Genomic DNA, 276,425 nt, shown 5'->3' with positions numbered 1-276,425 from the left:
CAGTCTTACTTGCAGAGTAACGTAGGAAGATGAGACCATCCTCCCGGTGAGGGAGGCCGTTTGGTTGGAAGGCATGGCGTATGTTCATCCACTCGCCTGAATTAGGCAGGTGACATATCCACGGAGTTTAATCCCAGCTGAACCGGATTACATTCATATGCCAAAAGGCCAACTCTCCACATTTTGGAACTGGTTTTATGGTAGTTATGGAGAGAGGAGGGCTCAGTCATGAACCCTGCTTTCCTGAACCAGCACTTTATACCCCATCTGTGCAGGATGGTGGTCTGCAAACTGGCAGCGTATTTGGAGAATGATTCAGGCCATGAGCCTCCAAAGCAGTTAAACCCTTGTAAAGTTTTGAGCTGACTCCCTGTCTCGTTGGTATCCATGCTGAAACAGTGTGTTTGTTCAGGACATTAATCTTGTGAAAGGTTTATTGCAGACGAAGAAGAAGAATGGAGTATGATATGAAATGGGTTACCTCCACCAAAAGGGAATGCTATTGTGGAAGATAAATTGAGCGACTTACCTTATGATAAACTGGGTATTATCTTAATTAATCATAGGAAATGTCCTCATCCTCTAGCATTGCACAGCTTCTAAAATAATGAGTTATAAATACATTGTTTTCTGCCAACTCCAGTGCTCAGCATGGTTAGCAGAGAATACAAATTAATAAATGGCTGAAGCTTTACCTGGTGGGGGAGAGTTCACTCTCTCTGCAAGTGGCATTGGCTAAACCTCAGTGCTCACCAATATTAAAGTGGAGAATTAATGGAAAGCTGGTTAGACAGGACTCTTGTGTACTCACTGTGCATTTTAATCCTAAATGAAAAACATAATAATTGTGTTGCTTTTTCCTTTCCCCATGAATAATATTTTCAGCTGATGGATTTTGTTTTATTGTATTGCTTATTTAAAGTCCAGCATTCTTTGCTTCCATTCCTTTTCCATCCCCTGGGATAAATGATGCAGTGGGGGGCATTTTCTCTCTCTCATGGACTCCTTGGACTAGATTTTCCTACAAATGTTCAGGCAACTTGTTTTGGCCAAACAGTAAGTGAATGCAGCAGTGCAAATGGCCTTCATTCCGGAGATCTTGACGAGGACGGGGGTGTGTGAAAGAAGTCTAAGTCAAAAAAATCCAAAATAAAGAGCCTAACTTGCAGGGGAGGCTGGACGCCCCTAAAATTCTCTAAAAACTATGAAAGCTTCTCAACAGTTAGAGAAACCAGGCCAGATATGGTGTACAATATTTGATGAAAGAAGATAATTGTCATTCTAATTTTAATAATTAGGCAATTTAGAATATAGTTGTATGATCTTTTGCCCGACTTGTCCTCCAGCTCAGTGAAACAGTTGGTATATGCTTAAGTCTCCTCAATCTGTATGTGATTAGGTTGACCAAGTGCTCAATTTCTATCTCTGATATATGCAATTATGCACAATCTTCGGAAAAAATTAGCCCTCAGAGGGTTTTTTTTTCCCCCAACCTTCAGTCTCTTGCAGCAATTTCAAAATGCACCATTTTGCTTTCATGTACATTTAAACCTAGCAGGAAAAAAAAAAAAAAAAAAAAGAAAAAGAAAAAAAAGCGCTTGGCATTCACTAGTGTTTCAATGTTGCAAAGTTGCTTCAGGTAATCTCGATAACTTTGTGCAAAAGTTCATTGCCATGTTTGTACTGACTTGCTGAAAATTTTTTCTTCTGGAAAATACCCCCAGTGGTATCCTCTGTAAAAGTTATGGCTTCTACAACTGTATTACTGTAGAAATCTCTGCCTGAAGTGGATGTCACGCTGCGTGTTCCTCTCATGCAGGAGTTGTTTGCATTGCCTGTTGTTCATATGGTTTTTATTTCTGTATCTATTTTTTTTTAATCAGTTGTGCATATCTTTTAAAACAAAACAAAAGAAAACAAAAAACCACAAGAAAACAGCCCGTGGATTAGAAATCTTTTAAAAATAAATTCACACTTAGCAGCAGCTGGATGTATGTCAGTGGTACAGGAATTTGCAAAGCCTTTGCTTTTTTCACTGTGGGATTTATGGCTAGATTTCACATAAAGGAGTTATGCTCGAAGTCTTTGCAAAAGAAAATGTATGTAAATGTCTATTTTATATAAAAAGTAAGAAAAGTAAGTGCTGTGTCTGGTTTTGTTCTCTTGGCTATGGGGTCAGTCTGTTCCTTAGGACCAACCGTGAACAAGTTCTTCTGGAGGTGGAAGGGCCAAAGTTTCTTACTCCACTTGGCTTGCATTTTACTGCCCAAGGAGTCCCAGTGATTGCTCACGTAGGAGCAACTATGCAGCACATACACTTGAGTCTGGCCATATAAAAATATTAGAGCAGGCATTTTTTGGAGCCTGAGCATGAGAAAGGATGAGGGCTGGTGCTTACACAGTCTTGATGACTGGACATGTTACACTGACATAAGCTCTTCATGTCAGGCTTTATATATCTGTCAGGAATGTGTCAAACAAACTTAAGTCTACAGAGCGCAAAGAGAAAAACAGAACAGAAAGTAAAAAGAAACTCATTTTGTTCTAATTCCCTTCTTCCTGGCAGACATTCCCAGATGCTCCTGCATGCTCCCAGGGCTTGGGTTCATTCAGGGGATTGTGGTGGTGATGAACACCTCCATTGAAAACGGACCTGAAAGAGAATCGAAAGCCCTGAACACAAGCCATAGTGGTTTTTGCCATCTTGGTGTGTGCAAAACCCTCTGTAGCATGTAAGGGAATTGCACGCTCACTTTGAAGTCAGCCCATACACCCTGAAGTTCTCCTGCATCCCGACAGTGCAGGGTTTCTTAATGGAGCTTGCTCTTGCAGTATATGGACAACAGCTCTCCCTGCAAAAAAGGTCAAATAATTTTCATCCTTATGGCAGCTACTTAAGGCTCTCCATAAGCCCCATGTATTGCTTCACAGGCAAGAAGCTGCTGAAGGTTTCACACAGCTCTCTTGGTGTCCTCTGGGAAGGAAAAAGAAACACGCCGCCATGCCTTATAAAGGGGCTCCCCCTGGCCAGCTTGGGCGAGGAGAGACCACAGGGTGAGGAACTTGGCTGGACTCGACTTTGCCTGTGCTAACCCTCCTCTGCAAAAGCAATGAGATTTGTTTCAAACCGCAAGGGCTGAGGCAGCTCAGGGCTGGTGGCAATGGTGACGGGGGGCGTTAGATCCTGCCGCTGTACTGGTGGGGAGTGGACAGCAAACTACAAACAGGAGAGCCCAGGGAGCTGGTGACCCCTGATGAGACATGGCTGGAGAGCCTCCAAACCCACCTGAATTGCAGCCCTGCATCCTCACCTGCCAAAACTGATTGGCCCCTCATCTATTAAAGGGGCTCGTTAGCTGAGAGGAGGAGGGTTTTTTTTTCCTGCATGCAGCAGAGCATAGCCTGGGATCTAGCACTGGGTTCTTTTCCTGGGCCATGGTGGGTGCAGAGCTCCTTTTGCTGCTGGTGTCCCTTCTTGCTCTATGTGGTGAGTCCTGTGTGTGGGCTGTGGGGAGATGTGCCCCAGTGTGGGGGCTACAGCAGTGAGCACTGGTGTTATCATCTGCTCTTTTAAGGTACCAAACAAGTGAATGTAACCGGTCAGTTTTCACAAATCATGTCAGGGCTTGGTGTAAGTGATTTTTGTCTGCTCTTGCTGTAGCTCTGCTGGGACTGGAAACCCTTCTTACCCTTTCCATCTAGGTGCTCTCTCCTTGGCTGCTGTGGCAAGTGAGCCGTTCCCCATGCAGGCTGCTCAGCTGCGGTGTGGTCCCTTGGTTGTGCAAGAAAGAGAAATAGCTTGGTCCTGCTGAGCTTGCAAACTGGTGGTCTTGGGGCACTCAGGTCAGAAAAGTGTCTAGGAGAGCAATTCATGGCAGCATGTTCTCAAATCCTTGCACATCCTCCTACAGTGGCTAATGTATTTATAACTCCCTGTCTGGCCTGCTCCCACATCCATGTAAAAGTTTCTTTCCTAGGGATGCTTGTAGATAAGAGAGGGACATAAGCACAGGGCAGGCTGCAAAGGGGATCAAGTTGGGCAGAAGAATGGTGATCTTCAGAGTGACTTGCTCCTGCTAATGAAACTAGTGCTAAAAACATCTGCCCATCTGGGGCAAGAGATGGGATAACTGGCTAATTGACATCCCTCCTACCCTGCTCCAATATGATGCTGGTCCTTCTGCTGTTGCTAATGTTGTTTCTCTCCCCACCTAAGGGAATGGTGTTTTCTCCATCATTTACCTCCCTGATAAAGTCTATTTATTTTCTACTTCACTAGTAGACTTGCCGCTATAGCAATAATCACCACAGTCTCTTGTTGGAAAAGCTAGTCAGCAGCAAGGGCTAGGGAGAGCTTGGTCCAGGTCAATGGCTTAGAAAATTGTGCCTGATTTTGTGACTGAGCTTTCTGCAGTAGTCAAATGCTTTGAGACCAGAGAGTGCCCTGGGAGTATGATAAAGTGCTACTAGAAAAGGGTGAGAGAGAGAGAGAAGCTGGGCTGAATGGGGCAGCAAGGAGCTCAGTTAGCCCCTCTACAGCCAGGAGTGCTGCAGGAGATGTGCAAGGATCTCCACAACCTTGCGGGGTGAGTCCTGCTTGTTGCTGCTGAGGTCTTGGGGTGGTTGGCTGTCCGGGTAGAGGAGAAAGATGTGGGCTCCCCAGTTCACTGGCACTCAGATAAGGCGGCGTGAGAGGTTGGTGGGCTTTCTAATGCCTGTCAACCTGATGGGAAGGTTAAGCAAGTAGCATTGCCATCAAGCCTGCACAGGGGACATAGGACCCGAAGTTAGAGAGAGGGCTGGAGGGGTGTTGTTGTGATAGTTGGTAATGTTTTGGATCTAGACTCAGTGTCCTGGTGATGCCAGTGAGTTATTCCAGGCTCTCACCAGGGCAAATATGGTGCGGGTACCTCCTAAAACATAGGCGTTATATTGCTTATGTTTGCTTGGCTGGGAACTGAACTCTTATCCCAGCCTTGGCTTGGGAGAGGCAGGGACCCCTCCTATTGGCGTAAGAAACACATTGGACAGGAGTGATTAACAGAGTGATTTTTAGCTGGTGCAGGCATGGGGCCAGCTGAAGGGAGCGGAGGAAGAGCTGCTGTCCTCTTCTCAGGAAAGGAGCCAGAAGCCTCTCCCACAACCACCCAGGTTTGAGAAGTTGCAGTTGGTTCCTTTTCTCTGTGTCCCAAGTATTTGAGATGGCTCCTCCTACGTGATCTTTGCTGTGATGATCATGTTCTGGAGCTGACGCAGGGGAGCAGCACACCCCTTCCTCCTCCACGCAGTGCAGGGTCTGGCAGGCCTGTCGGTGTGTGCATTGCTCCCTGCTGGGCAAGGACTGGTGGGGTTTTCCCTAGAAAACATAAATGGGATTGCTATGAATTTATCTCAAACTGCACGGTTCAATGAAGCATCTAAAACTTAATCAGACCCAGACATCCCCAAGTCAAACTTTCCCTGTGCTCGTTGTCCACGTTTCTAAGGCACAATCGGTGCCAAAAGCGATGTGAGAAAGCTCTGTCTTCTTGCACTGTGTTTCAGACCAAAGCCAAGACCATATGCTGGGCCAGCTCAGATCAGAGATAAGATCTTTCATGATGACTTTGCTTGCTCAGGTTAAGTGCCACAGGGCACTTAGATATGGAAGCTTTGAAATAATAAACTTTGAATAAAGTCAGGTAGCACCATTATAACCTGTTGCACTTGTTCCTTAATTTTGTAAGTCCCAGTTGCATTTCATTAAGAATAATTAGACTTCTGGATGAAATCTAAATTTGCTTTTTTATGACTGTGCACACACATCATGCAAATACCTCACAGGAGACTTCAGCTTTGCACACATCAGCTTCTTATCAAGAAATGTAATTTCTGTGTGTTTTCATTTATTGCCATATAATTGCCTTCAGCTTGGAGCTCAGGCTGGACTCAGGAAAACTGGGACACCTGGGATTTGTCCCATTAATTCCCTATGTGCCAGAGGAGCCTGGGGTGATAGATTTGAGCATGTGGGGGGGCGTCTCACTGCAAAACATTCTTGTTTCTGTCTTCTATGTAGACCTGAAGTGTGGACTTCATCCCATTGACCTGAAGAGCCCAAAGGATGCTCTGCCACTGGGATTCTTCTCTCGAATTGTTGGAGGGAGAGCGTTCACGCCTGGAGGGCAGCCCGGGCAGGTCTGTGTTGCAGTGTGCTGCCTTCCTCCTGGGGAAGGGGGAGCAGAGGCAGCAGCAAAATCTCTTTCTTCCTAAAGTCATTGAACTCTGCTCGCTCAGGAGTGGAAGCTGGTCTAAAAGTCGCTCTTGCCCAGCTCCTCAGGCTGACCCCCCTCCCAAAGTGGGAGGGAATGAGCTGATCTAATGGTTTAGACAAGATCTCTGGCTGGTGTGAGCTAATGCAGCTGCAGAGGTTTTTGTGGCATGTATCAGCTGAGGATTTCCTTGCAGAGAGGTTGCAGAGGTGGTAAGGGAGGATGCCTCCCTGGTCCCCTGCTGCAGAGAAAAGCTGTCTTGCCTAGCGGCTTGTGTTTATGTAAGGAAAATCACTGAGCAATGATTGTGGGATGATGCCTTATGAGTAACTGAGCAGGGCACAGCCCTATTTAGAAAAGTTCTACTTGTTTGCATGTTGCCAGAGAAAACGGTGGCACCTGTGGCAAAACAGTATTTGCCACCTCTCTCCCCCCAAAACCCAGTCCCTCCACGTGCAGCAGCTTGAAAATGTATGCAGGTAGTAGCAGGAAGGCACAGGAGGGGGTAGTGTAGGGAGAGGTAGGGTGCTGGGGTCAGGGGGATGTATCATCTGGACCCTTGGCTAGCATCAAGCCCTGGGGAAGCTCTTGCAGCAGTAAGAAATAGGAGTGAGATGTCTGTCTGGTCCCCTCTGTTTCAGGATGCTCCAGGGTCTCATTCCTCTCATGCACCACTGGGGCTGAAGGTGGCCGCCGAGGATCAGCCATGGCTTGGAAATGACTCCCCTGGGCTCCAGGCAGCTGAGCGTCCCACACACTAATACTGGGAGGAAAAAGTTGTTTTCTGGGCTGGGCTTATCTTTGTTATTTCACATTTTGGGAGGAAATGGGAGTCACCTCATCTCAAAATGTACCTGACCCTTTCTTTAAGGTGTCCCTCAAACTGGGCCATTTCCATTTCTGTGGTAGCAGTCTGGTCTGAGAAGATGTAGTTATCACCGCTGCTTACTGTGTGGTCAACCTGGAGCAGTAAGTCAGCCTCACCTCCTCACTCGCTATTGAACCTCTTGCAGCAAAAGTTCCCCTTAGGACACAGGGATCTCCCAGGCCCAGGTGTGTGGTCCCCAGTTACAGAGGGAAATGGCTCCCCTGGGGCTGAGTGGGGCCAGTGCTCTGCCACAGTCAGACCTGTGGGATGTGTTGCTCCACAGCCACGGGTCCTTGGGCAACTTGTGCACCCCCTAGCACCCTGCTTGCTCCTGTTGGGTCTCTGCATGTTTCTCCCCAAAGCCTGGGGAGAGGGCTTCCCTGCTCAGGGAGTTTGCAAATCAAATTCACGTCTCCTGTTCAGTGCTCAGGAGCTCTGGGAGGTGTGGGCAGCCCTGGGGCAGAGATCAGGGTGTGGGAGTCTCCATGCTACTAGGGCTCTTCTAAATGTCTAAATCACTAATTTTAAACGGCTTTGTCTTTAAAAGATGCCGTTCACCTAAGCAAACATCCAGAGAAGCATTTCTGAGGCAGAAGGAGAAGCACTGCAGCTTCCTGGTAAAAGCAGCCCTGACAACTGTCCCATTACTCCTAGCAGTCACATTGGCTTCTGTACTTTTAATGCAAGACCAGCTTCACAGGCCATGCTAAAGTCCTCTTAATGGGCAGGGACAATGATATAAGTGGCCCCTTTGCCAGCCCTTTTGTAATACATTATAATGTAATTGCAGACCAGTCAGCTTCACATCTTTTTCTTGCTCAACTTGAGCATCACTTTTGAGGACTGATGTTGAATAATGAGAAAGTTGCTATGGTATAAAAATTTCAATGTGCAAGATTAACCTTGATAATGAGGCACCTCTTTGTTTCTCTGTTCCGTGCAAAACTAGCCGGTGCTTTTACTCTCCACTGTTATGCTGCCAATGCTGTTACTGTGTTCCCATTACTGCAGCATTTGCATTGCCAGGCAATCCCAGTGTTGGACACTGCTGGGAAGTATGGGAACTTTCCAGTTCCAGTAAACAGCCTCCTGGGATTAAAGCTGAGCTGTGCCATTAGTGGGTCTGTTATTTATGGCTGGAAGTGATTAGAAAATGAGAGGAAGAGTTTCCTGGCGTGGGGGTGGGGGAGGAATCTTAATTTACTAGAAAGCATTGAAGCAAAGGCTCAGGTTGAACCCCCCATACCTTGATTCAAAGTGCTCGGGGCCACTCTTCAGGCACACACTTTATTACGACTACCTGCCCTACCAGCCCCCTCAAGCCAGGCTGCCCAGACTTGCCACCTCTGAAGGCTGCATGGGTGAAATAGCGTGGTGGTAATTCACAGCAGTCAGACTTTCATGAAAGGGCATAATCCCATGGAGGTTAGAGAAGAGACTGAGGGCAGGGTTTTAAAAAAAATATAAAACTACTACAAATCAGTGATAAATAGGCTTCAAAGCTCTTGTCTGAGCACTGGGGTTTCTTGGACTCTGAAGTGAACAGAGTCTGGAGAGAAAAGGCAGTTGCTTCAGGTCTGGGTTTTGTCCTGTTTCAGTAATAGTCCAGGCAGACCTTTAATCAGCCCTAATTGCAAAGATCTCAAGACAAGCTCACTGCTATGTTGCACCCTGTGCTGTCAGAGTTGGTAACGAGAAATCCTGACAGCCGAAACACAGATGAGTTGTGTGGCTCCTGCGGGCATCTCTCGCAGTGCCTGGTACCAGGTGGATCAATGAACCCCATTCATGTCTCCCATTGAGTGCAAAACCGTCCCACCCTGCGCCCCAGAGCATCTGCTGGGTCCCTAGAGGGGAGTGAACTCCTTTGCTAAAGATCTGGTGTGCTAAAGGTTGGATCTACTGCTCATCTATTTATTGGATAACTCTGCTCTGACAGTGGAGCTGTCTACGTCATTGCTAAAAGAAATACTGAATGGTGTTTTGACTCTGCTGGAGCTGATGGCTCTAAGTTTAACTGTGACATTATATTGCTTATAAAATATGCAGGAAACCCATAATGGGCATACACTTGTCTAGTGTTAATTTAAATGACATGTAGCTGCCTAAAATCATGATAAAGCTCTCGGATGTAGGCCTCTGCTCATCTCCTACATGCACTGATAACAAAATTAGAAAAGAGGATTTATGGGGCCAAAATGACTTGGCAATCCATTCCCATTGCTTTTAAGGCTTCTCATGTGCCTTTTAGGATCCTGGACTGCAGGTAACAAGGGCTGAGCTTGATGTTTCAAGGCCAAAAATGGCACAGGGGTTCTGTGAGTCCCAAGGCAAAAGATAAACTGTCCTTTTCCATGTACTGAGCTGGCTGCAATGAAATCTGCTGGCACCTCCTGGGCTTTCTGGCAGCTCTGTGCTGCCCAGGTATGAACAGTGGCTGATGGATAGCAGATGAAACAAGAAACCTATTTATCCATTTAAAAGTAAGTCCAGCTTTTCCAGCTGGAGGTCAGGGAATCCTCTATGTTGCTGCTAATGTGAAATCAGCCTGGCTGAAAGTCCTGTTACGGAAGGCCAGCCCTGGCTCCCAGGGCAGGAGCACATTGCAGGGTTGCAGACTCGGTGTCAGGGTTTGTTTTCTGGCAGCAGCCCCTTCCTTCATCACCCTGGCGCTGTTTGTTTTTTTTTGTTTTTTTTTTTCTTCCCCCACCAGGAAACTCCTGAAGAGCCTGGTGGTGACAGTGGGGGACCGTCACCTCCAGCAGGTGGATAGGCAGGAGCAGAGCATCCCTGTCTCGTGTGTCATCGTCCACATTTAACCGGCTGCACTACGTGGATTGTGATGTGGCCCTGCTGCACCTGCAGCACCCAGCCCAGTATGGTAAGCAAGAGCCCAAGGGGATGAGCCACTGCTGCGGGAGGCTGCTTTACACTGATGTGCTGGTCCAGAAAAATCACCCCTCTTCCTTCCCTTCCCATGCTTTCTATGCTAGAGAAATGTCCCCACAGTTATGCCTTTAATTCTTATCAAAGTAACACAATTGGGTTAATTATTGTCCTAGGCTTTGATTCATTGTCCCAGAAGTTTATCATTTGGTCAGGGTTTGTGCTCTGGATATGCCCATGTTTTCTTCATGCACCTGTGTGCCTTTGTGTTCCCCTCGTACAAACTGTACCAGCACGGTTTCCTTTGGCCCCATTGTGTTAACGCCAGCTCTTGGCTAGCTGCTAGAAAGCCATCAGCTTCGTCTTGGCCATAGCTCTGGCCTATTACTAGCAGTGGGCTGCAAGGGTCCTGCCCACTGAGAAGCAGGCTGGATTAAAACCTGCTCACTCCAAGTACTTCTGCAGGCAAAGGCAAAGACTCTGGAGGTAATTTTAGGGTGTTGGCGTTAGGGACGTGGCACAAGTCTGACTTCCTAGGCTTTTCAAAGGCAATTCCCTGAGTTATATAGAGCTATGATGGCTTACAGCCAGCTGGCCATGACTGTCTGTGACCATCAGATGGCAGATCAGCCAACATAAAATAACCTTCTGTCACTGTCATGTCTCAAATCACTGGCTCAGACAGTGATAGCCTTACAGCTTGCCTATGATGGCAGGAATAAGGGAACTAAGACCCAAGAAATGTTCATTCTGGGGCTCAGACATCCTGGCAGGCAGCGTGAGGAAAGCTGCTGGAGGGCTGCCTGTGTGCTTGTACTGTGTGGTTAAACAGGTATGTCTCTAGGCATGAACTGGGTTTGACAGCATCTGAGCCGTATGGACAACACTTGAGGAAACTACAGGGCTCCCTGCTTAGCCCTTCTGAAGGCCGGGCACTGCCAATGCCCTGTCAGGGCAGCCAAGGAGAACTGTGATCCATTTTTCTCCCAATATTAAGAAAAAAATAACCAATAAGAGTCTGGATTGAATTGAGCTGACTTTTTCATGTCCTTTCATGTCTGATCTGAGCAGCACTGGTCTTTGGGGAAAATGGTGTAAAGAGTTTCCTAAGCACTATCCAGTTTCCATGTTGTATGAGATTGATACAGAGGCAACATGCTTTCCTTTCCTGGTCCCTGCCATGCTGTTCCCCCTCTTCTTTTGTCCCATTCCCAAGTATCCTTCTGCTTAAGTTAATGCTCAAAGATAGCTAACAATCTTCCTGATCTCTCTCTGAATTTGCCTCATGTATATTTTCAATTACATTGAAGTGACTAACTTCACTTTGTGTTCCCATTTTGTAGATACTTGCATGTGACTGTAGTATTTTGGGAAGGGGAGAAATGGAACAGTGTGATCTGAAGGATGCTGTTTGTACCTGTAAATCAGGCATGCTCATGGAAGCATGGGGTTCATGCACTCATTTGTGCACCCTTTCCTCTGCAGGGGACAAGGTTCAGCCTATCCACCTTCCCCACAAGGATGAAGACTTCCAGGCTGGGGTACTGTGTGTGGCTGGGGCAAGGTGTCTGAGGGTGAGTAAAATGTCAGGGACTTCTGGTCACAGTTGCAGGAATAAAGGGTAATGGATACGGGAAAGTAACCACTTTCTTTCAGAAATAGAAATGCAAGAGAAGGTGACTCCTGCTAGATGGAAAATTCAAGTACCCCTTTGCTCATCAGATCATCTCTGCTTGTCAGAGGACCAGCCCCTGTAGGGATGTGCAGATCAGCATTTTCCTGCAGCTTGGGACCTTGGAGCACGTTAGGGAAGGTTGCACTTGGCAACCTGTGCATATTCATGCATGCGTATTGGAGCCTCTCGCAAGCAGAGCTGTCCTTACAAGGTGTTACAGAAGTGGGAATAGTTCCCTTGTACTTAAAAATGTATGCTCTTTCATACTCTCTCCTCTAGAGATTAGAAAACTATTCCCTCAAAGGAATTGCACTTGCTTGAGTTTTGCTAGATTTAAAGGAGATGGGAATATCTGTGAATGTTGCTTTTTATTTTTACATCCCCAGTGGTTTGGGGCTCATCCGCCGTAGAGGAGACTTGCCTGCCTCCCACTCCCCAGCAGCCCTCCCAGGAGAAAGCACGCTGTCTCCCAGCCAGGGCTGGTGTCTCATCCTAGCAGCTTGCTGGGGGCTTCATCCTGGCCCCTGAAAGTCTCCAGCCCTGTAGTAGGGTGCTTGGGAGAAGAAAGCAATGTCCATTGTCCAACCAGCAGAGGAATGACCTGCTCTGACCCTGTTTTGAGCCTCTTCTCTCTGCACTGGCTGGGGGCAAACCAATGCATTGCCTGCCTAGCTGGGTGCCTGTGCTTGGTGACCCCAAACTGCCTCAAAACCTGGCAGGCAAATGATGTGGGACTCCCCAGCCGCTCGTGCTGGGGTGTTGGGGAAGGGGTGGATGCGTCTCCCAGGAGACAGGGCTGTGGGCTGCCATTTGTCCGGAAGGGTGAGCTGTCTTGCAGATGCTGGACATGGCCTGGTTGCTCCCACAGGGGCTGAGGCACTGGCTCCTGTCCTACAGGAGGTGGAGCTGCCCCTCATTGACAGCCAGACCTGCAGCTGCTGCTGAGGGGCATGAACCAGCCATCGGTGCGGGGCTCCATGCTTGTGCGCTGGCTTTCCCGACAGCGGGAGGGATGTGTGCAAGGTAACAGCTTGTCCACCCTGGCTCCTGCTGGGCAGCAGGCTTGTCATGTCCACCTGCAAACCTCCTCTCCTGGGGAGAAAGGGAGGCAGCAGCACTGACAGTGCTGTCAGCACTTTGCTGAGCAAGGGCTTTACAAGGAGAGGATAATGAAGGCAGGGGGAGTCTTTTGTGGGTGGGAGTATGGATGTGGGCAGGAGACAGAGGCATGATTGCCCCCTTGCCTAGACCTGCCCTGGGCATTGCTAACAGCAAGACCTCCATCTCTGCATGCAAGTACCACCACCTCTGCTGAAACCAGGGGGGACCTTCAGTGGTGGGACTTCAGGCAATGGGCAAGAGAGCCTGGCATGGGCAATGCTACCAGGAGGTTGGAAAGAAGGCAGTACCCACCTCTCCCTCAACGTCCCCTTATACACACCCAAGCCTTCTGGTACCTTCACTCAGACAGCCCCACTGGGCAATGGGCTGCAATAGAGGAGTCTGCTCAGTGCCAGACCCTCCTGTGCTGGTCCTAACAGTGCTAGCAGGGCCCATCTTGCCCTGCCCTAGGGAAGGCTGCTGACCAGGCTGTCACTAGTTCCCTTGGGGTGTACTTGCATGAATATTTTTTAACCAACAGTAGCTTGGGAAGCTCCCTGCCCTCTGTCATACCTTGTGTGAACACTTTCGAAGCAGTGCTGCAGCTGATGTTAGTGAAATGGCTTTAATTTTCACATTTTTTGTGGAAAAAAAGGGGTTTGTGTACAGGGAAGGGCAGGGTGCCAAACTGCAAGTCAGATCAGGGGAGTGAAATAACAGAGCTTAGATTGGTGCATTTTAGATTAAACAAGCACAGCTGAATGAGCAGGGACAGTGCCAGGCCCCTGTGACTGGGGAGAAGCAAGCAACTTTGCGTTGGCTTCTGCGGCAAAGCTGGGCTGCCATGCAACACTGTCAAAGGTCGGTGCTGCTGGCACAGGAACAAATGGCACCTTTCCTCCCCAATGGGCTGTGGACAGGGTGACTCCGGAGGCCCCCTTGCGTGTCTGAGACTGGTGGCACCTGGACTCTGGCCAATGTGGTGTCCTGGGGGTCGGTTGTGCCAGAGGATGGGATGCCCTCAAGGGAAGCTCCGCGGCCCAGGGCTCACCAAGCATCTCCTGGGCGGCTGCGTTCATGGACTTCATTGCCCAGCACATGGCACCAGGTAGGCATGAGTACTGGGTGGTTTTTTCCTCTCCTGTCTGTTCAGCACTGTAGGGACCCAAACTGCCCTGCTATTGCTGCCTCCCTCCCCTCCACCCACAGCAGTTCTGTTTCATTTCCAGCTGTTGCACCAGCAGCAAGGTATATCGTCCTTTAATTTGGAATGGCAAAACGAAAACTTCAAACAGATAAGTTCCCCTTCAGAAACCCTGTTATAATAGCAGGTCTGACCCCTGCATCCTCTGAAGGAAAAGCAGAGGGCTACTCAAGCTGCCCTCCTTCTGGTTGAATGCAGCCCTTCCAGCTTGGCGAGGTGTCCCTTGAGCACTGCATACCAGCCCTGCTCTAATAAAAGCCTGCTTTGAGCAGTTGCCAGCTCGAGATCTGAACTGCTGTTGTGCTCCTGAAACGGCATGCAGGATTGATCGGGGCTTATCTCCTCATCAAATACAACTTTGAATGCATATGGGAAGAGGGGCACTGTATTAAGTGCTGCAGTTTTAGTGGCTTATCAGAAGTGCCTTTTATAGCTAGGCACAGGTCTAGCGACTCCCCGCTGGCCACTTGTATTTTTCTGTTCAGATGATTACAGGGCTAATACAAGTTATTAAAGAGACGGTGTTATTTCCGTCATAGCCATCAAAGCTGAGGTGTTGGTATTAACTAATACCCAACCTATTATGGCTTTGCTAGGGATCCTTAATGATTATGCTTTCAAAGGGGGACTGTCTGCAGCTAAGAAGGTGCCTCTTAATTGGGAGCAGTAACTGCAAGGAGCAGAAGCCACGTGGCTACAAAGTGGCTGCATTACCCTTTGCAAAGCGGAGCTATCGGGATTCACACAGACCAAATGCCCATAGAAGATGAAGGGAAGGCCAATATAAAAGTGGTGCTTCATTAAAAATGAGCTTGGAGTAGCCAAGCCAACTCTTAGCAGGCTGAATGAATGTGAGCCCACTGTGTCAGTGGGAAAACTCCTGAAAGTTTGGGGATTTTTAAGTAGGACTTTGGGAAAGAAAGTGTGTGCTCTCATCTGAGGCTTCTCTCAGCTGCATGTCAAGCACTTTGTGTTTGAAACAACTGCAGTGTTGTAGCCCGTGCCTTGACTGGTAGTACCTGTACTGCAATACCCCATCCAACCCTTTTCTCTCCCTAGCTGCTGTGCCAAGCCCTCTCCACGTGCCAGCGGAGTGCAGTTCCCAAGGCGCCTCGCTCTTTGGAGAAAGTGGCTGCATTCGGTACCCCCAGGCTTTGGAGGATAATTATCCTGACAACAGGTATCTGTAGTTTGGCTGTAGTAGCCAAACACTGCATTTTCCTTGGGACACCCGCTGGAGTGTTTCCCAGGGCTTGGAAGCCCTGACCACCGCTGGCCTGGGCCCCGCTCTCAGTGGTGTCCAGATGACAGTGGCTGTGTGTTCCCTGCAATGCAAATCCCCAGCTCCGCTTGCCGGGCAGGATAACGCTGCAGGGGAAGGCAGGAAGACACAAAGTCTATTTGCAATACAGGTGCTGTACGAGCCACACTCATGAAACGGCTGCGGCTGGCTAGAGATCTGTTGTACCCTTTACCCTTTGGTCTGGCCGTGTCGATGTCAGCTCACACAAAGAAGCTTTCAGCTTCTGCAGGAGGCAGGGGAATGAGATGGACTGGGCTGGTGGTGTGTCAGTCACACAGCACAAAGCTGTCGCTGCTGTAAGGAAGCGTCAGTCCCCACCTAGGGCTGAGCAAATTCACAGCAGTCCTCTGCTATGGGTACTCTCTTCCCAGATGGCTTATGCCAAGGGGGAAGACGATAAAATTTACCAGGTGGAGCTGGTGACATCAGTTGTCAGCTTCTGGTGCGTGCTTGCAGGAAAGCAGTCGCTGGGGGCTCCCAGCCCGTGGCAGGACTGACAAGGGTTAAGCTCAGCCATGCAGATACATACATATACTATTGCTTGCTTCTAGCCTGTGCACCTGGAATATAACAGTGCCAGAGGTCAAAATTATCTTGAAACATTTCACCAAATTAGATGTAGAGTACCAAGTTGGATGTGACTGTGACTGTGTCCCTCTATTCGAATGGAAGAGAGCTGATCAGTAAGCCTGGGTGCCTTGGAGTGAGGGTTACCGGGTGTAATTTCTTGTCATTCCTTGTCTGGCTTTTGAGACAGCCATTCTGTCGCTGGCTTTTGAGAAACCTTTTGTATTTTGCACTATGAATCTAAAGAGCTAGAGACAACACCCAAATAGAGCAGAGCAGGTGGGACTGAGGGACATGTTCATCTTTGTGCTGGCATCTAGTGCAGTGTGGTGGGCTTCTCAAAAATGTCTTTCAGCTGTACATAATTCTGTGCCCCTTCTGCCTTGTCTCCAGTATACCTATTTTACTCTTATGGACCCTGGGTATCAGAATAAAGCCGAGTGCTTAGCCTTGCTTAGCTGGTGCATGTCCAGACAAGTTTCCAATGTGTTAGCAGAGCCAGCATGTGTCACGTACGTTGGAGGCACAGCTCAAAGGCTGGCTTTTCCTTGGTTCAAAATTGGTTATATAGTGCAACAAGCATGCAGATTACTGGGTAACTGTACAGAGGAGCCTAAAAGAAATGTGGCCTGTTGTCCCTCTGTAGAGTGCGCTTAACACTGAACCAATAGAGAATAAATATTTCCTGCAAATACTGGCTGCCTCTCCACTCTGAGTACTAATGGCGATGTGTTGTTAATAATGTTAATCCTTAGTCCATGCAATTCATCCTCTAGGAATATTTGGTTGTTCATATGGTTGTTTTGGGTGAAGTCCCATCTCCTCAATTTTTCTCTACCGCCTCTAAATATTTTATAGGTAATGAAAGCCAAATAGTCTCTCCACTTAATGTAAGAAGACGCCTTCCCGATGGAATCTAGCCTAATGAACCACTATGAGATTTTCCTGAATAAACGTATGTTCAGCCCACCCTTGCCACCAGCTCCTTGTCCACCTCAGGTAAATTCTGCAGGAATATGTTCCCGGCCCCTCTGCTGGCAGAGTCAGACCAGACCACCATTACATTTGTTTCTGATGGGAGCAACACTGGCCATGGCTTTGAGCTCACCTTCGTGGCCATCCATAAGGACTCTGAAGCAGGTGACCTTGCCTATGCTGTAGAAACTCCTTTCCTCTCCTTCCTGATCCCCCCAAAATAACAACTACCCTTAGTGTGCCTAGGTTCCTTAAAAATCAAGTTGTTGATTTGGGTTTCTTAAAAGTACCATATAATCCTGTCTGTTAAATTGTCTCCTCTCTCATCTGCGTATTGCAGGTTCGGGCTGTGGGAGTGTCGCAATGTTAGTGGAAGAGGGGAAGATTGATACTGCTAATTACCCTGGCTTGTATCCCAGGAACACGAAGTGCCACTGGCTCATTGAGGCTCCAGCAGAGTATGTCGTAAAGGTAATAAAAGCAGAAACTGCACTTAAACCTCTGCACTAAGAACTGTTCAGGGGAGCAATTCAATAAAATCCTGCCAGAAACATCTGTGACATGCAAGACTGTAAATTGTAAGGTTTCCAGGTCACCGATTCTTTTCAGGGCATATTTTGTCAATCGGACATCACCTCTGAACTCATGTATGGAGGGGCTGTGACTGTTGTAAGCACTTGAAGTCTGTAGGCACCAATCTCATCTCAAGACAGCTTTATCTTGAAGTCCAACACAGACATTTAGGGGGAAAGGGAAGGTAGAGATCATGTTGCAAAAAATATAGTCAGCCTTTTCCTCAAGGTGATGTCAAAACCCCCAAGCTACTCCTTAGCCCTATACCAAGGTGTTTGTTTCTCATTGTGCATGGGTTGTGTGACAGTAGTTCCCACTCATAGTACCAGCATCTCTATTTTTATTGCCTGTTGCTGCTTGTGTGCAGCAAGCATCCCACCAAGCTCACCCCAGCCCATGATAAGTCATGTTGCCATCTTACATTGTTCAAAGCAGCAACATCTCCTCCCCTGCTGCCTTGCCTAAGGGGTGGAAAAACAGTGTTAAACCTAGGGATGCTTGAGGGTATGCAGACCTATTGCTTGGGTTGCTGCTGCTCTGTTGGTGTAAGAGCTTGCAGTCTGGATTAAAAACAAAACAAAGGAAAAATCACCTACTCTCCATTCTTAAAGGAAAAGCTCTTGGAAGGGCACTCCATATGAGGGACTGACCCTTCAGAAGTACAAAACACTGAGTGTTGCAGTAAAGATGACAACTGAAATCCCTTAAGGCAAAGCTTAGGCAAGCCTCATCCTCTGCAGACCTGCCTGTAGCCCTGCACAGGAGGGAGCAGTCAGGCCAACGTTGTCAACAGACTGTTTTGATGCAAAATGTGACACACTCACCTAGAGACTCCGTGCTCAAATTCTTCTGAAATCTAGCTCTTCTCCAGCCCATGGTTAAGAAGGGTAAGTGTTTCAGTCTGATGATTCCTTCTTGCTTGTCCTCTTCGCAGCTGGAGTTTGAAGACTTTGCTGTGGAACTTAGCCCAGGCTGCATTTATGATGCAGTTACTGTTTATGGCGATGAAGAAGAAAACCAGTTGGGTGAGTGCTAATTGTTTCAGTCTTAAATTAGAAATCTGTGTGGAAACAGGCATGCTTTATCACCAAACTACTCTCTCTCTGGTAACATTGTACTCAGGACTACTGAAAGGGCAATATAAGGGCTTCTGCAGTAGCCTTGAGGCTTGCCCATCTGTCTTGCCCATCATGATGGGCAGCCAAGCGTGCCGTTGGCTCAGGAGATCCCACGTCCTGGTCCAAGACTGTGCGTTCTCATGGAGAGCCAGCTGGTGTTGCGGGGCTGGATATAGCACCATGGCTCATGTTCTGCTGCAGAGCCAGCAGAGCACACAAGCGTGTGCTGCTGGATCAGGCCTCCGCTCTGCACCTCTCTATCAAAGGAGAGAGAAAGAGCACCTTTAGTCTAAGTGTTACTAAAGAAAACAAATGTTCAAAGTAAAGCAGAGAGAGAAAGCGGTTGTCGATGGTGTGTAATTCCACTGAAATGGACATGAATTCTTTATGAATTGAACTAATTCTGTTGGAATTTCATTAATGAAAAATTGCTAACCTGAGGCATTGCTTTGCCACACTTTCAGAAGGAAATATTTTTAATTCCTCACTTTAAATCTGCTCCAGTTTTATCAATATAAAAATCTTTAATTTTAGTGAAATAAATGTTCTTAACTTCCCCTTTTTTTTGAACATCTATATTTCCAGATGTTCTTCCTACTTGGACGCAATGAAAGCATATTGTAACACCCCATCTTTTAAAAAAAAAAAAAACAAAACAGCTTCCAGGCACCACACTCACTTTAGCAGATATGTACTCTTAAGGTGAAAAGCAATCTGGGGCTCAGAAATGGATATTTGAATTGAATTCTGGCTACCTCTTTACAGGCCTGTATGTCAACTAAAAACCAGAGCCGAATGGTGAGGGGCTGGTGCTCTTTTCTTTACACCAAATAAGCTGGGTTAGAGGTTTCAACTGCCCTGGGTTCACTATTGACAAGTAATCTTTGGCAAACTGCTTCTATTTTTTTCCCCATCTATTTTGTGGTGGTAATTTAGTTGCGTGTGTTTACCAAACTCTGAATAAGTACTAACACTACAGTTGCCTTGAAAAGAAATCTGTTTTCCATTGGAAAGGAGTATTTAACTGGGGAAAGAAGGCTGACAAATTTGGGCCTGCAGTCTTTCAGGGGAGAGCTTTCAGCATCCTGGAATGTTTCACTCAATGCTTTCCAGCACAGCTTTGCCATCGGAAATTCAGATTCTTACAGGAAAGCTCCTCTGGAATAAAGTGCAAGCTTCCTATCCAGCTGCAATTATGGGACTTCCAGATGCTATGCAAACTGAGTGCTCTCAATAGGAAGAAAAATCTAGCAGCTGCTCTCTCGGTCCTCAACCTGTACATGTAAACCATTCAAGAGAGACTTTTCTTGCATCCCTCAATGGTAGCAAACACAATTCTCAAGTGTGGGTTTTTTTGTGCAATGAAGGGCATTCACGCTGTCTGAAGATTACTTGTAATTCCACTATGAGAAAATTAGGATTACTTTTGTGTGTCTGTAGCATAACTGTAGCAGATTAATTCTGGCTGCTATTGCTTACTGAGGTCAGTGATTAACATTGCTTTGTAGGCGCCGCTTCTGCAAAAGTTCTTGTTTTAATCAGAAAGTCACCAAGACTCTAGGGCTTTGGGTTGTTTTTTTTAGAAACCTAGATTAGCTAAAGCCACGAGCGCTTACAGGATGATGTTTCTCATCTTAGAAATACAGCTTCTTGTTCATTCCCACAGCTAATCTCTGTGGATCCTCAACTCCCAAACCAGTGCTGAGTCCAGGGAATACCATGCTGGTACATTTTGAAAGTGATGGGGAGAACAGCTTCAGAGGGCTCAGAGACCAGCTTACTTTTATTCGTTCAGGTTAGTAGAGAGATGCTTGCTGTGTCTGACAATGTCTGCATCATCTGCAGCTATTCTTAGACACCTGAGCTTATTTTTTAGGCTAATCCTGCTGCATTCTGTCAAGGTAACTTTAAAACAGAATAGCTACTTGTGGCAGAGCTCCCTTATTCTCCCTGAATAAGGGAGATGAATCAAGTTGTTTGTTTGTTTTTCCCCTCACTGAGAAATGAGATGACTAACTTCTGCTACCTGAAACAAGCAGTCTTGTTAATTCTGTCAGTCTGATATTCCCCTTGAAAACCTCATTATAGAGGAGAGTCTTGATCCTGGGGGCTAGTCTGCCATTGTTGCCTTCTGCTTTCATGAACGTGTGCCAGCTGCTGCTTGAAGGGATGAATAACTTTTCCCTTCCAGAGCGGGGACTTTTTTTTGAGGGGACAAGCCAGAGCTATTGACCCAAGTCAGAGCTAACTCTCGTTTCCTCTCTTGCAGAGGAGGCGGGAAGAGAAGAGAAGATTCAGGATTAACTATGGCACCGATGTTGCCTCTGAAGGATGTCCCCTTAGGTAAAGAAATTAAATTCTGCTCAGTTGATCTGGTCTGAGGAGATTTCCTCTAACATATAAGAGGATTATGCAGTGAGGCAGATGCTTTCTGACCTCAGGTCCCCTTTTGTGCACTTCTTGCATGGATGAAAAGTGCTAGGCAGGTGCCCCATCTCTCATTCTCCATACATGTGGTACATCCTCTCCATTCTGGTTGCATTCACTTCCTATTGGGAACGGGGACACAGGTTGGAGGATGGGAGAGACCCGCTTTCAGTGCCTGAGACTCATTTGCTCTCTGAAGTGCTCTCTTGCAAATACCTGTGGCCTTTTCCCAGTTACTCCCCAGTGGCTGTTCAAGAGCGTTAGTGGGGCTGAGCAGGCCTGACCTCACTGTTGGCCACAGCATGCTGCCCTAAAGCTCCTTGGACACTACCAGTGCGATGGGGCTGTTGTCAGCCCTACATAGCTGCTGACAGCTGCCCACTGTGTGCATCTGACTGTGACCAGCACGTCCCCAGGCCACGTCTGTTCCTCTCCCCATGCTGTGCACTCCCCCTGCTCCTCCAGGCTGGGGTGCAAACAGCTGGAGAGCTATAATTTATATTCTCACCTTCATGTCCTCTACAAAACCTTCCTTCTACCCTTCCTCCACAATCACTGATTTTTAGAGATGGCAACAGTTTGGTCTTACTTGTAGGAGATCCATTAAAGTTAATTGGACTCAGAGCTGTAGCAAAGCCAGAACTGGTGCAACACATTTGTCGTGGTGAGAAGCTCTTGCTCAGCAGTCCTGGGAATAAGTGACTAATTAGAGAAGAGCTAGAAGGGATGTATGACTGCTGAATAAGAAAGCTGTATGGCTGACTGTAAGTAGTTCCAATATGTTTGCTTTCATTATACAGATTCAATAAACCCTTGCACTGGACTATGACAGTAGGAGACCATGACAGAGCCCTGAGAGAGTCAACAGAATGGATGAAAACCAAGCAACACCATTAAAAAATGTTGACTTTGGTGTATTTGCCACTATGATATTTCTCAAAACAGATCTGTATGCCCAGATAAAACAGTGTTGACAGCAAGGCAAAATGACTGATACGTAGCACAGGTTGAGGAATGAGAAAGGAAATCCAGTAACTCTGGTCTAATTCAGCTAACTTGCAGCTTATAGAAGTATGTTTTATATCTGGTTCTTATTACTAGCAGTAAAAAGTCTTAAAATCCAACAGAGATGACAGTGTCCTCAGCATCTTACTCTCTTGGTGCTGAGCAACATATCTGTCTATAAAAAGCTTGCTGACTCTTTCTTCCTAATGGGGAGGAGGAAGAAATACATGTGGAAAAGAAGCACAAGTGACTCACAGCAGTCTTCTGCAAAACCTTAGCGGCTTGTGTCTGCACAATGAACCAGTCAGCCTTCCCTCTAGGCTCAGGAGGTCTACATAATCCACCCCAGCAATCTTCTCAACTGAAAAACAGAGAAGTGGGGAATTTGTCTTCAAAATCCTCGCACCTTGTTTGTTTCTTTTCATGACTTATTTTGAGCTTGGTCGTTGCTTGTGGGATTTTTGCCCTCTTCCTTTACAAGTATGCTTTCAGGATGCACTTAGAGGGCGGCTTGTACCTTCTCTGCCCTGGTCACAGGTGAGACAGGTGAAAACCATGGCGGTGCATCCCCGCTTTGACATGCTGAGCGATGACTCCAACGTTGCCCTGGTGCAGTTAGACGTCCCTCTGGAGTACAGCGCTGCTGAGGCTAATGTTGCTGCCCAACAGTACAGAGACATTATCTTTGTCTTCCCCCTGCAATGTGTCTGGATAGGGGATCATCAAAGAAGGTGGCTTTTCTGATTTTGCATGTTTTCCTATTATGAGCAGAACATACATTTCAATCTCATTTTATTCTTCTGCCCAGACTTAACCTTGAATTTATTTCCCAAGCAGATGGGAGCCGAGCTAGGCAGTTGTAGCAGACACAAGTGCCTGTACTTGAGAATGAAATCTGCCAGAGAAATTACTACTTCAGTCACCCTGGAGGGATCACCGCCAGGATGCTTTGTGCTGGCTTTGTTTCTGTGGGAGGCCAGGACTCCTGTCAGTTGAGGTAAAACTAAAGGTGAGCACTCTTGAAGATGTCTGCATATGGATGTTGGTAGACCATCTGGGGGAAGGGACTGGGGGGGACAGAGGGAAGAACAGCCTATAGCAAGTGACAGTTAAAAGCTCCAACAGCCTGCTGTCCTTGGAGTGGAGAGTACTTATAAGAGCAATAGATGCAGTCAGTCTGTACAGGAGATATATGCAATGTGCAGTGTTGCTTGGAAGTGGGACCACAGAGTTTAGTAATCTTTCTCTGGACGGTAATTTTCCTGAGACCTGCACAGGAAAGGATGTTCTTCCCTTGCACTTCCCGAGTCCCATCTCTTATCCCGGTGAAACACTTCCCATTGTAGCTTGCTTGGAAACCCTTTCATAGCACTCTTTTGTCAAGATAAACTATGAAGACTTCTACTGGTTTTATAACACTCTTGTATTCAGAGCACTGTTCAAGAACTAACCAACCTCCTTGAAATTGTGAGGCAAGCAGGTAAGAACAGCTGAGCAAATAAAAGGCAAAGTAATTCTGACCGAGGCACTGTCAAGCTAAAATGCGGGTTCTGCTCAATACCGCAATCTTATGGCAGACTAATAAATTACATGTAAAACTAAAGAGCACTATTCAATCATATTTTGACTGCAGCCTGTGCTCAGTCTTCACCCCACGCTGATAAGCAGGCCTTTAAATCAGTCTCTTCGTTCCAGGCTAGGGCTGAGTTGCACCAGCAGCTGTATGCCCTCTTCTTGCCTGGAGGCTTTTTCTTGGGCAAATTTGATCTGTGACAGCTCTCTTCTTAGCTGCAGCAGTGTGGAGGCCAAACGAGATAGCTGCAAGTCCTCTCTCTTTTGGTTCCTAGGGTGGTTCTGGTAGCCCCTTGGTTTGCAACAAGGAAAGTGAGCCATTTACTCTTTATGGCACTGTCAGCTGGGGTTTGTTCAAGGGTGAAGATTTTGCTGGACTGGATAAGACTGCTGATGAAAGGTGAGTTTTCCTTGTCTAAGTGAGACGAGTCCTGAATATAACCCCTTTGTATAAAATATCCCAAGGGCATTGAGGTTTTGTCTGGTAGACTTTTTGAGGTGACTTAAGAGGAAGAAAAAAAAAAGAATCCAAGTGATTTCCTGCAGAAAGTCTCCACTTCCTCCTCTTCCTCATGCCTTCCCCCTAAACAAAGCTTACTGGAAATTAGAACTGGAGTTTCAGAAGCATAAGACTTGTATTTAACACTTCTGGCTCTCAAATTGAATATAATCTTTGGACAGATACTTTTCACAGTAAAGGGCAGCTGCTTGCGAAAATGCCTACCAGCCCCACACTTTGGGCAGAATAGTTTGGGACAATGCTGTAAACTGAACTTGTGTGTGTGTATCTAGATATAACTAGCATCACATTCAGAAGTCTGCAGGATAAACTTTGTTTAAGTGCTAGAGAAAGAGTAGCATATGCTAGCGAATAAGGACTGATTGCATGCAAGTGATGGTATCTTACAAAAGGGAGAGGCCCCTGTTCTGCAAATGGAGAAATCCACCACTTCAGCTTGTTTAATCTGATGGGATTTGAGAGATTTCAAAGAGCCACCAGATAGCTTCAAGTCTTTTTTTTTTTTTTTCCCCATGTTAAATAAACTGATTTGTCATTCTAGAGAAATGCTTCACTTTGGCTCAAAGTAGTTGCACTGGGAAACTGCTGATGCAAAACCTTTGTCTTCCAGGGCTTTATCCCTCCTCCTTCCCTGCATGTGCTCATGTACAGCCAAGTATGTAATTCTCCATTTAGTGAATAGCTGTGATTGTCCCACAGCATTTCTTAAGAAAGAGGGAAGACCTAATCCTGGACAGAGTTTTCATGTTTCTGCCCATCCTATATTTTATTCTGTTGCTGCCAGCAGAATATGGAGAACTTCTGCTTACAGGAATAAATTTAATTTTTTTTTCTGTATCCTGAATAAAGTGTATTGCAGTTATGAGCAGGAAATTAAAGTATATATTAAAGAAAAGAGCATATCGTGGCTAATGCTCCACTCTCAGGTCAGACGAGCACTTGGACTCTCCTGCTTTGTGCTGCAGCTGCCGGTCTTTCTCCCTTGTGGCATCATTCATAGTCCCACGCTGACCTAACAGAAATGTTAGTACAGGTGCTGACTAAGGGAGAACTTTCTTCTAAACTAAAACCAGTTAACAAAACAAGTTATCACTTGTATGGTAGCCAGACCATCCCCACAGATAAGCTGGGAGCTGGCTGGAGATCTTCCATACCCTTGGATCTGACACAACTGGCTGCTGACCACTGACTCTCTGTAGGCTGTAATGGCTTTCATGGATTTACTGTAGGTCAGGCAGTTTATGCAGGGAATTGCTCGGCTCTGTAGCTGTAAATCTTTGCCAGAGGTGGAGGCTGTAGCATTGCATACAGCATTTACATATGGCTTCATACAAAAGGTTCAAAGCCCTGAGGGCTCTTTGAGTCAGATACTGACCATTGGATCCTTTATCTGACCTTCATATGATTGCCTTCCTATTGCGGGAAGTACTTGGCTGTGCTGACTGTTCCTGAGTTTTGTATTAAACGGTCTCTAAGCATGCTGTGCCTCTCCTCAGATGCTGAACAGAGCACGCTGCAGTGCACCAGAGACCTCAGCACGGGAGCAGCCAGCGAAGCTGCCCACAAAGCGAACCGGAGAGGCGTGCACACAGGGTGGCTGCAGGACTGCGTGGAGCTGGCGTGTGCCAGCGGCTGCAGCATGGGGTTTGCAGGTGGTGGTGGAACTGGTTCAGTTCAGGAGCAGCTCTGGGTAGAGCCTGGTAATAAGTTTGAGTCTCCTAACATCTCGGTGCAAGTAGACACGGATCTCTGGATTTTGTCTTGGGAAGAGTTTGCATGTGTGTGTACACAAAGGGAGAGGGGAGGGAGGGAGGTAGGCCGGTGAGCAGAGCCAAGGGAAGAAAGACTTTGTTGTATCTAGAAGCAGTGGGCTCGTGTGGAGGACCCAGGGATCCATTAATGCTGATGCTGCAGGTTTCCTGTGCATTTGGGTATGCTGCTTAATCTGCTCCCTCTCTCTCCCTTATCATCCTTGGAATGAGGTATTGTTTTGGTTTTTTTAATCTTCCATGTTTTGGACTGTTTCTCAGGGCAGGGACAGTTACTTAATCTCTTACGCATATACTTAGCACAACCAGAGCTGTGGTCTTGGGTGAGGCAGTCTGTCAGCTTGCTACTGCTTTTAAAGCTCAGTGAACAGCCCTGTCCTACTGATATGCCTCCTCCTGCCTGTTATGCATTTAAATGTTTCTCCACATCTGATACGGTGACAGTATTGGAGGAAGACTGATGAAAAGGCTGAAGTACCCTGAGTTACTGGGTGACACCAACTCTGGCAACAAATTGGAGAATGCTGTTGCTCACGGCTTTAAAAAGCAATCTGTTCAGGAGGGGACGTGCTACCGGCTCTGCTTGCAGACTTGTGCTGTAGCCAGGGTGTTGGCATGCAGTGTGTGCTTTCCTCCTCTTCCCACTGGCATCCTTGCTGGTGCTCCAAGACATCGCACTACTGAGATAAAAATAGGTCCCCTGAAGAGATAAGCAACAGGATGTGGGGATGCTTTCTCTCCTCAGGAAAGTGCAGCACAGCCAGCGACTGTGGGGGCATCATTAGCACAGCAGCTCCAGGGCTGGTTAGCAGCGGCTGGAAATGCATGCAAGGCTATTGCCTGCACTGGAGTGGGCTTGTCTCATCTAAGCCGCTCATCGCTGGGTGAGCTCAAAGTCATGGCAAGCACGTGGTGCTGTAATGACCTGAATTGGGATGTCACCCTGAATGCAAAAAGGATTTTTAAAATGAACCTCGAAACAAGCTCTTGTGGCTCAGCATGCCGGGCTTCACCCCCTTCCAGACCACTGTGCCCATGCTTGCACTGCTGCTCCCTGCTGTCCCCGGGTGCAAGCACGGGGCCCCCATCATCCAGTAGTGCTGAGTACATGCAGGAGCCTTTGACTTGCCCTTGTGCAAAGCTGTGTGACTAATGCATTGCTTTTCAACCTAGACTGTGGTGGAAGAGGTTTGGTTTTTTTAAGGCCAGCTCTCCTAGAGGAAGGGTACCCTCCCCATAACTCAGCTTGGCCGAGCTCTCTCCCACTGTGGGTTAAGCCAAGTCACTTCCCTGTGTGTGCCCTCTAGCAAGTACTGCTGTGCAGTGCTGTTCACTCAGGAGGCAAATGTTCCTCATCTCCCTTCTGGATTTGAAGGATTTCTACCCAGCGGAGGGGCTTAGCTCTCCCCTCTCTGCGCTCTCAGCATCCCGTGCAGGTATGCAGAGACGTGGCATGGTGTCAGCATCCAATCTGAGAGGAAAGCTCATAAATGTTGGTGTGGGAGAAAGCACACTTAAACAGAATTTAAGCTGCTCTACAGAGGGTACGACTTTAAAAATTGCTGCCTTGGGAGGCAAACAACCCTGTTATGCTTGGTACTAAAGGGACATACAGTTCTCATTAGTGATCTTGTTTTCTCTCCTCCTGCTCTGTTATAACCACTCAGACACTTCCAAATATTTCCCTGTTGATTTGGTCTCTTATTTAACAAGTGTTGAATCTGACTGCACTGTGTGTGCATGCAGCTACAGGCTAAGCCTGCTCTCCTCCTGTGTTTCTGGAGAACCAGAGTGCATAGACAAAAGCATAGTATTTCATAACTCTTGTCAAGGGCTGGTCACAAGGTCAATTAAAAAAAAAAATAATTACATTTCTTCCTCAGTAGTGAGTATTTGAGGTTGGTAGGCCTGTTAGCTCTGGTACTTGACCAGCCTGGTCTCTTTTTACCTGTTTTCCAGGCATTAATTCAAAGCGTAGCTCAGAGCAAATTTACAGGCAAGTCTGCTTTCCTCTAAGGCCTGGCAGCTCACTCCTTTATGCTGCCTGGGTCTCTGAGGCTAAGGTGACAGGACTGCCTTGTGACCATGTACACTTTGAGAAGTCCTGCAGGCTTGTACCAGCCTGAGTGCTGGAGCCTAAGAAATGATCCAACTGATGGGAATAGCTTTTAAATATGCATATAAGAAAAAAAAAATATATATATTTAATCTGCCATATGTAGGGTTAAGCTTTTTATCAGATGCATTCATTTTGGCTTTTCTGATGGTTGCAGTAGCTGTGCTCTTGCCAGTGATATCAGGATATTCAGACTTCCAGCAAGTCCAGTAATACAGGGTCAGGGGGGAACAAATTTTAAAAAACAACAACAACAACAACAACAAAAAACCAGACCAAAAAAACCACAAACAAAAAAAACCCCAACCAACAGCAACCAAAATATTGGAAAACCATTTCCCACTAACTTTATTGACCCACTAGGCTATCTTCAATCGTGGGCAGAACTGGCAGGTTTTGTAGAAAGCTCTTGCTGTCTTTTCTTAATGCTTTTATCACTGAAGTGCACATTTATCCACAGAATGTGCGTCAGAAGTAGAGCTAGAAGAGCCCCAGGGGTTTATCTTTGCTCCTTCCTCGTCAGGATATGTGGGAAACAGAGTGCTCTTGGATACTCTGACTGTCTCTGAAGGGCATGGCAAAGATTACAGTAAAGTATCTGTCAATAACATCATCACTGAACTGCCAAGAGGAGTTTCTTGGTGTTTATGAAGAGAGCCAGCAAGGAAGAAAAGTGCCAGGTAACAAGAAACAATCCAGCTGAGGACACTCAGTCCTAGAAATTTCTCATTTTCACTTGGGCCGGCTTCAGAAGGGGTTTCCAGCCCCAGCTGCACAGCTCTGATGTGTGGCAATGTTAAGTGTCAGAGCCCAGGCTGTAAACTTGGCTGAAGACCTTAATCCCTGTGTCAGTGCGCTGCATTGACCCAGTAGGAGAACAGCCCTCTTCATACACTAAGAAACAAGCTGTGGTATTTGGGCAAGCCCTTATGGACACTTGTCTATATAAGTGACTTGTGACCTCCTATATTGGCAGCTTCTTATTCAAAGTCAAGCCCCCTTCCTCCATACCCTCTGAGACAAAGTGAGATGCAATGACAGTATGTATTATTTGTCTCTTGGAAGTGGAATGGACGATGCTGAAGCATTAGCATCTGGGGAAGAGGAGTGTGGCTCTTTAAACCAGAAAATATATTATCTCCTGTGCAGAGGACTATAGTCTTCCTCACCCTGACCTTGCTGAGGTGCAGTCTGGTCACTGAGCCACTAGTCTAGATGAACACATTCCACAGAATTAAAAGAGCTGAAATAAAAGGAAAATGAGATGAGAAATTTAATGCTCTTTACCAGAAAGTTTAGATTTCTGGAGGCCTGTATGTCCACGTGTGGTTTGCTCATGTACTGCACGCTGTCCAGTTAAGTAAAATGTAGTTGAAGTGCAGTGTGGCAGGGAGCAGGAGCACATCAAGGTTACTCTAGTGAGTTGGGCCATTTCGAAATGCATGAAGGAGATGCTTTTTGCTTCCTGTTTTAAAGGCTCCCTACACAGAGGAGGGTAAAAAGTGAAAGAGAGAAGATGCAGGACAGTAGCACACTCTACATCTTTTTGAAATGGCAAGTCAAATGCCACCTTTCTTGTCTGCTGTACAAGCTGTATAGTATATAAACATTTATATATATATAAAGACAATCAATCTCTACCTTCACTGTATTGAAATCCTGGGACAGAAAGGAGGGCCATCATGCCTTTATGTACACAAGTGATGGGCTTTAATTTAGCTACTATCACTGAAATATTGTAGAGTCAGTGGAGCAGATTCATAGCCATGAAAAAGACAAAACAAGGTGTCAATATCTGAACGGGTAAAGAATAAACATGCTTTACTGTACAAACCTGAGGAACCAATTTTTTTAATACTGGGGGGGGTGTGTGTGTGTTGATTTAATTCTTCCCTCTTCTGCACACAGTCATTCAGAAAAGGATCTAGAAGTACAGAGGAGCGTGGCAGGTATCCAGGGGTTGGTCTGGCTCTCAGCAGGGAGGGACTAAACAGACTCAACAGGCTGGAAAAGATAATGGCAGCAAAACGCAATGGCTTTATAGACTGTTATGAATGGCACAGAAATGCTTAGTCACTAATTTTTGCAAGGTAAGGATTAGGGACATCACAGGGAAGTATCAGACAGCAACTTGAAAGCAAAAGGATTTAACTGGAACTTGTTGGCATGAAATGTAAATGGAGAGGGGGGGAAGCAATAGGAAAGGAGTGGGGGAAAGCTCCTGAAGGCTAGACCTTGCAGAGGTTTTATTGGGTGTGCTGAAGGATCTCTGACCTGTGAAGATGTTCCTTCTCCCAGTATCCCCTCCCAGCTCTTCAATGTGTTTGTTTCTTCCACTCCCTCATCTTCCTTCTCTCTTTATTCTGCCTCTGTATAGGTTTAATTTATTGTGATTACAGATGTTATAAACTAGTTATACGGAAGCATTTCTCCTGGGTAGGTATCCATGCTGACATCCTGGTAGACAAAGCATGGTGGAGAAATCTGCCTTTGGGAGTCCTGTGGGTGAATTCTAGTGTATGTATTCTCCAAATACTTTCAAAATTAAGTGATGCCTCTGGAGAAAGTTTTTGGATAATAGCTGTTCTGTGAAGACCTTCATCATCTTACATCACACCAGTGGTGATGGCTAATGCTCTAGGGAAGAGGTCCTATTTAACTTCTATCTGGTTGTAACTGAGGGCTATGTACATGGTCATCATAGTTCTCATATAAAGGAAATAAGCTGTTTTTTCCTGACGCTTGAACAAGAACACCCTTTTGTTACCAAATACAGTAGTAATACTTCTAGACAAAGACTTTTAGGGTAATGGAACATGCTAGGAATATTATCATTAGATTGGGTGGGTATTTTTTTTTCCCTTAGTTTAGTGTGTCAGTTAACTCTGAGTTGGGAGTGAAAGGACAGGAGAGAAAGATAGAGGATGTGCTAAGGAGCTATTAGAGCACTCCACAGCTATCTTCCTCCAAGAATTTATTTATAAAAGCACACAAAAAATTCTAAAAGTATGTCTATTACAGCTGAGAATAACAGTTTAACTATCAAAACTATTTATATGCAGGACAGAGGAAAATACTATCACAAATGGGGCCATCAGTCAACCTTTTCCCTGAACAGGAGTCTAATAGATAGCTCCCTGGAGCATCCTCGAGCACACAGACTAGCTGCTATGTAATAGCATTTGTTATGGCTGGCAGTTTTTCAAGGTTGGGTATATTAAACTAGATTCCTATGTCTATTTATATGCCAACATATTGAAACAGCCTGTTTTCTTTTTTTTCCCTCCTTCTCTAGAGCCAGTGAGCAGCAGAAGCCAGGGGGTGCCTGTCTAAACAAAATTACTTTTACTGAGGAACCTAAAACATAGACTTGGGCTTTAATGTCAGCAGGAGCTAGAACATCAGGATGATGGTACGATGGGGGAAGAGAGTCTGGAAAATTCAGAGAGCCAGAAAGTAGCCTGAAAACAATTTAGTGTTCTTAACAACTGAAAGTACCTATCAGTGGAGATGAAGTAATGGCAAAAATCCCCTATCCCATCCCATTTTCAATTGAAGTCTGAGAATGAACCCTTAAGTAGTCTAGCAATTTTTCAGGACAGATAAAGCAAACAAAATGCCTAGCCTCGTAGATAGACTTTGGGCAGCTGATACTGTATAATGAACTGAACAAATCCTTGCTGGCCAGCAGTAGGGCACTTCTTGCAGTACAGGGACTGGATGTGCTGCCCACTGCCTCATCAGGAGATGGCTGCCTAGCAGCCACGTCACCGGCATTGAACATCTCTCAAATGTGAATAGTTCCTCGCTTTTCTGCCTTTCCACAGAGTAACTTGTATGACTTTTGCCTAGATTTCTCAAATGGTGTTTTTATAGTGGTGGTGGTTTGTTTGGATTTGCTTCTAGCTGTGCTATGCGGTACCATGCAGTCTCCTGTGGTTCTCCAGAGGCCTGGGCCTGTGATGAAGATGGTGGCCTGCTCCATTGGCCCTGCTGCTTTCAGCATTGAATACTTGATGCTTGGGGTCCAAGGTACAGTCAAGCTGTACAACCACTTCTCTCTAAAGATGAACTGCCCTGCTTGACTGAAGCTTCAAGAATGTATTTGTTTTCAAGATGCCTTTATGGGCTTTCTAGAGACTTTACACACAGATGTTCTCCAAACACATGAAAAAACAGAGCTCTCCAAAACTCTAGTCTGGATAAAACTGACTGATACACAAAATGATGAAACTTGAAAGAAGCCTAAAGTGAGTTTGAGTTTTGTAGGGTTATGATGAACAAGGTCTGGACTAGTAGAATAGGAATGTAGTAGCCTTCCTAATTGGTTTGTCCTCTAATTGAACGCATCTTTTTTCAGATGAACTTTTAAAATGAGTATTTCAAGGTTCTGCTCTTCAGATTGGCTCTCATTCATGATCCATGCTTTTCCGTGGGGGTGACATGTCATATAGGAATTGCCCTAGTCCCAGGTCCATTTAAAACTTAATATTAAAGCTGAATTTAATGCTCTACATTCTTATTCTTTCCAGGACAAAAACCTGGCAATGCCCCAAAAAATCCCAAGGAGATGAGCTCAGAGTTGTCATGATGCACAGATGTCATCCTTACAGATGGGGAAGGAATGATCCAGTCACCAGCATGGGGATGAGATGTGCAAATGCCACTAGGTGAGCACCTGAGTTCTTCTGGCTTTTGTAACTCCCACATGAAAACCTGCAAATATCTGTGGTGTGGCTTTTAATTAATCCATAGGTATTTCAGTGCATGTCAGAAAACTGGGCAAGTTTCTCAAAGAGAGGAAAGCTGGGGGGGTACCATACCTTCTTTCCAGCAAACAGCAGACAAATCTGACACCTCTGGGCAAAGCTCTCATCATAAAGCATGTCAGGGGCCTGAACGTGGCATAGCTGAGGGGTTAACAATGGCAATGCTAAACTATGTAACTAGAAATCTTTTGGCGCTTTCATCTGTTTCTTTTTCTTTCTCCCTTATTGTGCTTAGTTAGGGTAAGAGGTAACTTTCCATTCACGTGGCAATAGCATAGACTTCTAAACTGTTTGAAAGCTTAACTTCAGAAGTAATGAATAATATGACCGAAATAGATTTGGAGCAGTATCCCATCTTTGATTCCCCCCCCCCCTTTTTAATGGGCATTACAATCCCTTTTGACTTTGCTCACATTTTGATAGTTATCCCTAGGAAATAAGAGCCGATTGTAAAATACGCTGGCATTGTGACTTTGTTCTTTGCTTTGTGCTGCAGCTGCCACTGAAGAATTGTAACCCCATTAAAATCCATTATTCAGCTTGAAGTCCTGGACTTCTGGACTGAAAGAAATATGTCTAATTGTCATGGCTAACTGATGGTGTATGAAGGATTTGGACTAACTAAAGAGTTAATAGGTGAAAGAGAGCTCACCTTAATGCTGGGGTGAGAGAAACAGAGGAGCTGAACTAAGTTTCTTTTGCAGACAGGCAGGGAGTTTTACAGGGCAGGCTTCCATGCTCCAGGAGGGATTTCTGACAATACTTGGAGCTACTTGAGCTAGCTCAGTATCTTTCCCTTCCTAGAAATATTGTTGCAATCAAATGTATTGGATGCAAGGTCCTAATCATGGCATGGCTGTGCCTCAGAACAACGTGAGTCTCTCCGGGTTGCTCTTTCCCAGGCTTGAACTTGCAGCATGACAACATGCTGTGTGCGTCTGAAGCTGTGCACCAAAGGCAGCAGGGCAAAGCAATGGGGCCAAGGGAAGGGAAGCTTTTCCTACTGCCCTGCTATTCCAGAGGACGTACCTACCCACCCTGACAAAGGAGCTATTGGCTTGGTTAGGTAGGGTATTGCTGGGGAAACGAAGCTGTGCAAGTACCTCCTGTATCGGTAGGGGAACACATAGACTGGAAATTTAAACTGTTCAGGACCTCATGGATACAAGATTCTTCAGTGCCAGGTCTCAGTTACTTTCAAAGTGACTTATTCCCCAGGGAATATGGATGTCCCACAGTCTTGTGAGCATTGCATAGTGTCTTGCACAAAAGAGGCTGAGGTGGGGGCTGCCTGTCAGAGCAGGGATTTCTTCTGACCAAAGTAGTCCAGGCAGTGGGCGCTTGCCACTAGTAATTTGTAGTGGCTATAATGGGCACCTCTAACTATTCTTCTGTTTGAAGAACAGACAAATAGTTACCATTCTGGTTACAAGTACAGTAAGCTATCGTCTGGACATGTCTGTAGTCCAGTGCATGAATTCAAAGCTGAATACCATCATTAAGAGGCTTTTAGAAAGGGAAATATTTTCTGACACTGCGTTTTGCAAGGCTTAGCCTTACAGCCCTCAAGAGAAAAAGGGGAAAGTGGAAGGCTCACGTCCCATCCTGGTCTATTTTGCAGACAACTTCTGTGGTGATACTTCCCTCTATCCCATAAAATCTCGAGGTTCAGGGGTGACAGTGACTTTCAATTCCAAGGCTGAGGCAGCCATGAAAGGCTTTACTCTGTTCAGGACATATTATCTGGTAAGTCTATTAAGATTTTGGGGTGGGAGTGGAGAAGCAGAGCCTAAAGTAGGGATGAGAATAGTGTTATTTAAGAGCAAAAACGCTTCCATGCTGTTCAGATGTTTTCTGAAGATGTTGAGAGATGTATTAAACAGTCTTAGATCTATCTGTTCTGAAGTGGCTATTAAGAATAAGAGATCTATTAGTGGTCTTGAGTGCTGATGATTAAATGCATAATTAGTGATCTAACTCCTGTGCTCCCCACTATACACTTGTAAAAAGGAGATAACTAACTTAGCTGTTGCTCTCTATATGCCCCTTTCCATTCTGCCCTACAAAACCAGAATCCCCTGTTCCCACGGTCGGTCTGTTACTACTTCTATAATCTCTCTTCTGCTTTTTCACCTAGTAGGCAATACTGCTGTCGGGTGCTGCGGTTGCCACGGCTCCCCTGCAAACCTCACCTCTGCCACATGCCCAGATTGCTACGCAGTTAATTGGGCTCTAAGCTTAAAGACCAAAGGAAACCTCCCTTGCTTTCTTGCTTCCCAGGCCAGGGTACAGCTGGTGACATGGGCGGACAGTTTTCTCTGTGAATAGCACTGCCCTGGCACCATTAAGCCAATTAGTACTTTGATGCCTCAGATCAAAGAAACTTGGAGCTGGAGAGATGCATCCAGTCTGACTCTTATGTTTTCTTGAAGCAAACAGTTTTTTATTTCTAGCAACTTGGGCCACGTCTAATCTCCTTCCCTCATCCCCCTTTCTCCCGTCTTACCTGTGCTCCTCACTGCTGTGTGAATGAGCACATCTGCTTGTTCACGTATCAGGCAAGTGTGGGCTTCAGAAGCAAATCACAGTGATTAAATTTCTCATATTAAAATTCATCAGGCTTACAGCACAGAGATCTGTCTGCTTTTTCATGTGTGCACACACATTTTCAAGGTGCACTTCAAGCCCTAGCTCTGCAAACCAGGAGGTGCCTTTTCCATTCGCCTGCAGCCCGGCTCTAAACTCCTCTTGGCTCAGGCTCCCCTCCCCAGTATAGCCCTGTAACCTCCTCTGCGTCTGTGTGCTTCAGGTAAGGCGGTGCTTTCCTTTTAGGTCTGGAATGTGGAAGCACCAAGGCTGCTGACAAAGGTAAGACTGGTTTTAATTTTCCACAAAGCTGGTGAGAAGGGATGGAGCAAAAAGCCTATTTAAAAACAAAACAAACCTGCCCCCACCTGCTTTTATGCACATTCTGTACTTGTGGCTTGGGGGTTAACCTCTGTCACAGGTAAGTGTGAACACTTGGGTGTGAGACTGTCACCAGCAACCTTAGCCACGTCAGTACTAAATGTACTTTCTTAATTCAGCACATCCCTATTTTGCTGCATTCACTTCCAATTCCTGCTGCCAGAGTTGCTATGTATGCTTGGAGAAATGAATGGCTACTTGAAGGAAAAAAACCAAAACCAAACCCTACCAAAAAAATCCCAAACCTTAGCTAATTCCAACAATCTCAAATGCGTTGGATCCCAGATCCTTGAACCTGTCTCTGCGCTTTGTATGAGGACTTGATCTTTAACCAGGTTGACCGGCCTGCCTGAAGCATGTTTCCAGCTGTTCAGCCAGAGGGACCTTCAAGGTGGAAGTTTAAAAGCCTCACCAAGTGTCCACATCTTTCATATTTCCAGCAGGCTCAGTCTTCTCTTTCTCATGACCCCAGGAAATATGGTGTCAGCCCTGCTCTCCTTTCACCCCAGTAAACTGGGGTGCAGTGGTAGCCGGTTTTATTTATGGAACTCCTGAAAACAACGCACACTATTCCACAAAAACATGTAATTTAAACATTACGTGCCTACAACATGGCATTATGCATTTTGATCAGCTTTGTGGCAACTATAAATGCAAGGTGAAAGAAACATCTATGTAAACACTTTAGGAGCGACTAATGAATTTTTAAGTTTGAATTTGGCCCATTAGGAAACGTTACTCCAAGTGATCCTGTATGTAGGGTCTCAGTGTCTGGCCTCTAGACCGCTCTTCAGAGCTCAAGTAGTTTCCCAAGTCTATAGCCCTTTTCCTGCTTGAACAGTTCCCCGTGTAAATGGCACGTGGAACTTGTGCTTTGAAGCCATGTAAATGTTCACTTCAACCAACCAACAGAACTTAACACCCAACACTAAGATCTCTTCTTTCTCCAATATTAATAGGCCTGCTCAAGGAAATTCATGCAGAAACAGGTTTTTCTTTGTGATACGATTGCTTTCTCTTTTTCTTTTAAGAGTGTCCAGACTTTGATCTAATTCCAGTTGGAGCCACTGAAATAATATCTCCCAATTACCCTGGCGTTTACCCTGACATGCTGAACTGCACTTGGACAATTTATTCCACTTCAGGAGATAAGCTGGAGGCTGTACTTAAAGATTTTGTAACTGAGGATGCAAGGGCTTGCATTTGGAATCATTTGAGTGTTTATGATGGGCTACATCTCTCTTCAAGGCTTCTGGGTAGGTTGAACTACATGTTCATTTACTATCTATCTTCCTTTTCTGACCCCTTTTATTGAACGAAGGTGACCAAATTCCCTTCAGCTGTGGGCTGTGGGAGGCAGGGAGGAGGACAACACTGATTAGTGCCAGCAGGGCAGGGCCAAGTGGCAGCAGGCTTCCTGAGAGCCGTTGAGAGCAGCTCTTGTCACCCAGGGCTGCTTCAGTAGAAGTGGCCTGGACTCAGCAGCTCTTGACTTCCAGCATCATGGCTGTATCTGAGAGGGTACTTCTATCAGTCCTTCTTTTAAAACTTTTTTTCCTTATCCCTTTGTATCTTGGTACTTGTCTCACTCTGTGTCTGAAATAGTTTGAGCAGATGCTGCTGTGAGTACCAAAGCTGCCTTGTGCCATACAGACATCAGGATCTTTGGGTACAGAAATGTTCACTGGAGTGGCTTTGTGCCTTCCTCATTCTTCCCCTGTCTCCCCCCTTTCTCCTCTCATGTACATAGATGTTTAGAGAACTGGTTATTGAAGTAATCTCCCTAAAGTATGAGAGATGCATTCATACAGAGCATGAGAATAATTTGGCGATTGCACTAGGCTTCACCTCTTCAGCCTGGGTAGGGAATGATATTGCATAGGCTGCTAGAGATGTACATCCTGAAAGACTTCAGAGAAATCCTGGCATCCACTAATACCTCTGAGTATCAAAATGCTTGGATTAAAAAGTCTGTCCCTGGAAATAAATGTAGGGGCTGTTTCTCAAGCTACCTGGCAATGACAACTGCAGTATTTTCTTCTCTCTTCCCCCTGCCCCACAAACTTACGTGGCCAGAAAATGTCTTTTAGCATGTTCTCCAGCAGCAACTTCCTGACCCTCTATTTCAAAACTGATGAATCTGTGGGACACAGAGGCTTCAAAATCCTTCTTGAAGAGTTGTATCAGCAGCCAACACAAAGTGAGCTGGATGGCAGCAGCCACTGTAAGTAAGGCTCTAGGTATCTTCCTGCTTATGCCACAAAGGACTCCTGTTGTTAAAATAGTATTGAAGGTTACAAGCAGGGACATTGATAATGTTTATTTGCTGAATGTGCTTGCCCTAATGCTGTTGTCTGAGATCACGTCAAGATGATATTCCATGCTCTGATGTGTCTAGAACTGCAGCAAGTTAATTCAGCGCTCGCCCCAGGCACTTCATGCTAGGTGGTAGTCCCTATATCTCTGCAGTTCTCGCTGTCACCAAGCCAAATACAGAAACATCCCTGAGGAATGACTGTTTATTTAAACTAGTTTTTGGGTTGGCTTGGTTTTTGTTTAAAACAGATGCTTATTGGGAGGAACGATTGGTTTCAGCATGTAACTGACCTCTGATTAATTAATAACCACTGTCTGGAACCTGACACTATAAACAGGAAGCAGAATGCCAAACAGTTGAATCCATCTGGGCTAACTTTTGCTCGAGAGCTTGGCTGCTCTTACTAGAGGGTTGTGCCTTTTCCTGGGGAACACAGAAGGGATAGAGGGAACCTATTATAAAAAGGTTAGTTCCCGTGGCGTGATCCAGAGTGCCACCAAAAGAGGGGAAATAGGAGATGTGTTGTACCTCAGCCCTTAAAAATCTCAGTAGGTTTCTCCAAACCAGCTCTACCAATGACAAGCTTTTCATGGACTCATTTTCTTATAAACGTTTTTTGGCCCCTAGACTCATCCTCTGTATTACCCGTTTCTGAGGAAAGTAAATGCTGTTCAATTCTAGTTTTGTTTCTTTCCTTTCTCATGCTAACACCTCTTGTGATCAGTGAAAGCTGGTGGTGGTGGCATACACGTTATTTATGCACTGTTTAATTTGCTGTTACTGGAGACGGTTGGGAACAATTTAGTTAACTAATTTTAGAAAATGGAGACTTACTGTGATGGAAACACTTCATAAATATCAGTTTTGACTAAAAAAAGGGGTCAGGAAATGCTTCTCACCTGCAGAATGTGACTTCCTGAAAAAGCTGTGGAGAGCTGATTACTCAGGACACGTTGCCAACCTGTACACATCTGGGACATCAAGGTTCAAGTCCTTCCTCAACTGGTGTTAGTTGAGGTCTTTATTTTTTGGTACAGCATGTATGGACAACTCCTGTTCTTTTGAAGGGAAAATTAGAGCAAAGTGTTCCTAACTCTCTTCAACACAGACGCTTTAATACAGACCAGTGGGCTATTGTGGAACCTTTGGACACGGCTGTCCAGAATGAGTCTAGTGCTTGTTTGGTGTTGGAGCATAGTAGTTTACCCAGCTGTGACCAAAACAAAAAACAAAACAAAACAAAAAAAAGGAAAAAAAAACTCAAAATATCCTCACTAACACTGAGGAAATAATTCCAGAGAAATGTGGATTTCCAGCAGTGGATCCATTCCCTCTGCTGGGGCCTGCAACAAGTAAAGAATCACTGGCAGACCCATGCAGGAAGCCCAGGATGGGTGAAAGTGGCTGGTCAACCCTGGTGTCCTGGCCCTGGCTGGCCAGCCTGCAGTATGAGGGTCAACACTTCTGTGGAGGCTTTCTAACTGATGAAAAATGGGTCCTGACAGCTGCACTGCAACTTCAGGTGGGCAGTGTCCCCTCACCCCAGAGCACTGAGGTCTTGCTAGTCTCCAGACAGGACCATTTCTAAGCCATCTTGTCAGTCCTGGTAACGCATATGAACTTACTGTTTCCCACATGTCTACATACATCCAGAGCTGCCCTCCAGCAGCTTAAACCTTCCTGTGTAGCTTCCTTTGCTGCTAGCAACGGTGGCAGTAGAGATGGAGTATGGGCTTTGATGTGTACCTGGTAATTACTGTATGCATGCAGTCCTGGGAGAGCTTGTCCTCTGCCCCCCAAAAAACTGCTGATGACTGTAGTACGTCTCTGGTCCCCCATTATGTACTTGCTGGCCTCAATTAGGCTGAGGTACTGCATGCTTCTGTTGAAGCTTCATGTCTGTTTTATGTAGACACCTGTGATGGTAGCATAGGTCTCAAATATTTCATCAAACCAGTTATACAGCCCAGATCTGTAGCTTTGATGTAAGCTCCATCTGTGTTGGGGTCTGGTTCCTGAGAAGGTGAGCGACTGACTCGCCTCTGGACTCCCTATGTTAATTGTAAGAGCAGCAAACCCGTGGATGCACAAGTCAAAGTTCTCTGTCAGCACAGCACAAAAAGCACTGGTACCTCTGCTGGGATTCCCAAAAGCGTCCCTGTGATGTAAGGTTAGAAGTCTTGAAGCATGAGTGTTGCTTGACAGCAAATGTTACAAGTGAACTTTGGACTCTTCCTGTTGTCTGAACTATGGGGTTTTTTAGACTAAAAATGTATTTGTTTTCCTTCTTCCTTGCCCAGTGCTCAGACAGAACAGTTCTGGGGAAGAAAATACTTGTCACCAAATGTGAAGGATGACAACCCTATGCCTGTGAAAGCCGTGCACGAACACTATCGCTTTGCTGGGTTTCCTTTCAGAAATGACCTGGCACTCCTGGAGCCGCAGAAACCCATTGAGCCAGGTACTGCTTGTAGCCCATCATATTTGGCTGTGCTGGCATTAATGATTAAAGACGACTCTGACATGGGGCACAGTGTTTAGTATGTGAATGGGGATGGGGGGAAGGGCATTTGTGTATCTTACACACTAAGGGATGCTAAGAACAGTGAGCCTTTGGGGAGGCTTGCTTCCTATTATCCAGTTAAAATACAGCATGAGGGTTAGGAATGCTTCTGCTGTTGTCAACAGGGTTTGAATCAGGCTCCTCCAAGCAGACTTGCCTGTGACTTTAAGGTATAAATGTAGGCTAGACATGAAAATGTAGGCTAGACATGATCTAGAGAATAGCAAAGATCACCCATTTTACCTGTCTTCCCAACCTGTCACAGCTGTACTATGACCATTAAAGTTAATGAGCCAAAAATAAGCATGCATGTCCCAAGGGAGCTGTTCTTATTTCTTTTTTTCTCCATAAAGATTGGTATGCACAGCACTAATATGATATGCACCTCTGTGCTGTTAGCAAAGTAATGTCTGAGATAGCAGAGGCTGAAATTTAAAGAAAAAGCTTTTAAGTCACCTCTACCCTTTGTCTAAACCACTGAATATTCTTGTTAGAGTAATATTTTGCTGGAGTATATAATTTAGATTTTATGCAATAAAGTGCAAAACTTGGAAAGAGCAGAGAGAAGTTACTCCTTCCAGTTTATCTGCAACTTGGGGCAGGACCTGGGGGAAGGAAAGGGGAAGAACTGAAGACAAATGTTAAGCAGTGGGAAAATGTGATTTAAATAGAGCCGGTGCACAAGAACAGAGCACGTGAATAAGGAGGCTATATAAGCATATGGATCTCGCCACGTCCTGTTAATAGTACCCACAAAAAAATATGTCACAGCCCTTCAAATAACTGCCTAACTATGTGCACTGATGATGGGAGGCTTCACAAGGAGTGATGTCCTGGGGCAAACTGGCCTGAGGAAAGTGTCCCCCCTGGATCCATGCCTCTTTGGAGGGTGTCCTCTCTCATCTTCTTAGAAACAGCTTTCAAAAGATGTTCACTTTGACTGTGCTGTGGCCTCAGACAGTGGTATCAGGAGAAAGCCAGATTTGACTCATTAAAACAGCGCGCTCTGGCATCCAGCAAGTACAGCGAGGGAACATATACATTATTAAAGCTCTGTCTCATCTGTTTTGCAGTCTGGTTATGGGATATTTGGGAGGACGGGGAAATGAAGCAGCGTGTTAAGAGGCAAGAAAAGCAAGGGGCTGACAGAAGTAAGAGCAGGGAAGCTGTACCTGATATCGATGGGAATTTGCTTTCCAACACAGGCGGTTCTGTGGCAACAATTTGCTCACCAGGCAGTGGGGAGGAAGCAAGCGCTGCCGTTAAGATGCTTAACAGTGGGATGGGGAGAGATGGGACCGGGCAGTAAGTACAAGTGACTCTGACATGAAGGAGCATCTATGACCTATCGAGGCCAGTGACATCTCAGATTGGGGGTAGTGCCAGAAGAGACCTCCCCTTACCCCCCAAATGTTGCCTGCAGCGTGTGAAATGGTTTCCAGATAGGAGCCAGGCTGCCTCTTCTGTCGGAAAGCTGCCACATCTGGAAAGGCAAAGCCAAGGTGGAGGCTAAGTGAAGGGGAATGAACTCGAGGGAGATGAGATCACTCTTGTGGCGTTTCAATGCCTGGGGCCTCTGGCCCGTGTCACCCCCACTGCCCAGCAGCATGGTCAGATACCTCCTGGTGCCTGTCTCCTTGGGACAGCTCGGTGGCTGGGGAGGAGAAACTCCTCCCCCTCATCTTCAAATTGAAGAGAGCTGTACCACCTCCTCATTCAAAATAGCCACAGACCCCTCTGCCAGGAGACATGGCGTACGTGCGCCTGAACGCAGCTGGCGCAAAGCTTGTCTGCATCCCATCTGACCGGCCCTTAGCCAAAGTCTAGCACTGATCGCGGCAAGGAAGCATGCTACTAGCCGGCTGGAGGTTAATCTGAGAAAGCTGGCGTAGTGGTGACTGACTTGGGGATGCTGCCAGAAGGTTTCTGAGTGCTCATCTGTGCCCTGCAAGAGGCTTTCGTCCCTGGTGGCACGCTGGCTTTGCTCTCTTTTAGGGGATTGCCCCAACCCTTCTGGTCTTTTGGTGACTCCTGTGAGAGACAAGGGAGGAGTATGGGGACTACAGGGCTTAATATATCGTGCATGCTTCCCACTGGTGACTGTCACCCTGTTACTGCTCCTGGCTGCCGGGCTTGGCTCCCCCTGCCAGCTGCACACCTCCCAGCTTCAGAGGGCCCCGCTCCAAGTTGCACTGACTGCAAAAGCCAAGGTGGCTCCATACAACTGTCTGGAGAGAGACTCCTTCTCCTGAAGCATACGAAATACTGTTTTGTGTAATAGTGGATAACATATGTGCAAAGGGAAGTAATCCCCAGGCTCGGGTCTGCCCCCAAAAGTGCATTGAATGGCTACCAGGAGCAGTTACAGGGCTGTGACTCCTACCTCTGCAGCCTCCCTGACTCTGTTGCATTTCCCAGAGGAAGAACTGGCTGCCAGGTTCCAACAAGGAGAGATCTCTCTCCTCTCCCGCAAGGGCTGTGCAAACTACTGGGGACAAAAGATTGAAGAGATCAACATCTGCGGGGTCAGCTTTTTGCATGGTATGTAACCAACAAGGTGGGAATGCTGCGCTGCACGCAACCAGGACTCAAAGCCATGCCCTCCCCTACCTTCCTGGATGTGAATGCTTTTGACACTGCTGACAGGTGATAGATAATTCCTTGCTTTCTCCTTCTCTCCCCTTCCTCTTTTCCTTCTTTCAGGGACACTCTGGGTGGCTGATGATCTGTGTGATTGATGGGCATTATAAGCTGGTTGGTATTGCACAGTGACAAGTGCCATCCAGAGTCACTAACAGTCTACATCAGGGTTTCTGCCTACAGACACTGGATTGCATCAGTCACAAACCAAAACGTTTGATTAACATGAACAGGAGCTTTTCAGGTTTTTGTGTATTTTTCCTCAATAAAGAGGTACTAATGTATACTGGGTCTGTCATTCAGGTCAGCTTCCTGCAAGCCCATCCTCTTTGGAAGTTCAAGCTTGAGTACTTGGTTTCAGAAATCCTCTTTTTACTGCAGCAAAGCTTGTGGTGCTGTAGTGCTGATATAAATTCCATTCCTGAAAGGTGCCTAGGAAATACTATCCTTCAGTGTTTGGGTGCATGTTTAGTGTCAAGTCCTTTACACAGCTGGTACTCATCCATCAAAACAAAATTGGTATGCCCTGTTCATCTCGGATAACCTGATTTACCAGAGGGAAGTAGGTGCTGCTGCAGCAGCATGGATAGCTAAGATAGACTGCTTCAGCTGCAGTGTTACTTCGCAGAAAAGGAAGCCATCTGGAATTTGGTGTGATGGCTCATCCATCGTCAATATACCTTCAGGTTTCGGAGAGATTTATCTATGCCAAGCTCTTAGCCTTGTCTCTCACATTAGAAGGGCCATACTGACACAATTCCAGTTGCCAGAAGCTTGGGGTTTTTTTGTTTGAAAGGGAAGGGTTTAAATATAGTTTTTTGGGGGAGGGAAAGGTGGTGTCTGACTTATCTAAATCTTCTGAGCTGGTAGCTAAAATTTAGACTTGGAAGTGAAGTGTATTTGTGAAGAAGGAATCACAGAATCATAGAATACCAGGTTGGGAGGGACCTCAAGGATCATCTGGTCCAATCTTTCTTGGCAAAAGCATGGTCTAGACAAGACGGCCCAGCACCCTGTCCAGCCAAATCTTAAAAGTGTCCAATGTTGGGGAATCCACCACTTCCCCAGTGAGATTATTCCAATGGCTGATTGTTCTCATTGTGAAAAATTTTCCTCTTGTGTCCAATTGGAATCTCCCCAGGAGTAACTTGTACCCATCACCCCTCATCTTTTTCGTGTGACCCCTTGTAAGAAGGGAGTCTCCATCTTCTTTGTAGCCACCCTTTAAATACTGGAATATGGTGACAAGGTGTACCTTAAGTCTTCTTTTCTCAAGGCTGAACAAGCCCAGTTCTCTCAGCCTATCCTCACATGGCAGGCTTCCCAGTCCTTTCATCATCTTTGTGGCCCTTCTCTGGACCCTCTCCAGCCTGTCCACATCTTTTTTGTATAGCGGGAACCAAAACTGAACACAGTATTCCAGGTGTGGCTTGGAAGGGTTTTAATGCTCAGCCCTATCAGCATGTATCGGTGAATTACAAGCCAGGAAACCTCTGCCTCCATCCATCTTCTCTGGTTTCAGCACTATTGTGCACTACGTATGGATCTGTCCTTTAAACAGAAGATAACAGGCTCTTTTCCATCTCTGTGCTGTATGTAACAGTCCACTTAAATACGGAAATAAACACAGGAGTGTTTGTGATGAGATAACTTCATGGCTGTTGTCTAGCTAAGTGAACCTGGCAACCAAAATGGCTGAAGAACTACAGCCTACTCTTATACCAGGTCATTCAGGTACAATAGTTTAATAAATCAAAAGTTACACATGTGATCTTTCGACTTACCAAATACTAGTCTCTCTGTTGCTTAAAAGAAACCCTTCTCTTTCCTATCCCCATCCCATGCTGCTTTTGGAAAGAAAACCTCATATTCTAGTACAATTCAGAAAACACCAGTCAATCTTTACAAAAATAATAGTTCCCCTGAACTAGCAGAGCTGTAAATTGCAGTATTTTGTCAGGCTGCTGTTGCTGATGACTGACTTGTCGTGTTATAACTAACTTTAAAAAACTGCTCTGCCATCATGACAGTAAATGTGTTGTGGGTTTTGGCTCAAAGATGTGATTTCCCCAATGTGTTTTCAGCTGTGCAAATAAAGCAGCTTAGGGCTTGTAATTCAGTGCTGTATCAGAGACCAGGGAGGCTTCCTATTGTGAAAATGTGAGTGGCATTAGGTGAATAACACTTACTGAAACCTTCGAAGACATGGGGGTAGGATGAGTCACCATGCCTGATCTTGGTGGCAGGGAGCTAGGGAGAAGGAAACCTGTTCCCAGGATTCCTGACATGCCAGTAACCTCTTCTTGCACCTGGAAAGAGGACGTGCTGCCCAGCAAAGCAAGAGCCTCATCCCAGGCATGGTCCTGCCCATGCCTTTGGAGACTGGCAGAGCTGCAGGGTGAAACCAGCTCTGGGGCATGCTTGTGGTGGCAACAGAAACCCCTGGTCTGCCACAGGGGCTTTTATACCTTAAATTTCACTGGGAGAAGAGTGTTGGAAAGCTTCCGGTAAGGCTGAAGAGAAGCAATTAATATTCACCTGAACATTTTTTCTTTACTGACCTAGAAATGGGCAGTCAAGTACTAAGGGGCATAACTACTGACCCGGTAAGGAAAGTGTCACCACATAAAATAATTTGGACTTCCAGTGCAGAGCTAGAAATGAAATGAACGTGTAGGGTATCTGCTGTTTATGTCATCCCTCAAGATCTGCTGCACGCTCTCCTTTTGGACCATCTGTTTGACGCAGAGATATTCGGTAAGAGGAGAGCCCTGGTCCAGGGTGAGGTGCAGCACTTTCTACAGAGGAGTTTTCCTTCTGCACCTTTTTACAAGCAAGTCTGGCTCTTATATTATAAATATACTCACTGAGGGAAAGGGAACAGCAGAACCAAGAATTATTTGCACCTGTTGAAGGAAGAGGCACCGAGATACCAAAGAAGGAGACATAGATGGTGGGGGAAAGTAGAGTTGCATCATTAAAGCGTGGCAAGTAATTCCCAAAAGTGTGAACCCTAATGAGCTCTTTCCTCTAGTTCTAGACTTGTTTGAAGCAAGAGCAGATCATAAATTAATCTACACAGCATTGCTTTTTGGGGGAATAGCTCTGCTCTCCAAGACAGCGGCTTTACCACGCTGCAAATTTTATTCCCGATTCATCCCTTCAGAAATATGTTGTGCACAAATCCCACAGCACTGATGCTGTTCCACTTAAAGAGGACAAGACAAGTGTATATTGCACCAGTTATAACTCTTCTGGGCCATTTGACTATATTGCCAACACAGGAGTTCAAAATCAGGAGGAAGTTCTCCTGACCACCAACTCCTCCACCAGCCCAAGCTGCAGTTCAAGCTAAGCGGGCTTTCTCCTTCTGTGGGCTCTGGGGTTTCTGTACCGAGGTCTGGAGGGAGAGGGCGGCCTCCTGCCTGGCACTAGCTGGATGTGCTTGAATGCTGTGTGTGAGTTTTTTATGGCACAAGGAATGGGACTATGAAATCCTAAATAGGCCTCTCATTAAAATTTTTCAAGTAGCTGGTAACACAGCATGTCCTGATGCTTCTAGAAATGTCCTTCCATTAGCAGTTACTGCACAAAGCTGATTGTCCTATCAAAGAGGCACGCTCTGCTTAATTGCAATGGAGATGTTATCCTGGTTCACTGTTCTCAGTGGATTTTTTTTTCTCTTTGCTTAAAAGTAGTTTAGCAAGAAACCACAAGCTGCTGATTGTACAAACAATTTTTTTTTTTTAATTTTAGCAAGTTCTGTTTTAAGATGAGTGGTGATGTTTGGTTTGGTTTTTTTTTAAGAAAAAAATGCAAACAAAAAAAAGTTTTGATTACTCTTTTCCCAGAATAGCTCATGCTTAATGCTGAGGCTCAGATTTCTACCTTTTAATGCTCTAAGTAGCCTGTCATATTTGTATATGGGCTGAAAGGCCTCCAGGAAGAATCTGTAACATTTGATACAACTAAAACTTATAAACTAAAAAACAGATCAGTATATTCTTGAAGCAAAATAGCCTGAACTGTCTAGAAGCTGCGTTTTAGCACCTACATTTCTTTGCAAGAGCCAGTTCTTTGTGTGTATGTTTTCTTTGGATACAGAATGAATGCATACACACACAAATAAGGATCAGTTGCTATTTTTCTTCTCAAGATACACACAGGATTTGATCTATGCTTGCTGTACTCTCGGCTCTCCCTTCATTTAGTGGCACCGTTTATATAATTGCTGCTTTTCTGATTGAAGTGCATGAGTACAAGCTGAAAGTTTGACACAAGACAGCCAACGCTTTTTAATTGCCTTTAGCTCAACTCTAGCTGTGGCACATCTCTTTGAATGCAGGTGACTTGTGAGAAAGTCTGGGAGAGAAACGATGCACTTTTTATTTATGCTTTTTCTCTGGCAAAATTGCTCTGTGAATTTTTATCACCTAATAGTTTCTCTGACACCTTTTAAAACTGTTTAGCTCTTCACCAAGAGACTATTTTATATGAGACTTGGGCCAGTAAACCATTTCTGTGATCTGGGAAGTGCTATCCTTCCTTTGCAGAGCAATCAATTTTGAAATTAGCTGGGCCTGCCTGCTCAAGAAGAACTCACAGTTGCTTGGCTGCTAGTCCTAAATGGACCTATTAAATGCCATATTTCTGTTAAAAAAGCAGCAAAAATCTATTGCTGACTAGCAGGTCCTGAAATTCATGCATATCAAGGGTAGCATAAAGAGTTTCAGTGTGTGATTTTTGAGAGAATAGTGGTCTCTGGCTTAGTAAATACTAACTTCTATCCAGTGATAGAACAAGGTGATTATATTAGGTGGAAATCAGCTGGGGCTTCAGCAGAGCTGGGAGGAACTGGCTTCTCTTCTGCTCAAAATGCCTTTTAAAATTGACAGCACTTAGTGATACGGTTGTTAATTGACTTGCCCTGTAACTAAGCTATGTCCAGCCTTGTCCTTCTCCCATGTGGTTCCAAAGCACAGTCTGAAGCTTCAGGTCCTTTCTCTCCCTTGTCTAAGGTATCTCATAGAAATGCTATCACCCTGTGTCACCCCCATTGATGTACAAGGGAGGTCTGGTCTATGGCAGTTTAGATGGGACATTGCTGCTGCCTCTGACCAGCAAGGTGGAGTTGTGCTAGATTTAAGCACTTTGAATTTGTTTCTGGAAATCAGCGTGTTATGGGTAGGTGTCTGCTCGCTACGGCAAATTGTAATGGCAGGCTCCTGGCAGGCGACGTGCTGCTTTCCACTGTTTTCAGATAAATGTTTCCAGTGTGAACCCTAAACTATATTGAATAACTTGCATTTGTATATGAAATTTAGTACTTAGAGGGGGACAGGAGACCTGGGACACCACAAGGTATGGTGAATAATCCCAAAGAAGAGGCAGGAGGAGTGTGTGCCGTAGGCAGAGAGTGGGGACTCATATGTGTAGGCATGACAGCAGGAGCACACCACACTCTAAAATCATTATAGTCTCCATGTTTAGACTTGCAAGAGAGCAGGTTCCAGAAGGGGAGGGCACAGATGTTTTATTTGGGAGTGAGAGCTCTTTAGCCCTCACAGTAAGTTGGAGACTAGAACCAGGTCCTGAAGACTTGCAGTTGGTCATCAGTGAAGTCAGTCAACGATAGGCATCCCAGGGTCCCTAACCACTGCTGTTTCCTCCTGTTCTTGCCCTGACCATGGAGAGGAATCCTAGTTAATGGCAACTGCAGATCATGTTCAAACTGGGTTTCGGATCTTCGTCATACAGAGCTACCCTAAATGCTAACGTCAGCACTCGGCCCCAGTGCTTATGAAGAACTACGTTTCTGCTGTCCTGTGTCCAGGGGAGACATTACCCACCATACGTGAAGGTACCACTGACAGACACTGTTTCCTGAGGAACTGGAAGCATGCAGGAAACTGGTGCTGGGGCCGTTCCTTTGTTGTTGGTCTGCTGTTGGTATTGCATGGGTCGGAAAAGGAGCTTACGCTGCTGTGAGCGCAGCACTGCTTGGGATATCTGGTAACGAAACCAGTTGGGCAGGAGCTATTCCCACTTTCTGATCAGGAAATGAAAACACTTCAATGGGGGCAATTTGAGTTGAATTCCTTGGTACTTGTCCTTCTCCTGTCCTAGCAGTTTCTCAGGAAATACAGTTCCTGTGAAAAGCCAGAGGAGCACCTTGCTCTACCACTCCCTTCTCTAGCTCAGCTGGAATTCAGTACATTTTTTCCACAGAAGTAAAAGCACTAAATTTAGTAAAAGCATGTGCCGTAGCCTGCTCCTCCCTTGTAGCTCCCTGGGAGATCTGCTCACAGGCGACCTGGCTGGAAATACCAGCATGGTCCAGTACCAGTTAGGAGCCTGGGGACTGCTGGGTGCCTTGTAGAGCTATCAGAGCCTTTCAGAGTGGTGGGGCAGAAGAAAGGATGCACCCACCTGGCTTACAAGAGGCAAAGCAGAGCTGACTTTTTAAAAGATGCAACAAATTCAATTATACCAGGTATTTCTCAGAGTAGAAAACCATTATTTAGTTGCTCGAGAGTTTTTCTTGCCTCTGTTTTTATTAAGCTCATTTTTCTTTATTCCTGACCTGTGACAGCTGAAACAGACTTCTTGGGAGAGAGAAGATGAGTGTGTACATGCACATGGCAAGGAGCTGGGGAATAGCTGTCAGGCCAGCTTGTTGTGTGAAGGATGTTATACAGTTTGGGTTCAGCATGGACCACCCTTGTTCTGTGGTTCCCACACGAGGCTGGGAGTCCAAGCAGGTCCCCACACTTTTTTTTTCCCTTGGCTCTTCCATCCTGCTTGACCAAAGGCGAGTGAGCTGCAGGTTTCCTTAAAGCTGAGATTTTTATTTCCCAGAGTTAAAAGTAATAGTGAGAAACTCCTTACGGGTGGACGCCACGTTGCTAACGTACATGGCAGGCTGCACACTGCAATGTGCCTGTACCTCTGGGGTACAGAGGGAAACCCTGCCAGTTCTTGCTGCCCTCTACCTGCTCTTGCTGCTCTGTTTCCAGCTGATGAAATCTGCTCCTCGCTTCTAGGTGCTGCTGGGTGTTGGGAGAATCTGTGAGGCGCAGGAAGGAAAATGTGCCTTTATGGTAGGCGGCATGGCGTGCTGTAAGCTTTAGAGCAGCTTCACTCCCAAATAGCGCCAGGTGAAAACGTGCTTGTCATTGCAATGGTGTGCAGACTTCGGTCTTCCAGCTGGATTTGGGCAGTCACAGATGCTCGGCGCATTGGGTCACAGTCCTAATTTTGAAGATGCACGCACTTAATTGTACACTTAACTAAGAAATGCTCCAGCTCAGGTCACTAATGTTTATCTTCGGGCTTCCTGTGGATGTTTTCTCACTTTCCTCCTCTGCTGCCACCACGTGGACATGTCTCTGTTCATTTATGGTTTGTAGTAATCTTTGAGAAGAATATGCTCCATCCTTGATTGTATTGCAGTTTTTAACCATGCACAATGTGTTTCTTCATTTGCCATCAAATTCAGCTGGGAGGAATTTGACACATTAAAATAACAAAACAAGGAGAGAGAATCTTCATCATGTTTTTCTTTCCCATTTTTCTATTGAAAGACTTCCTAAGGACGTGCATTTTTCACACTCTAGAAAAGGTTATGTATCATAACGGAGTATGCATAGCAAGTTGTAAATCTCAGACAGAACTTTCACAGACATCTCAAGCAAGAGCCAGGCTCAAGCCTGATCAAAATTTTTCCAAAGGGCCTTTTATGAGGCCATTATATGCAGAAAAATCTGTGTCACTGAGGGTTGATTGACTGGCTTTTACATGCCATACATTCAGCTCTGAAAATTGCACTTGGGATTTGACACCATTTATGCACTCCTGGAAATACTATTTTGAGAGCAGAACTCTATTAAAACTGCCAACATGGAGTTCTGGAGAAGAAGAGGGACTAATGAAGATGTCTGGTCCAGCTCATACAGTTTAATGACAGGACAGCATTGGTGTAGGAGTGCAACCTGGATCCTGTTCACCTTGGGGCTTACTCGAGCCAGAGCCAAGTGAATAACTGTATTTGAAACTGGATACAGACAAGGGTGATCTAATTTTAGGTCAAAATATAACTTATTTTCCTATTTTTTTCCATTAATTCCATTTATTTCCTTCAGCATTAAATTAATCATTTATAATCTGCTGCTATATAAAAAAGCAGCACACAAATGCAACTCTGTTAGAAGCAGTGGCATTAAGCTGGGGCAAGCCCTGCAACCTTAGCTTTTGTGGGGTTAACTTGTTTCAGTATTACACATGAGCAAAACACTTAGCAAGTCCTTACTTCGCCTAGTGACAGGGTATCAGAAGGGAAAAGTATTCTTTCCCTCAGCAAGGAAATGTTGAAAGCAATAGGTAGGCTGGGCTGATCTTCTCCCCTGTCCCCTTTCAGTCCAGGCTGCAGTTCAGGGGTAGCTGCTGGAAGTAAACACCTGAGACTGCCTTCTCCTCACTTTGTATTGGAGAACATCCTTGTGAACGGCTGGAGGGGTCTCATTTGATCACTTTACAGCCTTGCTAGGGGAATGAGACACAGACTTTAATGCATCAAACGCAGTTCTAGGTGTATGGAAACCTGTGCTGAGTCCAGTTGTCCACAGTAATATGTCAACTGTCAGGACAGATCACAACTGGATTCAGTCCTTGATATTAGCCACATAGCAAGCTGTTCAGTGTGGTTACAGAATCTAAAAGAATAACTAAATTTCATGTGGTTTTATCCATTACAACAGCTCTGACAGAGCAAGTTTGGCCCTGGGGCTGTGAAGTCCTGGTGCCAATATGAAAGAGAATTGCTATTCAGCCTCAAAGAATCAAGAACGACTCTTTCCATTTTCTCTCTTTTTCCTCCCTCTACTGGCCGACAGAATAAAATCATAAAGCATTCAGAGTTTTCTTTTGGTCTTCAGAGACATCCTAATCTAGAATTCAGCAAAAGTTCCAGCTCTGATTCATCTTGAAGGTAGAATTAAGATGAGCAAAAATAGGTGCATCAAAGATCTACCCGAGGTTTCCTTGCTGTTCTGGGGCTAACCTTGGTTTCAGCCCTGGGCTAGCATCTGTCACAGGAATGCTTTAAAAAGGCCGATGTCTACCAGTGCCTTAGACAGCAAATGCCCTGAGAGTGAGCCTGATGCATCTGGCTGCCTGGGGCCAGGCTGACCATTATCACCCCAGAACCGCAGAATTGCTGAGGTGTGAAGGCACCTCTGGAGGTCTCCAGTTCAACCCCTGCTCAGAGCAGGGTCACCTTGAGGCTGTGTCTAGTCAAGTTTTGAATATCTCCAAGGATGAAGACGCCACAGCTCCTCTGGGCAGCCTGTTCCAGTGTCTGACCACTCTCATGGTAAAAAAGCTTTTTGTTATCTTTAATTGGAATTTTCTGTATTTCAGTTTGTGCCCATTGCTGCTCATCCTTCCAGTGGGCACCACTAAGTGCCTGGCTCTGTCTTCTTTAGTCCCTCCTGTCAGGTGTTTATACACAAGGATAAGATCCTACTGAGTCTTCTCTTCTCCAGGTTGTACTGGTGCGTCGGGTTGTTCCTCCTCAGGTGCAGGACTTTGCGCTTCCCCTTGTTGAACTTCACAAGGTTCCTGTCAGCCCATTTCTCCAGCCTGTTGAGGTCCCTCTGGATGGCAGCATGATCCTCTGGATGGCAGCATGATCCTCTGGCTTATCAACCCCTTCTCTCAATTTTGGATCATTGCGGGGGTGCACTCTGCCTCCTCGTCCAGGTCATTAATGATGTTAAAAAGTATTGGTCCCACTATCAACCCCTGGGGTCTGCTGCTAGGGACTGGCCTCCAGCTGAAGGGGAAAAAGAAAAAACATGTCTCTTTTAGAAGCTGTCTCTTGTCCCATGTAGTGCACCGATCAAGGATAAGAAACTGAGTTTGCTGTTGGTTTCCATACACGCGATTTATGGAGCTGCACAACAGGTATGGAGCCTGCTGAGTGACAAACAAACAGCCCCATTGCTTCCCATTTGAGAGGAAAATCCAGCCAAAGGATAAAGCTTCTAACCCAGTTGGTGTGGGAGATCCTGATGAACTCTTTCACCAGCTGTTTTCCTCAGATCTTGAGATTTCACTATGCAATGCATTGATAACATTGCTTGGAAACACACCACAGCCTTTACTAGATGTGTCCACCTCTGCAATCTGTATCATACCTCTTCCCTTGATTAAACATTTTTGGACTAGAAGAGTCACTGTTCATGGGAATACAACCTGCATAATTCTGTTCCTTCTAGAAGCTCTTGAGGCTGCTAGCAGGAAACCTTGCAAATATCCAGTATTGATGTTAAATGCTTTTACACCCCAGTTTTAGACTTTGCTTTCTATGTTGCCTACTGGTTTATATTTTCTGAAAAGCAATCTCTGAGTATAAAATGAGATGATGTAGCAACAAACACTTTTTAAAGTCTGCTCCTGATGAAAAAAAGCCTGTCCACCTGCATTAAGAGAAATATGACCCTTTTAAAGCAGCTCACCCTCCCGACAGAAGAAAGCTATATTCTGTTCTGCCTTAGACAATTTAGTATCAGCCATTTCAAAAACAGCCTTCAGCATCTTAAAAGAAAACACGCTTTTGACAAGGCTGCTAAAAAAAAAGACCCTCATAAAAAGCATGAATAATAAAAGGTATTCTCTTAAAACAGTTGGTGAAATAATGGGAGGTATACTGGACTAAAGCTAAATTTTGCTATCTTTTTGATTACTGGCACCTCAATGTATAGGTTTTTCTCTCTCTCCTGGTCTGTATGGGAGTTGTTTGGAACAGATCTGCTTTAGATTCAGTACACTTTTTATACTGACAGTGAGAAAAGCCATCTTTAACCACCTCTTTCACCCTCAGGAGAGCTCTTCGTCTTTCTTTCCAGCTTTTTCTAAGTTTTTCATCTACGGCAGACTAGATGTTTCACAGCATGAAGTATCCTGTGTATTGCGGTAAGATACATTTCTTATAAGGCTTCTTGAAACCCTCCATATAGCAGGTTCACCCCCTTATTGAAAACAGTTTTGAAGATGTTAACCTACAACACCTTTGGCAATGTTTTATATGGCCATTTTAATATAGCACTTAGTAGTCTCTACCTCTCCTTCTCCCCAGACTGCAGTTTTTCAAAGGACAATAGCCCTGCCTCCATAGATCACAGAGAATCCCATATGTTAAGGAGGAGTATCCCATCCAGTCTACACAGTTGTTTAGGATTGCCGTAATTTTTACCATCACAATACTTGTTGGTCTGAGCTATTTTTTTAATTTCTGCAGAGGTTTATGGGGGGACAGTTCAATCATCACCTTGCTAAAATAAAAGTTAGATATCTCAGTTCTAATCTGAAATTATTGCAGTGAAGTGGTGCCAGTAGGATGTCTACTCACAGGAATATAATGTGGGTAGTCATAAGCAGTAGTAACAAATTTGTTGGCTTTTTTGTCCTGGATAAGTATGAAACGCAACAGCAATGCAGATGGCCCCTCAAACATTGGTAATCTGCAGTGCCTAATACAGCTGCAAAAAGTTGAATCCTTTGGAAACATCTGCAGAAAAAGGCATACAAAGGATTTTGCGATGCGGTGGTGTCCATTGGATGACATGTGATGAAAAATGCCCAAGTGCTATCCAAAGCTTTCAGGTTAGTTTCTCGCCAAGCACATCATCCATCAGATGATGAGCTCAGAAGTTATGGACTGCCATGTTAAATGTTGGAGAAGTAATCCCTGGAGGACTAAACAAAAGCCATGACTATTTCTTACCCGTATAAGAGATTTTGAAAAACTGTGTTTTCTAGTCATAGGGCTGGTGTGTTTCCATTACACTTGCTTCCCAAGAGATCCAAGGGTGTAACTAACTGTACTGGAAAAGTAGATCTGGCGTTTTGTTGGAGTACCCAGGTGCTGACTTTGCTGGAAAGAGTGATGGAAACCTCCCTGTTACATGTTCGCTCTGGAAAGCATCGCATCCGAGTATTGCAGACTTGGGAAATGCCCTCCCACGTGTGGGATTTAGGAAGTTGTTCCAAACAACTCAGCAATAACCACTTCCTTCTCCTTTTTCTGTTTCTACAGGTACAACTCTTTCAGTCAGCAAACATCATGCTGCTTGGCAGGAGTGCTTTGTACTTCTTCAGGGTAAAAATAACCAAGAATCACCCCACCTTTGTAGTCTTGTCTTTGATAAGTGATTCTCTGACAGGTTCATGCTTTCAGTCACTGTGAAAATGTCATCAGTGAACAACCGTCCATAAACTTACTTGATGGTTCCTTTGGATTTAGATGCTTTCAGATAGTCCCTTTTCTTAAAAAGAGAGAGCACCTCTTTTTTAAAACAAACAAACAAACAAACAAACAAAACCCCCAACCACTTCCCATAAACAGTTTTCCAAGCTTTCCGGGAGTAGGAGGTAGTCGCACCCTCAAGGCTGCTGTATACATTTCTGTGAGAGTTGAAGTTAGCCATGCTACGTAAACACTGCTAACACATCCATGTGGCAAGAAGTATTGTAGGTTGTAAAATACCTCTGCAGCCTAGATTTTAAAGTGCTGTTAAATTGCTTTACAGCATCAGCTTTGACTTCATTATTGGTAGCAAAGTGGTGAATGAGGTGTTTGAGCGTTTTGTTTGAAGACTTCTTTACAGTTTTTTTAATCCTAATGGAACCATCATTCTGAGACATGCAAAAAAGGGGCCTGCCTAAGTAGTGGCAACTCAGTCTTCCACCTCCTCATTTAGCTGAAGAGCTCGGCTTAGGCATATTTAGACAGAGCTGCTACCGCTGCTGTGATGGTCTGAGAACTGACCAGCCCAGCCTGCTGTTGTGCATCCGCATCTGAAACAGTAATTCTGTTTCTCTATTATTTGTGCCATCTAGGGACAAAGCTGCGAGAGCCCTGCTCCTGCCTGTCATTTTTCAAGACCTTCGTTTGTTTTGGTTTCTTGGAAAAGAGCGCTTGCCCTTCCGGCAATATCAGGTTTGTAATACATTTTCTTTAGCAGTGACACGTTTAACCTTTCTCAGAACCATTGCTATTATAAATATATGGTGCTTTTCAAAGATACAGTAAAAATCACACTATAAAATGTGATTTATTAACCATGTGCAGAGGCCCAATATTTTACAATGGTATTTTACTCTCTAGTTATCCAGAACTCTTCTCATCTGGGCAAGAACAGCACTGGGCTGCATATGATGCACTTGGGGGCATGAGGGTCCACACTTGGCTCTCGGCAACTCAGAGGACAAAAATCTGCACAGGAATGGAAACCTAGGTCCTCCTAAGAAAGCAAGAGCCGAGAACTTTTGAAGATTGTTACCTTTAAGGTACAAAAGAAGAGTGCCAGGTACTGGATGGAGTATGTATAACCCAGCTCTGGTAGGGGGGGATGTTAATGGGGACACGTGTGGCCTGCGAACAGGATGGGGTGGCTTGGTTGTGCACCAGGTACTGTCTGCACATCTGGAGGGCTGCGTGGCTTTGCTAGGAAATAGTGTGATGTCCTAGGTAAAACATGGAGCTGGGCACTGGGAATCCTGCATGGTCCACCAGACCCTGCCTAAATGAGAATTTCTCAGAGAGAAGGAAGCGCATTCATAGAATCATAGAATCCTTAAGGTTGGAAAAGACCTTTAAGATCATCAAGTCCAACCGTTAACCTATCACTGCCAAGTCCACCACTAAACGATGTCCTCAAGCACCATGTCTACCCATCTTCTAAATACCTCCAGGGATGGAGACATAACCACTTCCCTGGGCAGCCTGTGCCAATGCCTGAATGCAGAGCGAGTTTAAGTCTGGTTTCCAAAGGAAACAAAGCTTGTCCAAGCACGGCATTTTTGTCTCTCCATGTTTGCTGTCACTTTACCAGCTATGTGGTATTTCACTGTGCTACCACTAGTAACAGATCAGCAGCTCGATTTTGGACCAGGTATCTTACTCCTTTGAGCACAGTGGCCCAGATGATTTTCCTTTCAACTTACAGCCTGATTATTGAGGCCGTATCTCACCAGTTTTGCTGTAAGGCTGCTACAGAGGACCATGTTGAAAGCTTTACTACAGTCAAGGAAACAGCATCAACCACACTCTACATCCACAGAAGCCAGTCACTACATCATAGGCAGCAATCATAGACATGCTCAGGCTTTGGTAAGTCCATGATGGCTGTTTCTAATCACCTTTATATTCGTGTGCTGGGTTTTGCTTCGCAGCCTTCCCAGGGATGGAGTTTGGCTGACTGAGCTGTCTGTCTCTGGATCATCCTTCCTGCCCTTCCTGAAGATGAGTGTGATACTTGTCTTCTTCCTGTCACCAGGAACCTCCCTGATCTCCAAGACATTCGATGGCGATGGAGTGGCCTTATAAAGATATTGGCTACCTCCCTCCTCACCCTGGGAAGCTGAACTTCCTTTTCTCCTCTTTTACCCATTTGCTGCCTCCATTTTTTTTTGTTTTCCTATTTAAAATGCTTTTATATTTTTTCCCATTTTTTTCCTCTTGCGTCTACACATCTTCCGTCTCTAATTTCCCATATTCTCTTTGTTGTTGTTGTTGTTGTTTTTTTCTATTTTCTTTGTCCTTTCCTAAGGTGTAAGATGATATCTAGCCATTCAAAAAAGAACTCCCACAGAGAATTCAGTTTTAAAGCTTTCATACAACATTTTTTCTCATTCTGGGCACTACACTCAAATAGTTGTTCTTATTCTTAAATATGATCCCTGTTCCTCTCCAAGGAACTATAACATGAAAAGATGCTTAAACAAACAGGCATCCACCTGAGCACCACTAACCTGGGCTTATCTCCCCACATCATACTTCTTTTTTAATGAAAACCTGCTGGCTGCCTCAGAAGATATTGTCTAAACAAGAACAGAACAGCCCCTTAGAGAGATGATCTCTCCAGTTTTATACACACAAATTTATTACTGCATCATATTTCTAAGAAAAGAGTGTTTCTTATGCTTTTCTCTTCCGCAAAGCACTCTTCCCACAGATTATTTTTAAACTTGCATTACCAAAATGAAAAAATCTATAAAACTTAAGTAATAAAATGAAATGATTCTGATTTAGTAATGTTAAGGGGCATATTCAAACTGTGTGGAATCTGATCTTGAAAGTCTAGCCATGGTGTGAACGCTTAAGGAGATCACATAAAGACAGATGAAGCAAAAAAAGATGAGAGGAGGTGTGCGTTCAAAAGCTTTGAGAAAAACCATCGCAGGGAGACATCGGCTCAGCTAGCTGGGGATTCTTACACTGCTCCCAGTCTGAATGGATGACAGGGTTTTCCTTAAGACTGGCTGCTCTCAGGGTAAGTTTTGGGGATCCACACACCCCCACAGTATTCTTGTAGCATCATCCCCCACTAATGCATTGCAACCTCTAAGGACACTTTTGAGCTGCTTCTGCTCCCTCACCCAAGTGGGAGCAATCAGAATCCTAAAAGGAGCTCTCGGGTTTTACGGGCTGTCAGGCTGGCCTGGTGGTAGGTAAGGTGCTTAGATGGAAAGTCAGCATTAAATCTTTTCTCACCTTTAAACCAGTTCACCTCTTCATTGTCTTAAGACGCAGCCAGGTTTATGCCTAAACAGGAAAAATAACTGGGGATATCAAGTATCTGCACTTTTAAATGTTATCAGCCATTTCCCCTAATTTATTACATTAAACTGCTGATGGAGGAAAAGAAGAGGATTTACCTGCATACACACAAAGAATATGTCTGCTACTAAGTTTTTCAGACCTCTGAAGATTTGGCTTTCTTCCCTCTCTCTCTCCCCATCCTTTATCTGAAATCTGCCTTATTTCTCTCTGCAGTGGCTTTGGTGTCTAGCCTCTCATCTTTCATTACAACAGTGTTGTTTTCCCTCTACCCACTGGTTATTTCTTTTAACTTCCCTACTGCAGAGAATAAAGTAGCTTTCATTTGGAAAGAACTCCAGCACTGAGACATCCAGGAGCTCCTAATCGTTAGGACCTACAACCCAGGTTTTTAGATTTTTCTCCCACTTCATCTAAAGACTTGCACCCTCCAAAAAAGCACTGCTCTTATATGGGAATGCAACTCACTCAAATGTCATACATCACCATGCCCCACCACTGAGAGTCCGTAGGTAAGTTAGAGACTGCACGAGTGTATATCTACTGCCTTGTACTGAGAGAACCATAAATATGAAAGGGAAGAGTTGAGACAGATTATGTTTGAGAAGTGCTGCCTTGGGTGTGAATTAGTTTTTAATAATGTTTCTATTGTTTTTTTAGGGATAAATTTGTCTTTTCTTGTTGACAGAAAAACCTGCCCACTTTGTGGGAGCATGGAATACCCACACTCCTCCTCTCACGGTGCCTCCAGGAGGAGGAATGGGCCCTGGCAGTGAATAACAGAGGAGCCTCTCTGCAATGCAATGGTGGTTGCACGTGCAGGAGGTACTGCTGCAGATGGGGGGGTTGTAGTCCTTTCTCCTTACCATAGGCTTGGGAAAGAAGAAAGGATAACAACACTGAACTGCAGAGCTCCTGTGAAGATACCACACATACTCTTCTGTGTTTCCCTACTACTGTCTCTTGGCCTGCTTTTCCCTACCGCTACAGTCTGCGAGATGTTGTGGTAGCCTTTGCTCAAGGAGAAGACCGCACTTCCAGTTCCTCAGACTCCCTCACTTCTGCAGGTGTTTCCAAACTATCTATATCCTCTCCCCTTTTGGTTTCTGTGAGCAGTGACTTTCTGAGGGCTCCCAAGGTCCACATGTGCTCTGCAGTGCTTTACTGTACTCCAGTCTCCCCAGCTGTCACTGGCTGCTGCAAAACAGCTCCTCCTCACACAGCTTTCCACCTGGCCTGAGTGGCCTCATACTGTGAAGCATCACAGCTGGATGGATACAGGCACTGCGGAGAGAGGCGAGGGAGCGTGAAGGCGGTTGATGCCCTAACACAGGTAGGAATCGCTCTACAACAGCCCACCCTTCCCTGGGCTTCAGCAATAGACACAGACACACATGCACGCACCTCCTCCAGAAGGCACCTGCAGCACTGTGGGCATGCACATGCCTCCGTGCCGACTCCTTCCCCGTGGCCTGTGTTTTGTTTTGCTCATCTCTTGTGTGGCTTGTCTTTATGTCGGGCATTGTGGTGAGAGATGTTGGACTCAGGACCTTTCGAAGAAGGCATCTCCTGGGAAGGCACATGGCTCTGCAATGTCACCACAGGGCGTCAGGCAACAGAGCATGGTAGGCTCAGAATTGCTCCTGCCTTTCTGTGTAAGTGCCTCTTCTGTCCAGCAGTAATATGTGTGCATTCACCCCTCCTTCTCTTGCTCTGTTCCCCCACAGGCCAGATGCCCTCTCTTCCCTCCTGCGACCCACTCTTTTTTGCTGTACTGCAGGTGAACCGTATCACTTTGGGTATGAAGGGGCAGGAGTTTGGGTCCTGCCACCAATCCCATGCAGTCACAGGGCAAAGGCGCCTGTATACCTGGAGCGATCCAGCCTGCCGTATTGTTGTAGCAGAGCGCAGAGAGTAGTCAGCAAGCTGATGGGAGATGACTGCGAATCAGGCCTTTAATTAAGGATGTACAGCAGTAAAGGACATTTTTCTTTCACTGGTTGTTTTCTGTGGAGTAAGTGCCAGCCACCAGAAAGCTGTATATGGCTCTTGGTTGGTGCAATGCAAAGGCAGCGTAGGTATAAGTGTGTTTTGAGCATCGTAAGACATTGCTATACAACAGCGCTTTGCCTGGCACTGCACGTCCTAACTGGGTACAGAGCTGCTGTTTGCACTGGAAGAGCACCTGGGGATGGGCTTATCACGTTGAGCGCGAATGCAGACTTAGGACGCTTGAAACAGAAAGCTGAGCTCCAGAGTTGTTTGGGATCTCTGTGCAGACATAGCAGTTGCGAACTAAATTGCGGAAGGTTACAAAGTGCCTTGGCCAGGATCTCAGAAGAGCTGAATGTGTATGTGCTTCTCTGTTTAAGACCAGGATTAATACGGTGCGGACTCTAATTTGGATTCCGGGAATGAATTTCAATAATCTATCCTTGCACAGCCAGGATGGCTATTTGAGGCAAAAGTGAAATTGATTTTGGTTTGAAAGGGCTGTAAAGGAAGATACGAGTAAATATGGAGAAAAATAATCTAAAATTGATTAGAAAGGAGCCATTACCCAGCAGGCAGTAAACCACTGAAGATAAGCCATTGAATAACCATGAAAAGAAAATGAGAGTGTTCTGGTATACACAAATAAGAATCAGAACATTGCATTCCTGCAATGGTATTTTTGCTTCGGTCCATGTGTCACTCTTTTATGGTTTAAGATTATAAACCGCTGTGAAAGACTAGAGACGCACCCTATAACTTGGAAAAAACTCTGGATCAGGACTGGTAATGATCAGTAGGATTTATACCAACGTTCACCGTAGAAAGGCAACAGTAGGGACACATTCTGGGAGCGGAGTGCAAGCAGGACTTGTGTGTGAAATTACATCAGAGATACAAAACTGAAGGAAAAAAGATGGATTTCATACTTGGTGCTGGCATGGAAAAGGAAAATCTGGCTGTATACTTGCAATGAAACATGAACCAATGAAGGTACATGAAACTGTGGCAGTGGTTTTAGTTACATAGATGGGACTTACTGAATAGATCAGTTTGGAGACTGTAGAGAGATTCCCAATGAGTGGCTGTATCACAGACATCAAGTTACTGTACAAATTTTGACTGCATTTTTACAACCATACAGTGGCCTTTGAACCTTTAGTGATGTATTCTGAGCATTTCTACTTCTAGTGCTCTGTTCAGCCCAGATTTGATGCTGTATATAAGTCATATCTAACATGTTAATGAGAAAATAAAATGATTCATTCCACTTTGTCCTTGGGAATTTATAGAGGTTGTATTACCAAATATACCTGTGAACTCCTTAGACTTATGGATTAGTTCCAAGACAGTGAAATAATTAATGTCTCACCAAGCTATATAGGAGACTGAATTAAATATTTTAAGAGTAGGAGCTTAACTGCTAGTTTAACCATTAACTTGATAAAAGTTCAGATTTCGAATGTCATGTGCAATCTTAAATCTCATTCACAGAATTCTTGAAGGGAAGTGCTTTTAGGATAGTCCTCATAACAACCAGGACACTAAGTTTATTCTTGCACCCAGCTGTAATATTATCTACATTTCAAATAATTACATTAATGTCAACTGTTGCACAGGTAAATTATATAACAGAGCTTCAGTGCCATGTAGAGTGACTGGTTTTTTGAGATAAAGGTTTGGGAAAAGCAATGCTTGAGATACTGCCTTCCTGCCCCAAAGGGTGGGTATAGCTCAGGGTTAGTTTGGACCCTGGCTGGTTAGAGGGTGACCTAAGAGGCAGGAACAACAAACAGTCCAAATATCAAGTTTTTTTTTTTTTTACAGGTTCTTAAATAGACCTTAACACTGTGGTGTGGTTCCTTAGGTGTAGTAAGGGGTCCACATGAGAGTATATAAGATATATAAACCTGTGACTTCAGTCTTCAGAAAAGTGCGGTCTCCATCAGCACAAGTCAAGGACCGAACTTCTCTCAGACACTGGTGACCTCCGTAGCATTGATGCTGCTGTTTTATAGAAATGTGCCACAGGTGCCTGCCACGTGTCTTACTGCGTTGTAATAATTAAGCAAAGAGTATCTGAATGTGCAATTATAAACCTATATGCATAGCTGCTGTTTGTCTCAAAAAAAGCAATCTGGCTTGCAGCTGGATCCAGCCTCTGCACCTCCCCTGTCCTGCATGTTCCCATATTGGTCTTCTTCAGCCCATGGAGTTATGGTAAGTCTTTGAGGGGACCAGCTTTTCCCTATATAAAATAACGTGCCGCAGGGGGATCTGGCTGAAGGAAAGGATGGCATTACAAGCAGCTGGTGGTGTGGGATGGAGAAGAAGTGCTTCTGTCTTTTGGGATTCTTTTTTCTTGTGAGATCTTAGGTTTTCCCTCAGACCTCTGTGTCTGAAATCCTATGGTTTTACACAAAACCCTGAGCCTTTAGAAGACGGAAAATATATGGTTTTTATCCAAAGTATATGCATATAGAGGGGCTGAGGAGGGAGTTTTGAAGGGCTTTAATTTCCTGCCGGTGCTGGGGACGAAGAGACTAAAAGGGCTGTAAAGAAGATGACATTGCCTCTTTCAGAGGAGCCGTGACAGCAGGTCTAAGCAAGTTAGGCACAGATATATATACTTGCCCTGGTCTTACACTCTTTGTTATATATTTTATTTATTATAGCTGCTGGAAACAAAGAGCCAATATTAGGTTTGAGAACATGACTTATATAAGATAAAGGAACCCAGAAATACAATGCACATAAATATGAGAAAAGGGAATTGCTTGCTCTCAGGAATGTGGAATAAATTTGCAGAGGCACAGTAAAAGATGAGAGATTATAAAACGGCATTAGGGCTGTCACTGTAAAGGAGTCAGGGAATTACACAGCAAGCTCACATTACCAATTCAAACTGGGGTTTGCTGTAAAGAATGGCCTGGTCTTTAGAGGTAACAGAATAGCAGTGCAAAGGGCACTGAAATTTGATATTCTTTGGAGAATTCAGCAGGCTCATATGGGTATAGAAAAATGTAAATTGTAAGCATAAGCTATGTACATGTAGCAGCTTCATAAAAACTCAGAGATAAAGAGAATCATTAAAATGAGCTATTTGTTCAAAATATCAACCTAGAAAAGAATAGAATTCGTGCTGATAGACCAGGACACATTACAGCCATGGTTTGAAGTAAGTGTAGATATATTTATACTTTGCTTTTCTGGCAGAGACTACATTGCAGTGTTGGATCATTATTTGCATTTTCCTGCGGTTGTGCTATAGGGAATCTAGCATTAGAGCATCTCGTAACACCCATCATATCTGCATTTGCCAGGCAGAGAACCACAGAAGGGGGCTGAGTAATGACCTGTGGTTCAAAGGACAGGGTTTTCAACCATTTTCAAGGGCTGATGGGGAGATTCCACCGTGTAACATCTACTCCCAGATATCCTGTATTGAAAGGTCTACTGAAAAATGGAATTAAGGTACTCATGATTTCTTTAAAAAGCTACTGGATCTAAAAGAGGTTCTGCTGCTGCTGAGCTTGAGAGACTGCTTTTAAAACACAGCCAGTCTCCCTTTATTTTAAGAGGTGTTTGAGAACCAGACTTACTAGTGCAGGACTCATCTGGGTGCTTATAAATACAGATGAAGACATGCGAAAGTCATACTATGTCACGGGGAACAAGGATACTAAAGTGCAAGGAGACGCAGCCTGCATACAAAAACAAGACTTCATGGATTCACAATGCTCTGCCTGCCAAGGAGATTGATTCTTTCTCCTTCAGAGTATGAACGCCTGAAGGACAGGCTTTTGGGAGACAAGAAGAATATGGAGATGAAGCCTGGGGAAGTAGCATCTGAAAAGACTCTGCAGAGATCAGCAGGATCTCCTTGAAATGCATTTTGCATGCTGTTAGAGCAGCTAATGTCATTTTTTTTTTTTATTCTTTATAAGAACCATAGCAGGAAAAAAAAGGAAGAGGGAGGTGTAACACATGCTATTATTAAGAGGATCAGTGAGGACTGGCCTGAGAGGATCAGACCTGAGAGAAACTGGGGCAGAGAGGCCTTTTCTGGTACCTATACTTGCCTACACTATTATACACGTGTATTAACTTTCCCCACCATAAACCCTACTTACGGTCTGCCTGAAATGGCATTTTGAACCTGTATGGTTGGATGTTCTTTGTCTGGGTTTTTTTTTGTTCATTTTTTTAAGCTGTGGTTCAAGGGTTTAAAGACCAGCTAAAAGTAACTTTGCAAGTGTTTGCAAAGCCTGTATTTTTCCACCTGTGCTAATGTCACTAATGTGTCTCTAGCCACCATAGTGCGTTCTTTGGCTGGCACAAGCACTGTCCCGTCAGAGCTCCTGCCCTACCCATGTGGAGGACAACAGCCCCCAAGTGTCTGTCCCAGCGAATGCATGACTGACTATAAACCCCATTTCTCCAGCTGGAGTTTCACCATGCTCGTGAGCTCACGTGCACGTGTGAGCAAATGCCATAGACCCTTGGGAGCCACCAGTTTGGGATCTCTGGGTACCCTCTGCTGCTCCTACTGCCTGTTGTAGGGAAAGCCCACGCCACATTGATCTCCCCTGCCCAGAAGAGGGTGGTGGTTGCCCAGCAAACCCTTCAGCCACCCCCAACCCCAACCACAGCCCACCTCCACGGCCATCACCCATTGCACCCCCTCTGGCTCCTCTTTCCTTTCCTTTCCTACTGCCCTCTTGCACTTCATGTTCTTCTGCAACGTCTTTAGAAGACTTACAGCATGTAACTGTGTGTGTCATATTCCTCCTACAGCTTACTGACCACTGCCAGAGACAACATCCCTGACTAGATGGGCCCTTGTGTTTGAGACTTGGACTTGAGCCTTTTCATCCTTATCTTAAAATTAAAGAAGACAAAAATAATTTTGCAGGTTACAGTTATCCATGAATATAAATCACAGGTCTTTGGGTTTACTGCTTTCATGTCAACAGGTTGCTTTTCAGCACCATTTTCTCCCACTTGCCTGACTTGAGAGCCATGCCTGTAGGTGTTCGCTAGGAGGAACTGCTGCCTAGTTGGCTGCGGACACCTGTATAATCAGGGATCCATGGCCACTGAGCAGCAGAAGATGAATGCCTCATAGACAAGTCAGAGATTTACTTTTCTATTACTTGTGAACGTAATGAGACTCCTCAGCTACACAAATGGAAGTTAAGAAATAGCAGCTTGTTTTTTCAGGTTATGGAAAAATAAACCTGACTTTCTCCCAGTCCTCAAAGCATTGCTTTGGGAGCAGAGCAAGGTATTTGGGAGACTTTTTACTGTGTATTTCAGAATGTTTTAATGCTTTGTTTTCTTTGAAAGTTACCTGCAAAGAAACCAGTTTCTTGTTGCTTCTTCCACATATCTCTTGGTTTTCTGAAAATCTCTCAAGTAAGATTACCTGTAATTACAAAGTCAGATCTTGTTTGCTTTGAAAGGCTGTGCTTAATGGGCAAACAAGTAATTAAGATTTCCAGCCAACTGTAGCCAACTTTAGCCACAAAACTGTTCATTTCAGAGGGATCTGGAATAATTGACTCAACTTTAGTCTGCTTTGAAAAACTTAAACCGTTGTTTCAGAATATTGGCAAAAAAAGAGAATTCAGTTGGGCTCACTGAATTGGGAGTTATTGATTCTGGTTTCATGCTTGAGTTTTCAGAGTTATTTAAGGTATTCCCTTCTAATAGATAGTGGGCTGGGCTTTTTCACCTCTTAATTAGCAAAGAAGATTTCTTTTAAGGACTTGAGTCCTTAACTGAAGGAATATGCTCTTAAGATGTGTGAGACTGCCAAAGATCATAACCATCAAGGAAACTAGAAAATAGTGATCCTATTACCAGAGATTAAAAAGAAAAAGAAAATGAGGGTGAGGACTTGTATGGCGAGACTGTGAAATACAATCTGAGGAGACTGATCTGTACGTTTTTGTGCAGTCACGAAGAAGCAAAGTAAGGCTTGTTAACCTTTTTCATTGATTCCAGTTTCCTTTACATTTAAATTGGAATGCGTAATGTTTCCTTTTTTTCATTACTATATAGTGTAATACAGTTGCTGTTGCTATTAACCTTCAGGCAGACAGAAAATCAGTGAAGGCTGATGTGTGATACACTTTTATCTGGAATTAATAGCCCTTGCCCTCAGTTTCAGAGAAAATATTGTAAGACTTGATTTGTGATAAAGGTAATGGGAATGAGCGGTAACGTGGCTCAGAAAAACCATTTTCTGTTGTCTGACGGTGAACTCTACTTTTTTTTGGCCACAGGTGTCTCACAGTGCAGAGGAAGGAGTTAGAGAAAGCAGAGATAATTAAACGCCTACAAAAGCTTAATGTTCCATAAATGGCATGTGGAGAAAGCGTGACAGTAGCTGCTCTTGAATCCCCAGTGAAGAAAATCTCTGCCTGGTGCAACCAGCTGTTACCTGTGCAGGGGATGGAACAGCAGCAGATTGATCAAGATGTCATGGAACCTGCTTTGCTGGGCTGCCCTCCGGTGGGACCCGCGGTTACGTGCCCCCGGTGGGACTGCTGTCGGCAATTGCGTTGAAAAGATGTGGAGGCATCCTCTGCCAAAACAGGTGGCGAAATGTCTTTATCATGGAGTGAGTTTGGTGGGTCTTGGCATTCATTTGCAGACAGCAGCATCTGTGGGGAAAGAGGTGGGGTTTCATGGGGCTAGCGAGTGGGATTGTTGCATTTTCACAATATTTCTGCTTTCATGTATGCCTGCAGTGTCGTTCACGTTGTCTGGATAATGTCTGTGGAAGGGACCCACTACCCTGGGCTGCTGAAGACAAAGCTGCCAAAAAAATGGTGGAACTGATTTAGTATGAAACCAGGTTTACTGGGGCAACAGGTGAACAGTATGAGGTAGGACCATCAGGTCCTTATTTTTAGTTTTAAACCAGAGGTTTTCTGAGTGGTGTTTAAACTATTCAAGGGCATTTAGCTAATGCCCTGGTACGACTTTGAAAAATTCAGCTGACAGTTCTACTTAGGACGCAAGCCAGTCAGGTACAGAATACTCGCCGAGATATGCTCTCGGGAGGCAGAAAACAGCACGCCAGTGAAAGGCAAAAACGTAGACAGGGTGGAAGATCGTAGCAGAGGCCATAAGCGATAACTGGGCTTGGGCTCATAAATCACATGGCAAACTCTGACATCAAATACCGATGCTCTTACTGGGGAATACTGATTAGCACAAAGTAATAAGTGACAGTTTAGCTCTTTCATAATTTGCTTTTGATACAAACTGTTGTTGAAACAGATTTTTCCCGTGTCCCTTTGAGTTTGCTCTCAGAGCTGTGCTGCATGGGGCCTTTTGCAGCACTCTACAATAAAAGGCAGAGGAGATCTCACTGTGCCCACACATCAGAAATGCCTCCCCTTCCCTCCTTTACCCCTCACTATTTGGACCTGTGCTCTGGTAGCTGGACTTTTTGCACAACTGGTTTGGTTTTTCTACCAGTGGTATTAGTTTTCCTTGCCTATCCTACAAGGGAGACTGTCTTCTTCAAAAGAAAGACGGAGGGAGCTGGGGCAGGGCTCACGAGAAAGAATGCGCGATCTGTGCAAAGTCCTTCCTTCTGCAAAGGGACGGCTGCAAAGTCTAGATTTGCTGAGGCTCCGTGACTGTCTAATACCTTTGGAGTCAGCAACCTCGTTGCTCAGGCCAGACTTTGTATTTAGGAATAACCCCTCTCTCTCTGCCTTTGGAAAAGTCGCCATCCGTGCGCAGGAAGGGAAGACAGCTGGGCCCTTGGTGTTAAGGTGGAGACGAGAATCCTCTTTAGTGTTGCTGAGGGCAACCAGAAATAAGAAAATGGCCCAGTATTTACCAATTCCTGAATCATACAGTTCATTTTCTTGACATCACCTACGGGGCATGTCCTTGTTGTTCTCTGCTTGTGTGATTAGTGTTTTTCTATCTATCTCCCAAGACTAGGAGACTTCTCCAGGAGTCAGTGAACCACCCATGGGCCACTGAGAAGTCACTTGCCCCTGAAAAATGATGAACTTTTTCTTCTGCTGCAGTAAGTAATGGGCTGAGGTATGTGGCAATGAGTTTTCTAGCAACGGCTGAAATATTTTCTACTGGACTTTCAAGAAGAATGGTGGGAACGTTGCTAAAAAACTCATTGCCACGTACCTCAGCCCCTTACTTACTGCTGTATCTCATCCATTCCTGCATTCCCTTGGGAAAAAATACCCAGCTGAACGCCTGTGCATCAGCAGCACTTGCAGGATGTGCAGTAACAGGTAAATTTTGCCTGGGGTGGATCCTTTCCCGCGGCATAAGCTGTATGCGTGTGTGCCCTGGGATGTACTATGCTGTACCCAAACAGCAAACGATGCCGTGGTGACCAGCATTTCCGAAAAGCTTTAGGCACAGTAGCAGAGTAAAGCCTCCACTCACCTGAGGGACAGCGTCCCCAGGGAAGAAAACAGCATCCCGTCCCCGTGAGTTTGTGACAGAAAGCAGCTCTAGGCTGTAGCTTTAGCATTGGTGCGTCCCTGCCTGCCAGGGCCTGCAGGCACGGTAAAACACAGCCAGTGCCGGGGAAGAGCGCCAAGGAGCACTGCCCGCTCAGGGGGCAGGGCCCCCCGGGACTTGCGTCTCGGTGACTACGGAGCGTGTGGACAGGGATGAGAGGCGACCCGAGCTCCTCCAGCAGGGGCGCGGGCAACGCCCTCCCCCCCGCGCGTCCCCCGTGCCCACCAGGACGCAAACCCGCGCGGCGGCTCCTCATTCCCCGGGCCTGGGCCGGGTCCTCCGGGGAGGGCCCCCGGGCACCGAGGCTGACGCTGACCCCGCTGCCCCGGCCGGGCCCCGCCGCCGCCCGGCGGCGGGTCTGCGCTCCCCCGTGCCCTCCCGCACCGCGCCGAGGGGAAGCCTCCCCCCCGGGGGCGGCCCTGCGCCCAGCACGGGGCAGCGCCGCCGCCGCCGCCCGGGGAGCTCCCTCCCCAGCCCCAGCCCCAGCCCCAGCCCCGGCGGGGGCGGCGGGGCCGCGCCCGGCGCAGCCAAGGGTTAACACCAGCGAGCGGAGCGGAGCCGAGCGGAGCGGGCCGCGCCGCCCCTCGCACGGCGGCCCCGCAGCGCCGCCGCCCGGCCCCGCCGCCGCCCCCCGCCTCCCCTCGGCCTCGGCCCCGCCGCCGCCACCACCGCCGCCCCCGCCTCGGCCCCGGCCCCGGCCCCGGTAGGTAAGTCCGCCGGGGGAAGCGCGGCTCCTCCGCTCCCGCCGCAACAAAAGCGGGGCGGCGCCGGGGCGGGGGCGGAGGGGGCCGGGCCGGGCCGGGCCGGGCGGGGGGAGCCCCGCGAAGTAACGGGCCGGGAGCGCGGGGGCTCTCCCGAGGCGCTGGGAAGCGACGGGGCACGGCGGAGGCGGCCGGGGCAGCGGGGCCGCGGCGCTGGGTCGGGGCCGGCCGCCGGGCAGGTGGCGGGGGACGGCGGCCGAGCGGCGCGAAGCGTGCGGGCACGGCCGGCGAGGCGCGGGCGGCCACGGCGGGGGTGAGCGACCCTCCGCGGCCTTCGGCCCCCCGCCGCCCCGCTGCCAGGGCGGCCGGAGGGTGGCCCCGGGACCGCGGCGCGGGGCCGTTGCATCGCGGAGGCCCCGGCCGGAGCCATCCGATTAGGAAATCTCCAGCGTCCGGCCGGCCGAGGCCAAGCCCGGCAGCCCCACGCGTGTGCCAGCCCGCCCGCGGGCTGCCAGCCGCGGCCCGGGGGCGGCGGTGGCCGGCGAGGCTGCCCTGAGAGCCGCCCCGGCTGCCGGGGCTGGAGGAGCTGTCGGTGCCCGGGCAGCGGAGGGGACGCAAAGCCCCGGTGCCTCAGGCGGGGATCCGTCAGCTTCGGGCTCTCTCTAGGGAGAAGAGAGTGAGGCGGTGCCCGGGTGAGGCCCGGGCAGCCTGCGTTTTGTCAGGGCTCCCACCCGGCAAGGACCCCGCGTTGGGCAGTCTCCGTGAAAGCAAGCAAGCGCTGTTCTTCAAGGGCTTGCACATCTCCCGTGTGTGACCCGCCTTCAGCCTTAGGAAAGATTACGCTTCCCAGGACAAATAGAGGACCTGAGATCTTCTTCTGAGGAGCTCTTCTTCTAAGGACTTCCTTCAATGGATAGAGACAAAGCCTGTATTTCACTCAGCTGTGTTTGTGTCACTTAGGCAGCGTAAAGGGAACAGACATCCCCGACCCTCTCCACAGGGATGTGCTTGGTGTGGCGCATCCCCGGGGACAGCTGCCCTTGGCCCCTTTCTCCTCGTAGCCCTCACTGCAATAGATTACAAGGCGGCCTGCGGGAGGAAAGGTGGATAGGGGATTCTCACTTTAATGGTGGTCTCCTGAAAGCCGAAACCAACCACTGGAGTTTAGGGTAGGTTTGAGGTAGCTCTAAACTCATTCTGAGTGGAGATTCGGAAAACCGGAGCTGGTTCCTGAAGAGTTCCCACTCTGTGTTTAGCAGCAAGCGCTGGCTCCAGATGGCTTCACACAGTTTTACTTACAGGTATGTCCAGTGTTTATAAAAGGAACAGCACTTCAGCCAAAGTTCCCATAAATCAGACTCTCCGATTTTCTCAGAGAGATAAGAGGAGCTTCTTAATATGAATATCCTGTGTGTTTCATAGCATCTATTTCAGAAGTAGATGACAACCATGTGCAAACACCAATACAAGGAGAATGCTAGACCAGCAGTTCCCTTGCAGGGTAAGGCCTTCCTGCGTTTAGAGAGCACCCCTTGTGTAGATATGTATGTATATTCACGCACCTACTTCCAAAGAAGATTCTTCCCTTAATGGTTCTGAGCAGAAACACCTGTACTTGATGAAGAAAGGCCAGCATTCTCCCATGACGTTTATTGAATGACACAACAAACCCCATCTCTCTGCCCAGGACAGAGAGCTAGTGGTGGTGGCACAACCCCAAACAGGAAAAATGAATTATTTTTTCATCTTGCCTTGTTCAAGAATAGCTATCTCCTAGATTAAACAATAGCAGGTGAACAGTTTGTGCGAGAGAGGACAGTATCTTTTCAGTACAGTTATTTCTGAGAGGCTAACATCTTTCTCTTTGAATCCTGAGCAATAGCATTTCACATGGCTGGGTTTTGCCTTGCACTTGGAAAAGACGGCTTTTCCCCTTGGTTCCCACACTGTTGGCCTGGGGAAGCGATGTCGACCTTGACGATGCTTCAGGTGTCAGAAGGAGGATTCCTTCTCTTGTTTCTGTGTTCCATGTGTCCTCCCTGAGACAGCACATCTGACTTGACACCATGCAGAAGAGCCACAATGGCTGATCCTCCTTTGCTGCTCACTTCCCTCTTGTGTGCCCTGTATCAGTGCTGGTTGCCCACTCAGACACATGTGCGTTGTTCAGGGCCACCAGCAGATTCAGGGCGGCGGCCTGCAACTCTTCCTCCCACACCGCCTTCCCCATGGTCAACAACCACTGAAGCGTCTGCAGCGAGCTCTGCACATGGGTATCTTGTAGCCTCAGGAGAAGATCCTGGATGTCACTGGTGGGCAGCTCTCCTTGCTGCTGGCCACGGGCTGTCACCTCTGTGGCATATGGGTCAGAAGGACTTAGTTGCATGTTCCTCAGCCGTGGTGTGCCCTCAGGGAAGGAGGTGGGGATCACAGCAGCTTCCCTGTCCGCGCTGGAGTGGGCTGGCTGGGCGGTAGTGGGAGACGTGGGAAAAAGGGGCCGGGGACTGAAGATGCCGGACGACATGGCATCAGTGCTCATGGTCATGTCGTTGAAGGCTCGTGTGCTGCCCAGCTTGACTTTGCTCTCTCCTGGGCATGCAGTCCTCTGTGGAGCAGAAAACATACCTCTGTAGAGGTGGTGGGCTTCAGGAGCATGCACCCTTGTTCTGTGGGGTTAGCACTCACTGCACAATCCCATCTTTCCCACTCCCTACAAAGATGAGCCCAAGAAAGGAAAGAAACTTTCTCCTTTCCTTGTCAAGTCTCCCCATAAGTCTCTTCTTGTGACTTGGGTTGTCTTTCTCTTTAGTTTCCTTCTCTTCTAGCCTGCATGAATCACCCTTTCTCCTGAAGTAACCTAGATGATTGTCTCAGCTTGGTTGGGAATGAGAGCTGGAGATAAGGGTGATCCTCAAAGGTTCATTTTCTTAAAGTATACCTTCTGCAAAGTCTGCTTTTTGGCAAGTGGCTGCAGGTGCCATCTGTGTAAGCTAGCCGGCTTGGTGTGAGTGCCCCTGGAAGCTGGGCTGCCCATGGCTCTCTTCTATCTTCCCTGTCTTTTACCCTCCTGTTTTCCCACTTCCTCATTTTCAGGGCTCCCCCTTTTGCCTGTGACTTGCCCAGAGCACACCATGGTCTTCAGGAAATAGCTAAATAACTCACCTTAATGAAATACCTTTTCTTAGTACAGCGATAAAAAGTAAAGGTGCAGAAGTTGGGGAAGGAAGGAGTTCCTGGCAGCTCAGAGCATATGGGCCCTAGAAAGAGGCAAATAAAGACACGGACTCAGTGATAAACTCCAGTGCTGGGGTCCCACCAGCCCTCAGCAATAACCTCGCTATCGAACGACATCCCTCCATGAAAACCCCCATGCCATTTGGGTGCTCCCTGAACCTTGGTGAGAAATTCCACTGCTGCTTGGTCATCTCCATGACCCAAGGTGTGACAGGAGGCTGATCCCAGGAACACATTTGGATGCAATCGGGTGTGAGAGAGGATGCCCACGAGCAGATGTCTTCTCCTCACCACAGCATCACTGCCCACCCCTCTCCCCCACCAGCTCATGAGTCGCTGTCTCCTCCCAGCGATCAGGCCCAGTGCTGACCGTGCAGGACCCCATCTGCCTGCCCTTGGGAGTCACAGTCGGCTTTACCCTCAGGGATAACTCCGTGGTTTTCGTACTCATCCAGCCTCTGGACCAGGGGGTTCTGGCAGCCATACAGTGCACGAAGGAGGCAGGCAGTGCTGGCACGACGGGCGGTCCGGAGGGACCTGAAGAACTGGCGGTACTCCTCGTCGGAGAGCGGCGTTCCTGGCTGCTGCTGCTGCACATTCCCACCTTGAGGGCTGGCTGTGCAGCCCCAACCCAAGAGCACTGGTGAAAAATAAAATGCAAGGAGTCAGAGGGAGGAGGAAATGCTAACCATGGCACACTCAGAAGAGCTGGAGGGCTGAAACCAGATCTCCATTGCCTTCTCTGGGTGCAGGATCCAGCACATGGGAAGTGCAGTAACAGGCTGAAGATGGGCATCTAGACTTGGGTAAAACCTGCTCTGCCCATGTTGAAATGGGTGCAGTATTTCGGGGACAGTACATGGCTGAGGGACCTTGACCAAAGCTCTGGAGATTCAAATCTTGAACTGGAAGAAATGTCTTGGAAGTCATGGCTGAAATTGGGAATGCAGCTCCGCTCTTTGGGCTGGAGCAAGGAGACTACTTCCTTTCAAAATTTTAGCCTTTGCAAATTCTCTTCCTCTGGGTAAGCGGGTCCAGACCCCTTGAGTTAATGAAGCATGCCCCAATGGACTTGTGTATGCCCTTACAACAGTCCAAGCATTCACTGAACCCTTATGCAAAACTTAAAGTCAGTTCTTCCCTGTAAAAAGCATTATGCAAGCTTGTGAAATCAAACATTTGGAGGTTAGATGTACCCAAATAAAAGCTTCATGTGCAATCTTAATTTCACCTCCTCTTGCATATGCTTTTTTTACATTCTTCAAGTACACAGCAACCTACTCTCCTTAAGACTTGCAGCTCCTTCAGTGTAGAGACTGGACCTGCTCTGGCAAGGAATCAGTTTCTTGGGTTAGGCACTTACTATTTTCGGGACATCTACCTCATTTCCCACAGCTTGGAAGGTGTATGGAAGAATGAGTCAGGCAGATGCTGGAGGGGCAAGGGCAGTTTTTTGGATACTTTTCCAAAAAGTAGGTTTTATTCCTGGCTACACCACAGAGGCTCCTGTGTGATGCTAGGGAAGTACCAGGTTTCTTAGCGTGTTATTAATGGCATTTTCCTTACCTTGTGGGTTGCCGTTTATAGGAAGGCTGAGCTCTTTTGCAGTTTTGGAGTCTGCATGTGGTGTATTTTGAATGGCAAGTAAGTGCTACATTAGCATATGTACTCTGAGAAGACAGGGCTGAGATATCTCAAACTGAGATTCTAAAAGTAGTGGATGTTTTAGACTTTAATCCCTCTCTGCTCTCATTTTGCGATTTGCAAAATCAGTATAAACCAATTAATAGCTGTGAAGCACTAAAACATAGAGTATGTAAAAAGTTCACGAGGAAATGAGTCATTCTGTCTGTAGCAGAGTTCAGATGGGATCAGTAAATAAATCAAACACTGCACTGTAAAGGTGACATAACATACTGAATAGCAGCTTATTAACAAGGGAGTGTCCATCCAGGAGCTAAAAAAGCCAAAACCCATGTGAAAAAAGTTGAAGCCAGGTAATTAAAGAGCTGGGTTACCATGTCCATGCACAGAGGGAACAAATCTAAGGTTGCAAAATGGCATGCTCCAAGTTTGACTTTGCAGCATCTGTAATAGTCTCTTAACCTAAGATGTCTTTTTTTACCCCTTTGGGTAAAAACAAACCTAAAAACTTCCTTGTGGCCTCTATCTTATTAACACCTATGTGTCTGCAGATGCAGCGGTATCAGACAAAAGCATGTACCTTTCCCCCCGAGTGGGGGTTATCGGGCACTCAGTGAGGCAGCATGAGACGAGACCACCACGCGTTGCCAGGTGACTCTGTGGAGTTTGCAGAAAGCAGGGGAATGAGGAGACAGGGGGATACGGGACCCCTCCACGATCTCCCACCACAACGTGGCCAGAGCAGCCTGGCCTTTCTATCCATTTCTTCCAGCTGTATCCCTTTCTGTTTGTCTTTAACCAAGGTCCTCTCTCAGACCTCTTTCTCCTGCCTCCCCTGTCGCTTTACCTGGCCCCAGCTCTTCCCTTCTGGCCTTGAGGGTCAAGTCCAGATCTCTGCCTTTGCGCTCATGTCTGGTTTACAGGCCCAGCTGTCCCCATCATTGCGTCTCCAGTCTCCACCTCTGCTCCCGCCTCTGCCCACTGCATCCAGCTCCGAGTCCACCTCCCTGGCTCCTTGGTTACTCTCTGGCCCTCCTTGATGAATAAAATACCAGCTCCAACGGGTGAAGACTATGATTCTATGAAGACTGGCAAAATTTTAGGCACCCGAGATCTTTGCACCTGAGGCGTTCAAGGGTGCTCCTGTCTCTTCCTCTCGCCTCCAAATTGCCAAAGCTGAGGAGCGATGGGGAGGGGTAAAGAGCAGCCAGGTCGGCCGCCCTTCCTCACACAACCTGGCTTGAAGGAGTGATGTTTCCTACTCACCAGACAAAACCAGACAAGCCCACGTGGCCGACATCACACTGTGAGTGGTGCCTGTAACAGCCTGGGGTCACCTCTGCTGCCAGAGGTGTCACCTCCACCGCTTTGCCTGCCTGCCTGCGTCCTCCTCCTCTCCCGCCGGGTTCACCCAGGAGAGCTGGGGTGGGCGGCGTGGCTGGTGGTGTCACAGACACCTCTGTTCCCACGGTTCCTCCCTCCGCTGCCCCCGCTTCCCCCCGCCCACGCCTCCCTCCGCCTCCCCTCCTGCCCGGCGCTGGGTTTGTGTCAGGGAAGGCAGCCGTGGCCGCCTGCGTGGGGCTGAGTTTGGACACGGCCCACCTCCTGCGGCAGCGGGGTCTGCCCTCCTCCTCCCTGAGCCACCGCGTCCAAACTCGGAGAAGGCCCCCATGGAAGGTGTTTGGTTTCCCTGGGTTGACATCCACGGCAGCTGCCTGTTCTCCGTGCCTCTCTGGGGCTTGTGGTCTCAGCGGTGGCTCGCTCGGCCGCGTCCTTCATGGGGCAGCCCCTTTGGGGCCTCCGTCTGCCCGTCGTCCCAGGAGCTCGGCGCAGCCCATTGCCTCCCCATGCTACAGGTCACCTCTCTCATTCCTCACTTGGCCTCGTAAGGACCGGGTTACCTCGTCGGCCAGGACGCTGCTTGGGGACTTGGCTTTCAGGCACTGGCACAGGCTGCCCAGGGCAGTGGTTGAGTCTCCCTCCCTGGAGGTATTTAAAAGACAGGTAGACGTGGTGCTCAAGGACATGGTTTAGTGGTGGGCTTGGCAGTGGTATGTTAACGGTTGGACTTGATCTTAAAGGTCTTTTCCAACCTTAGCGATTCCATGATTCTGTGATGATTTCTCCAAACATGGCTGCTCTGGAGACTGGCACCTTGTCCCTGTCTGGTGCTTGGTGGCGTTTCAGGTTTCCCATCTTGTTTAGGGACAGATCTTTACTACCCATTGCACAAGGTGCTTTTCTGCCGTATCCCACAACCCGCCTGGCTCTGCACAACATCAGCTGTCTCCTGTGTCTGTTTTCTGCCTTCTGTAGGTGCTCACCCACCATTTTAGGGTGCGTTGATCATGTGCTCGCAGCGGCTCTTGAACGACAGCAGGATGGGACTGAACCAGAAGGATGTTTCTCTCCTCCTAAAATTAGAAGGGTTCAGCAGGGCCAGGCTTACCTGCAGAGCGGCACTGCCTCGTGGGTGGATGGGGGATGTACGGGGAGGGAGACCTCGGCTTCCCTGCCTCTGACCTGGGATCAGAGCCTGCAGCCGCTGCCTGCTGCCGGGGGGGAGAGGAGACACCCTCTCCCCAAGGGCTGATGCCCACTGAATCCACTGTGGAGGAGGTGGCGGGGAGCAGGAAGGACGCGACTCCAGGCTGAAGCAGAGCCAACAAAACGTCAGCTCTCCATTTTATCAGGGGGCTTCTTTTATCGCAGTGGCATTATGCAGGTGGGGAAATATTCCCTCTGTCCTCGGGAGGGTCTGGCAACCGACGTCTGTCACAGTACCCTCCTCTGGTACACCTCTGAGCAGCTAGTTCAGTTAGTGTCTCATTTTGAAAGGAAAAGATGCTGGTTTACGTTTCTTTTTCTTATCAACACCCAGTCATGAGTAATTTTACACTTGTTCCTAGTGACACGGTGGGAATCCACGTGACCAAAATGGTGCAACACCATTGCGGAGCTGGCATTCACATGTGCCGTTTTTAAACATTTTCTTTCTGTAACCTGTACATTTCTAGGATGCCACTGAGCCCTCAGCCTCTTAAAATGCCTCTGTACAAATACCACTGCACAAATGTAGCGCTAAAGCTAAATGGGTGACCTAATTTTATATCCCACAAACCCCGCTCCCCCGCAGTGTACTTCTGCTCTGAAAAGAGATCCTTGAGAAGTGGGATTGCATGTTGGCTCTCAAAACTGGCCAGACTAAATCATCGTGGTGTTCATGCATAAACAGGTCTATGTGACTGTTTTTTTCTGCTCACTGCCAGCCCTATAAACTCCATCTGGAATGAGGCAGCCAAATTGCCATTTTTCAGGAGCACAGGATGGGAAATTCTGCCTTTGGACTGCTCCTGTCAATAAGGTGTGAGCAGAGCAAAATCTCTTCTCTCGCCCAGACCTGTGTGTGCCTGGCTGAGCCACTGAGAGCAACCAAGCAAAATACTCCTTAGGTAAAGGCAGTAAATGGGACTCCAGACAGACGCAGAAAGCAGCCCAGTTGTGAAGGTGACATTTTTACTTCGCCTGCAGAACAGACCTGCATTAACTACATTATGTTCTCATTTACTGCACTAGGAAGAAAGGTGAGGGGGAGAAAATGGTTCAAGGAATTGATATATTCTTACACAAAACTCAGTAGGAGGCATTTTTGGTCTGGAGGGGCAGCAGGAGGAACAGCCAGACGCTCGTGAGAAGGCAGCAAGCTGGCAGGCAGCTCTCCGCAGCGTGTGTAGTTGACCCCATCTTCGCTACGTGAGCTGGCCCTGGTTATTGAACGCGAATGGTAGTGTCATGGTGTGCGTGGCAAAACAGGTGGTGACCCTGACTCATGTTTCTGGATGTCATCTTCCTCTGGTTGCTTTTGTCTCCTAAATACTTATTCTCCTGTAATCTCACTCTACAGCACTGCTACTATGACGGGTATTTATTACATCCGTTTTCTTTCCTCTGATCAGGATCTGCAGTCCCTGACTTGGCTTTAACCTCCTGGATGGAGTGAAGAGAAACAGCTTTGTGGCCAAAAGCAGCTAAACACCGAGAGAGTAGAGAGATTGCCCACAAGGTGAGAAATTTAATAGAGCATGTCTGGGAAGGGAAGAGCTGAATGCTGAAAATTTGGCGTGTACTGTGCTGCACGCTCCACACTCATCCTGCCTCTTCTGCTCCCATACTATATAGATTCTGCTCTCAGGAAGATTCATAGGCAGGGTACAATAAAGATGAAACACACTTCTGGGGAATCTAATACCCTTTCAAAAAGAGCCTATCCAAAATGAAATAAAATCCTGTGTATTTCTCAGCAAAGACTATACTCAGAATGTTAGAAGGCATAACTACCCAAAGCGTGGCCTTTTCTTCCTTTCATGCTGACAGTATTTTTAATGTTTTAGTGGTCATTTTGCTTCCTTTGGGTGCATGCCTTGGGCCAGTGCTATACCTTTATTTGTACTACAAAGGTTTCTCAGCCCTGAGTGTTGTAAACAAAACTTTGGGAATCAGTATAACCAGTGTGGTGTTGTCTTCCAAAATCAGCAGATCACCAGAAACAAAACCCGAGAGGTTTATCCTGTTGCATTCGTCTCATATTCGGACCTCCCACATGTAAGAGGACGATGTTAGCTCCGTAAGCAGTGCCATCCAGCTAATCGGCTTACCTCACGTGCCGGGATCCATTTCCGAGGTGTGTTCTCCGTATGACTATAAGTAATAAACAGGAGCCTCTAAATGTTTCACTCTTAATGTTAATTTCCATGCTTGATTAATAAAACAGTTTACCCTTCCACTCACTTGCCTATCTGTTCTGTAGACAAAATCTAGATACAATTTGCTGCAGAATATGTAGGGCTTTCTTTTGAAGGAAAAGGGCTATGACTGGAAAGAAGAAAGAAGATAGTCTGCTTGGCAGGGTGGATGTTCCTGTGGTGTTGGCTGCTTCCTTCCTTGACTAAGCATGGGAATGCTGGAAGAAGAGCAGTGATTCATAGGCGATGGGAGGAGAAGTAGCTACGGTGGGGATTGTTGAGGAGAGCAGTGATAACGTTCTTCTAACCTCGCTAGACATGGGAGCTTTGGGGACAAGCAAGTAACAGGATTTGTCCTTTAGGGCTGTAACTTTATGACAGAGTACCCTCTTTACAGTCTGTGCCACAGTGGCCGCCCATCCTCGGGTCACCCTCCCTTCTTGCGCTCCTCGGTCTCCGTGCCCTCACCCTGTCCAGAGGAGATACCGAGGGGCTGGCTCCTGCACCGTTAGCTAATGGTGGCTGACGTGCAGCAGGTCTCTGCGGTTGCCCTGTTGGGCTTCTCCCTCAGAGAAGCAGGAGGGGGGTTATTCATTGCTAGTTCCTCTGTTCGCTCCAGCAGGTGACAGGACCATGGACGACACACAGAAGGGCAAGATTCATCAGGAGAGTCCTGTGAGAGCTGAACTGCATCTGTTCCCCTCCAGAAAGCTCATAGGAGATACCCTCCAGGACGCCGATCAAAGACAGGACCGCAAGCAGGAGCTGGAGACAGAAAATGAGGTGGAGAGGTCTTCTGGAACGAGACCGGGAATGGTAACTCCCTGTGGGATGGAAGTCTGGGAGTGCGAGGGCGGTGGTGGAGCCCACATCAGCAAGGTTATCCTTGCCGGGGAGAAGCCAGACCCGCCCATGTGTGGGAATGGTGCCATTTGGATTCATCAGATGGGAGAGAAAACCTACGAGTGTCCCGAGTGTGGGAAGAGCTTCAGCCGGAGCTCGTACCTGAGCCAGCACCAGAGGATCCACCTGGCAGAGAAACCCTTCAGCTGCTCCGAATGTGGGAAGAGTTTCACCCGCAACTCGGACCTGATCAAACACCAGCGGATCCACACCGGCGAGAAGCCCTACCAGTGCAACGAGTGCGAGAAGACCTTCAGCCAGAGGTCCAATGTGATCAGGCACCAGCGGACCCACACGGGAGAGAGACACTACCAGTGCAACGAATGCGGGAAGAGCTTCAGCCAGAACTCCCATCTCATCGTCCACCAGCGAAGCCACAAGGGTGAGAAACCCTTTAATTGCCCCCGGTGTGAGAAAAGCTTCAGTGACCGCTCCTCCCTGATCATACACCGGAGAGTCCACACCGGAGAGAAGCCCCACAAGTGCCAGGAGTGCGGGAAGCGTTTCCGGGACAGCTCGGCCATCATTCGGCATCAGAGGATCCACACGGGAGAGAAACCGTATGAGTGCACCGAGTGCGGGAAAACCTTCCGGCAGAGCTCCTCGCTGGTGACCCACATGCGAACACACACGGGCGAGAAGCCCTACAAGTGCCCCGTATGCGGGAAGGGCTTTAGCCAGAGCTCGGCGCTCACCACACATCGCCGGATCCACGGGGGGAAGGCCTTGCCCGTGTACCACGGCGGCCTCCTGCCCAACCCCTACCAGTGCGCCGAGTGCGGCCGGAGGTGCAGCGACCGCTCCACTCTGGCCAAGCACCAGAGCACGCACGCCGAGGAGCGGCCCTACATCTGCGTGGAGTGCGGGGACAGCTTCCGTCGGAGCTCGGCTCTCAACGTGCACCTGAGGATCCACCGCGGGGAGAGACCCTACAAGTGCGAGGAGTGCGGCAAAACATTCAGGCACAGCTCAGCCCTCGGTGCCCACCTGAGGATCCACGCAGGAGCCAAGCCCTACGAGTGCGGCGAGTGTGGAAAAAGCTTCCGGAAAAGCTCGACACTTAAAGTACATTTGAAAATCCACGTGGCCAAGAAACCTTATAAATGTACGGTGGGTAGGAGAACGCTCACTTCCCGCTCACTTCTGCCATAGGGCTGGAGCAGGTGTTCGGAGCAGGAAACAAAAGCAGTGTTTGGGGGCACCTGAAAAAGGTGGGTGATGAGAACCACGCTGGGAAGGGACTGACTGGAGACGCGGTAACTCTGGTGTCAGGGATGGGTGCTTAACCCCAGTGGCACAAAGACCATGAGGAGGTCTGGAAGCAGGGAGTTAGTCCTAAGAGCCGGGCGCTGGTGGTTTAGGAAGAGTGCTGTAGCCTGAGGAATGGGCACCAGCTTCCAGGTAAATGGGGGACTGTGAATATGCGGTAGAATCAGGCTTGTAAAGTAACTTTTCAACTAAAGTGAAGATCAAAATAAAAAGTTTCAAGTTGGTTCTGGCTCAAAACTTTGGCTTGTTAGACACTGTAGTAGTCTTAGGAACTCTCTTTTTTGTTACCTTCCCTTGTTTTTTATGAATGTAGTAAGTTTACCCAGTGTTTGACAAGGCATGTCCAAATCTTTTGAGTCTAAGACTTTGGAGCTGAACTTCAATCTATTTGTCCTTTCTTCCTCTTTTCCAAATCTTACATGGGACAATGAATGCCTACCTCCGCACGCAAAGCCTGCGTGGCATGATAGCTGAGTAATGCACAACTGTCGTGGGCGTTCCCAGAAAACACGGGTGCGCAAGCATTTCCAGTTGGAGCGCTGCCCATTACTAGTCAGTGGCAGTTTGTCCCAAATTTGTCCTTGCTGGTTTGATACGCCTTCCAACGTGGGACGCCAACAGAACATGGGCAAAAATGTGGCCTTACCTGATTTAACCAAAAAAAAAAAAAAATTCCTCCCCCTGCCCCAAGATGTCCAGAATCGGTACACGATGAGTTTCTACTGGTAGCGCAGAGACTGCTTGCGATTTTGTAGTCCTTTTTATGATCGCGTACTCTTCTTCTGCTCACTATTGTTTGCGAAGTATTAACATATGAAGTTCAGTGTTAACAAACAGTTAGGAATTACTATATTTGCATTTATTACTATGCTAATGACCATATATTACATAAGCCTCCTCTATATTGCTATGTTTTATTACTGCCTATGTGTTTCCATCCTAAATAAAACCTTTTTTTTCCTCTGCATAATCCCGTTTCTTGTCCCTGCGTATCATGGGCGTGAAACGGTAATGGGGGGGGGGGGGGGGGTCAGCCCTGCTCGGGGGTGGGGGCGGCCAGGACCTTGTGCCTGGGCAGCCCCGGCCTCCCGCAAGCCCGGGGCTGCGCGGCAGCGAGGAGCGGCTCTAGGAAGCCGGGGTCGGGGCCGTTAAAGCCGGAACGGCCCCGGTCTCCCCAGGCGTCGCGCAGGAGGAGTCACGGCCCGGCGAAGGGCCGGGGCCGGGCCGGGCCGGGCCCGCGGCAGCGGCGCGGGGAGGCGGCGGCTGGGCGGCTCCGCGCTCCCGCCCGGCCCCGCCCCGCCCCGCCCCGCCCCGCTCGGCCGCCGCCGGCCCCGCGGAAGGAGCGTCACGGGAAGGGGGCGGGGCGGCGGCGGCGCTCGGTTCGAAGCGGGGCGGCGGCGGCGGCGGGCGGGATGGAGAGCGGGGCGGCGGCGGGCGGCCCAGCGCCGGGCCCGGGCCGGTTCCCGTTCCCCTACACGCCCTACCTCATCCAGGAGCGGTTCATGGCGGCGCTGTACGGCGCGCTGGAGGCCGGCCGGGTCGGGATCTTCGAGAGCCCCACGGGCACGGTGCGGCGGGGGCCGGGAGGCCGGGGCGGCGGCGGGGAGCCGCCAGGCGGGAGGAGGACGGAGGCCCCCCTGGGCGGGGAGGGACGGTGGTGCCCGGGCCCGGGCCTGATCCCGCTGGGGGGGTCTGTCCCGAGTGGGTCGTCCCCGGGGGGCGGCGGCGCTGCAGCCGCGGGAGCCTCGCTCACCGCCTTCGTCTTCCCCGGCAGGGAAAATCCCTGAGCCTCATCTGCGGGGCCCTGGCCTGGCTCCGCGACTTCGAGGAGAAGCAGCGGCAGGAGGAGGCGCGGCTTCTGGCGCTGGAGGAGGACGGCGGCGAGGAGGGGAGGCGGCGGCCGCCCCCGGCGGCGGGGGCCGCGGGCAGCGCCGGGGAGCCGGGCTGGGTGGCGGCCTTCCTGCGGGAGAAGGAGGAGCGGGACCTGGTGGCCAGGCTGAAGGTCGAGAAGCGCTCCCGTGCCGAGGCTGGGCGCCGTAAGGCGGCGGGGGGGCAGAAGGGCCGGCGGCCTGGGCGGTGACCGGAGAAACAGGCGGGGCGAGCGTGGGGTCGGCCTTTGCCTGCCGCGGGACTCCGTTGCGGGGGCAAGGGATGAGGCGTCGCCGCGCAGGTGGCATAAGATCCAAAGCTACGTTACTCTGAACATAGTAGCGCATAGGCCTGCACGCCTGGAGAAAGGGACTGCGTACTGGCAATCTTGTTTCAGAGTTAATTTTTTTCTATACCCAGGGAATAGGAAGGTAATTATACCCAGGGATTAGGACTATGTATGCTGCATCCTTCCTTCGCTCTCCCTTTGTTTTAGGAAGAGCAGATCAGGAGGAAAAAGCGAGAAGATCGTCTTGAGAAAATTCGCCATAATGTGCAGTTAAAATATGCAGCAAAGAGGAAGGTGAGTTATAGAATCGCTTAGGTTGGAAAAGACCCTTAGGATCATCGAGTCCAACCGTTAACCCAGCACTGCCAAGTCCACCACTAAACCATGTCCTCAAGCACCACGTCTACCCGTCTTTTAAATACCTCCAGGGATGGAGACTCAACCACTGCCCTGGGCAGCCTGTGCCAGTGCCTGACTACCCTTTCGGTGAAGAAGCTTTTCCTAATATCCAACCTAAACCTCCCCTGGCGCAGCTTGAGGCCGTTTCCTCTTGTCCTATCGCTTGTTACTTGGGAGAAGAGACCGACCCCCACCTCGCTACAACCTCCTTTCAGTTGTAGAGAGCAAGAAGGTCTCCCCTCATCCTCCTCTTGTCCAGACTAAACAGCCTCAGTTCCCTTAGCCGCTCCTCCTAACACTTGTGCTCTAGATCCTTCACCAGCTTCGTTGCCCTTCTCTGGACGCACTTAAGCACCTCAATGTCCTTCTTCTAGTGAGGGGCCCAAAACTGAACACAGTACTCGAGGTCCCGCAGAGATGAGAACTTTCTGTTTTGGTTACCTTGAGTGTTGTTCATACCTGCTTTTATCTGCGACTTCACTCTGGATTTGCCAACCTGTCTGTTTGGGGAGCTCTTCATATTAGGTTGCTGAAATTGGCCATCTGAAGTTTTTTGTTAGTTTTTTTTTTTTTTTTAAAGTAAAGATGTGAAAAAGAATTTGTGTATAGAGAATTTCCTGTGACAATGCCTGTGTGTGGATAGAAAGGGTGTGTGTTCTGATGGTCTTCTGGCCCCCTGCTTTTGTTTTAAAAGCTTTAATACTTGGAGTTTGGTTTTGTGTTTTTTGTTTTTTGTTTTTTTTTTGAAAGCTCTCTGTTTTATGAGCATGTGTGAACACTCTGTACTTCTGGAATAAAACCTGTAGAACTGTGATTAAATTTAAGATCATGGGAACAGAAGACCCCTCCAAAAAAGCCAGGTCAGGCTTTGGTTGTACTTTTCCCACCCCTAGGGAGTGATTGTATTTGTTTACTTTCATAGCAAACATGATCGTAGTATTCAGAAATGTCTCTTTTCTACACATAAAAAGTTCACAGATATATTTTCCTGCCATTTAGATGGGCTAACTGGCTTCAGTACTCTTGACTCTAAGAGGTTTTTGATGGTATGAGTCAAAGTTCCCAGAAATACTCACTTGAGGTCCCCAAACAGGCAGACTTATTAGGCTGCCAGGCCATTAGTTTCTAGCATACTCCATCTCAAGCACTGTGTTATGTTTTGGTCAACTCCTGTCAAAAGGATATGGCAGAAATAGGAAAGGTTCAGAGGTGAGTGGCAAATAAAAAACAAGTGGAACAAAGAACTTTTGTCTCTTAAAAGAGGATGAAGAGCATGTGAAATGAGAAGCACGATAAAAAGCAAGAAAGCAAATGGGAGAAATAGAGATTTGGAAAAGCAACTGATTCATCTCTTCTGTAGTGCTCACTGACTGCATTTCTTCATAATGCTGTGGTAAAAGAACGCTCATTGAAGTTGGAAGATGCTGTTTTCAGATTGAAAAAACGAACTCTTCTTTATCAGAACACAAAGTTAATCGGAAAACTATTCTTCAACAGTTTAATGGAATTTTTGTAGACGGGTAGACCTGTGTTAGAATAAGAACCACATAACTGGAGAAAAAACAACAAGAGGAGTCTTGTGCTCTGTGATCTGAAACAGGTGCTGAGTTTATGCTAGGTTTGAGTTAAGTGTGGACAGAGTGTTTGATTATGTCCTTATATGTTTCGTTGGGTTTATTGACACACTATTTTTTTTCTCAGGCAGACATCTTTTATGGGCCACTTTAAGCAACTGATACTGGATTACATGGATATTGTTATTTCAGGATCTATTAGTTCCGTGGGCCTTTTGCACAGAAGGTTCTTTGTTTCCCCCTTCATACGTGTCTGTGTGGGCAAGTCTTTGGTTGTTGGTAACAGTCGCGTTCTGTGGGGCTGAACAGCTTCAGACGCCCTCGGTGCATTTGCTTGTCCTGCTGGGGCTTTACCCAGCGCGCCTTTCCCTGTGTTATGGGCGAGGGCCTGCTGTCTTCTGACCTGTCCATGGCATAAAGTGATGCGTGTGCTACCTCTCTTTCTGTATGAGAAATAATGTGATCGTGTGTGTTCCTTTCAGAGATCTGAGGAGGATGAGACAAAGCGCCTTCTTCAGCTCAGCAAGGAGGTTCTTTCAGAGGGAGCTGGAGTGGATGTTCTAGAGCAGCTGGATCACAATGAGGAGGAGCTGATTCTTGCTGAATATGAGAGTGACGAAGAAAAGAAAGTGATATCTGGGTAAGGACAGGGACTGAGGGGGTTCTGTGCCAAGGAACCATTTTCTGTATCATTTTTGGCTTGCTTTGATTAAAGAGATTTCACCTGTGATTGTGCAGATCTGGAGTTTGTCCCCCATTCAAGCTCTGTAAGGTAGTGGTTGTTCTGGGGGTTTGTTTGCTTAATTGGTTGGTTTGGTACTTTTGGGGGATTTTATTTTGTGGTTGTTTGTTTTGGTTTGGTTTTTTTTAAGCTTTTGTTAGACTGATCAGAGTGACCTGAAGTGTTTTCCGAAAAAGTGCATCTTTCTTAAAATGTGTGGCAATGTCCTGCCTTCATCCATGCCCAGTTTCCCAAAGAATGCCTCTGGATGTTTGAGTGAATGGCTTGAGATCGAGTTCCTTGCATTAGAAAAGCAAAATGGAACTCAGGGCATCAGAGGAAGCTATCAGTCCTGCAGATTAGCACTGGCATCTTCTGATACTCTGAAGGGAGAGATGTTCACATTTCTGAAGACTGAGCTACAGCATGAAAACCCCATGCACACTTTTCTCTCTCATACATTTACTTTATGCAGAAAGCCAGAAGCCATACTTCAGCATGAAAAGTCAAATACATTTAAAATACAAATTTACTAATTAGTATCTAGATAGATCCTCCTGCCTCAAAAATTGCAATTAACTACTTCGTTTATATGTAGTTTTTCAAACACTAAACTGCTGTTGCCTTTGAGGAACTCTATGGCAGCTAAATGTCTTCCTGATGCTTTTCTTTATGCAATAGCTTGAGGGTGGTAAATTGTCTCTAAGGGGAATGTTTTACAAAAATAAATAAATAAGCTCACCAAAGAATAGTATAGCGCTGATTAGCTTATGCCTGGGGCTTAGAAGCCCCAGATTTAAAAGAAAAAAAAAGTTTTGAAGTTGCTACAGACACAGCCCTATAGACATTTTTCTTTTAAAGAGCAAGGCTTGACTTGATTGTGCACACTTCCACTAATCTTAAAAAGTTGATTTGTCTTTTACCTGCTGAGTTAAGATCTGAGGCTCTTCTTGAGGTGACATAACCATCTCTCTTGAGACCTCTGTCTTGTAGTAGAACATCATTTGATTCTAACTGTCAGTGATCTGCTGAAAGGAAACTGTTTGAGCTTTCTCTTTTCTTAGGCTGGCAGAAGATGATGATGATGATGATTTAGAAGAGGAGCATGTGACTAAGGTGAGATGAAGAAAGTAAATAGTGCCACCTCATAGAACAGTGTAGGAGTGAATAGAATTATGGCTTCCTTGCACCCTTCCCAGAGTCATGCGGTACAGAAGGATTTGGTCTGTTCAGCCTGCAGAAGAGGAGACTGAGGGGAGACCTCATCACGGTCTGCAGCTTCCTCACAAGGGGAAGAGGAGGGGCAGGCACTGATCTCTTCTCCCTGGTGACCAATGATAGAACCCGAGGGAACGGCAGGAGGATACGCCAGGGGAGGGTTAGGTTGGACTTCAGGAAAAGGTTCTTCACCCAGAGGGTGGTGGAGCACTGGAGCAGGCTCCCCAGGGAGGCAGTCACGGCACCAAGCCTGACAACATTTAAGAAGCATTTGGACAATGCCCTCAGACATATGGTGTGAATTTTGGGGTTGTCCTGTGCAAGGACAGGAGTTGGACTCGATGATCCTTGTGGGTCCCTTCCAACTCAGAACATTCTATGATTCTATGATTTGGGACCTAGCATCCAGAAACCGCCAAGTTCGTTGATAATAGCAACCAGTTCTGCTGTGCTCATCTCCTTCTGGACTGCACTGGCTGCCTAAGCAGCCTGCTGTGCTAACACTGCTGAATTTTTGCTGTGGCTTGCTGTAAAAGCGCACTGTGAGAAACACTTTTTTATGACTCTCCAATGGTGAGTCCCTGCTGTTATAGGGACCTTGGACAATTAAATGGAAACAAAGGCGAATGCATAGGAGAAAGCAAAGATAAGGCTGTTGGCCTCCACCGTTGTAAGGTGACACTCAAACATGTGCCTTCCCTTGTGTTTTTGAAGGCTTGAGCAAGATTAACCTTGTTGAGGTGTTTGACTGCTTCCTTGCAGGATTGGTTGTAGGTAGGGGATTGGCTTCCATGTTCTTATTGTCTTCCCTTTGTTCTTCCTCATTGTAGATTTACTACTGCAGCCGCACTCACTCCCAGCTGTCTCAGTTTGTGCGTGAGGTGCAAAAAAGTCCTTTTGGCAAAGACACGCGTCTGGTCTCCTTGGGATCCAGGCAGGTATGTGGTATTGTTCACAAGGGACCCAGAGTGTGTGTTAACTTAATATGAGAGACTTTGTGAGGAGGTGTGTGGATGTGATGCCTCAGAAGGCGTCTCGGGGATTGACTGAATCTCCCATTGAAAAACTAAAGCAGTCATGGGTTGTGACACAGATCTGTGTGATGTACATTTTTCTGTGAGCTGTGTTTTGGCCATTTACCCTTTGATGTAAATGCAAAAATCTGTTTTACCTCTTCTGATGTGGAACATTACAGATGTCTGAGTCACTGGGATGGCACTCCTCTTAGTATTACTTCTGGCAGCATTTTTTAGAAGCTGTTATGTAGTAGTGAGCCATCTCAGTGCATCTTTTCTCATTTTTTTTCTCCTTGCTAAGTTGTTACGGGTTTCGAGCATATTTGTAGCAGTTAGTGTGCACGATGTCTGACCGATAAACTTTTCCATTTTGGAATCTGACCTGAGATTGCTTGAAAGAAACCTTTTATTTTACAACAAAGGGGGCACAGGGGGCACTCGGTGCTTAATGACCTTCTACCGCTTCCTCTCTTTGCATGTCCAAGAACCTGTGTGTGAACGAGGAGGTGCGACGCTTGGGGTCTCTCCAGCTCATCAATGACCGCTGCATGGAGATGCAAAAGAACAAACACGGTAGGAACGCTTCCAGCCTGGGGAAGCAATCCCTGATAAAGCTGGTGTGAGAGTCTGGAGGCAGTGTGCTCTGCCAGTCAGTTCTAGCAAGAGAGTGGTAGGAGCTTGAAAATGGCAGGTTGGAGGAGCAGAGCTAGAGATCCTTGGCGCTTTTACTTTTCTTATCCTCCAGGCTAGGATGCTGAGATCTGTATGTATTTTCTGAGTGCCTTAAGTTGGTCAGGACCTCAGCAATGGAAGGATGCTTGTGTTTGTAACTCAGTACTAGAGATGTTGGAAGGTGTTACATGGCTAAATCTAACTGGCAAGAGTGGCGTCCACTGTGGAGATGGAAATGTTACTGCTGAATAATTTTTAAATAGATGATGGATAAAAATACACATGACAAAGCCTGCTTTGAAATCCAAGAAGTGCTGCGAAGTGGTTGTTTTAGGCTATGTGTTGCTGATAGCTTTCTTTTGATTTCTGCTGTTAGAAAAGAAGAGTGATGAAGAGATGGAAGGGAAGAAGAGACGTGTGAGTCGCACCGTATGCCCATTTTATTCCTATGAGCAAATGCAGTTTCTCCGCGATGAAGTTCTAGTGGAAGTGAAGGATATTGAGCAGTTGGTGGCTTTGGGAAGGGAGACCAAAGCTTGCCCGTATTATGGGAGTCGATACGCCATTCCTGCTGCTCAGGTAAGGGGTACAGACTTTTAGTGGAATTAATGCCAGGGCCTCTAAGAAAAAAGCAATTGCCTGCTCCCTCCAGTACTGTTACTCAGTATTGTGGGACTTTGTAAACAGGCTGTGTTTCTGTCAGCTGCAGTTTTGCTGAGAAAGCAAAGGAAAAGAACAATACCCATTTGTAGTTAATAAGGAGGCTGTGAGTATGTCTCAGCATTCTGAAATACTTGAAAGGCTCAATAACTCTGAGGCAAAAACATGGGTGTAATCTTAGCTCTTGCCACCGCTCTTCTTCCTTGCTTGATTCTCTATCAGAAGACATGCTTTCGGTGCTTCAAAGGAGATTTGGAAGGTAACCTGAGCCCATATGCAGTTGTAGCACAATCATTTCTCTTTAGCTTACATCCCAGTGCCCCTCTCAAGCATGCGCTCCTGTCTCTCTCTCTACCTTTCCCATAATAAGGGTAAGTAACTTGACTGCGTTCTGCGAGGCCATCTGATATGGGCCTTTAATGAGTGGTTGGGGAGTGCTCTAAGTTAGTAAGGATGAGAGCTAGAATCAGGGCAGTGTGTGCTTCTCCTGTAGCTGGTGGTGCTGCCCTATCAGATGCTCTTGCATGAGCCTACCAGGAGTGCTGCTGGGATCAAGCTGAAGGACCAGATCGTAATCATTGATGAGGCCCACAACCTCATAGACACCATCACCTGTATCCATAGTGCGGAGGTCAGCGGCTCTCAGGTGAGTCATAGCCTGGCCTGTTACTTGTGAGTGAGCTCTGCATCCAGCAGAGCACCCTTTCTTGGCTCCTTCGTCATAACAGCTCCTTTTTTTGTTTGTGTAGCTGTGCCGTGCCCACTCCCAGCTGTTGCAGTACATGGAGCGATACAGGTGAGGATCTCGGAGGAAAATAGCACAACAGTGGCAGGCAGCGTGGATGCCATGGCTTGTCTCATGTCTGCAGCGTCTTTCTTGCTTTTCCCCGGTGGAAAGTTATTTGCATTAATACTTCAGCAGATGAAAAGCCACTTGCTTCATTATCTCTGTCTAGAATCTGTGTAAGTTGGACTCCTGGGGCTGGTATTAAGCAGTGAGAAGGGGGATACCCTGAGGATTCTGGCTTTCCCTTATACTCTCAGTTCCTTTCCCAATATCTCCCTCTAATCGCTCCTGCTTTGTGATGCTGAGTTTCAAAAGATTCAGTCTTTCATGTCTCCCCTGGACCTTAGTCTTTCATGTGCTGACTACATTATGGCAGAGGCAGTAAGCTCTGAGGAGGAGGAAGCTCTATGTGGTTTTTGGCTCTGGCCAAATCTTGTGCATTGTCATCCCTGCAGCGGTTGATTATTGTGCTCAATGCCAATAACTGTGAATATGTGGAGTGTTAGTGCAACAGGGACTTGAGACGTCACTGCCATTGTAATAAACAAACTGTAATCAATGTATGAGGAGAAAGGTGATGGTAGCAACAGTGTGGGATGCGTGCATGAGTGCTCTGGGGTGACCTTGGGCAGGATATCCAGGGGTCTGTGCCCTGTCACAAATAGGGAGAATGAGCCTGGGAGAAATCATTCTTGGTTCCTGTCTCCCCAAAATGAGGGGGAGTTCAGGTGCTTGTCCGTGCAGCTCAGCTGCTGTGGGTTAGTCCCTGAAGATGTTTTGGGGCCTAATACCTGTCTCATTTTTCATAGGAAACGTTTGAAGGCAAAGAACTTGATGTACATTAAGCAGATCCTGTATTTGTTGGAGCGGTTTGTGGCCATGTTGGGAGGTAAGCAAACCTCTTCTGTCTCCAGGGATGCTGATAGACTCTGAGCTAGTTGGTCCTTCCTCAGGGCACTGTCCCCCTTCCCCCTTTGCAGAATCTGTGGGGAGGTGTTGCTCATGTATAGGTTCAGAGGCCAGTAATTTTATTTCTCAGGCTGTTTTCTACTATGGGGATATCGACTGGTGTCTGCCTGAACCCCTTTCTTTGTTTGATTAGCTGAGGAGCAGCAGATGACATCATAAGTTGGTAGAGGCAGTTTCCCTCTCTTTCTGTGTGGTTTTCGTATCTGATTGGAGTGGGGATGAGGTAGGGTGCTAAGTGGGGAATACAGCAGACGTGTGACAGTGATCAGGACAGCACAAGAGCTGCACAGAATAAATCTCCTGGGTCGCCTGGTGGCACGGCCTCTACCTGTGTCAGGTGTGCCTCTGCAGAATGAATCTTTAGTGCTGCCTTTCCTTTGTGAAAAAATATTATTTTGCTGCGATTTTCAAATCCACTGGTATTGCACATCTGTTTGTGAGACCTCAGTGTGCCTGGAGGAGAGCCTGTCGTAAGTTCATGAAGAGCTTCCTCCTTGCCCAGGGGAAACGCAGCTCTTTGGGGCAGAGGCCTGCTGGTGCTCTCTGCCCTTCTCTTCCCACCCTGTCCCAGCCACTCTTCTCTTCCCTGCACTCAGTTAAGTGCTTTCATTAGAAAATGCAGCCTGTGTACAGCTTCATGATTGAGGCTGCAAAAGTGAGATGTGAGGTGGGTGTTAAACACTAGGACACAAAATGCAGTGAGTAGCAGCAACTAATCCTGTTCTGGCTGTCGGGGTCTGGGCGTGGAGCTGTCCTCGGGTTTTCCCCTCTTCCCGGTCGCCTGCCAGCCTGTGAGCCTCCCAGCCCCGTGCTGCAGCATTGAGGAGGGGTGAGGGATGCATTGTGGTCCCTGTCCCTTCGTCTTTGCAGCACGATGACTATGTAGTGTGTGAGCACTTGTAGGCACCCACCCTACCTGCTGCCTCCTGCTACAGAAGGAATGTAGGTGGTGTTTCTTCGGATGAAGCAGCACACTTGTCCTACAATGTAGGGTACCCTACAGGGGAAATTAAAACTGAGCAGGAGCTGCTGTTTTGTCTGTATAGCTACATTTTGCAGGTGTATAGTTACTTCTTGGTTTTTGTCCTGGTGTGGCATTCCTTTCAGCTTAGTTGTTAGTCTCTTGCTTAATTTTAAGACAGACCCATTGCAAGCCTTCCTTGAATCCGTTTCATGTTTTACAGGTAATGTGAACCAAAATCCTAGCTGTCAGGCAGTTTCCCAAACAGGTGAGACTGGAGTGAACACCTGGGGTATGCAGCCATCAGTCAGGGACATGGGGGTGGGCAGGAAGGGGCTGCAGGCCCAGCAGCTAATAATTTTTATTCTCCTTTCCCCCCCCTTTCTTTCAGGGACAGTGCTAAAATCCATCAATGACTTTCTATTTCAGAGCCAGATTGACAATATCAACCTCTTCAAGGTAATGCAAATGTTGTTGTCTGCTAGGGCGCAGGTGGTGGTGACTTGTTCAAGGTTATCAGGAAGCGTGTGTGAGGGCTGGGAGTAGAGCCAAGGCCCACAAGGCAGAATGTGCTTTCTAGCAGGTTCTCCCCAATGTATAGATCTCTTCTGCTGCTGTCTGGCTAACAGTGCATTAAAGCTGGATAGGCAGTCTTGGGGTAGAGGGAAGCAAGCAATTAAACATGTACAAGTGCAGAGGCTGTCTGTGGGCAAAGCTAAACTGTAAGGGTTGAGGTGAAGAAACTATACTACTCCAGTAACCTAGCCCATCCCTCGAACCTCCAAACACAGCACCTTAACAGCGTGTGTTTCTACTCTGGAAGCAATGCCTTTGTAATGAACTGTTGTCTGGAAGACAACACTCAAGAAGAACTGTGCACCGTTCCCCCAGAGCACAGCAAGAACAGCGAGTGATATCCCTGCTGGACAGGGATCAAGGGCAGCAGGGTGGGAGAAGGGATGCTGAATGCCAGTTCATTTTTCTGTCTTCTTCCAACAGGTTCAGCGTTACTGCGAGAAGAGCCTCATCAGTAGGAAGGTACTGCCCCTGTGACTTTATGGTCAACAGCGTTCAAATGCTGTTTCACACATTGAGTTTGACATGGAAGGTGCAGCAGCTGGGGTGGGAGCCTGTCTTCTCCACCCTGCTCCGCAAACGAAGCGGTTCCTGCAGAGAGCAGTGTATGGGCAGGTTACGTTTTGCTTATACGGCAAAGAAGCATACAACATGGTGTACCACAGTATTCCAGTGGGTGCTGTTTGGCCTCAAACTCGCCAGCCTGGCCAGGCTGCACTGCACTGAGAGAACAAGCATCACAGACTTGTTTTGTTTTTGATTCAGTGAGTGAAGGAAAGTAATAGGAGCTCTGGGCTGATAGATTCTGATTGGGCTGGTTTGCAAACATCTACCAAGGAACTTTATCTGTGGCAGGCCAGCAAACCCGTTTTTATCTTGTCTGAATTCCTGCTGTTGGTAGTGTTAGTCTTACTGGCTTTTGCTTGGCAGCTTTTTGGGTTTGTGGAGCGATATGGAGGCCCTGCCGCAGCTGTGAAGACCAACAAGGAGAACCAGAAGTTGGCTGGTTTGCAGAACTTTCTTCTGACCCTCCAGCAGGGATCTGATAAAGAGGGTGAGTTCAGACATCCTCCCCTTGTGCATCTGCGGACAAAGCGAGGATGTGGAACCTGCATCTGCCTGCATGAGGAAAGGGGGGAGGCGGATCTGAAGAGCAATTGCAGAAGCTATCCTGCGCAGGTGTTTTTTACTATATATGACTAGATGACCTAGGCAATTATACATATGATTAGAAGATCTCCCGAGGTCCCTTCCAAGCTGAATGATGCGATTCCATGTTTACGCTGCACGCACTCAAGCTTTGCCCTGCTGTGACCTGCTGGCTCTGGGACCTGAACTGCCACGGGTAGCTCTGTTTAGTGGTGCCAGCTACAAAAGCCAGACCTTTCTTTTTTCTTTTTTCCCTAGCAATGAGACAGAATTTGTGTTCTCTCCTTTTTGGGTCTTTGTTCTCTGCCTGCATTATGTAGACCAGGTATCGTGTTCCTGTAGAAAGGACTCATCTATATTTTGTGCTTAGTCCCTGTCTTCAGAAATGTGGCCTAAGTTGCCTGCCTCTCCTTTTCTCTTCTGGCCAGCAGGTACTCTCCAGAGCCCTTCTGTGGAGGCTGAGGACGACCAGCTCCGAACTGCCTCCCCACTGATGCAGATTGAAGGATTTCTCTCAGCCCTCACGAACGCAAACCAAGATGGCAGAGTCATTCTCAACAGGCAAGGTACTGGAAAGAGCGAGCTGGGGAGAGGCGGCATGAGTCGCAAGCAGGGCGCTTCACTGGCAGTGAGGGAGGAGATCCTGAGCCTGGGGGGAGCCTGCAGCCCTGCTGGAACACATCTGTGCTGTCCACGATGCAGGCTGGCAGGCCCGGTCTGTGTGAGGACTCTCATGAACCTAAGGGAATCCTTAACCGAGGGCATTGGGGCCAGGTTTTGCAGAGCTCTGCTCCCACTTTGGATGTCGATTTTTGTCTTGTGATTTATTGCACCTCTTCCACAGCTCCAGGAAGATTAGCAAGCAGCAGGTAACTTCCAGATTGGTGTTACCTGCTGCTGCCCCTGGCAGTGTTGAACAGCAGCAAGTCCTTGTTTTGAGAGGTGGGGACCTGCCAGAGTGCCCAGGAGAGAGAATCTTTTATATCTCTGTGTGTCACGGCTAGTTCCTGATGTTGTCTCTCTCCTTTTTCCAGGCACAGTTGGTCAGAGCAGCCTCAAATTCCTCTTGCTGAATCCAGCTGTCCACTTTGCCAAGGTGGTGGAAGAATGCCGTGCTGTAATCATTGCTGGGGGCACCATGCAGCCGGTGAGGGAGTAAGGATGTTGTGCTGGGCGCTGGGGAGGTCGCTGGTGCTATCTGCAAGCAGGCGTGGAAAGACAGCAGTTGGCCCCACTGGGATGTGCTGCTCTTCTCACTTCCCGTGGTGTGTGTGGGAAAAGACCTTTCCTACCTACCCTTTTATTTCCCTGGGATGGTTTCCCTGCATGAGGCATCACACTGCCTGTTTATGCAAAAAGTTGTAGGTATAAGGGCAGGATTGCCCTTGTCAGCCTTTCGTGTCCTCGAGATGATACAGGCTGAGGCGGAGCTCATGGTGGGTTGGAACTAGTGTGGGTAGCAGTCAGAGGACCTTGTAAAACATCTGACCTTCGAAAGGGACAGGGATCCCACGGGGACCATCCCATAGCGGGTCTTGCAGAAAAATCGAGACTTTAGCCTCGGTACGGTGGCAGGCAGCTTATTGTCCTTCTCCTGTTGCTTTCATGCCTAAGAGACCACGTGTTTGTGTTGTACAGACGCAGTGGAGTGCGTCGGATGTCCCAGCTGGTTACGTTTATCCTGTTCCTGGGCACGAGTGCCCTGGTGTTTCCTCTTCGTCCCTCTGGTGACCAGGGAGGGAAGGAGGGTGTGAAGTGCAGGACCCCCTCTTTGGGAGGCCGCCGTTCCAACTTTGAACCTTTCAGACTGCAGCTTGGAAAGAGGACGTAGTTGCAGTCCGCGCTGTGGTCCGTGCAGCGCCGGGGAGTCGGGCTAATGGGTTTTTTGGCACTGGGGGAGTCTGAAATCGGGGCGCGCTGGGCCAGGAGGGAGGGCGGCTCCAGGCAGGCGACCACGGCAGGGCTCGGGGCCAGGGGCACCGGCAGGGGAGCCCCCGTCCCTTCGCACTGCCCCTTCTGCTTGGGCCAGCCTGGGGGCGCGGCGGGCCGCCGGCAGGGGGCGCTGCCGCCTCTCGCCCGGCGGCGGGCGGCTGCGCTGGCAGCGGGCGTGCGGGCGCGCTCCCCGCGGTGGCCTGGGGCCCGCTCCCGGCGGTGGCCTGAGCCCCGCACGCCTCCCAGCCCTGCTCCTGTGCTCGGCCTTCCCCCGCCCCGGCTCTGCTCATCGGGGAGGGAGCCGGCCTCCCCCGTGCCAGCAGCCCACCCGGCGGAGCCGAGCGGCTCTCCCTCGACGCCGGCGCCCGAGGAGCGGCGCCAGCGTTGCTGATGTCGCGCCTTTTGGCTTGTGGTTCGTAGGTGGCTGATTTCCGAGAGCAGCTGCTGTCCTGCGCTGGCGTGGACCCGGCACGTGTCGTGGAGTTCTCTTGCGGTGAGCGTGCCGGGGTCGTCGCCCGTCTCTGCGGGACCCGAGCGTCACAGTTTGCCTTTGGTGCTGTTTGTTGTCAGCGCTCCGAGCAGCGCGGCGCCTTTCGTGGCAGCACAGGGGTGCCAGGTCCCTCCCGCTCCGAGCTTCCCCAGCATCAGCAGGCAGCGTGCTGCCCCTTCTTCCCGGGGGCTCAGGGAATGGAAGTCGGAGCAGCCGAGTGGCTGGGGCAAACGCGCGCCTGGCTGCACGCAGGTGAAGCTGTTCAGCTAGCGGGGTTTGTGCACCCAGCGGGGATGTTGACTTCGGCTACCTGTTTTCATTTCCAGGACATGTGATTCCTCCAGAAAACATTTTACCCATAATTCTCTGCAGCGGTCCTTCCAACCAGCAGCTGGAGTTCACCTACCAGACAAGAGACCTGCCCCAGATGGTGAGTCTTTCCGTTGTTCCCTTCCTTGGTATCTCTTTTTTGCTTCACATGCTTAGGTTTCATAGGGCAGCGTGCTCTCTGTTTGAAAGGTGGGCTGATCAAAAGCCATGGCAGGGGAAATCCATGGGATTTGGGGCAGATGTGTTGCCAAGTAATTGGGAAAGAGGAGCAGCAAAAGGAATTTTGAGCCGCCTGGTCAGAGGTAGCTGTTGCAGACGAGGAACACCAGCAACTCCTGTTTGGCTGTACTGAGATCCTGCATTTGCGTGCTGGACATCAGAAGGAGATTTCTGACTGTGCTCGCAGTTGGAAGGGCTCAGTGGCAGTGGAGCGTGGCAGCTGTGCATAGCGCAGCCCAAACCATAGGGGTGGCAGCACATGTTTCTGCACTTTTCCCTTCTTCCTTTGGTGGGCCAGTGAGCACCCAAGGCCAGACACTAGATCTGCTCTGCCCCTGCTGCATCTCCACCAGATGTGCTAGCTAGCTCTCCACATCTGTTCTAGCGTGACAGGTCCCGTCCACCACAAAAACAGACATAAACCCTCCTTTCCTGAATGACTGCTGCTCCACAGCAGTAACAGAAACCCTGGATTAGGAGGAGAGGCCAAGCAGTGAAGAGCTTTTTGGTGATTCCTGGCTCCCCTAGAGAGCTCTCTTAGACCTGGCATATTTCGCCGCATTTTTCCTTCCCCCAAGGCATGTCATAGGGGAGGTGTGATCCTGGGATTGAGCACAGAATTGGAGTGGCATTAGCTGGAGCTCCTGTCAGCTGCAATATGTTCTTGTCTCTCTTGCAGATGGATGAGACGGGTCGAATCCTTTGCAACCTGTGCAACGTGGTCCCAGGGGGTGTGGTGTGCTTCTTCCCCTCCTATGAATATGAGAAGCAGGTGTATGCACACTGGGAGAAGACGGGGCTGCTCGCCCGCCTGGCAACGAAGAAAAAGGTAATTGTGCAGCCAGGGGCAGTTGGTACTTTAAATGGAGGTTTCAAAAATCAAACAATTATCTATGCATTACAGGCCTCTCTTGCTGAGTTGTTCTCATACTCTGCACAGCAGAGCAGAGCGGATGTTTATCTAGCCAATCCCTCCAGTAATGAATAAATGATGCTTCCCGGGCGGCTGATCACTGAGCTGGGATCTAAATTAGATTAAATGCAGCTATAGATTCTTTAAGTGCACGGTCTGTGTAGTGGCCATGGGGGGAGACATTCCTCACTTTCCATAACCAGCAAGCTTGTTCCTGTGTGGCTGGGGGGCTTTCAGGTTGAGCTCTTATAGGGAATTTGTGTTTCCCAGGCTCAGCTCTGTGCACCTTGAACACAGACCAGCGCAACTAAGGGCTAGGCAGAATGGGACCAGACTGCAGTTCACAGGACAAATGGTGGTGGTCTTCTGGTGGAAGTGCAGGGTGGAGAATTGAAAGACTAGCAGTGGTGACTCCTGTTGAAGAAGTAATGAGGAACATTAAATGGGGAGATCACTGCCAATATAAAATCTTTGCAACGACTCACAAATATTTGAAGCTTGGGTATTGAAGGTCAGGCAGTCCGACTGTCCCAGGGTGTGGGGCAGGGATCTTGGATCGTGTGCTGGTGGGAGAAAAAAAAGAATTACACGTTCCCTGGCTGTGACTTCCGTTTACCAAAAGCTAAATAACTTACCGTGTGGATTAGGAGAGCACATTCCCAGATATTCCACAGCCTTGGTACAGGCATTCTGGCACGTGGGTCTGCCTGTAGGTTTCTATGGTGGAAGCATTATGCTTCAGCTTCTCCATGTGTTTGCACAGCAGTCGCTCATAGTGCCTTTCAGGTGTGTTCTGTCAGGGTCCCAGTGGCCTGCCCGGCGCCTCCAAGGCTTTGTGCCACAATCGGGCAGCTTGCTCTGCCTTTCAACTCTGATTTGTTCTTGTTTGGCCTTTGCGGTCTCCAGCAAATTGGATATGCGTTAGCAAAGCAATTTGGTAGAAGTGCAGCAAGTGTGACTTTCAGCTGCCCACACACAAGATCGTATCATAGCAGAGGAAGGTTAAAGTCTTTCCCAAGGTGGCTGTGGTGACATCACACTGAGATTATATATAAATTACACAGGAAAAATTAATTTAAATCAGAGGATTAAATAGCTACTGTTTAATAAGTTAAATAGTCTTGGCTTATATTTGTAATTGCCAGTTCTTTTTCTACTGAAAGACTGATTCTGGCTGGTAAAATTTGATAGTACTTCTTGCTAAGCAAGAGAAAACACATCCTTTTGGTTCTTTACTGTCACGGAAAAGACAGATGTTGCACCTCCTTTTTACTAGGAAAACAACTTGTGATTTAGGCCAAGGTGCAGCATCTATCAAAATGCACCTCAATTAACTTCAGGGGCTTTCACTATCTAATTAGGCATGCTAGAATAACATAAAGAAATATTACTTTATATATGCTTTGCATAAAAAACTAATTTATTCAGTGGGCAAGGAGAGCTGTTACTTGGAATTAATTGGTGATTCGAATTGATTGGTCCTGTCACTGTCCTGCAAGATCTTGCAGCTGGAGGGTCTCCTCACCCCGCTGGGCTGTTATTCCTTGGTGGAAGAGGCGCACGTTGCTTTCCTGCCTTTCAGCTCTTGGATGACTTTTAAACTTCTTGCAGAATCAGCTAAGCCTGCCAAAGCTGAAGGGGAGTGTTGGAGGGGCAGGAGCAGCTGCTGCTCCCTTCAGAGCCCGGTTGGAAAGTGCTGTAGGGAGCAAGCAGTGCTTTTCCAGGGTGGAGAGGAAAGGTGCTGGTTTTTCAGGCGATTTGCCCTTCCCCGATCTTAGTTCCATGTGCTGTTTAATGGCATGGGGGTAAAATGATTTGCTTTCTTCAAACTGCTTGCTTCCTGTTGCTGCAACTGACGCGCTGCGCCTGTGACAGATCTTCCAGGAGCCTAAGAAAGCCAACCAGGTGGAGCAGGTGCTGGTGGAATATGCCAAGTGCATAAAGGTAAGCTGAGCTGGCAGGCTGGTGGGAGTGTAGCATCCCAAATGCATATGGGAGTGCTGCTAAAGAGGGCATCGCAACTTTTAACAAGGAAAGAGGGCTCTAGCCCAGGTGTGGGGGTGTTTCTGAAGCGGAGAAATCTTCCCTGCTCTGGTTTAAGTTGCTGGTCCTTCTCCTGCAGCGCTGCAGCCAGGCAGGAGGACAGATGACAGGGGCCCTGCTGCTTTCTGTGGTTGGAGGCAAAATGAGCGAGGGGATCAACTTCTCCGATGACCTGGGAAGGTAAGGTGGCTGCTCCTTGGAAGATGAGCACTGGGCTTGTGGTGCAGGATGCCTCAAACTGCACCAGGGGAGGTTTAGGTTGGATATTTGAAAAAACTTCTTCACCGAAAGGGCAGTCTGGCACTGGCACAGGCTGCCCAGGGAAGTGGTTGAGTCCCCATCCCTGGAAGTATTTAAAGGACGGGTAGATGTGGTGCTTGAGGACATGGTTTAGTGGTGGGCTTGGCAGTGTTAGGTTAACGGTTGGACTCGATGGTCTTACGGGTCTTTTCCAACCTTGAGGATTCTATGATTCTATGGACACATCAGTACTTCCATAGATAGGAAATCCTGGTGAGCGCATGGCTTGGGCTGATGCTTAAACCACTGGGACCAAGTCTGCTGGGTGGTGTAAAACCCGCTTGTCCAGGGTACTTTTTATGTCAGTAACGCAGCTAGGCTTGCTGTGCTAGATAATCCCTTGTTCTGGCACCCTGAATCCCTCTGCAGCTCTCTGTTCAGAACGTGCTTGTCAGACTGCTGTGTTTTATTGCCGCCTTCGGTTTTCAGGGCTGGCTGTCTTTCAGGGGTGCAGTGACCTCTAATTTATCAGTCTATTGGCAAAGTGCTCTAGGATGAGACATTAAGAATAATGCGGTCCTCCCTTGCAGGTGTGTGATTATGGTGGGAATGCCTTACCCCAACATTAAATCTCCAGAGCTCCAGGAAAAAATGACTTGGCTTGACAAAACAATGGTAACAGAGACACTTACACCTCTGCCTCTTTCACTTCGGCTTTTTGGTGTTAATTTTCCTCCCAGCACATGAGTCCCCGGGCTGCCTTCAAAGATTTTTTTTTTTTTTTCTTTGAGCTTGCCCTCGTTTCCCAGACTGTGTGGTACTGAGAGCACAGCCTTCTCCACGCTGCAAGTGTGCAGGTGGCCCTAAACACAGGGAAGAAGCTGAGTGGGGGGAAACACCGCTTGGGCTGCCTGGGAACACTGAGTTCCAAGGGGAGCAAGGTCCCTTCGCCCCAGAGGAGGTGGCAGGATGGTAGAAGCTGCTTGCCAGAATCACTTCGCCTCTTGGCTCACTTTTTCTTTGTCACTGCCTACTGGAGATGCTGTTCCTGGGCAGCTGGGGACAAGTTTTTCTGCCTTGAAGAAGGTCTTGGGCTGGCTCTTTGTGAATGCTCAACATAGTTTTCCGACTGCAACCTTTCTTCCATCCCTGCTTACTGTCAGCTTGGGGTCTGCTTGGCCACCCACTCACTCTGCAGGGGTAAAAGCATTTGCCTCACTTTGTCATTAAGATTCCCTAGCTTGATTTACATCTGCCTCATGCTCAGTCTTACCTGTTTCTCCTTTCCAGCCCCGAGCTGCTGGCCAGGCACCTAGCAGAGTGCTGATTGAAAACCTGTGCATGAAGGCAGTAAACCAGTCGATAGGTAATTCATCCTTCCTTGGACAGGCTGGGGGATACGAAATGTGACCGCACCGAAGTAGGAGGGTGGAAAAAAGACGCATTACCAATCAGTCTAAGTACAGATGACAGGAACATGAGCTTCCTTGCCTGAGAACAAACACCTGAGTGGGCCATTGTAATGTGGTTGTACGCTCCGTACAGGCAGAGCCATTCGCCATCAGAAGGACTTTGCAAGCATCCTGCTCCTGGACCACAGGTACGCACGCCCTGCCATCTTTAACAAACTGCCACAGTGGATCAGGGAGAGAACCCAGGTGAAACCTGCCTTTGGATCAGCGTTTGCAGAGTTAAGAAAGGTCAGAACTTGTCTCTTTTGTACTGCTACCAAACTGTTTCCTACTGTACTCACCTGTACTTTTCTCAGACCTTCACTTTAGTGCAAGGCCAGGGACAAACTGTCTGGTTTTGTGTGTTCCTAGTTCCATCGAGGGAAGTCAGAAGCTTTGCGATGTGGACCAGAGTACAGCTCAACTCTGTGAGCTGTACCTCTGAAGAACACCTGAAGCAACACCAGTTCCTGCTTTTCCGTACCAAGCAATTTGTGAATCTCTGCCTTGTGCAACCTTTGTGGATGTTTGCTGTTCAGTACCTGAGCACTGTGATGGTGAGACAGCCTTCAGGAGGGAAACCGGTTGTAGGTCTGAGGCAGGTGAAGGGTAGTAGCAGCAGGCTCCTGTTTGTTTACAGCTGTTAAGGTTTTATTTAAATTGATTAAATATTTTCAACCCAAATACTTAAGTAGGGGGAGTATAATTATTTTGACTGAACACATCTGCCTTTTCCCATCCACCACCAAGTGTAGGGGGCTTGATGACCAATGAAAACATAGAGCTTTTCACAAGAATTGTAAACTATCAGGCTGTTAGTTTGTGTCGTGTTGGAATTACACAGTCAGATGGGTAAGACACGGGGCAGCTATGGGTAACAGTTCTTATCCCCTTCTTTCTACCTTGTGTCAGTCAGTCAATAGACTCAAGAAGCAGTTCATTCTTTCAAGGGGAATAAAGATATGGCCATAATACAACACAGCACTTCTCCTTTGATCATGCTTGAGCACAGGATTGCTCTCCTCTTTTTACTGCCTAGGTTTCTGAATTCGAAGTAACTTTCTGTGGAAAATGGTAAAACATTTTATTTTATTTTATATTTTATTTTATATTTTATTTTGTATTTTATTTTGTATTTTATTTTGTATTTTATTTTGTATTTTATTTTGTATTTTATTTTGTATTTTATTTTGTATTTTATTTTGTATTTTATTTAGCTTTAACTTTCCTGGGCTTCTTTCCTATGTCATGGGTCAGTGCTGGAGGGTAGCGATAACAACAGGCATGGCTATGTAATCCTACACCTATATAATCCCACAGCAGTCCCCAGCTCTTTCTGTCCTCCTGAGCAAGTTTTCCCCAAGAGCCATTTTGCCTCCTTGCCCGTTTCAGCAGCTGGATGCTACCTCTCAAGGCTCCTCACAATGAAAAAAGCACTTATAATGAGACAGCGAGCTGGTACCTGCTCCCTATATGTTAATTAGCCCCCCAGGGAAAGAAGCAGCTGCTTCTGTGAAATGTCCTGCCCCTTCAGTGGGTGCGAAGCCCCCGTCTGGCACAAGCTCTGCCGTAACCCCGGTGAGTGCAGCAGCGGGCGGGGGGGCACCTGCTTGTAACAGCTGGTGTCCTCCAGCAGGGTGGCCGGGGGTGCTGGGGCGTGAGGCGAGCCCCTGCCTGAGAGGAGCGTGGACAGCTGGCCTTTCCCTGCAGACACTCTTAATTGAGCACGCTTCCTGCTTTTATCAAAGTGAAGGCTGCAAGGACCTGCTTCCTTCAACTTTATTGACATTTTCAGGCAGCAACAGGCAAACAATTACCATAAACCAGGTATAGAAAGAAACCATCCTGCGCAGAGGCACCAGGAATTAAACCTCCCTGAAGGGCCACACACACACAGCCCCTCATTCTCTCTTCTAGCAACAACCAGGCAAACAGGAGCTTCACAAGCAAGCAGCAAGGAGACAAATGAGGCAAGGGCTGTTTGCCTGCAAGAGATGCTTTTGCAGTCATCACCAGTCACATTAGGAAAGACTGAGGGCCCTTTAAATCAGGAGCAATGCTTGTTCTGATCCTCTGAGCACAGGCTGCCCCACTGCCCGCCAGCAAAGGCAGGATTTATTGCGCTGGCATGACCAGCAGCATTGGAGATGGAATGTAGTATTTGGGGTGGACAATAGCGGATAGCAAAAGAAAAACTCTCATCGATAACTACACCTCTGAAGCAGTTAGCTCCTGGTGCTCCTTCTCGTCTTCCAGAAGAAACGACAGGGTGCCCCTGCCATGGCGGTGCCCACCCTCCAGGAGGTACTGCCACAGGCTGGTGTCTCTCAAAGGTGCTTAGTTCAAGAGTCCTGGGATTCACACTAACGCACAACTGACCCCATCTATGACTCCCAATCATCCTCATCCTCCTCACCCACGGGCTGCTGTGGGGGTGGGAGGGGTGGTATTGAGTCCGACATACGAGCAAAGGCACCAGCAGGACTTCCAGGAGCATCGGGATTCCCGGAGGCTCCCGGCCCTTTCCCTGAAATACCTGTGAAGGAAGGAAAAGCACCAGTGAGTGACACCTGGGGACTAGAGAACACAGAGGCTCAGCAAAGGGGAGGGAAAAAAACACGTCTTGTACCGCGGCTCCCACCAGCACCTGGGTACTCAGGCAAGCGGAACGGCCAACATGCTCAAATGCCGCCCCAGCCCTGTGTAAGTCCATGCTCTCCTCTGCCCTGTAGCAGGTGCTGAGGGGGTGACACTGGCCTTAAATGCCCCAGGTACCTGCCAAGGCCTTGGGGCAATTCGGGTGCCTCCAACGGCATGGGCCCCAGCTGCCCCAGCACTGAATTAAAAAAGACACCGCTGTCCCTTCCTCACAGGTAGCTTTCAGAGCCTGTCCTCTGCCTCGGACACAGAGCCTCCTCCAGTGCCTCCAGCTGGACTTGAGGTGGAGATTCCCCTGCTCACCCTCTGTAAAGACACTCCCAGCCACGCTGTGGCACAGGCGCCAGGGAAGGTGTCTCTGTTCTTGCTTCTAGGGCTGTGGCTGACACAGCTGAGGTGCCAGAAAGGGCTCTCCCTCTTTCCTAGGGAGAAGAAGCAGCCCACGCTGCAGGACAGTACCTTTGCGCCTCAGCACCAGTTTGTTGAAGAGGTCCGACATCAAATCTCCACCTTGTCCTGTAGCTCTCACTGAAACAGAGCCAGACAAGAAGTGTCAGTCTGAACCTAGCACTATGGCAAAAGCATTCTCCTGCAATACTGCCTTCAGATCAAAGAAAAAAACAACCCCCCTGATCTTGTATCATCACACGCCTAATCTCTCCCACTATAGTCCAGTTTCAGGGCAGAAAAACACCAGGCACTGGTAACAGCATCTTCTGGGGAAATCCAAGAGTGGAATTCCCTGAGGGTCAAGAAGGGCTGGGCGTTTGCGGTCTCATTCTGCCAAACCAGCTCCATCAATCCCCTCCCCAGCTACCCAAACCAATGTGCTTAAACTGGCTCGGCCCTGCCCCTCTCAGCCCCAGGGTTTCCTTTGCGTGTCTGCCCCTGTGCAGCACATGTGAAACTTCTACGCGTGCTCTGAGAGCGGGTCTCCATCAAGAACACAAATGCCCTTCTTGCAGATGGGGTTTAGCAAGTTCACAGAGCTTTGGCTGAATAGGAAACACCCAAGACCTACACCAGCCTCTGAGGAGAGACAGCACCTTTCTGCTCTGTATGTTCACTGTGCTCCTGGCTTGCCCATCTCCCCCCAGACCTACACCTCCCCAGCCTGGGGCAGAGAGCAAGGAAGATCAGTTCTGCCAAAAAGAGCCTCAGCACCTTGTTCTTGTTCCTTCTGCTTCTTCTTCTCCAGCTTCCTCTCCTTGACACTGCGGAGGTTGGCCTTTCCAATGCCACCGGCCTGGCGGATGGACTCCAAGAGACTGGCACGCCCAGTAGAGGGGTTCACCACCTCCTTCGGGGCTCCCTGGACCAAAGCTGCAGGGACAGGAACGACAGGCAGCAGCCGTGGGTCAGTGCCCCAACAAATCCCCATGGAAAGGGCTGCTCCGATACCCTGCCAGCTTCTGCCTGGGGCTGTGAGCCTGGCCCAGACACCTCTCAGTGACGGACTTACGCTCAGCCCAGACAGCAGGAGCCCTGCCAAGGGGGAACTGAAGGCCTGCAGCTCCCAGGCAGGTGGGAGCCACTTCTCCTCCCACCACAGCTTCCCTCCTCTGCCGTAAGGCTGTGAAGCCACAGGGAACCAACCAAGGACACGGGCTGAAGCCAAGGAGTCAGGGTTAGATTCTGCTGGTGAAGCTGTGGAGATGCCCGGCCCTTACCTGCAGGCACTGCATTGCTGCTCTCCTCGCTCGCTGTCCGGGCTGGCTCCGAGGGGGCTGTGGGCTGGGGCAGGGGTGGTGGAGGAGGCACAGTAATTGGCATAACAGGAGGTGGTGGGGGAGGTGGTGGTGGAGGAGGCGGCAATAGCTCAGCATCTTGAAGGTCTGAAAGATGAAAGAAGTTGGATCTGAAGCGTCCCAGAGGACAGCACACTGAGAGCTTCAGCTCAGAGCTTCGCGTGCCTCAGCGGCAACAGATCAGAGTCCTGCTGCAGAGCATTCCCACCCTGTGCAGCATCTCTTAACAGCAGGCAGGACCAAGGCAGAGTTTGAGATTCCCCTACTCTGCCCTCCCCAGCTGCATCCCACTCGCCCAAGGGCATCCCACCAGGCTGCCACCAGGCCAGTCCCTGCACACTGTGCTCCCTCCTCCCTGGCCATGCAGAGGGTGAGGGAGGTGAGGGGCCTGGAGTCTGGCCAGCACTTGAGCATGTTGCAGCTTTGACTCAGGCCCAAGCACAAGCCAGAGTGAAATCGTGAAATCTCCACCAAGGGACCTTCTGCCTTGTCTTCATCTAGCAATCCCTGCCTTCCGCCTTCACAGGATCCTGGGAGCAGGGATTGGAAATACCTGGTTGCAAAGGCTCCACCGACTCAGTGTTGAAAGTGGGCAGCTCTGGAATAGCACTGCTAGGGGCAGACGGTGCGATGCCGGGGCCCAGATCAGCACTGTACATGAGATCTGCAGCAATGCCAGGCAGGTCTGGCAGGTAGGACGGCACATCAATCTCAGGGACCTGGCCCAGATCTGGCACGTAGAAGTAGTTTTCAGCTACCTAAAAGAAACCCAAGACAAAAAGATAAGGCAGTGACTATGCGTTTGCTTCCCCTTGCAGCCAACAGGGGCACTGCAGGGAACAGCCTGGGTGGCAGGCAGAGCTGGGCTTGGGTGCCTTGGTACAGTGGCTGCTCATCAGCTACCCCTACAACTGTGCTCTTGTTCTGTGGCAGCTCCCCGTGCTCAGAGGCTACCCCCTGCAGACCAGGCTTGGAAAAGGCAGGCTGCAGGAGGAGGAAGAGGTGCAGGACTCTTCCTAGTTTCTTGCAAGTGGACTCTACTCCTCAGAAGGTTTCATGCACCAACTTTTGCAGCCTACATAAGCCAGTCCCTTAGAGAGAAGGGACTTCTCCCCCAGAAGAGAATGGTGCCTGAACCGTTTCTGAGATTAAGATGCAGGAGAAGCACAACCAAGTAGTTACAGCGGTTTGGTTTTGTGTTTAACACACAGGCAAAAGAGTGCCAAAGGTGTGCTGTGAATAAAGGGTTTTGTTTGCTATACACACTGCTATCATCTCCTCCGGTCCAACATGATGAGCAAATGGCTCCCAGGCTCCTTTCCCTAGCCCCAAAACACACATTCAACCACGCACCAGCAAAGCTCCAGGTATGGCACTACAAGGTGTTGGGTACAAGGTTAGTCACGTGATGGGGCAGCTGGGTTGGTGCACTGCCTGCCTCATGCCCACACCACGCACAAACCCTTTGCTCAGGCTGGCTGGCCCCCTTTCTGTTTGCACCAGCAGGTGCCCCTTCCCAGCAGGAACAATGGGGATCAGACCGCCTCCCAGGCACCTTCCAGCCATAGCACCTCACCCTTAGACTTCTCATGAGGCTCAGGAGTCAGCACAAGGAGGGTGATCAAGTGATGGAGCCTCCAAACTCCTCTACAGCCCTGAGGTCTGCAAGGTGAATCGATATTACATTACTCTTCTCACCACTCAGCAAAGGCTTGAGCAGAGAGAAACACCTGCTAAGTTTGAGGGTTTTGTCTCACCCATCAAGCTCACACCAGGCCTTCAAGCACAGAAATGGGCAAGGGGCCATTCTCCTACCTGCTCTCCACCCTACAGAAACCCTCTCCTCTCAGAGAGCTGAGCTGCAATGCTCTGAAGGGGAAGCAGCTGCATCCCCACAGCGGCATCTCACCTGTCGGTCCAGCTGTCCCCTTTTGGTGATGGAGAGAGGAGCATCGAAGAGCTTCTCTTCTGTCTCTGTTTCCAAAGCCACATGGGTCTTGGTCACTGCTCCAGCCAGAGGATCCAGGAAAACATACTTCTTGTACCTAAGGGTAGAGGACAAGTATTTCAGTGATGCCGCCTCAAGAGCGAAGGCCAGAAGAAAGAGAGTACCCAAGGCGGCCTTGGAGGTGGAGACCTCCTGACTCGCTCACTCAGGTGGAACATGTTGGGCCTTCCAGTTTCCTTCTTTTAGCCCCATTTTCCTGCCTCACCCCTCCACAGCTAGGAGGCAACCAGCTCCCCACCCTGCCAGCACAGCCTCCACATTCATCCTAAAGCAAAGCCCCACTGCACTGCCATCATTACCAAGCTCTCCCCCTCCCACAGCCTGGCCTGAGACTGTCCTACAGCAGGACACCAGTCTCTCCTGGTTACTTGTCACTCAGGGGGAGGAGGAAAGATAAAGAGGGGAAATAATCTGTGGCTCAGGGAAAGAAAGAGAAGGTTCAGCAGCTGAAAGCTCAAGAAGGGCTTAAAGAAGCTCTTCAGTATGGGGAGCGGAAGGAACCATGAGGCAAAGCCCAATGGGAAAGGGAGCTGCAGTGAAAGGCAGTGGAGACATTAAAGCAGCAACAGCGCTGAAGTGTTGCTGTGAGGAACCAGCAGGAGAAGGAGCAGAACCTAGGCAGGCACGTAAGGCAGAGAAGGGCAGGAGTGACGGCAGCTTTCAAGGCTGGAGAGAAATTATTACAGGGCTATGACAGGAAACACTAAGTCAGGGAAGGGAAGTGCAAAGTTGAGTTGAAAGCAGGTGAGTGGAGGATCAGGTGCAGACAAAACAACTCCTTCCACCCAAGAGGAAGAGTGAGGAAGAAAGGGTTGCTAGCTGGAAGCCAGTGGAGAGGTATCGAACCCTGTCCTATCGAGAGCCTGATATGCAAGACCCCCAGGAAAGCAAGGAGCTACTGCTGCCCCCGGGTCTGGGAGAGCTCCTCTGAGGACAAGCAGGGGAAGGTGAGCAGCATGGTGCTGCTCCAGCTCTCACAGGTTCTCGGTGGTGTTAAAGAGCAGCAGGGAACTGAGGGAGCTGATGTTCCGCGGGAGGCTGCCAAGGCCTTCTTCTGCATCATCCTCCTGGTGAATTTTGGTGCTCACGCACACAGGGAAATACTTGAGCTTCTCCTGCAAGAAGACAAACAACAGGTAGCAAGACACTAAAATCACAGCTGCTGAAATAGCTCTCCCCAGCCACCACAACCCACATTGCTGGATCCACTGCATGGCCTGGGAACCCTACTGCTCCCTCTCTACCTCCCTTTGAGCAAGGAAGCACATGGACCACATTGCAACCTCACACTCATGACAAATCTCAGCAGTTTGGACTCATGGCATGTGCTTCTGGTGCCATGGATGGGTCACATTCAACAGGTGCTGCTGGGGCAAGGATCCACCAGAATAAAACAACCACTCAGGCTCTAAAGCCAGAGACAGTGATCAAGCACCGCAGTCAAAAAGGCATTTGTTATAGTGTCTCCAACTACCAGACATTTTCATGCAGGCAGAGTCGCCCAAACATCTCTATTACCTCCCCTCTGCTGCCTTCAGTTGATGTTTTAAGTGATGTGATCCCACCGGTGGGGTATGCAGGGAAGGCAAAGGAAAAAGAGGTTAGGAAAAAACAGAGTGCCTGCACTAGGCAAGAGATCAGGCAGAAGGGAGCGCGCAGGGTAGAACGTGTGCCAGATGGTTTTGCAAAGCCTGAGGGATTTGCAGGAGTTTTCAACTCTAATGAACTGAAATCTCCTGTCTCTCGGTTCTAAAACTTCATGCATAATATATAGAGCTCCCTTTAGAAAAGGACTTATTACATCTGAACTGCTTGACTTTTATAGAGCACAGGAACTGCCATCCCAGATCAGACCAGTGTTTCAGCTAGCGTGACAGCGCCCGCTGCCAGATGCTCTGGGGGATGAACCTCAGTGCCCACAGCAAGCTTTGCTGTAGAGAGAGGAAAGGCATCCGTTTCTGAACCCAGAGACAGCCCGGGATGGATGAACCTCGACCCCAGACCCCTCCCCACACTCTTCCTCAGCCCCTTCACAACTCCTGTTCCTTCTTCACAAACTAGGAAAATCAGTGGCCTGGCAAGGTGGTAAGTGTTCATACCAGAAGAAAGCAGAGCATTAACCAGGACAGTTTGTCAGATTACATAATTGGCCACACTCTTGAGGTCGTCTTCTATCACCAGAAGATGACCACTTCAAATACTGTCCACAGCTTCCTACTGCCTCACTACTTGCAGCATCCCTGCTCTGTCCCATTCTCCGAGTCCTTCTTCCCTCCTTGTACTTGTATGGGGGAAATGGGAGACCACTGTTGGTTCAGTTTTAAGACCACATCTCAGCAACATAAGCAGTTTCTGCTGATTGAAATTTCAGGCTTGAATTTGGTAGCCAGAAATCCTTGGAAATGGCTTAGTCACAGCTCAGTTAATCGACTAAGAGTTTGTATGATGCTCTGAGTCTATAAAATGCTCTAAGAAAAGACCTGGGAGGTTTTGATTTAATTTTTTTCCCCCCAAATAACATGTTCCAACTTGTGAAAAACACCCTGAAATAAACATCTTGAATTTTTACAGAAGCAAGTAGGCAAAAATATATAAATTGTTATTTAGAGACTGCAGAAGCAGAGATTCAAAAATAAAGGTTCTTTTGATCATTAATATTCATTTCCCAATGTTTAATTTTTTAAGCATGAGGGAGTACTGACGTTTTTTGCTAGAACTGTTCACACATACTTAGCCCTCAAGTCATATATATATTTTTTTAATTCTCTCTTTGTAGATTTCAATTAGCACTGGAAGAATGTGCGTCACTTTAAGGGCGTAGCGAGAAACCAACCATTACCTACATTTACTTTTAAGTCTCATCTAAGGCAGTTATAAAAGCACTAAGCATGAGTATTACTCTGAAACGTGAGGCTCTACATAATCCTTTTAATTTAAATGCCACCAAAGTGCTAGTCTTATTCAAGTACCTAATCTGTTTTGAAATTTAGAACAGCTATATACCATAAATAATATCCTGCAACTGTGAATTCCACAAGTTAACATGCCATTTAAAAATTAGTTTTCTTATAGGGACATTAAGGCCTTAAGCCAAAGGTTCAGCAACCTCGACATACTGAAGTCATGGGGAGCGCCTGAATGCTCAAACACCCCAACCTGGGGTTTGGCACCTGGCAGGATCACACCTGTAAGGACACTGCATTTCCAAGCATTTTTCTTCCTAAAAGCCTACAGTTAAAAATATGTAAAGTCACCCTGGTTCTTAAGTTTGATTAAGCACACACTATTACAAAGGGAATTGGTGTGATGATACACCAAAAACCCCATTCCCCCCATGCCAGTGGAGTGCTGAGGCTAGCTGGAAAAGCACTTGAGGATGAGAAAGTGCCAAAAACCTGGTTTAGCCTTCCCACGTGCATGGTGGGCTCCGACAGAGGCAGAATTCACAAGGACATGCTAAGTTACTGATATTTTTGAAGCCTAGCAAGGTTACTCCAGCGGTGGACTGTAACTTTTGCTTGGACCTCTTCCCAAGCCCAGGCAGACCATGTCTCCCACCCCATTTTCCAGCCTCCTGAGGGGCACTTGCATCACCCGGACACAGGTCCCACCAGAAAGGCAGTGCCCAGTGCCTGCAGCCAACTCACTGTTGAACCCTGCCTAGCTGCTACCACAGCAACGTGCAAAGCAAGTGGCTTTCCAGGCTCACCACAAGGCCCCTGTTTCTGGCACTCTTATCCATCAGTGCTTACCTTACCAACCTAAACAGTGTCCTCTCAACAGCTGTGTTTTCACTTGCTTGGGGTGGGGAGGGGGAAAGGAGAATTTCCTAGGAGGGAAGCATTTTTAAATGAACTGCAGAACCGCGCACATTTCCAACTCAGCTGCTTTCCCCCCAGAGCACAAACCCTAAACGCTGAGCACAGGCTGCCACCACTTACCCTCAAACTGACAAGAGCAGAGCTGGCTTTCCTGGTGGTGTGTGTGTGTGTGTGCATGTGCGAGTGAAGTTAGCAAAGGCCACTGCGACTGCTCCCAGCAAAGAGGTCCTCATTAGAAGTGAAAACAGGCAGTGAGCCTCTGCTGAAAGCACTGAATAATTGAGGAGGGCAAAAATGCAAACATTAGGCTTCCCTCTGTCATATTTCATTACTGCGAGGCACGTCAGGCTGCGTGCTCAGCTATGGCCGAGAAGGGCCTGTCTCCCTGGAACGTGGTCAGAGCTCGGTCGCACCGAGCCCCACCGAGCACACCAGCTGCTCCTGGCACGGGTCCCTCTGCCCTTCATCAGCTGACAGCCGCTCGCCAGCACAGCAGCGCTCCCCCGCCCCACAGAAGAGCTGCGGGAGCTAGTGTGTGTGAGTACGGCAAGAGTAACGAGACCGCTCGCTGCATGAAGTAGGGTCAGCAAAGCCAGAGTTACCAACAGCCCCAAAGGAGGATCGAAAGATGGGTCACAGGAGGCGAGGAACAAATACAAACATCTCCCGGGGCCTGCAGCAAAGCCCCTGTGGTGATGGCACCCTTGGTGACAAAGGGCAGAACATGGCAATGGTACAGAGACCGCCTGGGAGAGGGAAGAGGCAGGCGGCAGCGGGGAAGGGCGTGCAGAGCCTACTGGAGCCAGCAGGCCAGTCGGACGGGCACACCATTTGCTCTTTGCGGGACACGGCTTTTTACCAGCTGATGCTCTTCTCAATCCCCTCCCTGTGCGAGGGGCAGTACATTGGCACCAGCCCTTCAGGGTGGGAGAGCATCTCCCCTGCCCACTCACCGCCACCTCTGCTCCCCCCACATGCCACCAGCCAGGCGGCACAACAGTAATTGGCCTGCCCTGGCCGGCCAGCAGCAGGTCCCACACAGCTCTGCCCTGCGCTACTGCCAGGGCTCGAAGGAAGCATGAACCCTGCCCGTTCGGCCAGCAACCCTGCTTCCCTGGCCTGGCTGAAATATTCATAACTACCTCACTGTGTGAGGTCTCAACTCCATTAAAACTCGGGAAAGTTTAGCACGATAAATTATTCAGTGGCAGCTTTATTTTTGGGCCAAGGCACACAAGGATGAGGAAGGAAGTCTCTTTAGGGGTGGAGAGCCGGGAAGTTGTCAGGTTGATCCCTAACCTGCCAAGAAGAGCACATCTGCTACTCCTGGCACAGTGCATACACAGAAACTTTTAAACTTTAAACACAGAACATTTCTTCCCCTCCTTCCAACCTGGGGATGTTGACCCAAACTGCTGGAACTCCTTTGGTAGCATTTTCTGCCAAACCCACCACTTCTCAGACCTCCCTAAGAAGCCTCTCTCTGCCACTCAATCCACAGGCTAAAAGGGGACTCAATACTTCAGGATCCCCTTCAACACCACCAGCTGCAGACATCTGTGCTATGGGCACACCACAAAGTCCCAGCTGTGCTGGGTACTGAGAGATTCAACCCCTCTCTGAAGGGTTTGCAACCTACAATAATTGAACACAAGGCAAAGGAGAAGCAAAGCACAAACAAAAGACATAAAGAAGCAAAATGATCTTCCCCGAGAAGATATAAAACTTAGCTGGGAACCAGGGAGGGACAATACCCAAGTAGGATGCTTTCCTGGGACAGAACAATGCTTTAATGACTTCTTTTTCTCCTGACACACTCACAAGCACTTTTATCTTTCCCTTCTCACCATTGCTTATATTAGAGCCTTCAGAAACTATTTTTCAAACAATTATGACCCTGATCCCAGCTGCCTTGCTATGCATAGCCGAAGCCTTAAGGCCAGCCAGCAGCACCCACCGGCACCGCCGCAGGAAACGGCATTTCAGGAAACGGAACTGCTCTGGAGAGCTGGCAGCCGACAGCACCCAGAGCACTCCACCACTGCGCCAAGGGCTCGTACCGGCATGGCCCTCTCAAACTGGCAGCTCTGCAAGCTTCCCAGCCTGACCTCACACACCCCTGCCAACAGGCCAAGCTGAAAAGATTTCTGCTCCCAAGCCTATATCCTAAAGCCCTAGTCTACTTCATCAAAGAGACTAACAGCCCTCCAGCTTCTCTTTGCTTGTTTATCTCAAGGTTTGTTCTCCTTCTCCTTACCTGCAGAGCTTTCTCATCCAGCACTCGGTGTTTACTCTGAATCTTGTGTCTTGGCCATTTCTGTTTAGCTGGGTCTTCTGCACCAGCAAAAATTGAACTGTACTCCTGCAGTCGTTCAGGGGCTGGATACTTGGCACTGGAAAATACCTGTTGAGAGACAAGGAGGGACTGAAAAACCCCAACAACTAAGCAATCCTACACTACAGAAACACATGGAGTGGAGTAAGTGCGCAATCTGTGATGGTGGTGGGAATGGACAGCCTTGGAGTCAACAGGATCCTAAGGGCTACCTGCACGGACCCAATCATGCATGCGCTGTCGCTTCAGAAAGTAAAAGTGCCAGAATTTCTCTCTATATGTAAGTACTAGATCATAGGCTTCCACTTGCAGGAAGGGAAGTTGAAACACTGTATTAAAGGAAGGAAGAACAGGGAAAGAAGAATTTTCACCAGTTTTACATGGCTCAACAAGATTAAGATGCACTAAGGGGAGGCTCTCTAACAGCAGCTTTCATCCGAATAGCCAAAGCGTCTATGAGCCTGAAGTGAGAAGGTGTTGGGCTTAGCTCAGCACATGCCTTTTCTCTTTCTCAGGGAGAAGCTGGGGCAGCAACTTACACAGGCCTCATAAGGCCAGGAGCTGTGTGGCTCGTGGGTCTAAAAAATCACGAACTGGCCAAGTCAGGAAGGGGATTCTCATCCCAACCCTGCTCAGCAGCAAGGCATGGAGAGGTGAGCCGGCAGCAGCTGTAGCAGCTGAGCACCTGTTCTTCCCCAGAGCTTATATCAGGAGTAAAGAGAGAAGGTGGAAGGAAGAAGAGAGGCCATGCAGCCTTCGCTGAAATCACTACCTTAATAGCCTTCTTGCTGCCCTTTATCTTCTCAATCTTCGCTTGGGCAAGCGTGACTCTCTCACTGATTGCTTGAAGCTGTGCCCGGCTGGCCTCTACCCGCTGAGAGATCCTAGGAGGCAAGCACCTTTGTTAAGATGAAGAAACCAGAGCCAGAGGTTTTTTGGCAACAGCCAGCACCCAGGCCCTCAGGGAAGGATGTGTATCTTGGTGGACTGGATTGTTTCATAGGGCAAAATAGTGCTGGTTGAGATATGCTTGTCTTGGTCCCGTTGAGAGTTTTATGCACTCTGACATGAAGGTAGGTCTAGTCCGTGACTCACAGCACAACATTCCTGCGGCTGTTTGAGGCACAGCCCAGAAAGATGGAAAACTGCAGTTTTTTTGTGACACCAGAGTGCCACAAGCCCTATGCCTCTCTGCAGGTACTGCTGACAAGAAAGCCACTGCCAGTTATCAACTGCCAACACATTTTTAATAAAAATGACTTGTTAAAAATGAAAGGCAACACATGCTAATGAGCAGAGTTCAGGACTCAAAAGGTTTATCCTGTCCTCTACTATATGAGCAGTTTGTTGCATGACTTCTTCCATGTTGCTTTACAGCTTTGTGATTTGGTTTCAACATCAGTTAAACAACATTAGGTCCTCATTTGGAGCAATAAAGCATGCTAACTTGCATAATTTTTGCATAACTAGATCAGTATCAAAATGCTTTGGGACTGAGGTTAAAACCGCTCTGTGGCAGCAGGTGATAGCGGTCACTGGTTAAGTACCTCTGCATTCACCATGTAGACATATTCCTTTCCCACGAAGCTTATAGCGGACGCCTTGCAGCCAGGGGCACGACTGAAACTGCCAGCATGCTGTGCACAGTTGCTGCCATGCTGCAGGAACTGTCACACAGGCTCAACCAGAGGCTAGGAGGGACACTGGAACCAGGCATTAGCTGCAGGTAGCTATGGAGTCACCTTCTCAGAAGAGACCTTCCTTCCCCATGCATAACTAGCAGGATCTCCCTAGCTTCAAGCTCAAAAGCTGAAAATTGTTCTGAATCTTCACCCCTCTAATGAAACCAGCGAAGAATATTTTTATGGCTATACAATCCATTAGGAGAGATAGCACTCCACTTCAGCAATGTTTTGTAGCAATAAGTTCTATCGGATCATTTTGTACCTGTAAAAATCAATCTCAAGAACCGTCTTTAAATTTCACCAAAAGTTCCTCTGCTTTTGAGAGCTCCCGTGCTTTTTTCCCCACTCTATATAATTCCTTTTAGTAACAAATCTGACATCAGCAGTGATCCATGATTCCCATTTTCAAACTCTACCAAACCTGTCTTTTCAAGTATTTTCACTCTGTGCAGCATATTCCCTATTACAGTGGAGAAATGGACTCCACTAAAGCCCCCACATTGCAGGTAGTGAAAAAACAGCAAGTACAAGCAGCCTATTCACCCTGTAGCATTCTGAAAGACCCCCAGTTCTTTCTCTAAACAGCTTTAAGTGTTTCTGTTTGTTTATAGCCACGCTCCCCTCTTTCTGGAGGCATGAAAATCCTTCCTTATGCATATGGCAGGAGAGCACACAGCCTGTTTCTACTTTATTCTTTTTGGAGTGGGAGATGAGCAAAACTGAACCTCATGAGATTCTCCCTCTTGGAATTATTCTCCATTTCCCCATCCTTTTATTTTAAACACAGCCCAACAGCTTGTATTTTGTACCAACACCAAGTACAAATCTGTTCATGATTTCCTTCCCACAGCCTCCCTCTGTCTCAGTGGAGTAAGTCCACATCACTTACAAACTTGATAGGTTCTCAGAGTAGTTTCTGTTATTCCTTTCAGCATGCATTTCCTAGCACCTGTCTGAAGCAAATTTCATGTGTCATAGAGCTGTCCCATTGCCTTGTTTTGTTAAAGTGTGAGATGCCTCTGAAGGACCTAAGTCTTCCCTAACTGCTCTCCCCAGCAAATCTTCCCACCTCACAGTTCACCTCTTTTCTAGATGTTTCATAATTGTATTGATTGACACTATTTCCAGCACTGCTCCTGGGGGCATCTGACTATTTTTACTTCTTTCAAAGCTGAAAAAAATTGGTCATTTATTTCCGCTTTGCCTCTCTCCCTCAAATCAATGATGCAATTTTCCCTCTCACCTGTGAGTAGACCCCCTCCTAGAAGAGCTCAACAAAGCCTTCCTGAAGCTCCAAATAAAAGCAAGGTATCAGTTGCCTTTTAGCCAGTACCCTGCTGACTCCCAGACACAATTCTCAGGGGCTGAGCAGGCACGTGTTCCACTCCCAGAAGGAAATGTTAAGCAAATGGTTATGCAAGCTCAGGCCTGGACACCAGGAACCAATCTCTTCCCTCTCACTCCATGAATGCGAGTGGGTCTAGTGAGGCAGTCAGACGCTTCCCTCACTGCCTTTCCTGCCCCATGTTATCCCCGCTGCTTCACCAGGTACCACCTCTTCCTCTCCCTTCCCACACTCACTCTTTACTAGCCGTGAAGAAGCAAAGGAGTTCTTGAGGAATCTCAGTCATCCTTACCTTTCACCCTTAACCACTTCCACATTTAACATTCATCCTCTAAGACACTTGGTTTAGGGAAAGAACGGTGCCACAACTCCCTTTACGCCTGCACCAAACACAGGCGGTGCATTGGCTATTACACAGTGCTTCTTGGTGCTAGAGCACTAACACCTCCCGTCGCGCATGGACAGCATCAGGGAAAGAACAGAAAGCAAAGCACCTCTCAGCCCACAGCGCTGCACACATCTTTCTCATTTAAGGTCTGCTGGAACCTCTCTGAAAAAGAAGGCATTCCTAAAGACAGAGCGTGACTGGCAAGTACTGTACCCTAGCTGCAACAGTAACAGTGCATCCAGAAGGGAAAGAGGGAAGACATCTATAGCTTCATCCATCCCTACTGCTCACCAAATATAACCGAGAGTGATTACATTCACTGATGAAAGGACAGTATCAGGCAGACGGCCTGCTCCCAGCACAAGCCAGGGAATTTGTCCAGTGCCAGCTCATATGTTTCAAACCATCACGGCTCTTCCCAGAGGCAGCCTGTACATTCTCCCGTGATCTCCTGCTCTAGGGCTTGCCAGGCCAAATCCCACTGACCTTAGGAGATACGCCAAAAACCTTCGCCTGAGGTGGTACAGATGCAGGCACACAACACAGAAGGAATACACACCAGTCTACAGAATTAATTTATTTGTTGCTGAGCAAGACAACTATGAAAAAAATTATTAAACCCCCTCAATCCAGCTAATCCAAATTCCATCACATGTACAGGCTTCTAAAAGTACACGACTGTTATGCATGTACAGTTCAAGATACAGTTGCATGAGTTAGAAGAAACAATATACCATACTGATACTGAAAAAATACATGGAAAAAAATCCCCTCATGTTCAAGTGTCCTTTAGCAACTTTAGTATTTCTACTGGTGTGGAAACTGAACTTACTCCAAGGAGTCAACCTGGTGTTTGTAAAGAAAGGAAACATAAAGGGATGGAGAGTGCTTTTGCCAAGGATTTCAGGGGCAAAGTGTTTGAAACAAGGTGGCATTCAGACATCAACCTCCATTTAAGAAAGAGTGTGTTACTGAGTGGCGTTTGTTTGAAAGGCAATTGCAATCAGGACAGGAGGGGTAAGTGCTAATAAAATGGCCCATTACTGCCCCTCAGAACCCTGCGCTCAGACAGCCAAAACCACCATCAGCATCTGAACCTGCCTCGCGCCTATTCTATTAGTCATCGCTGCGTTATTTTGCTCTCGGTGCTCATTTCTGCTTGAAAAACCCCTTTAGTTAGATTCAACGTGACTTCGGAGTTGCAAAGACGCAGGAGGCGTACAGCGACAGCCCCTCCCTTTGGGCAGCATGCATGCTTCGGGACAAGTGAGAAGGGGCCCTGCAGAAGGAAGGAGAATGCATCACCTGCCCTCAAATCCTGGGCACTGAGCCAAACCAACCTTCCCCTCCCAACACTTTTCTTTGGGGAAGTAATACATGTGGCAGATTAAATCTATCTAGTGGATTATCTCTTAATCCATACAGACTTTTATTTTTAATCTAAGCAGATATTAAAGCCAATCTTTCAGCTGCTTTGATGAAAGCTTTCACATTCTCTTGTCCCTCTGAAATCTTTTTGCAGTCAAGCCCCCTGCACCTCACCCCCAACTTGGATCTCATTTCTCCTTTCTCCTAAAGCCCTCAGCCTGCTGCCTTGAGCTCCCCTCCATTTTAGAGGCAACTCTCTCCAACACCCACAGCAGGTCCCAGGAATCCTTCCTCCCACCTCACCGCCTCCCTCGCTGGCCCCGTATCCTCTGTCCCCTCTGCAGCTGGGGAGCAGAGCACTTCCCGTTACCTCCTTGTAACTCCTCTGATAATCCTCACATTCAGCTAGCTACTGAAAGACCTCCTCTGCCGTGTCTGTGTCTGCTCATGGGGGGAAAAACTACTGTTCTCTTACTCCCGTAGGAAAAAGATTTGAGGCATTAGGAATTTGGCTTCCAGGATGCTGGACACTGCCTGTCAGTTGTCAGCACTGGCAATAATACCTTATTTCTATGAGGGTCTCCAAGCACTCCACAATGGCAAAAAAGAATTGTGATTTTTATCATTTATATTTGCTAGGGATCAGACAGCATCAGAAAAAAGTTTAAAATCAGAGCAGGTTTAAAGACAGGCTGACAGATTCCCAGAAAGGTGGCTGAGCAAGACAGAATTCAGCTGGAGGGAAGCATCACAGCAGAAGGAGACCCTTTGCTGTCCACGTACATATCACCAAAAAAAGTGACAGGGATGACAAAACTTGGGAAGCGGGAGAGGTGAGCTCCACACCAAGGTGAATGAGAAAGGAAAGGCAGCACAGGCTGGGAGCAAACCTCTCTAGAATACCAAAGAACTTCAATTTCATGTCTAAAGTACAAAAGTAAGCGATCAACCAAGGAGAAAGAACATTACAGAGCAGAATGAGAAATGAAGTTGCACAGGAGGATAAGGCAGCTGAAGTATTAAATGACTTTTTCCTTAAAGGAGGACTGTACACATCACAGCAAGTCAGGCTTCTGGTCTCCTCCCAGCCCAGACACCAACCCTGAGAGATAGGGGGATGTTCAGCATTGCTGTTCTAAACTTCAGGGTACAGATGGTAAATTTGTTCTATAAATCCTTGGCTTTTTGCCTAAAAGTCAAGCTGCTTTTTTTTTTTTTTTTTTCAACAAAGCGTGCTTTTATTAAATTCCTCCCTTACTGCAGGAGGTGTGAATTAGAAGGGACGGAGTTTATGGTTCTTGTATTTTATTACATCCCCAGACTCTCCAAGCGGCTGGTGCTGGTGCAGGGTAACAAGGGAAGATAACAGTGCTGGCTGCCATTCATCCTTCCACAGCACCAGTGCCAAAACCAGCATGATACCATTACTGATGAGTGAGATACCATTGAACCTCCAGGACAAGGTTCAGTGGGTTACCAGAAGTGAGAGACCCACCGGCACGTCGAGGAGAGACTACCTCCCAGGGAAGGGGAGACATCACCCTATGATGAAAGCAGCAGCAGAAGGTGGTGCTGAGGGAGCTAAGTGTCCAGCTTTCTTCTCAAGCTACCAAGCCCCTTCCTCACCCGTTTCTTTCCTGGGACCCAGAGGCACGTCACAGTTCTCTTCTACTTGTATGCTGTGGAGAAGAAGAAAATCTCAAACTTTTTCAAGTTTTAATTTGTCTAAGAATCTTCTTGAAAAAAGGCCATGGGCTTTTATGGCTCCTCAGGCTGCTGAAGTGATGGGGAAACATCAATGCATCGCCCCTGGTACCCATAACTCAGGGCTTTGATGCACAATTCACTAGACTGAAGCAGGCCCAGAGAGCTAGGCTAGAATATCTAAGTGGGTTCTGGCTGGCTAACAAAGGATAACGTTTTATGAGGCACTAGAGTGTGCTTTACAAACAGCCTTACTGCATATGGATGTTGCTACACACTGCAGTGGGCCAGCTCGGAGTTCACACAGCAATGCCCAGCGCAGTCAGAAATGGACTGAGAGAAGCCTGAGCTCCACTCTCCCCACTCCCACGCAGTGCCTCTGCCCCAGCAGCTGGCAACATCGCAGGATCGAGATGGGGAGACCAAAGGAAAGGCTGCTAAGACATTTATGGTTTACAGCAATCCAGGGAAGCATTCAAAGCCAGTTCACAAAGCCAATTCATCTCAAAACTTTGAAAGGCCAAAAGCAAAAATGCATGCTTTTATAAAAAGCCAAATACGTTCAACCACTCAAAGAAAGATCAACTTGTTTGCTTTCTGCTCTTCTCCCTCCTTCATATTTAAGCAGTTTTTAAAGTCTTACTTCATGTCTGAGTACGTGTAATCAGAAACTGTCATCATACACCATCTCTGAGAGAAAGAAACCCCAAGTGAGATAGTGTAATCAACATTCCTTCCTCCATTAAGGGTTTGGGTATTATACTAATTAATGTTCATCACACTTTGATTGCTCCTTGAGCCTGATTTGCAGGTGTTTCAGCATTCACATATTGCCCTGCTCCTGTGATGCCGAATGGCTTTTCAGATTGGAGGGTGATCAAGGTTGCCAGGTTATCCTCAGCAGGATCTGGCATACATCACTTTCCACAGGTCATGTTCTCACACAAAAATAATTTCATTTTGATTTTTAATCTCTCATTTCACAAGGTGCTCACACTACTGTGAATTAAGTTTATGTAAAACTGGAAACTTAGAATTTTGACCTATTATCAGAGCACCTTCCTCCCTCTTCCGCTGCAACTTGTTCTCCTCCCCAGAAAAGCACCTTTTCTTTTTTTCTTTGCCTTTTTTTAAAGAAAAAAGAAAAAAAAAGACCACAAACAAGTTCTTTAACCTTCCAACCTTTTTACTTGCCTCCCACCACTGACTGATCTGGAAGCGGACAGGCTTTCCTTTTTTTAGAAGAAATATATACTAAGTAGAAAGTCTGTGTATACTAAGTAGAAAGTCTGTGTTTGCAAACAAATTACACAATTAGATCTTCTAATTAAACTATACAGGCTACTTTTGGTCAAACTACTTCTCCATTAATAGTGTTAAGATGTATGAACACTACAGGTTCTACCATCAGAGTGACAACTTTTGGGAAGGATGCTCTAAAAGAAGTAATGGGAAAAAACTGGTTCTTCTACCAGTACTGCTAGAGTTTCATAGGTGACCTTTTGAGTTCCTCCACTGGCAGCGTGGGGGCAGGTACTGAACAATACCATGGAGCTGCTTCCCAGAGCAGCAGCCACAGAAAGAGTCTGGCGATATTAGGCAGCAGATGCTGTAAGTACTAGTAACTGGTTTGTTATCTATATAGGCTTCACTCATCCTTGCAAAATTCTCACCACTGTTTACTCCCTGAAGCTCAATGTTTTGTAGTAATAGCCTAAAGTGGTGGGTTTTTTTTCCCCTTTTTCTTTTCTTTTTTAAATCACTATTGAAAGGAAGGCTAATCCTGTTTGGACAGAATTTTACAAAACTGTCAGAAGTAAATTTTATTTCCATGTTGCTTGAAGTTATGGATCATATTTGGCAGATAGCTTGAGAAGGTGTCTTGGCACCTTGTAACCTTAAATTAATCAACTATGTACACAAACATTAGGTTTCTTTTTCTCCCACCAAAGCTCCTTTCTTAGAACAGCCAAAGATCTTCCTCCCTGTCCCCACAGAACAGAAAATGTGTATCACCACACAGAGTCACAAGAAACACAAGTAGTGGAGAAACACCCAGGTGACCCTGTGGTGAAGAGTATCTGGGGGTAGGGAGAGCTAACACCTCTGAAAAGGTCTCAGATTCCTCTGGATCCCTGAGAGTAGAAGAAACTCCTTCCCAGCCTTCATTTGGGCACTGTGTCTGATTCTACACAAACAATGCTTCTGTTGTACACCTCAATCAACATCATGCTCTACATTTCCTATCAGCAGCAGTCACAGAAGACAGATCAGCCTGGATTTAAATGTCTGATCTGTGCCTTCTGCCAGCTGTGGTTGCAAAAGAAATGCGTGAGCTACCAGCCAAAACCGATGTTTCTTCTGAGCTTCACCTGAAGGCAGCAGCTCCAGGGACTAGCACTGACAAGTCCACAGCAGCCTCCCCAGCCCTTTTAGCCTGTGCCTCACTTGAGCCAAAGATGCCTCGCTACAACGCCATGATAATGTGGGAAGGAAGAGTGACATTTGCAGAGCCTTCCTCCCCACTGGCAAGGCAGTCCACACCGACTCAACACTGCAGAACAAGAGGAAAGTCTGGTTCGAAGATCAGAAAGTTCCTCTTTATTCCTAGCTTTTCCCCATGCCTTCCAAGTGGTTTTAAATCAGTTTTCTTGACCAAGGTAAGTAGCGCCCGGTTGCACACGTGTGATAAGAACTGATCTAGGGAGCAACCCTAAAGGTTCTACTAGGGGGCTTGCCCTAAATAAAGGCTGAACGTACCAGGTAAGCCAAGCTCCTGCTCGTTCATTGAGATGGAGGCTTTTTATACCAACACAGCACACAGCACAAATGCTGCTCCTAGTCTGTTTATCTTCGCTACCAAAACAGTCATTGTCACCGAGAATAAGAATGCTGATCAAAACACGCCCGCCTCCAGAGCGGAAAATGATTCCTTGTGATAGAAGTTCAAACTCTAATCATTCTCCGAGAAAAGCATTGCTTTTCTTTGCATTTAATCAAATATCATTAGAACTTCATAGCTTTTCACCCAAAGATCTCAAAGCAATTTCCAAGTGTTAATTAAGTCTCAGTTGCTTGCGACACCAAGAGTGGAATCGTTTGTCCCCTGTGATAAAGGGAATCTGGGGAAATTCACAGTACAGTCCCAGCGGACCAGATTTTTCAGTCCATCGTTCACTAATTTGAACAATTTTTGCTTTAATTCACAGGAGTTAAAACATACATTTCAGTAGCTGTTTAATTTTCAGTTTTACTAAGTTTAAGACCACCTGCGCCACCACTTCCACACTCTTCAGTGCCTCCCCATTGCCAAATCTGTCCCACTGCTGCTCTCTAGAATAAACTACAGCCAGCAAGCACTGACACAAAACACTGACCATTCTCTCCATCACCACTTCTTTCTCTAGATCCAAAATATACCCTCTCTCCACATTTAAGACACAAGTTTGAAGGTAAAGGTTTTTGCATTGGCTTTAAATTTTCCCCGCTTCCCAGTAGCTGATGGCAATCACACAGAATTTGACTTGCATGCCACAAGTTGAATCCTTCAGTCCCCTTTTCAGTAACAGATACTTAAGAGCTATCATTTACAAGCTAGTAATCACACAACAGTCACCAACTAAAATCAGTCTCTATAAAAACAACTGTCCTGCACAACTGGAGTTGCATACAGGGGAAGGAAAGCCTAACCAAGAAAAAGGACTTGCTACCAATAAAGCAGTCTGTTTCATCAACTTCGAAACCCTCAAAGACAACCGCACTTCATCTTTTCTTCTTGTAACTCTTAGTTCCTTTCTGACTTCCACCATGTAATAAGGGTCTGCCTCTGTGGTCTTTCCTCGCTTTGCCGTAACCTATTGAGGTTGTCATCAGATACTTGGTAAATGACCTAACTAGCTTTTGAAGGATGACTTGGAGCATCCAAGTCATTTTGTTTTGCTCTCAATACTGTGTTTCTGCTCATCATATTTGCTGCAGTGATCACTGTACTTTCAACAACTTACAACTCAATCAAGTTTCTTCTATTCCCTTCCACTCTTCCTTCAACTAGGTACTTCTGCCCATGTGAGCATTGCCACTCGCTGCTTCTGCTCAGCAGTCGATGATCCTCCTCAGCATCTTGCAAGGACCAGTGCCAATTCCCAAGTTTCCCCCAAAACTTTGCGACAATGAAAACAAGACCAACCATATAAGATAACTGTTTCTGAGAAAGTGTATCAGCCCTTCGCTAGTAATGAAATATCATTGCTAACTACATCTTTTCCCTTTCTCACCCATGCTTCCAATTTGAACTTCTCATAACAGATCCCTCTATTTCAAAACAGGTCTCCTTCTCTTAAAGGAAAGATTTATTTCCTTATTTTTTGCAAATGGAGCTTTTTATTTCAAAATATTTGCTCTTCAGAAACAGAGGTTGTTTAGCATTACTTCTTCATTTTCCTACAATCAATTGCAGTCACACTCAAATCTCAAAAGGCACCTTCTATGATATGCCCATCAACAAGCTAATTTGAGCATAAGTGCTTTTTCAACAAATGAGAATAACTCTTTATGACACGTTAGCCATCTAACACCTTTCCTGAGTGATTACAGCACCTTCTTACTTTCTTGAGGGATTTCTAGTTACTTTTCCCCAAAAAACTTTGTGCCCCAGGAAGAGATTTTTCTAACAGCATTAAAGAGCAGATGCCTCTCTGCTTGGACTGACAGCTGCTCTGTCATTTTAATGAAACAGTCTGTGGCACATCAGTGATCAGACATCACCTTTAGAGCAGTTCTAGACACATGATTTAATTTTCCTCACTGTCCTTTTAAAACTCATCTTCCCCACGTAGTGACTCACAAATAGTCAGTAAGAATGGAAATACGAGCTTCACAATAATACCAGAACAAATATGCACAGTATACTTTTCAAACCTCCTTCCCTACCCCAAAACTGCCAGGACCATAAATTCATAAATTTTAATAGCCTAACCACTCACCCTGTGACATACTCACACAATAAATGTTCTCATGGACCAACGCCTTCAGCAGCAACTAATCCCCTCATCCCAGCTAAAAGTAAGCACGAAGGGCATGATTTTGGCTGCGGGGTTGTTGGGGTTCCCCCCCCCCCAAATTGCCCATGTGCTAGAAAGAACAAAGAAAACCCTGCCTGGTGCTCAGTAACCCAACAGGAGTTAGGAGCTTCTCACCCTCCCTCCCTCAAAAAAGTCACACAAAGTCTGAATTTCTTCTGGAATCAACAAAATCCACGATGTCGCTGTTAAAAGTATTGTTGTTGAAGCAAAACCAAAGAAACCCAGTCATTGAGCCAAAGTGACAGAGAGAACTGAACTGTGGAGACCATGAACTTTCTAGTTTCTTGGTGCTGAGCTACTGGAATGACTGGCATGTTATATGTATTTCACAGATAATCAGAAACACTATTCCTGCTGCACTACCACAGAGCAGAAGTGCAACAGCTTTACCTTCTCTTCTAAAAGGAATGTCCTGTTCTGCCTCTTAAGCCCATCAAGCATGTCTTCTTATTCAACTTTGATGGTAGACCTAAAATGAAAGTCCTAGAAGTAAAATAAAACCAGGTATTTGCATTTTAAAATGTGTATAGAATAAGGATCATATTCTTGGATAAATTAAGAATGGAATCCAACTCAGAAGATACTAAATTACTCATCTGGGGCTTCTCTTTAACATACTTTACCATCCAAATCCTTCATCCCTGGCTCCAAGAATAGTTTTTATCCCCTCCTCTCCCTAATGGCACAGCATGGTGAATTCCTTCAATGACATGATTATCTGGAGAATTTCAATGGAAGAAAAACAAGAGCTCCATCATTAGCGTCTGCAAATGGATCTGCTGTCTCCAAAAGCGCTGCTCTGTCTTAACTGTCAGTTGCATTTACACCCAAACTCTAACCTACCCCATGTGGAAAAGCCCAGTGACAGCACCACAGCTAGTCAGAAGGAAGGACCACAGACAGAGAATTTAATCTGCCAGTCAAGTGTGAAGAACAGACCTTTGGCACTGGTGTTTCCCCCCGCAATTCTCCCTGCAGTGTGCACACTCCCACTTATATGGGGCGAGCCTGTAATACACATTTCAAGCCACTCAGTGTTATTTTCCAGACAGTTTTCTCCACACTAGAACCCTGATGGAAGTCATGCCTGTAAAACAAAGTGACTTATTTGCATCTCTTCCTCCAGGGCTGACTGAGTAGACAAAACTCACCCATAGGAACAGAAAATGACTCCAATACATGTGTGACAGTCCAGCATCTGAAGCTGGTTGAGAAGGTAGAGCTATCACTTTGTATAAGAAAAGAACAACACGGCAATTGCGTCAAGAAGAGTGGGAGTGGGAGAATCTGACAATATTGCCAAACCTGCAGGCTGAGAAACTAGAAAAAAAGGGAACATTTGTTTGCTGTGAGGCACACATTGACTTGTTGTTATGAGCTGCTTCTCCTTGGATATTTCCAGAGAGTAATAGCTACAGCCGCTTGGGGTAAGGGGCTGGGGGGAAGGGAATACCTCTCTGGGTGGGGGAGTTCATAAGTTCTTTTCCAAATCTCTGTTAATTAACAGCCACCTCCTGCCCTAGTAGTTTATAGTCATGACTTACTGCTGGACAAAATCTCAGCCACTGCATCAAGTCGATCTGGATCCTTCCAACCTACAGCCATCCAGAGTACTTCAAGGAAAGGAAGTTTACCCAGCAGCACAACGAGCAGAGTTTCAGAGTTCTCCTGGAGAACTTTCTCAGGGCACCACAACTGTGGGAAGACATCAGGGAAGCACACTTAACACTCCCATGCTAAAGTACTGCCGCCATGAGACCTCTTTGCATTCATCACTCACAGCTGTGGCTGGGAGGTCAGCCCCACCTCTGCTCTCCAGGCAGCCCTCAAGGCCCAGGCCACTGCCTGGACCCTGCAGTTGACACTGACGTCCCACTAACCTACTGAGGGACTGGCACCACAGATGTTAGCAAAACGCAGCCAGAGATGCACTGTAGCACAACTTGTCCACACCCTACCTTCTAAAATTCATTTCCCTAGCACACCTTCCCACCACGCTCATGCTGAACTGCTGCCTTCCTCCAACTCAACGCTACCTTTAAGGCACCCCCGAACGTTTATGAACACCACATACAAGTGATTCACAAGTTAGCATCTGTCTGAATCGGGTAGAAACTCTGAAACAACATTCAAGAGATGAGCCTAGAAAAGGTGTCAACATGCCCACGCAGCTCTGGCTTCAGAATTAACTGAAAACAAACATGCAAAGGTGGTCCCATTGTAAAGACTCGCATTGCTCACTGGAACAAGTCTTTTTGGCACGTGGCAAGGAGGACAGATCACCACCACTTCCATCCCCTGCCAAATTTTTTTACTTCTTTCTCAAAGGGCTCTCAGTGCTCTTGCTATGCAGAAAAGCCTGGTTTAGGGTTCAGTGTGGAATTCTCACATACCTTTAGACCATCGTGGATGCAAAATCACCATTATTATTTCTGGATACATTACTCTCATGCTCTAGGATATTACAACTTTCAGCCATTTAAAACCTCACTGCATTAATGCATCAGACAGTATTTCTGAAGTCCATAAGCCTCCACAAGCATCAGCTGGTTCAGACCTTGCTCCACTCAGCTTCAAAGAAGGTTATTTCAGTGCAATTGCACAGTGCTTGGGCTCCAGGCTATTTACACACTACCTTTTCAATCCAGAAACAGTTCAGTAAGCAAAAAGTTGCATCTTGTCAATAGCAGAGAGGTTCTCTTGGGCTTCCACTTCTTAAAGCAGTAAAAACAGGGGTAATTACACCTCTGTACTTCTTGCTACAAGACAGTTCATAAAAGTTTAAACCCATTTATAGCAGTTGGGGGTATACAAAGTGATCCATCCTTCAACTTAGTCACAGCTTGGTCCTCAAATTGACTGTGCTTTAAAATAATGGTTGGTGAAAGAAGGCAATGTTTATCAAGATAATTACTTCTCACCAAACACAAACGTGTCTAACATTTGTTTCTTTTGCCTCTTCCTGCTACAGGCTTTATTTCCATAGATGGTTTTGAAACTGACTTTATGTGTTTTGTAACATGGCCTTTGAATAACAAACAATGGTAGCAACTACGTGTGGCATCTCTAGTGTTAAAATCATAGCTCTTTAAACATTTTAGAAAATTTTTGCTGAGCCATAGGGAGTCTATAGATAGTAGTAAATTGATTTTAGCCTACAGGCACATACAAATATGAACAACAAGCACAGAAAATTAAGTCAGAAAGCCACTATGAACTGCATGTGATTGGACCAAATATTTTTTTGATTAATGATTTTCTTCAAGATGCAAAGTTCTGCTGCATGAACAGAGTCTGCACAGCAAGAAGTTCCTATGCTATCAAGAACTTACTTTTATTAAGCATGTTAAGATTTATCACAGACTCTTCTGGAACACCTCTTTTCAGGAAATCCAACTCATACAGTTACAGACAGCAACATCCCTGTTAGAAATGATCGGCGTTGCAATAATCAGTCCTCTAGAAGCTAAGGTGGGATTTCCCCTTGCTCATGACCAAAGAAAACAAACCAAATAAATACCTTCAAAGCAAAGCCCTCCTTTACTGAAACAGCAACCTTGCCTCCTGTTCTCTTTCAGTATCACTCCTTCATCCTTTGAGGAGCAGCAAATTCTCCTTCTGAGAATGGATCTGATCTTCCCAGAGTTGCAAACACAGAATGAAAGTTGTCCAGAGAGGAAGGAAGAGATTCAGGCCTCAGGATGGTCAAACCACAATGCATATTCAACTGGGTATTCTTCCAGCTACCGAGGTGCACGTACGTAGGCAGGTGCATCTTACACTTCTTCCTACTTTCAAATCTCTCACATGCTTTCTCAGGGAGTCTGTCTTGTCCTGTCTTTAAGGACCAGGGAGAGAATTAGCTCACCAGAACTCGAAAGCTGCTACTCAATACTGAGTTTTCTCCAACAAGGCACACTGTACAAACAAGAGGCTACCCTGTCAGGGTTAAAAAAACCCCCACAAACTAAAATAAAACAAAAAAAACATATGTACCAAAGTTATCTAAGTTTCTCCCTACCGTCTGCCTTTCCTATTGCACATGCCATCTGTTTTGATCAAACTGTCTCACATTTCCACTAGATACTCCACTACCATGACAGGCCCTGTAAGAGGAGAGAGAATCCTCTGAAGAGCTCCATCAAGTCTGAAATTGCTGCCTGCCTCCTTTTGCTAAGCAGCTTTGAGACCAATTCCAGAAGTGGGAGAACACCTCTCCTGCAACTTTTGCATTTTCCTTCACTTTTTAACTACCTACAGCAAACTGATATATCAGCAGTTTAGCCTGATTGCACCTAAACCACTCATTTTATTTTTAGTGACTGAGGATATGGGTAAGGCTTGTATTTCCTCTGTGCTCCTGGATGGCCATTTCAGCATCCTGGACACAATATTCCATCATTTTCTTTTCAGACATAGAATCAAGCATTAAGAGCCCTTCCTCCCTACAGAATGTTTTCTGTAGCTAATGCAAAATCATCTCATGCTTTCAGAAACATTTTGCATTAATGCTGGCATTGAGTCTTGTAGCTATTCATTAAAATGTACCGCTATTTGCAGACCTGCTATTAGGTGCGAAAAGTTTAAGTCTGCTTGGAGGAGGATATTGAAGGTGAAGCACTTCAATCGTTTCTTTAAATTGCTCATTTTAAACTATGCTGAAGACCTTGTTAGTGTACAGAAGGCTACAGCTCTCTTACCAAGTTCAAGATGGCCTTTCAATCACTTAAGGCAGAACAGATTGATCACCCTCCTTTTGGGGGAATGGGATTCAAAGATAAACAGACTGCTAGTGAAAGAAACTGATGTGGAAGAGCTGTTGTTAGTAGACTTAGAGCAAGGGCTTAAGTAACCATCACTACATTTCAATGACAATGCCATAAAAAGCATCTTGCTTGCAGAATCAAATTTAGCATTCTGCTCCTCTCCTTCAAAAGACACATTTAATCTCTGAAGTCCAAAAGACGTAGATTTTCAGAACTTTCTGAGATGAGCAAGAATCCTGTCTCGCTAATTCTCCACCATGTTTGTTTCATTTTGAATGAATAATCTTTTAATGACTTAATACCATTCAGTCTCCTCTTTCCTACTATTTCCATTTCATTTCAAGCTGTGATACCTCTATCTGTGCCCCTTCCCACCCACTGCCCCTCTCCGTGGGCTGTCAAGGCATCTGAATTGAGCCTGGGTTTCAGATCCCGTAAGATTTTAAGCTTAGGGATTTTAGCAGCATCCAGAAAGAGTTGTAATCTGGACTCCTGCAGAACAGTCACTATCCCTTTGCCTCTTTTTGAGAGCATATGATGCTTGCTACTGCTAGCTGCCACCAATCTTCCAGGCATGCTGATTTGACACCCATATGTCACCTCCTAAAGTCTCCCAATAGTTTGGGAACCTCTCTCAAGCTATGTCTTTACAAGCTTTCAAATTCAGCTTCCAGAGGACCATGAGAGCTAAAACAAATGAGCAGTTTCTTACAAAGTGTGTGATACACTTAAAAAAAAAAAAATCCACATTACTTGGACATGGCTCTACAAGAATAACCAATATCTGCAGGCAAAATTCTCCGTCTTCCCCATGCTCCATGTCCTCATGTCTGCAGGACTATCCACTCACTCCTTTACCTCACTGTTTCTGCTTAATCTGCCTGGCAGCAAACGACTACTCCTACAGCCCCTCAAGAGAGGTCTCTGAAACTAAACTACACCTAGCATCCTCTCTCAGATGGCCTCTAGGACAACTTTAAAGTACCATGAGGTGACTTGTTGCTTAACAAGAGCTGTATCACTCTAAAATTAACTGGAGAAAAATTGATTCCCTGTGCTACAACCAACCTGGTATAAACTCACCCGAATGATGGCCCATCACAATGGAGTCCTCTTGACAGCTCTCCTCCTAGTAAGATCAAACCCTTACATCCAGCAGAGGAACAACTACAATGCAATGTTCAAGCTCCAAGATGCATCCCAGAGCCACAGCGCACAACAAACGACACAGTACAACTCGCAGCAAGACCTTTCTTTGCAAGTTTCCATGAACATTTAATAATACATTCCACGGACCTCCTAAATCAAGCACATTCTTATGGTGAAATTCAGTCACCCATTTCCATTAGTGATCATCATGACTAATAGCAGTAGTAAGTTTAAAACAAGGGGGGAACACCCAAATGCCTCATGATTTGGGTTTTGTCTGCATTTTCAATTTCAGGACTACTCGCATCTCAACCCTGCTCCTGTCCCAAACATCTCTTAAGGCTCTGCTGCCCAGCCAGCTACTCCTTACTTTCCTTAATCACACACTTACCAGACTTAACTTCCCTACACTTAACAGCATTTCCACAGTACGTTTGTTCTCCAACTACTGCTTTCAGAAGTGTGGCTCCCAGTTAAACCTTTGTTTAATATTAAAGCCCTTTTCAACTACTTAATATGAAACGAATTTAAATGCCATTGGGGAGGAACAAGAAGGATGCACCTGTTTAGCAAAATACTATTCCAGACAAGCAAAAGACACTGAATAAAGATCTTTAAAAAGATAAACACAGAAATTTTTCCTTAAACTGAAAAAAAGAAGCACAAGGATGAGAAATTTTGTATACTGGACAACTTGTGGTTAGATCACAGGCAAAGGAGACCAGGACCTTGATAACAACATTCCAACCCCAAGTATTTGTGTTCTTTCTATTGGTATAACACTCCATAAGATAAATTGCATAGGCAATTTTCCACAAATCTGTTTTACAAAAGTGTACACACTGAATAATGAACTGACATATTAGAGGTTATTAACATCTCCTGGCAACAAAAACTCTCCTCAGAAATGGAGAAATCCCAAAGGGCAAGCCTAGCTAACCAGGGGGGCATCTTGGGAAAGCTAAACCCACCACCGGTCTGAAGTACTTATCACAACAACATTCCTGTAAAAAATTCCACAGCACATGATTCCAACACAACCTGTCACCCAGAAAATGCTGGTAATGATGAAACAAATAGATAAAAGACTACTGGTTAATTGAGTGTTTAAACTGGTCATTCTGCCTCCTGTGACCTATATCAAAAGCCCTCCTTAAAAGTCTGGAGTTAAACTCATATAGATATTATGTCAGATGGGCTATGTTAGAATATTTATGTTTTAAGCAGTAATGATATGTATTAAAATCCCAGTAGCTAAAGGCAATGAATCTGATCTTCACTGCAGCTTCCACAGCAGATTAATTACATGAATTCAGTTAACATACACAAGGTTAAAACTTCCATTACTCCAAAACACAACCCTGGAAAGTATGTGCAGCCTCTTGATCTCCTCACAGTACTGATATCAGCACCAAGAAGACAGGATTTCCTAAGAGGACCAGACTGTTGACAGTACTGACCTAAGACATCAACCTGTACTGCCCAGCAGCCAGAAGCCTGCCCAGGTCAGTGCTCTCCCTCTGCAGGATGTGGTACTTTGCTGTTCTCCGTGTGGAAGAAGCCGGATGGCTCCCTGCTCCCAAGGATTAGGGCTATGATAGAGAGGGATGCTGAGGTACTCCCTGCTCTTTCTTAGTGATTCCAGATTGCAGTCCCAGTGCACTGTTAGCAAGGTACAGAGGAGGTTTAGCTGCTAGGGTTGCTAGACCTACTCTCCAAGGCTGTTCCCAGTGGGTCTGCTCTGAGTCTCAGCCATAGTTTACCTGGGTTTTTTTTTGCACCTGCACATCCCTTGATTCTCTACAAACTAATGAACTCTGCAAGATTCCCGGATTCCCCAAATGGAGGAAAGCTGCTTGTCTTCTTTCTCCCCGTTCTCCAAATGCAAAGGTGTCTTTCTTGTGTCCCCTTGAGAAGACTGAATCCAAAGGCACTTTTCACCACTGCTGTTTCTGCGCAGCCACTAACTGGCCCAGGGAACATTTCTTCTACAACCACAACAGTACCACAGTTGCCTTCAGCCAGTTTCCAAATAAAGAGAGAAAAAGCTCACCTTCCTTGCACAATGGACGGACATGTTCATTTTAAGAATTCATACTCAATTGTCATGTCAGCAACCACTCAAAGCAGAAGCTTTGATCAGCTAACATGGAAAAAAAGATTTGGTTGTGGAAAGATTCCTCTTTCCATAGAGAGTAAGAGAGACTCTTTCATTCCACCTTCAACAAATTACACGTTGGCTTGCCACTCTTGAAAGCACTGTAGCAATCCAAGTGTTCCCACAAAACAACCCCAGAACATCTGCATCTTTGTAGTAGTGAAGTAATGAGTTTGACACACTCATCTGAGTCTGCCATACTGAACAAGTTTCCTCTCCATCAACATTGCAAGCTGCTGTTTTGCAGATCAGAACAGTCAGCTTCCACAGATAAGGCAACTCCTTCCTGGAAATGGAAGATAGAGCTGCCTTATCTCAGGAAAGGGAAGATAAAAGGTCACTCTTCACTAAGTGGCAAAGTTCTCACCTTGAAAGCTTTACCCCTTGATTGGCATGGAACAAGCAAGGTCATGGAACTTTTAATCAGGCGCCTGCATAATTACTAAATCGTTATTAATTATATCAGAGAGCCGAGACCTCAGAGGAAAGGCAAAGCAAACAAAGAGCCCAATGAAGCCTCCTCTGTTGTTGGAAAAAATTGGTAATTAAAAGTCATGAGTGCACCAAAGAGCGAGGGAACAGCATCATAGTCACTGTTCAGGACTCAGGAGTGACTTGCATACAAAACAGCAGACTTGTCTCCCCAGGGAAATTACAGGGTATTGCATTACAAAGCAGCGAGTTGGAGGGGAAAAAAAGGGGGGAAAAAAAAAAAAAAAGAAAGGGAAAAAAAAAAGAGACGGAGAAAGAACCACTCCTGTTTTATCAATAGGTTTATTTGCCCCACAGAGGGAGACAGCACTGCCAACCAGTCCCAAGCGAGAGGTGCCTTCCACATGTTTCTGGCAGCTCTAGAAAGCCTTCTCCCAGCCTTATATCATGAAGGGTTCCCCTACTGAGAAGTGCACAAAAGAATGAGACCTTGTGTTCAACTTAATTCAGCCTACACACACTTCTGGCCCCTGCCCAAGAGCCCTTGCCCAAACAAAGGCTATTCCAATGAAAAGCCTTTATTTGCCTCAATGACCTGAGCTCAGCCTTAGTGACTACCCTTTCCCTAGAGGCTGCCCTTCAAAGTACTGCTATCAAAAACTGAAGAACTTCAATCTGCTCTTAAAAAAACAAAAAAACTCAAAAGAAGAAAGAAGAAAGAATGCCATGATCCTGCTCACACCATAGTAAATCAAACTAGGTAGTCATGATCCCCACTGAAACCAAAGCAAGTGCTTCTGCTAATCAGGCTATGAGAAGATAAAGGCTGATCTGTTTCCATACCAATGATACGATATGCCATCTAGCACACTGAGATATCAAAGATGACATGGGATGGAAAAAGGCACCATGCTATCTACCATCATTTGCAGGCAAGCACAAGAATCTCTCTGATCTGCTATATAAGTAGTCTTATAGATCCAATCCTAAAGATGCCCATATGCAAGAGGTGGCAAGTGTGGGCCAAATCCCTGAAAAGATCAGCTTAGATGGATTATGAGACTGTGGCGAGAAGAACAGACACTCTCATGCGCTCAGCCCTCCCAACATACAAAAAGAGAATTGCAAAACACCAGAAGACCAAAGAGAACAGTTTGGAAGTCCCAGAGATCAGAACAAAAAGACATTTTCTACTCCACTGCTCCAAGTACGACTCAAAAAGACATTCTTCAAGATACTCTAAATAAGAAAGTCTCCCATTTAAAACATGAGCAAGAAGGAATAAAGGATAACTGCCGCAGAAGCAGTAATGCAATTTGTGGGAGTCTGCCACTGAATAAAAAATTAATAACAAACAACCTCTGGCTAACTGCAGCCATTTCATTATGCTTAACTTTGACAGACCCGAATCCAATAAACTTTTATTAAAGTGCATCTGGCCCTTCTTTATCCCTTTTCTGAACTTCCATTGCTTGCCAATGCAATGCCCTTTCACTGCTGCAACCTTATCACAGCACACTGTTTCCTATTGCTGAATGCTAAGCCCCCAGCCCCCATGTGACAGCACCATACCTGTTGAAGATATCGCCCGACACCTTTTGCAGATACTGAAGTGCATCTGCCACCTGCTGAACAGCCTCCTCCCTGCGTAAGTCCGGTTGGATCAGGGGGACTGAGTACGTCTGCCCTTCCAAAAAGTGCTTCTGGGCTACTGTAGCCATTGTGCCTAAAGGAAAGAGCAAATAGGTCATTACAGTAAACACACATCCATTTTATCATAGCTTTTATTCAGGGACTTCCACTCTCTGCTCCCCTAATTATTTTAGGAAAGCATTTGCAATGGAATCGGTGAGCTGAGGAGAAAGGCACAAGTAGTAAGGCTGACATATTGGATTTTTAATAAATCCAAGACAGCTACAGTGAGGTGGGAGTCTCTTGCTTATCTGAATGCTCCTGGGAACCATAATTTTATTTTTAGCTTGATACTTAACAAATGTCTGCTCAGTACTGTGCTGAAAACATGGACCACACTTCGGAGCAAAGTCAGTTCAGGGTAGTGATAAGACTCGTCAGAAATCACCCTGTTCCCTCCTCCCATCCTCACATTCCAGATGGATATATTTCAGGTCATTCAACCCTATTAGCAAAACGCGGTATTTCATCTTACACTTCTACTCCGAGAAACATAACCACCACTCCCTGCCACGAACAGCAGCTATGAAATTACAGGGCATGCATGTGCACACACGCCCTTGCTCCAAGTAGGTTAATGAAAGTTCTTCCATTCTGAGACTGCTTGTTGCTTCTGGTGACTGCATTTTTCCTTAGTAACTATCTTAAAAGAGGTCTCCTTATTTTAGGATCCTTTCACATATAAAACCTAAACAGTCACTGAAATCTTTCAGTTGTGTTCAACACGTGCACCAGCGCAGTGTGCATGCTCCTGGATGCAGCTGGGCCAATACCACTGCTCTGTAGTTCAGCCAGGAGAAGGCTGTGCATTGTCCATGTTTCCATCCTGCCAGCCTTGCTCACCTCTCCCTCCGCAATTCCCAAAGAGTTTGCCTCCCATGTTTTTGCTCACAAAAATAACAAAAAAGTTCCCGGGACATGGAGGAGGGTATAGAGAAGAAATCCATTTCTCTGAGCACATTATAAATTGTAAACTCACAAATACATTACTGTTAGGACAGCCTGATTAACGAACAGAGTGTCCATACAGTTTTCTAACCTAAACTCTGCCGCTAGGCCTACACAACTCCCTTCAAACTTGTTTCTCTGTGTATCTTGCTCATTCAGACTGTAAAAAAACACAGTCTACAGCTGCTCATTACAGGGTTTCATCACGCAGAGCACTGTACATCCATATGAGAAAATATTCATTAAGCTGAAGAGAAGCAAAACAAGGGAGGATCAAAAAGTAAGGTATCAGAAACAGACAGAGATATCTCAGGACACAACACATTCCCTCCACGGTACTTGGAGGTCTGCAGGAGCTAGTCCACGGAGCACTGCTGTGTGCAAACTGTATTACAGCCTGTACAGCAGAGCAGGCTGAAAATAACATAGAAACACAGCCTATACTGGAGAAGTTCACAAAACAAGAGCCCGAAGAGATAGTTATGGCATAAAACAACTGTTTAATAGGTAAAAACAAGAGGGGTCTTCACACGTTCTTTAAATTCCCTATCTTGCTTCACAAAATGAAAAGATATCAGATTAGACTTGCCTGCAGCCATTCCTGTACATTTAAGAAACACCATCTACCCTCTCCAAATTTGTCCTTTCTGATCCTACCACAGCAGGTTAGGAAAGACTTTCTGTAAATGTGATGTGGCTGCTTTGTTGTTTCATTTTGGTTTTTGGTGGTGTTTTTTTGGGGGTTTTTTTGTTGTTGTTGTTGTTTGTTTTTTTTTTTCCTGGGGCATGGGGTTGCTTGGGGTTCTTTTGGGGCGGGGGGAGGTGTTTAATAACGAATCATATGACAGGTAAAAGAAGGAGGAAACCTAGGAGCCTTTCTGCATATAACAAATTTGCAAAATCAAGCCCAGCCATCAGAAGACCTGGCTCTGCTGCAGAAAGCCTAGATCTATTCTGTTTCACTTCATGCATCATTGGCAGCCAGACTCTGTATCCACACTCTCTAGCGGCAATGTTTGCACACTGATTAGTCTTCTTGACTGGGCCTATTCAGCAGGCAGGAAATTATTATTTAGGGTTGTAAAGCATACAAGTTAATCTGAGAGGAGTACAGCTGATTTTGAGATGGCATTTTTTGATCTGCTGACCACAACCAAGCTTGAACCCTTTTGCTTTCAAATCTACTATTTGACTGACAACATGGAACAAAGCGACCAGATAACACAGCGAGTGCGCAGTTATGCGATACTTTGGCTCCGACAGCAGAACAAGTTTACGATCCTCCCTGCCACTGGTCACAACTCTTCTGTTGCATCAATGCTGCTGATGTTTGGGATTCCTATTTTTAACTCAGATCAGTTCAATGACCCAATTTACCACAGCCAGATAAACAGCTGTAATTGCCCAGTCATGAAACAGAATGGGAAGCAGGGGCAAGAAGGGGACTTCTTAAACTTGCTTCACTACCAAAACCATTACTGTGTAATGGTAATCCTGCCCCACAGGATGAGAAGGCCAAGCTTTTCACCTTTTGAGGCCAGATGAGATTATACAGCCCCCATATGTTTCCCATACTCTCACCAATCCTAATTCTCTTAGTGACCTTTCTAAAGCCAAGCTCAGTTCAGCTGCTGACTGACAGATGCTCACACTCAGAAGCAGCACTCCCCTAGCTACTACCAAACTGTTTCTTTCCTCACACTCAGAAGTTGCAGACTGTTCTTCAGGACCAGCTGCCCCCCTTGCAAAGAGAGGAGCACACAGTAGTGGGGCAAGGCAGGAAAAGCCCCAGGTGCTCCTGCTCACACTGTCACGGTTTGGCTGTCAGTAAACTTCAGTTTCACAGGTTCTCAAAGCAGCCTCTCACACGAGCTCCAGATTCTCACGTTTCCTAAAAAAACACATTAGAGAAATATGGTAGACTCTGTGGGAACCGCTATCGGAGACAGATACAGGAGACAATTCTCTCTGCACAAGGTAACAAATTAGAGATTTATAGCAAGAAAGAGGAAAAACAGCAACAGCCTTCTGAATGACTAGACTGGAGCAAAATCCCATGCTACAGCTGCTATTTATTACCTCTTGTGACCAAAGTAACTGGGGAAACAAGCCAATTTTACAAACACTTTGAGTAAAGGTCTGACCATACGCTTAGAACAAAAGCAGAATTGCTTTCTGTAACAGACAGGGACTGCAGGAACAAGGAAGATTTTAATAGGGAAAATTCAAAATATTCCCAACAAAAGTCAGGAAGGAAAGCAAAGACTGAATGTCACTCAGCAAGACTGACTCTTCCTTTATCCCAACCTCCAGTGCACTGAGAAGGAAGCAGCACATTTCCTTGCCATGCTCCATTATCAGAATTAGGCATTACATAAAAACAAAAAGTGCTGCAGATTAGAAATATCTCGGCTCTCCCATCCTGCCCAATGGATGCCAAGCCTCCATGTAACATACACACCAAAGGTGCAAATAAACTGTTCATATCTTACACATGGAAGTGACTTCCACAAAGCAACAAACTGGTTCCAGTATCATTCCAGAATCTTAAAGAGGGACCTGGCATGTTTCAGCAGAAAGCACAGCATCCTGGAATTATGACGGCCGACATGAAATACTCAGATGCTACGATGAGAAATGGGCATATAAACCCCAAAGCAAGTATGATTCAGAAAAGCAGATGTCAGATCACCCAAGAGATTTAATCATTAACGGTGTGACCAGCTGTGGGTCACACAAGGCAGAAGAAACAGCAATGCGGCTCTTTTTTTGTGATCAAAGAGACTCTGGAAAAAGAGTTGCAGCATCTAGGGGCTCCAGCCACTCTTTATTCAATTTTTTTTTCTATGTCAACTTTCATGATCAAGACAAATGTGCTCTGGTGTTACATAATAACCTCATTTGCCTTATTAAATTGCAAATAAAGAGAAAAAGGTTGTTTTCTCACTGCACCACCTGCTTACAAGTGCTATATCCTGATTTGGAAGTTCTGACTGGAGCTAGCAACTGCTCAGATTTGCACTTTTGCCTTAAGCTGTCTACGCCTTCAATCTGAAGCAAGCTGGTACAAAGCTTGTCAGGGCTGGTGGCTATCCCTCTGCACCCAAAGCTGCTCTCTCCCTCTCAGTCCCAACATTCACACTAGCAAAAGCTGAGCGGAACAGCAGCAGTGGGAAATGCAACATCAGCCTCCCCCAGACTGTCTCGCCTTTCCAGAAGACTTACACCCGGATAGATCCAGGCTGAGCACTGCAGGGTTTTCAGGTATCTGGAACCAGCAACTGGTCATACTGTTCAATCATCACAGGCAAGTCTGTTACTCTGATGGCTATGTAGAGATTTGCAGCTCCGAACCCAGAGAAGGAAGTATACAATTCACTGCTCTGGATAGGTAGAGAAACACTCTACCTACTTTGCTCACCTACTTTGCTGTTACTTCCCCCAAGAATAAAACTCCTTGTGTCAAGGCTAAGCCCAAGAGAACTTGTTACAGAGCAAACAGAGTCTGTAAAAGAAGCAACACTCCTCTAAGTTCTTTAGAAAATATTGCTCTATGGAGGACCAATCACTGAGATAATTATCTACAAACAAAAAAACCCCACAACCTTAAAATATCTTAATTTTTCAAGGGAATGTAAACAAAGGCAATATTAAGAAAATAATTTGCCTGCCCTGAACACAGGCTGAGATGGTAAAGCTATATATAAGCACTTAGCAGATGCGTGCTTTGCTATGAAAATAAAGGGAGAATAAAGCAAGCCACCAACAATACTTGCTTCCTTAACATGCTTCAACGGATTAAAGAAGGGGGTTCAGAGGAGAAGAGGGCTTAAATACTTTGAAAAAAATCAGCGTGTGTTCTTCAAAGATACAAGGGCTGCTTCAGCAATTACTGTGCTGCTGCTTCTGTCACTGCACTGGAAAGGCAGCATGAATTAAAAGCCTTTAATTCCCACATGCAGGAACATCTCCAAGAAGAAGTGACAGGCTATCTCTAGCCCTACGCCTCTCCTTTGCAGGACCCTAATAAAAGATCAATACCTTGTAGCCACCTGCAAGGACGCGGAGACTAGCAATATGCAATAAAACACAAGTCTGCATATCCCTCACCACATACCACTACCACCAGGATGGTTCCACAGTGGGAACAGACCAAGTCACAAATGAACTACAGGTTAAGTCTAAACACACTCAAAAGATGGAGTAGAGACACGCTTTGGGCATAGCTTATCACAAGGTGCTCTGATAAAGTCACATGCATAACTTGGTTCACAGTGAGAAGTCATCCCAAATTCCTCACTGACAGTAATTTTTTACACATAATACTTTCTACCATGTCTACCTGGACAAATGTTGTCCCATCCTGGCTGACAATAACAGACTGCTGTTATTCTCACTTTCCTCTGCTCCAATCTAGCATACTACATCGCACATTGCTCACAATACCTAAATGTGGCTTTTAGAGCTCACAAAGCTCCCAACTGCTACAATGTCTGTTGTGTGTCTCATCACAAACTTCTACTACTGTACACTTAACTACAGTACTCTGTGGTACTGTACTTAGTATACTACTACATCATCCTCATTCTCTACTTTCCGCACAGGCTTCCCACAGAATTCCAAATCGTGATCAAATCTGCTGGTATGTGCAAGTCAGACCGTGGTTATGCTAGAAGCACAACAAAATATCAGAATGAACTCATCCAAGGAAAAAAATAATTAAAAAAAAAGACAATTTTATGACCTTGCCCTCCACAAATAAAGCACACACCTGTGAGTTTACCAGCTGCAAAGCCAGGGAACTGTATTTAAAAAAGACACTTAAAATGCCAGAAAAGCAAAACATGCCATTGTATATGCTCCTCCTGTTAAGGGTCGGGATAAGGCGGGGTGTGCACATGCGCTCACACAGATGTAGACACGCAAGTGAAACAAAAGCTAGAAGTTGCTTATGCTCTGGTGGTAAATGCAGCACAAGAGCCTAGACGTAAGTCCTATTTTATCATGCAGCAAATGATCATTCTGCCCTGTGCTGACATTCACTGGAGGGGCTGAAACTTAGTCCTCCAGCAGAGCACACAATAGGTAATTATCCTGGGTAGGACAGCAAGATGTATTTCCAGCAGTGGGATGAGAGGTTCACCACAGTCTCTGTGCTAAGCCAACTTTACCTCCTTTGGGGGGGACAGGGAGGGGAAGGGAGGAGGAGAGAAGCACTTTGATAAGTTAAGAGGATGAAAAGTCTATTTATATTTTTTTTAATTAACCATGTACTACAGTGTTATTAAGCAGCAATCAAAGATGCAGATGGTACTGATTTGATTGGCAAGAGGTGCACTGTGCTGAATATTAAGGAACTCTGCCCCTATAAATAGGTCTAATCATCATCTGAAGGCTGGAAGGCAGTGATGAAAGAAAGCATTAATAAGATCATAATTAGGCCCCGTAGCAGGCTGTACTCCACCAGGGTGCTTATGTTACTAGACGTCTCTTATAGTAGCATTCCCAAACTCTGTTGTAGACATTACTGCTTTGGGTCTCAAGACCTGTAGTAGCTATTTTAGAAGAAGCTATGAAGAGTGGCGTTTCTCCATCTTTGGAGGGCCTGGAAGCAGTAAGGATTTTATTTCTCAGTACCATTTCTGGAGCAAGAGAGCTCTCCATTCCAGCTGTCCCACCCTGCCCACTCTCAATGAGTGAATTAAACTGGGCAGCTGGAGCTCCTCAGGCATATAGACTGGCAAGGGGTGCAGGAAAGTGAGAAGCTTTAGAAGCTGTTGCTCTCCCTCCCCCTCAGAGCAGCAGGAGCATGTCATGGCCACATCTACATCACACAGTTAACCTAGCCACAGCTGTAAAAACCATTTCTGCTCCTCTGCTCCAGCTTTAGAAAGAGAGATACTTACTCAGTCTCATCAACCTCATACTTTCAGCCTGTCCTTACAGTATAGCATTACCTCAGAAGAAGAACAAAAAAAAAGTCCGTGTAGAAAATGAATCCTACAAGGCATATCCTGCTACATGTTGATAACTTCCAAAAGTCGCTCATTGATATGGGACTGCCTGAACAGCCAAGATCTTTTCAAAAGGAGTCAGCCTCCCACATCACACCATGGCCCTGCAGAAACAGCAGAGCACTGAGAAGCCTGACCCAATACTCAGCAGGACGCGGGGGCTCACACTGCATTTCACACACTGCTCATCCTGGCCTTGTGGGTCAATAGTCTGCTTGGAAACGGCAGCAGCGCCTTCCATCACTGAAGCAGCCCACCTCATCTGTCCTAGCAGCAGCTGCAGGAAAAGGAAAGGCTTTTTCTGCTGCACTGGTAGGCAGCCACTAACTACCCAGTGATATAACGCCACTCACTTCTCCCTATCCAAATGGTGTGGAATTACTGGCAGTTACCACATACACGGTATCTCGCGCATTTGGGTACCACAAGAACATTGTGTTGCACCACGATGTCAGCTACAGTGCTAGGTGCCTTTTTGTTAGCTGAATCTACATACTAATGATAGCTGTTTAATTCAACCCAACATACCTTGGGATCTGCATGAAGAGTACCCAAGATCCATTCAATTTGAAACATATGTTTCACTCAACCTACTGACTGCCAACATTGTACTAGAAAAAGGTATTTAGGTAATGCTATGAAGATATTCACTTTTGGAAACAGCAAGAGAGACTCTGGTATGAAGCTTGTATCCAACACCCCAAAACTTTTTTTCTTCCCCAGTTAATTCCCTAAATTGCAGAGGGAACACAATAAATAGGCTGCTTTGCAACAAAAGAGCAGCTTACTGACACAGTTTCTGTAAACAGGATGCCTGACAGGAACATGTCTCCCTGGACCCTGGGCTGTGTCAGACGAACAAACGCCCATTGCTACTTATGTATTTGTCTTATGCTGCTGTTTCCAGAATAAAAGGTGAGCCTTCCTGAGCACTCAGAGCTACCAAAGGAAAAGCACTGGCCTGTCAAAAATCTACTTCTGAAAGCGTGAGCCCAGTATTTAAGGCAGCCTCTCTCAAGAAGCCAGGGCCTGTTAACACCTTTGTCTCAGATACATTGCTTTGAAAGAAACAGTAGGTATTGCAGCTACTAAAGACATGAAATCTCTGAGCAACATGACATTAAGGCAAAGACATTATTGACAGGTAACTAAATGCACATGAACTGGAGGATTTGGTTTCCCACCAGCAGCATTGTCTCTTGGATCAAATAAGCGTGGGCCTGAACCAATACATCAACAGACTTGGTGATCATTCTGAAATGGAAACCCTCCCTTTCCCTAAAAACTACTCAGAGCCACTTAGATTTCTTGGTTTGTCACATACTACACGGTCAGAATCAAAACCTGAGATTTCGGAGCCCAGCTTTACAATCGCATATGGCAACTCCCTGGCAAATTGCAAAATACCTGACATTTAAAGATGGATCACATAAAATCAAAGGATATCAGCTCTCCAGAAGACAGAATGCTATTACATGAAAATATTTTTTAAAGAGAATCTGAAAGGTAGAGACTTAAAAGAATTTAGAGGTGCACTTCAATCCTCTCAGCTCCACAAGCTAAGATGGCCTCTAAGCTACTACTGTCTTCAAGACAACCTTCCTCCCAACGCAGAGCTCTGCTTTGTGAAGCATAGACAGCAGCCCTCGCTGCCAAGAGGCACCGAGCTGCAGGCTGCATCACCTTGCTGAGACAGTCCTGTCCTCTAAGCACAGGCTGAAATTGATTTCCTTCAGCTGGATACATAAAGCTCGTTTTGACAGACAGGTGTTGATATCTAAAGTTAATCAGATAACCCACTCTACAACTGTCACCTTTGGCTTTCATCACTAATGGAGACAATCAGGTGCTCTAATGAACAATTGATCTGATTCTAAGGCAGCCATCTAAAACTGACCAAAAGCACCGTGCTAATTGCCTGCCTTCCCTTCCTCTCACTATTTATTATAAAAGAAGCCTAAGCAAATAGCTTAGCTACACCTATAATACAGACATCAAAAATAACATCCAGACACAGCTCTTCATTCGATTTCCTTAATGGGCACTTTGGTTTTGCGTGCCTAAAGTACACAGAAGGCACTGGCTATGCCAAAAGTCCCTTGGAGGGCCATTTCCCTGCAGTAAGTTCTCTTAAATACTGGAGTTTCAAAAGCCGGCTAGCTGAAACACTGCTGTAGAGCTTCCTCCGGAACATTTCGTTCAGAAAAATGAGAGCTGCTCAATCTTACTATCAGACCACAGCAACAAATACATACTCCCAAAACCATAGCACTTTCCAAAAAAAAAAAAACAAAACAAACCTAGTTAATTTTTCCCTCTAATTTTCTGATGCAAAATCAGTTTCGGGCTCCTGCAGAGTGGCCTTAGCTGCAGATCTAACCGTTGCCAGATCTCACTGCCACAAATCCTAACTAGCAATGTCCTGTTTTTCACCTCCACATTCAGTACCCTCTGCTCCAAAGTTCTGGAGTTTTACAGCACCCATACCCCACACACACTGTTTTAAAACAGATCCTGAGATATTTAATGATGGCAACAACCAAATCAAACTGGCAACCAAACCAGTTCCTGCCCATTTTATACACTCAAAAGCAAAGGGGACGCTTGCATTTCTGCAAAATGACAGGAGGGGAACTCACTCACTATAAGGAAGTGTCTTCAAGCCCATTCACATTTGCTAGAAGAAATACCCCTACAGGCTGTCCTGGATGACAGGAGCTGACAAAAAGCTGGGTCAAAAGAATGACACCTGGGGAATCAATAACCCACTAAAGAAACTGCTGGATGGACTATTTTCTGGTAAAGGTTATCCTGTGAAGGGGTCTAAACAGAGCTGATTAGCTATAGAAATTGCTTTTTGAGTGATAAAAATAATTCCCTTCAAGCTCAAACACCACAGCCATGGGAAACATCACAATTTCAGACATAATCTTCTTCTTCCTCTGCACACTATCTTTAATCTAAAAAAAATTATAAAAAAAAATCTGCCTTGCTTTCAGGCTTATCTCAGCACTATTTTTCCCCAGCCCTCAATTTCTACCCTTCTCTTTTACTGCTCAGGCTGAGCGTGCAATGACTATAGTTACCTGGTATTACCAGAACCCAAAAGCCAGACTGCAGAGTAGTTCCCAGGGATTATCTGCTTTCAGTTTTCTTGTCAATGAACTCCTGAGTTGAGAGAACAACACGTTTATCTGAAGGAATGAAGATTAAAAACTCAGTTTAAATATCCAGAGTGATAGAAGAAGGGCAGATGCTAAGACTAGCAGCCTGTGCTGCTCTGGGAGTGCCTCAGGCATTTTTCTGCCTGAGGGCTCTTTGGAGGTGCAGCTATTTTCCCTCAACCAAAGCATCCCAGGAATACAGAGGTATATTGGGCAGCCTTTACATCCCAGCTTTAAGACTTAGACCAGACAAACATAATTAAATATCAGGAGAACTTATCAGTCCTTAGCTAACCTACCTAAAAGAAAGTCTAAGCAAGGGACAGTTGACTGGACTACCTCCAATTCCCCGGAAAACCAAAATGCAGAAAGCCTCTACAAGGACATGCCAAAGTCACTTTGCTTCCAGCTCTCGCCTCTGGCAAAAGCAGCACTATCCGCTCTGCTTCCTTTCCCTGCTCAAGGAAGGCTCCGTATTTCAGAGAACTGGCAAGAAATAGGGACAGTTTTAGCTTCTACCTCATCTACTCCGGGACAGGTCAATCCGGTCTGCAAATCACTGCCAGCAACACCCGCTGCGCAACCTAAATGAAATAAATAGGTCATCTCAAGCCAACTCCTAGCTGACATTTGCTTGAATCACATGAAATGCCACAACCACAGCTGGCACTATCCCACACTCCTTGCTGGAAGGTGCACTGTAGAAGCAAGCAGAGTCGAGAATTAGCCTACGCTCCCCAGGGATGAAAAGCCTCCTCTTCTGAAAGAGGCCTCTGGGAAAATCCAGGTGCTGTCCAGCCACTCAACATTTGAACCACACCATTTAAAAAAAAAAAAAAAAAAAAAAAGTCCTGTCACCACAACAGGACTTCTGTTGATTGCTAAAATAAATACTAATAATGATCACTGCTGCTGGATGTGGATTCACAATGTTCACTACATCCATCAGCAGCCTTTCTTCATGTGCACAGCTAGGTCTAGTAGCCCTGTGGTCTTTTTACTGTTGGCTGACTCATTCTTTATTTTGAACATAGAAAAAAATTAATACAATAAATGCATTTATTACAACAGCACTTGGGTTCACTTGCAAACACTGACAACGTGTTTTTATTTGACAAATAGTTACATCACCACCGCTACCAGCTTGGGAGTGAGGAACATGCCCTTGTGCAAATTAAAGGCAATCCTTACGAAAACCGATTTGCCAGTACTGTGGGAAGCAAACTGTGTTGATGCACTGATGGACTAGAAGTTATGTTGTTTATAATCTGTGGTGTTCTTTGAATTAGCTGATAGTTAATAGTAACCAGTCGGTACTTGGAATAGTACAAAAGCCCCCCAACTCTATTACAAGCCATTAGCCAACTTTCTGAGGATACGTTATGTAACCCACATCCCAGAGTCCTCTGACCCTCTGTCTTGGACACTTTTTTCCTCTTTTTCGTGAGTCCCTCCAGGCTGCAGCATCTAGCTGTCTACCCCTACAGGGCAGCTAACCTACGCGGAGCGAAGCCGTCGCCCTTCCCAGTCCCCGAAGCGCTACGATGTCGAGCCCCAGTGTCCCACACATCATCGCCGACTCGAGACTGCCAGGCCCCGTGCCCGCCTGGCAGGTTTTGCGATCTGTCTCATGGCTCAGCACCGCAGAAGCAGCGTAAGAACCGACTTCGAAACCTGCGATCCCACCCAAGCGGGTGCCGCACGTCTCACTCGACGCCCGTTTCACATTACCAAGCTCTTCCTCCCCAGCCCTGACCGGGTCCCCGAGGGACCGCGCCTGTGGCCACCAGAAGCGCTTCGCCGCTGGGCGACAGGCCGCAGACCCCGCGGCAGCCCCTCACCGCCGCCGCCGCCGCCGGGGCCCTGCCGGCGCCTGCTGCCCGCCTCCGGCCCACCGCGGGGAACCTCCCCGAGCCCCGGCTCCTCGCCGCCGAGTCCAGCCCGCACCCGGCCCTCCTCGACGCCTTCCGCGGGCCCGGCCAGGCCGCACCGAGCCCGCCCCGGGCTCCGGGCACGGAATCGCGGGGGGGGGGGAGGGGGCGGCAGGGGAAGGAGGTCCCGGTCCCGGCCCCGCCCCCCGCGGCCGCACCGAGCCCGGCCACCCCTCACCTGCCGCGAGCCAGCCACGCCCCGGCACCGAGCAGGAAGCGGCGCCCTGCACCGCTTCCGCCCCTAGTGGTTCGTCACTTCCGCCCGGTTCGGGCGCCCGTACCGAGCCGAGTGCGGGGGCGGGGCTGCGCATGCGCGCGGGGGAGGGTGGGGCGCGGGGCGTGAGGCGCGCTCCGGCGGCGGGGGGCGTCGGCCATCTTGGGGGCGGCCCGCCGCCTGCCCTCTCCCCTGCCCCGGCACTGCTGGGCCAGGCCTCGCGTCGTCTTGCCCGCCTGAACCCCTCCCCGGCACTGCCACCCTCCCCCTGTGCTGGCCCGGGCCCCGGCGGCCTGCCGGCCCGAGGTGGTGGGCAGCAGGAGCTGGCGGCCTGCCAGCCCCGTGACGGGGCACGGGCAGCCCGGGAACCCCGGCCGAGGCCCCTCGGAGCGTTGCTGGGTGCTTGGCGAGGGAGGTGCTGGGCCTCCAGCACGCCTCCGCAGATGGCTGCCCCGTCGGAGCGCAGCGGTTCAGCAAGCAGTACCCCACCGCGACGAGAAGGGGGTCTTGGCACAGCTCTTGGCCTGGTGTTCGCCCACAGCTTGCAGAGACAGTTTGAAAGAGAATCCCACAGATGTTGTTTTTTTTGTTGCCACGCTCAGCCCTGCTTCTGCGCCTTTGTGCTTCCACCCATCTAGTACGCAGCATGGCAAGGAAAAGGGGGAATCTCTGACTCACACGCTTGCTTGTTTTCTTTCCAGTGCTCATGTTTAGAGTTGGGCAATTTAAAAATTGACCTTATAAAACAGTGAATTTTTATTAAGAAAATTCTGCTAGTTTGTTCTTGTGTTGCTTTTATACTCCCCTTTATGCACACATTCAAGCAACCAAGTTCTTCCAGCACAGATACTCGGGAAAAGTGAATTTCAAGAGTGCATCTGTAAATATTAAAACCACATTTTAAAGGGGTGTGTGCTACATATAACAGGTATTTGCATGCTCATCCACTTTAGGATCAGAAACAATTCCTCAAGCTGCCTTTAAACAGTTACAGCTTAGCACTATTTGAATAGCAAATACCAGTTTTTGAATGCACGCAGGGAACATTTGTGACTGATAAGTAGCATTAAAAACTCCACAAGGAGAAAAAAAATGAGGCAAGCCTCTTCAAACAGTGAATGCACTTGAAGACATCAGGACCTGCTCTTTCAACTCAGGGGGAAAAAGGTTAAACCCGTTACATAAAGTACCTGTTGCAGATTCTTTGCTCAGTTCCACGCCTTTGCAGTGGGAAGCGCAGAGTGAAGCAGGGCAGCGAGTTTAGACCCAGTGGAGTTGCAGAGGAGATCAGGAGCCAGCAGCAGCAGTTTCCCCATTTCAGAGCTTGCAGGAGGGTGCAGTGTTTGCCCCTGTGATGTTTTAATGATGGGCCTGGAAAGACCCATCAGTACGGAGAGCATAAGCGCACAAGGCCTAAGAGCTAAGGACCAGGCTAAGAATTACTGAAACTCTCTGTAAGGGAAGAAGGTTATGAGGAATGGAAAATCCTGCCAAAAACTCACAGCAGACAAAAAAGCAGATCTAGCCGAGTCTGAGCAAGGAGCGTGTGTGTGGGTGTCAGGACCTGTCAAAAACAAAATAGGGAAGCGGATGTAAGAAGCAACAATCCAATCTATTCTGATCCGTTTTTATTTATATACTGCTGATGGAAAGCCCTCTGAATTCTTTCTGCTGCTTGGATAAAAATGCAATTCAATGCATTTATAAAATTCAAGAGAAAGCAAGAGGTGATGGCAGCCTGACGCAGCCCCTTCCCATGTCCCCCTCCCAGCCACCCTGAGGCAGAGGAGCCAGCAGGTTTGCAAAATCCATCATTAAGAGGCAAAAAGAGAGCTAACACAGGGAGAGAAAGGGAAGACAGTGAATCGTAGGCTGGGCAGGCAGAGGGGTGATGGAGCAGCAGGGATAAAGTGAGCCCCACGTGAGAAGCGGTAGCAGGGTAGCAGTGGACTGGACAAAGCACCAGGAAGATGCTGGTAGCGGGCAAGAGGCTGTAAATCGTGGTGAACTCCTGCGTAACCTTGTCATATATCAGCCTGTGCAGACAAGACCTATCTAACCAGGCACAAATTAATAACAGCCCAGAAAGAGTCTGGAAGCAAATCAGGAGAGCAGCTGCTTAACACAGTGTTTCATTCAACCGCAGAGGCACTAGTCTCCGGCTGGCTGCACGTCTCAGCCCACGCAACTGGCTGGTGGAGACTGAGCGACACCATTCCCAGCCAGTGGAATCATGGACACACTTTCTTCTCTCTCCAGAACAATGTTTACTGGCTACATTTCATAACCTTTCACAGCCTCATTTTCAGTGGTCCTGAGGACAGGATCGTCTTACTTAAGCAAGGGCTGCTTTCGGGGAGCTGACTGGCACTTGTGGCCGCCAAGCTCGCTCTGCTGCTGCATTGCATTGGCAAGTTCCAGTCAACAAAAATAAAATCTCACACAGTATTTTTCTCCCCTAACAAAAGGAGCACTACTACTGACTGTTGCCCAGGTACGGGAAGATTTAGACAGAGGTCCTTCTTCCCATGCAGCCAGTAAGACATGATTTTTCACAGGGTGCAAAAAGCAGCGCCTCGTGGTGTGCCAAGTCATGCATGACAGCGTGGCAGAGGCTTTGCAGTTAGGAAATGCGCTAACTGCTGGTTTGGAAAATGCCTTCTGGCTTTCCCAGAGCCATTGCCCAAGTCGATACCAATGGGAAACAGTAGTTGGGGGGGCTGCAGAGAGATGCTGTTTATGCGTGGTGGCACTGCCACTGCAGAACAAAGTTACTGAAAGTCACTTTGTTCTGCAGTGGCAGGATAGTGACCTGGACCCCCCCTCAGTCAGAACCTGCTTTTGCCCTTGGCCCGCTGAATAAATGAAGCCAGATGTTTCCACCGGTCTTCTTGCGGGCTGCGCGGAGGCTTTGCACGCTCTGCTTTGCTGTCATTTGCCGGCACAATCCTCTCTGTGAGCAACTGGCTGATCCAGAGCAGCTCGGGGCACGTCAGGTTTTCTGTGCTTTTGCATGCCACTCTCTAGCTAACTGTCTAGAGTGCTTATTATGTCTCTTAGCTTTTCCATCACCGCAATATTCAAGCGCTTTCACCGTGTCCAGAACTCTTGCATAAAGACATTTTTTTCCTGTAGGCTAGACTCATTGCAATTATCTATACACAAACTGATCACTCATCTGTTGTTGTGTCACAGCCACAAATTCATGTGCAAGAGCCAACCCTTTTAGATTCACATTATATTTGAACTCATTTTCACTTTTCTGAAACTGCCTTTTCCCACCAGAGTGCTTTTTCTCAAGTAAAAGAAAAGCAAACCAACAAACCCAGCCTTCAAAACATTATATTAATTTGTTCTTTCTCTTGCTGCAGTATCTTTTACTGAGCAAAGTCACCTTGGGCAAGTAATTAGTGCCTCACTTTCCTCACTAGAAAAATGGAAACAATAATATTTTTCCATCTTTTATATCTTTAGAATGGAAAATGTTGCTACTTATTATTTATTATAATGTTTTACACCAAAATTTAATAACATAAAACTCAGAACCTGAAGGGAAAATGTAAAAAGCAAAGGTGAGGAGAATACAGAGTGCTGCTGCTGTTGTGTGTTTTGAAGATGCTGGAAATTTCTTGTAGTCTGTTGAATAGCGTTTGTCAAACATGCAGGCAGAGCTGGCTGAGTCGCTTTTGCACAAGGTCAGGAGAGGGTCAGAAAACAGATCAGATCTTACTGCAGACATCCCCCTCGTTTTGCAGTTTTTCAGATCTGAAGAATGTTTTGCTATTGCAGTTGGATGTAGGGTTGAGCTCACCTAACGTTTACAAGTGTTTGGACCTCAGGTTTTGCTTCAGGTCTGACCCTAATGTTTTGCTTGTAGCGTTGCCTTAGAAGAGGCAGGATCCTCCTTGAACATCTGTCCCTTGTTCTGTGCCTGGGGACAATTAGCACCTCCTCTGAGTGCACGCTAACGATACGTATATGCTCTCAGGATGTTGAAACTAGGCATAACTAAACTATGTTCTGTCATTTGGGAGAGAAAAGTAATATGCCAAGTACTTCCCCCACCACCCCCCCGAGGTATAGATGCTCTAAGCATAACATTAATGCCTGTATCACCTCTGAGGTGTTCTTATTGCAGGGGGATAAAATAAGGGCCAACTACAGCCACCTGTCCTTCTGCACAACCTTTCTTCTGACTCAGATTTGTGGAGACGCTTTTCCCACACGCTTCCCCCCAAACATGTGGCCTTCCTCCTCCCCTAGCAAGGGGGCTTTGGGGTAAGATGCAGTGGAGTGGAACAAACGAGAGCCTGAAGTTGACAGAAGCACTGTATCCGTCCCCCTTTGCCTTCTCCTCTGCCACTCTTGTCAAAGTCCCCTCCTCAACCCCTTCTGCTTCTACACTTTCTTCCCTATCATCCAAGCCACCTCCTCAGCCCTGGACTCACAGCTTTAAACATCACTCGCCAGCATCACATCACTTAATCTTCATGAGTGCCAGAGCCCGTCTGACACCCTGTGCCTGCGCTGCCCATCAGACTGTAAGTTCTCCAGGGCACAACGTGCTGCAGTGTTTCGCGTAGCGCTCAGGCTGTGGCTGGTTCTCGGGCAGTGCTCGGAAAAAAAAAACGATTAACAATAATTATGCAACTTCTTCAATGCATACATGAGTATCAAATGACCCGTGTTATTACTATCATAGGTTAAAATGGTACCTTTTTGTACAGCTGCACCGAACTAGTGTCTCGTATGGATGCACCTTGAACTGGTCTGTAAGGGAAGGCTGGATTGCAAAGGTCTCCATCCTAAGTGTTGCTGGGAAGACTCTTAGCTCCAAATTCCAAAACGCCATTCTTAGCATTGCATCCACACAGTTCGGCATACTCACAATAATTGCCTTTGTTGTCTTAAAAAGAAAAAACATGCATGTTTATGAAATAATGATACATCTGAGGGAAAAAAGGTAACAAAAACAGACAACAAGAGAAGAGTAGACACTCCCTGGAGTGGAGCACAGACGAGGATGGCATTTCACGCACGTTCTTTTTATTCTGTGGCTCCTTCCCACATCCCCACAGCACCCCCAACTCTCTGAGTCCTGAGCAGGGCTGACCTTGCTGAACATGTGAGATCTGACGAGAGCACAGCACACAGCAGTATGGCTGCAGGCTAATGCTTTTATTTTTGTAACTGTGTATTCCTAAGAGCATGGTAACAGGAGTCAGGGATCAAATCCATGCTTCTTGCATAACTGAACAGAGTATTCCCGCTAGGCTACCTGGCAAGAGATCAAACATCCCATCCCAGGCCTTTAAAAAAAAGATAAAGGAAAGGGAGAAATATTAAGAACAGCCATGGCCGGAAGAGAAAAGCAACAAGTATTCTAAGGTGTCCACTTCACTATGCTCCTAACAGGCACAAACTACTTGTTTAATTTTAAAGTCAACACATACAAGACTCACAGAATCTGCAACACTTTCAAACATCCAGCTATTGGCCATGCGATCCCAGTTACCATTGCATATTCAAACCAAAACCCAGCTATCCAAACCTTCTCCACTTCTCCATGAACCCCATTGCTGAGCCACTTTTTCGTTGCTGTAACGAAGCTAGGAGTTGTCACGAGCTGACTAATCCCCCCCGCCACGTGAAGAGGACATTAACCCAAGGATGAAGGAGCCAGCTACAACTACCAGCTACCATCTTAGCAAGTCATCGTGAACATTCTTTTGATTCTGACCACCTCCATTAAGTTCCTTTAGAACAATGTGGGTGCTAAATATTAGACCTTGTTTCAAAAAAACCTGAAGTTTAATTTTTTTCTTTCATTCTGAAAGGCTCAAATAAATGTCAGCGTTCTGATGAAAATTCACTACATTCCCTTGGACATGCCTTTTCTTTTTAATCTTCTGGACTTTTAATTCCTAAAGGAAGAAAAAAAAAGAGAGATGGAATTTTCAAGAACATTTCTTCCTTTTTTAAAAACTGCTCTTTTAAAAATTCCTATTTTTCAAATCATGTATATTTAAACCAGGAACTTTTAATAGTATTTTATCAGTTTAATACATTAGCTTCAGTGTTTTTAAATGTACATTTTAATGCTTCAAGACATAAGTCATTGCTGGATGCAAATTAGAGGATTTCTGAATATATCTGGAAAGTTAGTAAAAAAGAAGCATGAAAAGAGATGCAAGACCCTACATTAAAGATTAGCATTAAATATAACAGGAGAGAGAGAAAGATTGTCTATTAAAAGCCTGCTGAAAATATTAGTATATATTAAGAGCCTACTGACAAATGCTTGTCTAAATAGTGACAGCAGGACACTCTATCCATTTTAGGACAATCTGTTTCCAAACAGAATAATGAAGGGTGAAAGCAAAAAAAAAAAAAGCTTTCATGAAATAATTCATTTTAATTATTGTCACCATCAATTAGGACTCAGTCCTGCACCATTTAATTGTACTTTTGACGTTGCCTCCTAGAAGCATATTTCAGAAAATTAAGTAATACGTGGCAAAGAAAAATTTGCACAGAAAAAAATCCTTTAATAAAACCTTGTTCCCACAGAGTTAGTTTCAAGCTGGAAACAATTTTTCACCTTTTCAAATATAAAACCTAAATAACAGAAATCAATATTCCCTGGGAATGAGACTCACCCCTGTGAGAAGAAGTTCATCCAAACTCTTTGCTGTCAATGGCAAGTTCCTATTTTAGGATTTAAGTGGGTGTTCAAATGGCTGGGTTGTGTGAATAATTGATTATTTGATTCAGTTGTTGAACCAAAAGATGAAACTCTGCTTTTTTTCCGAAGTCAACCCCAAAACACTGTTTTCAGTGTCTTTGGTAAATAATAAAATCTCCATAGTTTTAGGGTGAATTATTTGCTATTTGTTTGGTTGGGACTGACTTTACTTCTGCCATTTTTTTTCCAGGTATATGCAATAAATCAAGGGACTAGATTCATAGAATAGCCTAGGCATCACCTTCAGAGATGTTTTTCCAATTTCTACTCAACTGGAAATCTAGTGAGAAATTGAAATTCTTACCTGAAATATTTTCTTTCTGAATGAGCAGTGAAATACATGTTAAACATTTCCAGTGACATTAATTACACTTGCATTTCAATCTTTCAAATGCTTTCTATTGCTGTTAAGTATTCCCATGAAGTTATTTCATTTCAAACTTACCCTATAAGGCTATTATAATTCCTCTGTGCTGCAGGCCAAATTTCCTGGTGGTCCTTAAAATTATGCCATATTAACTGCCTTGTAATAACTATATACCAAGGTGCCATGTTAATTTCACAAGCTTTTTCTCTAGAAACATGAATTTATTTTGCATCTGTATTATAACATCAGGTCCCTACTTAATTCTATTTCTAAGACCTACAGATATAATCTTCCTTTTCATTTACAAAGCAGTAGGATATATATCTCCCACTTCAGCTTTTCATTCCCCCCCTCCATTTTAGAGAGAGGTAAAAAAAATATTGTGTGCAACACAACATCCATTTTAACAGTATCATTGTTTCATAATAAAACCAGTGCATTTATTTAATAAATATTTCTAATAGTACTTCTATGTGCTAGCTAAACTCCATAGCTCATTCTTTAAAAAAATAGTGAAGTTAAGCACCAATAAATAACTATTCCAGGTTTTAATTTTTTCCCTGTTCTTGGGAGAAGAAAAAGGGCTTAGAAAAAAAAAAAACACCCTCAAAACTCACAAGTCTGGGGAGCTTCATGCAAACTGGAGAGCAGGAAGGGGATGCGCCTTCTGCTCCAATGTTAAAGCCTCTTCCCTGAGAAACGGGCCACATTTGTGCACCTCTGTGGCACGTGACACCGCTCCGTCATGGTCCGTGTGAGCATCCTGACCAGGAGCTGCTGAACAGAAGGATGGTAGCTGGGTGATGGTGTAGGACTCCCCTCTGTCCCTACCACCTTACGACTTCATCTAGGACATCCAAACAATTTGTTTAAAACACATCGGAAAGAAGCATTTCATCATTCCTGTAACATTGTCCTCATGTTTTAAATGTCCAGAATGTTCAGTGAGTATGTCTCAAATTCACAAATAATTTTGCATTGACTGAATGTTTAGTTTGGCAAATAAACAATTTATGACAAACAATTCACTACGCCCATTTCAGCATGGCCTTTGGTAGTAGGTGAGCACATCCACTAAAGGGAGCCAGGAACCGAGAATTTTCAGCAGGAAGGAAGACAGGACCACAGCCAAGCTCCTAACCTGTCGGCTCAGGCTGAGCTTCAGTCCATAACGGAAGACGTGTTCTCAAATCTATATGGATCATCAATATGTCCTTGAATTTCCTGCTGAATGCAGAGAATCAGAGTTGAGCCCAGAAAAAGGTTTGTTCGAGGGGGCATCTCTATCTATTTTTGTCCGAGTATTTTGCTGCCAGGCATAGGCGCTGAGCTGGATTGCTAAAGACAAGCTGCATCCCGCTCTGCATGGTGAGGCAGCAGCGCAGGTCTACTCTGCCTGCACAGCCTTGGGGTACTCCTGCCTTTAAAGCGGGCGGCTGTGGATGTGCCCGTGTACGGTGCGGGGGACTTACAGACTTGCCCTTTCTGGCATGCAGGCTAAGCACAGAGGTGGCCAGGACAGGTCAGTCAAACAGCATTAGGAGCAAGCAGCTGACTTGTAAGGAAAAGAGTCAAAGGACTGGGGGACCTTCACAAAACAACTGCCGCGTGTGGGAAAGGATATCTGAAAGGATCCAAATATATAAACATAAAGGAAGAGGAGAATTTTTTTGGGGTACCTCAAAATGAGTAAGTAGGAGTTATCAGAAGGCAAATGGAAATATAAACCAGCTACAAGAATATTCCTTAAAATTCAGATTGGCCTGGGAGTGATGGCATTAGCTCCAGTGGGGAGTAGGGGCAGCACCTACTTCTTATTGTGCTGGCTGGTATGTACAGTTGAGAGCTCCCGATTTTATTTTAGGCTTTATTCCCTATAGTCATGCAAACTGTGGCACAATACTCCACCTTGTCTCTATCACTGCAAAGTACTTCCTATTCACCACTACTCCAGAACCACTAGAAAAGCACCACGTCACGCAGGGTGAAATCTTGGCTGCCGCTGAAGTCAATGGGAGTTTTACTCTCTGACTTTGAAAGCATGTAGTGAACCTTGCCGTTAGCTCTACATAGCTCGACTGTTACCCCTAAGAGAGGGTTTTAATTTTTCAGGAGCCCAGTGAACCAACCGTCTGCTGGCTACAGCGTAGCTGTTTAAGCAGGACAAGTTCCAATCAGGGCTACCTACCAGTTCAGCTGAAGCAGCAGTGACACCACTGGAAGTGCCAGCAAGGATGAAGAGGGTTCATTAGCATGGTGGGTGGTAAAAATGCCAGCAGTAGCCAGAACATCATCTCCACTTGGGCTCCCGTCACAGTAACTCCCTGGGTTTATCTGAACCAGCACTAGCAGTGATGAGGTAGTTTTTGCTCCTGCTCCTCTGTGGAGACCCGGCCAGGACAGGCAGACTGTCACATTGTGAATTCCTCCTTTCCTTCTTTGAATATATCCGTGTGGAGGCAGCAGGAGCTTGGCCTTGAGTATGCACCATTACCTTCATAGAAGGCAAGGAAATACAACAAATTAATGCCAAAACCAATGTTGTTTCATTGTTTCAGTCACATTCAGTATTTTATAGGCCTGTTTTGTTCAGTTTGGTATACTACTGTTTATGTCCTGAAATCTATGCTGTGAAGCATACAGAATGTATGTTATAGAAGAATTCCCACTGCTGCTACAACCTCAACCTCCCCATTTCCAGAAGCTCAGGACTGCACATCCATCACCTGCATGATGCACTAGTGCCAGGTTTGCATTAAGAAACAACTTTTTATTTAGCTCCTCCTGAAAATTAACTTTGGTTCGCTTTTTAAACTGACTGGCTTCATTCTGCAACCACCAGAGTCAAAGAATAAATACTCTGTCACATTTTTTCATGACATCAAAACTCATGCCATATCAACAAAATCTGAAAGACTGGCAAAGGGAGGTAAATGGTAACTGCAGGCTGATGCTCCGGCTAGACAGATTTTTGTGCTTGGCCTGAACCCACCGATTTCAAAATGAGGCCTTATGCACCTGCTTGCCTGGAGCAGCTTATAGGATTGGGGTCAGAACTGCAGCTACCAGGGGAAGCCTCTCCCTCAACCCTGCCTCCAGTTTTTTCTTATCATCATCACACTTATATCATCTTTAGTAGCACTAATGCAGCCTGATCTCTCTAAACTATGTCATACTAGTAGAAGGAAAAAAATGCTTGTTTGCTCTCTCCTTTGTATTCTCGTGTTTGTTTTGTTGTTTTTTTTTTTTTAATTTTTTAGGTATGATGACCTCTGTGAGAGTGCCAGATTTATTTTGGCAGATTTGGCTGCTAATCCATATCTACTAGGACTGAAAGACGTGATCTGAATTTGGGATGTCTCTTTATTAATAATCTGTTTGTTATCTTAATAAATATTTGTGCATTGTTTATCTGACACAGATGACATGTTTATTATTACAAATATGCTTATTGGTCATGATTCACATTGGTCTCCATTATTTTGGACTGTTTTCATTTATCTGTAGGCAGCTCATGCTGTTCTATATATTCTGTCACAGTTGGTTGTGTTTTGCCTTTTTGTGCTGATGCCTGTAAAAAACACAGCACATAAGAAATTAAAAACAATGAGAATGTTTCCAAAATCATCACTACCACATCCATCCAGCAGCAATTTAAATGTGTATGAAACAGAGTACAAACCTGAACAGATGGGAAGCTTTTAAACAAATCATAATTTAAGACATCAGCAAATAACTGGCTCCTTTAGGATGCAGACCTGAAACTAAGACAGAGTCAATGGAAAGACTAGCATTGTCTTTTGGCCAAGCCCCAGGTACCGGCGTGCTCCTGCACGGTGACATCTTTGGAGAGAGGATTCTGTTTGCTCGTGTGGCCTTGATCCCTCGTTCAGGTATGCGATGCTGTCCTTGTTCCTCAGCAGCGCATGGAAAGAGTGTTAGGTAAGTAGAGCTGGAGCAAAGATCTGATGCTCCCTGCTACAAGACGATGTGAATGCTAAAAATTCAGACAGGTTCAAGGCTGAGACCAGCCAAACAGACAGAACAGAAAACTACTGAGTTTTTTTTTAATGCAAGGATATCACCTCTGACTCAGGCAGTCTGGTTGGAAGCATATTTTGGGAAAGTATCACTTTGTGTTGCTCCCACTGTAATTCTCTCTCCTAGGCATCTGATTTTTGTTATTTATAAGCTTTTAAAGTCTTACACAGTGGATTTCAACCTAACTTTCAAATTTTGAGGTTTCCTTTCAACCATACTCAGCATGTCTTTGTAACAAATATTCAGCCATTCTCTTCAGTTTACTGAGAAGCACTTCAGATACCTCCTGCCCTCACACCCTTCTGCCTCCTTCTGCACATTCACTTCTCTTCGACACCTTCCACATCAGTCTTGCCTGCAGGCCAAACGTCAGCCTTCCCCCTGCCTCAGTTCTGCCCAGCCCAATGGCTAACAGCCCATCTGTCCTCAGTCCCCTGCCCCCCGTCAGTTCTCAATGGGCTCCCTATGGATCGTGCTTCCCAGTTCACATCGGTCTTCTCTCCCCACCATCCAGCCACTATTACCGCTTCTGGCTCCTGAGTCCTCCCTCCAGCGACAAGACCCCTTATCCTTGGCCATTTCTCTCTCCACCTTCCCAAGGTGCGTGCTGCAGAGAGTGCTGCAGAGGGAAGGAGTAACTGAGCTGTCATCTCTGCATGGGATGGAAAGAAAGAGCAGTGCTGCTGTGAGCTTTTGAGATTTTTTTTTCTTTTTTCCCTTTAGAAAATGAGTGTAGTGTTGTTTGAGAAGATACTTCTGCTTCCTATCTGAAAAGGTCTGCTAGGCTGCTTTTACCTGGGAGACAGGCAAATATAGTAGCCAGCAAATCAGTGGGGAATTTCTCTCTGGCCAAGTTAAATATTGTAAGGTTTCAGCTGCCTCCCTCGTCACTAGGTGGGCTTCAACCATTGCCAAAATCCCATCAGTTGTGAAGATTCACAAGACAGAATGGCTTGCACCCAGACCTTAACCTTATGTTAAGCTAATGCATGCAACACAAAAACTAGACCTGTGATCTGCCACCATTTGACCTATCTCCTGCTCTTTACATCTGGGCCTCCCCAAAAGAGCGGTCTTTTGTGTCCTTTGCAAGAGGCTGTGCAGGCAGAGGTCTGACCGCATGGAGTCAGTTGCAGGAATGTGGATGGTGGTAGCTGTCTGAAGCAATTCTGCCGTGTTCCTCAAAGAAGAGTCTGGAGCAAGTTCTGTTGGTTTTGAGTCACAGGATCCTCTTGGTCTCTTCATTTGCTCCTTGAAATGCTTTCAGACACCAAAATAGAACACAGAAATATTCATCACAAGTCGGCACGTCTGAGCACAAGGGATCCTGTCTGTAAGCAGATTTGAAGGCAAAGGTTAACCTGAGCAGAAGCCTGACCCCATAAATAATGAGCAACAAGAGACAGGAACACATCTGAGCAGCGACCTCTTCAGCAAATATTTGGCCTGCCTCTAGTTGGACCACACTGCGTATCAGCCAGTCTGACGGATTACCTCAAAAGCCAAAAAAGAAAAAAAAATCCAAGTTTTAAAAAAACTGCATCATTTAAAAAGTTCAGTCCGTTTAGCTTGCTAAAAATAATATCATCAGGTGATCTGATCAGTCACCTTCAAGGAACGAAAAGCTTTAGGACTAAAGAGCTCTTTACGCTAGTGGAGAATGGCATAAATACTCAGAGCTGAAAAGTGAAAAGGATAAATTCAAATGAGAAAAATATTCCAACTTGTCAACAATGACGGAGATTAACTATAGTGACAAAATATCAAGGAATGAGACAAATGCTCTACTTTTTGCTATCTTCACAGGGGTACCAGAGGTATTTCTTGAGAGATGATGTTTTGAACTCATGTTCCAGGTTCAGTAGCTGCATGAGATTATATGGTATGTAGCACGTCAGGCCAGATGCGTTATTGATTTGTCCTGGCCTTATTTTCCCTGAGAAGTCAGCATCTGCTTACCCCTGTTATACAACAGGCGCACGGACCAAACAAGCCACAGGTTCAAGGTGAAACAGGACGCCACGGAAGGTCTGTCATCAGCAAGTGCTCCCTCTGCTTCAGGTGAGGATTGAGTAAATGCAAGAGGAGTCCTCTGGCATCTTCGTCCTTAGTCCGGCACCAAAAAGCCAGGTGGCATGGTCTGCAGTCTTACCTTCTTTAAACGGAAATAGGCAGCAAGGTGAACTCTCCCTCTCGTGTTGGGGCTGTTGAATTGTTAATTCGTACTGATACCACAAAATCAGAAGCAAAGGGAAAATATCTTGTTCTATAAATCAAACATAAAGAGCTGAGATGTGGTAAGGACAAATACTTCAGTTTCTTTCTTTTTTTTTTTTTTTTACCTCTTCTCTTTTTACCTTCTTGTGTGTGTGGAACACAGCTAAGCTGACATGTAAATATTTTAAACAGCTGCTCATCAGAAAAATGGTATATTGTAGCCTTAGCTAAAATGTATACTCTTCATGTGTGTTCTTTGTTTTCTTGACAGTATTTGATCTCTGCCACTGCAGAAAAAGCTTCTAGGTGGAGTATGGGTTTAGACTTAACTTCATACCATTTCTTCTTTTTTTTTTTTATCTTTTTTTTTTTTTCTCTTTTTTTTTTCTTTTCCTGTGTATCTTACACAGGAAATCAAACAAACATGTTTGGTCACACAAACTTGTCCCACCTGAAAATCCCCATGTACTTCAGTGGAACTAGTCAGATAAGATTCGGAGAATCAAGCTCATATTCCATTTTTTCATTTTACCGCAGTATTTACAAAAGACTGAACAACTGTCAGTTCAAACAAAAACCTGACTGACTCTGAAGAAAATGTCTCTGTGTAGCTTTTGCTCTCTAGAATTAATCAATTAAGTGGTCAAAGCTTAATTTCATGAAAAAGACAGGAGATAATGCAACATTTAGCAACATCAAAAGGGAAAGTGCATTCTAAAGAGGGACCTTGATTCCTTTTAATTTGCAGTAAATAATGCAAGGCTGCAATAGCACAGTTCAAATACAGTCAAGATTTAAAAATGTGTCAAAACTGCACATCTCAGCTAAGGCGACAATACAGATTTGTACCTTTTTCCTGATGAGCAGCTGTTTTAAAATATTTATATGTCAGCTTAGCTGTACGCCACTGAAGAGGAAAAAACCCAACAACATTGAAAGAATCTGAAGTATTTGTCCTTACCACATCTCAGCTCTTTATGTTTGATTTATAGAACAAGATATTTTCCCTTTGCTTCTGATTTTGTGGTATCAGTATGAATTAACAATTCAACAGCCCCAACACGAGAGAGAGAGAGAGTTCACCGTGTCGCAGATTTCAGTTTAAAGAGCGTAGGTAGGACTGCAGACCATGCCACCTGGCTTTTAGGTGCCGGACTGAGGTAGAAGATGCCAGAGGACTCCTCCCGCCTTTACTCAGTCCTCATCTGAAGCAGAGGGAGCACTGCTGTTGACTCCAGCGCTTTCTAATTACAGACCCTCAGTGGCATCCTGTGTGATCGTGGGCAACGCACTTTAGTTGGTCGTAGCTTCATTTTATCCATCTGTTTAACAGGTGTAAGTAGACAGTGACTTGGCTTAGACTCAAGATGGTGAAACATCTCTCATTGATCTGAATAGTTTTGGATGAGGCCTCAAGTGAAAAGAAGCCTGAGTGAAAGAAGCATTCAGGAGATGCAGATTTTTTTCCCCATCCATGAATTATGCATGAGTACATTGTGATTGTCTTGATTCTATCCTCTATTTTGAAATTATTCATCTAATTCCTGCAGAATTTTTTTGGTCTGTAGGCTGTTTGCAAGCAGTTCTGAGCATCTCTACTCAAGCAGCTGCCTACTTCCAGGTGGGGCTGAAAATGCCCCGTCTTCCCCCAGAAATCAGAATGGAAGGTGGCAACACAAGACGGTGATTCTTGCATCTCCTCCCTCCCATCTTTTACTCTAATTCTGTCTTTTTTATATGATTTGTGTTATGCTTTCTTGTATACTTCCTTGTATACTTCTTAAGAACTGGATGAGAATGGATCCGGTGGGAAACACTGGCTGTGGGGATTTCACTTGAGATTCTGCCACGGTTTTGAGAAAGACAGGAAGAAGGGGAGAAAACGTTAGGTTAATTAAGGTGGGTTGGCCAACGTTAAATCTGCCTTTCCTTGAGTACTAAGGACTTGACCTTGAACACCAATAATCTTTGTTTGCATTCAGGTGCGCTTGTATATAATTCTCTTTCTCCTAAAAGAAAGACAATAGAAGTATACATCTTACAGAAGTATAAAAACCCTTACCATAAGCTCATAAGCTTATGATAATAAGACCATAAAATCATAGCTGGGAACCTAAGCTATATGCCCTGCATCTCAAACTGGTAGCACTTTAGATACCGAATTACCTGGAGCAAGTTGTTACCGTGCAAGGCCTGGGCATGGAAGGTGGAGGAGAATGGGGTCAAACGTAAGAAATAGGGAGAAGGCTGCCCGGATTTCCCGTGAGAAGCCCCTGTCCAGGAGGAGGAGATGGAGTGTAACTGAGAGGAGGAAAATGCCTTGAACAGAATTTCAAATGCAAAAACATGGGAAGTCTCTACCTGTCAAAAGGCTGGAGTGATTTGTTCGCATCAAGTTTCAGTGAGCTGTTGCAAATTAAAGTGGGATTAGGACCTCTCAGAAAATGTTGTAAGAACACTCTGCAGTGAAAATTTTTCTGCAGATGAAACACCTGAAGATGTTACTATCTTCCCTATCGTGTATGCTTATTAGTATACCCTTCTTTATGGATTCACTCTCCTCTGACTGAATTAAATAGCTAAATAAATATAAAATTAAATCACATAGTATTAGACATTTCCATTAAATCCTGGGGCTTGACTCATTTGCATTTTGTTTTGTTTTTATAATGCATGCTTATTTTAATTACTACTGCTGCACTTTATTTGTAATTGTCTGTGCAATGCCCAAGCACCTTGCTAAGTGGATAAGGGAAGCACTTTATTCCATAATAGCATAATTAATCTATTATTATTCATTATTATTTTTTCTGGAATGGACTGAAAAGAATCAGGACTTTGAAAAATACAATGCCAACAAATTATATATGGCAAAAATAATTTTAACAGAATTCATACTTTCCTCATCTTCACCATTGTTTCCCTCTAGATATCATCTCTCCTGAACAGAGAAGCAGCAGCATTTAATGGCCTGAAGATTGGGCTAAATGCCAACGATCCGTCCCACCGGCTTCCTGCATGGCCTTGGACAAGTCATTTAACCACTCTGTGTCCCTGTTTCCCTATTTCCGATGGCTACAATCCTAACATTCACCTTCTATGGAACAGTGACGCTTACTTCACTCATGTGCAGAGCTTTGCAAACGACGTATGCTAGGTATTGCAGCAGCATAATCAAAGGGACACAATGATGGCTGGATAAAAGAGGAGGCGTTTCCTAGCTATGCAGGATTCTTGCTTACTGAGTGAAAGAAGACATTCAGTTTCTTCTGATATCCTTTCAGAGTCCTCCTGAATGAATGCGCTGTCTTCAGTGAATTTTCTTATTACGGAGGATTATGCAACTCTATTACCTCTTGAAGATTTGTAAGGAGATCCCTGCATAGTTTTTCATGTTAGGCACAAAAGCATTCTGCTGCATTTTCCTTTGGCACATGCTCTCTGTAGAAACCTGGAAGGTCAGGGCTGGTCTTACCATTTTTGTCCACCAGTCACCACACCTGCACAGAGAACGGGTTTCTTTCTTATTCTCCTAGCCTGCGTGTTTTTACCTTACCAATCCATGGCTGTAGGTCTCTGTTTAATTTATGACAAAGATTTATTAGTAGAAACTAGGCCAATGAGGCTGGTCAACCAAATTAAAGGCACAGAAAAAGTGAACAAATGTATCGGATCCACTCCATGCAGTAAAAGTCACATCTTCTGATAGGTATTCAAGCACCTGACATAAGAATTCCAAGCTGGTTTGCCCCATCCCCAATCATCCAAACCAGGATGATTTTTTCTTTTTAGTTAGTATTCCCTTAAGAATACATGCCACGACCTGGCTGACTATACCTGGAGAGGCCAGTACGATGTCTATGACCCTGATTTCTTCATCACTTTTATCCAGCTGAGCTGCAAAGAAACATGATGCCCACTGCAAAGACAGAACTCTGCACAGGGCTTGTGCTCTTTAACTTAAGAGTTAAAGCAGCCTCCTCTATTCTGCAAGATAAACAATTTCTGCCTGAAGTCTCTCCTAACAAGGACAAGGTAGCTCTGTGTGTGTGTATGTACATACATATGTACGTCCACACGTGAGCATACCCATAGCCATCCCTGGTTGTTTCACAGAATGTATTAATGCCCAAAGCCCATTATTTCCATTGGTGCCCCTGGACTCTGTTCCTGTGAGGCAAGACTGAAATGACGCTGCTCAGTGGTGTCTCTGAAAGGAGACAGCACACCAGCACAATTTCCCGAACGATCGCTTCCACTCCTCCCCAAATATAGCTTGGGTGTTTTCACCTCCCCTGTCTTTCTGCGTGAGCCTTTTTTCACATTCCCCTACAACCATCTCTCCCCTTGCTAAATAATGCCAGTTCCTGCTCAGTCAATCTACCATCACAAGACATTAATGACACCCTAGGCAATGAGACAGAGGGAGATCTCCCCTAAAACTTTCCAATAAAATCGTTAAATGTGTGGGATTTGAATGCTCTTACTCCTTAGAGTTCACTCTGGGGTCTTCCCTCAACACACAGGGGGACATATGGCAGTGTTTCACGATCCCCAAGCCATCTCTAAGTGCTTGCAAGAGAACTGTGAATAGCAGTTCTTTTTTAGGAGGAGTCTGTGAACAGCTTCTAATCCTGGTGATCCTGTTTGCATCAGTTTACATTCCCAGGGCTATCTGTGAACTGGAAATACACTTTTTCAGCTCATCTGAAACAGAGATTACATTGCTCGGTTCCTCACTTCAGGAAATCCTTGCTACGGTGCAGTTTTTGCTGATCTGAAAAAGGAAAACAAGAGTAGCTCTACACTCAAAATCACCTACTTAAAAACAGTTGTGTTTTGTTCTGTGGTCTTGCACCTTTTGTACCCTCAGTTGAATCTGCTGACACGCTTGCCTAAAACCAGGTCTGACTGCTCGTTACGCCTCCTGGATCTTCAGCGCCCACAGTGACTGGAAAGGATGCCACTTTTCTGCCCTTTACAGAAATCATCAAAATTGTTCACGGATCTACACAGGAGTTCCTAAAAGTAAGTTCATTACCCTTAGCCAGTTACTCATTGATGAATATAACAGACAGCACACGGGTGGTTTCTCAGACCCAAGGTTGTTAAGGTTGCAATCTCCGAAAGCTGTGGATGAGGCAGGGCAAGGGAAGGCGTTTCTTGAGAAACGAACAAAACCTCCATGGAGCGTAACAGCAAAGGCCCTGCCGCTCACTTCTCGGGCACTGCCTCCCCAGCCCCCAGCAAAACTCCACAGTTAACTCCCAGTTTTCTTCCCCAGAACCTGCAGGGCACCGAAGACTGGAAGGAGCGACACACTTGCAGGGAAGCAGCAGGTTCCTCTAACATCCATTTTCCTCGGTAACCCCTGCCCGGGGGTTCAGAGGCAGCCCTGCCCTCCGCATGCTGGCAAGGCAGAGCGAAAGCGGCACCCCTATCAACAGGCGGCCAAGGCCAGCCACGAGTATTCAAGTCCCTTTGCAAATAAAAAAAGAAACCACTAAGTCACCCTGGGGAAAGCCGAGAACAGCAACACCTGCAAGTGCCGTTGGGGGCGGAGAGGAGAGCGGGTACCGGAGAGGAGAGCGGGTACCGGAGGGGCCGCCAAGGGCTCCGCAGAGGCGCACGGCCGGGCCCCGCCGCCGCGGCCCGCTCCCGCCGCGGGCTCCCCTCAGCGCCGGCCGCTCCGCAGCGGAGGGCGGCGGCGCGACCCGGACGCGGCCCCGCCGCGGCCGTGGGGGCGGGCGGCGGGGCCCCTCCGCGCCAGCTCGCCCCGGGAGGGACGGGACCGGCCCGGCCGCCGCCGCCGCCGCGGGAGGGGACCTCCGCCCTCCGCCCGCGCCCCCTCCCGCGCCTGCGCGGCCCGGCCGGGGGGCGGGGCCCGCCGCAGAGACCCCGCCCCTCCCCCCTTCCCCCGGCCTCGCCGTGCGTGGCGCGCGGGGGCAGGGGCCGGCGCGAGAGCGCGCGCGGGCGCGCGAGCGGCCGTTGGTCGCGCGGGGGCCTGCGCGCGCGCGGGGCGGTGAGGCGCCTCCTCCCCTCCTCTCCCCTCCCCTCCTCTCCCCGCAGCCCGCGCCGCTCTCGGCGGAGCGGCGGCGGCCGGGCAGGGGGGCCCGGGCCGGCGGCCGGGGCATGGAGAGCCTGCTGGAGAACCCGGTGCGCGCCGTCCTCTACCTGAAGGAGCTCACCGCCATCGTGCAGAACCAGCAGAGCCTCATCCACACCCAGCGCCAGCGCATCGACGAGCTGGAGCGGCGGCTGGACGAGCTGAGCACCGAGAACCGCAACCTCCGCGGGCAGCAGCCGCCGGCCGCCGCCGAGCCGCCGCCGGCCCCCGCGCCGCCCCAGGGCCCCCCGCCCGAGCAGCCCCCGCCGCCGCCGGGCCAGCCCGACCCGCTCCAGCACCACCAACAGCTCCCGGCGCCGCAGCCGCCGCCGCCGGCGGCGGGCAAGCAGGCACCGGCGGGCCCCGGCGGCGGCGGCCGGGCTGCCGGCCACCAGCACCCCCCTCTCCAGCCCCACCAGCACCCGGCGGAGAAGGACGGCAGGGAGAAGGGCTGCTGCGCCGCGCTGCTCCAGCACAAGACCCCCCAGGCCATCGGCAAAGGCGTCCTGAGCCGGAGACCGGAGTAAGTGAGAAGGGGGAAGGGGGGCGGGCAGGGGCGGCGGGGGCGAGCAGGAGCGTAACGGGCTCCCTCCGGGCCCGGATCCAAGAGGGAACCGGGTTATACCCCCTGCAGCCTTGCACGGAGGGAGGCAGCGTGTGGGTGGGTGGGGAATCCCTCCCTCGGTGCGTGCTCGGGGAGAGCAGGCAGAGTGCGAAGAGGAGCCAGGATGCTGCTTCCAAGCGGCGCTTGCCTCCTAGTTCACCGCTTTTATTTTCACGTACAAGTGCCTCTGGCCCGTTCGAACCCTCTCGGGCGGCTCACCCGCCGTGCTCGCACGCAGCATCGTGCCCTCATTGTCTGTCGTAAATAAATAAGTCTGTGAGCAACGACGAGTGCGGTTTAGCCCAGGCAGGGAGAAGCTTTGCAAAGGACAGCAGCATTGTGGCCGCTTCTCTTTGCCTTAAGTCGCTGCTCTCTGTCAAAAAAACCCGTCATCCCTGGAATGAGCTGGGATTTTCCTGCCCTCACTGATGTAAGGGGTCTAGGGTATGCATTGTATTGCACGTGATGTATGTATGTTCGTAGAGATACAGATGCCGTACATATGTTTGACATTTAGGATGCTTATTGCACTTGTGTGTGGGTTGTCTTTTTTTTTTTTTTTTTTTTTTTTTTTTTTTTGGTGAGTGGTGCCTGACACTGATCCAGCTCTTCAAAAGGACAAAGTATTTTTCGCTGGTCTTTCCTCTTCAGTGAAGAAAGCATGACTACTAGTACTGAATACTGATAATGCTCTATGTGCATGCATGTATAGTAAACAAGGATGAGCATTCCAGCACTATAGGTGGTGGAAGAGGCTGCTATTGAAGAGTCACATTTTCTTGGATTACATATCCAGTATATGCCATCAGTTCACCAGCTGGTAATTACAACTGTACTCAGCATTGTATTGTCCTTTGTTTAGGCACTTTGAAAGCAGGGGAATGTTTTCTGGTTGAAAGCCAGAGTTAGTGAAGTTAGGAAGAGAAGGAGGATAGTTTCTGGTGTGGCTTCTTTTACGTAAGAAATAAGCTAATATAAGTAGTAAAACTAGATTGGAATTTCTTTCCTAGAACGAACTCTATTGTTTTGGTTATAGTAATGTCAAAACAAATGAAGTATGCAGCACACCGTATAGCCCAAAACGTCTTCCGTGTCTCTTTTGACACTTTAAAGGGCCCCTTCCCTCTCATGTCTGTTTGGAATACACAAGCATAGCTACAACATGGAGCTGGATTTTCAGCTGGTGTAAGTAGAGTTACACCACTTCGTAACAGGGAAGCATCTAGCATGTGATTCTATGAAAATCAGTGGAGAAATTACTATTGAAAGAAATAGTATTAAAAGAATATGTATGGTCAAGGCACGCTTGAATCCCAAAAGACAGATCCATACTTCTAAAATACTGCACTGTAAGACTCAGGTTTGCAGTCACAACTTAAAGGAAGTGAGTGGGCTACTCAGAGTATTAATACAGGTAGTAAGCATTTGCAGGATCTGGCCCTTATTCATCATGCAATAGATGGAGTTTTAAAAAGATGTAGGGCCAGATCCTGAACTCATGCCGATTGGTGTAAATCCAGAATAGCACAGTTTAAGTCACCGAAGTCAAAGGAGTAAGAAACCCATATAAAAATGCATAATCAACCTCGTTGTTTTTTCAATAGTGAATCCCTGCAGTGAGGGCTCTGTTAGAAAAATCGTATCGGCAAGGGCTTTCCTTTCTTCTGAACAGAGTTTCTAACATACGTCATTACACAGACTAAAGAATCAATTTCTGTGCATAAGTATAAATACCTCCTTCTTATCTGAGCTTTTTTTGCAGTGGGGTTTGATTGGGGGAAGAATTGTAGATTTTTTTCTTCAAACCAAAATGCACAAAGAGAAGTGCATTAAGAACACAGCTGATTGCTGGCATATCATATGATAATCTTTATATTTCAGATATATAGATAGATGGATGGATGGATGGATGGATGGAGCCTTTTTGTGGAAAGTCAGGGCTGCTGCTGGGGATAACAGAGCAATCCCTGCAGCGTTCTTCACTCAGGAAGACTAAAATAGACTGCTTCTGTTTCCTTCTATAGCTTAGGCAAACCAAAATCTTTGTATAGCAAAGGAAATATGAGAGATGCAAAACAGTCTACATTTCTCACTCCTGCAGGTTCTTTTTTTTTTTTCCCCATTGATTGTATATATTGGGTTTCATCCTCTCTGATCTCTGACTGTTAGAAGGAAATCAAAGAGACTGCAAAATCTAACTTAGAGGCAACTTGGATGGGGGGGGGGGGATCTTTCACCACCTATTGACAGCATGCCTAATATCCCTTATGATCCAGCTGGCCAACCTGAGAGTTGTATTTTTGCTTTTGTGTGACAGCAGGGGACATATACTTTAATACCTACACAGACTAGGTATCTGCACTCCCTTCCTTCCTTCCCACATCTGAACATGTTTTTCCTTCTATTATAAACCTGAAATTCAATGTTATCTAAATTATTTTCTCTTGGCCAAGAGCATAGGAACTGACTGTTCACTACAGAAAATGGCCACTCTAAACAGAACAGAAATTATATTTTAGCATGTCAGGATGCGGTGGCTGAAAGCAAGGGTTAAAGCAGCACCCAGGCAGTGCCCGGCTGTCACTGCCCAGTAATGGAATTTCCTCTGCTTCTCACAAAACAGGAGGTTCTGGCAGCATGTTTAAGTGTACTTGTGCTGGCCCTTCTCACCTCAGACATAGCCCGGGGATTTTGCTCATTTTGAGTCAGGATTGAGGTTTTTTTGCAGCCCAGCTCACCTCAAACTCCGGATAGAAGTGAAGACCTGAGCTTTTGGACACGTGTGACTATTCTTGTCAACTGGGGCAGTCTTCTGTAAGGGGCTACGAAGAAAAAACAACTGAAGCATCTCTATTATTTTAAAGAAAAGTTGAATCTTATTTTTGTTGTTTGCTTTTTTTTAGAATGATAAACTGTCTTTTTCTAAAGCTCTTTTTTTTTTAAAAAAGCCTACATTTTAAAAGGGAACAAGCCCAAGCTCATCTCTAGAAAGGGAAGAATTCCCGAGTTATGCAAAGGCCCACTAATTGTTGCTGCATGCTGTTGTGTGAGAAAGGTAGAAGTGAGCTTACCTGTGAAAGGAGAGGCAAGGAGAAAGAATTTTGCAGAGATTCTCAGCAAGAATTAGGCTGATTATTATTCCGCGGCATCTGTCTCTTTCTACCTTAGGAGTCTATTGCATAAGCACCTCACAGCTTTAAAAACAAAAAAATAAGGTCATTCGTCATGGAATGTTTTGCTTCAAAAATACAGGTTGCCAAATTAGCATAGCTTAGATCACCCTTACTAGGCAGCCTCTTGTCTTAAGGGACCATCCCAAAGTATCGTCAAATCCTGTAAGTATAATTTTTCCTTCCCTTCTTTATCAGAATACTACCTTCTTTGCCAATCCCCAGTACCCTTCATTGAGTATCAGGGAAATGCCACAGGGTTGAATTTAGCAGATTAAGTCTAAATGGCCCAAATCCTGCTGTTTTTTATCAGTGAAACTCTCAGTAGGAGCTCTGCCTATGGAAGGGCTTCAGATTTTGAGCCTATGCATTAGCTGGAAAACTCACTTCAATAAATACAATTAGAATAATAGCTAATAATCTGTTATAGTTCCTTCCATCAAAAGACATGGGTGCAATTTACAAACATTTGGCATTAAAGTCTTACTTTAACCGTGTCACCAACAGTGAAAACAAGGCATAGAAACATTATTTGTGTAGCATGACATAAAGAATCTAAGTACTGCCTTTAAATTATTAGCCTCTATTTGCTCTATAAGATATCTCGTCATGCAAAACAAACTCTTAGAACTCTTGCAAGAAATTTTCTAGAATCACATTTTCCCAGAGGTCTTAAAGCTCATTTGGATTTGCATTAGGCTGAAAACTATTTTATTTTATTTCATTTTTTATTGGTTTAGGATAGTATTTTTTGTCTTAGTAAAGAGGCAAGTTTTAAAAGACAACGTTAGAGCTCTTAGTTGCTGTTGTGGTCTGAGGCTGTTTGCTATATTTTTGTTGAATTTTAAAAGCTCAATTATGTAACTTTAAAATGAAGATATCGCATATGCAGAGGTGCTGTTTTCCATAATTTTTCTTTTTAACTATGCATTAATGTTCTATTCTATGGATTATCTCCAGGGTAAAGGCATTAGACAAAATCCCACTGATTTCAATGGATACTAACAATAACTGTAAATATTATGGCTTACTATTAACATATTTTGCTATATTTGCGCATTGCACCAGCACAAAAAAAAAAAAAAAAGACCAGAACAACTCTGAATGGCTTGTGTACCCCAGATAGATACCCATTCTTTTCACTTTGGGCACACGAGGAATGCTACATTTGCCCTCTGCTTTCATTCTTTCAGACTTCCCCCAGCCTATTTCAGGGTTTAACTCCCTTGAGCTTTCACACACCAGAAATAGTTGCATTGGTGCTGCCCTGGGTTCTGCAAATCCCTGCTAGAAATGTACCGTTTCAGCATCAAAAGTTATTTGGAGTAGAGTGCTGTAAGCTGGTTTCAAATGACAGAGATCTGCATTGGCATAGCTACAGAGATGCTAAAGCCCTGCTTAGATGATTTTGAAATAAAGAGCATAATGAGAGGAAAAAAGAAAGTAGACTGTCTGTGACTACATCCCATTTAAAGATATATCCATACTGGTTCCATTCACATTGTAATCAGCCTAAGATGTACTTTATGACATGAACACGCCTGTGTCGTATCTACATCAGGGCCTGTAAAATCCCAGGCAGAGGAATATAGAATTAATGATTCACAACAACATTTAACAAATAACAGATTAAGTGAGAGAAAGAAAAGGTCTCAGCCTAGGAAGGGTTCAGGATGCAGTTCTAGGTATAAAATTGCTGAGTAAAGACAGCATGAAGAATTCCACCCACAGGGATAGCACCTCAATATGATGCTGTATAAAGTCCCGGCCAGAGCAACACAGTGTCAAGGCTGAAAATACTGTTGTGGGAAATCTCCCTGGCAGGATGGGAGCATCAGGAAGTAATAACAAGGAAGGAATCCGTGTGAAATACCGCCTAGCGGTGCTTTGGACAGATACTCCCTGTGTATCTGTGTCCCAAGTCCAGTTACAGCACCAGCTGGAGTAACAAAGACTCATACTAATATTTTAACAAGAGAAGCCAAGGGCTGAAAGCAACAGCAAAAAAGGTGATTTTTTTAATGCTTAAATGAGGAAGGATACAAATGCATTATTTTGTTTTTCTGATAAGACGGTGATACTTTTATGTCACTCAGCTATGTGTTCTGTTGCAGCCAGGCTGCTCTTCTCTGGTGGCAAGGGTACCTTTCTTCCATACGCTTTGTATTGGCCCATTTGGTGTCGCTTCCCAGGCAGATCCAAGGTAAGGCTCTATGAGAGGACTTTAGGAGCTCACATAGCAACAGTCTTAGCATTCAAAAGAATTCACGCGTGGCTGTTTGGAAGAGGTATAAATGGAAAAATGTCCCAAATGAGTAGGTGTTTCAACGCCCTTGAGAATTCCTGCCAGGGACTCAGTGCCAGGTGACTTTTGCGCTGGCTGTGCCATTCTTTGCAGCACGTACAGTGTAGAAGGACACCCATTGTTCTGAGATTGCAACAAGCGACTGATATTTCCATGTCCTTCATAAAATGATGCGCACACAGAAATATACAATTTAGGCATGGTTCATACAGTTTATGCATGCAGCAAATGGCTACTTATATGAGGCATAGACTGTACGCATTCCCACCTACACCATACTTGAAATTATTTGCACTTTTAGTCAGAGTAAGCTGGAGAAATCTAGCCTTGGGATGCTCTTCTAGTCCTTAGATGGTGCCAGACCAGAGCCTGTCAGCTAGAAGTCGTCTTCTATTAATTATGGCTTCTACTTACTCATTCAAAAAAAGTGTTCATTTGATAAAATGAAGTACACTTCTGCAAGCAAAAATACCTCTAGACAAACAGATGTATTAGATTATAGAAATTTCCCCGTTTATTTTTTTTCCTTCTACCTTGGAATCCAAGTAGAAACAGTAAAAAAAAGCTACTGTCTCTCTACCTTAATCTTTCAGTACATAGGGTCTATTCATCTTCTGCTTTCCTGTTATTTTCCATATAAATGCCTTGTTAGGTTGCTTGTTTTCTCCTTTCTTTCCTAGTTCAGCAGTGGTTTATTTCTCTTTTTCCATTCTCAGTTATGAAACCTTTTGTTGTTTCTCCCTTAGGAAAACATTATAGAAAGCCAGAAATATTCCTCTGTTTAACAGATGGAAAATATTTCATTTGTTATAAAATTACCTGTAGCCTGTGATCGTCATTTGGTCCACATTCCATGGAACCATATAAAAGCAAATGAGGAAAAAATAAGAGAGTCATTTATTAAAACAGAGCCTGAAATGTGACCATTTTCCCTTTCTTTTTCATATTTTTTTTTTTAAATACACACTTTTTCCCTCGAAGAGGTGTATCTTGAAACAAACTCGTGAAATTCTTGTATTCTTCTATTCTGGAGTTCGTCACTTTGTTTAGCTAAGCCCTACATGAGGAAATGAGAGTCTTGACTATTGGATTTGTTCTGCCCAATGGCTCTGTTCGAGATCCCTTAGTTAGAGCATTGGACTAACAGTCTTAAGATCAACGTTTAATTCCTCCTAAATGTATTTTTAACAGACTTGTGATGCTGGACAGTCCCTTTCATCTCTGTGTATTTCAAGATCTGTAGCAAAGCAGTTGGAGATTTATTGTTACAGATAAGAGTGGGCAGATAGATCAGGAACGATCCTTTTTATAAATTTCAGCATAGGAAGCAGCATAAAGCTCCTGTCATTACTTGCAATGTGTACTGCAAGGCAATATGTATATTTGCACATAGAAGAGAGAATGTATTGTCTACAGTAGGTGTCTTAAGAGCGAAGTTGAAACAGCACCTAGTTCCTGTGCTTTTTACATACAGAAAAGCAAATCGTCTGCTGGAGGAAATCAGTGTATCTTTACTGACGTCAATACAGCCGTGACAATTTACATCACCTGAGGATCTGTACCAGATTTTGTGTATCCGTCCTCACTCAAAAATACACATACATCCACTAGTGTAAATGAATGTTGACAATAGCAATGAATAGCAACTCATCACAAAAATAACAGTGAACAATGAGAAAACCATTAAGCAACATTCCGATTCTTCATATAATAGGTTTGTAATGTTTTCTTATGGTATTTTAGTATAAGGTGGTAGGAGTTTTGTTACTGCAAGGTTATAAAGATACATTTGCTCTGTTTGATAATATTTTTTCTTTTCTCTACCCTGTGCATGCACCCTCAATCTGCTTCTCACACAGGTATTATTTTTATTGCTTTTGCTAAGATTATGCTCATTGATCAGCTGTTATTTTCATGTGCTCTGAAGTTGCACTTTCTGAAGGGGATAGAAGGGAATCAATATTTTACATGATTAGTCACATCTAAGAGGGGACATTTTGGTGAAATTGAAGTGATTTTGAATAAGAAATTAAAAATGGCAAACCTTCCTGCCCTTTTCTAGCTGAAAACAAGGGGGTCTGTGAGCTGCAGAGCTAATGAAGTTTGGCTTCCAGATATATGTCACGGTTACTTTGTCTGATGCTTAACAAGATGTGAGTTCTGATCTAAGCGTCTCCCGGTGTTGAGGCTTTTATAACATCTCTCTCCAACATGGAGACTTCTGTGTGGAGTAATGGCTTCAGTTCACTTGGCAGCCTTTCCCTCAGTGGAGAGCCTACAAAGTTCTCTCTGTTACACCCCGACAGCTATTTTCATGGAACTTGTAAGAGGTTAGTATCTCTGAGATCACTGTTACTCACTCAAACTTGGTTGAAACTCACAGTGGGATCTGCAGTTACAAAGCGGGAACCGACACAGACGCACACACCCACACAGAGAAAGAGACACACATGCATAGAAGGAAAAAGGAAAAGATTATATAGTCACAGAAAACATATTTTGCTTAGGAACCCAGGCAATAATGACCAAGTCCTAGATAATTTTTTGATTTAACTCAGTAGTACATCAAAATGGCTGAACAGTCCACTCCAGATCTGTGACACTTTCTTGGAGCTGGTGTTCTCTGTGTGATAGCCTCTTAAAAGTCTTGGAATATTAAAGTTATAAAGAATTGGGAAATTACTGTAGGAATTCAGGGGGCGTCTAGGTGGAGGTTTACCATTGGCAAATGGAGGCTGTTCCTCCTCCTGGCTTTAAATATGAAGTTGGTGGATCATCTTAATCCACCTGCCAACATTTGCGTGGGCATGGGCTGCTGCTGAGACAGTTACTACTAAAGAGGTTAATTTATATTTGCTGAAACACACTAAAGCATCTATGTCATTCTCAAGAGTAGTATAAAATTGACACTGAAATTATTACAGAACTTAAGGAGGCTTGGGGTATTTTTCAGGTTTTGCTGTACTTTGGATGTTTGTTCAAATTCTGACCTTTCTATTAAAATTCAGGACCTTGCTGTCAATCTGTTTGTCTCTGTGACGTCACTTTCCAGGCATTCCTCCAAAGTGGTTCACACTATCCCGCTCCAGTGGGAGAGCTGCTCTGACGGTACCTCCTTTAGCCTCAGCGTCCAGCATCTTGGCGTTGCTGTGCCTGGGTGATCACTGCCTCCATGGCACATCCTCAGATCTGCCTCCCGGAGCAGTGTGGTTTTGGCCCTGAGGTTCTTGATGGACTTTATACGTGAGAGCATTTTCCAAAAGAGAGGGTACCTCTCCAGATTTATAGATATTATTACCTTTCTACTTCAGTTATGGAACCAAGATCAGACCTGTCTTTCCTTGCTTTTGGCCTTCTGTGAGGAATACTGTTTCTGCCTCTGTTGGGCTGTTCCAGGAAAAGTTTCAGCTCTGCAGTCAGTCCAGAATTCTCACAAATGTCCTTGTCTTTCATTTGCTGGTTTTTAATTTGCGAATCCATTCCCAGTAGGACACCAGTAAATTGCCTGTGTCTGCCTAGGCACTCACATGGCCCCCTTCACCATAGTAACTGAGTATCTGGATTTGTCCTGAGGGCCCATGCTGATCCATGCACGCTGGACCACTAACCTTCATCTGAACTAGCAAAGAATCTGAGGAATCTTCTCCTTTTTCTCTGAGCATTCCCTGTTTCTCATGCCAAAGACCTCTTTTCAAGCAGTTTTCTTCTATAATGTTTTGAGCCAATAAATCTACATCCAGTAAAAGTTCTGATGTAGATAGACTGCATGTAAATCAGTAATTTGCACTAGTTTACAATCTAGGTAAGTCTAAGAGCCAGATTCTGTTACCACTTAACTGTAAATCTGAGTGGCTGAACTCACTTAACTAAGTGGCTTCAAATTTGAAGAGACGTGAGATAACACTCATATATAACTTCTGATGTTACGGATCTTCTTGAACTGACTTCTGTCCCACCACTGGAGCTAGTTAGTTTGAGCTAGCTATTAGCTTATTAGATTCTGTGCATACGTGCCATGGCAATCATCTGGGATGGCACAGCCAACTGCTGTAATGTTTCCCCCAAGAATTCTTTATTACTCATTTGGGAAAATACTGATCTCCATGTTAGCTGCAGCAACATCCACTGCTGGTCCCTTGTTTCTGCCAAGAAAGGAGTGAGTTTCTCATCTTTGTCAAGCTGAATACATAAATATTGACTTCACTAGACATGCTCTGACTGGAACTATTATACCACCTTTATCACCTCATTTACCATAGCTCTTACACAGCCAAGCAGATAGGGAATACCAGATTGTATCTTTGATGAAAAGCATTGGCAAAGAGTTTCAGTCTCAGACATTTAAAGGTATTAAGCCTCCCAAAGGTGGAAGAAAGAATCTACTTGTTTTTAAGGGAGGGATCAGACTTCTGCCAAACTCCATTTGCTTTCAGCAAGTTATTTTACACATAGGCAGAAGAAAGGAAATACTGGTGACAGGGGAAGAGGGGAAGAAGAGGATGAGAGGCATCTACAGCGTGTCTCTACTCTCTGCTAAGGGCAACCTTTAGGCTGGTTTTAAGTCCTTATTAACCTACTCTTCAAATCCCAAGCCCGAAAGCATGGCTGGAGCGTTGCCTCAGGACTACATCCCAGCGGTGTGCACATCTGCATGCTCTCCAAAGCCTCTGCAGCAGTAATAAGATATAGGGTATACCGTACTTCTGGGTTCTGCAGAGGTTGTCTGTGCAGGGAGATACCAGCTGGTGGAAGAGTGGACAGCAGTGGGGAGAAGTTACAAGGGGAAGGGGCCCAGTGGAAGCTATAGAATGCAGGAGGGCCGGGAGCCCCATAACCTTATCCTGCAGAGGCTGTGAAGTTTTTGAATGCCTGGTTCATTTACATGTGCGACTGTAATGATGCTTCAGTGTAGCTGGAGAGAGGGAAGGAATGACAGGGTTTATGTTCTATTTTTATGAAGCTTCTTACTCAGGAGAAATTAATAATAAACAGCACACACTGAACATTATCCTTAACAGATACTGACTGGTTGAAGCTACCTCCCTAGTAGGCAAGTCCTGGGCTTAAGGAAGGAGCTCACTACTGTATGCCCAGAGTGCATGTGACTAGTTCTCATCACTGTGGGGTGGGAGGTTTATCAGATCTTATAAAGCAATGCAGTTTAACCTGGTCAGGCAGTGTCTGGGAGATCTCCAAGAAGTACCCAGAGTGCTAGGAAAGGACAGTGAAGTATGTCTGCGGATAGCATCCTTTTCAGGATGTCTCTGCCTGGCATTAGCACCTCTTTTTTCAGATGAGATGTTGGCGACCTTGGCCACCTGTGTCCCTTCACAGGATATATACACATAGAGAGCAAAGGTGTTATCCCTGTTCACGTGCTGGTGTAAATTTGTCATCGCATTCCTCTCACTGTTTTGCTTTATTGACAACAGGCCCCATTCTTCATTGTCTTCCTCTTGTGAAGTTACTTTCTTTTGTGTGACACGGGTGTCAGATGCCAGCAAATCCTCACCGAGCAATTCACATCCCACTACCTCAAGCAAAAATGATAATATGACTTATAAAACATAAGGAATCAGGGCCATTCTTCTGCTGCAGTTTTTTACAAGGCTTCATTGCAGGCTGCTATGGCCAACTCTCATATCTAACACCAGAAGCAGCTGCATTTCAGAGATCAGCACATATACACAGTAATGATATATTTTTTGAAGTGCTTTGGGAAGTAATGCACTTATTCACAGGTGAAATATTGTTAGTGTATGTCCCTGCAAATATCTAAAAGTGCAGCAAGTAGAAAGCATGTAAGCTTTTCCTCTAGTACACCTCTAACCATGGCAAGATCTTGCTGCAGGATGAGTGATGGAAATACCATGCAAAAATAAGTAATCATAATAATAATACTGTCTGTTCTGCATTACTCTTTATCAGTAGACCCTTCAGTGCTTACAAAGGTAGTCCTCATTTTACAGAAGGGGATGAAGACATGGAAAATGGTTTGCTGGAGTTCACCCAGCTAGTCAAAGCTGAGAGTAAAACCTGTGTCCCAGGGCTCTGATCTGTCAAGTAAGCTACAGTGCCTTGAAAGAAGGAGACAAACAGGACAAGAAGTGTTAAACGTTACGAGGTCACTTCTATGGCATAAATAACATTGCTCTAAATTCTGAAATCTGATTCACTCCCCAGACAGCTCGATATCAGGAAGAGTTTTGGCCAATTAAAGATCTATAACTTGGCCAAAAATCTTTAACAGCCATTCATGGTTGGTGTCAGTTATGTACACTAGAAAGAATGAGCAGTGGAGGCTGCAGATAAAATTGAATACTGAATTTGAAGATGAATTGAGACACGTGGTTTCAGGTTGGCAGGGCTGTGAACATGTATTGCATGCAAGTCCAGCAAGATTTACGAAAGCACCTAGTCCAGCAAGAAAATGTGTCGGAGTAAAAAAGTGGCGTAAATGTGTTGGAGTAAAAAAGTGCTAGAAACCACACGCGCGCTGGAGAGTGTTTTGTTTCTTGCAGCAATGAACCAGTTATGGGTTGCGCAGAATGCTGAGGGGAGGGGGTAGCAAGAGAAGGTAGGTTGAGAGTCTATAGTCTCTGCTGATTCAGTTTGGTTTCATGGGAGAAAGCTCAGCAAGCACATGGAAGACACCAAAAATATTCCTCTCGTGGGAGCAAAAGGAAAAGCCTCCCACAGAGGTAGGCATTGCATGTGAGCTAGGGAAGCGGAAAGTAATTATCACATCTGTGCATGTGAATAAGTTGACAGAGTACCTTCTCCAAAAACCACTGCCTAGCAAGACGCAGTTCCTCCTTCTCACAGCTATATTTTCTCTCCCCCTGTTCTCCTATTAAATGCAGAGCCATACTGGGGTCTGCTGCCTCCATCCCCTCCTGCCCTGACACAATCACAGCAGTACATGCAATCACCAAGTCGTGTAGACAGTCTCAAAGTCTTGCTCTGTCAGATTTTTCCTGCCTCACCCAAGGAGAACTCTTGCGTGACTGATACCTGTGGCTTAATGGATTCTGGGCGAGGTTTTCATTTCCAGTAATAAGAAGAGCATTTGTGTTCCACCATCCCTCTCGTTTGTGGTACAGGGCTTGATGGTAACAATGTTTCCTTAGCTCAGTCTGATTAGCTGTTACTTGGGGACATCACTTTGATAGGGATCCTCCCCCATCCTGCCTGTTTTTTCGTTCAGTATTGGGGCAGGCCCCAGCGTTTTACAGACCCGAAAGGTGCTCTTTGGCACACTCTGGTGCATGGGTGAGAGGGGGGCATGCTCTGGGAATTCTTATACAACTTGAATACATTTCCCACAGTCAAGGGGTGCGTTCAGTATAGACCTAGCCTGCATTTGGTAATGACAGAGATGGCAAGGGAGATCTGGAACAAGGGCAAGAATGCCTTCAGGATGTGCATGTGCCTTGGATGTTTCTGGAATTCCTTTCTCTTACCAGCAAGGAGCTATTTATGTTGGTTACTTTTTCCTCTCAACTTGTACTGTAGGAGTATACCGATTTCCTCAATTTGAAAGGACTCAGCACCTCAGAGGATCAGGACCTCATTCTCTCTCCTTTATCTTTCAGCTCTATTTTTTATTTCTCCATTCTGATTTTATTTGGTGCTGTTTTGCATTCCCTGAGGTAAACACTAACCAGAGGCACAATTAGTAACTGTTCCCTTGGGATCCAGTATGGCACTAGTTGGGGATATGTCACAAAAAATAGCTAAAATATGACTGATTTCATGACATTTCTCTATTATTACTCCTTTTATTAAAGTCATGAAGAAAAGTTAGGACCTGAGTGGCTCCTGATAGTAGAGCAGCATTTGCAAATATACCAGCAAAAATGAAACTGGCCTTCAGGAAAAGAGCTTGGACCCTCTCTCCAAACTTCACGGGCTCCTTCCAGACAGCACCTCCTTTTCATCCTTACTTAGCTCGCCCTTGTTCCTCTTTCTCACTGGCAGTTACAGTCTCTCTTTCCCCCAAAACCTCCATTCTACAGCTCTGCTGCAAGAGTAGTGTAGGTGGCAGCTACACCACAATGGCAGCATATGAATACAGCACTGCTGAGAACAAGGCTGTGATAAAGGTTTCTGTTGCTGGATTCCCAGGTAGCTGTTGGGAGGACGAGGAGCATGGCATGTCTGCACGTACTGAACAGTAAATGGGTAGGGTGACATGACGTGTGAATGATACACCTGTATCCCCACAAGAATATGTCTTCCTTTCCTTCTAGATATACATCTCTGTGTGTAGAAGTGAAGTCTGAAGGAATGAGGGGTTCAAAAGTATACAGACATATATATTCACTCACAACTGGCTGGGTGAACAGTCTCAGTGAGATGTGCTTTATGTCACATATATCCAGTTTTTACATCTGGTGACTTATATGGGTTTCAGGAACCCACTGGATTAGCAAAATCATCAATAAGGAAAGATGGAAGGGAAGGTTATTTTTTTTATCTCTCCTTCCAGTTGTGGGCAGTGACATTGGAAGAAACAGACCGGCCCATTCTATTAATACATGTTGTGGCTGGCATCGCTGCGACAATTTGGGGTTTTTTGGTAATGGGATGGTCTACATGGCACCAAGCTTGCTGGCATCAGATGGGATTCACCTTTCTCAAAGGGGCAAGAGGGTCTTTGCTTACAAGCTAACAAGGCTCATTGACAGAGCTTTAAACTAGACTTGAAGGGGGGGGGAGGATAATATCAGGCTTGCCCATGACAAGTTGTGGGATGACACACCAAGGTTAGAGGGACAGGGTGCTAGCGAGGGCCCTCAGCCTGTTGCTCTGAGATGTGCTGGCTACACTGTAGCACACTTGAAGTCTTACGGAGATCAGCCAGGGGCTCCTGAGGTAATGGGAGCCAACAGGGAAACACCGGTGAAATACCTCAAAGGAATTAAGGGATGTTCCTCTAAGAAGGTGACATGGCCGACAGCCCGGCTGAAGTGTCTCTACACCAATGCACGTAGTATGGGCAGCAAACAGGACGAGCTGGAAGTCACCGTGCTGCTAGAAAGCTACGACCTAGTTGCCGTTACTGAAACTTGGTGGGATGAATCCCATGACTGGAGTGCGGCTATTGATGGCTACAGGCTATTCAGAAGGGACAGGTGAGGAAGGAGGAGTGGAGGCATTGCCCTCTACATCAAGAAGTGGATAAAGTGTGAAGAGCTGTCTCTGAAGAATAGTCACGAGCAGGTTGAAAGCTTATGGGTAAGAATTAGAGACCGAGGCAACAAAGAGAACCTTGTGGTTGGTGTCTACTACATGCCACCTGATCAAGGGGAGCTATTGATGAAGCCTTCTTACTCCAGCTACAGGAGTAAGTCCCCCTGCTGGAGGACTTCAACCACCCCGACATCTGCTGGAGAAGTAGCACGGCAAGCTTTAGGCAATCCAGGAGACTCCTGGAATGCACTGAGGATAACTTCATAAGCCAGGGAACAGACAGCCCCACCAAAGGGGATGCGATACTGGATCTGTTGGTCACCAACACAAGTGAGCTAGTCCATGATGTCAAGATTGGAGGCAGCCTGGGCTGCAGTGATCATGGACTGGTGGAGTTCGCAGTCCAGAGGGATATAGGTCAGGCGAAGAGTAAAAAGTCAGGACCCTGAACTTTAGGAAAGCAAACTTCCAGCTGTTCAAGGAGTTAGTCAATAGGACCGCCTGGGAAACTGCCCTCAGGGACAAGGGAGCAGAACAGAGCTGGCAGATCTTTAAGGACACTTTCCATAGAGCGCAAGAGCTCTCAATCCCCAGATGTAAGAAATCAAGAAAGGAAGGCAAGAGACTGGCATGGATGAGTTGAGACCTGCTGGTCAAACTAAAGGGCAAGAAGGAAGTGCACAGGCAGTGGAAGCAGGGACAGGTATCCTGGGAAGAGTATAGGGACGCTGCCCGGTTGTGTAGGGATGAGGTCAGGAAGGCCAAGGTGCAGCTGGAGCTGAACTTGGCAAGGGATGCAAAGAATAATAAGAAGGGCTTCTGCAGGTATGTCAGCCAGAAAAGGAAGGTCAAAGAAAGCGTACCCTCCCTGATGAGCCAGACTGGCAAACTGGTAACAATGGACGAGGAGAAGGCTGAGGTACTCAACAACTTCTTTGCCTCAGTCATCACTGACAACCTCTCTTCCCACACCTCTCGAGTGGATGGACCACAAGACAGGGACTGTGGGAGCAAAGTCCCTCCCGTTGTAAGGGAAGATCAGGTTTGTGACCACCTAAGGAACCTGAACATACATAAGTCTATGGGACCTGACAAGATGCATCCCAGAGTCCTGAGAGAATTGGCTGATGTAGTTGCCAAGCCACTCTCCATGATATTTGAAAAGTCATGGCAGTCAGGTGAAGTCCCCAGTGACTGGTAAAAGGGAAACATTGCACCTATTTTTAAAAAGGGTAGAAAGGAGCACCCTGGGAACTACTGACCTGTCAGCCTCACCTCTGTGCCTGGGAAGATCACAGAACAGATCCTCCTAGAAGCTATGCTAAGGCACATGGAGGACAAGGAGGTGATTCAAGACAGCCAGCATGGCTTCACCAGGGCAAGTCCTGCCTGAGCAACCAAGTGGCCTTCTGTGATGGAGTGACTACATCAGTGGACAAAGGAGGAACTACGGATGTCGTCTATCTGGACTTCTGTAAGGCCTTTGACACGGTCCCCCACAACATCCTTCTCGCTAGATTGAAGAGATATGGATTTGATGGGTGGACTGTTTGGTGGATGAGCAATTGGTTGGATGGTCGCATCTAAAGGGTAGTGGTCAATGGCTCCATGTCCAGATGGAGATCGGTGAGAAGTGGTGTCCCTCAGGGGCCTGTATAGGGACCGGTACTGTTTAATATCTTCATCCATGACATAGACAGTGGGATTGAGTGCACCCTCAGCAAGCTTGCAGATGACACCAAGCTGAGTGGTGCGGTTGACACGCCTGAGGGATGGAATGTCACCCAGAAGGACCTGGACAAGCTTGAGAAGTGGACCTGTGTGAACCTCATGAGGTTCAACAAGGACAAGTGCAGGGTCCTGCACGTGGGTCAGAGCAACCTCTGGTATTAACACAGGCTGGAGGATGAAGGGATTAAGTGCAGCCCTGAGGAGAAGGACTTGGGGGTACTGGTGGATGAAAAGCTGGACATGAGCTGACAATGTACGCTCGTAGCCCAGAAGGCCATCCATATCCTGGGCTGCATCAAAAGAAGCGTGGCCAGCAGGTCAAGGGACGTGATTCTGCCCCTCTACTCTGCTCTGGGGAGACCCCAACTGGAGCACTGCGTCCAGCTCTGGAGTCCTCAGCACAGGAAAGACATGGACCTGTTGGAGTGGGTCCAGAGGAGGGCCACAAAAATTATCAGAGGAACACCTCTCTCACGAGGAAAGGCTGAGAGAGCTGGGGTTGTCCAGCCTGGAGAAGAGAAGGCTCTGGTGAGACCTTATTGTGGCCTTTCAATATTTAAAGGGGGCTTATAAGAAAGATGAGGACAGACTTTTTAGTAGGGCCTGTTGCAATAGGACAAGGGTTAATGGTTTTAAACTAAAAGAGGGTAGATTTAGACTGGATGTAAGGAAGACGTTTTTACAATGAGGGTGGTGAAACACTGGAATGGGTTGCCCAGAGAGGTAGTACATGCCCCATCCCTGGTTCAAGGTCAGGTTGGATGGGGCTCTGAGCAACCTGATCTAGTTGAAGATGTCCCTGCTTGTTGCAGGCGGGTTGGACTACATGACCTTTAAAGGTCCCTTCCAACCCAAACTATTCTATGATTCTAAGATTTGCCCAAGGGTTTTTTAAAATAACTTAACATTTAATTGTTTTGTTTAGTGCTGTGGTGTGGTGATGACTACAGAAAAAAAAACAGCTCCTTTGAACTATGTTTTGTGCTTCAAAGAGTAAGTGACCACATTCTGAACCTGGGAGTAAGAAGGCTCCAGAGATAGCTTAGAAGAAGCTCTGAGTAAGCAAAAAAAGAAGTCATGCTACAAGAAGGAAAGAACTAAGTAGAGTTCTAAGCAAGAGGAAGTTGAGATTGGGAAACTTCTGACAGTGCACAAAAAAAACCAAGTGGGAGTGCTCAGGAGTCAAGCAAAATCCTGTCTGTCTTCCTGTTACCCAGTTCTTGCTATACACTGAAACAAAGAGCCATAGTTACATATACTACTAAAATCAAGCATAGCCTTCCTCAGTATCAACTGTCAGACCACAGTCCATAGAGCTAAAAGATGTATCAACCTTTCTCGCCACTCCATTTTTGAGCTGTTGTAGGAGACAGTGTGGCAGATGCTGTAAGATCATCAGCAGTCACAGCTTTGCTTTGAAACAAACTTTAGAGATGCATTTATTGGTACTAGCACCATAACAGGGGATGCTCCTATGTAAACTGAAGTACATTTTGTCTACTACCACTATCCTCTGCTAGGTGGGGAGAGATCTGATGGCAAGAAGTCCATACAGTGGCTATCATGCCAGTAAGCTACCATGGGTCTGCCTTAAGATAAACTAGAGTGAGCTTAGTGACATTTGTCCACCCTTCATGTGGGTATTTCCCCAGGTGGCAAACCCAAGTTTGCTCAGCAGAGCCACTGTGCAAGTCCAGAACTGCATTTGTGAGGTAGGAGTTGCTGGGCAGAACGGAGATGAATGCGAGAGGTCTGCATTTTGAGGAAGAAACGTGGAGAACTGGAAGAAGTGATGCTGCAGGACTCAGACCGAGTGTTGTGCAAAGGACTAGCAGATGCTGCATGTGGTGAGACAGGTGAAGGAGCAAGACTGGAATAGCACAGGAAAGAGTAAGACAGGATTCTAATGCATCAGCAGAGCTGCATGGACAATCCACACTGGAATAACAAGAGATAACATAGGCAGCTTTCCGCATCAGCAGCAGAGCTATGTGGATGAATAGGTCTGGGCTAGCAGGGTTTGGGTGTACTGGCAGCTGCACAGGTGCTCAGGACTAAGCTAATGGAGGTGCTGCAGGTGAGGAGAAACTGCAGAGCTGCACAAAGGAAGCCTGCCTGTGCTCTGCTTGGCACCAAGCAGTTGCTATTAATCTTTTACTTCCCCAAGGACTGATACTCATATAAATTATGAAGAAAAAAAAGGTTCCTCAAATGCAGCAGGAAAGGCTCTTTAGCTTCATATTTATGAACTTAGATAAAAGAGAACTTGATATGAATCTGGAAAAGTGACATCTCAATTTTACGCTGCCCATCATGATGATGAGTGCAAGTGTGGGTTGATTACTTGCTACTGACCCCTCCCTTTCCCTCATCCTTTGTAAAGTTCTGTTTTTCAGGGAACTCCTTTTCACTGAACAGTTGAGGCTATTCTTTGTCCTTACAGACTTATGATTTCCACTAGCACCGAGCCAGAAATCGCCTCATTTGCTAATATGTATCCTAGTTAATAATAGCAAATCCATCCACTGAGGATATTTCTGGCCTGCTTTGCAAGACAGGAATGCCGTTTTAATGGCACAGTGCTGGCACACGAGTGGGAATGCTTGCACCCATTTGTGTAGCTGCATGTTGCACACAGTCTATGCACCCCTGAGAACTTGTGATGCCCCACGTCGCTCACCACACCGTAATTACGGCGGTGGAGAGAGCATAACAATTCCATAGATAGCTGAAAATCTCCAGGGTAGAAAGACTTGCTGAATTTCCATGGCACAGGATTTCCGGGTACACGTTCATTGGCTGTTTAGGGATTTGACTATGAAGAATCCAAACCAATTTTCTCAATCAGGCTTTTGATGTAATTATTAATTATGTAAGAATAGGTTTTCAAGAAAAGATAGATCAAGCCGTCTCCCAAACAGCATTCAAACCAGTCTCCAAAACAGATTTTCTACAGAATGAACTATAGATCTAAACAAGAAAATTACTCACATATTTTGTATGTTCCCAATGTCTTCTAGATGCTTAGTATATAGTTCCTGTTTTGTTTACCTTGGCACAAATGGAGAGTAACCATCAAAGGCAAAGAAACCAATCCAGTGGAAGCCCACAGCCATGAACAGACATAAGTGAGGAGAGAGCAGAGGCCCTTGGAGTTCTAATGGGCCCGCAGGCAACAGAGGCAGATTTAATTAAACTTTTAGTAGCTGGATTGAACAGTTAATAGGGAAGGCTATTTCAGCCTTGGTCGAAATACAGGCTGCATTGCTAACTAAAAAATATCTTAAATAAGCAAACAAGAAGAAGGGTAGTGCTGTAGTCAACAGTGGCTATTGTCTGTAAGAGAACAATTGGCTGTAGTAATGGACATGGCATGGGTCCCAATGCCACAGCAGCTGTTCTGTGCACTGCTGCATATCTCAAAGTTCATGCCCATCTTGGTTCTATCATGAGTGAGACAAGGATGCATCGAGAAACATTTTTTCCTTTTAATTTGTCTTTTTTAGCCCCAACAGATTTTTAATTTCCAAACACTCAAAGCACGAAGCCTTTGTTCCCCTATTTCCTCCTTTTTGTTGAGTTCAGTCAAGGATATTAGAGATTCACAAATAGGAATGTCACATGAAGCCAACATTGACAGTACTGCTTTCCTTCTGCACTCCAGTATTTAATTTGTCTTTAAAAAGTACAAAAAAACTCAAAGAAAATCGTCATCATCATCAAAACCCTCCCAAAATGGAATAAAAGTTACCCTACCTTTATCCCTCATCCCCTACTTCTTCCCTGACACACACTGTCAAGACCAAAAGCCCCAGGTTCCTTTCAGTAAGAATCTGACACAAAAGAAAAAGGAGGTAAGGCTGAATAAAAACTGTGAGAGGAAAGGAGGTATGAAATTAGAATTACAATGTCATATGAAGGCAACCTTTATAAATGCTAAAGAAGCAAAAAGCAAAACACTTTATTTTGCCTTGCATTTCCCTGGAAAGCATTTACAGGGGCACACGGGTGCAACAGTCAGTCTGTTGTAATACATGCATAGTTTTCAGCGTACTTACTCAGTTCCCTTCATTTTGCTTCCTACTTTAACAGACTGAGGGTCTTGAGACAGACTGCAAGCCTTCCCAAGGAGAGATAATAAAGAGAACGTTGATACCAGAACTTATTAAGACAAATGAGTTTCAGGAGAGTGATTTATGTAAAGGATCTTGTAATCACTCCAACCCCAACACTGTCTGACAGCAGTTGTTTTTATGAAGGAAGCTAAACACAAGAGTGGCTGCTGCATAGCCCTCTCCTTCAGAAGGCTGGGTTAATTAAACAAAACAAAGCAAAACAACAAACACCTGGAAGGAGAAGATGAGGCAGTAGCTAATGCTATCAACTGATAAGACCTGCTACATTTCAGAGGTGCATGCCATCCAGGAGTCACAAAACTTCAGCGTGTTCTGCACAATGGCATTTGGTCATCAAAAGCTTCTGCTCCTGGGCCAGATGGCCTTATTGCTGTTGCATGTTGAGCAGTCTATTCTCAGATTCCATCATTGTTGTTTTGTGGAGAGCTAAGGGTCATGTGGCAAGTTTCCCATTTTCAAATGTGCTAGTATTGCTTGATCCCAGAGGTTCACAATTACCTCACAGCTTATTGTATTTCATATGGAGCCCATCAGTGGAGGAGCTTGCAAATTCATCTTTGAGGACCAACCTCCAGATGCATCTGAATTTCAGTTCTATAAGGTTGTACAATTCCCTTTTTTCTTTCTTCCTGACTGTATCCTCCATCTCCTTTCATTATTAACAATTCCTCATCTTATCTTTCATTGGAGCACTCCTTGGACTGATGTAAAAGCCCTAACTTAATTAGTCACCAAGGCAGAATTAGGGTGCCCAAAGCCCATGATAACACTCCACATCCACTTCTTGTACTTCCATCGCACTCTGTTCCTTTCCTTTTTTTGTCTTGCTCCTTGTAGGTTTTTCTTCCTATGAATCTCCCATTGGTCAAAAACATCACATAACCAGACAGAGGATTTTTATTTTGTATGAGGTCAAACAATAAATGTAAGTGCCAACCCCTTGATCTTTTGAGATGCTGAGGCTGCCACAGTCTTTCTGAGCCATTACAAGCAAGTGAAAGGCTGAGGAAAGGGAATGAATTGCAGGCACCTCCTAATTTCATCCTGATGCTTGGAGTCTCAGTACCAGCTGTTACAAAGCTGTTACACTGGTTCTAGTTCCTTGCAGACAAAGGCAGCCATGCAGTAGCTATCTAGTAACAAAAATCCACAGTACTTTTATTCTATGATGTGCACTGCAGGCAGCAAAACACTTTCCAACAAACTTGCAGCCTCTCTCAAAAGAGCAAAAGAACAAAAGCCAGAGCTAGAAAATGTCCCAGAAAGACAGCAAAGGAAATCAAGAATACTACACAAGTCTTAAATACTGTAGACATAAGGTGTGGCAAGTCAAACTCAATGACCCTAGAAAGCAAGCCATGCTGTACACTGGAGAGAGGGATGATTAGAAATTAATGATAGGCTCAGGAATGGCATGAAAGAATATGACAAATGCTTTGGGTTTAGAATCTCCCAGAAAAAAATGAAGGAGTGGCACAGACTTACACATAATAAAACTCCTCCCTCCCCGACCATAACACCTCAGGAGCCCACGATTAAGGAACCTAAGTCTATTTCTAGGCATTCACAGAATTTTGTTCAGAGCACTTAGCACATGAAAACACCAACCTGTTGCGTTGGACTAAGATGGCCTATATCTTTCATGCCTACATAGAGACTACGAAACTTTGGGTACTATATAAAGGAGAAAAAACCCAACCCTATAGAGACTGAAAGCACCATCACTCCTTCTCTGCTTCCTAGCGTCACATTAGCACCTCCTGCCCTCAGCTGTGTTTTAGCTTCTAAAAGTTGAGGAGTCGGTCTAATTACAGACATACTTTCAGAGGTTAAGAGTTCAGCTCTGGGTTATGGAGAAGAAGATGATAAGGAAGGACCCAAATAATTGTCTTTCCCATTTTAAGGATCATGAAGGAAAATGTAAGGCTGTGACACTGAACTGTTGAGTAAAGAATATTGAGGAATATCCTGCCAACCTCTAATATCTTACCCATTCCAGCTAGCCACCGTTAGATTTCCAGTCAGATTTCCAGAATCAGTGTAATGCAGAGCTGTACACACATTTGAAAGTTCAGCTCATCCCAGTCTCTTTGCTATTTAGTTTTCCTAAGGAAAGTGTTGCATGCACTTCCCTTCTGTGCCTGGCCCTCGGCAGTGCCCAGCCCCACAGGTCATCCGCAGAGCATCGCTTTGACACAACCATGCTATACCATCTATTCCAAGCATGCTCTCAAGGTGCCTATGACCAGTCCAATGGATTCCACTTCTGCTCTATGATCCCAATTCTGTTGTCTGCTAGAGGCTTTGGTGTGCACTTCATAGGCGCTCTTACACAACTGCAATTAAATTTCTCTTAGTTTCCAATAGTTGCATGAACTTTAGAGGGATTCTTAGCATTCATACCCTGCGCTGAAGCACTAGCTGAAGCAGTTAAGAAATTCTCTCCCTCCATACACAGCCTTAACAGGCTTTTCAGAAGCATTATTCCCCTTAGAAAAAAAGAGTTTGTGAATTAAGGAGTTCAGAGGATATGTAATTGGAAACAGTTCCATCAAATAATGGCTGTAGACTGGAATTCCCTTTTTGCCCTGAGGGACATTGTACTTTGTTTTCAAGCCAGAAGAATATTAATTTTCATTGACAGAACCCTTCTTCTTTTTGAGCACTCAAACTGACCATTACCTGCCACTGAGACACAGCTGCCTCTGGGACGGAAGGCAGCAGTCCCCTGTGATCAGAATTTCCATTTCTTCCACTAATTTGTTGTGCAGGTGTTAGACTAACCAACTGAGAGCAGGCTGTTAGCTGATGCATAGGACCACAGCACCAGTGATTTCTGTTAACCAAACGGACTTTGACAGAAGACTTCAAGTTTAGACATGCAAGCATGGAACAACACCACCAACAAAAAAATCCATTTAGTCTTACTAGGAGTTCAAGTGACTTCAGCATTACATCCTGGTAGGGACACTGAACTTGTAGCACCATGCCATGGCACTGGTGCAGTGATGACTCAGAAAGAAGACTACCACTTACTGCAGCACCTCCTTCAGTTTTTCTTGGAAGTCTTCAATCCAACCACACGCCTAGACTGACTCACTTAGCTTATAGTAGCTGACATGCATGCATCCTGAGGAAGTGTAGCTGTAGGTCACTGAGTGTTGCTAAACAGACTTTTTCAAGTCGGTGAAGGAGGTCTAGCAACTGCAGCGAAAACTTGTCACAGTCTGTCTGCTTTGGAGTCACCCTGAATCTGACTTTTCTGTGCATTTTGTCATCCTAAACACAAGGATCTCACTCCAGTTCTGTTTAAAGGAGAGAAATGAAACATACCCTTGCAGGTGACAAGAATATGACACAAGCAATGCCCAGTCTTATTCCTAAAGCATTTCTAACTACCAGTCTTGAACTAGATGAGCCTCAATTTCTGCCTGTTCTCAGTATTTTCACATTTTTTCTTATATAAAGGCTCCTCATGCTTCAGTTTCTACTGGTGAGAGGAAACTAAGCTATCAAACACAAGTGAAAGGGTAATTTCCCTTTTTGTAATCCAATCAACTGCAACTATTTAGTCAGAAGTGCAGAAAGACTAATGCAAAGTGATAAAGAATCATGTAGAAGCTTATCTAGGGACTAAAAGCAGTAGAATGACATACTCTTGTGGAAACTCACATAATCCAGCCTGTACACTTGCTCTAGGACAGCAAAATAAGCTTAAGGAAACCAGTCGTCTTTCAAGGAACCTTGGTTTCTGAGGACATGCTGCAGTCATATGTGGGATCTTCAGCTTACCTGCAATCTATAGTCAAGCAGGACAGCTCTTAGTTCCTATCTAAATGGCTTAGTGATCTAGGCATTTATTTTCAAAAGGGGTTCAGTTCAAAGGCAAAGAAACTGGCTTCTCAGGAGCTCACAGTGGAGCAGCAAATCTCAGATTTGAAATCTGAAGGTCAGCGTTCCCATCTGCCCTGAACGAGTTAAAAAGGCTGCATCTTCCAAAGTCACCAAGAGATTTCAGGTGCTTAGTTTCCATTAACACTTATGGAAAAGGAGCAGTTAGATCCTCCTAGGCAGACTTGAATCCCTAAATGATCTTCCAGTATATTTTGCAAGAGAAAGGGTTCATTTAGATATCCCTGGCTCAAAGTTCCTCCTTACACAGCTGTGCAGCATACTGACTGCCAAATCCCACCTAAGAGATGGCTAGACATCAATGGCACTCTCTCTGTTTCTCTCTCCCTCCTACCCCCCTTATAAAGCACTTAGGGGATTAATGGAAGTATTAAAAAAGTTGCTTATTGTTCTTATTCCAAACAGCTGCTCTACCTTAATTTTACAAAAGATATTAGTAGCAGCACAGAGGGCAAGGTGTCTTCGCTGTCTCCTTTGCCCAGCTATGCCCCTCACACAGGCTGGGGACTGAAGACACTTAAGTGCCATCAAGACGTTAATTTTTCTCTCTTTCACATCTTCTCCAGCAATCAGGTTTCTAACATTTTCCCCTCGCCAACACGAATGCAATCACATATGTATCCATGGTCACCATTACTGCATGAGAAAGAGCACATGATATGTCCCAGATCAATGAATAGCATTGCAATGTCTTTCCACAGCTATAACGTGAAAGCAGACATCATCATACCAGTAGATGGGGTGGGCGGGGAGAGGAGGTGGGCGTGTGTTCACAGGTAGTTTTGAACTGTACTAACACTGTTTTACAGGGAGGTAAACTCCACTTCTCAGGTGCAGTTCAGCCACCCTACACCGAGATGGATCATGCTACCAAATGAGGGAGAAAACACTGCACTTAGTTCATGATGATGGAATTGTGCTACCAGAATAACAGCATCTAGTGGGTAGTATCCAAGAGGATAGGTTTTCCATGTTAAGAAGTAACACAGATTAGTTAGAATTCAGAAGCCCTTTCCATTGAGCACAAGCATAAGGAGTTCTTGTAATCTCTCTCTGGCACCATTTGAGAATATTTATGAACACTAAAACTGGCTAAGAAACCACCCACACATTTTCAATGTATGATAAGGTCTCATGAGAACCTGTATCTTTCAATAAAATGTGACGCTTAACAATCAGCAAACTGGTTTTTGTTCCTAGATTTTCCATTGGAAAGTTGTTAAAAAAAAGTTAACCAACATTTAAAAATCTTTTAAGTGTTCCTTCTGGGCCAAAAAAACACTTCTTGTCAGGAGAACGTTTGGACTCTAGCAATTCCTGACCATTTGTTGTTTAATGAATTGTCATTCAAACCAAAAACTTGAATGCTTTGAGTTCTTTTGCTTCAACCAGAAGTGATATGGGTCATGGCACCTTTGGAGCAAGCTGTCAGAAAACGACTCAACAATTTTGCCTCTAATTGTACCCATTAACAGAGCAAGGAAACTTCCTACTCATTATTCCAAGAATAGCAACAATGCCTTTTGAAAGGGGATTAGCTGAAATTTCAAGTGTGCCAGTACTCCTCAACTCTGAAAGCTCTTCCATTGACGCCAAGCAGCAATATTAGTCTGCAGGAGGAGGGAGCCTGCACAGCAGTGATGTGGTGTGCAGGACTGATGACGTAAGTTGCAATGTGATGAAAACTTCTAGCTATTCCATATGAGTAAGCACAGTTATAGCAAGATGGCCTTCTTACTGGCAGGCTCAGCAGAAGAACTCACGCCTGTGGGAATCTGCAAAGGCTAACAACCTTCTCAAACCTAAAACCAAAGACAAGGCACAATGCTAGAACAACATGGAAGGGGGGAAAAAGCCTGCTTTCCATTCTGTGTGCATCGTATGGCCCATTGCTTTCAAGTTCTTTCCCCATACTGGAAATTCCACATAAAGGAGTATGTGTTAGGATCAATCACAGAAGGGGATAAACCTCATTATGTGGGGGCTGCATTTCGTTTGTCTATGTTGTTTGATAAGGAGAGAATGTCCCAAATGCCTGTATGAACGTTTGTTGGTGTTTGTTCCTGTTGGCTGGCTGAGGCTTCCATTTTGCTGGCTCTCCATTTTATTTTTTTCCTTTGCTTGCAGTAGCTATTAGTGACAATCAGTTAGTAAAAGAGATTTATTGTTGCCTGTTACGGCATGTTGCAACTTTTCAGTCTGATTATTTTATTATATCAACCCAAATTAAGTATCTTGCTTATGCCACACTTCCCACCTCCTGATATACCTTCTGCCTGAATGGAAGCAGGCAAGGTGTGAGGACTCAAGTAGATTGTTAATGTGTGCCCTGGGGAAAGTTAACATTTTTAATGATCCCATGAAACAGACCCAAGTTCTAGACATATCCTTTATCTCTAGTTTTCTTTGTGCGTATATGCCATCTGCTCTTTGTGGTGTAGTAGGAGAGATGGAGAATGTTTGGTTTAAGTAAGCCTGGAGACTGGAGGAAATAATCCCAATGACACCTATGCATTCTCACAGAGATCCTCTTGTAGCTCAAGCAGGAGAGGGTTCTTTCTCCATAAGAAGACATCAGGGGCTCCATTTCTCTTCTCTCAACATACAAGCAGATGTTTAGCCAGGTGCTGCTGTGCCCGTTTGTACACTGCTGCAAGACTTTTATGAGCTTTACTGGTGATTTCAACAGGTGTTGCTTACTTGGTGTGCTGACAAATAACTGGAGGTTCTCACTGGGTTATTGAGGCTATATGTTCTCTTCTGGAGAGGAGGAGGCTGGTTAAAATACCTGCAAAGCTAGCCTATTAGTACCAACTGAGCAGTACAGGTCAGCTTCATTCCTGTTCCTGTGGTTTATTAGTGACGTGAACCATTTCATTCCAGTTCATTTTGTGTTGCCTTTGCTACTTGTAACAAATGGATTGGTTTGCTCAGCCTGGAAGGACCAGGTTTATACTGCTCAGGTTCAAGGCTTTTTTCTGGTTATGTGAGCTCATTTGCTATTCCAGTGACAGTTTACATAGCATCTGCAGGCCTGTCAGAGCAAGGATAATATTTAATTCAGACAGGCTCAGAAGCATAGTGCTTCTGAGACAGACATACTCTTTTGGGACCACAGTTTAGGCTATGTAGAAGAGCACCAGGATTCAGATGCCATTCTTTTCAAGGAGAGGTGCCCAGTTCTGTTCCTTGGGGCTGCTATACAGTGACCTTGAAGGGACCACCTGGCCAGGTGAGCTACTGGGCGGAAGTGACTTGCACTCTGTTCTCTAGAAAGTTTCTCCCTCATTTAAAGAGGCTTTTTACTCTGCAAATTATCACAAATCAGGGCAGGGGAAAGCAGTATGGGAGGGCTAGATTTGACAACTACAAGCTTTAGCAGTTAAGCGTAGGTTGTTTCTGTCTCTTAATCAGTACACGTGTTCTTCACCCCCCAACTTGTTGAATTCTTTGCACTGGTTCCTTTCTCTCCTGTGAAATTAATTCTTTTGGCTCCCGTTCAATATGGTGTTAAGTACCTACTTAATCCTTTGCGGTAGTTTGAGGTGCTGAAGACAGAGGAAGCTTGGGCTATTGCTTAGAAACTAGGACGGAGGTGTTAGAAAGGTAGGAGCTTCACGCTACAGACAAGCTTGCTGTGTGACAGTGAGCAAATTGTATTGCCTTGCTTTACTTTAGCATCCCCCTGTGTGACTAGATGAGTGTTACTCATTTCCCTTGCAGGGGGTAGCACAAGGTGTCTGCCAGTGGGGTTTATAAAGAGCTTTGAGAATGCTGCCTTTGAAAGATGAACAGTTTTGCTGCAGTGAGCGCTGGATGACTGGACATGTTTGACAGCACTTTGTGGAGCAAAGAAATAAGTGGGACTGTGCATTATTGTCACAAAGGGGAGACAGTTTCTGAGACAGCTTTTGAAGTTGAATTCTATATATCATTTTAATGCAAGAATATATTTTAATTTAGACACAATACAAGGCGCCACAACTTCAAAAATTAGAGTAGAGGCAGCCATACTGGAACATTCCTAGTGCTGCCCCAGAGCCGGCACTGAGCTTTGGATCTTGAGACCCTCTGATGGAGAGAGTCACATACTATGTTTAACAATTCCATTTTCTCTTCGAGTCAGGTTAGGTGGAACAGTTTGAGGTACAAACACTGTTTGGTGAGAGAGCTCTGAGGATGGCAGTTTTAAATTGCTTACTTGCATTCCAACACCTCAAAGCAAGCATAGCGATTAAGACATATGGGTGACAACACAACTTCCTATCCCAATAGGTGGAAGACAGACCCTGAAAAGAGGCAAGAATTTCCTGGGAAAGCTCAAGGAATACAAAAACAGTGAGAGTGTTCTGCTAGTCTCTGACAAAGACTAATAAAATTTTTGGTACTTAAGTATGTTTTTTGATGATTAAATCTGTAGATGGGTGTGGCATTCCAAATGCAATGGTACAATTTGCCAGTGAGAATACTAAGAAAAAAATTTGGAGGCTAAAATTCAGATCCAGCTTAGCATTTTTGCAGGTAAGTTTTTTGGATTCAGAGCTCATTTGGGAAGGGAGAGAGGCATAAGTTCAAGTCCCTGCAGATTCAGAGCAGAGGGTTTCCTCTCCAGTCGCTCTGAATTAGGTAGAAGAGCAACACAGCTCACTCAGTCTTCCACATGCCATATCAACAACTAGAAAAGCCCGTTATGCAGGTCGTACACGACAATCAGAGGTCTCCTTCTGGCCTTCTGGCACACTCATGAGAGGACAATGTAAGACACGATATGAGATAACTAAACATAGAGATCATTCCTGCTGCTCTTTTCCCTTCAGAGGGAATTTAGCCCTGGTGAGAAGCTCAGAATTGACGTTACTAAGGTCTGAGATTTCCTGTTTACCTCAGAAAACAAGCACAGCACAGGCCGTGGTAGCTCAGGCTTCCATGGAGTGCCTCAACAAATCATTGTCACTCCTCACCCAAAGGGACGCACCGGAGGAGCACAGGGGGTATTATCCTTGCAGCCACCACCACTTCACTCTTTCAAAAGTGTCCTCAGCCCAAGGATCAAAGGTCTTTCCAGACATTCCTAAATGATGTGCCTAGCACCTGCAAGAGGTTCACTGATCTCAGTGAGGAGATGGGGCAGCTAAGAACTACTGCTTTCTCTTCCTAACAGTGAACCACGCACCGCCTTCTACTGCAAGCTGTGCCTGCTCTCTGCATCAACTTAGTGGGACACAGTAAGTCATGTAGAACTTTGTAATACTGGCACGCAGACTCTGTACAGATAAGTGGGACAGTTCACACCTCTCTTGCTGTTGCTGCAGGCTTTTTGTGGCTCGTGCTGGATCATATGTTGTGGATTATATGTGAGCCACAGATTTTTCAGAACTGCATGCCTGCACACGTAATCTCTCTCTAAACCCATGTTCAAGAAGTACTCAGCATGGAATCATTAGGGGCTCTTAAGATCAGTTGATTCTGCTACCCATAGAAAAATATTCCCATTTGAAAGTGCTTAGTTACAAATGTAAAAAGATTGAAGACAGAGAGGACAACGTAGGCATTGCTAGGGGAGGCTGCTGTGTGAGAAGCCATATTGTTTACTGATTCTCCTGCTTGAAATGGCAATAGATGACATTTCTCATGCACCAAACACAAAAGTAAGATCTGTTCATAAGTAGGAAGAGCCTTCATTTGAATGCAGATAGTTAGCATTTGAGTCAGGACAACCCTTAAGAGCTGAATTGGCTAGGATTCATTGCATGGGACTTGAAATCAGATTATATACAAACTCAGTGGAAATACTGTTTTAGTGGGAGTTGGAGGAGATCCCAGATGAATAACAATCAGATTCCATTTCAACCCTTACTCTTGGCCAGCTGCTTCTTTTGTATGTGCTGGGAAAGATTAAAAAGTTTGGAAACAGTATTCATGTGGTGCCTTATCGCAGTTCTGGGGCATTCACTGTACCAGAAGTGCTAACAGTTTAATAAGACCAGAGTCTGGGGTTTAAGAGTGTGCTGTTAAAGGACTGCATATAGCCAGCCAAGGTACATTCTGTTTCAATCAAACCCATTCTGCCTTGAGAAAACTTCAAGGACAAAGGATGATTAGATGTAGAATTGATGCCTACACAAGCAAGTAGGTGGTCAAAGACATCACAGGCTTTATTTACCCTTTTCTGGCTAGCATATTGATAGCAGTTATAATATGTTTCCTCTGAAAAGAGTAAGAATTGCACAGAGGCCTCCAAACTCCTCCCTTGTTCTGTACCTTGTACTCTATACAGAGATCTCCCTGTGCATCATTGGAAACCTTTCAGTCCTCTGGAATCCTTCCAGTCTTTTTGCTTATGGGGAATCTCCTAGTACATTTATGTTTTGCTTATATTTTGTTTATGGGTATCTTCTAATATGGTTAACCTTTGCTAGAATCTCTGATCCTGTCTCAGAACTGTTGATAAATGGATTGCATGGAAGCATTACCACGGCACCTATGAAGTTCTCCAATAGAGCTGGACAAACTGATTCTAGAGTAAGAACTATCACAAAGTTCATTGAATATGTTATTCATTGATTTTCACTTTATTCACACAGCTACAGAATGAATAAAAACAAATTATAAAATGACTCAATTAATGTCATTTGCCTAGCTACTGTATAAGAATAGAATTCTCCTTCTCCTGATATCAAGGGCTGACATTCCCATTAAACTTGTTGATTAGATAGGAGCTACAAGTCTCCAAACCAGATGCATCTGTGCATAGGCTATGTAAATGCCATTGATGCCAATAAATTTACAGTAGGGTTGTATTTTGCCTTAAATGTCCTTTTAGATGATTCTTCTCCACAAAATCCAGTCTCCCATTGGTACTTCAATTTCACTGCAACACAAATTCACCCCGGGTTTGACTATTGATTTTTTTTAAATAGACTGATATCTTGAAAACACACAAATCAGCTAGGCATTTTCAGCTATGTAAGCAGTGAAAGCTGACTACTCCAGACAACATCTTAACAATGGGACCTGAAACATGTAATTGAATCATGGCATACAGTTACATCCCGTGGCTGAAGCAGCAAAACCCTCCTGTTTTCTTCTATATTCATGCCTTTTATACAATTCAGCACTGTTTTGCAAAGAGGCTTGAACTGTCCTATGACAGTAATCACTATGAAATCTCAATAGATGGTAGAAAAGCATGGTCCATTCCAAGTGCAACCTAACCATGAGACTCCAATCTGTAATGCCGCCTGTTTTTCAAGATGGGAAATTCTGTCTCTGTCCAACTAAGAATGGGTCACTGTTTGGAAGTGAATGTGGGAACAGAATCCAAGTCCTGCTATCATAAGACCTAAAGAGAAAGACAGTCTCTTCCACTTAAGTTATTTGAAGAATATTACTTTGGCAAGAAAAGAAAAACTATTGCTATTCTAAGACCTTGCAGGTTCCAAAATAACATCTGTCTGGAACATCCCAACATACTCTTCCAGTGAGCCTTGTCTATGCTGGGTCAAAACTCTGGCAATATGATCTTCATTGTCTTAGTAGTGTATAGTGCAGAGACAAGTGGTACACAAGAAGAAAATTGTTAAGGCAGTGGTTGTTCCTAGAGATACAGGAATTAAAGTGCCTAGTAACTGAGGACATAGAAACAGGGTCTGAAATGTCTTATATATTCCAGTTATTCTGTTAATTTACTTTGGAAAAAGAGATGGTGGTCTTCAACATGCCTAAAAGGGTGGAAGAATTCAATTGTTCTGCACAAAGGTGCAAAACCCAAGCAAATGCCCTCAAATTCACAGTGGCATCAATTACCCTGAGCTTGGGAATTTGGAAGATAGGCTTCAAATTATGGAGTAAAGCAGAAACAGAATAAATAAAACAGCCAAGTATGACATTGCCTTTTACAGACAGAGAGTCATGGAGGGAAGTAGCAAAGCAGTCGATACCACAGTTAACCAGAGGATAATTTTGCAAGGGGAAGAGAAAAGGCTTTAGAAACTGCCTTTTCCTTAAAGAGACAAACTTAAAGCTTTTTATGTACTTGCTGCCCCCAGCCCCCACACTCCACCATGCTTCCATAAAGGAGGGAGCCTGGTACCAGCAGAGGGAATACCACAGCAGCACAATTTTAAAATGCTATCAATGAGAGAAACTTCTGCTTGCAAGAATCAGCTTAACTTTTTTTTTTCAGTATTCAGCTTTATACAAAATGCCTGTATCTTAGGACTGTAATATACTGCTTCTTTCTACCACATACAGACACACACCAGTACTTTTAATGACATCTCTTTTGTCATTTTGTAAATATCACGTAATGCATCCTTTCCTGATAGAAACTGCCTGCCAGAGTATCCCACCACATAATCTGTAGTGACCACTGTTATTGTCCTCTTGCCAAAGTATTTCTTGCTTATGATGATTCAGATCCCAGCAAGGACCACTGTGCTGAGCCTCATCCCAGTTGTATTGCAGGCATAACTGCTGCCACATAGACCAGAGAGATTAATCTGTTAGCATCAAGCTTAATTTGAAAATATGGGTAGAAGGAGAAACAAACACATCAATGAAGTATGAGGTTTTATGGCTTGAGTAAGCACTGATTAGAGTGGTGGTGAAAGCAATCAGCATTCAGCTGAGAAACAACTGTTAGGAGAGGTACAATGAGAAAGGGGATAAAATGCAATGGGAGTTAAGTTTAGACTGAGCTGGGAGATCTGCTATTTGATGGAGGGGTCAGCTGACAAACATGGAGCTATCCATACAACTATTCTCATCTAGTCTGGGTATGATGTTGGCCATTGTATTGAAGTAATCATGACCAAGGAGGAGGCAGGGATAAGGAAAGTCCTGAGGAGCTGATGCCTTTCTAGTTAAAATAGAAGGCAAGCCTATAAAAGGTAGATTTGCTACTCAGTGTTATTTACTTGTTGGTTTTGAAGCAAGGCAGAATGACTTTTATCTCAAAAATAGAGAGAATGCCCCTTTTTCACCCCATTGAGGTGTGTTTGTCAGTTTGCTGCAAGGATGGACATTATTCAGTATTACTTGCCCTCCACTATGATTTTTTTTTTTAATCAGATGACCGCTGACTGTCTAGCAAGAATTTCACTTTACAGATGGTCCTCAGATCCCTGTCCAAAATGACCTTGGAGGCCTCAGCCTGTAGAGACTAAATAGTGGTCTGCAGCTGCAACTCAAATTCTGCCTTTCTCAAGGGCACACAGGCAGGAGCCCAGGACAGCATTCCTGCTTCTTCATACATTTCAAGAGTATTTCTGCTGTGTGAGCATGCTGGTCTCTGCTAACTGTGTAAGGAATCAGGTACTAATCCTTTAGAAGAGGAAGTAGCAGCCATGGGAAGAGAGGAATCCGGGCAAAACAGAATCAAGACACAAGGCACAAAGAATCTTATCTCCCTGTAGGGCAGGACTGGGGTGGAGCAGCAGAGCCGCATGTAAACAGCACAGAACTAGACGACCCTGGAGACAGACTACGCCTCCTAGCACAGGAGGGAGGGTATTTAGTCTCCATGGCACATTGAGCGAGCTCTACTTCATCGCCATGAAAGAAATCCGGTGACTAATGAATCTCTGTCACAATTTGTTTGCTCTGAAGTCACCCCGAGAACAACTATTATGTGTAGCTACTCCCTGGATGCAGGGGGCTGTGTTTCAGGTACAAGCAAGGCTGACCCTCCTAGCCTGGGAGTGTGATAATTGCTCTTACCAATTCATACCTGTGCTTAGAGAACAGGAAGGGAGATGGCTGTCCTTTCTAATCCAGAGCTCTACCTCTGTGCTTCTCACTGTTTGACACTTGTTTGATTAAAATCTTATTTTTACTAGGTTGTTTTTCCTGTGAGAGGCTTCATTGTCTCTTCCCAGCACCTTTTCTACAGCTCTGGGATCTCTTCATGTGCTACACACTTTTTATACAGAACGGCAGCTGCCAAAAGTGGAATTTCCCCCACCACACAGCTTCCAAGGCTAAACTAGAGTCTAGGCAGAATCTGTTCATCACAAGAATCAAGATTTCAACAGCTCCTAGTGCTAAAGTAACCACAGATGCAGCTACTGCCACTGCTGTCACCTCTTCCCAAGATGGGAAGTATTGTCACATCCCAGCATCTAGGGTCTGGAGCCATCACTGATGTAGCTTCACAGCTGAAGCGTGAAAGCACAAATAGCACTGCCAGCTTATGCTGAGCCACATGGTGTCAGCTTATGCTACAGCCCTGTTGGCACCAGGGTACTGAAGCAAACTTGTTAAATCTCAGTTGTTAGAGGAGATTGCCCAGCTCTAAGTACCACAAGGTTCAGAAGGTCTGCATCAGCCATCTTGTTTCAGGAGCAGAAACATAATCAGTCCCACAGCTGCTCACCCTGATTTCTAGTAATTTTTTTTGCAACTTTCCTGAAATATCTCTGCAGAAATCAGGCTCCTGTACTACAGGAATATCTTTTATATTTATGTTTCCAGAACTACACCTTATATATATTTTTTTTTCCAAATAAAGGAAAGGAAACAAAGGACTCCAGCACATGGTGGGAAGCTCAAAGCTTTATTAAGTGGAGAACAGTAATGGATTTGTAAGTCAGATACTTTAGCAAGTTAAGAATCCCCACAAGGTACAAGCTAGCTGCAATAAGGCACTACAGAGACATCCAGTAGTATAGACAGACGTAAGCAGCTCATTTAATTCAAGATAAGCTGTACCTTTGGTTGCAGATGCAAGCTATATGGGTTCCTATAGTCATCACTGACTGAAGTACTGCTCTTTTGGCCAGGTATATGAGTGTAAGCTGACATTCGTATCTCAGTTCTGAGATGATAGGGCATGGATGAACAATTAGTGTATGCAAGGCATCAGGTTAAGAAGTGATGCCTTCTCCATTTTTGTGGTGATTATTTCCCAGTGCTGCCGCACCAGACAGGGAGTATAAAATAATCCAACTCCTGGGACTAAGACTAGCCTAATTGTCTTGATAAATGGACCTGACAGTACATTGTATGTCCTACTGGTTTTAAATTCCAGGAATTATTGAGCAGTTAAGATGGGGAAAGGGAACAACTTTCATAGCTTTTCCAAATCTTAGGATACCTCATTAATTTGACCTACTCTTCTGCTACCTTAGCAAGGTCAGGAGTTTATGAAGCCTCAAGAAACTGTGAAATCTCCTCTTAACCCAAAACCAAGTATCCATGATGGCCAAGTGCTGAGCATACAAGTTGCATCCTCTCCCCACTTGCATTAATGCCAAACGGTACTTTCCTTCCAGGGCGATTACATATACAAATTCAGCTGCTTTTGGTGTCAACCAGCTGCTGTGTCCACAAGCAGTCTTGAACATTGCCTGCTTTCCATATGTGAAGGCCCTGGTGAAAGCACATGGGTATGTGTGGAAGGGAAATGGGGAAATTAAATTTCCCCTGAAACAATGGTGACTATTCGTGTCTGTCACCTGAGGCATTAGAGTCAGTTCTGCAACTGGTCCTGCCCTTTTCCTCTGCTCCTCCCCTTCCCACAGCAGAAGCAGGTCAGCTCTGAAGCACTAGAGAACAGCAAAATTTAGTCTTTTGTATGCCACCAAGCAGCCTATGTCCGGTTTTGCACTCCTAATTCTCCTCGTTGTCCTTCCCAGTTAGGAAATCACTCCACTTTCAGTTTTAAGTGTCATTGATGCAACAGCCCCAGATACCTGCAGGTCTGGTAGTAACTGGGTTTCCATAGCCAAGGCCCCAAACCAAGGGCCTGCAGCAGCCTTCTGCAAGCCACACCAAGCCAAGCCATGATCTTTCTCACTGTGTTCAACTGCATTCCTCTTGTTATACTGTTTTGTGTCAAGCCTCAACGTACACTAGAGTCTGAGCAGCTCAGTACTAGGCAGCAGGACTTACCCCACAGAACAATCTTGATGATCTTTGGTGAGTAGGCAGAATAAACCCACTACTTAAATTTAGTGCATCAGCCCAATGTGGTAGTAACAAGCTTTTAAGCTTCTCTTTAATAGCTGGTACAATTCCTTCACGGTACTCTGGTATCCAGCATTGAATGGAGAGCTGCCTGCAAGGGCACTGAACTGCAGTGATACAAGCAGCAAATCTGGCCATGCAATTCCATGCAGTGGCAAGTCTACAGAAGACAGTGTTGCTAAGGTGCATGAAGAGCTCAGTGATGAGCCATTTCTTTGTATGCAGCTAATTTGCATGTTTATGGGTTTCTGAATTATTGAACAGCACTCCTTCATATAGCTTTGTGTCATTCTTTCTCCGGTGCTGAGGGACACTTTGATTTTAGCCTCTGGAAAATTCCAGGGCTTTCTTCCTGTCCTAAGGGGTTAAACATGAGCCACTTGAGTGAGAAGCCAGTAAGAAGTCTAAGCCTGATTAAAAACAGATCTAATACTCAGTCATAACAAAAATCCTTTTACTGAGTCCAATTCTGACACTTATTCAAAAAGTAAAAATCATTTATTCTTACTGAGGAAGAGACCTAAATTCCGTTTATATCCCACAGTCCCAGTAATTACGAAAAGGGTTGCCAATTCCACTAACACAAGCCTTTGCTTTTTGATAGTGTTCATACATATTAGCCCAAAATAGGAAAGAAGAAAAAAGGTGTTTACTCTGCTAGCAGAGCATTCAGGCAGAGTGCTAGTTCTGGATCGCTTTAGGAGGACCATGTACTCATTGGTATTAGGCTGACAAACTATAATTATTATATGAAGAACTGGAGGGGATTTGAAGAATGCTCATCAGTGTAATTAAAAGTGAGCTTTTGCCAGCTATTTCCATTTTATGGAGTTATAAATCTATTATTTGAACAAAGAAGAAAGGGCCTTTGTATAGTACAAAACAGAAGAGGTATGAAAAGATGTTTCAAAGCTACAGAAGGTCGCTATCAGCATGCATTTGCAGACATGTAATTATTCCATTACATAGATAACCTTTAAAAGAAACGATGATATTGAAGATAGTCGGAAGTAAGAGTTGCTGTCTTGGAAAAGGTCACATGTTGTCTTGGAAAAGTAGTTTTGTATTAATATACCATCTTTCCATTAAGAAATTAATTGATACAACTTCTGTTTATGGTAATTATTTAATTGAAATGATTTCAGGAACTTAAACAAACTCCCCCTCACACATGCTTCAGATTTACATAGCAGCTTCCTAGTTGTGATATCCAAAGTATAGTTTTGGCTACAACTTACTAAACCTCTGCTCACTCCCAGTGAGTGCTGCATGTGTCACTAGAGGATCCCTTCCACACGATTAGCTGTGCACATACACTTAGAATATCAGATTGCTCTTTTATACAGTAGCTGTTTTTCCTGAGTACCACTATTCACCCTGTTAGCAAGTCAGAGCAAATGATGTTGTGAGTTGGCTATCACAATAAGTCCTCAACTGTTTCCACCTTTGACAGAGGATCTAAACAAGACTGGTGGTGCACATCGGGCTATTGCATAGTCCAACACACAGCATTTCCTCCTGTCATGGCCACTTTACCTTCTTCCTCTTAGTGCTTACAAAGCACCAATCCAATTAGCAGACAGCCATGCTCTATGTGGCTGATGTTCCTCTGGAAGAGAGAAATCCAATTTAAATGGAGTGAATGGACTCCTTATTGACATGTGATTCAAAGACATTTCAGGAGAGGCAGCCCTCCCAACCCCTCTAGCAGCCGATGACAAACTCTCTTCCACCCTGGAAGTTTTTTCCTGGGAATTGCTTAGCAAGTACAATCATTTCCCTCATCCCTGTTTCTACTGTGCCTTAGGAAAAAAATTAATAGCAAGAAGAGAAGCTTCTGAGTGAATCACTTCTGCTGGGCAAACATGAGAGCATGAGAAGCATCCCCCGTAAACCCAAAGAGTATTTCCTCAACTAGTAATTCTGTAAGAGACACCAACATAGCTACATCAGAGATACAAATGCCCCTCTACAGAGAGCTTTCAGCAATGCTAGCTTCTCCCAGGCTATCCATGTGTCCCACATATGAATGTTTTGTTCCATCCCAGTTGAGTATTGGTTCCAAATCACTTCAAGCTGCTGCCTTTTATTAAGGCACTGCATGTGTATGCAATACGTTATGTTTACTGCTTTAAGGATCAGATTTTCTTTGTACAGTAGATACTTAATCTTAAGTTTCCTCCTGTGGACAATTTCTGTCACCTAGACTGACTCTGGTTATAATGAAGTTAGCCCACAGATAACTGAGAGTGAGCGTATCATCCTTAGTTCACGTTAAGTAAGTTATTTCATCCCACTGTAGCTGAAGCACCAAGAGCCACAAAACTGCACAAAGAGTAATGCACCACCTAGCATGAGAAGTGCTGGAAGTGGGTCCAAAAGCTGGCCTCAGACTTTGCTTCTGGCTGTCACAAGGACATTAGCTGGCAGACTGGACCCAAAAGCCAGGATGGACTCTCCCCCTCCAGTTGAAGTTCCTTGTTCTGCTCTTGCCCTTTTCTAGCACGTAGGGGAAATCTGGCAGTTAGCCCAACCACTCCTTCTAGGCTTAACAAATGGATTAGATTTCCTTCAGGTGTTTGTTTCTGGGTAACAAAATGGACTTGTCAGCAGCAATTTTCATTGAATACAGTGAATCCACAAGTGACATCTTTCCAATCATCTTCCTCACTCTTGCTAGTGATGGCTGGAGCCTAGATCCTCGGGTAAGGAAATTTCTGTGAAGTAGCCTCTCACCAACAAGACAAAAGAGAGTGTCTAGGTCTATGGCAGAGGAGCAGACCCCACTGAGCCAGAACACAAGAGGCCACAGCTCATTTTCACCATCTCTGAGACACATTGCTGACTCTGACCCTAAGCCCATGAATGCCAGCTCACGCTACTGCTTCATGCTCAGACCCTCTTTGGTACACATCCACACACGTGTGTCCACCAGTCATGTTCCTCACACTGAAGTTGGTGCAAAACACCCCAAATTCTTTCCGAAATCCATGCACTCATCTGCCAGTCATGCCCACACTTTTCCCCAAGAATTTCTTCAAGGTAAGAGTGAGGATGTACAGGGGAAATGCCTGCCCCATATATGGACTAAAGTAAGCTGAGAAGCCAACTGTTCAGGAAGATATGGCATTAATATCTCCATCCGTAGAAGCAGATGGTGATAAATGAATGGCATATTTGACATATCTGTTATAGTCACCCAACTAGTTAACCAAAAAAAGATCAGATCACAGCAGCATTGGCTCAGATCTTCTTCCTCCAACACAGGAAATTCCATTTCCTCGCCACGGTGCCTTGTGCTTATCCTTCCAAGCTGTGCTGTTCTGAAGAACCCACAATAGCTCAAAGACACACACTTGCGTCAGCATGTCACATTGAATTTTCACTTTCCAAACAGTAGTGTATGCATATGGTATTTTATACTACCGAGGTGAATTTGTTTTAAGATATTTTATAGGGTCTCTAAAATCAACATATTCTGGTGAAAAACTGGAAATACTCTATCAATGGGAATCCCGCCTTCATCCTATCCCCTAGCACAAGAAAAACAAATTTATAGTAATGCTATACAAAGGATGTATATCTTAAAATGAATGTGTACCAAGAAACAATGTGATGGTTAGGCAGGTGCTAAGTAGGTTTTAGAGGATAAGCTCTGATCTTTTGATCATCACATTTCTAGAGAAACATCATGGAAGAACACATTCTCTCCAACACTCATGAGGTGTTCAAGGCAGGCCAAGTTCCAGACTACAAAACATATTTGATTTTTCATTTTTGGCAGGCAAGCAGAGAGAATAGATGCTCCTGGTAAGTTCTCCCCTCTTCACTCCTCCCAGCATGACTTGGGGGGGAGGAGGAGGGAAGAAGGAAGAACAGCTCTGAGAATGCTAAAGAGCGAGCTGTGGAATGATAAGCACTCAAGTGGACTGAAAGAAGAGCTACCATGCATCCTGGCAAGGCTGGGCATGTATGTGTATTCATCCATCATGCTGACACTGGCAGGGGGTTTCTTCAGCAATTTGTTTTTGTAGGCAGTAGTTACATGCTGGCATCTAGACATCATCTAGACACACCTTCATTTTTTTCATACAATTAATTAGATATCTAAGCCTGTGAAGGGTTACAGGCAGAGCTAGAGCTGGTCTGAAATAAGTTAAGAAAATCCTAGATCTGGGTGATGTAACTGGCACTCTGCACATAGATACATTATGAACATCTACCCCTGTAGGCAACAGACCAAAGAGTCAATGGAACAGATAGATATAAAGTGGTTCTGCATGTACTATAGTGGGATATGCAAGCCCTTTACATATATGGCATTGACCTTCCAGATAGCTAAAGGACTAAGGATAGTCACTGCCACTTGAGAGGATGTTTCTGATGAGGGAGTTGAGGCAGTGATGACTTGGAGAGCAAAGTAAATCTACAGCTGTAAAAAAAAAAGTAGCTTAAAGGTGTGAGTAAGAGCTTGTTGGGTCAACACACAAAAAGTCCAAATCATCTTCCTGTCATCTTTTGCTCAATTCTTCCCCCTGCTTCATTTGTTGTAGTTTCATCCTCAGCAATCTACCATGCAAATCTGACTCATTCTCCTCTTTGGGGATTAATACTGGGACATTTTTTGACTGAATACAGAAGTCTCTGACAATTTAGAGAAGACTACCAAATCAGTCCATTCCTAAGCTGCATCCCAGGGACACTCAGGTTGGGATTGTTGTAGTTACTGGAAATGTAAAACAAAATTACAGTTTCAGTCTTGTTGCACTCCTACACTTCAGTATCTTGGCTACTAAGCCCCTTGCCCTTTAACACAGGATTTCTCAGACAGTCATATTTGTGAATCTGCTTTGTGTAGCTGTTTTTCAGAGATAGCCAACAACAGATGTTCAAGAGGGAAGAGCAAGAAGAGTCACAGTAGATAGCCATGGGACACCCATAAAAGCCGCCTTCTAATGCTGAAAAGTTTGAGTCCTATACATTGGCTTTCAGAAGGATCTGCATTAAGTATTCTCATAGCATAGTCTTTAAAATGTCCAGTTCCTCTCTGAATCTTATCAAATTCTTGCCATCAACAGTATCCCATAACAATGAGGAGGCCATCAGACTTACAAGGAGTTAAAGGACTTAAATTCCAGAAATTACCTTGAATTTATTTTTAATCATGTATGGTTTCCCTATAACATAAACTCTGCCCGTGCTCAAGTCCCTCCAAAACACCAGTCTAACAACCTACAATCGAGATGAGTAATTAAGACAGCTAGAAAGTTTTAGTGAGGGTATTTTGGAACAAAGAATGAAGAACCGGGGGAGAAACAGCTAGCTGCTAGAAGGTACTCGTTTTGGAAAACACTGCCTCTTTCAGATCTCGCTTCAACTCTCAGTTCCAGGTTGACTGGAGTCAGAAATAGATCTAGCACAGGAGGGAGATGACAGAAGGAGTAAGGCCTGCAGCTAACCTTAGCTAGGTTGTGTCACAGCTCTGTTGGTAGGTAGAGGTAGCATTGAGCTATACATTTTGGGGGAGTCAGAAGACCGTGCAACCAGCCTTTCATGAACTTGACATTGCTAAATAGTTCCTGTTTGTGGTTCTCCAGTCCTCATCTTAGGAAAGATAGCAGCCAGTAAAACTTCATCTGAGATGAATTCAGTTCTCCTTTGACTCTTTCTGCCTTTAATCTTCTCCTTCTAGGCCATGATTTTCTGTGACTCCATCTGTTCTCTTGGCAGCTATCAAAGAAAATGCAAGATAGAGACAAGTAGCAAAAGTCTCCAGGAAAGCTGAGATATCCAGCACTACAAACAACGATTTTTGGTCAAAGCCTCTAGCATTTCTTCAAAACGTGGAGTTTTAAAGAGAAACCAGAAAGGCTACATGAGTTGGACTAGTTATTTACTGATAGAACATTGCTCACCATTTGCCTTTCATTGCATTGAGGGCTCACCATTTGCCTTTCAGCATTGTCAGATTTCTGAGAACCAATGTGCGCTTAGGCCAGGGGCAAGGCTACTGAACGTGCAGGCCAGTAGTGCCGAAGCACCAGGCTACAGAGGTTAAGCAAGTTGGAGAACCCAGTGATCTTCATTGTTCCTGCAGTAGGGGACACGCCAGCTATCCTACATAACTGACCAGGGCAGCAGTCATGGTGGGATGCAGGGGTGATGCAGCATGTTAGAGAGAAACACACTCTGTATACTCATAGTGAGAGCAATTCTCATTCTGTCTTGTTTTGGCATTTCTTGTAGTCTAAATCATTCATGCAGAAAAACACAGAGCTGCTCTTTATCTATGGGAACAGACTACACTGGCTATTTGTTTAATTAAAGCTGACTGCTGGAGAGCAGGGAGCACCACCGTTTTCCATATGCTGTCTGGGTTGGGGGTTTGCTTTTGCAGGGGGCAGGAGAAGAAGAAAAAGGGGTTAGACTTGTTTACCATAATACAGCTCTCAGCAGACAGGCATCTCTATTTCAGGACAGCTGTCATCAGTGCTAAACTAGTGGGCACTGATGGTTAGGATGGGCAACAACACTGAATGAACATAAAGCCCCGGGCACTTGTTCAAAGGGAAGATACAGCATTAAGGCAATTTTAGGAAAGTTGGCACTCCTTTGGCCCTGTGTTGTGCAATCTAGGTAGCTACAGAGACTTTCAATTTTTGGAGCTCAACTCTTGGACCCTCTACAACACCCGTTTTTAAGAGAAAAGAGGCTTGGCTCTTTGGGATCCATAGCTGTAAAGATCAAGGCAGCATGAGTCAGGGGGCCCCTTTGCAGCACAGTCCAACTTTCTGAGAAACCAGAAAGGTAGAGCTAACTCCTGAGCTGACTAGACAGCATGTACTAGCCAGGAGGTTTCACACAGACCTCTCTAAAGTTCATCACAGAGCAGGAATTGCTGTGGCCGGACAGTTCATTCACAGATACCCCCATTGAGGCTGCAGGCAGCTGGCTGGAGGATACCTCTTGTCAGGAACAATGTAAAAGACGACTCAATAAAATTCAGTCAGTTGTTTTCTCTCAGAGGAGAGGGGGCTAACGTTTCAATTGACAGCATGGGTTACTGCTGGGCCAAGCATAGCTTTCTCTGCATTTAAGATAGGTCTGGACTGTCAAATCCTTGCCTCCGGAGCATGTGTCCCAGCTAGATGGAGCAAGGCACTGACAGGCTCAGGCTGTTCCCAGTCCTTCTTTTGCATCTATGCTTGCCCTTGTCCTTTGCCGCTCCTCCACACACAACTCACATGCTGCTGGCAACATTTACCTCAATAGGCCCTTCAGCATGCCTCCTCCTCTCTGTTAGCCTCTTCCTCTTTTGTACCACGCAGCTCCTCTTCACTCACCCAGAAAAACCTTTTCTTCTTGCTGGCTTTTCCCTTCCAAGCTTTCATCAGGGTGCAGCCCAAGAGATAATAATTTGTTTGTTTTTAAAGCAATAAATTGGAAACAGAACAGTTCAACAGTATCCTGACAGACTGGAGAAATCATCTCTCTTCCCAATCACCTACCTGATCTGCCCACAACAGTGTTTGTTTAGCTGCAGACTCTGCGATGGTTTGCAAGTCTGAGGAAGGCAAGGTAGAGGATGTAGAGGAAGAGACAGAAAGGCAAAAGCAAGCCCTGGACCTACCCTTTTAATTGGTAGACCATTGCCACCTACCTGAAGTATTTAAAGAGAAAAAAAATTACACATCAGCACCCAAAGTAATGAGTCTGAATCGACTGTCACTGGATTGAAGACACATTGCCTTCCTCACTGTTTTTCAAAGGCAAAAGAAGCCTTATGCCTTCTGGTGTTTAGCTCCTCAGAGGCTGCACATTCAAGTTTTATGTAGCCTTTATGACTTATGAAATAAGATTTGTTTAAAAACAAAATAAAAAGAAAGCACAGAAAGGAAAAAAATACCATCAAAAGTCTTACACTGACTTCAGACAGATACTAAATATATCAAGACTCACTTTAAAGCTGCAAAGGTTGATGACAACACCACAGGGGAATGAAGTCCAGGTAGCCACCAGCCATTACAACCCAGCCAGGCCCTCTTGAATCACAGCAACAAAAATAACATCTTACCTGAAGACTTCACACAGTTAAGAAGACATTTGCTTTCCTAGAGCACTTACTTTAGGCTTAGAAGTGATAGTTAGGCCCTAGGACACTTGCCTTTTCCACCCAGATGAGAGCTGCTTTGTCCAGATAGCAATTAATACAGCCTCTTCAAGGTGGGAACAGGTCCACTTCTTCCATAGCAAGTTAACCCTCTCCCAGCTCCTGTCTGGGCTATGCATGCTATGTTGCAAAGGTGAGGGCAAGGATTTGCAAAATATCAGATATATGCAGGATCAAGAGATGGAAAGAAAGAGGGAAATGAACAGGGATAGCCTCCAAGGTAGAACCCAGTCCCTGTGCTGTATGCTTGGGTTGGACAAAAGAGAAAGAGAACCAAGCTGCAAAAGAAGAATGTAAATAGACTCAGAGCTCCAACTGCTCTTGGGCATTTGGGGAGCACAGATTTAACAGGAATAATAAGATGTCCTTCCCTGCCCCCAGTCAGGGGAAGAGCTTTCAGCACAGTCTTGAAAAACCCATTTACACCTCATATATTTACCTCTATCAGGCAGTGCCTGCTTCTCACCACCTCCCTGGTGGCTTCTCCATGGGAGTCATGGCCCCCGGAGGGGGACTCAAGGATCCCAAATGGCCTGGAGGCAGATTTCTGCCTGTGGACATGATCAACATCTGGTAGTAGTATGTAAGGTACACAACTACTCCAGAGATCTTGGGATCTCAGAGGTTCAAGAGGACTCTGGTTTGGTCAGAATGTACCCAAGTTTAGTGTTAAACACACATGAGAAATCATGAGAACCAGAGTCAACAGCTGACTGTGCAGCTGCAGTGCTCAGAGCATACTGATTCTCTGAAGAGTATCTGTGAGATGTTTTTTCTTAAAACGCCCGCAGGAGACTGAGCCTAAAGTCCTGTAGCTTCACACCACTCTTCCTTTCCCTGTTTCCCCTTTACTTTTCTCTGTCTTTTTATCCCGATAATTAACTAGCAAGGCATTTCATCTGTATTCAGGCTTTTATTTCTCAGGTTTTTGTCTGTCCTTGTTCCTTCCTCTTTTTCCCTATGTTTTCCCTCCCTCTTGTTTGCTTTCTTCATGTGTAATTAGGAATTGGAGTGGTGCATCTGCTGTTCAAATAAAAGCAGAGAACGGTAGTTCATTTAGGGAAGCGTTGAGATTAGAAATGGCTGAAATTTGGGGTGTCCATTTTTTGGAAGATTCCATTTGGAAGCTGGTGAAGGGTCTAGAGCACAAGTCTTCTAAGGAGCGGCTGAGAGAGCTGGGGTTGTTTAGCCTGGAGAAAAGGAGGTTGAGGAGAGACCTCCTTGCTCTCTACAACTACCTGAAAGGAGGTTGTAGCGAGGTCGGGGTCTGTCTCTTCTCCCTGGTAACAAGGGATAGGACAAGAGGGAACAGCCTCAAGCTGCGCCAGGGGAGGTTTAGATTGGATATTAGGAAAAATTTCTTCACCGAAAGGGCAGTCAGGCACTGGCACAGGCTGCCCAGGGAAGTGGTTGAGTCCCCATCCCTGGAGGTATTTAAAAGACGGGTAGATGTGGTGCTTAAGGACATGGGTTAGTGGTGGACTTGGCAGTGTTAAGTTTACAGATCTTAAAGGTCTTTTCCAACCTAAATGATTCTATGATTTCAGAATATGTTGTTTCTTTTATCTGGAAGTAGACCCTTTTTTCCCAGCTGTTCCTGTAGAGATGAAATTCAGTAGGAAATGTCGATATATAGTACTTCTGAAACCAAGCATGCTCCTCAGAATGAATGCTGGCTGTTGCTGAATCACCTGAGCACCTTGTGCCTTTCCACACTGCAGCTGACGATGTCCATGACTCCAGGGCTGCTCTGCAGAGCCGACAGAGGTGCTCCACACCTCTTGGGCTAGCCAGCTCACAGCATCGCTGCTTTGGGAGCTGGGCAGAACAAAGAGCCGTGTGGAAAACCTGATGGCCCCTCTCGGAAGGGCTACTTGTACGGCATGGCTGCACTAGAGATATGGGATATGGAGGCATGGCCCTCCAGCAGCCTGCCAGGAAATCCAGGTAAAGCCCTGTAATTTGAAGAATCTTTGTCAAACCCAAGATGCTTTCATGAGATAGTTTAAATTTGATGAATCAGTGTTTTCATGCAAAACCAAAATTTCATCAGAAAATTCCTGACAGATTCTAGCTGGAAGCAGAGTGACAAGATGTAGGAGATGGAGTATTTGTGTGAGCCTGCTTGAACATAGACTCAAATGTGATCCCACCACTTGCTTCAGTAAAAAGACAACACAAGTAATTTATGGACACACCAGTCAGATAGGTTCTTGCCACCTGAGAAGTTTAAATTAGAAACAACATAGTGAGAACGAGCAATAGCCAGGCTGGCAGGAGAGAAAGGATGTGAGCTGTGTAGTTACAGAAATGGAAGAAGACCAGGAGATGAATTTGATGTGTCACACAAGCATGTCCTCTCTTTTCCAACAGATCGCATGTCACAGGCAGGGACTGAGGGCATGGGCAGAGGTCAGTGAGGTAAAGCTAACGCTTTCATCTTCCCCCTGCTGTGTTGCTCCTGCCAGTTTTGTTGTTTCTAAGGCAAGATTCCTTTTAAGAATGCATTGGAAGCCAAGGAAGTAGAAGAGCTAAGCAGTTTGTTATATTAAGCTAGCTGGGAGGCCAGAAGGAGGTGCCTGGGAACAGTGTCACCATTGTCTGTAATTTACCTATCTTTGTGGCCGTATCTGTCAGATTTTCAGGAAGACAAAGGTGATAAGCTTCACATTTCAGAGTGACAGAAAGTGTGGCAGGGCCCTTGGAAGAATCTGAGACCCCACAACAAGCTAGGAGACTTAGCTTTACTGGTTATGTCTGGGTTAGAAGCTGTAAAAATATTTTTAAAAGGAGATGACCCCATTTGAGCCCTGGGTCTCTGCAGCAGCACTGAGAACAGAGCTCTAAGTGCTGTTCCACTGACTTGGAACCAGGGTGATTTTATACCATCTGAGGGTTCAGCCTGCTTTATCTCCCCTGCTTTTCTTCTCCTCCTCTCATTTTGTTTTCCATTCCCCTAGTACTTTCCCCCCTTGACACTGTGTCTCTTTTTAGTGACTCCTTTTCATTGATGAAGGTCAGTGTGTTCAAAATTGGCTGTTGATTTGTGCTGCCTATGACACCTCAAAGGCCTCCCTGGATGTATCCTAAAAGGAACTCATTTTCAGAGGTGCTGAGCAGCTCTTACTGGGTTCCAATGCTGTGATAAGTGTCCAGCACCCCTGAAAAACAGGCTCCTTACAAATGGTTCCAGACAAGGGACCCAGAAACAAGTCACTCAAGATTAGTGAGCAGTCTTGGAAGTTAGGTCTAGGATTTCTTCCTTTGGATGAATTCTTTTGCCTTTCTGACCTAATAAATGCATTTTTAGCCTTTTGTTTTCCTGTTTTGCTCAGGTTTGTTACTTCTTACGGTTTTGCTTTTCTTTGCTTTGATCTTTTCCTCTTGTCATGATCTCAGCCCCCCTACTTGTGCTTGTCCTGTCAGTTTTCCACTACTATTTCTGGTAATGCCCAGTGCTGATGTGCTGAGGCCGTTTCTGTGCTCTAGAGAGGTTTCAGGAGAAATGTCTGCAGAGTTAATTTAGCCACTGTCAACATAAAATCAACCTCTTTGCATTACAATGTATAGGAAACATATCTAAGAAAACACAGGAGATGTTTCTGTCCCAAAAGAAATAAAAGTTAGAGACAGGCAAAACTGTTTTTCATGAGATGTATGGGATCATGAGACAGATACTGATAGAAGGAAAACTTTTTATTCGGGCACTTTTGCCCCATTCTCTACAGCTTGACATCAGCAGCAGGACAAGTAAGGTAGGGGAATAGAATTGTCAACCCCCTTCTCCCCTGCTCCCCACCTCAGAGTGCAAAATGTTCATGTAATAATCAGATTTCTCTTTCAACATCACTGGGAGTCACTGTCCCCTTGGAACAGCCCTGGGAAAGACATTCTCCGTTGAGTTTTCTGCTGAGTGAGCTAAACACTGACCTGCTATGGTTTGTTTTTTCTTACAGGAATGAAACTGTTTTACACCAGTTCTGTTGCCCAGCAGCTGATGCAGAGCAGAAGCCTTCATCTCCGGACTCCTCACCAAGGTGGGAAATTGCTGCCAGCAAGACTTTTTCTTTTCCATCCCCTACTTCCTTATCATCCATCACTAATCTTCCTGCCCCAGAAAAACTCACATATTATACATGCCCGCCCTCCTCCATCCTCCCTTATGTCCCATGTCCCCAGCACTGCTGCCCCTCTCTTTTCCCTCCTAGAGATTACTGTTCATACCGTTGTGTAATTGATCAGAAACCCGCTCTGGCCACACACACCCATGCGCCTCCAAAAACATACTTTCAGCCTCTGTTCAAACATCTACTTCCATCAACGCACATCCACGCTTGTACCTTTTCTTACCCTTCTGCATTGCTTTGACACTTACATACACATGCTTCACTCTTCTCCTTCAAATTAGTTGTCCCACAATATAAGGTGCCTGGACACACACCAGTATAGACTCATAACCTTTGAACTACAGCGAAAGTCACCAAACAAGCTCAAGGCTCTGTCTCAAACCCGGAGACAGGGTGGGGGGTGCAGTTTTACATGTGTTGAAATGGTCTGAGCTTGCCAATGAAGGACAGTTATAGACGGGTACTATTAACTCTTACCAAATTGCATCCAGTGCAGCCAGGTGTGGGTACACCAGCAATTGTCATAGCTCTTCCTCATCAGAGAATGACATCAGTGCCAAGACCAAGGGGTCCAAGGAGCTTCAAAAATACTTGAGATGTACATACTGCATATAGCTTCCATGCTCGGCCTTGTCCCTCTGTTCTTGCCATCTCCTTCTCCTCTCACAATTTCTTACATCTCCTACTCACAGACCTACTCCTTTTTCTCATGCCTCATCACCCTTCTGTCAACAGCAAACAGGTTTCTCTTTAAAGATTTCCCTCATCACACTGCTAGACTTTTACATCTGACCTTTGGCATCTGTGTAAGAAGCCTGAGTTACTAGGGAGGGCTCTGGACAGAACTGGGCAGCTGAATTGCAGTAGTGACGCTACAGCATTTTTAAAATTATATTTCTCGTTTGTTCTGCTCACTGGAGCAGACTGTGGTTTTGGATTTCCTTCTAAGGAAAAGTGTGAGTGCTGGACATCTGTGAAGAGAACAGAGGGGGGGGTGTGTGTATGTTCAAAAGTAGGGTTCAGCCACACTTGGAGACAGGGTAAAGAAGCAGGATCCCTCCTGCCCATTTGTGTATGAAGATGGAAGGGTTAACCCCCATGATGTCTGTGCTGAGGGCTTTTAAGCATTGGTAAAGTTTGTGTGACAGCCCTGTGGGACATCTGCAGCTGCACCTCCGTGGCAGATGGGGAGATGCTGGCAAGGAAGAGGAGGAGGCAGCAGAGGTTTCTGTGGTAGGGACAGCCACCTCTCCCTTGCATATCTGGAGAGAGAGAGTTTTGGTTATGTGCTCTATTTTGTCTTGAATCGAAGCTCAATTTTGCTGTAGTGTTCTATCTTCATACCCTGATCCTTGACCCTGCCCCATTCTTGTCCCAGTCTCCATCTTATTTCTGATCAGTTCCCTTAATTTCTAGCATTTTCGTATCCTACAAGGCTGTCACTCCTACAGTGTCTTAAGCTCTAGGGTCGTTTTTGTCATGCTCATGCTTCAGGCCTTCCTTTTGTCCCAGCAACTCCCAAAGGCCCTACCCATCCCTTGAGCCTAACTTTGCCTGCCATCCTTGTGCTGGGAACCACCAAATTTCTCACCTGGGGTTTGGCAGGCAAATTGAAGAGGAAGCAATCATTTGTTTCAGTGGTTTAACAACTTTGGCAAGTTGCATCCAAAGATGAGTCTGAGCCATGAAATCAGAAGTGGGGATGAATGACAATGACCCCTACAGCCTGTTGCATCTGGGCTTCCAGTTAAGGGACTTCTCATACTGATCTATGCCTGTCCATTTTATGTCTTTTGTAGCTTGTCCCACTCTGCAGGCCTCCTGCTTTTCTTACTTTTTTCCCAAGTCTCTCTCTTATCCTCTCCATTTCTAATGCTTCCAGACCCCAATAGCAGTCCTGAATCTGTCTGTGTGTGATACAATATTCTATGTAGAGATGGAGATGGTTGAAGCCACCGTGGCTATTTGAAGGTGAGAAACAGGCACACAGAATTTTTGCTTTTTGAAACAGAGCAGCTTTTATATGCGATCTCTCTATGTGACTGTCTCAGGCGAGAAGAGCTTCCCTACTTCCCACACTGTGCCAGAAGAAAGGCAGAGCACATGCAGGACTATTAAACTCACTGGTCAGCTTTATGCTGGCCAGAAAACACCTCCTAGCCTCTGCCAGGTCCTGCAGTCAGTCATGGGCTTCCTTCATATCTGAAGTTACATATACAATGCAGTGAGGAGGGCAAAAAAATGGCAGAGAGAGTAAAACACACGGTCACCGTGGAGCTGATGTCCATAGCTGATAGCTATGCTGCTCTGGAATGGCTCAATACGCTGCTGGGAGAAGCTCATCAGATCATTTACAGAGCTTGTCACCCTGCTCGAATCATGAACAGGCTCCCCATTGAACCAAGGCAGAACAAAAGTCAATCAAGACTGAAGTATGTGGGTCAGACAGCCTGAATAGGCAGTCAATTCCTGGTGAGCCAGGCATAGCCCTAGATAAGCTCATCAGGGCTCCTGATGGGAGAGCCTGGGACACAGGGGCTCCCTGTGGAGCTCTCCTGAGCCCCGCTGAATGGACAGCCAGTCACAAGTGGTGCTGTGGTGAATTTGATAAACCAGCTCGGGTTTATTCTTTCTTTTCCCCCTCCATGATCAGGCATTTCCCTAAATGAGATAAATCCTGTCAGAACTGATGCCACTAATAACCGTCAGCCGTCTAGTTTTAATTAGAGTTTGCTTCATTAATGCCCCAACTCCTCTCTGCGCAGCAGATTAAATAATGTACTTGCAGCTCATTTACACAAACCCCCAAACTGCAGGGCTGAGCTGCAATCCTTTAATTAAACAGCCTGGCTGATCCCTACCGCTGCCTCGGCTCATCAGTCTAAGCCGATTAAAGAGAATAGGGACTAATAAAGAGCATAAACAGGGAAGTGACTCCCGTCTCTTCAAGGGACTTGGAGACTCCAGTGGTGATCGGCTGCTTTCTCCTCTTCTGGCAGGAACCTTACCTCAGCCCACATCAATCCCTTCTGGGACCTGCAAGGACAGTCCTGCTTTCAGCAGGAACCCAGCCTTATCTTGTGGGACAGAAATCCTGTGGGAGACTGAGGGAGCAGGAGGGTTACACAGCAGGGAAGGTGAAGACAAAGAGAGGCATCAAGGCAGTAAGGAGAGTGACTGCCTGACTGCAGGAGAGACCAGCGAGAGCAGCCATACAGCTCAAGTGTGGGACAGAAGGAGAAGGGAACACAGGGCTAACAGTGGGAGGTTGGCTGTCAGGAACAGTCTGGGACAAAAGGTTGTCTCTGCTTGTGGTTTGTGGTGGTCATTGTTGTTCTTGTGTGGTCTTCCCTAATGTTTGTCCTGCAAGATTTCTGACTCTTTCTTTGCTGCCCATACAGCTAAAAATGCTTTGGCTTTACCTGGGTGGGAATGATTAGGAACGTGTCAGTGTCTAACCACTCAATAGAAGCCAACTCAACGAGGTGGTTGCGATCATTCCCACTCGTATTTTTCTGCTTTGTTTCACTGACTGCCACAAGCAGTGCTAACCCCCTTCTCTCCTCCAGCATGTGAATTTGGGGGCCGGGGGGGGGTGGGGGTGGGTGGTGGTGGTGGGGCTACAGCTCCATGAGTTTGGCAATGCAAATTTCCCCCCTGGTTGCTTAGCTGGGTCGCACCAGCAATCAGCAAGACTGGTGCTGTAGGCCATGAATATTAGGAGACAGATTTGATCCCAGAATCTGCCCCCAAGAAGCTCAGAGCCAAAGTACAGTCTGAGGTGATGGCAGCAGCAGGCAGATTCCTGTTGCTGAACTCTTAGGGCTTCCCTGTTTCAAAGTACAGTGTAAATGCTGGATGTGGACCACCATGGTCTCCATTGGACCTGTACACCACTGGCTTCATGACCATAAGCCATCTTGCAGGTTGGGCTTCCACCAGGGATGCCAAAGATCAGGTTGAGGGGAATGAGGAGACTCCATGGATGGCAGTAGGAGCTAACCCTGCTCCTTTACTGAGGTGCTGATTAGACTCTGATTTAACCAAACCCTATAATTTCATAAAGCGACTGCTCTTTTTCTTGCTTGCTTCTGCCTGTTAACGGCAGGGTTTCATTCTAGGGATTTGAATAGCCTAGTAATTGCATTTCCCACTTCTCCCAATCTCACACAGTGGGGACTGGCATCCCAGAACAATGACCTTAAAATGTGTCCAGCAGCAGCCCAGCTCTAACAGGATTACATAGCATTTTCCTTTGTGTGAGGTAATAGGGCTGAGATGAGAAAGATTTGTTTCTATTAGAGTAATGAGAGGAAATGATGGAGTCACAATTGGAGGGAAGAGTATATTCATTCAGTTGCCTTTCATAGGCTTTTTGGAGCCTGCCTCTGGCTTGCCTGTGGTGCTGAATAGGAAATCAGCAGAAAATCACCTCTGCTCCAGTAATGGGAAAAGTTCTCCATAAAACTTTTTAGCGCCTGGGGCAGGTCCGCTTTGGCAATGGACATGGGGATAGCACAGGAGGACTGAAGGATCATGTCACATAGGAGACTGGATGGGATCCAGGTACATTTGTGTGAAGGGCAGGATCAGATGCCAGATAGCTCTTTGGGAAGAGAGGATGTTCCACCTGCATTTGTGGGAGAGAGACAGTCCTTCCTACCTGGAAGAAGTGCAGATAAGACCTGACTTGCTTTTAAGGCAGAGGAGACAAAAGAATCCTCTCAGGAAGAGGAGAGGTCAGGGATCTGAACGGAGTCTTCTGGAAGAGCTTGGATATGTACTGAGCAGAAGGGCTAGGGTCTGAAACATCTATGAAAACATCCATGAAAAAGCTGGGCAAGCTCTGCTCATATTTCCCCATAATATTTCCTCACTTTCCAGTAGGGAGACTGTTGCTTAGATCAGGGTTGAAACACGATTAGTGCAACTGGCAAGTGTTTATTTCATGATTACAGACCAATTAAATTGTAACTCAATATAGTTTAGACTTCAAACAGCTGTGTGCTCGTTTCTAAAGTGCCTGCTGGATTAGTCACCATCACAGATTGGTTACTGCCTGGCATCACAGCACCAATTAGTGGTAAGGAGACATGTAAGCCATTGGCTACATCTCCAAGCCAGCCTTCCTTGCAGTTCTGGTGAAACTCCCTCTTGCCCACTTCTGACTTACCAAAGTACTCAAATGGAAATATGTGTTCTTGCTGGAAGAGTTCCTTTGTGCGTGTTGCTCCATTTTTGCATGTGGGAGGGTAAAAAGTGGATGGACAGATTTTGGACAGTTCTTTGAAACCAAACCTTCGAACATCTTTCTTCCCAGCTCTCTGAACGGCATAAAAGTATGCTACAGCCTAAGCAGCACACGGTTAAAAAACAAAATGTGATTTCATTTACTTCTGGAGGTCTGGTGTCTCTGACTCTTTGTGTCTCCTTACCTGAACTCTCTGTTTCCATTGAACATGCATTTGTTCTTTATCCTATGAAGTCATGCTGGAAGGCATTGGCACAAAAGTGCCATGATATTATCCACTGCACAGTCACAGCATCATGTCCCTCTTTGGCTCCCCACTGCTGTAGCCCAGGAGCATCTCTCCTCCCAGTACAGCTTTCACTTTGCCCTTGGATCACTCTAGGTCCTCTAACAGTTAGATCCTCCTGAGAAATCCACAAGACTTTGTTTGGATTGTGAATGCAATACCCCTTAAGGCTGAGGCCCATGAAGTTGATGAGAACTGAACCTCTCTCCAAGTCGATTCTCCTTTTAGATACCACTGAAACATCTTGACAAAAAACAGGTGGAGAATGATGATTTTCCACCAGTATCCATCACTCTAAGCATTACAGAAAAACAACTGAGCTGCCCACCATTTTGTCTGAATTTGTAAAAGATTGACCTTGCCTGATAGAAAGAATGCAAATGCAGTTCATGAAATGGGAAATTAGCCTTTCTGGCTTAGGATTGCTGGCAGGATATTGGATATATGATCTGGAGGTCAGTGCTTGCTCTTAGCTCAGAGGTACTCGGTGGCTCTGGCCCAGGTGTGAAACATGATACTGATTCTAGTCTGTATCAAATCAGATCTATAACCTACCACACAAAACAGCATAACAACTCTGACTAATTGGCCCCCAGCTGGCAGTGTCAAGTGCAAGCTCCTACAATTAGTGGACCACAGAGGATGAATTCTCCTCTGATTCTTAATGGAGAACATTCCAGGTCAGGCTTACAGCACCTGGACATGCCAGTGCAAAGCAAGCCTCTGGGCCCGTGGTCTGTGCCTTGTGCGGTCTGAGGACAAACAACTTCATATACAAAGCTCTTCAAACTGACTTCTTTCATTCATGCTAAAGTCCTCCACAGCACTGTTTTTGAAAACACATAGAAGTTTGAGCAACATTTCTGCTTTGTTAGCACATCCTGTTTGTGCTTCTTTTCTCATTTCTTTTCCTTATTGAGGTCACAGGCATGAAGAGAGGATTTTTTCTGCTTCTTAACAGCTCATCTACTTCTTATTCTTTCCTCCCTGTAGACTTAATAATCCTGTTCAAGATATTATGATTGGAGGTTGTGGGGATGCTGCAAACAGGCAGGGATCGGTCAGCAAAGTTCACATAAATACTCCCCAAGCTCACAGTTGTCAGAGTTTTGATTTTAGTCTGACACAGAGATGTGAGCGAGGAGTAATGTCTAGACCCAGATTTGAACTCTTCCTAAACTTGGGAGTGAGTAGATTCCTCACTTTTTATGGGTGTTTTGTACAGTCAGGACTAGCAGCTTTAATTGCTTTGCAGGAGCCTAGGTCCAGAACCACAAAGGTATTTAGTGTATGTATATTTGGGGGAAATAGGGAAACAACAATTATAAGCAAAAAATGTTTTAGAGAACATCCTTAACATCATAGTTACCAACAACCTTGGGAATCTCTTTCAGGGAGGTATAGTTGGCAATTCTTCTGGTACTATGACCTGGGAGGAATGGCTCTTTCTGGAAGCATCCAAAGAAACAGGAGGTGAGTTTCAGATGCAGCGTCTCAGTCCTGTAAAGGAGATCCCCCAGGACATTTTGGCACTATCATCTCCCACACAGGCATTTCTCTGCTCCTTCTCTCCAACAGCTGGTGCAGCCACTTCCAGGCAAATTTGGAGAACATGAGGGTGGGGAAGTAAAGTGAGGCCGTTGAACAGGAAAAAAAATCTCTGGCAGAAACTGGAGACTCCTTGTCATATTGCTTTGTTTGCCTCTATCAACACATTTCTTCAGGAAGGAGGAAGATGGCAGTCCTGTATCTAGCACTGGAAAACGGACACAGACGGTTGATGAAGTAATAGTAGATGGACTGTGGTGGAGCTCACACCATCCGTTCTCATCCTCTACTGGTATCATCTGACCTGATCGGCATCAGTCAAGGTGCACCCACCTGCAAAACTGGGCCATTCCAGGTCTTTTGTACACTAAGGTGTGTTCTGTTGAACTTGACAGGTGGTTTCTGTGGACCCTCTGTCCCCACGCTTGTTCATGGCTTAGAAGGCAGAGAGAGATAAGGCAAAGAGACGGAAAAATGAGCCAATGAGAAAGAAAGGGAGACAAACTCACCCCAACAAAGATAACAGTGCTACTGTAAGGAAAATGGATGGCAAATATGCTACACAGAGAAGGAGAATGACAGGAGAGAAGGAGCAGGAAGCTAAGAAATAGTGTAAATGAAAGAAGAAACTGGAGGGAACAGGAACATATGAACAGGAGATAAATGAGCAGGTCCCTTGGCTGGAATATTCCTGTTCATGCCAGCATTCTTTGGCAGTGACAGCAATGAGGCTGTGGCCTTTTATTACACATTTTCTTGCAGTGTGATGTCAATCCAGAGGCCTTTTGTCTTTTCTGTGGTCTGCAACACTAACTCACTCCTATGCAGGTTCATCTTCTGACCGCCCCCATGGGGCAGGCTCTGTGCTCAAATACAATAAGCTCTCCTTTTTGAAAAACATGTCTGTGCTCCAGAGTTCCTTCTCCTGCATGTGGCCCTGGCAGGCTTTCATATGCTCCAGGAAGAACTGAAGAGTCTGGGATTCTGGAGAGAAGCACACTGGACAGCTGCTCAGGCCACTCTACTTGGGCTCTGGAAACAGCTAGATAGCTGAGGGGGAGGGTGTAAAAAAGTTGGGAGATTTTTGAGACTGTCACCTGGCCTGTTCAAAAACTGCAGAAGAGATGGAGACCACTCCATCTTCTGTGAGGACACATCATCCTGAAGAAAAACATCAAGACATAAACAGGAGCTGAGTTCAGTGAGATTTTTCTTTTGAGACTGAGGAACCTAACTGGCCGCACCATTTGGAAGTATGTTCTAGTAACTTTTAACCATCTCTCATTGGTACCTTGGTTCTTTCCACACACAGATTGTACCGTCATCCGATCAGGAACTGTATTTGCCTAGTGACTAGAGTCATGTGTCATCTTTGTCATGTCACGCACTGATATGTTGCTGCTTTCCTGTAAACAGGTTATGATGCTGTTGTTATTGCCTGTGTATCTGGGTTGACTGCAATCTCTCTCATTCCATGTTTTGGGGAAGGAGGGAAGATGGGGATAGACTATCCTATGTACACATTGCTGGTACTCTTTTGCACATGTGTTCCGGGGTGACTGGCAAAACATGACAGATGCCTGTAATTTCCCAGAATACACTAATGTGAGAGTGGTAGGTCAAGATGCACAAAAATGGATGGTGCAGAATTGCACTGTGAAGAGTATTGCTATGCTGTTACAGCACAATTGGATCTGATAAGCATGTTACAGATTGTCTTAAAATATAGCATATTGGGCTAGATCCTCCAATGACTTTGGTGCAGTCCACTGGCATAATGCCATTTAGCACCAGACATAGTTCTGCTCAACAGCACAGTAGGATTGGTTGTGTCAAGGCAAGCTCCTATTTTTCTTCATGATCTTGCCCCAAAAGGTCTGTGTCTGAGTACCAAGTATAGGGATGGGAATCGTTTTCATTCCTCATAGGGAAGAAAAGTTTAAGTGGCTCTAGGGAAATCTGAGCTTGTATGACCAAATGTGTAAGCTGCTAAGTCATCCCATTTTCCAAATGGGAATGAAGAAAGATAGAAAAGGGAATAAGGCCTCAGGGAACAGAAGTGACATGAAGTGGATCAGAGCGTGAGTGAAGCAGCAGTGAGAAAATAGGTTAGAACCTGGAAAAGCAGAGCTTTGTGCCTGCTGCACAAGGCTGTGGGGGTGGTCACTGGATTGGGGAAAGGATGAAGGAATGCTAACCATGCTGTTTCTATCTTGGTCTTCAGCCATAGGCCAACCCAAAACCCTAGATCTGAACACACTGGCAAAGTTAAAATCTGGATCATATCTGATTTCCTAAAGCTGGTGAATGGTGTTTGGACTGTCTGTATTGAGGACGGTGATTTGAGGCTGTGTGTTACTCTTTATGTTGAGGAGGACCGGACTTCCTTCTTGGTTTGACACAAGCAGTGGCCTTCTGCTGGACTGCTGTAATCACAAGAGGTGAAATAGCTGAGATACTTGAGAACAGAAACAAAATTTATCTGGGTTACACAAAGATCTTCCTGTGAAGCTGCTCACTCACGGCCTTCAGTAATCAATCACCTTGATCCCTTAGGAAGGAACCCAGAGGTGCAGTCCAACGCAGGGTCTATCACAACAGGTGGAAAAAGAAGACCACAGAAGCCCTTGCTTAGGTCTTTAAATGCCAAGAGTTGTGTCCCTCACCCAGCTTACAGGTAGCTGGAATAGGAGAGCAATGGGCTGAGGAGATACGCAAGCTGTCCTTGCCTTGTAGAGGCTCTGCTGCCTCCCAGCCCTGAATTCATCTCATTTTAGCAGTGAAATTCTATCTTCTGCATGATTGCACTGGCAGGCTTTTGTCAGCGAATTCAGTGATGTTCAAACCTGCCTCAGGGACGAGGAGCCAAGAGATCTGAGTCGAAGTGGCAGAAAGACTGCTGCTGAGAAGCCAAGTTTCCCTTTCCCGGGGTGCTGAGCGGGCAGTTACACTAATGCAGGATGCCATCTGTTTTTTCCTTCTTTAGAAGGTCGTGTTTACCAAACATTGCAGAGGCAAGAGAGGTCTGGGGTTAAAGTAAAAGTAATTAAACCCTGCAGAGCCAGGTCCCCCTGTGCCTTCACTGTCCACTTGGTGCTTCTCACACCTCAGTGATAAGCACAGGTGCCCTGGTTGACACAGCCACAAGTAGCCCCCTCTGCAGTGACAGGCTGTGTGACCTCCTCCTAGTCCAACCTGCAGAGACAGCCCAGCACCCAGCCTGGGGCGTCAAGCACCGAGGTGTGGTGGGCAGCTGAGAAAGGCGCTGTACTTCCTAAGCTGCGCCCTGTGCTCCTGCAGCTGGTGAAATAGGAGGCATGGCTGGGAAGGGAGGAGGAAAGAGGGGTACGCCAGAGAGGTGGCCCAAGTGTCATTCTGAGGTGTCACCTAGACACACATAAGAACTATGAGAAAAAAACTGTGACAACCACACCACCTGGCACAGCCAGCCTTGCACCATAAACACCACTTCTCAGCTCAGTGGGAGCTGCCTTAGCTGTTCCGAGTCACCCTCTGGAGGAGCCTGTCTGTCTCGATGAAAAAACAGAGATCCTAGTCCTCAGGTGGCTAAAGTCAGCCATGGAGAGCCTGGCGCTCAGGCAGGCAGCCAGCCCAGACTGACGCCTGGGCAATCATCTTTGCACCATGAGGGCACGGGGTGCATCGGAAAAGTTTAGTTCCTGTAGTGCAGCTCTGTAGCAAAAGGCACAACAACACAACAATGTGGGAATGACACAGCACGTGGGGATCATGTTTAAATACCAAGTCCGAAATGGAGGCCCTGACTTTGGCATGTTGGACCCTGTGGGACATGAGGCATTTGCTAGTATTATTACATTTTCTGTGTGCTTAATATACATCTCACCGAAACCACTTTAAACAATGTTGAAAAGATGTTGCCTGGTTCAGTCTGTGCTAAAGGATGTTAAATTTAATTGATTTCCAATATATTTACCATACTGTACTGTCAAATCTATTTTACAGGTGTGTGTGCCAGCCTTTTTATGAAACAATATATTCTGGGATGGGTAATGAGCTTGGCTAATTATCATTAATTCCTCTTGGGTAAAACTAGTGTGAGAAGATGGCTTGATGCCACTGCGTTGCAAGGTGTTACGTGAATGTAGACAAAATCAGAATCTTGTTCCTATATTTGTCTGTGTTGGGGGAGACTGTCTGAGAAAGCTGCAGCTCGGCTGGCAGGGGATGATTTGCCAAGATCAAGTTCCAAGTTCCCTGCCTCTCTGGCAGGAGAGACTTTTGCCTTCCATCATTTTCAGCATGCTCCCAGAGAGCATTGCCTCCAAGTTACCCTAAAATCTGAACTTAAAAGCAAATCAGAAGCAATTCTTTTGCACTCAGACCCCCAGCACGTCAGAAATCTCTGAAACTTGAAAAGATCCCATAATATATTAGCAAGCCTGTCTCAGCCATTTTTTTCGTTGAATTCTGATCAACCCATTCACCATATGTTATGGGTGTCCTCAGGGAACACTGAAATGAAATAAACTGAAAAGGCACTTTAGACCCTGCTAACTCAGCAATTGATTTTTTTTTTTTTTCTGAGCAGGGAGAGGAGAGAGGACAGTGGAAATGCTGAAATGTCTTAAGACAGAGGGAGCACAGGTTCTTGCAGGCTTGGGGTCTGGACTCCATTCTCTCGGCATTAGCTAGTGACCCCTTTCTCTAATTCTCCATATGGCACTTTCGAAGGGTTTTTTATTCTGACATCTCTGAAGCTTTGAAGTCTCGTATGGCTCTCAGGCCATGATAACAGTAATCGCTTACAGCACTTCAGAGCAGCATATATACAGTAACCAACTGATCCTCATAAGGAGCTCTGTGGAATGGATTCATAAATTTTTGTGGTCCTTCACAACTAGTCCATGTAGTCTTTGCTTCAGTTACAGGTCACAATCCTGCACACTGACCTTGAATACCATGAGGAAGGCGTTTGGTAAGTTATATATGGGAAACAGCAATGTGGTGTTCTCCTGGAGTGACACAGGGACACAAAGAGGAAGTGAGATCAGCCTCTGCAGTACTTCTGTAACACCTCAGACCCATAGCTTCCTCCTATCCAATTAGCTAGATCTTTTTGCATAACCACTATACCTGCCAACGGGGCATCTGAGCATCCTCTTCTTCCACCACTGTCCAAGTCCAGAAGAGCCATTGCTATTTTTGTTACTCTGTTATGGCTCTTATTTATCTGTAATAATTTTTCTTCTTGTAGGAGAGATGGAGCAAAGAGCTGAGCTTTGTGTCTTGACCACATGGGAGCTGTGTAGCTATGGAGTGAACAGTGAGAAAGCTCAGTTTTAATTTCTTACAGGACTAACATTACTGTCCTTGAGAAGAGTAGCTCTCCTGGCCCTAGAGCCCTGTTTAGTCACTCAGCTAAACACCTTTCTGAGAGCTCTGAAAATTACTCTGAGACCGTGAACTGATTCTGGCATTTGACAGCAAGGCAATGGAATGTAATGTCTGGAGCATCCAACTTCTGTGTTCCTGCCTACAGGTCTACCTTGAAATTGTTTTGAAATATTTGGGGGGAAGGGGCTGCATGTTCTTTCTCAAGTCACCAGGTATGGGAATGTTTAAGCCTCACAGTAAAGATCCAACTAATGAACCACGGTTCAGCTCCACAGCTGGCAGTTAGAAGCACAGACCCTTGCCAAGCTGGAAACGTGTGTTTCCAGCAGCAAGGAGGTGGTGAGGCATATGCAAGGAAGGGCACCATCCTGATGCTGTAGGAACTGAAAAGCAGTCAAGTCTTTCCCAGGACAAAGAATGATACAACAACTCTGTACAGACATGGGGAGCTGATACTACTAGGAATGGGCAGATGGGCTTCTCTGGTTTGATAATTTAGTATCACTGATTTGGGCTTTAGGTTTCGAAAATACCAGGAAGGGAGAAAAAAGGAAGTCATAAAAAACCCTCTGCATAATACCATTTTTCCTCTATCCTATCCCTGCATCCTTCCCTCAGGGTACTCCTTATAGAATATCTTCCTGACAAATTTGCACATAAATATCAGAAGTCTTGTTTACCCGTGCTAGACAAGAATATTTATGGGTGCCCAGCTGAATTGTCTCCGTGAGAGCTTTTTCACCATCCTGCTTTCTTGAAACAAACACTAGGATTCAGCCCAGAACCCCGATATCCCTGTTTTGAAATGCTAGACTAGCTGTAGTATTTAATATAAGCCCTGAGTCAGATGATTGTCTGTAGTCACCATCTTTGTTAACAAAACTGGTTTCTGTCTGCAGCAGGCATGTACAAGTCAGCAGTGCAAAAGTAGCAGGAGATACCTGAAACATGAGAGATGTTTTCTACAGCAGATGAAATCTATTTGTAATAATGACTAAGCTAGTTACTATGGGTCATAAAAGTCATGTAGGAACATCTAGGAAGAACAGAACAGCTGAATTTGTAGTCTTCCTTTTTTTATCTGATTGCAAGTGATTTACATTAATATTACAACTTTCAATCAAACAGAATTCAAAGACATTACAAACCTTCCCTACCTGATTGCATGACTAGCAGTAAATTGCTTCATTTATCATGCAAGAGTAGCTGTAAAAGCTGTGAAAGATGGTGGTATATGATACTTTAGGACAGCAAGTAAAGAACACTGATGACAGTTGAAACTGCAGGGGCGATGCTGGGATACAGAACTAAATTAACCTAGTTGGCATTTGGCCAGGACATTGGGATTCACACCTTAGACTCTGCATGGGACTTTTAAGTATTACAAGTGGTTAGAAAAATTTGCTCATCCAAGAAACAGAACATGCAATAGCTCCATTCCCTTCCTTCATCCCACAGTCAGGGAGGTTGATTGCTCACGGGCCAAGGAAAAGCAAGTGGATCCTCATATTTTACTTAATAACATTTTTTTCCTAGAGATCTTCCATGATGTAGTGTCTATCCTTGCTCTACTTACTTTTCTTACTGTTGGGTTTTTTTGTTACTTGATTACAGTAGCTCCTGATTTATTTATTAACAAAACCTGTGCTCTACCAATGCAAATCAACTGTGTTATTCAGGACAGAGGGGAAAAAATCAGGATCATTAGGGTTTTAGCCTATATTTCACTGCAGCATCAGTTTTGATTGTTAGCAGTGTGTTTTGTCTCTCCTATGGGGGCTTCATCCATCCCTGCTACTGGACAACAGAGAATAGACCTCCCCACAACACTTCTGCAGAAACAGGTTCAAGATGGGAATAAGCCTGGGAGGAATACAGGGTGGTAAGTGGAACCATAGGGCTGTAATGCTAACATTCAGGCTGCTAAGCAAACTCTGTCTTTACCCCTTTTTTCCATTGCTTATATGTCACTGAAGTTTACCAGCTGAAGCAGAAATTTGCCAGGTTTGGTCTCTTGCCCAAAGGTGAAGTAGGTTTAACTTTTTTTTTGAGAGAGATTTTTTTTTCCCCACTAAGTAAAAGTGGTTCAGCCATTTTTTTCACAGAAGAACACGTAGAAACTATTCCTACTTCAGCAAGAGTATTTGCTATTGCTTTCTGAACAGCACAACAGCCAAACCAGCAGGGGGTTAAAAAGTTTATATTCAGCATAAAAACATCTAGCTGAAAAATGCCTTTGAGTGCTTCAGTGGAATCTGATTTTGATTTGACCGAGTTTTGACCCTCAGAAAATTCCACGCGTAAACACAATACTTTCTATATGGGTGTATTCGTTGGGCTCAGAGCACGCATGGAGGAGGAAGGCAAGGTTATACATGTACGTGTGCTTAGCTTACGTCCTTATCCTTAGCACAGTGTCTTTAGGGGCTTCAGTTACGCACTGTGGGCGGGAGCACTGAGCTTGGTGGTGCTTCTTATACATCTGCGACTGAGTGTGTGCACCTAATTAGTGCTTGCAGTCTTAGGGCCCTCCCGTGTCTTGAGGGATATCCTAAATGCCTAATGAGGTTAAAGGAGGCTTCTGAGCATTTTGGGTTGGTCCATTGCTCTCTGCCTCATTCGCCAGGGTAAGAATCGGGTCCAGTGAGAGTACCTAGGGTCAGACGCAGCCCAGTGATCAAGGGCTAGGTCCATGGTGATGAGGCAGGTCCAAGGTCAAGCTGGGGAGTCAGTCTGCAGGTCAGAGTCCAGATCAAGTGAGTCCATGCCCATGAAAAAGGGAAGGCTGTGGTGGAGCTGGAGACCAGCACTTTACAGCGTTGCTGGGGCAGGGACTGATGGCCCCAGGCTGGGCTGAAAAGGGGGAACTGTGCAGGGGATATTTGTGGGGGCCTCAGCTGAGGTTGGTCAGGCCATTAAGGTCTGTTCATGCACTAAGGGCCCTGACAGGGCTTTCCAGAGAGCCTGGGGAGTCTTCATGTCTGGAGGTATTCAAGTTGACTGGAGAAGGCCCAGATCAACCTTATCTGTCTTTGAAAATGGCCCTGCTTTGAGCAGGGAGTTGGAATAGAGACCTCCAGCCTTCCCTCCTAGCCTAGGTTATTCTGTGATTCTACAAAGCCTGCTGGTTTTTCTTCTGTATTAGCAGCACATGCAGGATATCCTATCACTATGAATGTTAATCAGTCAGACTCTAAACTGTGTGCAACAGAAAACCAAATAGGTAGCATACACTAGAAGTGATGTACAGCCTTACAGAGCAGTGGGCCCCAATGCTGCAAACTCTTATGCACACACTTCACGTTCTACCATGAGCAGTCAGTGGAGGCCCTCAGAAAAACAGAGTTAAGCATATGTGCGAGTGTTTAAAGGGCCATCACGTCAGGGAATATTTGCTGGCATTTAGAGGCCATTCATGCTCCAAGGGAAGTCAACTAGCTCTCTAGTCCACTGCCTGGGGCCCTGAACTGCCCTAAAGAAAGTCTGCGTAGCACACTGTGCACTGTGGCCTTGACTCAGCAGAGCAATTTGGGATATGATGTGGCTTGCTGAATCAGAGCTTATGCATCTAGCTGAAATTGCTTTGTCGGGCACAGTTCGGTTCCCACTGAAATACTTGTGAGGCTTTTGGCACGCACTTCAATGAAAACATGATCAAATCTATGTTCACCTGGTCATCCCTTGAGCTGAGGATAAAAATTACTGCTCTGCTGGTAAAAATGAGAATGGATAGAACAGAGGCTGCCAGTAAAAATGTTACAGTGAGAGCTGTAAAGGAGAAGTCTTTTATTATGTTTCCTGCAGTGTGGATGGACATAGAAGAGAAGGAGTTAAAAATGGGTACATACTTTACATGTACATCTTTGGGTGTAGAAAAAAGAATGTTCAATTATGTAGTATGAGGAACAGAACAAGGAAAGATTTTATAAGGTGTACAACCTAAAAGGACAGTTTTATGCCTCATTTTAATGGTGGCATTTCCTGATTGATGAGTATGCAGGTATGTCATTTTAATATGCTTTGACAAAGTTGCTTATATAGCGTTTATGTAAGAGACTGGTTTCTTCTGTGAATTTATTTTTTAAGTCTAACTTGTGACTACATGCATGCCTATAAAAGAAGAAACTTTGTACCTTTAAATCCTTTGTCTTAGTTCTGAAGTTGTGGTGCTGTCTTTGGCTCATCAGATTTGGAGCCCTTTTAGAAATTGTGGGAATATTTCTAAATTTGATTGTTAAATCTACTGAACAGAAGAGCTGCCATTAGAGAGTATAAACTTCCTTTTAAAGTACTAGTAAGTATGCAAAAGTGCTCCGAGGCTTAGGAGGCAAAGTCTATTTACAATTAGAAGACTTGGGCTCTTAAGTGCTTACAGCACTTTTGAAAATGAGACTTGAATGCTCCTAAGTAATTTGGGCACTACAGAAAATCATATCTAATTTCCCTGATTTTGCTCTGACATCAACACCAATCATAAAATGATTTGTTATCTAGATGACAGCGGAACTGGTCGTATGTGGAGCAAATCCAAGAGAAAGAAAGATGATTCAGAAGTGAATTAAATAATTTAATGGTGTTTAAATATGGGAGGCAGTACCCATCCTTGGTTTCAATGGAATTAAATGCATTGGTTCTGTAGTAATTATTTCCAAACTAGATGTTGCTCTCATCTAAATACTCATCCCCTGGAAACCAGTGGAGCTGTATCTGATGTACACAGTGCAGTAGAACCCAGAGTCCATGCGGACTGGCCTGCACGCTCTTGGACATCATAAATTATTTCTCTGTAGCTGCTAGAAAGAGACTAATGTAACAACAAATAAACACTCCTGTGGTTCAAACAGTCCCCCAAAATACCAAAATCTTGTTTGAAATTGGATGATTTTTGAAAATATTCGGCAAGAGAGGTTAACGACAGACTTCCTCAGCACTTCAAAGGATCAGATGTGCTAATCCCATCCTGTCTGGAGCAACATGTCAGCCCTCTTAGAGTGCACTGTTGTCAGGCCCTGGTTTCACACAATTTCTGCTGTGGCTGACAGGAGAAAAGGGTGTTTTCCTCTCTCCGCAATATCTCAGTGGCACAGTAATCTGTCCTGTGGGTCAGAAAGAAACGGCTTCTTTCTTGGAAGCTCTGCAGTCTGCTATGGCTGTATTGCAGACACGCTTTAACGAGTCAGGATCTCAGGGCTGACTGGCTCTGTTGCATCTTTATACTCTCAGATCTCCAAGAGTTCCTCTGGAAACTCTGCAACATTCAGCTGCCCCTGCACCATTTCCCACATGGCCTTAGAAATTCCAGGGGAAAACTGGATCCTTGGGATTCAGGCTCCATGCCAGATGGGACTCTGGGAAGCACAGGGAGATGCTGAGCAATAGACAGCAAGGGCACAGGGGTGACTGCCAGCTGCTAGCTGCTCCAGGGAGCAGGAGAGGTGTCCATGGGCCATGACACCCTCCTTGGCCCCTCACCTCCAACTGCAGCACCTCAAGCAGAGGCAGCTGGGCAGCTCCAGGAGTCACAGGACTGGTTCATACAGTGTGTGCAGCACAGGTGCCTGCTCTTAGGGAAGGAAGGATCAGAGCTTTGGCTGCATCAACCTGAAGTCCTGATCCATCACTGAGAAAGACCCCTCACAGCCCAGGCGCCCTAAGCATTTAAAATGCATCTCAGTGAATGAGTATAGTGAAAAACAATAAACATAATCATAACTAAAATATAATAAAAACAAATAAAAAAAGCGAAACGTTGCGTTTTGTTCACAGTGACGATCCCAGCGGTTCCACAAGCAAGAAAGCCGGGTGTGAAACGGAGGATCCGAAGGAGGCCGGCAGACAGAGTGGCCAGGAAGGCAGGTCCGACACCCTGACGCTAAAAGCCCAGCATGCGGAGCTCCAAGAAGAGCAGGCAGCGGGGTGTTCCCCTCTGGTGCAGAAGGCGAGCCTCCACCACACGGGCTCCCCAGTGAGAGTGCAGCGCAGCAAAGGGACGGCCTCGTGTTCCCATGCAGCTGCCTCCGATTATGAGCTCTCCCTTGACCTAAAGAATAAACAGGTACAGAGGCTTCCTCCTCAGGCTGTGGGAGAAGGGAATGGGGTGGGTGGGACTGCATTCACACTGTGGTGGGACATCTTTCAACAAATACTTCAGCCTTTTGTTCACCTTGAGCTTTTGCCCTGCCTGAACAGGCCTGGCCCTTTGGCTGCATGAGGCTGATGGGGAAAGTAACTTCCCCACCTCTGACTGCTACACCCTTTCACTCAGACCTGCTGGGCTCTGCTCCTCATTGCGTGGGTTCTGCGGTCCAAAATGGACCCAGATACTCAGTTGTGACTGTAGGCTTAGAGATGGGTTGTGGGCAGCCAAGAGCTGCGGTATCCAGAGATACTGCCTTGCTCACAAGCATACGGTGCCTGTAGGGCTCCCGAGAACTGACTGTCCCAAAAGACCTCCCTCATGGGAGAGGTCTCCAAGAGCCATCTTGCCCTCTTGCATCACGCTGGGCAGGGCCCTTTCCGCATTAGCCTCTTCAAATCATGAGCTTTCAGGGGAACTGGAGTTTATTCAATGAGTGTCCTGCACAGTGTCTACCACGATGTTTGTGCAATGCTACCATCACTGTTTGCAGTCCGGTGATGGACGCTGGAGGCAGGCAGGTTTACCAGGCTGAGAGAAAATTATTCAGTTCTTGAAGTGGCAAGACTTGCCTCCTGTGCCTGAGGCTACAGCCTAGCTCCAGAGCACAAGTCTACCCATCTCTAGCTGCATCTCCTGATGGGCTCTCAGCAGGGGATAGCGGGACAGGGGCTAATAGCAGCTGGCCTCCTCACTCAAAGGCAAGGAGGTGGAACGTGTGTGTCCCCCGTCCCGCCCCCCGCCCCCGCATCTCTGCAGATTACAGCACAGGAGAGCTGTTGTGCAAAATAAAACCTAAAGAATAATTTCTGACTTTTCCATGGGATGGCAGCTCAACCAGAGGCTGTTTGATATGCAGACCCTGCAGTATGTGAGATGAGGACAAGCAAGCGCTAGCGACAGTGTCCAGAATACATTCAGTGGGAGAATTCAGTGGGAGCTGTGCTATTGCAGATGAAGGGTCTCAGCTAATGAAGTTCCCACAGAAGAAGCTGCTGCTTCTGGGACATCTCTCTGCCACTTCCCTCAAGGCATTGCTGCTATCCCTAAACATACATGTCAGATCAATGGCCCAATAAATTCCTGAGCAGAAAAGAGACCTTGGCTCTTTAGCTCTCTCTTTCTTAAAATACTGCATACTCAACTCAGACAGAATTCTTGCTCACACCAGAAAAGAAACAAGAGAGACTATTTAACCGGCTTCACAAACTAATGTGAGATATCCTCAGGGTGGGCCAGATCTTGGCTGCTATCTATGGGCTTAGCCTCCTCGATGTCCTAGAGCTGCTCTGATTTGTCCTGGGGAGTTGTCTGTCCTGTGTTATTTTAGCTTTAAGGTCATGTTGTTCTATCACTGTTCTTGCAGCAGAGGCCAGACCTGCCCTGGATGCATGTGAGACAGAGAGACATGTTAGCTGCTCATTCATTGAATTCTGGTGCTTCGCAGTACTGACCTTGCAGGGACCTAGACTATCTCATAGGTAAAACCACTTTTCTCACAGCAAAGGGGGCTCACAATATGTGTGCTCCTGCAGCCTGCTGGATGTCCTCAGTGGATTGCCTCCAGCTCTCGAAGAGGAGATTTTCAGGGGGTGAAGAGTATTAAATCTTCCAGTCTTGCACTCTAGTATGTGTTTTCATAGGTATTCCTATCAACTTACTTGTCAGGTAGTTCTCTTGAATGGGAATAAGGGTAATAGGACCCTCACAGCACTGTCCCAGTAGTTCCCCAGTCATAGCACAAATTGTAATACATTAATAGAACTTACAGTAAGAAAAACAGGTGGAAGGGGGCATTTTTAGTCTCACAGTGCAGTTGAAGTCACATTTAGCTTTTGGGAGAGGAATGAGTGCTGGTAAGGAAGGAGAGTAGCGTACAGCCTCTTCTGCAGGGCTTGGAGGTGCAGGTCATCTACCAGTCATTGCTGCTCAGCATCATACTAGAGAGCTGGTGAGTGCGGTTAGGGCTCTCCTTGCTCTGTATCCCATGAAGCAGAGCACGCTGACACTGCGCAGGACAGAAGTACACTATGCTGGGAGGCTGGAAAGGAAAACCAAGTGCTGAAGTTCCCCTATGTTTAGGCTCCCTTGTAATGTTGGGAAAATGGAGGGGATCACAGGAGAGAGGAGCATGCTTTCAGTTATACATACTCTTCTGCTGTGCTGAAGGGTGACAAATGTCCCATGTATGAAGGAAAACGTCCCATTAACACATGGCCCTTATGGCAATGTCCTTCCATTGTGAAATGTTAGTGGGAGGGAGGGGCATTAAGAATGGGTGTTAGAGAACATGTATGCCCTGGGTTTTTTTTTATTTTTTACAATGCATGCATTGACCTGAGTGACTCAGATTCTGTCGCTGAGCCTGATTCTCTTCTTGCTAACACGGTGGCATGTCTCCATACTCAGTGGCAACCTGGGTGGAAAACCAGTGCTGACTAAGAATAAGATCAGGCCCATTCTCTCCTGGCAGATTTATGAATTCATGCCTATGGGCAACAAAGCCATGGGGTGTGCACCTCAAATGTTTGGCCATATCCAGGCCTGACACTTTGGCTTGCCTTAGGCTGACCTTGTTAAAGCTCCCTTCATGTGCAATCCCTCATGGCAATGGATATTTCCCAGCCATTTCTAATTCAGCCACAAGGCCTGAATTGCTCAGACTGAGTGTTCATATTGAGGCCCAGAAATGTATTAAGCTAATTATTCTTTGAAATCCCCCTGACCCCCCTCCTGCTTTTCCCTTCCTTTGGCGCCAGCTGTCGGATCATTCCCCAGAGCAGAGTAGCTTTAAGTAGGCAATTACTTGTGATTCATAGGGTTTATTAGGAGTGAGAGAAGGCCAATCATGCCTGGCCTTTCTTGCCTCTCAAATGGAAAGAGAAGGTTCCTCCAGCAAGCCACCCATACATCTCCATTACCTGTGACTGCTGTGGTGCTAATGGATGCCCTTTCCTCCTCTGGAGAGGAAGAAAACAGGCCAACAGCTGTGTGAAATCCTTAACTCCTCTGGAGTGTCAGTTAGCTTGACCTGATAGCAATGTGAATGTCTCAGACATCAGTAAACAGTAAATGGCTGGGCTACATCAAAGAGAGAGAGACAGAGACTCCTACCAAGCAAGGGTGGGGAGGGCACTTCTCTATGGGGGTGCTACTTCTGGCTTTGCCAGTCTTCTCAAGCATCCTTTGGACCAGTCCCCGGCCCTTGTTATCACAGCCACAAAACACTGTAGGACGCCTCTTGGTTTGGACAGGGCTGTATGGCAGTGGACCACCTGCAGAACCTGTCTTTGCACACCTGGTATGAACTGGAGAACAGACTAGGCTGGGAGTCCTCTCACTTTACATCTTGTTCTGCTCCTTAATGTCTTAGCCCTTTGGGAGGACTGAGATAATGGACTGCAAAAAGCTGGTGATGTTTTATCAAGGTACTGACAGCTTCCACCGTTCATTTAGACTTTTAGAAGGATCTCTCCTCTTAGTAGTTATTAAAGTCTGCCTTTTTGGGAACTGTCCTTGCATGAGATAAACTGGCCTTTTACTTCGGATCAGCAATGACATCTTGTCTTGGCCTCTGATAAGATCAGAGCATATGAATTTCATGTTTTCAGAATGGCTGTCACCTCCTTGGAAACCTCAGATAATTATAAGGCTCTTGCTTCTGCCTTATTTTGCATCTTACTATTATTCTGTCCCTCAGATAGCTGCGTCTGTCCCTCCCATTTGTTCCTCTTTCCCTCCCAACACAATTAGCTCTACATTTTGATTAACCAGACCATTCGTTATATTAAGTGCTCACGGTCAGTTGTCAGTAATAACTGTCTGCATCGGGCTTGTGCAGGTTATTGGTTTAATTTGCATTTATCTGCATGAGCCTTCCTCCTGAAGGGAAGGGCCAAGGATAACTCAGTCTCTTTCCAGGGAGGCCAACTTTGCAGAAATGTGGAAGGAGTGCTGGTTTTATGGTGGGATTTAAGATGGTCATTTTGGAAAGAATGACAAAGAACCCCAACAAAACCCTTCTGCTTGCTAGCCTGAATCTCTTCTTGTCTGTATTCCCCTCTCCTGCCACATCAAACTCAGAGACCTTGTTTATCCAAAAAGCCTGCTGACAGGTCTTGTGGTAAATGAACCTAAATCCATGATAATTGTGTGGGTGATTTTTAGCACCAGTTCTGCAGACCCTTTCTGGGAGGGCAGCAAGGCAAGTATTAGGGCAATATTTTTTAAACTAGGGGTAAGCAGAACTCTGAGCCAGCTGCCTCTACAACTGCAGTGGCCAACCCCATTGCTAAATAAATTGCTAGTATTCCTCAGTGCTGAGCTTTGATGCTTGCTTTGGACAGATGTGAATTCAAGGGCAAGGCAAACAGGAAACAGAAGCCTACCTTATGCTTGAGCACAAGGCAAAGGGTCCCCGCTTCATTTCCAGCGAGGGAAATACGAAAGGATGTGTGTGTCCCCGATCCCTTCCAGAAGTGGCAGCCTCTCATCCAGTGCAGCAGGATCCCTAGACCTGTTGCTGCTTGGGGTGATGGGGTGCCAGCGGGCAAGGCCTTCAGTACTTACTCCAGCAGCCAGGATACCAGCGCAGGGACAGAATGGCTGGAGTCATCCTGTTCCTCTTTTCCTGTCATCTCCCAAGGTCATATCATCTTCCCCTACTTCCAGAGGAGTTAGTATTGGAAAGGTGTCAGAGGTGATTTACACTTCTCACAGCTGTCATTCCAGACCTTCACTTGTACCGAGATCACTCACTGGTGGTTTTATCTGCAAATTACGTAGTGTTACAAACAAGGAAAAGAAGAAGGAAGCAGATGACATGACATGACTCTGCGAGCTGAGGCTCATGTCTCAGTCTTGCTTTGTTTACAACAACAGTTTTCACTTAAACTCACATCTTCTGTGAGCTCAGTCCTTCATCTTATGAGTACTGGGCCAGCAAGGTGTGGTGAGGGGCAAGTGGTATCTGTCTGGGGATAAGGATGCAGTCACTAAAACTCATCCTTTGGATCTGCTAATGAGCTCATACTCACCACATGAATGATGTAGTGAATCCTCTGTTAATTCAGGACTGATTTTACCAGCATTCCCAGTCCAGCACTTCACCTTTTTTTGGCTTTTTGACATGTGCACACACAGATATAAACACTACAGTCTGCACCTGCGCTCTGCCCTATGAAGAGCCAACAATGTAGAGTTTAGCTCATAGTTCAGCCAAAACCTCAGTGAAGGTAATTCTAGTTCATCCTTCTTTTTTTCTTCAATGCCATCATCGACCATCATCTTCACACTGTCCCCCTTGTCCTCTGTCAGTCACTCACTGGAACCAAGTCGTCTAACATCCTCCTGTAGCATGGTAGTGAAGGCCCAGCTGCAGAGGAAGAGTGAGGGGATTACCAGGAAGTATAAATACTAGACTACAGAAGAGAAATTACCATACATACTTGCTTTGTAGAAGCCTGTTGAGATGGCACTTAGCTGTGTGTGTATGTATTTACGTGTGTGTGTGTGGTTACCAGCTCAGGAAGGAGTAAATCCTCCTGTTACTTGTTCTTAATATCTTGTCTCAACATTTAAAATCAGAATTTTTTACGTTTCAAAACTGAGAGTCTTTCTTTTCTTGGGTAGTTTTCATTTCACTGCTGGCTGACACGTGAAAAACTCAGATATCAGAAAGGAAGACACTCTGGGATTCAGAGTGCTTTTTAAAAGTCACTGAACAAACCCAGCCTCCACTAACTTCTGTGGAAGCTGATGTTTCTCACTAGCTCCTATGATCAAGGCAGCATTTTCTGCATTTAAAAATTAGCTTTTCTTTCCTTCTTCTGAATGGTTTCTCCTTACCCTGAGAGTATTTCCTAAGGTGACTACGGACGGGAGGAGCATTAGTAACACTCTGAGACAAGGGATGATGCTTGACATTACCAGAGCACTGCTGAGCAGGAAGACACGTTGCTGGAACACTATTCACAGTGATGAGCTTGCCCTAAAGGCCATCAGAAGTAGGCCTGCAAGGGAAGGGCACCTCCAGGCTCCATCTTGTATGGCTGGCACTCTAGGAAGAGGAATGATCATATTACAGCTGTAAGGAAGCTCACAGTACTGATGCTTTAACCAGCCATGCCCAAAGGGGGGCCTTCAGTTGAAATCAAGGGCATGGCAGTGCAGGAAAAAGCTAATTCAGTGTTTAGAAGTTGCTCTGACAGTCATTACAGACTAATCAGTGTAGGAACTGGGGTCACAGAAAGCCATTAGAAGTCAATTAACAAAAAATAACCTCTCTTGTTTGTATGTCTTTCAGATCGAAATGCTAGAGCACAAATACGGAGGTCACCTGGTATCTCGCAGGGCAGCCTGCACCATCCAGACTGCTTTCCGGCAGTACCAGCTCAGCAAGAACTTTGAGAAGATCCGCAACTCACTGCTGGAGAGCCGCATGCCACGCCGCATCTCTCTGAGGAAAGTCCGGGTCCAGAACTCAGAGAGCTTCTCCACTGAGAAAGCTCTGGTAGAGGGGTACAACTTTGTGGGCATCCCATTGGTGAGGTCCCCATCTTTGCCAGCCACCATCAGCGGTGCACTGACCGAGCTGGAGGATTCCTTCACAGAACAAGTTCAGTCCCTGGCCAAGTCTATTGATGATGCCCTCAGCACCTGGAGCCTGAAGACCATGTGCTCACTGCAAGATGGCGGCTCATACCAGATAAGGGAGACCTTCAGTGCCAGTTCAATGCAGCCAAACCAAGACTTAGAAACTGAGCTGCAGGACAAGGAGAAGGAGGAAGGGCTCCTGCCAGATACCCTACCCAAGAGCAGCAGCACTCTCATGATGGCTTTTCGAGACGTCACAGTCCAGATTGACAACAAGAACATCTCTGTCTCATCATCTACCTCGGTGTCCATGGCAAACTGCCTCAGCAGCAATGCCCAGGCTGAGCTCTCTCAAGCTACGAAGGCTGAAGAAAGCCCAGGAGAAGGGGAAGGAGAAGCCAGTGAACCACCAGCTGCCCCAGAGAGCTTACCTGAGTCCACAGCTGTCCAGAACAGCCACACCTTCACCGAGGTGAATGTCAGTACTAATGGCACTGGAGAGAGCAGTGCTGAACCTGGGCAGATGGCAGTGCAGAAGCTCCAGTTTGATGCTAGCAACGAGACGGGGCAAAGCAAAGGCTCTGAGTCTGAGAATGCAGACAACTCGGAGCAGCTGAGCAGCAGCAGCACCTCCACTTCAGCCAAGTCAGCCTCTGAGGTGTCCTCGAAAGAAGCACTGCAGGCCATGATCCTCAGCCTCCCAAGGTACCACTGCGAGAACCCAGCTAGCTGCAAGTCCCCCACACTTTCCACAGACACCATGAGGAAGCGCCTCTACCGCATTGGGCTGAACCTCTTTAATATGTAAGTGGCTCTTCCTCTTTCGTGTTTCTCAGCCTATTCCATGCCTCACAGGAACAGGAGATGGCAGGCTTTTGGTCTAGATCCATCTCTGGGGAAGTTCTTTCGTATTCAAGGGCATGACCCTCTGGGTATGCAATGCAGACCACAGGTTGGCTGCCCAGAAGCTTTTTCCCCCAAGTGCTGTCCTGATCTTCTGCCCAACAGAGGAAGAAGCCCAATGCCCCATGAGTAGTGCCCATACTCTCCTGAATTCTGAACCTTCAGTCCCAGTTGCTGTCCATTTGGCATCCACCAGCTCAGCCTGGGATCTAGGCTCCTGCTCCACTCTGTTGCAAAGGAACAAGCGTAGCTGGGGATGTAAACCCAGCCCTGGTTACTTAACATGAGGCACTTCCAAGTAGAGAGAGACAGAGGTAGAGCTGAGTTTAGCTAGCCCAGTATGAGTGGTCTGGCTGTAATTTTCCTTCTGGTATTTGGGTAGATTTTCACCTGACAGACCAGGTTTAGTCATCTCAGTCTCACACTGAGTCTGATATCCTATGAAACGGCTGTAGGTGTGAAAGCAAAAGCAGAGCAGCCCAGAGATTACCGTCAGAAGAGGTTAACTTGAGGGGTCACACAGTCTATTTTGGATTGGCAGAAAGCAGCTGAGCTCCTATAAGGAGCTTTAGATTTGCTCGTTGCCTTTTGATGAGACTTTTCTCATCAAAGCAAGCCACAAGAAATATTGGGTTTTGCTCCACCATCACACTCTCATCTTATGCTGTCTTGGTTTCCATTGGAGTCCCCTGATGAAGGGTCTGGGGATTTAATGCACCCATACTAGAAGAATGTTTTGCCACACATTAGCATGGGCATTTTGGTCAGAGAGAGGACTAAAGATTAAGCAGTCCTAGGCAGAAGTTTTGCACAGACAAGGGGGCATGGGATTTATATATTTGTAGTATGGAGGCTGTGGACTCCTGGAGGCAGGAACCTGGAAGAGGCATTTTTAGGGCTCGGCTCACAGCACATCCAGAACTGAAGTGATGCTAGAGCAGACAGATTTGGGACTCTTGCAGAACTGAGGAAGACATTTTACTAGCTCTGAGATTAGGTTGTGAACAGGTGGGTCCATGCATATATATCAAAGTCAGGCTCTGGTGCACACAGATTTGCCTGATGAACACGAGCAGGCTGGAACGAGAGAAGGTAGGCACCAGACACAGGTGGGGGTTGATTATGATCAAGAGAGTTCCAGGTCCACACAGACGTTCTGGTGTTTGTGTTGGGATAAGTGTACTTCTGGAGGGGGGCGTGGGGCTCACATCTCTGCTACTAAGTGTTTCAGTATTCTCAGCGATGCTTGGCAGGAGTCCCTCCACTCAATGTGTTTTCCTTTGGTTCCTGCACAGTTGTCATGAGCATTGATGTGAAGATAAAGCAGGAGCGAAAATGCTTTTTCCCAGCCTCTCCTCCTCCCCAAATCTGCCTGGCACACGTTCATGTGACAGATCAGCAGCACCAGGTCTGTTTTGGGGAAGCATCTCTGCCATCCTCCTTCATTCAGTGACTCGGGTTCACTGCATCTTGCAGGTCCCTGTGGGACAGAAGACTTACTGTGGAGCTCTGAAACACAACTTCCTAGCCAGGCCTCCCCTGTTCCCTTGAAACTGGCTACTGAAATAATGTGTGGTAACCTGTAAGGCTCAGTTTTCTTGACAAAACGTTGGAAGACAGGGAGAGAGGGAACTGACCTGTTAGCTCTGGGGAGTGAAGCCTTTTGTTTATTGTCTGAGTGGGATCTAAGGGACACATGGCTCCCCTTGTGACACTGTAGTGTACCTCAATCCAAGGGGCTGGGAAGGCCATTCAGCTTTCTGCAGTTATTTGATTGTTGGTTTCCCTGCCAATTTCTAGCAAGGAGCCAGTTTACCATTGTAGGGTTTGTGATGTGGGCACCAACCCACACGGCACGGAGCTGAGGCCGTACGTGCCTGTGTGCACATCCTTTTTGCTGACCGCTCCCCTGGACCAGGAGCTGAAAGCCTCCAGTTGCTAGCACCATCTGCCATAGTCTATCCAGCCTTGAGTTGCTTTTTCAGCAAGCAGCGCTCTGGCTCAGAGCAGGCCCCTGGGAACACATCGATGCTGTGCTGCCGTGGCACTTTCCCCATCCCCACTCCACAGTGAGGGGGTGGAATCCCTGGAACGGAGAGTACTTCATTATGCAGCGCTGCTGTAATAACTCAGTGTGTGTGGGCAGCTGGCTGCGTGGGCAGAGGGAAAGCCAGCAGGACGTGAGGAATCCCGCAGCATTTGCTGGCCGCGCTTAACACCCCTGCAACGCTGAAGAAAATAGCAGGGATCAGACTCAGGAGAGATGGAAGGGGAGTTTGCTGCACATCTGGGTAAAAGCCGCATGCTGCAGTACATGGGATACATCTGCAGGTGTTCAGTGGCAGAGATGCTGTCTTGCTATCAGGATTTTCTGGAGAACAAATTGAATCCAGGGAAAAACTGATGAAAGGCTGCTCTTAGTGGAAGAATAGCATGTGCATGTATATTTGAGTTATAGTCTAGACAGTGCAGGAAGACTGTCACAGCTGGGCTGTTTTATCCTACACGCTCTTGCATTGCATGTGCCATCTCTACTGAAGTGTCCATGGCAGTGCGTGAGCTGCATTTTTCTGGCCACGTGCAGTTCCCAGCTCCTCTGGAGTGAATTCGAACTCAGTCCAGTGGCTTTGGAGTCACACCAGTGTGGCTGAGATCATCCTCATATTGTGTACACCATACTGACCCTTGCCAAATACCAAAGTGTGCAGGTGGAGGTGCATTTAATGAATCTCTGTTGCTTAGCTTGACTTTAGCCCTGGCCATATGACATTTGCACTTAGCAGAGAACTTTGCCTGTGCTCTTCAGAGGTGAACCAGGAGATCTGTGTGATAATACCAAAGGTGCGCTGTTGCTTTTCCCTGAAGAAGGCCTGGGTTTTTCAATATCAGATCCTGCAGCTCTCCCATTCGTAATTTTAATGGCCTGACTTGTTCTCCCAGCCACTCTCCCTGCGGATGCCACACTGCCCAGGATATTTTCTTAGTGACGTTACAGAATAAGCAGAACTATTTCAAGCCTGTCTACTTTTTTATATACCCATGAGGCCCCTGTAAGGAGCAGGCCATTCTCCTGAATGCTGATCCCCTTATAGCTAGACATATGTTGCTCACCCACATCCTTCACCACCTGACAGTGTCACAGTCTGTGCCTGTGCATATCATGCATTCACGTGCTCTGAGATCTCATCCTATCCTTTCCTCACCCCAGGAAACTGCCTGAGCAAACTCACTCCTTGAGCCTTGACAAAGATCCTTGAATTTGGGTTAATCATGGAAGTATGGCATCCTTTCATGAAGAACCTACCCTCTTACCTCTCCCCACTCACCAGCTCAGAGAACCAAAGGAATGTGGAAATCTTCCTGGCATTGCCCTAGCTCCCCTCAGCAAGAGTGCATCGTGACAGGCACCCTTCAGTGGGGCAGACTGAAATATAGGAAGAAAACCTCCTGCACAGTACACACATACACACTCATTCCTGTCTGTACTGTGGGACAGGCACCACATACAGGCTCACAGCCACTCCCAGGATACATAGAAGCATGTAGGCTTATAGGAGACATGAGGAGAAAACCAAAATGTGCAGACACACGGGCTCTGATCAACATGTGTGGTGCAAGAGAAATCTGCATGTACAGGACATAGACACACACAAACGTGTGCTTGTTGAGATGCACACTGCCCCCCAAGAGCTGCGTATGCGGGCACAGACACTGGCACACTAACAAGCAGAAAAACACTCCCACAACCAGGCAGTCAGGCCTACTCTGCACCAGGCTTGTTCTCAGAGAGGCACTCATAGACACAGAGAGAGAAAAACCCTCTGTCTGGGAGCTGCACGCAGCTCTCTCCCAGCTCTGACAAGGCATTCTCCAGGTTCGTGCTCTCATCCACCCACACACAGAGATTTCTGCCTGAGGGGGTAAATCAATAGAGAAGGGAAGAACAACACAGCTAAGGGGAGGGGGTAGTGGAGGAAGAGATAAGCAAATCTGAGCATGGGATTTCTGTTCAAGCAGCCAGCACCAGGCTCAGGTGAGGAAGGTAGAAAGTGTCACTCAACACCGAGCACTAAATATGTATGAAAAAGAGAATTATTTTTTTTTTTACAGAAAAAGTGCCCACCTTTGGTTATCCTCCTTTGTGTCTTGAGCCTCATTTGCCCATAGATTGTGGCAGCAATGTCTCCTAAGTCTCTTTGGAGCCACGTTTTTCCCTTTGCCTTTGTCTGCCCTACCAAAGGTGCAACTCCAGCCCCTGTAAAGCAAAGGGTCACGTGCCCAGCTCTCACCCCTGGTCCTTGGGGACAGCTCTGTGAGTTGCATTTGGAGCAGCTGAACGTACTGATATTTCCTGTGCTGCCTGTGTGGGACACACAGTCTAATCATGTCCTCACAGGGACCCTAAACAAACCAAGCTGGAGCAGGTAGGATACAAGAGCCTTTGACTCTGGAGCAGAAGGATGGCAGAAGAGAGTCACTGATGAGGATGGTATCGAGCAGCAGGATCCTTTGTAGCACTGGGATGGCACTTGTGATCCCCAGATGACAGCAGGTGCTGCAAGTGACACAGCAGGTCCTGTGACATCCTTTTGTCCTCAGAGGCAACTGGAGGGGGACTCCCCCAAGTCACTTTTCCCTGCTTGCACCAGTCCTATCCCTGCCACACACATGAACTCATAGGAGCCCATGCACATACTGAGTGCTGCATTGCTGCAAGCCATGAGGTGAGCCAGAGGCAATAATGCCTCAAAGAGATCATGCAAGCTCACCATGTCTCTGTCCTTCCCTTTCAGAAACCCAGACAAAGGGATCCAGTTCCTGATCTCCCGAGGCTTCATCCCGGACACCCCCATTGGGGTGGCACACTTCCTGCTCCAGCGGAAGGGCCTCAGCCGCCAGATGATTGGGGAGTTCCTGGGCAACAGCAAGAAGCAGTTCAACAGGGACGTCCTGGAGTAAGTGTGGAAACCTCTTCCCCTCCTCCCTGCACTGTAAAGGAGTTGCCAGCCCACTCTGCCCCTGGCTGCACCAGCAAGCACCCCATCCTTCATGTCCCTCCATCCCCCACTCTGCAGGAACTTCACCATTCCCACTCCCTATCTGGCACCTCTCAATGCATTTCCCAACAATGTATTTCCCCCTTAATATCAGCAGCCCTTTCATTTCAGTCTCTCCTCAGAGGGCCTGCGATCATCTAGCAGGAGTTCGGCACTGTTGGGTGGTAGAACTAGTGATGCTGGGAGGTTTTGTGGCCGGGAAGCTCTGTGACTGGGGTCTCACCTCATCCAGATAAAGCACCTCTGATGCTTTCTGAGAAGTACTAAGAGAGTCAGAAGAGGAAAAATATCTGCTCCTTGCTGTGAGACTGGCAGGGAGCAGTGAATGCTGGCTCCACACCTGGTTCTCTTTCTGTCCAGTTTTGAGATGGGCGGCCTTTCCAGTTTATTCAACTCCACTACGGGGATAATAAGAGGGGAGTTGGTCCTGTTTGTGGTAATGAACAGACCTGCATGAGGAAGCATGCTACTAAGGGTTTATCATTACCACTGCAGTCAGAGCACTGAGGAACATCCCCACTCCAAAAACTCCAGTGGGTTGAGCTGTCCTTTTTCTGAACAAGATCTCAGGTTTCCTCCCTGCTTCTGTTCAGTGGCTGCCTTTGCTGGATTGTTCCCTTCAATTCTCTCACCGTGACCTTCTCCTGGTCACACAAGCCATGCATCTCTCAGCCTGCACCTCTCTCCTCTTTCAAGTCTTGCAATCTAGTCTGCAAAATCCTGTGAATACCTGAGACCTATACTACCTGAGCTCATGCCTGTTTCTCTGCCTTCGGCATTGTGACCATTGCTAACTTGTCAGCCCCCAGCATGGCAGGAGCAGGGTCTGAAGTGTTGGGAGGAAAAGCATCTTACCTGTTGTTCTGAGCATTGTCCAAGAGGACAGGCTTTCTGAAAGAAAAAGGCCCGGGGAACCGAGATGAGCCTTTGCTTCCTGCTTGATCCTTATCTACTTCAGATGAGGGAAAAGGAGAAAGCACAGCTCTCTCTATGATAAAAAGGGGACATCAGGAACAGGGGACACCACCTCTCCCACCCTGAGAACTGCTGCAGGGAGAGCAGGGCGAGTTTGCACCAGAGTGTGAATGTGAGGGCTGCCATGCAGGGTGATGTGACCTGTGTAGCCAGGAGGCAGCAAGCTCGTTCAGAGACCTATTTCAAGGGATGACCAGCACTCAGCTGGGTCTTTCTTTTATTAGGCAGAAGCACAGTTCTTAGTGAGAGCTGCCTTTCCATTAGGCAGAGAGTCCCTTGCACTGGGTCCTTTATTATATTTTCCCATTCTCCAAAATGTTCTCTATCTCCCTTTAATTTTGCAGTGGTTTCTCTTGAACCAAGCCAAACAGAAACCCTAAATCCAATACACACCCCACTTCTACTCCAGGGAAAGACTGGAGGATGCCAGTTCAAGAGCCAAATCTGGGCCCAAATTTCAAAATTCATTCCTGCTGCAATTGCTGCTGCTTATTGCTGCAGGTACCTGACCTTTGGTCCAGCTCTTTTTTTAATATACTGTATGGGTATTGATTTGGCCAGCAACAAGACACATGTTCTCTCCAGTCTCTTCATGCTGAGAGCTACAATTAAAAGTAATTGCCTCTTTTTCTCCAGCGAGCAATGTGTGGGCTGCTTCCCCTGATAGATACTCTTGTGAAGTCCAAACCTAACCTCTGCACAGACAGGGAAATATTGCAATAGCAATAGGCTGGCACTTCCTTGTAGTCCTAAATTTGGCATCATCCCTGCAAATGACCATGTTCTTCTGCCTCACGTGTGACTACAAACTGTGTCAGCAGCTCCTGGGAGCAGTCCCTATTGCAAAGCTTGGTGTCTGCCTCCCAGCCTCAATGCCCAGGAGCTGCTATGTTGTGGTTGCCTGTCTTGTCTCTGCATGTTGCAGGAGGGCCATTAAAGCAGGTGGCCCTATTCCATCATGCTCATTACTCTCAGTTTCCACTGCACCTCTCAATGTAGCACTCCAAATGTTTGATGAAAGAGTGACCCTGCCATCGTATTTACAGATGTAGAAAGCAAGGCTCAAAGATGGGAACTGAGCTGTTGAGGCTGTGTGTACATGGACGTATCTTGGGCACGGACTGTGTGTACATGGACATCTATCAAGCAACTGAGTCTGAATTTGGGGTTCAAACCTGTGTCTGATCTCTCCAGGCAATAGATGATGTTCTTGCACTAACAATCTGTGCTGCCATCCCCTCTTCACAATAGGTTGCTGATTCGTCTTCCTTAAAGGCAAAGATAAAAGTAGACATCAAATACACACAAAATGTTCTAAAACAGGAAGGAAAAACTACACACATTCAGCTGTTTGTAGCTGTGCTGTTTGCAGGTACTTTCACTCTCTTCCTTTGTCAGTTCCGAGGTTGGGGATAGCAATGCTTGGTGGTTTTTGCAAGCAAATTTTCATCAGCTGCTTGTGAGAGCTGACTGGGGAATGGCTGCACATCCAGCGGTGTGACATGCATGGAAACAAGGCATTGCTAGGAGAAATTCTGGCCCAGGATTATCATCCTGGGTATTTTTCCTGTCCATGCTTCAGGAAGAAGAGGGCTGGCAGTGTAGTATAGTGTGTGGGTATTTCCAGTGCACTATAGCTCAAGGGCTAGTCACAACTTCTGAGCTGTTTCTGTCGGAGCAAGAGGCAGCTAAAAGACCTTTTGGCATTTTAGAACTGTCTAAGACCTAGTCTGGTTCTCATTCCCCATCCAACTCCAGTCAAACTAGCTCAGGACCACTGGCACACGTTGGGAGAATGAAGTCTGCAAGGGCCGTCTCACAGTCCCCGCATCTACCCACACTTAGCAAGCCAGTGTTAGGGTGCGTGGTATTCCCTGGAGTGCACATGGCAGACAGGATAGCTCCTACGGTAGCTTCTGCACAATTTGCCCAGAGCCACAGTCATTTTTGTGGCCCAAGTGGGCAGAAGAAGAACAGGCACTGCTAGTCCTAGCAAGCTCAAATGCCCAGGCAGGGTGGCCATGAGCAGGCAGTAGTTGTTGGACAGGCTCTGACCGCCTGCAGTGAGCAAGTCTGTATGCAGGGGAGATGCCTCTGCTCTTTCATATCCTGGACCTGGCCCTGGAGCCTTCTTGGCCCGTTGTCTCCTTCCTGAAAGAAGTGTCAATTATTGATGCCACTTGCTGTGTTAGTTTAGCTTTCGCTCGATGTGAAAACTTGTGTTAGAATTGTGTATTGTAAGCATTGTTTCTATTGCAGCCAGGTTGAATTAACCCAACTGCATGAATAAATAATAGGACAGCTTTTAAAACATCTGCAAAAGTGTAAGCCTCCCTTGTGCATTCGGAGGCGGGGCAGAGCTGCCCAGGTTACAGACTCCAGACTCAGCTGTAAATCCAGCCATAAGTCTATACTCTGCAAACTTCTCTTGGCTTCCATAGGTATTGAAGCTGTGCTGGCTGACAAACCAACCACTGCCTGTGTCTGGAATCGGGCAACAACGCTCAGGAGTGTACAGTGGCATTTGGCACTGTGAAGATGATCCCTCTTTACTGCCCACCTAGTAAATCCAAACCTCCAGAGAAGTGCCATGCTGGTTGCAAAGCCTCTTACATATGTGGGCAGGGGGGTAAGAGAGGGTAAGCATAGTATGAGGCTTGAGCACTTTGGTATGCTATTTTCCCTCCCCACACCTGCATGCTCAGCACCTAAATGCCCTGAAATTATATTCTTCCTTCCATCTTCCTACTCTATCTTTCAACCTTTAACTGATTTTCTGGGAACCCAGAAAAGGTGTCTGGATAACTCACAAGTAATCATACACGCTAGCTAGAGGAACAAGGGAGAGAGCAGGGGATTTTCAACAGTATCTGACTGTAATTGGCACACATCCTTTGATAACACTAAACTGCTCAGGCCTGTCTGTTTAGGAAGATGCAGTATGTCATTTTCTATTGCAGAAAAGGCTTCAATCTTTAAAAGTATAATTTATCTCACCTATTGTTAGCCACCACCAACTTTAGTGTCTTCTATCAATTTATGAATTCCTTTAGTCAATGGAGAGACACAGGTCCCTCAAGAGTGTTGTTTTTCTCAATGTGCTAGTTTAGGCTGGACATCTAGCTTTTAGGCATTTTATGTTACAGGGGATAAATCCCATCTGTAACCAATTTTGAGCATCCCACAGTAATAACCACTCACTGTGATCCTGCATCCCACAGTTAGATCCAGCCTCTTCCCCCGGGAATCTGCTTCCACAACCTGCCTTGCAGCCAGCTGGGAGGAGTCACTGGGGACCTACCCCAGGGTTTCAATGTCTACCGGTCCAGGGAATACAGCTGTAGAGAGGCAGCCTTGGCCATTAAAGCACTGATCTGGTACTGAGCAGTTATTATCAAATCTACTTGCCAAGTACTGCAGAAAAATCATTTTGTTGCTTTGAAAAAGTCAGGCCCAAGGCATTAACACCTATTTTTAATATGAGACACATCATCATTCTTGCATCCTTTCTTGATGCCTTTCTTTTGTATTAGTTGCTCAGATTGTTTACTTCTTTTTGTGCACTCTTCATTCTGTGTTTATTTGTTGCTTTTGTTCTCCTTCATTCATACTTCAGTTCATTCTTCCCCTCCACCTGTTCCTGACTCAGGAATTGCTTCCATTTATAGTTCATTCATGAACAAGATAATGTGAGCGATGCCATGAATGGAGTCAGCTGTGCTGCTGGTACTGGATCGTTTGTGTTCAGGTCGTGGGACTTGGAAGTGCAGAAGTGGCTGCCCTGGTGCATTTGCTGTCACAGGAGAAAGGGGCAGGGATTCAAGCAGAGGAGACATGGTGCTGAGTTTGGGGGCTGGTTGCTGTTAGACACACTCTCCCTGTGGGTGAGCAGCTCTCCTGCCTGTCAGGCATATATTGTCTTCTCTTTCTCTCATGGGAAGTCAGGGAGAGAAAAGCTGCTCTTAGGAGTGTAAGGGCAGAGCTGGGAGCCCAGCAAAGAGGCTGCCTCTCAAAGAAGTGTTAGATTCCTCTTGGACTGGCAGAGTGAACTTGACAGGTTAGCCCAAACTAGCCTTCTTTCCCCTTCTCACTGAGGACATTACAGAGGATCAATAAGGGACTTGCATTACAGGAGGGTTTGAGCAGCATGGAGCTGCAGCTTGTGCTGTGGAGCAGTAGATAATGATGTGATGGAAACAGGACAGAGGGAAGAACGTGTTAGGCAGTTCTGACCTCCTGCTGCAAGCAGAGCTGTAGCACAGATGAAACTTGTGAACAAGAGCAGCTTTCCCCGGCCAGGCTTGCAGAGGCTGAAGGTGCAGCTTGAACCTGCCTAGGTGCCCAGGGAAACAGTGTTTTCCCTTGTCCCTTTGGGGACAAGGGTTCCCAGTGTCCCTTGGAGGGGAAGATGAAGGCTGGGCAGAACCCTCCCCTGGATGGCCAACGTGCCTGGAGTGGGAACAGCTCTCCACCTTGTGAGGCAGCTCTGGTGCAAGTCATGGTACAGTAGGCAATTTCTTTCTTAGGAAGGAATGGATGCCCAAGTGAGTAGCCATGTGAGCTACCAACAACCCTGGGAGGGCACGTAGGCGTGACTCAGCCTCAGAAAAAAGCAGGCAATACATGTAGTTCAGCATCCCCCAGAAAGGAAAGACTGGTGTGGGCCATGGTCTCCATTGTAGAGACTACCCTCACGCAAGGAGGTCATGGAGGGCAGGATTGGGATACATGCCTGTGCCCGTTGGTGCAAGGAATCAGCGAGTCCTGCTCACTCTTCTTTCTGTGAGCCTCAGTTAACACGTGCAGGGCAGCCTCTTCCCAGGGAGCTGAGCTCTTCCCGTGCAGTCCACTCTAAGCCCAGTTCATCTTCAGAAAGTTCATGGGGTTAGGGAAGCTGAGAAGAGGGATGCATTTTATTAATATCTCTGTGTCTTGTGGTTTTAAACTTTCCACCTGGCTGCCTCCCCCCTTGCTCCCTCCCTGAGCAAGGGCTGCAGGTTCATTACAGACGCTTTTAGTTGCAGCCCAGCTCCTGCTGCATTGTCACCTGAGCGGAAAAGCTGGAAAATAGGTCATTATGCTTGGGCGAGCAGATCCCAGCCCCACACGATACAGCTGCTTCCTGCCTTCACTGAACCTTTTCGCCACAAGGCTTTTTTGCCATGCTTAGCCCTGTGCTAAATCCTCACAGCTCTGATGCCACTATGTCCACCCCCTTTTGGGGGCATCTATGCCCTGCAGCCTAGCAGGCAGTATGGCTGCCACAGAGGTAACAGCTGAGCAAAATGATCCAACTAGGAGCCCACCCTTTGGTCCTGGCACCTGGCGTGCAGTTCTCTGCAATTGTGAGGTGCCTGTCTGCCGGGTGCCTCAGGACAGACTGAGCTCCCCATGTACACAGGTGGCACAAGAGCCCTCAAACTCCACCACCTTGTTTATGAGGCGGGGTGTCAGCACTTTTCCTGCTCACCTCAGCAACATGATCCAAACATCCAAAGTCCTGTCCCTGCAGGGCTAAATGCATCTCTGGATGCACTGTGAGCTCAATTCACATGGCTAGCTGCAAGTCCGTGGGGAGGAAGGAGTTGAAACAGGAGGAGATTTTATAACGTGATTACTCTGCCCCTACTTCATTATCCTTCAGGCTTCCTGGTGGTCCTGGAATAGGCATCTCACAGGCATTCTGCTGTTTGTGGAAAAATGAACTCAGCACTGGTTTTGGCACATGCATATAAGCTGCTGGTTTATTCCTTGGATGCAGAGAGGCATCCGCTTTCAGCTCAACCGTTGTCTCTTATATTGGCAAATCCGGTTCTGGGGAGAGATACCCTCTCATGCATGCGGTTACACTGCCTTTTACATTGCAGCTCTGGAGGCTGATGAGATCAATGTACTTTTTGCAGTATATTTGCAAAGATATCCTATGTCACCTTCCAGGGTCTCTACCTTGGAAAGAAAAGACCTCCTTGCTCTGGTTTCACAAAGAAAAGTTGCATTACATTTCAGGGGAGCTCTGACATAGGCCCCACAGTGCATTCAGAAAGTTAATGGGACTCCATACAAGAACCTGAGGTCAGGCAAGGCAGCAAAACTTGTAGCCACCTGGAAGAGGAGCAGGAACATGGCAGCCACATGGCACAAGGCTCTTTGGCTCTTTGAATGGACTTTGCTGTGTCAAATTTGCTCACAAAAAATATCAGACAACTATGATCCACCATTCTTTCTGTCTGTCTAGCAGCAGAAAGTAGCAGCATACCTGATAGCTCCTCTAGGAGCTATTCCTCAGGCCTTTGGCACAGGCTTGTCAGATAAATCAAATGCAAGCTCAGGCTGACTTTGCTTGAGTCGAACTTTCTTCCTAACCTGTCCTTTCTGCCTGGTCAACTTCTCCCAGGAAGCAGGATGGGGGGCACCCTTCTTTGGGCTGAGAGACAAATGGAAGGGACCCCCAGGAGTTCATCTTAGAATTTACAAAGTAAACCTGCATCTGTCAGTCTGGGAAAGAAACTCTCAAAGGAGAAGCTGAGCATAACTCGTGTAGCAATGCCTGTTTGAGTTTGAAAAGAGCTATGAACAGCTGCCTTTTCCTACTTGTCCTAATAAAGGCTTGATGCTTTCTGTATCAAGGGCATTGACTTTATTATTTGAGATTTGTACACAAAGGGGAGGACGTGTTAGAGCAGCCTGTGTGGCGGGGGAAGGATTGATCAATGAGGGAGGGAGCGAAAGATACGTGATTTAATGCTGGTGGATTGGGGTTACTAGGGTGACCTCAGCAGGTCTCACCGGTGTATGCAAGGACTCTGCTTTCACATGTCTGGAAGCAGACAATAACAGCAAAATCATTGGGGTCAATACTGAGAAACATCACGCATTGGAAAGGATTAAAAAATAATAACAAAAGTCCAACTGCAGAGGTGGTTGCAGCTGTGAACACAATAACGACTAACCAGAGAAAACCTTTTCTTACTGTCAAAGATAAATTCAAAGAAGCAGAATGCCTTAATGTCAACCCAAGGGACATGTGAGTGTAAGTATGAGAAAAATAAAAATAACAAAGGAAAGAGGCAGTGGAGGAAGTTTTTGCTGATGCCAGAAACCATTTGTGAGTGTTTCTGCAGTCCACCTCTTGGAGAGGAAAAAAAAAGATTTCATGTAAGATTTCCTGTGAGAGCAGCCCCATTGATTCTCTGCCCTTGCTCCTCACCAGTTTTTCCTACATTTTGATTATACAGAGTTTGTGCAGGGAAAGAGCCCACCTTTCCTAGGTGAGGTTGTAACAACTCCAGCCTTGGAAGATACTGAACACTCTATGTTCAGCCAGAGCTCTTGGTAAGTTATTCTGTGGGTGTCACTCCAGTTAAGTAATGATATCTCAACTCTTGAATCAATAGGGGAATGGAGGAATGGAGAGACATCTCTGAGCATTTGAACCCTGTCCCTTGCCCATTTGAGACATCATGCAATAGATTTTTATTCTAGCAAGGCTGCACATGGCATTCAATAGCCTAGCTCACAAAACATTTCCCAACAGCCTACAGCAAACTGCAGCACTGTAGAAAAGACCAACAGATACATCTTCTATCACAGAAAGGAAGAAGAAACTGATGACAGCACATCCCTTTATTAGCAGAGGTTCGTTTGGTAAAATTTCCAGATAATCCTAGGAAATGGAAGGATCCAGAAGAGAGCTAATCCCCTCCCCCTCTATTTTTCCTGTACCACTCCTCATACGGTCCCAGCAACCTGTCTTGGGGAAAATTTCCTCCTAACATTAAATATGGGGTCAGTTTATCCTTTACAACGTGAGAAAACAAACCAAACACAATACAGAGGATGAAATAAAGGGGGAAGGAGAGGGAGATAGAATTAGCATCCCAGGTATATAGAAGCAGAAAATATGAAATCCTTGAATTTTTAATACACTTGTAATGTCAAGGTGGTGCCATATGACTGAAGATTAGCAAATTAGTAGCTTTGCATTTAAGGAAGGCTTAAAGAAAATGGGATTTTGGCACCTGTGAATTTCTTGGTCTGTCAGATAGCATGTCAGCTTTGAGAATTTATTTATGGGAAAGAATAATGGCAGACAGGAAGGTAAATGATACATACCAAAGCCATTGGAGAGTAGATTAATTCAATGTCTGTCTTTGTTAAAATAACTGGTTTTCTAGACAAGGGACATGCAGAAGGTAATTCTAGACTTCAGCAAAGCATTTGACATGAGAAATTGTTAGTTGAGAGTGGAAGAGAGAAATTAGCAGAGGAATCTTAACCAAAGGAGAGAATTGGCTGGTGCAGACATTAGTGCCTACATACTCTGCTGAAATGGGTAGTGGGGCCTAAGGGAGGTTATGAGCAGAGTTTTCTGAGTCTAGTCTTTTGATTAAGGCTTACAGTAATGACCTGGACACAAAAGGTAGGAATATGCTAACAAAATGTGCTGAAGCCACATGGGGAAGGTGGTGTCATTACAAATGACCAAAATATCATGCAGTAAGAATAAGAACAACTAGATTATTTGACTAATACAGACAAAGAACTGTATTAGTAGGTTTTGGAGACTAACAGTAGGACTTTTATAAGCTGAGAATGGTTTAGTGGGAAACAAGAGAAGTGGCATCCCCTCCTTTGGGTATCTAAATTGGCTATAAATTACCAGTGTGCAATGCATCACTGTGAAAGGAAAAGTGGTACCAGATGTATGAGGTGAAGGATTTCCAGCAGATAACAGGGAAGCATGGCACTAAAGTGTGGTGCAAATGGAAAAGATTGTGTGGAATGGGTAGAAATGTATAAAATGAATAGGGGTTTGGACAGAATGAATTGTTGGGGACTCCTGGTGTTTGATTACATGGGCAGAGCTTTACCCAGCCTTGATATTACAAGCCAGCTGATATTGCAATGTTATTTCTGTGCAACAGCTTCCATTTCCTATTATTTTCTCTGAGCTGGCTCTGCTCTATAAAGACATAATGAACGTTGTTGCTGCAGTCGTTGAGTGGGACTGAAGAGTGGTGAAGAAGATATGGGTTGCAAATGGGGATGTACACTGGACAGAATGGAAGGTGGGGAGAGGAGAAGTGCAGGAACTGCCCATTGAATAGAGATAAGAAAAGGATGGATAAGTGAGTAGTGAACAAATGCACGTGCTGAGATGGAGGGATGAATGGACAATGTGTGAAGGATTACCAGATGATAGGAAAGGCAGAAATAGACAGATCTATATCTATATTGATATCGGTATTGATATAAGTGTCTAAATATCTATGTCAATATAGATGTCTAGATAGCTGTATCTATATAGATAGAGATAAATATATATATATATATACTTTCACTGTATATGTAAATATATATGCTGTATATGGTATGATATGAGAGATATATATATCATGGTGTATATACACACACATGCATATATATATATGTGTATGTATATATATATATACACATGGTTAGGCACAAGAATTGCTCACCTGCTGTAGAATGCAGGAATCACTTGTCTGAAATTACTGCCCATTTTTAGTATGATCTGGGCAGCTGTAGTGATGTCTCAAGGCCTCTCCCATGGTATTTCCCTTGGGGACTGAGCCTTGACACCGCAGTGAAGGAGCTGCCTAGCATCCTTTGCGGCAGGAGGTGCTGATGAAGGCTGTGTCCCCCTCCCACAGCTGCGTGGTGGATGAGATGGACTTCTCAGGCATGGAGCTGGACGAAGCCCTGCGGAAATTCCAGGCCCACATCCGCGTGCAGGGGGAGGCACAGAAGGTCGAGCGGCTAATTGAGGCTTTCAGGTAAGAGAATGAGCCCTGCAGCCACACTGCTGCAACCAGGTGGAAGCGGAGAACACACCCAAGGCAGAAAACATGCAGCAGCCATGGAGCGAATGGCCAGGGACCTCCCTTCCAAAGAAGGTCATCATGGAGGGGCTTCTGAAGCACGGAGTCCTCTGTGCCACTGCTGTGGCAGAGCCATGTCCCTATCAGATGTTCAGTGGCATGAAGGGCACAAAGGGCCAGAGTGAGGCCAGTCCTGACATGTCTGCCAGCAAGGGACTCCCTGTTCATGGGTGACTCACGGGAAGAGCAGCACTGGGGCTTGCAGGGGTGCTGGGTTGCTCCCTTGGTGCATCCAGAGGAATGCTTTGCCCTTAGCAAGGCAGGCTGGAGTAGACACCTCCTATATTACCCTTATGTAGTAACACCAGCCTGAGTTGTCCTCTCTAGTCTCACTTGCTCTTTTGGTTCCTGGGGACAAGAAGGCTGAAGTTTCAGTGGCCTACTTCAGCCATTGGTGGGTAAATTTGCCTTCAGAGAGCAGTCAGTTCCTTCTCATTTGTGGGAGAGGTGGAGTGAAAGGATGAATTTGATCCACTTGTGATGAAGCCATTGCCACCCTGGAGCAGAGGACTCTCATGTTCCATTTTAAGTGTGTGCATCCCTCCTGCTGCAGCCAGAGGTACTGCATGTGTAACCCAGATGTGGTCCAGCAGTTTCACAACCCGGACACCATCTTCATCTTGGCCTTTGCAATCATCCTCCTCAATACGGACATGTACAGCCCCAACATCAAGCCTGACAGGAAGATGATGCTGGAGGACTTCATTCGCAATCTGAGAGGTGAGGGTCCCGCTTTGATTTTTTTGCCTTCTTGCTGCTCTAAATTCTGCCTAGGTGAAGGCAGCAAAAAACCTAGTGGAGCTGCCTTTCTTCAGGGCTGCTGCTGTTCCCTGTGAGCCAAACATGGAGGGCACTTTAAGGTGTCTTCTACGATGCTGGGGCAGGGGAAAATCTAAGCTTTGTATTCTGCAGAAAGCTGTCCAGCCTTCTCAGAAACGTACCATTTTCCTTGAGAGATGGTTTCATCTTTTAATAGATCTCACAGCTTGGAAGCAGTCCATTGTATTACATTTTCCTATTGTTCAACTCCATCCTTCTTAGACCCTGCTGGATTGTGCTAAACAAGTCCTTCCCCTCCTTGCTGCTTTGAATATATGAACACATTTTTTCCTTCTATTCAGGCTAAATCTTCCCCTTCTTAATTGCTTGCAATTACTTATAGTAACTGTAGGCCTGACAAGGTCCACACATACATTACCTCTTTGCAATTTTCAATACATCAGTTCCCCAAATCAATTTTCTTCTGTTTTTCAGGGTTGGTCCTTCCCATCTTGGTAATAGGTTGCTAAAAGAACGTTTTCAGATGTGGTCACAACATACTCATATACAGAGCCACCGCCGCCTCCTTATTTTCAGATCTGCTAATGCAGCTTAGTATTGTTGGGCCTTTTTGACATTATGTCTAGACAAATTCTTGTCTAATTTCCCAGCCCTGTTCACTCCTAGGTCATCCTAGGTCAGCCATCTTCCAAGTGTCTCTTACTGCACATCTGCAATACAGATGAAGCACCCTCAAAGTTTTTCCAGTGTAAATCCCTGTCTAGATTTTGAACTTCTGTGAGTTCCTTTGACTTGTTTCATGTCCTGACTGCTGTTCATAAAGTGTCGTCTCAGCCTCCCACACCTTACCCAATTTGTCATCCACTTCAGACTGGTATAATGTGACACTGAGGCCATCTTTCAAGTTATTTCTTGAGATACTGAATGGGGCTGATACCTGCCATCATCCCCTTTGGTATCACAGCTGATAGCACTAACTCAAAAGGTTTTTTTATGTTAACTTACACTTAGAGTTGCTTGAAAATCTGCCAGTTCACATCACAATGAATTCAGCCAACATGAGGATCATTCACCTCCAGTGTGTAACACACCACAACTCACTAGAGCGAGTGAATGTCACCCCATTACAGACAAGGGGAGACAGTTCACTCCAGACTCACCTGCAGGCCAATGCCCAGGTGAGTAGCTTCACCAGCCTGTGTCTGAAAAAAGACAGTGTTCAGGCTACATTTGCGACGACGTGGATGAGGGAGCCAGGAGATGACAAGGCCTCTCCATTCCTCAGCAGTTCCTCACCTGCATCATTCAGGGTAGCACATCTCAGAGCAGGGAGCTGGAGGGAAAGTAGAGAAAAGCAATATAAAATGACTGAAGGAATTCAGTTCAGAGGAAAGATGATTGGCAGTTTAATTTGTGGTGTTTGGCTCAGGGCAGGGTGAAAGAAAACTTTTCTGCCAGGCTCTGCAAGGGTCAGACGGCAAAATTTGGAGAGTTACCTAAGGAGATGTAAAAGGGGAAGGGGACAGGGCCAAGACAGAGATATCACAGACAGAGTAACAAGAAAGGAGACATCACAGAAGGAAAATGGTGGAGGCCGCCAAGCAAACAGGAGAGCTGACGCTTGCATTGGCAGGAGGAGCAGCTGGTTCCCATCATAGATCTCCTCCACATCTAGCATTTCTGATGATATGAAATCAATGCAGGGGTTGCTGCTGAGTGGCCTGAGATATATGAATGTGAAATTGTGGCTATAAAACCTTAGGGAACACATGGAAAGGAGCCACCATGCAGAGCAAAGGAATAATGAAATCTTCTGCATTGGCCTTAGAGATGTCAGTCTCTCCTGCTGGTGCATTAGGTATGTTAGAGCAAGAAAGACGACAGCCTAAAGTGAAATATTGCTCTTTCCCTTCAGCCTTCCCAGCACTGCACAGTGCAGAGGCAGTAGTTGCCTGTCAGGGACCACCGGTTCTTCCCTTTCCTTTCCTTTTCTGCCTGCCTAGCCTGCCCAACATTTTCTGTGTTTGGCAGGGGTGGACGACGGTGCTGACATCCCACGGGAGCTGGTGGTGGGGATCTATGAGAGGATCCAGCAAAAAGAGCTAAAATCCAATGAAGACCATGTGACTTATGTCACCAAAGTGGAGAAGTCCATAGTTGGAATGAAAACGGTGAGCACCCATAACCCTGCTAGCACCCATTCACCCCTTTCACCCCCACCTCTGTCACTGGCCCTCTTTTCTGCCTTTTTCCTCTATGCCCCTGCTCCTCTTCTGTAACACTTTCCTTGCTTGTCTTGATGAATTCACTCCTTTTTCTCCAAACACCCTTTTCCTTGTGATCTTATTCTTTCCTGATTTTGGGGGATCTTCTTGGCCAGAGTTTACAGTATCTGGTGTGGTAATTGCTTGCCCAGGAATCTCATTGCCGGTCCTGCCTGCCAATGCTCCAGTGATAGCCCAGCAGTGTTTCAAACTTCCAGGTCTTGTGAGGGTGTAGGAAGTGATAGAAAACAATTTCACCCATCTGTCTCTAATGAGTTCCCTAAGGATTGCTGGGGTTAAGAGACCTTCAAATGCAGAGACAGCGTCTTTAGCAGTAACCGATCTGTAATGCAAAGGCATACATACTGTCTACCCAAAATGAGCAGCATAATTTCTCAAAGCCCAGGAAACCTGCAGATGTCCAGTGGGGTGAGAGAGGATGAACAGTCACCCAGTGATTGGAAGCCAGAGGTATATGAAGATAGGATGTGTGAGCAAGAGGGTTGCCTATAGCCTGTCCCACTCCTCTTGATTTATCTAGATCACAAAGGCATAGCGCTCTCTGCTATTGCACCAGCAGGAAAAGTGATGGTGAGGAGTGGTGGTGAGGTCACGATTTGAGTGGGCAGAGTGGGCAGAATTGGCTTGTGCTACTGTCACTGGGCGGAGTTGTGCAGGCTGAGGGTGGGGGACACCCACAACAGCACCTCCCTCAGCCCCTGCATGCTCTTGTGGGTCTTCTGCAGGTTCTGTCCGTGCCCCATCGCCGGCTGGTCTGCTGCAGCCGCTTGTACGAAGTGACTGATGTGAACAAAGTGCAGAAGCAGGCAGCTCACCAGAGGGAAGTTTTTCTCTTCAATGACCTGCTGGTGGTGAGTGTGCTCTGGCAATTAGGCACTGCAGTGATAAAACTTGCCCTGATTTCTACAAAGAAATCTAAAACCAGTCCACAACATCCACTTCCCCCCTGTCCTAAGGACAGACTATCTCCTGGTCCATCAACATGGTAAGACACAGCTCTGGATCCTTCACTGTTAAAAACCTACCAAATCTAAAACTCCTCTAACCCTTGAAAAAACAAACTGTCACATCCCACAGCCATCCAAGCAATGTCATTGCTCTCTCTCATGCCTTTGCCAGCAGGGAGCTTCATTTCATGAAAGGGAGGTTCATTTCTTTGTCTGTCTGTATTATAGTAGACAGAGCCCTGCCATGCACTTTAAATCTTTCCTGCCACACTTTAAAACCACTGCCTTCTAACATTGCAAAGGCTGTAGGAGAGTAGATATTACTTACTGGAGCCCCAAATATATATAGTACTTTTAAAAGTCTCCTGCCCCAGCAACCTTGCAACTGTGTTCAGACAGGCACAAGGGAGGGCAGAGGTATGCTGAGACTGGAAGGATGCCAAACAAGATGGAAGTTCTGCTGAATTTAATGGCAAAGTGAAACTGTGGATGTTGCAAATGTAAGGCTAAAACCAAACCCTTTTGTAGGAGCACAGGACAAGAGAGCTTTCCCCACCTATATTTAATGGTTGGACTTGATGATCTTCAAGATCTCTTCCAACCTGAACAATTTTATGATTCCATTCCTCTGCACTCATTTGTACAGTTGTGAACCTGGGGAGAGGGTCTGCTCCTTGCTATCCCTCTACACCATGGGATAAATCAGATCCATAAGAACTAGTGCTGAGGGAGCGAGGGCAGCGCAGCGTTCACATATGCTTTTGTTCCTAGCTGTAAGGTATTTCTGACAGACTTCCCTTAGCCTTTTGATCTGGCCCTTGGTGAAAAGAATTACCCTTGCAAAGTCAGAAATGTGGGCATCAAAAAGCCAGCACCCCTGGGAGACAGAGAGCTGAGTGGGCCCCAGGGCTATGCGTACAGAATTTCAGAAGTGTTGTTACAAGTGCAACATGCCAGGCAGCTTTCTGGGCAAAGAGCCTGTCAGTCACCAAGTGTTACTCCCATGTACAATTAACAGAGCTTGCAAAAAGCTTTTTTGCTTTGAGCAGTTTGCATTGTTCTTGCCTCACTGTTCCCCACCACTCTGCCCAATGATGCTTCTCTCCCTCCAACAGATCCTCAAGCTTTGCCCCAAGAAGAAAAGCTCCTCAACATACACATTTTGCAAGTCGGTCGGCCTGCTAGGGATGCAGTTCCATCTCTTTGAGAATGAATGTAAGTCCATTGCTCCTTGATTGCCTGGAGGGGTTTCACAGGGAAAAAGAGGAGGGAGGGGGCCGTGTCACCCAGTGTGAGCTTGCATCAGAAGAGAGATTCCATCAAGGTTAAAAGTGGAGGGGAGAAAACTGAGGTTTGGTGCTGAGGAGATCACTGTGCAGGTACAGTGTGATGAGAAGAGGCTCCTGGTACCTCTCACTAGGTCTGAGCACCTGCAGAAGGGCTGAACTCAAGCTCATTGAAGAATCTGGCTTGTCATGGTGGCAGAGAGAGCATTAGTGGGGAGGAATGAGGGAGTCAGTTCCCAGATACATCTCACAACTCTCAGGAGCCAACTGTGGGCGGAGAACCTCGTTGATGAAACTGATGCTGCCAGCTTTAGCCCCTCTCCCCTCATGCCCAAAGTCACAACTCCCACCTCTACCTTTGACACTGATAAAGGCTCAGGTGCTGCTGCCGCCTCCCCACACTGTCCCATGCTGTGCCATGCTGAAAGCTTCCCAAGACAGAAGCAGAGCCCTTGGAACAGCACCCACCAAAGCATGGCAAGAGGCCAGCCCTAGTCAGCCTGACCTTGATGGTCTGGGAATAGAGCCATGATGTGTCATGATTGAGGCTGGTTGTGCGGTGGAGGAGTTCCAGAAACAGGCAGGCTTCCTGCTGGCGCAGGAAGAGGGGCTGCACAGCAGTCCCAGGCAAGCATGGCAGATGCCCACTGGGGTTTTTGTGAGCACCTGCAGAACATGCTGCAAGGAAGGAAGACTGTAGCAGCACTGTGGCTATACTAAGTTTTTTACATCCTCCCTCTACCCTATTGGCAGCATGAGTCACTCTTTCAACACCCTACCCTCTTCAGCACGCAGAGGCTTTCACATCCCTGTATGTACAAAAGAGTCATTCATAACCGAGCATCCTCAAGAGGCACCATCAGAGCTGGGTTCAGCTTTCAAGTGTATCGTGACTGTCCCGGGAGTGCGCAAGGATCTCCTGGCAAAGGCATCCCGTTGTGTATCCCCTGCAGAAACAGAAAAACAGATGTTCTAAAGAGCTTGTGATCTGAACAGATGAGACAGACACAGGGTGGGAAAAGGGGTGTGGAACTCTCTGCACAGCACAATGATCTCCCCACCCATGCTCTGCTAACACCCCTGCCATGTTCTCTGCTGATGGAAGTAGAGACTGGGGAGAAGTTCTGTCACTGTGGATGTTAATGGCTGTTCTGGCTTTGACTCCAGGAGCCACCCTCTCCTGCTGTATCTCCCACAGGAGAAAAAAGTAATGTTGGCCTCTCATATATACTGTTTACTCCTCTGCAGATCCAGAAGGGCTTTACAGTCGTACCTCTGTGCTCAGGTTCCCAGAGCCAATGTTGCACTAAGTGTACCTAAGAGCTAGAGTTTTCTGGTTTTGGCAGCACCGTGGTGCTGGCGGTACTTGCCTTGCTGCTGCAACTTAGCCATTCTGTTCCCTTGTAGGGCTGCAATGCTGCAGGTTCCCACAGTTTGCAGCGTGATAAACTCTAGGTGTGCCATTCCTTTGGACTCGTGTTGGAAACTCTCTGTCCTGCAGAAGTACCAAAGCAGCCAACTACTCCAGCAAGAATGCCTAGGGTCTCTTTATTTTGTTGACACATCTTCCTTACAGATTACCCCCATGGCATCACACTGGTGACCCCAGTTTCGGGCTCAGAGAAGAAACAGGTACTACACTTCTGTGCTCTGGGTGCTGAGGAAATGCAGAAGTTTGTGGAAGATCTGAAAGAGTCAATAGCAGAAGTGACAGAGCTGGAGCAGATACGAATTGAATGTAAGTGCCTCTAATACAGTTCACACTGCAATGCCATCACGCTGCATGTGTCCACAAGGGAGAAAGGGTAAAGGAAATGGGCTCTTCAGGACAGGGGGAAAGAGGATGAGCAGCATGAGTCTGCACAGGATTGTTACTGTGTTCACCGATAGGGTGAAAAAGCAGTCAATCTCTGTGACCACCCGCCAGCAGGAGAAGTGGAAGAACTTAACTACTTATGATGCTTACAAAACAGGGTGTATGATACCATGGCCTGAAATAGTGAAGCTTAGACTGTCAGACCCAGAAGACTCTTCTCCATCCCATACTCCTTTGACTATGCAAATATGATCTGTAGATAGCTGGGAAGTACAGGACAGGTCTGGTAGTCTTAGCAGAGTTGTCCTTCACTCTAGGAATGTCTAGGGGACAAGCAGTCTGTACTGTGTCCCTCTGTGGCCTGTCTTACACAGATTAAATGTCCATGTAGCCTTTGGTGGCCTTTCCATATATAAACTGAAGAGCCAAAGTAGGTGGCATCAGTGGTCCCCTCCCATGCAGGAATAACCTATTCTGTATAAACACAGGTCATACATAGAAGGTCGTGTGGAGATATACAAGTTCCCTCACATGTCAAGTCCTCTCCAGTTTCTATTTTTTCTTGCCTGTTCCTCTCTCCCTCCTTTCTTGACACTCTTGTCATTTTCTTGCATTAATTCTCCTTGCTGACTTCCCACATTGCTCCTTCAGTATGCTTGTGTCCTTCCCTCCATCCCTCTCCTCGTTCACTTCCTTATGTCTGTCTTGCAGGGGAGCTAGAGAAACAACAAGGGGCAAAGACTCTCTCATTAAGGACCAACGGAGCCCAGATGGAACTGCAGTCTAAGCAAGGCTCTCCAACAGGTAAGAGGACACCCAACTTCTCTCGGTCAAGCAGTGCTGCCTTTGCAAATGTGTTCTCATTGGTTCCTGTGAGAATAACTGCAAAAAGAAAGGACGAGTTTTGTATCCTTTTGCCTTGGGCAAATAGTGGAAATACGAGAACATATGCATTCTTCAAATACCCTAGAAAAGCCATTGAAGTCTCATTACGCACTCTGTAGCTGTAACATCTAGCAAAGAGGCATTACTGATGGAGCATAGGTAACTGCCGGAGAACCTGGTCCACTCTTTCTTCTGTGAACTGATGCAACACAGTAACTGCACTATCAGCTTCCTCCAGCCTCTTCACCAACAGTTTGGACCAGCCTCTTTGTACCAAAGGCTTTGTGCCCATTCATGCCTTGGCTTGTATGCCAGCAAAAATCAAGTGCAGAGGTGAGCGGCTACCAACTCACTAGAATAGCACTGAGATCAGGACCTAAGGATGGGACGCCAAAGGGGCCTCCCCCTACCCCTCTAAGCAGCTATCATGTTGCAAGAGGGTCTGGATTTGTTCTTGCAGTCAAGAGCCTGGTTTGGCCCTGTACCTCTCCCTTTAGCTTTCCAGTCCACAGTATGAGGGACAGGTCTTGACAGAAGTACAGACCTCATGAGTGAGATCTTTTGTTTTATTTCAAAGGCAAGAAGGATTTGGGGGAGAAGGTCTCGGACAGCACAGTGGAGGTAAGTAGCGTGCAGAGCAGCTGAGGTAAGTAATTCTCTCTCACTTCAGCTCTTCTCACATTCTCTGTTGTTTCTTTTCTCAGGTTTTAATCAATGCCTCCCCAGCCAGACTGACAATTTTACCAATTTCCAGAGATACAATTAAAAGTTACTGCTAGGACGGGTAATACAACTTTCAAATCCAAACTAAACTTCAAAGCATTTTCAATCCGTTTTTATAACTGTAACATCCCTCATGGACCAAGCTCCCAAACGCTGTAGACTAACCCACCCCACTGCTTACGGGGAGACTGAGAACCCCACTAAAGACTTCCCTGACATGCTAACTCCATGCAGCATCACATGCAAATTCCCTGCAGCCCAGCTTTCCTGCACAATCTCTGCAGCCCTGTCTCTCCATCCCCTCTTGAAGGGGATTCAGCATGGCCTTTGTATACCAGAGACTTTCCCTAGAGGTTCACCTTCCTAGGTAGGGAGCTTGGCTGTCCTGTGTACATCTATCTTTGCAGGGATGTCTAGCATCCAGTGGGTTGCCTGTTTCTTCACAGACACCCATACTCCCACTGCCTGTGAGGAAACAGGAAAATGCGATCTTCACACTGAAAATCTTATCTACTACTTCCTACTCTCTCCCTCTCCCTGTCTGGAATGTCTCCATTGTCCTGAATTTGCCCTTTTCCAGGGTAGTTCTTTCCCCTCTTGTCATAGTATATTTACTTGAAGAGTTCAGCTTCTCTGTGGGGAGTGGGTGCTGCTGCTTTTCCCTGAAGAGCACCCCATTTCCCTGCAGACACCCCTTTCCTGGGGAAAGTGCCTTCTCCCAGCCAATTTCCTATCCCTGTTGGGAGGAGTGTTTCCTTGTGGAGAATGGCTTCCATGTATCCTAATGTCATTAGCACTTCATGGCCCAGCAACCAGTTTTTCCTAGGGGATGTTCCACTGCCTGAATAAATATTGACATGATATTATGTCCTGCTGTGCAGTGAGTCTGAGCAACCCCCATGCTTGAGTACGGACAGACAGCTCATCCTTGTTCCAGCATGGTGGGAAGCTTGGCCACTCCACAGCTTCTCCTTCCCAGTTGCTGGCGCTGCTGCCCAACATGCCAGACCATCAGGGCACCCCCACTGTCCCATCTGCCCATCTGTACCCCTCCCTAGCTGGAAGTGCTGTGCCAACCTGCGAGCACTTGTTTCCTACCCAGGGTTTGTCACTTGACTGACATTCTGTTTTGAGCCGGCAACTTTGCTCTGGCTTGGGGTCTCCATCAGCCCATGTCCTTGCCAGGAGGAATTATAACTTCATCCACCATTTGGGAAGCACCATTTTCCTGCTGTGCTTACCTCCCTAGGGACTTCCAGTGCAGACCAGCTCCTCCTTTCAAGCTGGACTCAGTGAGCTCCTTTATTTGACTCCATTATCAGCGTCTCTCTGTGGGGACCCTGATGACTGCCTGCTTCCCTTCCCCCTTTCAGCTGCCCAAGTAATACTCTGCCAGCAGAGGAGCATTTCCATTTCTTTGAGATTATCTAATCTGCTGCCATTTCATCATGAATTTCTTTTATCATTGTATGAGCTAGATGGGCATTTTTTCTTTCTTTTTTCTTTTTTTGAAAATCATTTCCTTTCGCTGACAAACCATCAAATGGATCAGAGGGAGCTGCCTTTTGCTAGAGTATGTCAGATTTCTGCTTTTTCCTTTGTAAACAGATTAGCCAGTCATGTGGTGTACCTTCCTACTCAGAAAGGCAGGGAGCTGGGAAAGGCTTGAGTCTCTCTGTCTCTCTCTATCTCAGATTCAGCTACCGTCATTTTGCTGAAACGTACAACCTCGATTATCTGAAACCTTGCTGTCTGGTTCCCCTCTCCTTTTTGCTGGTGGGGACAAGGGCATGACCTCTGAGGTCTGTTCATTACCATGAGAATTCACGGACGCCTCCACTCGTAGAGTTGACTTGCGTTCCCTGTGCTGTTTGGATAATCAAAGTTGCACTGAATTTGGGAACGCCAGCCCTGCTGCCTTTGACGTGATGGAAAGGACAGGGGCACTTAGGCCTAGATGGGGACGATGGGGCTATCAGAGGGGGGGGGCTGTGCAGCTGGGGGTTGTGCCTGTTCTGTTTTTTTGAGGGGGGGAGTGTTTAATGCACGTGAGGCTGGCTGGTGGCGGGGGTTCAGGGCAGCCAGTAGCAGCAGATAGGAAAAGTCTTGTAACATTTAATGCTTCTTTGGCTGTTTCTAAACTAGGTGTCAATTCACAACAGGCTTCAAACGTACCAGCACAACTCCGCCCTGGGGCCCGAGAGTGGAATGCAGCCCAGCATGCGTCTTAACATGCCACGGGAGCGGCTGGAGACAGCACTGGTGCCCTCGCACCCCGCCTCGGCGGGGACACTTGTACAGTGCCAGCAGATTGTCAAAGTCATTGTCTTGGACAAGCCGTGCCTCGCTCGAATGGAGCCGGCCCTCAACCAGACTCTGACACGCTACGTCACCTCCGATTCCTGCACCTCCACCCCCTGGCGCGGTGTGGGCAGTGGGCTCCCCGGGACCCCCATGAAGCTGGTCCATCAGCCTCCCCTCCCACCTCCACCACCTCCCTACAACCACCCCCACCAGTATTGCCCCCCCAGCTCCCTGCTTCAGAGGCGCAGGTACTCCAGTGGCTCACGCAGCCTCGTGTAGCCACACCACCAGCACCAAAACAGCACAGACTTCCCCGCTTCCCTTCCCCACCACCTCCCGGGGACCCTTTCTGCCTACAGAGATCTAGTTTGTGATTTATTTTTTAGTAAAAGAAGAAGAAAAGAAAAAAAAAGCTGACTGACCTAAATCTTACCCTGTCTCCCCTCAAGATGATGCTAATTGTGAGGAGCCATCTATAGAAACTGCCAACCTACATGCTCACACATCCTCATGCCCTGCCAGCCCAGCTGGCCTCCCGTGCTCGTGCCGTCCCCTTGTAGGACTTTGCTGCCCTGTTCCTGAGAGGCTTGATGACCTGCTGCTTTATAGGCACTGTGTCTTCCGTTTGCTACTCCTTGACCTCCTCCCCTGCCTTGCATTTACCTGGCCATAGGTTTGTATCCACCCCAAAACTTTGCCAGCCTCGGAGAGAAATGGACTCACCTGTGCCAAGGACCGACCTTGGGGCACTCCCGGGGGTGGAGTTCCCCCTGCCATCGCTGCTGCTGCCTGCTAAGCTGGAGCTGAGAACTTGTACCACTTGCCATGCTTTCTCCTCATCGCTCTTCAAATATTATCTCCTTGCAGCAGCCGGTTCCAAGCGAGGAAGTGCACGAGAGGAGGAGGAGGAGAGACTGTCCTGAGCTGCAGTACAACGCAAAGATGGCCTCACTCTGAACACCAAAACTCTTTCTGTTGTTATATTGGAGCATTGTACCAGAGACCTCTGCTGAGACCTAGCAGACCTCATCACATGTAAATACACCTGTATGGTAGCGTATGTATGGTGCATGCTTACTAAAGGAAACACCAAGCAGTTCTGAGGGAGCAGAAGGGAGGGATTGAGCCCAGGGATCTTCCTGGAATGGATGAGTACTTTTCCAAAGAGATGGCACCAAGAGGTGCCCTCCCACCTCAACACACACACACACACACACACGAAGATTGTCTTCTCTAGCATAAAACAGACCCACCTCCGCTGTCCTCCTCCTAGCTGGTTTTGTGTTTCCTGCCCACCTGCTTTTTTATATTCTGAAAGCAAAGCCAAGTGTTATGTTCACTTTCTGGGGTAGATGATCCCTTCACTGGGGCTTTTCCTCCTGTGTTAGAGGGAAGAGGCTTTTTGGAGACCACCCATGTGAGGTCCCATCTGTCTCTTTTACCTGGCTGTACTCTTGCCTCCATCAGCCCTTCCTATAGGACAGCTGCCCAGATACCAGACTCCAAGGCCTCTTCTCCTCTCTCCCTCCCTATCCCAGCTTCAAAGTGAGGGGAGGGGAAGATCCTAAGATAGAGATGACAGCTCAGCTCCTCTGCTTTATTGGGGACATTGATGTGAAGGAAGACGGCATTAAAAATGGGCTACGGATGTATTTTTAGAAAAAAAAAAAAATCTCTTTGAGCAGTAGGGAGGGGAAGGTATTAATTAGCTTAAAGGCTTTGGTCTCGCTCACTCATTCTATCTGCCTTCGAAGTTTAAGAAGATCAACTTTAGGATTTTAAAATAGGACAGAATGCCTTTTAGGGCCTTTATTTTTATTTTATTTTAAGAGAGAAAGAAAGAAATGCTCTTCCTTCCCATGCGAGGCTGAGACATGAGAATGGGGTGCCGATGACACAGCTGTTGGGTGAGGGGCAGCCGGAGTTGTTGGCAATGGTGGGGATGTGCGAAATGTCAGGGAAAGAGGGGCTGTGAAGACAGATGCAGGAAACTCTTTTTTACCTTGTGGGGTAAAAGCCACACAGCAATTTCCTTAGGGATTATGCCAGTATGCTCATCTCTGGGGCTATTGCCAGTGACAAAGCCACCGTGCATCAGGGACTGGCTCCCCTCAGTGCTCTCGGGACGTCTGCTGGCTCTGCTGAAATGTTCAGATGAAAGAGTTCACATATTTGACCTGGGCATAAGCTCAGCTGGGGTTAGGGGAAGCGAACAGGGGCTGGGGTGAAGCCCTCCAGGGCAGGAGCCTGCTCACTTCCAGGACCCCTTATTTCTGAGCCTGACCCATGTACCCAGATGTGCCAACAGCTCTGTCTAAGTTCTTTGCTTAGCTGTCTGGAGCAGGGCGGTAGGCTGCCGCTTTTATATGCAATAGCGGATGTACTGACCAGGAGCCAAGAGGCACAGCCTCAGGGCAGACTGTGAAAGCAGAAGACAGAGAAGATTGTAGGAAAACCCTGAACAGAAGCCCAGGGTCCCTCCAGACCAGAGAAGCATTCTTCTAGCCAGCCCCCCAGGGCAGTGAGGATGCTTTGCATCTCAAAGCTGGGCCAAGGGAGAGGTCCCCACCTCCAGCCAGGGCTCAGCCCCTCACCCTCCAGCCAGCTGTGAGGCACAGCTGGCCTGATGGGCTGCTGGCTCCCTCCAGTGTGGCAACCTGCCACCTCACTGCAGCTGGGATCTCATCCGACCTCATCCCACCTTCCTGGGAAAGCATGCGTGTGGCATGTGCCACTGTTCGGTCAATGTAGTGTGTGGCTGCCATTTTACTTTTACTCACTGCTGCGGTGAAAGGGGTGGTATCCAGGAGGCACTGGCACTGCCCTCCCTTCTCAGGGTTACTTTGCTGTCTGAGAGGAATGGCAGTACTTTTGTTTGTTTGTTTGTTTTTTCCCAGAGTGCAGTGAGCCACTGAAGGTCTCTGTGTGTGTTAAAATAAATAAATTAGATTTTACTTGACATTTAACACGAAGTGACAACAGCAAAACCTTAAGGTACTTGATGAAATAATTTTTTTAGATAAAATATTTATAACTATGTCTATGAAGTTCCTACAAGAGAGTTTTGCTGCTTTAATAATTGATTGGGAGAGCTACAAGAATGTAAAGAAGAAATAAGGAAGCTTCCATGAGACTCCCTTTTTTGTGCTGGATGAAGGATGGAAGCAAGTTAACTGAAGTGCCGAGGTACCTGAGGCACAGCAGGCTCTCAGGGCGAGTTAGCTCCATTTCCCTGACCTTGCAAAGGCTAATGCTGGCCTTGAGCTTTGGACAGAGAAGCAAATGTAGATAACCCTTGCTATCTTCTAGCCTCCTGGCTACAACTTCTTCTGTCAGGTTTAGCTGGAGAGACATCAAACCACTCTATTCCAGGTTGTCGTGGAACAGGTTGCTCTAAATTCTACTGCATAGCTGAGCCCTTCGGACCTTATTTCAAAATATGGATTTTTTTTTTTTCCCTTTGAAGATTGGTCTCGAAGGATGACAAGCACTTTAAAGCATGTCTACACCTCATCTGACCTATTGTATTGTCTGCTCCCACAGCCCTCCCACACGCAAGCAAGACACACGGACGCAGTGTAGCTGTAGTACTGTGAATAGACACCCTTGCACACAGACTGATCGCTGACAGGGTGTAGGCTAGAAGCAGCATGTCGGTGACAACCTAATGAAGGACAAAATGTGTACCACAGCTTGCCCGGAGGGACCAGCCCGAAGAAAAATCACTAGCTCTTGACAGCAGCAATTCTGGTCGTGAACCTAGCACAATCTTTCAGGTGGTGGGATCAGGCAAGAAGCTGCTGCAGAGATTAAATCGACCCAAATGAACCAGTGGCTTTTTGCTGCCGAAATCATATCCTTCTATATTAAAAAAGGAGGAGGGGAGAGAGAAAAGAGAAACCCAGTAAAGAGCATTCTGCACTGAGTGTCGGGTACGCAGTGGCCAAACAAGAAGGTGGCTCTGCTGGAAGGTGGAAGAGAGCAAGGTGTTACTGACGTCTACAGAGCTGCATTGCACAAACTGTCAGGCTCTGTCCCGATTCTCTCTTGCTCATGCTGGTGCAGGTCCAGTGAAATTCATCTGTTTACACCAGTAGCAAAGGGATGGAAAAATGCGACAGGAGAATCGAGCTTAGTGCAAACAATTTGGGTTTAATGCAGTGTTTGTCCTCTGCCGTAGTGGTTTTAATGCCATAATGTGGGCCACCGTGGTAGCAACACTTTCTGCAAGACCTTCAAAGCATCCCACTGTTCATGTTTTCTCTCCTCCCTGTAGATGAAAGGTGTGGGTATGGTCCACAACCAGAATTTCATCAATACTCAGACTTCTTCACGAAAAAGTACCACCAGATTTGGAAGTATTTGAGGGCCTCTGAGCTGTAAGAGTTTGAGTTTTGTTACACGTTTTTCAGAAGGCTCAACCTGCAACTATCTGCACACGTTTCTGAGGTTTCCAAAACAAATCTGAGCCCTAAATCAAGGAAGCTGCTGCTTGGCAGAGTCTCTGCTTTAAAATGCGAGTTGCTGAGCGAGCTCCCCCATCTCCTGCTCCACCAGCAGCCTCACTGCGCTAGCGTAGGCTCCAGGGATTGCCAGCAGTGTTTTGTGAGCTAGAGCTGTCCTCGTCCTGCCCGCTCTTTCACAGCCATGCCTGGGACAGCAGCTTTGAAGTCACCCAGCTCTTCAACATTAGTCACAAATCCCATCTGAATGTGTCTTTTTAAAAAACTAACAAACAAGAGAAGTGTTACCTGTGTGTAGGCTTTTGAAAGCACCTGTCTGTCTGTACCTATTTCCTGCTGTAAATATCACCAAGAAAAGCTTCCTTTGGGAAAAGCGGTGTGGTCACACCTAGCAAAGAGTCCAAATGGCTAATATTTTGTAACAAAATAACAAAAATAGATCAGAAGTATTTTATCTGTTCAATTAATAGAGTTTTAGAAATTATATTGAGATATGTCACTTGTGCGCTAATGTCTTCTTTGCCTCAGCCCCACCCCGTGTCCCTGGGCTCCAGCGGTGCGCGCAGGCGCGGGGGCCTCGCACCGAGGCTGTGCTCCCGAGGAGCGCTGAGCATCCTGGCTTCCTGCTGGCCCCGGGGGCAGCCCGCTCCGGCTACTGCGGATTTTTCCTCGAACGCAGCAGGAGCTAGCTCAATGCTCAGGCTCTCTGGGGATCAGATCCAGAGGAAACCAGGAAGAAATAATCTTAACCAAGAGATGGCAGCTCAGTGTGAAATCCACCCTTGCACTGAGGCAGAGAGGACAACGGGCTGGGGGGAAAGGCAAAGCCCTTCTGTGCTGCAGCTCCTTCCTTTCCGTCTTGCTGGCACGCAGCAGAGCCAGCCCCAAACCCTCCGTTCGCATCTGTGTAGCTCTGCACCTCTGGGGAAGGAGGCCCACACACCCAAGCAAAGCCCATGCTGCTGCATGTGCACGCCGCGGCAAGGCGGGCAACTTCACAAGCCGCATGTGCCAGTGCATGTGTTGGACGCCAGCTGGCCACAGAGAAACTCGTGTACCCAGAGACATCAGCACATACTGTGTGTTAACGCACACACCGTCTGCCAATGTGTAGGACTATGTGGCAGATAACATGTAGGCACCTCTACTATCCACACAGCTGAACACGCAGTACAAAAATATCAGGCATATGCAGCCACGCACGGCCTGAGCGGG

The 276,425-nt window shown here is 46.3% G+C and overlaps 3 protein-coding genes across 15 annotated transcripts; 2 read left to right on the top strand and 1 right to left on the bottom strand.

The window, feature by feature from the left end:
- The first annotated feature begins 83,262 nt into the window (after window positions 1-83,262).
- Window positions 83,263-102,797, top strand: DDX11 (DEAD/H-box helicase 11). 6 transcript variants are annotated; one of them, XM_082310484.1, is made up of 26 exons: window positions 83,263-83,381; window positions 83,588-83,815; window positions 84,179-84,265; window positions 86,427-86,584; window positions 87,730-87,781; window positions 88,714-88,821; window positions 89,385-89,472; window positions 89,948-90,150; window positions 90,725-90,877; window positions 90,981-91,027; window positions 91,828-91,907; window positions 93,172-93,216; window positions 93,340-93,407; window positions 93,948-93,986; window positions 94,455-94,578; window positions 95,102-95,239; window positions 95,708-95,820; window positions 97,026-97,098; window positions 97,422-97,525; window positions 98,324-98,473; window positions 100,433-100,501; window positions 100,680-100,780; window positions 101,431-101,515; window positions 102,131-102,206; window positions 102,386-102,540; window positions 102,664-102,797. In XM_082310484.1, the coding sequence occupies exons 1-26, from the start codon at window positions 83,316-83,318 to the stop codon at window positions 102,721-102,723; spliced, it is 2,670 nt and encodes an 889-aa protein (XP_082166610.1). In that variant the 5' UTR covers window positions 83,263-83,315; the 3' UTR covers window positions 102,724-102,797. The 6 variants fall into 6 exon arrangements, with proteins under 6 accessions (XP_082166610.1, XP_082166613.1, XP_082166612.1 ...); XM_082310487.1 differs by having other exon boundaries at window positions 83,268-83,381; window positions 95,105-95,239; XM_082310486.1 differs by having other exon boundaries at window positions 83,277-83,381; window positions 93,172-93,407; window positions 95,105-95,239.
- A 47-nt stretch (window positions 102,798-102,844) lies between these two features.
- On the bottom strand, window positions 102,845-148,916 carry WASHC1 (WASH complex subunit 1; the record flags this gene model as incomplete). Of its 8 annotated transcripts, XM_082310492.1 has the most annotated exons (13): window positions 103,465-104,827; window positions 105,409-105,477; window positions 106,114-106,272; window positions 106,620-106,784; window positions 107,251-107,455; window positions 108,607-108,742; window positions 109,684-109,820; window positions 114,784-114,930; window positions 115,634-115,745; window positions 136,510-136,663; window positions 146,678-146,785; window positions 147,275-147,339; window positions 148,865-148,904. In XM_082310492.1, the coding sequence occupies 10 exons, from the start codon at window positions 136,656-136,658 to the stop codon at window positions 104,676-104,678; spliced, it is 1,431 nt and encodes a 476-aa protein (XP_082166618.1). In that variant the 3' UTR covers window positions 103,465-104,675. The 8 variants fall into 8 exon arrangements, 7 of the variants coding, with proteins under 7 accessions (XP_082166622.1, XP_082166616.1, XP_082166618.1 ...); XM_082310493.1 differs by lacking the exon at window positions 147,275-147,339 and having other exon boundaries at window positions 148,865-148,916; XM_082310494.1 differs by lacking the exon at window positions 147,275-147,339 and having other exon boundaries at window positions 146,678-146,759; window positions 148,865-148,880.
- A 19,486-nt stretch (window positions 148,917-168,402) lies between these two features.
- Window positions 168,403-271,026, top strand: IQSEC3 (IQ motif and Sec7 domain ArfGEF 3; the record flags this gene model as incomplete). Its single annotated transcript, XM_082308907.1, has 14 exons — window positions 168,403-168,899; window positions 217,523-217,603; window positions 235,921-236,209; window positions 242,595-243,688; window positions 248,581-248,742; window positions 259,494-259,616; window positions 260,275-260,441; window positions 262,533-262,672; window positions 263,512-263,637; window positions 264,849-264,948; window positions 266,596-266,757; window positions 267,547-267,639; window positions 268,298-268,341; window positions 270,589-271,026. The coding sequence occupies 14 exons, from the start codon at window positions 168,403-168,405 to the stop codon at window positions 271,024-271,026; spliced, it is 3,516 nt and encodes a 1,171-aa protein (XP_082165033.1).
- Window positions 271,027-276,425: the final 5,399 nt, after the last annotated feature.

The sequence above is a fragment of the Platalea leucorodia genome (genome assembly GCF_965183815.1).
Source record: "Platalea leucorodia genome assembly, chromosome: 4".
In the NCBI taxonomy this organism is placed as follows: domain Eukaryota; kingdom Metazoa; phylum Chordata; class Aves; order Pelecaniformes; family Threskiornithidae; genus Platalea; species Platalea leucorodia.
Note: the sequence above shows the minus strand (reverse complement) of the source record. Positions and strands in the feature narration are given on the sequence as shown.

Coding starts and splice junctions, on each gene's coding strand:
- DDX11 (XM_082310485.1), top strand. CDS start 83,316: ATGGCGGCGCTGTACGGCGCGCTGGAGGCCGGCCGGGTCGGGATCTTC. Junction 84,266..86,426: donor AATATGCAGCAAAGAGGAAG/GTGAGTTATAGA, acceptor TGTTCCTTTCAG/AGATCTGAGGAGGATGAGAC. Junction 94,579..95,101: donor GCAGGGATCTGATAAAGAGG/GTGAGTTCAGAC, acceptor TCTTCTGGCCAG/CAGGTACTCTCCAGAGCCCT.